The 234,006-nt window shown below is 29.8% G+C and overlaps 59 protein-coding genes across 60 annotated transcripts; 22 read left to right on the top strand and 37 right to left on the bottom strand.

The window, feature by feature from the left end:
* Window positions 1-4,521: 4,521 nt before the first annotated feature.
* OCT59_015196 (uncharacterized protein) lies at window positions 4,522-6,488 on the bottom strand (the record flags this gene model as incomplete). The annotated part of the gene is made up of 6 exons (XM_066139848.1): window positions 4,522-4,803; window positions 4,970-5,131; window positions 5,208-5,480; window positions 5,553-5,785; window positions 6,012-6,266; window positions 6,323-6,488. The coding sequence occupies 6 exons, from the start codon at window positions 6,486-6,488 to the stop codon at window positions 4,522-4,524; spliced, it is 1,371 nt and encodes a 456-aa protein (XP_066002683.1).
* A 2,857-nt stretch (window positions 6,489-9,345) lies between these two features.
* On the bottom strand, window positions 9,346-11,747 carry OCT59_015195 (uncharacterized protein; the record flags this gene model as incomplete). The annotated part of the gene is made up of 7 exons (XM_066139847.1): window positions 9,346-9,509; window positions 9,645-9,711; window positions 9,787-9,984; window positions 10,066-10,338; window positions 10,431-10,636; window positions 10,838-10,900; window positions 11,030-11,747. The coding sequence occupies 7 exons, from the start codon at window positions 11,745-11,747 to the stop codon at window positions 9,346-9,348; spliced, it is 1,689 nt and encodes a 562-aa protein (XP_066002682.1).
* Window positions 11,748-19,694: 7,947 nt separating this feature from the next.
* OCT59_015194 (uncharacterized protein) lies at window positions 19,695-20,165 on the bottom strand (the record flags this gene model as incomplete). Its single annotated transcript, XM_066139846.1, has 1 exon — window positions 19,695-20,165. The coding sequence occupies one exon, from the start codon at window positions 20,163-20,165 to the stop codon at window positions 19,695-19,697; it is 471 nt and encodes a 156-aa protein (XP_066002681.1).
* A 1,664-nt stretch (window positions 20,166-21,829) lies between these two features.
* On the bottom strand, window positions 21,830-23,845 carry OCT59_015193 (uncharacterized protein; the record flags this gene model as incomplete). Its single annotated transcript, XM_066139845.1, has 3 exons — window positions 21,830-21,846; window positions 22,813-22,924; window positions 23,843-23,845. 3 exons carry the CDS (start codon window positions 23,843-23,845, stop codon window positions 21,830-21,832), a joined length of 132 nt encoding a protein of 43 aa, XP_066002680.1.
* A 19,389-nt stretch (window positions 23,846-43,234) lies between these two features.
* OCT59_015192 (uncharacterized protein) lies at window positions 43,235-44,212 on the bottom strand (the record flags this gene model as incomplete). Its single annotated transcript, XM_025324405.2, has 1 exon — window positions 43,235-44,212. One exon carries the CDS (start codon window positions 44,210-44,212, stop codon window positions 43,235-43,237), a length of 978 nt encoding a protein of 325 aa, XP_025186227.1.
* A 265-nt stretch (window positions 44,213-44,477) lies between these two features.
* On the top strand, window positions 44,478-45,002 carry OCT59_015191 (uncharacterized protein; the record flags this gene model as incomplete). The annotated part of the gene is made up of 1 exon (XM_025324404.1): window positions 44,478-45,002. The coding sequence occupies one exon, from the start codon at window positions 44,478-44,480 to the stop codon at window positions 45,000-45,002; it is 525 nt and encodes a 174-aa protein (XP_025186226.1).
* Window positions 45,003-45,117: 115 nt separating this feature from the next.
* Window positions 45,118-45,954, bottom strand: OCT59_015190 (uncharacterized protein; the record flags this gene model as incomplete). The annotated part of the gene is made up of 1 exon (XM_066139844.1): window positions 45,118-45,954. One exon carries the CDS (start codon window positions 45,952-45,954, stop codon window positions 45,118-45,120), a length of 837 nt encoding a protein of 278 aa, XP_066002679.1.
* Window positions 45,955-46,849: 895 nt separating this feature from the next.
* OCT59_015189 (uncharacterized protein) lies at window positions 46,850-48,518 on the bottom strand (the record flags this gene model as incomplete). Its single annotated transcript, XM_066139843.1, has 6 exons — window positions 46,850-46,885; window positions 46,966-47,121; window positions 47,201-47,554; window positions 47,620-47,790; window positions 47,861-48,438; window positions 48,509-48,518. The coding sequence occupies 6 exons, from the start codon at window positions 48,516-48,518 to the stop codon at window positions 46,850-46,852; spliced, it is 1,305 nt and encodes a 434-aa protein (XP_066002678.1).
* Window positions 48,519-53,156: 4,638 nt separating this feature from the next.
* OCT59_015188 (uncharacterized protein) lies at window positions 53,157-53,717 on the bottom strand (the record flags this gene model as incomplete). The annotated part of the gene is made up of 1 exon (XM_066139842.1): window positions 53,157-53,717. One exon carries the CDS (start codon window positions 53,715-53,717, stop codon window positions 53,157-53,159), a length of 561 nt encoding a protein of 186 aa, XP_066002677.1.
* A 138-nt stretch (window positions 53,718-53,855) lies between these two features.
* Window positions 53,856-55,327, bottom strand: OCT59_015187 (uncharacterized protein; the record flags this gene model as incomplete). The annotated part of the gene is made up of 3 exons (XM_066139840.1): window positions 53,856-54,287; window positions 54,429-55,210; window positions 55,276-55,327. The coding sequence occupies 3 exons, from the start codon at window positions 55,325-55,327 to the stop codon at window positions 53,856-53,858; spliced, it is 1,266 nt and encodes a 421-aa protein (XP_066002676.1).
* A 3,867-nt stretch (window positions 55,328-59,194) lies between these two features.
* OCT59_015186 (uncharacterized protein) lies at window positions 59,195-60,556 on the bottom strand (the record flags this gene model as incomplete). Its single annotated transcript, XM_025329252.2, has 5 exons — window positions 59,195-59,290; window positions 59,364-59,772; window positions 59,851-59,994; window positions 60,055-60,233; window positions 60,296-60,556. The coding sequence occupies 5 exons, from the start codon at window positions 60,554-60,556 to the stop codon at window positions 59,195-59,197; spliced, it is 1,089 nt and encodes a 362-aa protein (XP_025174819.2).
* A 64-nt stretch (window positions 60,557-60,620) lies between these two features.
* OCT59_015185 (uncharacterized protein) lies at window positions 60,621-61,007 on the bottom strand (the record flags this gene model as incomplete). The annotated part of the gene is made up of 2 exons (XM_066139839.1): window positions 60,621-60,653; window positions 60,792-61,007. The coding sequence occupies 2 exons, from the start codon at window positions 61,005-61,007 to the stop codon at window positions 60,621-60,623; spliced, it is 249 nt and encodes an 82-aa protein (XP_066002675.1).
* A 637-nt stretch (window positions 61,008-61,644) lies between these two features.
* On the bottom strand, window positions 61,645-62,139 carry OCT59_015184 (uncharacterized protein; the record flags this gene model as incomplete). The annotated part of the gene is made up of 1 exon (XM_025319031.2): window positions 61,645-62,139. The coding sequence occupies one exon, from the start codon at window positions 62,137-62,139 to the stop codon at window positions 61,645-61,647; it is 495 nt and encodes a 164-aa protein (XP_025174818.1).
* A 225-nt stretch (window positions 62,140-62,364) lies between these two features.
* OCT59_015183 (uncharacterized protein) lies at window positions 62,365-63,585 on the bottom strand (the record flags this gene model as incomplete). The annotated part of the gene is made up of 1 exon (XM_025329251.2): window positions 62,365-63,585. The coding sequence occupies one exon, from the start codon at window positions 63,583-63,585 to the stop codon at window positions 62,365-62,367; it is 1,221 nt and encodes a 406-aa protein (XP_025174817.2).
* A 584-nt stretch (window positions 63,586-64,169) lies between these two features.
* OCT59_015182 (uncharacterized protein) lies at window positions 64,170-66,378 on the bottom strand (the record flags this gene model as incomplete). Its single annotated transcript, XM_066139838.1, has 4 exons — window positions 64,170-65,791; window positions 65,883-65,933; window positions 66,041-66,052; window positions 66,132-66,378. The coding sequence occupies 4 exons, from the start codon at window positions 66,376-66,378 to the stop codon at window positions 64,278-64,280; spliced, it is 1,824 nt and encodes a 607-aa protein (XP_066002674.1). The 3' UTR covers window positions 64,170-64,277.
* Window positions 66,379-66,979: 601 nt separating this feature from the next.
* On the bottom strand, window positions 66,980-68,271 carry OCT59_015181 (uncharacterized protein; the record flags this gene model as incomplete). Its single annotated transcript, XM_066139837.1, has 2 exons — window positions 66,980-67,625; window positions 67,712-68,271. The coding sequence occupies 2 exons, from the start codon at window positions 68,269-68,271 to the stop codon at window positions 66,980-66,982; spliced, it is 1,206 nt and encodes a 401-aa protein (XP_066002673.1).
* Window positions 68,272-69,053: 782 nt separating this feature from the next.
* On the bottom strand, window positions 69,054-69,608 carry OCT59_015180 (uncharacterized protein; the record flags this gene model as incomplete). Its single annotated transcript, XM_066139836.1, has 1 exon — window positions 69,054-69,608. One exon carries the CDS (start codon window positions 69,606-69,608, stop codon window positions 69,054-69,056), a length of 555 nt encoding a protein of 184 aa, XP_066002672.1.
* A 105-nt stretch (window positions 69,609-69,713) lies between these two features.
* On the bottom strand, window positions 69,714-70,887 carry OCT59_015179 (uncharacterized protein; the record flags this gene model as incomplete). Its single annotated transcript, XM_066139835.1, has 2 exons — window positions 69,714-70,478; window positions 70,621-70,887. 2 exons carry the CDS (start codon window positions 70,885-70,887, stop codon window positions 69,714-69,716), a joined length of 1,032 nt encoding a protein of 343 aa, XP_066002671.1.
* Window positions 70,888-71,713: 826 nt separating this feature from the next.
* On the bottom strand, window positions 71,714-71,989 carry OCT59_015178 (uncharacterized protein; the record flags this gene model as incomplete). Its single annotated transcript, XM_066139833.1, has 1 exon — window positions 71,714-71,989. One exon carries the CDS (start codon window positions 71,987-71,989, stop codon window positions 71,714-71,716), a length of 276 nt encoding a protein of 91 aa, XP_066002670.1.
* A 710-nt stretch (window positions 71,990-72,699) lies between these two features.
* OCT59_015177 (uncharacterized protein) lies at window positions 72,700-73,453 on the top strand (the record flags this gene model as incomplete). The annotated part of the gene is made up of 2 exons (XM_066139832.1): window positions 72,700-73,290; window positions 73,442-73,453. The coding sequence occupies 2 exons, from the start codon at window positions 72,700-72,702 to the stop codon at window positions 73,451-73,453; spliced, it is 603 nt and encodes a 200-aa protein (XP_066002669.1).
* Window positions 73,454-77,534: 4,081 nt separating this feature from the next.
* OCT59_015176 (uncharacterized protein) lies at window positions 77,535-79,268 on the bottom strand (the record flags this gene model as incomplete). The annotated part of the gene is made up of 3 exons (XM_066139831.1): window positions 77,535-78,591; window positions 78,755-79,000; window positions 79,210-79,268. 3 exons carry the CDS (start codon window positions 79,266-79,268, stop codon window positions 77,535-77,537), a joined length of 1,362 nt encoding a protein of 453 aa, XP_066002668.1.
* Window positions 79,269-79,565: 297 nt separating this feature from the next.
* OCT59_015175 (uncharacterized protein) lies at window positions 79,566-80,108 on the bottom strand (the record flags this gene model as incomplete). The annotated part of the gene is made up of 1 exon (XM_066139830.1): window positions 79,566-80,108. The coding sequence occupies one exon, from the start codon at window positions 80,106-80,108 to the stop codon at window positions 79,566-79,568; it is 543 nt and encodes a 180-aa protein (XP_066002667.1).
* Window positions 80,109-80,230: 122 nt separating this feature from the next.
* Window positions 80,231-81,334, bottom strand: OCT59_015174 (uncharacterized protein; the record flags this gene model as incomplete). The annotated part of the gene is made up of 1 exon (XM_025326713.2): window positions 80,231-81,334. The coding sequence occupies one exon, from the start codon at window positions 81,332-81,334 to the stop codon at window positions 80,231-80,233; it is 1,104 nt and encodes a 367-aa protein (XP_025174812.2).
* Window positions 81,335-81,640: 306 nt separating this feature from the next.
* On the bottom strand, window positions 81,641-82,174 carry OCT59_015173 (uncharacterized protein; the record flags this gene model as incomplete). Its single annotated transcript, XM_025326712.1, has 1 exon — window positions 81,641-82,174. One exon carries the CDS (start codon window positions 82,172-82,174, stop codon window positions 81,641-81,643), a length of 534 nt encoding a protein of 177 aa, XP_025174811.1.
* A 340-nt stretch (window positions 82,175-82,514) lies between these two features.
* OCT59_015172 (uncharacterized protein) lies at window positions 82,515-82,784 on the top strand (the record flags this gene model as incomplete). Its single annotated transcript, XM_025311128.2, has 1 exon — window positions 82,515-82,784. One exon carries the CDS (start codon window positions 82,515-82,517, stop codon window positions 82,782-82,784), a length of 270 nt encoding a protein of 89 aa, XP_025174810.2.
* A 281-nt stretch (window positions 82,785-83,065) lies between these two features.
* OCT59_015171 (uncharacterized protein) lies at window positions 83,066-83,674 on the bottom strand (the record flags this gene model as incomplete). Its single annotated transcript, XM_025326711.2, has 1 exon — window positions 83,066-83,674. One exon carries the CDS (start codon window positions 83,672-83,674, stop codon window positions 83,066-83,068), a length of 609 nt encoding a protein of 202 aa, XP_025174809.2.
* A 6,184-nt stretch (window positions 83,675-89,858) lies between these two features.
* Window positions 89,859-92,758, bottom strand: OCT59_015170 (uncharacterized protein; the record flags this gene model as incomplete). Its single annotated transcript, XM_066139829.1, has 6 exons — window positions 89,859-89,926; window positions 89,994-90,649; window positions 90,789-91,280; window positions 91,342-91,778; window positions 91,851-92,296; window positions 92,362-92,758. 6 exons carry the CDS (start codon window positions 92,756-92,758, stop codon window positions 89,859-89,861), a joined length of 2,496 nt encoding a protein of 831 aa, XP_066002666.1.
* A 4,297-nt stretch (window positions 92,759-97,055) lies between these two features.
* On the bottom strand, window positions 97,056-98,932 carry OCT59_015169 (uncharacterized protein). Its single transcript, XM_066139828.1, has one exon. It carries the CDS (start codon window positions 98,847-98,849, stop codon window positions 97,197-97,199), a length of 1,653 nt encoding a protein of 550 aa, XP_066002665.1. The 5' UTR covers window positions 98,850-98,932; the 3' UTR covers window positions 97,056-97,196.
* Window positions 98,933-102,647: 3,715 nt separating this feature from the next.
* On the top strand, window positions 102,648-104,793 carry OCT59_015168 (uncharacterized protein; the record flags this gene model as incomplete). Its single annotated transcript, XM_066139826.1, has 10 exons — window positions 102,648-102,671; window positions 103,045-103,143; window positions 103,220-103,366; window positions 103,605-103,728; window positions 103,824-103,908; window positions 103,975-104,146; window positions 104,219-104,308; window positions 104,391-104,506; window positions 104,582-104,713; window positions 104,787-104,793. 10 exons carry the CDS (start codon window positions 102,648-102,650, stop codon window positions 104,791-104,793), a joined length of 996 nt encoding a protein of 331 aa, XP_066002664.1.
* A 35-nt stretch (window positions 104,794-104,828) lies between these two features.
* OCT59_015167 (uncharacterized protein) lies at window positions 104,829-105,799 on the top strand (the record flags this gene model as incomplete). Its single annotated transcript, XM_066139825.1, has 4 exons — window positions 104,829-104,914; window positions 104,992-105,111; window positions 105,177-105,318; window positions 105,764-105,799. The coding sequence occupies 4 exons, from the start codon at window positions 104,829-104,831 to the stop codon at window positions 105,797-105,799; spliced, it is 384 nt and encodes a 127-aa protein (XP_066002663.1).
* An 852-nt stretch (window positions 105,800-106,651) lies between these two features.
* OCT59_015166 (uncharacterized protein) lies at window positions 106,652-108,339 on the top strand (the record flags this gene model as incomplete). The annotated part of the gene is made up of 6 exons (XM_066139824.1): window positions 106,652-106,805; window positions 106,923-107,167; window positions 107,252-107,360; window positions 107,859-108,125; window positions 108,202-108,240; window positions 108,326-108,339. The coding sequence occupies 6 exons, from the start codon at window positions 106,652-106,654 to the stop codon at window positions 108,337-108,339; spliced, it is 828 nt and encodes a 275-aa protein (XP_066002662.1).
* Window positions 108,340-110,173: 1,834 nt separating this feature from the next.
* Window positions 110,174-111,885, top strand: OCT59_015165 (uncharacterized protein; the record flags this gene model as incomplete). The annotated part of the gene is made up of 5 exons (XM_066139823.1): window positions 110,174-110,357; window positions 110,457-110,707; window positions 110,798-111,668; window positions 111,746-111,784; window positions 111,872-111,885. The coding sequence occupies 5 exons, from the start codon at window positions 110,174-110,176 to the stop codon at window positions 111,883-111,885; spliced, it is 1,359 nt and encodes a 452-aa protein (XP_066002661.1).
* A 925-nt stretch (window positions 111,886-112,810) lies between these two features.
* OCT59_015164 (uncharacterized protein) lies at window positions 112,811-114,487 on the bottom strand (the record flags this gene model as incomplete). Its single annotated transcript, XM_066139822.1, has 5 exons — window positions 112,811-112,824; window positions 112,910-112,948; window positions 113,013-113,877; window positions 113,972-114,216; window positions 114,334-114,487. 5 exons carry the CDS (start codon window positions 114,485-114,487, stop codon window positions 112,811-112,813), a joined length of 1,317 nt encoding a protein of 438 aa, XP_066002660.1.
* A 323-nt stretch (window positions 114,488-114,810) lies between these two features.
* Window positions 114,811-115,209, top strand: OCT59_015163 (uncharacterized protein; the record flags this gene model as incomplete). The annotated part of the gene is made up of 1 exon (XM_025326709.1): window positions 114,811-115,209. The coding sequence occupies one exon, from the start codon at window positions 114,811-114,813 to the stop codon at window positions 115,207-115,209; it is 399 nt and encodes a 132-aa protein (XP_025174802.1).
* Window positions 115,210-115,512: 303 nt separating this feature from the next.
* Window positions 115,513-115,785, bottom strand: OCT59_015162 (uncharacterized protein; the record flags this gene model as incomplete). Its single annotated transcript, XM_066139821.1, has 1 exon — window positions 115,513-115,785. The coding sequence occupies one exon, from the start codon at window positions 115,783-115,785 to the stop codon at window positions 115,513-115,515; it is 273 nt and encodes a 90-aa protein (XP_066002659.1).
* A 5,998-nt stretch (window positions 115,786-121,783) lies between these two features.
* On the bottom strand, window positions 121,784-122,493 carry OCT59_015161 (uncharacterized protein; the record flags this gene model as incomplete). Its single annotated transcript, XM_066139820.1, has 3 exons — window positions 121,784-122,013; window positions 122,093-122,126; window positions 122,440-122,493. 3 exons carry the CDS (start codon window positions 122,491-122,493, stop codon window positions 121,784-121,786), a joined length of 318 nt encoding a protein of 105 aa, XP_066002658.1.
* A 1,237-nt stretch (window positions 122,494-123,730) lies between these two features.
* On the top strand, window positions 123,731-124,918 carry OCT59_015160 (uncharacterized protein; the record flags this gene model as incomplete). The annotated part of the gene is made up of 2 exons (XM_066139819.1): window positions 123,731-124,142; window positions 124,206-124,918. One exon carries the CDS (start codon window positions 123,731-123,733, stop codon window positions 124,037-124,039), a length of 309 nt encoding a protein of 102 aa, XP_066002657.1. The 3' UTR covers window positions 124,040-124,142; window positions 124,206-124,918.
* Window positions 124,919-125,561: 643 nt separating this feature from the next.
* On the top strand, window positions 125,562-125,917 carry OCT59_015159 (uncharacterized protein; the record flags this gene model as incomplete). The annotated part of the gene is made up of 2 exons (XM_066139818.1): window positions 125,562-125,628; window positions 125,754-125,917. The coding sequence occupies 2 exons, from the start codon at window positions 125,562-125,564 to the stop codon at window positions 125,915-125,917; spliced, it is 231 nt and encodes a 76-aa protein (XP_066002656.1).
* A 3,269-nt stretch (window positions 125,918-129,186) lies between these two features.
* On the top strand, window positions 129,187-132,030 carry OCT59_015158 (uncharacterized protein; the record flags this gene model as incomplete). The annotated part of the gene is made up of 1 exon (XM_025333183.2): window positions 129,187-132,030. The coding sequence occupies one exon, from the start codon at window positions 129,187-129,189 to the stop codon at window positions 132,028-132,030; it is 2,844 nt and encodes a 947-aa protein (XP_025174798.1).
* Window positions 132,031-135,077: 3,047 nt separating this feature from the next.
* OCT59_015157 (uncharacterized protein) lies at window positions 135,078-135,745 on the top strand (the record flags this gene model as incomplete). Its single annotated transcript, XM_066139817.1, has 3 exons — window positions 135,078-135,126; window positions 135,207-135,401; window positions 135,474-135,745. 3 exons carry the CDS (start codon window positions 135,078-135,080, stop codon window positions 135,743-135,745), a joined length of 516 nt encoding a protein of 171 aa, XP_066002655.1.
* A 97-nt stretch (window positions 135,746-135,842) lies between these two features.
* On the top strand, window positions 135,843-136,217 carry OCT59_015156 (uncharacterized protein; the record flags this gene model as incomplete). The annotated part of the gene is made up of 2 exons (XM_066139816.1): window positions 135,843-135,972; window positions 136,054-136,217. 2 exons carry the CDS (start codon window positions 135,843-135,845, stop codon window positions 136,215-136,217), a joined length of 294 nt encoding a protein of 97 aa, XP_066002654.1.
* A 1,526-nt stretch (window positions 136,218-137,743) lies between these two features.
* Window positions 137,744-138,521, top strand: OCT59_015155 (uncharacterized protein; the record flags this gene model as incomplete). Its single annotated transcript, XM_066139815.1, has 2 exons — window positions 137,744-137,850; window positions 138,104-138,521. The coding sequence occupies 2 exons, from the start codon at window positions 137,744-137,746 to the stop codon at window positions 138,519-138,521; spliced, it is 525 nt and encodes a 174-aa protein (XP_066002653.1).
* A 649-nt stretch (window positions 138,522-139,170) lies between these two features.
* On the bottom strand, window positions 139,171-139,623 carry OCT59_015154 (uncharacterized protein; the record flags this gene model as incomplete). Its single annotated transcript, XM_066139814.1, has 1 exon — window positions 139,171-139,623. One exon carries the CDS (start codon window positions 139,621-139,623, stop codon window positions 139,171-139,173), a length of 453 nt encoding a protein of 150 aa, XP_066002652.1.
* A 4,830-nt stretch (window positions 139,624-144,453) lies between these two features.
* Window positions 144,454-144,978, bottom strand: OCT59_015153 (uncharacterized protein; the record flags this gene model as incomplete). Its single annotated transcript, XM_025326707.1, has 1 exon — window positions 144,454-144,978. One exon carries the CDS (start codon window positions 144,976-144,978, stop codon window positions 144,454-144,456), a length of 525 nt encoding a protein of 174 aa, XP_025174794.1.
* Window positions 144,979-147,958: 2,980 nt separating this feature from the next.
* Window positions 147,959-148,714, bottom strand: OCT59_015152 (uncharacterized protein; the record flags this gene model as incomplete). The annotated part of the gene is made up of 6 exons (XM_066139813.1): window positions 147,959-148,039; window positions 148,116-148,205; window positions 148,273-148,358; window positions 148,464-148,506; window positions 148,576-148,617; window positions 148,694-148,714. The coding sequence occupies 6 exons, from the start codon at window positions 148,712-148,714 to the stop codon at window positions 147,959-147,961; spliced, it is 363 nt and encodes a 120-aa protein (XP_066002651.1).
* Window positions 148,715-152,682: 3,968 nt separating this feature from the next.
* Window positions 152,683-153,178, bottom strand: OCT59_015151 (uncharacterized protein; the record flags this gene model as incomplete). The annotated part of the gene is made up of 4 exons (XM_066139812.1): window positions 152,683-152,799; window positions 152,906-152,977; window positions 153,043-153,093; window positions 153,167-153,178. 4 exons carry the CDS (start codon window positions 153,176-153,178, stop codon window positions 152,683-152,685), a joined length of 252 nt encoding a protein of 83 aa, XP_066002650.1.
* A 5,868-nt stretch (window positions 153,179-159,046) lies between these two features.
* On the top strand, window positions 159,047-164,746 carry OCT59_015150 (uncharacterized protein; the record flags this gene model as incomplete). The annotated part of the gene is made up of 15 exons (XM_066139811.1): window positions 159,047-160,364; window positions 160,439-160,492; window positions 160,574-160,689; window positions 160,781-160,922; window positions 160,987-161,063; window positions 161,156-161,323; window positions 161,415-161,591; window positions 161,668-162,189; window positions 162,256-162,318; window positions 162,387-162,556; window positions 162,640-162,793; window positions 162,877-163,483; window positions 163,553-163,770; window positions 163,844-163,968; window positions 164,043-164,746. The coding sequence occupies 15 exons, from the start codon at window positions 159,047-159,049 to the stop codon at window positions 164,257-164,259; spliced, it is 4,128 nt and encodes a 1,375-aa protein (XP_066002649.1). The 3' UTR covers window positions 164,260-164,746.
* A 46-nt stretch (window positions 164,747-164,792) lies between these two features.
* Window positions 164,793-168,538, bottom strand: OCT59_015149 (transcription factor TFIIH complex ERCC-3 subunit). Its single transcript, XM_025319021.2, has 13 exons — window positions 168,463-168,538; window positions 168,146-168,277; window positions 167,823-168,066; window positions 167,649-167,757; window positions 167,244-167,580; window positions 167,020-167,081; window positions 166,790-166,947; window positions 166,616-166,726; window positions 166,433-166,526; window positions 165,835-166,347; window positions 165,644-165,763; window positions 165,469-165,562; window positions 164,793-165,394 (listed from the first exon to the last, which is right to left on the bottom strand). Exons 1-13 carry the CDS (start codon window positions 168,497-168,499, stop codon window positions 164,877-164,879), a joined length of 2,529 nt encoding a protein of 842 aa, XP_025174789.1. The 5' UTR covers window positions 168,500-168,538; the 3' UTR covers window positions 164,793-164,876.
* A 201-nt stretch (window positions 168,539-168,739) lies between these two features.
* Window positions 168,740-171,338, top strand: OCT59_015148 (uncharacterized protein; the record flags this gene model as incomplete). Of its 2 annotated transcripts, none has more annotated exons than XM_066139810.1 (12): window positions 168,740-168,999; window positions 169,106-169,168; window positions 169,241-169,269; window positions 169,336-169,419; window positions 169,493-169,566; window positions 169,635-169,717; window positions 169,783-169,895; window positions 169,969-170,123; window positions 170,203-170,385; window positions 170,459-170,529; window positions 170,610-170,956; window positions 171,036-171,338. In XM_066139810.1, 11 exons carry the CDS (start codon window positions 168,740-168,742, stop codon window positions 170,680-170,682), a joined length of 1,188 nt encoding a protein of 395 aa, XP_066002648.1. In that variant the 3' UTR covers window positions 170,683-170,956; window positions 171,036-171,338. The 2 variants fall into 2 exon arrangements, with proteins under 2 accessions (XP_066002648.1, XP_025174788.1); XM_025319020.2 differs by having other exon boundaries at window positions 170,459-170,543.
* A 407-nt stretch (window positions 171,339-171,745) lies between these two features.
* OCT59_015147 (uncharacterized protein) lies at window positions 171,746-174,026 on the bottom strand. The gene is made up of 3 exons (XM_025319019.2): window positions 174,003-174,026; window positions 173,750-173,921; window positions 171,746-173,586 (listed from the first exon to the last, which is right to left on the bottom strand). Exons 2-3 carry the CDS (start codon window positions 173,855-173,857, stop codon window positions 172,012-172,014), a joined length of 1,683 nt encoding a protein of 560 aa, XP_025174787.1. The 5' UTR covers window positions 173,858-173,921; window positions 174,003-174,026; the 3' UTR covers window positions 171,746-172,011.
* A 2,633-nt stretch (window positions 174,027-176,659) lies between these two features.
* On the top strand, window positions 176,660-179,903 carry OCT59_015146 (uncharacterized protein; the record flags this gene model as incomplete). Its single annotated transcript, XM_066139809.1, has 2 exons — window positions 176,660-176,840; window positions 177,043-179,903. 2 exons carry the CDS (start codon window positions 176,660-176,662, stop codon window positions 179,853-179,855), a joined length of 2,994 nt encoding a protein of 997 aa, XP_066002647.1. The 3' UTR covers window positions 179,856-179,903.
* Window positions 179,904-180,896: 993 nt separating this feature from the next.
* On the top strand, window positions 180,897-185,571 carry OCT59_015145 (uncharacterized protein; the record flags this gene model as incomplete). Its single annotated transcript, XM_066139808.1, has 19 exons — window positions 180,897-181,006; window positions 181,079-181,206; window positions 181,299-181,358; window positions 181,436-181,700; window positions 181,772-182,045; window positions 182,120-182,308; window positions 182,388-182,465; window positions 182,554-182,652; window positions 182,734-182,923; window positions 183,005-183,087; window positions 183,154-183,459; window positions 183,566-183,754; window positions 183,862-183,996; window positions 184,082-184,163; window positions 184,261-184,579; window positions 184,680-184,807; window positions 184,885-185,045; window positions 185,129-185,329; window positions 185,415-185,571. 19 exons carry the CDS (start codon window positions 180,897-180,899, stop codon window positions 185,448-185,450), a joined length of 3,033 nt encoding a protein of 1,010 aa, XP_066002646.1. The 3' UTR covers window positions 185,451-185,571.
* A 4-nt stretch (window positions 185,572-185,575) lies between these two features.
* On the bottom strand, window positions 185,576-186,195 carry OCT59_015144 (uncharacterized protein; the record flags this gene model as incomplete). The annotated part of the gene is made up of 2 exons (XM_066139807.1): window positions 185,576-185,643; window positions 185,718-186,195. 2 exons carry the CDS (start codon window positions 186,193-186,195, stop codon window positions 185,576-185,578), a joined length of 546 nt encoding a protein of 181 aa, XP_066002645.1.
* Window positions 186,196-186,337: 142 nt separating this feature from the next.
* On the top strand, window positions 186,338-188,410 carry OCT59_015143 (uncharacterized protein). Its single transcript, XM_025309407.2, has 5 exons — window positions 186,338-186,607; window positions 186,690-186,924; window positions 187,000-187,043; window positions 187,145-187,648; window positions 187,728-188,410. Exons 1-5 carry the CDS (start codon window positions 186,422-186,424, stop codon window positions 188,241-188,243), a joined length of 1,485 nt encoding a protein of 494 aa, XP_025174783.2. The 5' UTR covers window positions 186,338-186,421; the 3' UTR covers window positions 188,244-188,410.
* A 587-nt stretch (window positions 188,411-188,997) lies between these two features.
* On the top strand, window positions 188,998-189,873 carry OCT59_015142 (mitochondrial 54S ribosomal protein bL19m). Its single transcript, XM_025326704.2, has 2 exons — window positions 188,998-189,116; window positions 189,189-189,873. The coding sequence occupies exons 1-2, from the start codon at window positions 189,035-189,037 to the stop codon at window positions 189,737-189,739; spliced, it is 633 nt and encodes a 210-aa protein (XP_025174782.1). The 5' UTR covers window positions 188,998-189,034; the 3' UTR covers window positions 189,740-189,873.
* Window positions 189,874-209,242: 19,369 nt separating this feature from the next.
* Window positions 209,243-209,821, top strand: OCT59_015141 (uncharacterized protein; the record flags this gene model as incomplete). The annotated part of the gene is made up of 3 exons (XM_066139806.1): window positions 209,243-209,496; window positions 209,544-209,616; window positions 209,732-209,821. 3 exons carry the CDS (start codon window positions 209,243-209,245, stop codon window positions 209,819-209,821), a joined length of 417 nt encoding a protein of 138 aa, XP_066002644.1.
* Window positions 209,822-219,620: 9,799 nt separating this feature from the next.
* Window positions 219,621-223,395, top strand: OCT59_015140 (uncharacterized protein). Its single transcript, XM_025319016.2, has 3 exons — window positions 219,621-220,457; window positions 220,661-221,322; window positions 221,404-223,395. The coding sequence occupies exons 1-3, from the start codon at window positions 220,145-220,147 to the stop codon at window positions 222,292-222,294; spliced, it is 1,866 nt and encodes a 621-aa protein (XP_025174780.1). The 5' UTR covers window positions 219,621-220,144; the 3' UTR covers window positions 222,295-223,395.
* Window positions 223,396-223,422: 27 nt separating this feature from the next.
* On the bottom strand, window positions 223,423-225,362 carry OCT59_015139 (uncharacterized protein). The gene is made up of 4 exons (XM_025319015.2): window positions 224,780-225,362; window positions 224,622-224,713; window positions 224,284-224,560; window positions 223,423-224,212 (listed from the first exon to the last, which is right to left on the bottom strand). Exons 1-4 carry the CDS (start codon window positions 225,213-225,215, stop codon window positions 223,587-223,589), a joined length of 1,431 nt encoding a protein of 476 aa, XP_025174779.1. The 5' UTR covers window positions 225,216-225,362; the 3' UTR covers window positions 223,423-223,586.
* A 521-nt stretch (window positions 225,363-225,883) lies between these two features.
* OCT59_015138 (uncharacterized protein) lies at window positions 225,884-228,254 on the bottom strand (the record flags this gene model as incomplete). Its single annotated transcript, XM_066139804.1, has 6 exons — window positions 225,884-226,406; window positions 226,535-226,661; window positions 226,729-226,980; window positions 227,200-227,400; window positions 227,683-227,699; window positions 227,758-228,254. 6 exons carry the CDS (start codon window positions 228,252-228,254, stop codon window positions 226,178-226,180), a joined length of 1,323 nt encoding a protein of 440 aa, XP_066002643.1. The 3' UTR covers window positions 225,884-226,177.
* Between the last annotated feature and the right edge of the window lie 5,752 nt (window positions 228,255-234,006).

The following is a 234,006-nucleotide window of genomic DNA, read 5'->3' as shown; positions in this document are numbered from 1 at the left end:
TTAAAAAAAAATTTTAGGTCTCTTAATAGATAAAGGTAAAATTATATATATGACAAATAAAGGTCTCCGGATATGTAAGGTAAAGTTAAAATAGGTTTCCGGTTTTATAAGGTAAAATTAAATATAAGTTTACAAATGTTTCGGTAAATAATAAGGTAAAATTGTATATAAAATTTAATATTTACCTTATATATACTAATTTGAAATATTGTACAACAATTATTACAATATTTGGTAATATACGTTTTATAATTTTTTCTCAAAATAAAAAATTTATTCTCTTCTTTATACTTGTAAAAACCATTTTATATTTTTAATTTTATTTGCATTAGCACTATCTTTTTGAAAATTATTACAAAAATTAGCTTTTAAAATATAAAAATTCGTACAGCAATTAGCAACTTCAGAATTTAATTTCAGTACTTTGGTTAAATCAAATCATATTTTACTATCTAAGAAAGTTGTTTAGTAAGGTCGAACTACTTATATTTGAATTTTTATAGCAGTTGGAGTAATATTTATTGCATACGAGCATTTTTTTATTTTAATATTAACTTAAAATTTACGTTTTTTGTTTATTAAATTCGGAGCGTAATTTGGGCATTTTAGTCAAATGAAATCACCTTTTTAAGCTTAAGTAATATTGTTCGGCGAGGTCGAAACTACCTGAATATTAATTTTCATAAGAATCAGTTTAATATTTACGGAATACGAGCAATTTTCGCACTTTTAATTTTTTTTTATTTTCCCGATCAGTGATTATAGGGCGTAATTTGGGCACTTTGGTCAAATGAAATCACTTTTTCATGCTTAAGTAAAGTTGTTCGGCAAGGTCGAAAATATTTAGATAAATATTTTCATAGCAGTTGGATTAATACTTATGGGGTAAGAGCATTTTTTCATAATAATACCAATTACGAATTTATTTTTTTTAAAAAAAAATTAATTAGATTTTTTTAAAGAAAGTAAGTGAATAATAGTTTCGAAGTAAAGTTAAAGATGTGTGTCTTTAAGATTTTTTTATAGTATTTTTGTAATTCAAAGTACTTTTTTTACTAATAAAAGTTATTTATCTTTAAAGAATAAGAATTAAACTTAGTAAAAATAAAAAATTTTTAAAATTTATTGTAATGATTATAAAATATTTTGTTTATTTAATATTTAAAAAAATTTAGGTCTCTGAAAATCTAAGGTAAAATTTAATATAATTTTAAAAGGTCACTATATATATATGGTAAAATTATGAGATAAGAAAGGTTGGTAAAATTACTAGTAAATCTGAAATTTTGCCCGGAGACCTTTATTAGAAGTAAGCGGGGTCCTATTATAGCGCTATAATAATCTATGAGCATTTATTCTACTCTCATCACGTTCTCTCTGGACATTAGCTAGTTGGATTTGACTGTTAGCAAATTGAGCCTGGATGTTAGCCAATTGGATCTGAGTATTTTGTGCAAGGCCTTCCCAATGTTGGTGATGACGCACTTCATTTGCATATGCATCCTCATAGGTACGTCTTGTTCTTAGTATAGTAGCACGTGTATTATTAAGTTCTTGTCTAAGATATTCTTCACGGTTATGTGCATCATCTAACAAACCTTCAAGTCTATCCTCCATATTATCTTGATCTTCTATAATATTTCGCAACTCATTAGCATATCGGATAATGGCATCAAGACTATCATTTGCAGTGTTAAATAAATGATTTATATGAGGGTATGCTGCTATAGTTGTACGATCAAGGTGAATACGAATACCAGCTACACTATTTGCTATAGTTGTCCGATTATTTAAGATTTCTGTAATAGGGTCAGGAGGAATTGCTGCCATGTTTTTCCGTTGTCTATTAGCAAGTTCTTTTATTCGATCTTTGAGTTGAATATTTAGAGTATCAACTTCAATCAGCTGACGTTCTAATGCTTGAAGCCCTTCCTTCTTTAGTGATGCCGTTTCTAATGCTTTCTTAAGCTTTGCACGCAACTCAGCATTTTTTTGCCTAAGTTCTTCTATCTCAGATTCATGACCCTCAATTACACCATACAGGTATTTTATATATTGCTCTTGTGATTGCAATGTATGTGCAAGCTTTGTAATCTGTGTCTTTAACAATGTATCTTCCATTGCCAGTTCCACAGATTTTTATAGACCCTACATTTAATAAACAAATCGAACAAAATTATATCCCTCAACAAATCTATTACCATCCATGTGGATATTATCGTACTCCTGAAAAACTTTGGGCTAAAGTGCAAGCTGAAGGCCATGATTTTAACATATCTGATATTACAGAGTGGTTGCATAAACAGGCTATATGGCAAATACACTCACCTATACCCAAGTATGTTCCACAGGTTTCTTTTAATAAGATTACTCGACCAAATATGTATCATCAAGCAGATATCTTATATATGCCCTATGATACTGTAGATAGAAAGCTGTATAAATACTGTCTGAATATTGTAGATGTTGCTAGCCGATATAAAGCTTCAGTATCTCTAGAAGATCGCAGCTCTGCACGTGTTGCTAAGGCATTTAAAAAGATCTATGGTAAAGCAGACTGCCCGCTTATTTGGCCAAGAGTTTTACAAGTAGATGGGGGATCAGAATTTAAGGATGAAGTTATCCGATTAATGGATGAAAAAGGTGTGCGTATTCAGGTGGGTACTACTCATAAGAGTCAGACTATTGTTGAACGGTATAATCGAACTTTAGCAGAGAGACTTTTCAAAATACAGGATGCAAAGGAACTCCTTACAGAAGGTGTGAATACTGCCTGGGTTAAGAACCTTTCTGATATTGTGAATGAGCTAAATAATTCTAATACTCGTCTGCTAGGTATGTCTCCAGTTGAGGCAATCCAGAAAAATCAAGTGTATGCACTACCTTCAAAAATTCGGAAGGATAGACCTGTAGGTGCAGAAGAAATACGTTTACCAGCTGGTTCTCTTGTGAGATACTTACTTGATAACTCAGATTACCAAGGTAGGAGATGTGCAACTGATCCAATATGGTCTACTAAAGTTTATACAATTGAATCTTCCACAGTTGTTGATGGGCAGCCGGTTATATATATGTTATTTGATGGACCTAAAAAAATATTTACTTGGGAAGAATTATTAGTTGTGCCATCTGATACTATGCTGCCTCCTACTCATATATTATATTAATTTTCAAGTTGTGGTATCCTATAATCTCCATGTGCATACATTGTGATATTATCTTGTGCAATCCATTTTTTATCATCCATAGGGGATAACCCCACCTTCGACATTTCTATAACATTTATAGCATGTCTATCAGATCGGATTGCTCTAAAGGTCACTGTATCATTATGTTTAGGATCAATGAGTGCCTTATTATACCGCTCATGGTGGAACTCTTTTATTTTTAACTACCTTTGAGGGGACACCTTTAGCTTTACGGATACCATGTTTTGGATTGGTGGTCTCATCCCCTACCTTGAGAATGGAGTACATTTTAGGACGGAGGCCAATAAATTCTGCTATAACTGCTCCATTACATTCATCCTTAAATTTCCCTGGGATTTTCATATTTATGTCAGTCTTATCACCTAATGCTTTTCATACAGGATGATCTTTAGGATAATCACTGAAGTCAAATTGGTCTGCCATATCTATGAGGTCTGCATTAATATCCTCAGTTTGGATTTGTACAAGAAGTGAGTCTGTGTCTGTATAACATAACTGGATTTTTTCACCATATCGTACTTTAAGAGTATCATAGTAGAATTGCTGCTCTATAAAACGTCCTCAGTTCTTAGACCGATTGATAATACACTCAGGATGGTTTATGCTTCAAAGCCGACCGAAGACACTGGAGATTCCTACGAGTCTTAGCTCCAACTTGAACAGACAGTACTCAACTCCAGGGCCCTCCTTTTGGACGCTTTATCATACGGAAATGACCTACGTAGAGAACTGGCACTTAAGAACCTCTCTTCCAATTATAGAAAACCTACCGGTCAACGAGGTGTTTTCGGGGAAAAACTACCAGAGTTGGTTCAACAAGAAAATGAACTTAACAAATTGTTTAATGAAGCTGCTTTTCAAAAGAAACGAGCCACTAGTCGAAATAAGGCAAATCGGCTAAAAATCGGATATCCGATTTTAGGTCGAATTACGGCTGAAATATGTCTGATTTTTACAAAAAAAATATATTCCGATTGTTATCTGATTGACTGCCAATCAGATGTACTTTGGAACTTAAATCGGACATAAATCAGAACTAAATCATACTAAATTCGGACAGTCAATAGATGTACTTCGAAACTTAAATCGGACATAAATCAGAATTAAATCATACTAAATTCGGACAGTCAATAGATGTACTTCGAAACTTAAATCGGACATAAATCAGAACTAAATCATACTAAATTCGGAAAATTATTATATATAGAAAATTCGATTTAAATTTATTATCGTTATATATTAATTATCAGAAATATTTACGAATAATACATGAAAAAAAAAATTTAAAATAAATGTAATCGATAGTCCCGCTTCATTCAGCTAAATCATCACCGGCTGCACTTTTTTGACTATCGATTAACACCTCTTCCGTTTCTTCACCATAGTCTTCATCTTCGTCGAAACCACTTCTACTATCGATTTCCGTATCATATATAAAATCCTCTTGCTCGACATATGACCATTGTGGAGCATCTTCAGGATGCATTCGGTCGAAGTGTTGAACTTCATCATCATACTGGCGAGGTCGTTGTAATTTTGCCGTTTGAATATCTGCCGAATGTGAGTCGATGACGTTTCGAAGTAAATTTTTTAGCTAAAAAAGACAATATAAATAAAATAAATACAAAATAAAGAAAGGAACGAGTGATATATCGAAGTATAAATATCGAAGTATAAATATCGAAGTATAAATATCGAAGTATAATAAATATCGAAGTATAAACCTCTTGTGATCGCCAAGAATAATCATAGATGCATACGATCGTCTTATCTGGATTCTCTTCATCTGACTCACTGATTTCCGGCGAGTGGTAAGATCGATTTGCCAACATTTTTAATAATTGGCGTTTTTCATAACCAATTATTCTTTCGTCACTTTTTCTATAAAGATCCTTTGCAGCCTTAATTTGACGCAATTTTTTCTTAAATGATAAATATATAAGAAAATTAGCATAAATCATTAACATGATGATAAAGGAAAAAATTCGACAATTTTACATTTTGTACGTGACTGTTGTTGTGAACTCTGCGACTGTCCTCGTCGCTTTTTCCACTTTTTTTCAGTTGTGTTTGTGATCTTCGCGACTTATGGAGGGCGCTCAACCAGTTTGTCAATTGTGCTACTGAAGGTTTATAATTCGGAAACATCGCCCTTCGAAGTTCGGGAATTAATCTACTGCGAATTTCAACATTTTTTGGACTATTAAACGTTTCGTTATCATCCAAATTGTCATTAGGTTTAATAGTTTTGAGGATCATTTTCATTTCAATCTTTAAATCGGAACAATTAGTATAAAAGTATAAAGACTGTACAATTCTGCCTAAAATTACAAAATTACAAACTCTCGCCTCCTTTTCACGTTGTTCTTTTTGTTCTTCTTTTGGTTGATTTTTGGCGTAGTGTACCGTCTTCTTTACTTTTTTTGACCCATCCGATTTGAACCGTTTTGCTAACCGTTCTTCTGGAACATCAATAAAATTAAGGCTTTCAGATGATGATCGTATCTGGTATTGTTCGAGTTTCGTTTTTAATTCGTTAACCTCTTCTTTCAAGTCGTCATTTTCAGAACCAAATTCTGCGTTAACACCAGCAAGAAATTTGTTATCTTCTCATAAGCGAGCTATTTCAGTGGCAACGACAGCTGTATGTTTGGTTAATTCATTATTTCGTCGTTCTAACTGTAAACACTTCGCACGCAAATCGGATACTTCTTGAGATAACCTCCGATTCTCTGTATAAAAATGTAAAATCAACAAAAAAAAAATACTAAATCTAACTGACGATATATACACGATACAGACCTGTTGATGCATCATCATCATCGCGGGTAGGTTCATTAGTTTGATATCTGACCGGAAGCTGAAGATTTTTATATCTCTCTTTTGCACTTTGGACTCGTTCATGACTTGGCGCAGCAGATGGTGGTTGAGTATTGGACGAATCCGGAAGCCGAAGATTTTTATATCTCTCTTTTACACTTTGAGCTCGTTCATGACTTGGCGCAGCAGATGGTTGTTGAGTATTGGACGAATTTTTATTGATGTTAGTAGTTTGAGCTCGCTCATGAATTGGGTGGCAGTCCCTTCAACAGCTTGTTGGATATTGGACGAACTTTTATTGATGTTAGTAGTTTGAGCTCGCTCATGAATTGGCGTGGCAGTTCCTTCAACAGCTTGTTGGATATTGGACGAACTTTTATTGATGTTAGTAATCATTTTATTTCGATTATCACTAGCCAAACCTTTTTCAGTATTTTTATTTTTTCCATTTTGGATCATTATTTTTTTTGGTTGCGAATTTTGGCTCATTATTTTTTTATTTTTTTTTTGGTTGCGAAGAGTATTAGACGTTAAAACTCTAAAAAGAAAAGGTTGGTGAGAAAAAATGAAGTTTTATTTAAAAAATTAAACTTTAAGAAACTTTCGCCATTATACTGATCGAATAGTCTATTTTATTATCAATATTATTAATCGAATGATTTATATTTATAATTTAAGTGTAGATTGATGATTTTAATAAATTTAGTATTACATCGACGCAGTTGATGATTTTATTCTAATTTAAGTATTTTAAACGAATTATATTGATATTATTGATATATTATTAACAATTAACTTTATTTCAAAAAACGTTCACAAAAATGACGAGAAAAAGATCATTATCAAGTATACTCAATGAAGAATCAGATTCTAGACCTCATGCCATACCTTCATCACGTATATAAAGAACCAGATCAGTGTCAAATATAATTGACGAAGAATCTTCAAATCAATCTTATCCTACATCATCACGTATTGGAAGGTTAGTTGCATGTAATTGTTCTGAATGTAATGGACGATTAGTAGATCCTCGTACGAAAACTATCCATGAAATTAACCAAGATTCAGAGGATGATGATTCAGAAAGAACAGAAGTACATCTACCTGATGAAGCTGAATTGCTTAATGACGAACCATACGAAAGTGCCTCAATATCAGATGAACCACGAATGAGAGAATCAGAAGCTGAATTGCCTAGTGATGAACCATATGAAAGTGCCTCAATATCAGATGAACCACGAATGAGAGAATCAGAAGCTGAATTGCCTAGTAGACAACGATCAAGAAAATATGTTCGACCGGTTATAATTGCTGAATTAGGAGATACAGTAGATGATAAATCTTCTGAATCTTCTGAATATACTACCATCAGGAAATTATATAGTGCGAAAAGTTGCGCAAGTTTACACATCATAATATTTCGTAAGCTTCCAGACCCGCCGCAAGTTTGCGTAAGCATAATATTTTGTAACTTTTTAAAATATTTCGAAATATTACGATATGCAAAGCTTCGTAATTTTACGATTTGTAATATTCCGTAATTTTGCAGTTCGCAATATTTCGTAATTTTACATAATATTTCGTAAGTTTTCAGACCCGCCGCAAGTTTGCGTAAGCGTAATATTTTGTAACTTTTTAAAATATTTCGAAATATTACTGTATGCAAGGCTTCGTAATTTTACGATTCGTAATATTCCGTAATTTTACTGCGTAATACTTCGCAACTTTTTAAAATATTTCGAAATTCTATGATGCGTAATGTTCCATAATTTGACGATTCGTAATATTCTGTGATTTTACACAACTTAATATTTCGTAATATTTCAAAATATTTCGATAAATAATACTTCATTTTCTGTACTATAAGTTTATATAATGTATGTTTTATTAGATATAATCATAAAAAATTACAAGTATTTATTAATATATACAGAATACATAAAAGTAAAAAAAAGAAAGAGTAGAGTAACAATATTATTAGACGTAAAAAGAAGAGAAACAGCTATAGTAACGTTAGTATTAGATATAAAGATAAAAGAAATATTGTTATTATTGTTAGTATTAAGGTAAAAAGAGTTAAAGAAACAGTAAAAGGAGTAAAAGAAACATGGATATTATCGTTAGTATTAAAGTACAAGTAAAAAGAAATAAAGGAAACGTAGATAGTATTGTTAGTATTACGACATAAAGTAACAAAGAGGTAAAAAAAAACGCGTTAATATTAAAATAATTAGTATTAATAAATAAATATTTCTATACCTGCAAAGTAATTGAACAAAAGAATAAAGAAATAAAGAGAAAGGAAAAAATAAACATGTTGTTAGTATTGTTAGTATCGTTAGTATTAAAGTACAAGTAAAAAGGAATAAAGAAAACATGGATATTATTGTTAGTATTACGATACAAAATAACAAAGAGGTAAAAAAAATGAAAATAATTAGTATTAATAAACAAATATTTCTATACCTGCAAAGCAATAAATTATGAAATATATGTAAATATATTGTATATAATCACTGGTCGAAATAGTCCAAATCGGCTAGAAATCGGATGTCCGATTTTAGGCCGAATTTGGTGATAAAGATGGCCGATTTATTAATTTAGGCAAAGTTCCGATTGGCAGGCCGATCGATGCCGATCAGAATATCCAAATTGTATCTGAATTGCTTAGTATTTTTGATCCGAATTGTTTAAAAAAATATATTCATAAATTTACCGAATTGCAGTGAATTTATTCTGAATTATGATAAATTCTGATAAATTGCGATAAATTTTAATCTGAATTGCAGTAAATTTTAATCTGAATTGCAGTAAATTTTCTATTCTGAATTGCGGTAAATTTTATTCTGAATTGTGGTAAATTTTCTATTCTGAATTGCGGTAAATTTATTCTGAATTGCAGTAAATTTTATTCTGAATTGCAGTAAATTTTAATCTGAATTGCAGTAAATTTTAATCTGAATTGCGGTAAATTTTTTATTCTGAATTGCGGTAAATTTTATTCTGAATTGCGGTAAATTTATTCTGAATTGCGGTAAAAATTTAATGAATTGCGGTTAATTTTATTCTGAATTGCGTCTGAATTGCAGTAAATTTTATTCTGAATTATGGTATATTTGCAGTAAATTTTATTCTGAATTGCGGTAAATTTGCAGTAAATTTATTTCGAATTGTAATTAATTTTTTTCTGAATTAAGACAAATTTATTTTGAATTATGGAAAATTCTAATACTAATAATTTGGAATATTAATTACATATATATATAGATTTTTGACGAAAAAAAGAAAGTTTTCTACCAAATTAATTCAGATTCGTTCATTGCGCGTCGTCCATATGTAAATCAGAATCTGAATTATTATGATTGTCGCCGACCGTTGATTTTGATGGTTTTTCTTCTCCTTCCTTGTTATGGTCTTCATCATTTTCGGTGGTGTTGCCAGTTGCTGGTGTTGTCCCTCTACTAACTTCTTCTTCTTCTTCTTCATATTCAGTGATTCAACCCTGATCGATATCAGTATCGAATATTAAATCTTGTTGTTGTACGATATAAGACCATTCGGGAGCATTCGACGGATGTGGTCGGTCGTATTTTTGTACCTCATCGTCGTATCTACGTTCGCGTATTAATTTCAACTTATTTGATGAGTGTACATCGAGTACATTTCGTAGCAAATTTTTAAGCTGAAGAAACAATAAAATATAAAAATTAAATCCAGCGATTCGTCTGAAAAATCAAGATTCAGAAGTTCTAATAACCTCATCAGATCTCCACGAATAGTCGTAAATAGCGATTATGGACTTTGTTGGGTCTTCTTCGTCTGTCTCGCTTATTTCTGGAGAATGAAATAAGCGATTGGATAACATCTTTAGTAATCTACGCTTATCATATTTTGTTATCCGTTCATCGTCAAAACTATATAATCTCTTTGCCGCCTTAATTCGGCGGATTTTCTTCTAAAATACGTTATAATTTGAATAAAATTCAATACATAATTGGAATAAAATTCAGCATAATAATTATAAATCATTACTAACGTCGTGTACTCGATTGTTTGAGTGCACCCAGTGTTTATTTTCATCGGCTTTTCCCCTATCCATTAATCTTTGATGAGAACGATGAGACTTGTGGAGACAACCCAACCATTTTGTAAGTTGCTTATTCGAAGCGGGAAAACACGGAGCAAGGGTTGAACGCAATTCAGGGACTAGCTTACGACGAATCTTGAGATTTTTCGCGCTATTGAACGTTTCATTGTAATCTAGTCCTCGAGTTTCATCGATGGTTTTCAAAATAGACTTCATTTCAGCCTAAATATAACAATCAAATAATGATAACCGGTACTTAATTACTCAATACTGCAATTTTAAATAACTGAATCAGACAAATAAAATTAATATACCCTAGCTTCTTTTTCATCATACTCATCATTATTGTTAGAACCAGACCGTTCTTCCTCCGATTCTTCCTCGTATCGCTCGGACTTTTTTGTCTTAATTCTTTTTTGACGTTTTGCCGGCTGTTCGAGATCCGTCTGCCTATGAATGGCTTTAGGCAGACAGATTCTCGAATACCTGTTTAAGCTTTCGCGTAGATCGTCATTCTCGTCTGCAAAGGCCTCGTTTATTCAAGTCAAAAAACGATTTTCATCGAATAATCAGTTATTTTCGCGTTGAAGCTTTGCATTCTCTACTTGTACTTCTTCAATTTGTTTCTTTAATTTTAGATTTTCTAAATAAAGAATTTTATTAATAGTAATATTTTTTTACGAATAATTTTGAATTTATACGAATGAAGTCAAAATCGTACCTGCTTCTAAATCAGTATCGTCGTCATCGATCATCCTTTTATTACCTTGATCGTCTTTAACCACTAATACGAATTTTTGTGGAATTCGAATATTCCCATATCGTTTTTCATTTCCGATAACATCTCTTGTTAATCTATAAAAATTATTAATTATCGTACATGTCAATCAGCAATTTTCCAAAATTCAATTACCTTTAGGAATATTTGGCGGTTCAATTTCTATAACCTCATCGTCAGACTCTTCTTGAGTCGGCTTAGTCGACTTTGCAGATTTGAGGATCGACTTGATGGGTAACGATTTGCTAGTCGACTTATTGGTTTTGTCACTCGTCTCATTCGGATCACTTTCTTCTTCCGCTCTTCCCCGTTGACGATTAGATCCTTCGCTCGGTGTTTCTTCTTGAAACCTTTGCTGCTTTTGTTTGTTTGACTTGGTGAGTGACGATTTGCTAGTCGACTTATTGGTTTTGTCACTCGTCTCATTCGGATTACTTTCTTCTTCCGCTTTTTCCTGTTGACGATTAGATCCTTCGCTCGGTGTTTCTTCTTGAAACCTTTGCTGCTTTTGTTTGTTTGACTTGGTGGGTGACAATTTGCTAGTCGACTTATTGGTTTTGTCACTCGTCTCATTCGGATTACTTTTTTCTTCTGTTCTTCCCCGTTGACGATTAGATCCTTCGTCAGATGTTTCTTCTTGAAACCTTTGCTGCTTTTGTTTGTTTGACTTGGTGGGTGATGATTTGCTAGTCGACTTATTGGTCTTGTCACTCGTCTCATTCAGATTACTTTCTTCTTCCGTTCTTTCCCGTTGATAATTAGATCCTTTGTCAGGTGTTTCTTCTTGAAACCTCTGTTGCTTTTGTTTGTTATTTTTTTTATTGTTTTTTTTATTATTGCTATTATTTGACATTTTATATTCACTCAATATTCGTTTAAAAAATCGAAGCGGGTTCAATATCGTCATATCGTCCTATTTATAAATTTAAAAATCATCAATTAATTAATAAGAAAATCGTTAGCGTTCTACTGCGTTGATTTCTCGATTGAAAAATCAACTATAAATCATAATTAAAAAATCAAATAAATTAATTAATAAGAAAATCGTTAGCGTCCTATTGCGTTGATTTCTCGATTGAAAAATCAACTATAAATCATAATTAAAAAAGACAAATCAATTAATTAATAAGAAAATCGTTAGCGTTCTACTGCGTTGATTTCTCGAGGAAAATCAACTATAAATCATAATTAAAAAATCAAATAAATTAATTAATAAGAAAATCGTTAGCGTCCTATTGCGTTGATTTCTCGATTGAAAAATCAACTATAAATCATAATTAAAAAAGACAAATCAATTAATTAATAAGAAAATCGTTAGCGTTCTACTGCGTTGATTTCTCGAGGAAAATCAACTATAAATCATAATTAAAAAATCAAATAAATTAATTAATAAGAAAATCGTTAGCATCCTATTGCGTTGATTTCTCGATTGAAAAATCATAATTAAAAAAGACAAATCAATTAATTAATAAGAAAATCGTTAGCGTTCTACTGCGTTGATTTCTCGATTGAAAAATCAACTATAAATCATAATTAAAAAATCAAATAAATTAATTAATAAGAAAATCGTTAGCGTCCTATTGCGTTGAATTCTCAATTGGAAAATCAACTATAAATCATAATTAAAAAGCACAAATAAATTAAAATTACGAAAAAAATCGTTAGCGTTTTACTGCGTCGATTTCTCGTATCGAAAAATCAACTATAAATCATAATTAAAAAATCAAATCAATTAATTAAAATTAAGAAAATCGTTAGCGTCCTACTGCGTTGAATTCTTTATTGGAAAATCAACTATAAATCATAATTAAAAAAGACAAATAAATTAATTAATAAGAAAATCGTTAGCGTCCTATTACGTAGAATTCTCAATTGGAAAATCAACTATAAATCATAATTAAAAAAGACAAATAAATTAAAATTACGAAAATCGTTACAGTATCAAGTACATTTCGATCAAAATCAACTATAAATCATAATTAAAAAATCAAATCAATTAATTAAAATTAAGAAAATCGTTAGCGTCCTACTGCGTCAATTCTTTTATTGGAAAATCAACTATAAATCATAATTAAAAAAGACAAATAAATTAATTAATAAGAAAATCGTTAGCTGCCCTATTGCGTTAATTCTCAATTGGAAAATCAACTATAAATCATAATTAAAAAAAGACAAATAAATTAAAATTACGAAAATCGTTAGCGTTTTTACTGCGTTGATTTCGACGAAAAAATCAACTATAAATCATAATTAAAAAAAATCAAATCAATTAATTAAAATTAAAATCGTTAGCGTCCTACTGCGTCAATTTTTTTATTGGAAAATCAACTATAAATCATAATTAAAAGCATAAATAAATTAATTAATAAGAAAATCGTTAGCGTCCTATTGCGTTGAATTCTCAATTGAAAATCAACTATAAATCATAATTAAAAAGACATAAATAAATTAAAATTACGAAAATCGTTACAAGTTTTTACTGCGTTGATTTCTCGATTGAAAAATCAACTATAAATCATAATTAAAAAATCAAATCAATTAATTAAAATTAAGAAAAAGAAGGCTCCTACTGCGTCAATTTTTATTTAAAAAATCAACTATAAATCATAATTAAAAAGACAAATAAATTAATTAATAAGAAAATTTGTTAGTCTCTATTGCGTTGAATTCTCAATTGGAAAATCAACTATAAATCATAATTAAAAAGCATAAATAAATTAAAAATTACGAAAACGTTAATAAGCATTGCGTTGATTTCTCGATTGAAAAATCAACTATAAATCATAATTAAAAAATCAAATCAATTAATTAAAATTAAGAAAAATCGTTAGCGTCCTACTGCGTTGAATTCTTTACGAAAATCAACTATAAATCATAATTAAAAAAGACAAATAAATTAATTAATAAGTTAAAATCGTTAGCGTTCTATTGCGTCAATTCTCAATTGAAAATCAACTATAAATCATAATTAAAAAAGACAAATAAATTAAAATTACGAAAATCGTTAATGTTTACTGCGTTGATTTCGATTGAAAAATCAACTATAAATCATAATTAAAAAAGACAAATAAATTAAAATTATGAAAATCGTTAGCGTTCTACTGCGTTGATTTCTTGATTGAAAAATCAACTATAAATCATAATTAAAAAAGACAAATCAATTAATTAATAAGAAAATCGTTAGCGTTCTACTGCATTTAATTCTCAATTGAAAAATCAACTATAAATCATAATTAAAAAATCAAATAAATTAATTAATAAGAAAATCGTTAGCGTCCTATTGCATTGATTTCTCGATTGAAAAATCAACTATAAATCATAATTAAAAAGACAAATCAATTAATTAATAAGAAAATCGTTAGCGTCCTGCGTTGATTTCTCGATTGAAAAATCAATTATAAATCATAATTAAAAAGACAAATAAATTAAAATTACGAAAATTGTTAGCGTTCTACTGCGTTAAAATTTGATATACTTTAATGCGGCAAGTTATACTTTGTCAAAATTTGCAGTAAAATCGAAAATATATTGTTATTATAGCAATACCACTTCGATTAATACAAAATTGTTACTTTTCAACTTTCGCTAAAATTTACAGTTTCTTTTGATAAGGTTTGTTTGGCATCCGAAAATGATAAAGGAATGATAAAGTGATTATCTTGTAAATAAAAGTTATTTTAAAATAAAATAAGCTTTTTATTTTAAAAATAAGCTTTTTATTGTAAAATAAGCTTAAATCATATTGCAATTTTTAAAAGTATATTAATTAGAAAATTCGCAAATTTATTATATAAAATTGCCAAATTTGCGAAAAAAAAATATTAAATCCTAAAAAATTATTGAAATAATCATAGAAGCCAGGATTACATTAATTATACATACAAATTATACAAATTTTGTGTTATTCCAAATTTTATAAAAATCGGCCTTTTTACAAATTTGGATTTTGCCAAACTTATTAAACTTATTCAAATACTAAACAAATGAGCAGAAAAAGGTCAGTCTCTAGAATACTTGATGATCTTGATGATGAAGAATCACCTTCAAATTAGCCATCTTCTACTCGTAGAAATAGATCAATTTCTGGTATAATAAACGAAGAAATAGTATCTTCTGCTAGACCAACAAGTAATAAAAGAAAACTAGTACGTAGTTTGTAATTGTCCTGATTGTGATGGCAACTTGGTGGATTCTCGCACAAAAGAAATTCACGATTCTAGACATCAAGAATACCAAGATTCGCAAGGTACAATTTCGTCTCAAGTTCGTCAACTTGAAATAGGTGAAACATCAATACCCGCTTCAGCTAGACGAATGATTGATGAATCTATTAGACAAGAATTGGAAAAATCAGATAACAGTAATCAAGATGATGTTGATAATGAACATCAAGATGTCAAATTTAACTTCTTACCTCGACAACGTGCAAGAAAATATACAAATCGTCCAGAAATTTCAGAAGATCCAGAAGATTCATCATCATCCGAATATACTACAGAGGAAGATATCTACAGTGATACATTGTCTATAGGCAGTGAATCAGATAATGATCCAATTTCTGGAATTTCTGAAATTTTTGAAGACTATTCACCACCTAGTTATGAACCATTTCAAAACCCACCATATTTAGAATCGAATTATGATCGATTTTTATAGATTTTACTTTGGATAATGAACTTTTGAACAAGATTCAATATCGCAGAGACAGCTACTGAGACTCTAATAAAATTTATGAAATTGGCCCTGTGCGAGTTCAGTAGTGACGATTTTAATGATTTTCCAGATTCGCTTTACTTAACAAGAAAGAAGCTTGGATTAAATGACCAATTTCATAGTTTTGTACCTTGTCCGAAATGTCACAAATTGTATAAAAAAGAGGAAGTGGTAGATTTCAAACAAGAGGACAATCCTGCTATAATGAAATGTCAACACATAGAATTTCCCAATTCTTCAGTTCGCAGATCACGTCTTTGCAATACAGCATTGTCTGAAAAAATTAGCGCATCAACAAATCGAACAATAATACGACCTAATTTAATGTATCCGTTTACTGGAATCAATCAACAACTTGCCACTATGTTTTGTCGGCCTGGGTTTGAAAATTCTCTCCGACATTGGGCTAATCGGTCGAATTTTGATAATATTTTGACCGATATATATGATGGGCAAGTGTGGAAGAATTTTAAAGAATCGGACAATGAAGATTCGCCAAATTTTTTCAGAAGCGAAGTGGCCGATTCTCATCTTGGCTTGATGCTGAATCTTGATTAGTTTCAGCCATATGATAGTACCATTTATAGTATCGGTGTCATATACGCCGCTATATGCAATTTGCCACGCGATATCCGATTTAGACGTAAAAATTTATTGACTCTCGGCATTTTACCTGGGCCAAAGGAGGTCAGCCTACATAAAGTGAACCACTATTTAGCACCAATAGTTAACGAATTGGAAACACTCTGGGCTGGGTTAACACTAAATCGTACTTATGAATGCGAAAATGGAAAGAGAGTTCGTGGCGCTTTAATCTTAGTATCATGTGACATTCCCGCCGCAAGAAAAATTTGCGGTCATGTTTCTGCCTTAGTTTCATGTCACAGGTGTGAGAAAAAAGCAAATTATGAAAATGGGCAGCATAATTTTGCTGGAATGGATGATGTAGGGTATTCTGCTCGAGATTCGAATGAGCACTGGCAAAACGCATTAGGTTGGCGAAGATGCAACTCAGACGCTGCTAGAAAGCGCTTCGTCAAAGAAACTGGCGTTAGATGGTCCGAATTGTTGCGTCTATCATATTTTGACCCTATTAGATTTATTACAGTTGATCCAATGCATTGCTTATTTCTGGGCATTGCGAAGTGGATAGTAAAACGAATTTGGATCGATGGGGGTATTTTGACACCAAATTCTTTGAACAAAATTCAGAAAAAGATGGACGAGTTTCAGATACCATCCGATTTAGGTCGAATTCCAGGAAAAATTCATAGTGGAGAGGGATTCACCAATTTTACGGCCGATCAGTGGCGAATATTCTTTACAATTTATTCAACTGTATCACTTTGGGAACACCTTTCAGACGTAGATAGAAGAATCCTGAATCATTTTGTCAGGGTTTGTTCGATTTTGGTAAATCGGATTCTAGAATCTAATTTGGTGGATGAAGCCCATAGAAGTCTTATCGAAATAGTCAAGCTCATTGAGAATCACCACGGCAGAGATAAGATCACACCGAATCTTCATCTTTCTCTGCATTTGCGCGATTGCTCATCTGATTATGGACCATTATATGCGTTCTGGTGTTTCTCTTTCGAATGTATGAACGGTATTTTAGGTAAATATCTGTTAACAATTTTTTAACGATTTTAACGATTTCAATATTAGCTTATAATTTATTGATTTCGCACTTTTAGGTTCGTTACCAAACAGCAACAGGAAAATTGAGTCTGAACTTATGCGTCGATTAATGTTTGATAAACAAATCGAAAATATCATAAGTTCAGGTATAGAAGTAAAAGGTCTTGAATTGCTAAACAGTCAGCGTACTATCGGGTCCCTTTCAGTTACTGATGAATTTTCGTCAGATGAGATGCATTGATTTTGGCTGAATGCACAAAATATTAAAGATTCACAGATTTCTGGCAAAGAAGGCTTCCCAGGTGAATTTCTTAAGCCGGTATCTCATAATATACTACTTTCAAGTGAAATGTTAAATTTAATGGTCGAATATTACAATGCGACTTACGAATCATTTGGATTTCGGAGGCCTCTTGTAGAAGGTTTAGATAACAATATAATAATTAGGGTCAAAATTAACCAATTCGGAAGGTGTCGGATTGGTTCAGAAGTCTTTGGATCGTCATTATCGTTAAGACATGTAAAAAGTTCGTACGTCTTAGCGAAATTTATTACGGATGATGAAGATGTCGACACCTACCCAGGTCAAATTCAGTATTATTTTACTCACGTAGTAGACTTTCCAGATGATCCCGTCGAACATTTTCTAGCATACGTTCGTTGGTATAAACACGCAAATTCAACCAATATTCGATACTATTTCAGCAGTGATGAAATTTGTAATGTTGAGTTGTGGAATACCGAATTTTATCCAATAAGTCGTGATTGTATAATACCTGTGCATCATATTTTAGGTAGATTTGTACCAGTAAGTTACCAAATCTCAAACTGGCAAAATGCAAGAGAGTATTTAGCCGTAAATCCAATTAGTAGAAAATACCAATTATAAACTTATAAGTTTTAGACATAAATTTATAATAAATTGAGTAATTGACTATAAATTTGGTGTTGATTTTTCCGAATTTCTGAATTTTAATGACAAATCATGTTTTTCAAAAGTTAATTTTGATGACTTTTTTTGTATCAATCAGCCGTCAATCAAATATAATGATTTTTTGCCGAATTTTTATCGAATTTTTATTGAATTTTTATTGAATTATCAATTTTCCATAAATCGGAAGTACATATTTGAATATTGGGTAAATTTTAGGTTGATTTGTCATTTTGTCTGATTTTTTTTTGATTTCAACCAGCATCAATCAGCCGTCAATCAAATATAATGATTTTTTGCCGAATTTTTATTGAATTTTTATTGAATTTTTATTGAATTGTCAATTTTCCATAAATTGGAAGTACATATTTGAATATTGGGCAAATTTTAGGTTGATTTGTCATTTTGTCTGATTTTTTTTTTGATTTCAACCAGCATCAATCAGCCGTCAATCAAATATAATGATTTTTTGCCAAATTTTTATTGAATTTTTATTGAATTTTTATTGAATTTTTATTGAATTGTCAATTTTCCATAAATTGGAAGTACATATTTGAATATTGGGCAAATTTTAGGTTGATTTGCCATTTGTCTGATTTTTTTTTGATTTCAACTAGCATCAATCAGCCGTCAATCAAATATGATGATTTTTTTCTGGATTTTCATTAAATTGTCCGATTGGCATCAATCAGATGTGCCGATTTGTAATGTCAGTCGATTTTGGTCTGATTTTTAGCTGATTTTCCATATGTCCGATTTTTTTGATTTCGACCAGTGGATTCTTGCTAATGCAAAGTTAAATGTACCATTAATATCTGTTGATAGTAGGATTGGCATATTGCGAGTTTTAAATGGTATGTTATATCTGTAGATATACTCTACTCCATCATCTTCACTAAAGTTACCATCTCCAAATAATCCCTCAAGGTAAGAATCTAAACGTCTTATTGTGGCAAATATTCCAATTCTTACTTTTATTGATCCCAATCGATTTCTTTCATCCCGAAGAATATTCTGGATTGTTTGACTGTGTGCTGTAAGAAATGAAGCATAGTCATGCTCTCCAGGTGTTCCTATAGCAATATCAGCCGTAAAGTTTAAGTCTGTTAACTCCTTTCCTATACGTACCTGATCACGACGTTCAAAGACTACCTCATAATGTAGGTCTGGGTCAATTTGCATCATGCGGGTTATCTCTTCATTAGTTACCGCCGCTTGTGCTTCACAGATTTGGCGGATCTCATCCTCATATTTCTGCAATTTTGCATTTGAGCGGGGATATAGGATGGATTTGACGGGTACCTGCTTGAGTTCAGCTAAAACTGATCGGACGACTTATCTGTGTTGGGCACTTCTTGCTTGATGTGTTGACATCTTGTAAACTTTTTATACTCCTTTTTTATTCAATTAGATTTTTTCTGAAAATAAAAATTAATTGTTCGCCTACCCTATAAGGATAAAAAAAAAAGATGAAGGCGGGTTAATATTGCCTTCTAAAATTTATCTGGATATAATCTATTCCTCGTCATCTGAGTCATCATCATCCGAGTCACCGAACGCATCTTCATCAGGAGTATCCCCATCCTTAAATAACTCAAAATTGCGCATCATTCGGATGTATTCTCCCTTATTAGTTTTTTCTGATATAAAACTACAATGGAGAATAGCTTGTTCTATGACTACCATTTCTTCGAATTTGGTATACTTTTCTTGACTAATTTTAGTTGATTCATCGTCAAGTTTATCAAAATTTACACCACCATCTGCACAATCTCGCCAGAAAGCCCTTTCAGCTTTCTTACATATATTTTCCACCTGTTCGTATGTCTCCTCGGCTTGCATGCGCCGCTTCCAGAGTACTCGTTCAGCTTCGGCTCTCCAGATTGGGTTGACGTCTAGAAGATGTGGTCTGAAATTACTACTTGAAATGTATTCCAGGATATGGCCTACAAGTTCGGGGATTACTGATACTGTGGTATATACCATGTTATGTACTATTTATCTGTATAGTTACTTGGGACCTACCTTTTATTCAATTACATTTTTTCTCGGTATAAGGGAAATTGCTTGCCTTGCTATTCCGCTCTATTGACTCCATGGCTGGTTTTCTAGATGGGTTAATATTCCTTACCTTTTTTGGCTCCGTTGGCTTTGAAATCCTATTTCTTGTTCGGTTGATTTTTTTCAGATTATATGGTGGTAATAGAGTTGTATGGTAGTAATAAAACTATATGATGGTAACTAGATTATATGAAAAGTGGTAGGTGGATTATATGGTGGTAATTATATTATATAATGGTGGTAACTAAATTATATAAAAGTGGTAGTTGAATTATAGTAAAAGTGGTAGGTGGATTATGTGGTGGTAATTAGGTTATATGATGGTGGTAACTAGATTATATAAAGTGGTAGTAATTAGATTATATGGTGGTGCTGAGCCAGAATTGGGGTTTTCATACTACTCAGTGACATATATTCACATACCAATCATTTTACTTTATAAATTATGTTACCTAAGTACTCCCCACCTTCTAAAATGTTAACTAATATGTTGGTGGAAGACTATACTTTACATTTTACAATATTTCAAATTCCTGATTTGTCACGTAGGTAACAAATAGCCAATGAAAACTCGCGATTTTGAGTGAAATACGTGAGCATGTATATATATAAAGGAAATCAGCCAAAAAAGAATACTAAAAATGCACCAATATTAGCATCTATTTCAAAAAATTGAGATAGTAAAAGCCAGAATTCAAATGTTATGATAAATTTAAAAATAAAATACATTATACATGACTTTTTTGTTTTAAATTTAAGGCTGATGTAAAAATTACCAAATTTCAAACGTTTATAACTTTTTGTGTAGACATTGTTTTTTGAAATTAGACCAGTAATTTAATAGTACTTGTCTTGAAGAACAAAGTAGGACCCCGAAATATATATGTAGAGGTCAGGTCCAAAAGTGGTCCAAAATACGCATTCTTTTAGGGCCAGAATTACAATAATTTCAGCCATTATCTAAATTAGGAAATATTATTTTGGCTGGGATTATCCATAAAAGGAATGATCTACATGATTTTTTTGACTCATTATACGCAAACTCTGACCTGACCCTTCTATGTATATTTCGGGGTCCTAACAAAGTTACCAGTTTATTTCTTTGAAATTCTATACTTTTTAAAGTGTTGAAAGATTTATAAGTACTCTGATTTTATTGTCAAGCATAGATTTCTGGTACCATATATGTCACTGCCCTACTTCATAAATATAGTATGTGAAAATGCTGTAACACAAAATTTAAAAATTGGACTGGTGATAAGTTACTGAAAATTTTGGAGTCTTTTAAAATATTTAACATTAACCTATAAATGTAAAATTCCACATCAATAAGCATCTAATTATTTGATTCACACATTGGAAATAATGGTCTTATATGTTCATATTTTTCGGTAATTTATATTTAATAATTAGATAAATTGTAAAAAAAAAAGATTTAATTAAATTACAAACTAAGTAACTTGTAAAATATTTACTACTCTAGCCTTAGTGTTTAAATAATTCTAAATAAAATAAAAAAATAATATTTGGATAAGCTATAAAAAAAAGGAATCATTTAAATTACAAACCAAGAAACTTTTACTCAAGTCTTAGTGTTTAATTAAATCTAAAAAAAATGAATGAAATAAAAAACAATTTTGTCAAAGCATACATGATATTACTTAAAAAATAGTTAATTTTAATCTGTTTTAATATCTAAGTAATCAGATAAATAAAATTAATTTCACATAAATAATTTGCAAAATTACTTTTTTTCATGTATATTACATACCTAAAGACTTCATATCATTAACTATACAATCATTCAAATCTTCACTTATTGGCATTTCATTCACTTCTTCACTACTAAAATGACTTGCATAATATGCTTGTGAATCTTCACTTTCAAGAATTTCATTCAATTTTTTACTAGTAAAATCAAGTAAGCGACTTTTATAACATGCTTTAGGATGATATTTAGTAGCAAGATTATTATGCCCAATCGGTGCATTTATAAATTCCATAAGGTTGCTTTTTAATTCTTCACTGACTTCAAAAGGACGGAAAATCCATTTTTCAATAATTTTTAATACTTCTTTAGAAGATGGTCTTTTTAATGGATTTTCATTCCAACATTTTTTCATTAAATCTACATAACACTGTGGAGTATTTTCAATAATTTTAGGACGTTCACCTTTACAAATACTTAAACTAAGTTGAATATCATGTGCTCTATTATTAAATGGTGGGACACCAGATGTAAATTCCCACATAATCATAGAAAAACTATATATATCACTAGCTGGAGTATAAGATTTGCCTTTTAAAACTTCAGGAGCCATAAATGGTATAACACCATAAATATCATACTTTTTCAAAAATGATTTTACAGGTTGACATAATCCTAAATCACTAATATAAATTTTATCCTTATTCTTATAATTATGATTTAAAATATTGCCATCATGAAAATCACAATGAATAAGACTTTTTTCATGTATCTCACTAAGTCCAGAAATAATTTCGTACAATATATATAATTTTTGATTCCAATTATTTTTAACTATTCTTGTTAAATTTTCTCTTAAATTACCTTTATTTGCATAATCAATTACTACCATATATTTTGAAGTATTTGGATCTTTTGTAAATCCATAAAAATATATAATATCATTTGAACTTAAAACACTTATATGATATTCCCACTATAAAAAATAATAATAATTTGTTAATATAAATAAATCTTAATTCAAATTAAAAATAGAAAATAATATACTATCATACTTCTTCCAAAAATTCATTTAAATTTTCATTTAAATTCCTGTGACATTTAAGAATTACTTCTTCATATCCTAACCAAACAGCTTTGTATATAGTACCAAATCCTCCTTCATTAAGATATTTAACATTTTTAAATTTGTTATAAGGAATCCATCTTAGTTCATTTTTAAGAATAAAATCATCTATAATTGCATTTCCACTTTTCCCAGATCTATAAATATAAATAATAAATTTATATTATAGATTGTATTATCATTTACACTAAAATAAAATATTACTTACTCTAAAATTAAATAAAAATTTAATATAATATAAGTCTTAATTTTTGGATAAATACATATAATAACCTATAATCTACAACTTACCAACTAAAGTAATAGATATTTTTTAAATAAAAGAATTCAGTTAACAAATAAATATTTTGTAAAATAGTATATAACAATAGACATATAAATATCTTACAAGCTATATCATAAATAATTTTTTAAATAAAGAAATTAGTTAATTTAAATTGTATATAAATATTATATAAATAAGTAATAATAGAATTAAATAAATAACTCATGACTTACCAACTAAAATAAATTACAAAATAATTTTTTGAATAAAGAAATTAGTTAACTTAAATTATATGTAAATATTAAATAAATAAGTAATAATAGAATTCAATAAATAACTTACTCTCTATATTATTCAATAATTTTTTAAATAAAGAAATTAGTAATATTATATAAATAAGTAATAATAAATTGAATAAATAACTTACTCTCTAAATTTTTTAAATAAAGAAATTAGTTAGCTTAAATTATATGTAAATATTATATAAATAAGTAATGACTTACCATCTAAAATAAATTATAAAATAATTTTTTAAATAAAGAAATTAGTTAGTTTAAGTTTAAATTATATGCAAATATTATATAGATAATTAATGATAAGTTTAAATTATACGCAAATATTATATAAATAAGTAATAATAGAATTAAATGAATAACTTACTCACTATATTATTTAATAATTTTTAAATAAAAAATTAGTTAGTTTAAATTATATGTAAATATACATAAATAAATATTAATAGAATTAAATAAATAACTTATAACTTACAATCTATTAAATAAAGAAATTGGTTAGTTTAAATTATTATATAAATAAGTAATAATAGAATTAAATAAATAGTTTATGTCTTACCAACTAAAATAAATTTTTTAAATAAAGAAATTAGTTAGTTTAAATTATATGTAAATATTATGATATAAAATATAAATAAGTAATAATGGCAGATAGAATTAAATAAATAACTTATACTTACAATCTATTAAATGATATTAAATAAAGAAATTAGTTATTTTAAATTATATGTAAATATTATATAAACAAGTACTAATAATAGAACTAAATTAGTTACAACCTATTAAATAAAGAAATTAGTTAGTTTGTATTATATTAGATATTATATAAATAAGTAATAATAGAATTAAATAACTTACTCCCTATATTATTTAATAATTTTTTAAGGAAATAAAATATATGTAAATATTATATAAATAAGTAATAATAGAATTAAATAAATAACTTATAACTTACGATCTATTAAATAAAGAAATTATTTAGTTTAAATTATATGTAAATACTATATAAATAAGTAATAATAGGATCAAATAAATAACTTACTTCCTATATTATTTAATAATTTTTTGAATAAAGAAATTAATTAGTTTAAAATATTATATAAATAATTAATAATAGAATCTTATAACTTACGATCTATTAAATAAAGAAATTAGTTAATTTAAATTGTATATAAATATTATATAAATAAGTAAGAATAGAATTAAACAAATAACTTGTAACTTACAATCTATTAAATAAATAAATTAGTTAGTTTAAAATATATGTAAATATTATATAAATAAGTAATAATAGAATTAAATAAATAACTTATAACTTACAATCTATTAAATAAAGAAATTGGTTAGTTTAAAATTATATGTAAATATTATATAAATAAGTAATAATAGAATTAAATAAATAACTTATAACTTACAATCTATTAAATAAAGAAATTAGTTAGTTTAAAATTATATGTAAATATTATATAAATAAGTAATAATAGAATTTAATAAATAACTTATAACTTACAATCTATTAAATAAAGAAATTAGTTAGTTTAAATTATATGTAAACATTATATAAATAAAGTAATATAGAATTAAATAAATAACTTATAACTTACAATCTATTAAATAAATTATTTAGTTTAAAATATATGTAAATATTATATAAATAAGCAATAGTAGAATCAAATAAATAACTTATAACTTACAATCTATTAAATAAAGAAATTAGTTAGTTTAAAATTATATGTAAATATTATATAAATAAGTAATAATAGAATTAAATAAATAACTTATAACTTACAATCTATTAAATAAAGAATTTTGTTCATTTAAATTATAAGTAAATATTGTTTAAATAAATTAAATAAAAAACTTATAATTTACAATCTATTAAATAAATAAATTAGTTAGTTTAAATTATATGTAAATATTATATAAATAAGTAATAATAGATTAAATAAATAACTTACTCCCTGTATTATTTAATAATTTATTGAATAAAGAAATTAGTTAGTTTAAATTATATGTAAGTATTCAGTATTGTATACGAATCAGTAATCATAGAATAAAATGAATAATTTACTCTCTATATTATTTAATAAGTTTTTAAATAAAGAAATCAGTTAGTTTAAAATATACGTAAATATTATAATAATAGAATTAATAAATGACTTATAACTTACGATCTATTAAATAAAGCAATTTGTTATTTTAAATTATAGTTAAATATTATATAAATAAGTAATAAAATAATTAAATAAATAACTTATAACTTACAATCTATTAAATAAATAAATTATTTAGTTTAAATTATATGTAAATATTATATAAATAAGTAATAAAATAATTAAATAAATAACTTATAACTTACAATCTATTAAATAAATAAATTATTTAGTTTAATTATATGTATATATTATATAAATATTAAATAAGTAATAATAGATTAAATAAATAACTTACTCCCTGTATTATTCAATAATTTTTAAAATAAAGAAATTAGTTAGTTTAAATTATATGTAAATATTATATATATAAGAATAAGTAATAATAGAATTAAATGGATAACTTACTCTCTATATTATTTAATAAGTTTTTAAACAAAGAAATCAGTTAGATTAAAATATATGTAAATATTATATATAAATAAGTAATAATAGAATAAACTTACTCTCTATATTATTTGATAATTTATTAAATAAATAAATTAGTTAGTTTAAATCATATGTAAATATTATGTAAATAAGTGTAAATAATAATTAAATAACTTACTCTCTATATTATTCAATAATTTTTAAAATAAAGAAATTAGTTAGTTTTAAATTTTGTGTAAATATAATATAGGTAAGTAATGACAGAATTAATAATTTATAACTTACGATCTATTAAATAAAAAAATTAGTTAGTTTAAATTATATAAATATTATATAAATAAGTAATAATAGAATTAAATAAATAATTTATAACTTACAATCTATTAAATAAAGAAATTAGTAAGTCTATATTATATGTAAATATTATATAAATAAGTAATAATAGAATTAAATAAATAACTTACTCTCTACATTATTATTTAAAATTATATATGATATAAAATATAATAAGTGATAATAGAATTAAATAAATAACTTATACTTACGATCTATTAAATAAATATTAAGTAAAGAAATTAGTTAGTTTAAATTATATTTAAATATTATATAAGCAAGTAATAATAGAATTAAATAAATAACTCATAACTTACAATCTATTAAATAAAGAAATTTGTTAATTTGTACTATATGTAAATATTATATAAATAAGTAATAATAGAATTAAATAAATAACTTATAACTTACAATCTATTAAATAAAGAAATTAGTTAGTTTAAAATTATATGTAAATATTATATAAATAAGTAATAATAGAATTAAATAAATAACTTATAACTTACAATCTATTAAATAAAGAAATTAGTTAGTTTAAAATTATATGTAAATATTATATAAATAAGTAATAATAGAATTAAATAAATAACTTATAACTTACAATCTATTAAATAAAGAATTTTGTTCATTTAAATTATAAGTAAATATTGTTTAAATAAATTAAATAAAAAACTTATAACTTACAATCTATTAAATAAATAAATTAGTTAGTTTAAATTATATGTAAATATTATATAAATAAGTAATAATAGATTAAATAAATAACTTACTCCCTGTATTATTTAATAATTTTTTGAATAAAGAAATTAGTTAGTTTAAATTATATGTAAGTATTGTATACGAATCAGTAATCATAGAATAAAATGAATAATTTACTCTCTATATTATTTAATAAGTTTTTAAATAAAGAAATCAGTTAGTTTAAAATATACGTAAATATTATAATAATAGAATTAATAAATGACTTATAACTTACAATCTATTAAATAAAGCAATTTGTTATTTTAAATTATAGTTAAATATTATATAAATAAGTAATAAAATAATTAAATAAATAACTTATAACTTACAATCTATTAAATAAATAAATTATTTAGTTTAAATTATATGTAAATATTATATAAATAAGTAATAAAATAATTAAATAAATAACTTATAACTTACAATCTATTAAATAAATAAATTATTTAGTTTAATTATATGTATATATTATATAAATATTAAATAAGTAATAATAGATTAAATAAATAACTTACTCCCTGTATTATTCAATAATTTTTAAAATAAAGAAATTAGTTAGTTTAAATTATATGTAAATATTATATATATAAGAATAAGTAATAATAGAATTAAATGGATAACTTACTCTCTATATTATTTAATAAGTTTTTAAACAAAGAAATCAGTTAGATTAAAATATATGTAAATATTATATATAAATAAGTAATAATAGAATAAACTTACTCTCTATATTATTTGATAATTTATTAAATAAATAAATTAGTTAGTTTAAATCATATGTAAATATTATGTAAATAAGTGTAAATAATAATTAAATAACTTACTCTCTATATTATTCAATAATTTTTAAAATAAAGAAATTAGTTAGTTTTAAATTTTGTGTAAATATAATATAGGTAGTGGGATACCACACTATAATATAATTATATTATAGTGTGGTATCCCACTTGGGCTAGGTTATAGTACCACGCTATAATCTAAATACTATACTATAATCTGAATACCACGTTATATTCTAGATACCACACTATAATCCAAATACCACATTATAATCTAAATACTACACTAAAATCTAAATATCACACTATAACCTAAATATCATGTTATAATCTAATTACTACGACCTAATTACCACGCTTTAATCTGAATACATAATCTGGCTACCACACTATAATCTACCCTTTTATTTTGATGCTATCTCTATTCACATTCTAGCTATATTTTTATACCTTTCTTGATATCTGTATTTTTTCTCTTATGTATGATTTTATTACCACGTTATAATCTAAATATCCCCCACACTTTAACCTAAGTACCTCTCTTTTCTTCCTGTTTCTACTCTATTTGTAATTTAAGTTATATATTGTTGATACTGACCTTTCACGTCTGATTGAATGTCAAATTCTATATTGAAGTACTTACCCTTTGTGCCTATTTGGTTACCTGTTAAAATGCCAAATTGTGGTAAAAAAAATATAGTGTCGGGTGGCGCAGTAGATCTATGATTAATTTTGGCTGACACTATGCCATAATTTCAGCCGATCTTTTGGGCATATGATTTGAGGATCCAGCCTGGCGCCATGCTAGTGACCTGATAGTATCCTGGAACTATCGTGAAACTGTTATGGAACTGGCAGGGAACTATCAAAAAGCTAGTATAGTCCTATTAATTCACCAGTTCTTTATGCTGGTTTGGATGCCAAATTATTATGCCCAAAGTTCTAACCAAAATTATGGAATAATGCTGGCCGAATTTATACTGCGCCTTACTGCGCCAGTCATGTGATACTGTTCCGGCGACAGAACACCCTCACATAGTTACGGGCTAGTGACGGGAATGTTCTGGGAATGTTTCCGGTACCCAATATATATGCATTTGTGTCACATATTTTTTGTATTCATATATTTCCGAAATCTTTCTAGCCCCAGTCTGGTGGTCCATTGGTTAGTAGAGAATTGGAGGTGTAATCTGTATTATCTTGGTCTGACCCATTTGTTTACCAGCCATTTCGCATCCCAACTATTACCTATTTGTTGCCAGTATATGTATGCCAATTTCGTGTCCATCGTTAGAGGTGCATTATGTATTATCATGACCAGCCCATTTATACCATACCCGAGTACATGTCTAGAAAGATGAAGGCTTCTCCCAATATTTTATATAATGATTACGGAGTTACCTTCACTTGTTGATACATATCAGTTGCCTATTTGTTGCCGGTACATGTATGCCAATTTCGATTGCCGGTATAGGCGGTATATATTGATTCTGACCAGGCCCAAAATTGTATAGCCGGTTTGCGTTAATGAGGGCCTCACATATCAGAGTACATACCATCGAGATGAAGCCTTCTTCCAATTTTTTATATAATATTTCCGAAGAAGGCTTCACTTTTTCAGATACATCCGGTTGCCTTTCTTTCACGCCTTGCCATCTAAGTTTGCTATCACTTCTTTTTTGCAACTATCGAAAAAAATTAATTAAACATTTCCAAAAGTTATAGAGATAGTATAACTTTTCGAACTAGCATCATGCATACACCAACTATTTCCAACCAAACTGATTGCTCCGGAACCGCCTCAGCCCTCCGCTACGACGGCGCCGGCCCTTTAGCCAGTGTTCTATCACGTAATGATATTGTAGCAGAATTCGATAATGGGATGACCACTATACTCCAGCAACGCTTATCTGATAAGCAACCCATACACTTTATGCCTACTGCTGTAAGTGATGAGGCCGAATACATTAATGGAGTATCCACCTACATTTTGCGTATTAGTGGTTGCTTGATTAATGGGCAAAAGGCTATCGTGAACGTTATGGGCATTAAGCTGTTGTAGTACCTGAAAAGACACCACTATCTATGTTTAAGACCAAATTAGTAAAGATATTATCTAATATTCTCGGAAGTACATCGAAGTTCGGAATCGAAACTATTAGCGCTTTCCCACTTCAAGGATACCATACAGAGAAAAGGTTATATATCCGTGTAAGGTCATGGAACCATTGAGATCGGAATAAAGCGCTAAAGGCAGTTCGTGGGGTTGGCATTAGCACTGCTTCTGATGATCTAACCCCTACGTACTATTATCGTAAAGTAGCCCGTGAAGAAAGATTACCTCTTTCGAGATGGGCAGTGTTAACCGATTCGGTACGTTGAATAGATTAACTATGATTTGCAGTCAGGGAGATTAAGTACGTTTAACTATGACTGAAATCCAATCAAACAAGACACGCTTAAAATAGGGAGTTCGTTTATAGTGTAAAAGGTTATACTTTATTATAGAACTTTATAATTACAAGAATAAGAACTAATAGGAACTAAGGTTAACTAATTCGAACTGAAGGAACTTCCCTTATAACAAAGGAAAATACCAACGTTATTTATATAAAAGTTACTACATATAAAGATATAATAAATATAATAGATATAATAAATATAAGAAATATAACTAATATAATAAATATAACTAATAAATTAAATATAATAAATAAAATAATTATATCGATTATATTAAATATAATTAATATAATAAATATAATAGAAATAATAGGCTAAGTAGGCTGCGACTAGGTCGGCTTGGCACAGTTGGGCACAGTAGATCCTAATTTTCCACATGATCTTCTGGCGCAGTAAGTTGTAACTCTACACGTGACTAGGGGTAACAGGTTCCTCCTCTTAATTTGCAGCTCCTGCGAAAATCAATAAATTATTTCTAAGTTTCCTTATCTGAGGTCTGGTAATTTTCCTAATAACCTGGACGTCTAGTTTCTTCGTCCTTAAGATTTGTTCCGGAAAAAACTCAAAAATATCAAAAGTCTTTTCTACAATTGTTGCATAATGTAATGACATTTTATGCTTGTATTTCAATCGTTCGCTAGGAGTTGGTAGTTGGTCTAGGAGTTGTCCTAAATAGAAAGAGTTAATCATCGCCAATTGTGTGTCTTTTAGTCGTATTGACTTCGTTACACTTCTTAGAGTTGCAGAAAATTTAACTTGGAAATCTTCTTCTTCCATGTAGGGCGGCGGTGGAAAATTAATTTCTTCTGAAGTAGTTTGTTGAATATCTTCTAATATTTCTGAAAAATCCATTTTTCTTCAAGCGGTTTAAACTCTTTTGTCAACTTATCCACATCTATATATATGTTTTAAATTTCTGTAGATCGTTTTGCTGATTAGATTTTTGTTTATTTCTGATGAGATTTTTGTATTACTCATCATGTTTCACCACATCTATCAGTTATTTTTAGCGCTTAAATTATTTAACCGCGTTTTTCTATTTTAAGATTATTTTTCCTTGTTCTAAAAATATCTTCACATTTTTCTCTAGAACTTTCCAGAAATATTTTCAAAAGTGATTTTTGCGCGTCTTACGCGTCCACATTTTCATAATTTTTCGCGTCATAATTTTTCGTGATATTTTTATTGTGCCTGATCTTAACGTGTTTTCGCGTCGTGCCTATTTCTTATATAAGGTCTAAATTTTTCTTCTTTCTCTTTTTCTTATCTTCTTGTAAAATCTTTATATTATCCCAAAATTTTTCCAAAATTTTCTTTGTCTACCTATCTATCTATCTACCAATCTATCTATCATGACCTGTCGTCGATCTAATACCTCACGTCAGAAATCTCGAGCAAGATTTCAAAGACTTAAAGAAGCACGTAAAATGAAAGTTCGTCAACTTGAAGGTGGGTATTGTACGCAAGGTTCTTAAGATGTCTCTTGAACGGTATGATTGCCTGTAGACAGGGTTTCGACCTTATATCCAGTTCTTAAAAGGTTGATTTTGCGCAGCTTGTAGACGGGGTACTTGTACTTCTAGGATATTTAAGTCTTGAAAGGCCTCTACCTGTAGAACTTTTTTGTACTATCGACCTTATTCACTTAGTTTTTAACTAACTTGGAGTGACCATAAATCTCCATTTTTATTTCTAATAGAGGACCTTACGAAAGTTAAGGAAGAAAAAGAAGATTTTCAAGAGAAATTTGAAAACTTGCTGGAAATGGGGACCCATAAGAATCTCGAGACAGAATTCCAAAATAAAATCTGGGCTGGGGAGCAGCGAAAATTATGGGAGGCCCAAAAATTAATTATCGACCAGCAGCGAACAATAGAAGGTCTGGAAGAAGGCGTTTGTCAATTAATTTCACATAATATAGGCTTGCAGAGTAGTAGAGGTCGTGCTGAAGCAGCATTTGAAGAAGCAAAACAAATGCTTTTTGAAGAATGTAATATAATTTTGTCAAACGGTTCTACTTCTAATCCTAGTTATGAAGAAGTTGATTAAATAAAAAAAATTTCTTCTTTCTGATTTTCCCTATAATTTTCTAATAATTTTTGTAATAAATTTTTCATTAAGTTTTTCACAATAAAATTTCTAAAATTTTTCATCTTTTTAATAAATTTTTCTGGGGCATTGAGTCGCAAATTCATTTTGATCGTCTGTAACACTTGTAAATAAAATTAACTATTTGCCACGAGTTGTAGATCTTAATCGTGACTAATTATACTACAATTATTGGTTCCCAATTTTGTCGATCGTGATACAATTTTAATAAACTTCCATTTACAGGAGTTCGTAAGACTTTTCCATCTATAGTTCGTAATTTGTACGCTCCTTTTTCTCCAACTTGATGAATATAGTATGGTCCTTTCCATTTTGGATTTAGTTTTCCAGTCCATTGCTTTTCTTTTGCTGCGTCATAATATAAGACTTTATCTCCAATAGAAAATTTTATTTGATGACGTAATTTTCTATCATGTCGTTCCTTTTGTTTTTGTTGAGATATTTCAATATTTGTCTTAGCTATTTCGATTTCTTGAGGTAGTTGGTCAACTAAATTTTCTATGTGATTTATTAAAGTTGGATTTCCATTATTTTCTAATGAATCAGTTGGTAGTTTAGCATCTCGTCCATATAATAAAAAGAAAGGTGCGATTTTTGTAGTCGAATGTTTTGTAGTACGATAAGCAAATAAAATTGGTGCAATATAATTATCCCAATTATCAATATGATCTGTTGATAATTTTGCTAAAGATTCTGATAAAGTACGATTAAATCTTTCTACAAGTCCATTTGTTTGAGGGTGGTATGGTGTTGAAAATAAATGTTTTATCTGAAATTTTTCCATTAATTTTTCAATTATTTGATTTCTAAAATGAGTTCCTTGGTCTGATAATATTTTTGCTGGACATCCATGTCGACAAATTATTTCTTCATAAATAAAAAGTGCAGCTTGTTCTGCAGTAGCTTCTTTTACAGCTCGTGCTTCTGGCCATTTTGTTAAATAATCCATTGCTGTAATTATATATTTGTTTCCATTTGTAGTTATAGGTAAAGGTCCTACAAAATCTATTCCTATTTGATGAAAAGGACTTTCTACTGGAATAGGATGTAAAGGTAACTTTGTCTTTTGTTTTCCTCTTCGTTGACAAGAGTCACATGACATGACATAAGCTCTGATGTCATTGTACATTTGTGGCCAATAATATCTTGATTGAATTTTGTCAAACATTGTGTCAACTGAAAAATGCGCAGCAGTAGGATCGTTGTGGAACATAAAAAGAACTGGTTCCAATTCATGTCTTCTAATTACTCGTAGTAAATTATTTTGTCTCTTTTTATCCTTTTTATAAATGAAATTATTTTTGATAATAAAATATACTGATTGTTTTTGAATTTGTTGTTGTTGGTTATTTAATGTAAAAGGTAATTGATTATATTTTAAATAATTATATATGTTATTGTAATGTTCAATATCCATTTTTGAAAATTTAGGCTGTCTCGTCACGATGCGGACACTTTCGCTTTCACCCTTTGATACTTTGTCAATTATAATATGTAAAAGAGGTGGACTTTTAGTCCAAATTGGCAATGAAAGGTTCCAAAGATACTTTGTAAACTGGTAAATCATTCCTTAATCGTTCGATATATTTAAGATAATTGATATTATTTTCAAGTTGTACTGCTTGAGGTTCTTTCCACCATTGATTATTAATAAGGAATTTGGGATTCATATCTGGCCTAATTTTTCCTAAAGTGAATCCAATGATACAGTCATGTATAGTAGTTTCATAAAATAAATTCTTCTTGCACATCGTACAATATGTATGCACGTGATGATTTTCTGTATCACATTCCATGGTACAACGACTTCCACCATGATTGATTGGTTGACCGGCGATTACTTGTTTAATTTTTATATTTTCCAAATACATATTTTCTAGAGCTTGACGGTTCATACCACACATGGTCCAGGCGATATGTTCTTCAATATTAATCTGATTTTCTTCTGAATAATCAGAGAATGCATCTCCATAAATTTGTCTTTCCCACGAATTATTATATTCTTCTGTATCAATCGAATAGTTATCTTCATTACACTGACAAATAATTTCGTTACAACAACTATATGGTGATGGTGAACGGGCTGGAGGAGGTTGACAAACTTTACAAATACAATCTTCTGGATGAGGTCCATTGGGGTTGTCAAAATCATATCGAATTCCTGAAACAATATTAATAGGAGAGTTATTTTCAGATCGTTCTTCAATGTAGCTTTGCATATCATATATTAGATTATCACAACGATTTAACAAATCAATAGCTCTTTGAGCAGGTCTATCAGTATAATCATCTTCTGAATCTGCATCGTACTCTTCATGTACTGGAGTAGAACTTTCATTTACATTAGTTTGTCCTTCTTTTTCAATAGAAATCATGAAACAACTAAGAGTTTGGCTATCTTCTTCAAACATTCTAGATAATGCATCTGCATTTGCGTTTGCTTTTCCCGCTCGATGCTTAATATTAAAGTCATACTGTTGAAGGTCCATGACCCATCTCGCACGGCGACCTTTTGGGATTTTGGATGTCTTTAACCATTTTAGAGCAGAATGGTCAGTAACAATTGTGAAAGGTTTTAATCCTAAGTAGTGTTGGAAATGTTTGATAGCCCACACTATCGCAAGACATTCCTGGTCAGTTATAGGGTAATTACACTCAGCCTTATTCAAAGATCTGCTGGCATAAGCGACTACATGTTCTTTTCCATCCTCTCTCATTTGTGATAACACAGCACCAAGTCCAGTACCAGATGCGTCTGTATGAATAATGAAGGGTTGTTCAAAGTCAGGGTATGTTAAGATTGGAGATTTAATTAATCTTTCCTTCAAATAATCAAATGCAGTTTGTTGTTTCTCAGTCCAATGAAAAGGAGTTTCCTTCTTTAAAAGTAATAACATTGGTTTGGCTATTTTTGAGAAATCTTTGATGAACTTTCGATAGTAAGAGAATAAGCCTAATGCTGAGCGAAGTTGTGTTAGATTTGTTGGAACCGGAAAGGTTCTAATTTTTTCAATTTTTTCTGGATCAGGTCGGATACCTTCTCGTCCTACTACATGTCCTAGGAAATGAATATTTCCGAGGCAGAAATAACATTTCTTAAGTTTAATCTTCAAATTTGCTCGTCTAAGAGTCTCAAATACTTGTCTAAGATGGTCCAAGTGTTGCTCCAAGGTTCCTTTTGAGTAGATGATTACATCATCTAAATATACTGCTACAAATTTCCCTAGATACTCCTGGAGTATTCTATTCATTAATCGTTGAAAAGTTCCAGGCGCATAAGCTAAACCAAAGGGCATTACTAGAAATTCATATAATCCAAAGGGAGTAATGAAGGCAGTTTTCTCCACATCTGCTGGATCCATAGCTACTTGCCAATAACCACTGGCTAAATCTAATGTGGTAAACCATGTTGCATTACTAAAAGATTCAAGCATATCATCAATTCGAGGCAATGGGTAAGCATCTGCTTTGGTGACAGCATTCAATTTTCGATAGTCTATGCATAAACGTTTTTCTCCTCCTTTTTTATCAACAATTACCACAGGTGAAGCCCAAGGGCTAGCTGATTTTCTTATAAGTCCTTGACTTTCCATTCTTGTGATTTCTCCTTGTAAAAATTCTCTATATTTAGGATTACATCGATAGGGTGGTTGAGAGATAGGAGTAGCATCTTTTGTAATAATTTTGTGCTTAATTACATTTGTTTTTCCAATTTCTGTTTGGCTTTTAGCACAAATATCTGCATAGTCACTCAAGAGTTGTTGAAATTGGCTTTGTTGATGGTAGTCTAACGGTCCTAAATGTAAGTCTGGATTGACTTTTTCTTCACTATATACTTCTGCTTGAGCTAAATAAATGGCAGGATTTGATTCTTCCAATTCTTCATCTTCATTATTTTGGTGGGCAGGAGATACTTCATTTTCCCATGGGTTAAATTCAAGGGATTCTTCTGTTGAATAACCAGAAAAATCAGACATATAGATTTGGGCTTCTTCTAACTCTTCAGACTCATATTCCTCTTCGTCATCATACTCAAATGATTGCTTCATTTTAATAGGTTTTGGAAGAGTAAAAATCACAGGGACTGTTGTGGATCGTCCATTGTATCTGATGGTTAGTGTTTTCTTGTCCCAGTCAAGGGCAGCATTTACCTTTCTCATCCAGTTGTTTCCTAGAATGAAAACACTGTCGCTTGATTCTATGATTTGAACATTGGTTTTAATAATTAAATTTCTGACTTTTAGGGGTAAATTTTGGATTTCTCCCAATGATCTAACTCTAGTTCCATTGGCAGTTTTAATTACATATTCTGAGGGTCCATCGATAGTTAAATTCAAAGTTTTCATCATGGCAGTTGTCATAATACTAACTGCAGCTCCACTATCAATTACTGCAATAACTGGTTGTTGATTGATATGAAATTCACATTTAGCAGCGGTAGTAGGAGTTTCTTCTTCTGAGTTGGAGTCTCCATAGTAACTTTCTCCAATATAATTGTTATTGTCAACCTTTTCACGTTTTCTCCTCATACTTTGAATTAATCCTTTCCTGTAAACAGGAAGTTGAGCTGTAGCTTGACCAATAGATAGACCACAAGGTAGGTCACTAATATATTTAGCTATGTCAAATTCATTGACATTTTCAATAGGTGCAGGGACCATTTTGGTTCTTACTTTTCTTTTTGTTGAAGGTTCTGCTGTAGCATCCATATCCATAGGTGTAGAAGGAGTTACTGGAGGAATAGGTTGGGTACGTAATTGGTCTTCCTTTCGAGATTCTGAAAATCTTGTTCTTTTTCCTCTAGGAGAAGATATCTCATATGGAACAGATCTAGAACGAGTTGTAACATATGCTTCATATTCGTCTTCTTCTTCCCATTCTTCCTCATATTCATCCTCATATTCATCATAGTAAATTTCTGCTTCATCATCTGCATAATTAATAGGTGTAACTGGTGCTCTTTGACGAGGGCGATTATTATTATTATTATTACCATTAATATTTCCATTATTGGTATTTCTTCCCATTTGGCAGTTTCTGGAAATATGTCCTATATTTCCACATCTAAAACAAGTAATATTTGGATTGAAGGAATTCTGAGTAGGAGCTTGGCCATTTTGACGATTTTGATAGTTATTATTATTAGGCCTCGGTCTGGTATTTCGAGGAGTGCTTTGTTGAACCATTAGAACTGATGAAAGATTTGCATAATTAAGAGCGAGTTGTTGCATTTGTTTTGTTAATGCTTCCATTTCATCTACTTGTGGAGTTGGTTTAACAGTAGTAGTAGTAGCAGTTGGAATAGGTTCTGTAGTACTATTAGTTACTGGTGCTGTAGTTAGAAGAGTAGTATTTACACCTAATTCTACTAACTTAGCTCGGGTAATAGTTGCTTCCAAAGTATCAGTATTTCCAATTACTACCTGTCCAACTAAGAAGGACTTGAGACCATTAATATAGTAGTTAATTTGGTATCTTGCGGCTAAAGCTTCCCCTTGGGTAGCTTTATTTAACAGCTTCTTAAAACGTCGGGAGTAATTTTCTACTGATTCATTGTCTCCTTGTTTAATATTTTGCAGTTCTCTGGTCCACTGATTCCTTCGAGCAGCAGTTGCAAAGTAGTTTAAAAATTGGGTATCAAAGTTATTTGCATTGTTATCTACATGCCATTGGTTGATATTTCCTCTATTCTCTTCATACCAATCTCGGGCAGCTTCCTTAAGAAATCCAGCGGCTAAAGCAATTTTTCGATTATCTGGCCATCCATTAGCTGCAAAGGCAGCTTCAAAGAGTCGACACCATTCATATGGATCCTCATCATCACGTCCATAGAAAAAGGGAACATCAACAACTTTAGATGTTGTACGATTTTGGTTGGCAGTTGTAAGAGCATTAATGGCATTAAGATTATTTTGTAATGCAGTAGTAATGGCATTTGTATTGTTATTCAAAGTATTTTCCAAAAGGTTTCCAACATTTCTGGGATTAGCATTATCTATTGGGTCAGCTCCCCAAACTAACTTCATAAGATCTTTCATCTGACCTTCATTCATGTTGGCGTTATTATTTACTGGCGTATTATGAAAAATTCGGTATGCGTTGGTTACTTGAGTATCAGTTGGTAAACTCTTGAATCCGTTTGTTAATTCAAATAATTTATGTAAATAAAAGGATAATTCTAATAAAGGAGTATTTATTTGTCGAAACTTTATACTTTGTAGGATCTTAGTAGTTATTCCGACAAGTGTATTGAGTTGTGTAGTTATGAAGAATTCAGTTTTTAATACTTTAAAAGCGGCTACTGTTGCTCCAGTATATTGTTTTGCTGTATACTGAATAGAAATCCAGAGCCAAAATTTCTCAAATCCGTCAGGGATATTGTCAGCTGGAATAGAATCTGTTGGGTAACACTGAATACAGTAAACTTCTTTTTGGTTGATCGCTCTTCCTCTACGATGTTTTCTTTGATGTGATTTTAATTCTGCTTTAGATAAATTGTAAAAGGGCATTCAATTTCAAAATTCAAATTGTTGCAAGTACGTCTGCTAATATCTCAAGTACGTTTGAGAAAAGAAATTACGTCTGCAAGTTCGTCTGCAAGTATTCTCAAGTTCGTCTGAGAAAAGAAATTACGTCTGCAAGTACGTCTGCAAGTATTCTCAAGTTCGTCTGAGAAAAGAAATCAATTGTTAATTCACAGTATAGCCTTTTACCTGGCAGGAATCACCACTTGTTAACCGATTCGGTACGTTGAATAGATTAACTATGATTTGCAGTCAGGGAGATTAAGTACGTTTAACTATGACTGAAATCCAATCAAACAAGACACGCTTAAAATAGGGAGTTCGTTTATAGTGTAAAAGGTTATACTTTATTATAGAACTTTATAATTACAAGAATAAGAACTAATAGGAACTAAGGTTAACTAATTCGAACTGAAGGAACTTCCCTTATAACAAAGGAAAATACCAACGTTATTTATATAAAAGTTACTACATATAAAGATATAATAAATATAATAGATATAATAAATATAAGAAATATAACTAATATAATAAATATAACTAATAAATTAAATATAATAAATAAAATAATTATATCGATTATATTAAATATAATTAATATAATAAATATAATAGAAATAATAGGCTAAGTAGGCTGCGACTAGGTCGGCTTGGCACAGTTGGGCACAGTAGATCCTAATTTTCCACATGATCTTCTGGCGCAGTAAGTTGTAACTCTACACGTGACTAGGGGTAACAGCAGTATTAAGTAATTATCTCCACAAATACATTCAAGGGGGTACTTATCTCTTCCAAGTTTCTGTGAATAATTACAATCCAACAAGTGAGGACGATTATAATAATCCATTATTTTCTTCGGCCCTTTCACGGGATCGCACCCTTGTTCTTACGTGGGACATAGAAACATATAGTTCGCTTGGGCTAGGCAACTTTCCCACTCCACAGAGTGATGAATCCAACGTATTTATGATTTGCATGTCAGTCCATTGGAAAGATGACCCCAATCCATTAAAACAAATATGTCTTGTTGATGTTGAGACGGCACCAAACCTGCGCTGGATCACAATTATATGTGGGAATCAAGTAAATCTGTTAAAAGCCTTCGCATTATGTTGGGAACTACTAGCCCCGGACATACAAATAGGTTTTAACGATTCTCAATACGACTGGAAATTTATTGTGGAGAAAGCTAAGAAATTAGGAATTCTTGAATGGATGTTTAATCGTATGTCAATCAAACCATCAAGTCTCGAAAAAATCGAAAAATGGCAATACCAATATAATAGTATAAAGGTTAATGATAGGAATTTCTATTCGAAGCATCTTAAAATCCCTGGGTGTGTAGCTATTGATGCCCGACCATGTTTTATGAAATTCTATCCTAAGGCCGAAAAGAGCAGTTTAGCATATTACCTAAAGGAGTGTGAGCTCGATAACAAGCTGGATATGCCTTTCCATCGTATGTTTAAGTATTATGGAAGGGCATTAAAAGAAACCAATGCTACAACGGCCGAGCAGATGCGCGAAGTAGCCGAATATTGTATTATTGATGCTATTAGCTGTCAGCGGTTAATGGTAAAGCGTAATGCAATTAACGAGTATAGGGAGATGGCATCCGTAGCCTTCATATCATTATACGATTCACATTATTTTGCAATAGGAATGAAAGTGCGTAATCTTTTAAGTGCCAGTGCGTGGCAAGAAAGGATTTTAACTAGCACCATTCCATGTGAACAAACGGAAACAGGGAAGTACCCTGGAGCCTATGTTTTCCCACCGGTAAAGGGTCTCGAAAATAGACGACCTGTAACCGGCTTAGACTTTGCATCATTGTATCCAAGCCTTATCATGACATACAATCTCTCACCTGATAAAATCATTTTATCCCGAGCGGATGCCGAATCTCTAAAGGAGAGCGGTAAAAAGCTTCATGAAATTAATTTCAAATTCAATGGTCACGACATTCTCGCATGGTCTATAGAGCATGAAAACCAAGCCGAAATGAAAGGCCTTTATCCAAAAGTATTAGAGGAGTTGCTTATTAGACGAAATTCAGTAAAAAGCTGTCTTGCTCCATTAAATGATAAAAAAGAAGAATTAGAAAAGGAGATTAGTTTGGCGGAAGCAAGGGGCGAGGACGTTACAGATGCTTTAAAATCTGAATACTCTTCAGTTTCCTTTAATGTCGCCTGTCTAGACGCAGGACAACTCGCTTTAAAAGTGTATATGAATACGTTTTACGGTGAAGCCGGGAATAGTGGATCCCCTTTCTTCTTGCGAGCATTAGCAGGCGGGGTGACATCAGCTGGTCAGCGGAATATCAAGCTTATTGCCGACCTTGTCAGAAGTAAAGGGTTCGGTGTAAAATATGGGGACACTGATTCATTATACCTTGTTTGTCCAGAAGGGTATTTCCGGGAGTGTGATGAGAAATACATTTCAGAAAAGATATCGAAGGAAGAGTACTGGGAGGAGATGGTGAGAATATCTATGGAAGCAATGAGTGAACTCCGAGGCGAAGTTAATGACTTTCTCAGGGAAGATAACGGATCCCCTTATTTCAAAATGGCATATGAGAAGTCTTATTTCCGGTAGTATTTACTGGAAAGAAAAAATACTACGGCATCCCACATAGAAGTAAGCCCAACTTTAATAATAAGCTTTTTATTCGAGGGGTTGAGATTGTAAAGCGGGGACAGTCTAAACACTTTCGTGAGGTGGGTAAGAAGGTCATGGATGAATCTATGAGGCTGGATAATACACGCACCTTGCGTCAGATTGTGAAGGACGTGCTCAAAGAGACCATAAATGATATTTCGCAGATACATCTTAATGGAGTGATTAAAACTGCTGTGTGGAAGCCCGATAAAAATAACAAGAGTGTCCAGCGTTTCATTTCACGAATGCAGGATAGACATACCCGTGAAGAAGCGGATGCCAAACGGTGCATAAAAAAGGGCCTAACACCCGAGCCTTATCTTTATGAAATCCCAGAACCAGGTGAACGCTTTGAGTATATTGTAGTTGAGAATGGTTCGTCAGATAAGATCGGAGATAAAATGGAGTATCCAGAGGTAGTGAGGCGATTAGGTAAAAAGATCGATATCAGCTATTATCTGAAAACTGTTGTTGGCCTCTGTGCGCGATTTATAAACTATGATGATATACACCAGCCATCATCTGAAATTGTGCTGGAGGCCTTAAAAAAGTTAAAAGATGGCAATAAAGCGGGTGGTAATAAAGCAGATGACGGTGGGGTGGATGAAGACGACCTGGACGAAGATGAAATGGATGAAGACGAAATAGACGAAGATGAGGTATCAAAAATAAGAGATGCCTTAGCGCAAAAATTAGCTGAAAAGTGGGTTAGGGGGTATATCAAAAGCCTACATGATGGTCCGAAAAAAGATAAAACTATCATATCTCATTTATGGGAAGGAGCACGCATTTACGCGAAAAAATTATTTGATACTACTTATGCCGACAAGGGAGAATGCCTGACTAACAGTGCTTATTGCCAACCTTTCATCAATGCGCTGAATAAGCAAGAAGAATCCATCCGCCTAAAACTTTCATCATTGCTTAAAGAAATTTCCGAGGTTGATATAGAGTATAGAGAAAGTATGTATAAATTAGTTACTAAGAAGCGAGCAATGTCCTTAGAACAATATTTAACATCATATTATTTGGATGAGTGTAAGCTACTAGCAGATTTCCGAAACATATGGTACAAAGTGGTTGGCCTAGAAATCACACACTACCGAACATTGTCGAAATTACAGGATAGCAAAAAAGATGATTCATCCGAATCAGATATAGACGAGATTATCGAATTATATGGATAAGTACTCTTAGCGGGATGTGGCAATTTCAGCTAAGAAACTTAGGCGTTAAGGCGCTTCGCATAATATTATTTACATATTTTTTCTCGTGCAATAATACTGGCTAACTTCAATTTCTATCTTCGAACTTCTGGCCTCCGATCATACAGCCCAGCGTTGGAAATACCCGGAGACGATAAAAATAGTTCTGGTTAGGAGAATACTCGGTATTACTTTTTTTCCTTGAATTCTACCATTTCCTGACCACGAACCATATAACTACAATCAGTAGTAAAACAAGTATGGCATATGGCATTAAGGAACTTTTAACGACTGGTGCGGTTTTAGAGGGACCCGCTAGAGGCATTTCTTGGGACAATGATACTGCTTCTGCGCCACCTACAGAAATTGTCGGGCCAAGATTGGGAAGAGTCTCTTCAGAACCAAGTTGAGATAAATTGTTTATAGGCGGGGGTGGACGATCTACTTCATTATTTTTCTTTAACGCTAACTGCTCCCTAAGGGACCTATTTGCCTCTATTAAATTTGACCGCGTTAAAAATAAAGAATCTATCATCTGATTGTATATGTTTTTTGAGGACTCTATTCCCTTTTCCATACATTCTATTTCGTATTTTTTTGAGGATAAATCACCCCTCACTTGCTCCAATTCAAGCCTAAGAGAATCGATCTCTTTAGGATCAGATGAGTTTATTTGGGCCGGCTCATCTATTAGCCCTCCTACTACATTTGAATCGTGGAGCACCTGATCTAGCTCCAAGTCATCCAACTTACCTTCCAATTCACGTACTTTAGTTTCAAGAGAAAGAATCTGGACCTTATCAGCGGACGAAGCTTTCTGGGTCAAAGTTGCTTCTCTCTTTAGTGTTTTAATATTAGATTTGAGCGATTTGATTTCGGCAGTATATTTGGCTTCAAGCTCATGTTGACTCTCGAGATGAGACTTTCGTTCAGAAATAAGTTGGGATCTAACTTTAGTAGTAGATGCAATTAACTGGCTAGCTTTATTTTCAAACTCCTTTTCTCGCTCATTGTACTTATTTACCAGCTTTTCGCTGAGATCATTAATCTCAGAGTTAAATTCGGTAATGGATCTTAATTTTTTTTCGAGCTCTTGCTCATATGCACTACCCAGCCGATGACCAGGTTTTTTATAAGAACCACCCTCTCTATCTTTTATATCATTCAATGTATGCACATTGGACATAATATTAGCATGGTTATATATTAGAAAAAAAAATGTACGAATTTATTTCCGAGATAATAAACTTATCCTATACAATCAGAATAATACAATTTTTCTAAATATCCTATTTATCTCGTATATCCCGTATATTCTATATGTCCGGAATATTATCTTCCTATATATCCTGTATATCCTATATATTCAGAATAATACATTCTTTCTATATATCCTATTTAATAAATTATTTCAGAGTATTATATTAGATATATAAAAAAATATTGCTACCATGCTCAGACAACACATGAGATGTGACGCCCCTCCTTTTTCACCAGCCGATTATGATCATATTATGCAATGTGCTGAAAAAAAGCCTAGAGATAAAGTTTTAAAGGATTTAACAAATAAATATCACACATCACAAAAACGTATTTATCAGATCTGGAGAGGTGAAGAAAAAAATAGGGTTGCGTGGAATCAACCAATTCATATGCCAACAGCTTCGCTTTCTAATATAAATGTTGTGGGCGGGCGGACCGAGCCAGAGATCCAAGACCAAGATGTTTCTCCATTTGCAGAACTGGAAAAACAAATACGTGATGGTAAGATAGAGTCTAGCAAATCTATTGATTCAGTTTTAGAAGAAGGTAAAAAGGCAAAAAAGGCTGGAGGGAAGAAATTGAAGTCCAAATCTGCCTTAGCAGAAATAACACCATCTCCCGTCCAGACTCAACCCATCCCCATATCGCATGAGAAGGTGGTAGAAAGAAACATAAAAACTATAGCGAATATTAAGAATATAGTAGAAAAATAACCTGCTTATTCTTTAAGAAGTTCACAATAGAGTGTCTGTAATCTTTCACAATACTCATTGATTTCTGCATTATACTTAAAAGTGCTATATAACATTTTTTCAAGCTCTTCATAACTCACTTTTTTTTTAATGTGCTATCTTCGCTTAAATCCTGCGAAATATGATCCAGAGTCGAGGAAGCATCAGATTCGGGAGTAACGTTCGCGCAATTCACCTCAAGCTTATTCTTGACCTTATGCATATTAATTGGGATAAAAAATTCCTTACTATTACACTCTAGTTTCAATTCCCGCTTTGATGCAAGTAAATCATAATTATATTTATCAAGAAGCGTGTTGGGTAAGATTAGCATCGGCTTAGGGTATTTAACTACAGCAAAATCAGCATATATAGTATATCTGGGAGCGAAATTTACTGGGACATTTCTGACAATTCCAAGGGATTCTGTGGGAGAAGTAGCAATGCCTCTGAGATCATGTTTTTCTTTCGTGTCAATCTCTAGCTTCAATCGTTTGGCTATGTCCTCAGACATGATCGGAAAATTAGCACCAGGATCAACTGTACCTGCCGGAATCACTAGACGCTTAATTTTACATTTAACGGTGGCAACGTCTGTGACAGGTTCTTTTTTCCGGATAAAATTTATCTCCATGGGTCCATCCAAAATATCTTCTTCATCTGAATCTTGAGCTAAGACAGGTACACAGTTTTTAGCTTGCTGAATTATGTATGGAAGATAATTCTCAAATTTGATCTGAATGATTTTGCGGATAATTTCTTCTAAAGACACACGCTTACCATGACTATCTTTATCTGATAAGGCATTATGGGCGGAAGACGAATTATTGTCTTGCTTTACCTTACGAAGCTCAGATTTATTAGAGATCTTAGACTTTGAGAATTTATCAGGATACCCACGTTGCTCAGCAGGTCCTAAAGGGACCGCGTACATCGGGAAATTTTTTGGGGAGCAGATCTGCGCAGATTTTCAGAAATTATATCTGCGCAGATTTTATACCCTGGCGCAAAACATTAGAGGAAAATTTTAATAAAAAACTGCGCAGATTTTATAAATAGCAATGTTCTGCGCGGATTTTTAAATAAAAAACCTTTGAAATAAATCGAAATATAAAATACAATTAATATATGATAATTTATAGTCCATTTATATTAATTAATCATAATCAATTCTTTATTTCTACCAAAAAAAGCAACGTAAAATTTCGCGCAAAAATACGAATTATAAAAATTAAAGTACTTCAAAGAAATACATAGTACAATTAAAGAATATAAAATTACGAATTATAAAAAAAATTAAAGTATTTCAAAGAAATACAATTAAAGAATATAAAATTACGAATTATAAAAAAAATTAAAGTATTTCAAAGAAATACAATTAAAAAATATAAAATTACGAATTATAAAAAAATTAAAGTATTTCAAAGAAATACGATTAAAAAATATAAAAAAATGATATAAAAAAAATTAAAGTATTTCAAAGAAATACGATTAAAAAATATAAAAAAATGATATAAAAAAATTAAAGTATTTCAAAAAAATACGATTAAAAAATATAAAAAAATGATATAAAAAAAATTAAAGTATTTCAAAGAAATACGATTAAAAAATATAAAAAAATGATATAAAAAAATTAAAGTATTTCAAAAAAATACGATTAAAAAATATAAAAAAATGATATAAAAAAAATTAAAGTATTTCAAAGAAATACAATTAAAAAAAATAAAAAATATGAATTATAAAAAAATTAAAGTATTTCAAAGAAATACAATTAAAAAAAATAAAAAATATGAATTATAAAAAAATTAAAGTATTTCAAAGAAATACAATTAATCCTGAGGAAATTGCGAATCTAGATTATTAATCTAAAAAAAAATGATGATTTAGCTTAGTAAAATAATTCAATTAAGTGTATAATCGAACATAAATAATAACTTTAACTTACAAAATCATCATAATTTTCATTTTCAACCGAATCGCTGCTCTCTTCTGCGACTGCTGACTCGTATTGATCAGTTCTTTGACCAACTTCTTTCGCTTCTTTTTCAGCTAATTCCTCCATTATTCGAGGAGTTATTTGCGTTTTATTTCTAAACGCTTGCTGTTAATTAATTATAGATTAATATCTGTAAAATATTAAAAGATTAAAAGAACTGCGAAAATTTGCGAAAATTATTTACTAGAAAAAATTCGACTCTTTTCGTAACAGACTTGTCATTACACTTAATACTATAGCTATTGGGATTTAACAAGATGTCACATATTGATAAAATATACGCACAATGCGTAAAAGGAAGTTCTTTATCCCTATACTGTTTGAAAACCGAATGGCCAATTTTCGTTAGAATATTGTGATTTTTGAAAAGTTCATAAAACGCATTACGCGTTTTTTGATTCTGTTTCCATTCAGCGATCTTCATAGAAGGAGAATTGTTATCTATGCGTTCCAATCGCTGTTCTCCAAAGACGGAAAACATGGCACTCCTGATACTTGCGGCAAAATCATTTCTCCTGCTTCTGCATTTAGTTTTTATCTAAAAAAAAGTTAAATAAATATAAAAAAATACCTTTTTTTAACGATTATTAATATTTCACATACTTCTGCCAACAACTTATCTGAAAATAAAGAAATCCACGCGTTTTGCTCAATATTTTTAATGTAATGTTCTGCATGTTTAGATAAATATGTTTCTAAAGCCTTTCGGTACTCTATATCCGAAGGATATAAAGACGTTGGAATAAGTTCTTTAGCTACATTTTTATAAACGCGCTGTGAAGATATTTGGTTATTATAAGTATCTTTAGATTAAAATCAAGTTGATAATTTTTAATTAACTTACATTCCAGAAATCATCGCTTAATACATCACTTTTTGCAACATTTTGCGTATCTTGAATACTTTTTTGTTGCTGATCTCCAATATATCGACAAAGTTTGTAGATGGCGTTTACCTTTCCATCTAATGCATTCATGGCATAATTAAACTCTTTCACAGTTAGGTAACGTTCACCCTCTACATTATGTGGTTTTGGTAAAGGCTCACAGGTATCACTTTTATCGCGGTTATCATTATGTTCTTCATTATCATCGTCATCGACGTTATAATAATCAATTTCTTTATCAAGGTCAATTTGCATTGGACTAAGTATGGGAGTTGGCGTCCTCGAAGTTCTTTCATAACTCATAGGAGTTACAGATGGCGTCAATGTAGTTGAAACGGAAGTTTCAGTATGCGCAGTCCTGACTAAAGAATTCTCGCGATTTGTTGAGGATTTCTCACGATTTGCTGGAGTAAAAGAAACAGATTTAACTAAAGATCTTCCACGATCTACATCAAATGGAGTAACGAGTACAAAAGGACCAGTAGGTGATTTTTCACGATCTGTGCGCTGATCTTTAGGAATTTCTGAAGATTCTACTGTTGGCGTTCAGCAAAAGTTAATTATAATGTTAAATTGCAAAATATCAGCATCTTGACGACTAACTACCTGATAACATTTGTGCAAATATATTTTGTTGGCTTTCATTCTGTCCTTCAGGAACGTCAAGTGCTTGTTTTCTTCTTTGTCCTTCAGGAACGTCAAGTGCTTGCTTTCTTTTTTTGAGTTTTTTGCATTTTTTGACCTTTTAGACGCCATAATCACTTAAATTCTAAATTCGTAAAATTTGTATAGGAAAAATATTGCGGAGAAAAATTCAAACAACAATTAATTCGAAAAATTGAAAAAAAAATTGTAAAAATATGCGACGATTCAGCCAACCGAAAAAAAATGAAAAAATTCTTACATTATAAATAATTGAAAAATTGTGTAAGGTTAAAAGTTTTGCCGGAATTTTTTTAAAAAATCAGTTACTCCTGAATTAAAATATATTTAAGGATCAGTAAATTAAATAAATTAATTGTTAATGAATTGGTAAAAAAAATCAGTTACTCCCGAATTAAAAATATCAGTAAATGAAAAAAATTAATTACTAATCAGTAAATAAATTAATTATCTTTCAGTAAACAAAAATAATCAATTATCAGTAAAATTTATATTCGCTTGATAATCAGTAAAATAAAAAATATACCAAAAGTAAATCTTCATAAATATTTCTCGCGTGAAACTAATCGAAAAAATTTTCCTGCGTTAATTTCTAAACTCGCATTGATTTCTAAAGAAAAATGGTCAGATATAAATGTCAAATTTGCAAGAGATATTTTTCAACTCCCAGCGGTTTGAGACAGCACGCTAATGCCAAACACCATGGAAGAACAACAACTTCTCGACCAAGTGAACCAAGTGAACACGTTCAAAGATTCTCGCGACAACCATCAAGAACAGCGGTTATGCCAGAACATGATGTTCAGTTATGGAACACACCCATTACAATGCCAGATACATTTACTTCGCATGAAAAATCCACATACCAAGATGATAATATTGGTGAGATGGAGGATATAATAATCAACGAAATTCCAATTTAAGATGCAGACAATTTAGAATCTGAACCACGTTATAATCTGCGAAAAAGATCAAAATCAGAAAATATAGAAGAGAGAGCTGAAGAAATTTTTGAAGAAAATTTTGAGGAGTTGGGAACAGAAATACCAGTAAATCTTGACAATATTGATGATCTAGATCCTGAAGATCTTCAAGGAGCATCGTTAGATGATGCTTTAGATGCTATTGAAGGAAAAAATCTACCAGAACGCGTAGCAAAGTGGCCAAACGATGCATACAGAGATTTCATGAGATTAATTGTAGAGGGTAATATATCTAACAAAATTGGAGATCAAATAATTAAATTCTTTAATAAATATAGCAATCTGGAAGAATCTCCATTACCGAAATCAACCAAAAATGGCAAAGACCATCTCAATCAAATAACTTCACCTTCATTAGACTTCAAAGAAAAAGTTGTTTCAACCTACAGCGGTATTGACATTACACTCTACTATCGTCCCATATTTCGCGCTATTCAAGCTCTTCTGCAACGACCAGAAGTAGCTAATAATTTTGTCTATAAGGGAATTCTAAAGAAAAAAAGGGTAAATTTAATAATTATGAATAACTAAAAAGAAACTGAAGATCATCACTCATATTTTTGGTTGTTTATATTCTTAGGATGATGGAAGCGAAACAAGAGTGTTTGGTGAGCCATATGAAGGCGACTGGTGGCTGGAAACAGAGAAGACTCTTCCGCCATTAAATCACCTATTGTCTATCATCTTATATTCGGATGGGACCACTTTCAATGGACTGGGCAAGACATCAGGCCATCCAGTATTTTTAATGCTTGGAAATGTTCCAAATTGGGTTCGAAACCTACCAGAATCTAAAATACTTTTAGGTTTTTTGCCTAAAGTTCAAGATTCAGGCATTAAAACTACCGAAGTCTTTCGAAGTTTGCAGCGTGAAATATTTCACAAATGCTTTAATATCATGCTTTGGCCTTTACTGGAAAAACCTGATACGTTATGTTTTGGGATCAATGGACAAGCGAAAACATTTGCTGCACGAATTTCTTTTTTTCTCGCGGATATGCTCGAAGCAGATGATGTGACCGCTACATATAAAGGAGCGCGATGTAAAATGCCATGCCATACTTGTATGGTTCTGCAAAATAACTTAAACGATATGAAACTTACACGAGAAGATATACTTTCCAGAACTCATGAAAATATGAAGGAAATGGTTAGCGCTGGACAAGGAAAGGAGTATTCTGTACATTACGTCAAAAATGCCTTCTGGGAATTTCCGTAAATATCACTAAATTTTATAAGTAATGACGACGTTGTAAAAATTTTTTTACATATATAAATTTTTTTACAGAAATCTGAATATATACGAAGCGTGCGTTCCCGACCGTATGCATCATATCGACCTTGGACTTTTTAAATATCAACTGGAGTTTACGCAGGAAATCTTAAAAAAGGTCGGAGGGTTGGAATTACAGAAGATTTTCGACGAACGTCTTCGACAAATTCCATGTTTTCCAGGCCTTAAATTGTTAAGTAAAGTAGGTCAACTAAAAGTAATGACAGCATCAGACTATTGTCATATTATGAAGATAGCGATTTTTGCTTTGGATGAAATTTTCAGCGAAGAAAATGAAATAACTTGTAAAGAACTTTGTGAACTTTACACGAAGTTTAATAAAATGTATACTATGAGCAGACAAGAATCGTATACCAAAAATGAACTGAATATCTTTGAAGTAAGAAGAAAAAATTTAAAAAAAATCAACTTTCTTTAAAAGTTAATAGATGATCTAACTACTAACTAAAATAGGAAGCAATCATTGATTGGTGCATAGAGTTTAAAAGGATATTCTCCCCATTATCTACTACGGATTGCAGTTTTCCAAAGCTGCATAGTTGGCGTTATCATGCAGGTAATATAATTTGAAGATGGCTATTAATTTATACAAATTTTAATTTAATTTAATTATTTCAGTACCTGCCATTGTCAAATATGGTGCACTGAATGGCCTATCAACGGAGACTTACGAAACGCTCCATAAATTATATATTAAAATTCCATATCGAGCAACAAATAGAAAACACGTGATGCAACAACTGGTAAACGCTGTTAGTAAAAGTTTTATAAGATTTTTTTAACTTTTCTCCAACCATAAATACTAAACTATTAATATTTTTGCAGGTAAAGCGTAAAGAATTAACTCCAACTACCAGCGGCATGAAAGTCATTCGTCGTAAAACCGAAGGGTTTGGAAAAATTCTTTGGGAATTAAATCTAGACTCCATTGATGAAAAAATAAAATCTTTAAAAAAATCTGAAAATCCGCCACATCCAAATTATATTGAAGGATTGGCACAAATAATTACAGCGTTAGATACTTTTTTAGACACATCCTCGCAAGATTCAGAAAATGATTTTTTCATCAAAATTTATGATTCAGTTCATCTAGAAAGTGGAGAAATTCTAAGATCAATGGGTGAATTCCAAGGAAAAGAATGGTTTAGCAATGTCGCAGTAACTCATGCGGAGGATCAAGGACAAGACGAAGGTGCTTGGTACGGAAAAGTAAGTGAACTTTAAAAATTCGTAAGTACGATTTTACTTCGTAGTTCTTTACAAATTATTTCTTTTCAAGGTATTGCTATTTTTAAAATTCTTTCGAGGATCATATAAAGAGCCATACGAACTTGCTCTTGTTCGTTGGTTTGACATTCATCCAATAGAGCCTATAGTCTATGGTTACTCCCAATTATACTATACTGAAGAATATAACATTATTCCAGTTGAATCTATCAATCAGGAGGTTCATATAATTCCGAGGTTTAACAAAGAAAATTGCTTTCTGTTAAATAAATATATGTTCTAAATCTTCAAAATAAAATTGTATTAAATAAAGAAAAATGACGTTTCGTCATCCATACAGTATATCTAAAACGCCACTTTAGCTTTTTTCGCTAGTTTTATGAAAAGCCTTTCAGATCGACAAAAAGAGGGAGTCTTTAATAGTATGATATCTTACGAGTTGCTAGTAAATTAAAGCAATTAAACAAACTGTAAAAAATAGCAATTTATCTCATGATTTCCGTCAGTTAATATTAGTACAGAGTTTTCTTCAGTTAGTAATATAGTGGTTATAAAAGCGGAAATCTGCAAAATCGCAGATTACCGCAGAAATACATACATAAAAAATCGGAAACTTGCAAAATTGCAGATTATTGCATAATTTTGTAAAAAATAAAAGTGGAAATCTGCAAAATCGCAGATTACCGCAGAAATGCATACATAAAAAATCGGAAACTTGCAAAATTGCAGATTATTGCATAATTTTGTAAAAAATAAAAAGCAGAAATCTGCAAAATCGCAGACTTCCGCATAAATTCACAAAAAAAATGCGGAGATCTGCTAATTTTACAGATCTCCGCAGTTCTGCATCTTAAAAAATTTCCCGATGTAATTCACTTTTTTTTTCTTATATAAATATTCATATCATGATTTCCAGAGTCTGAACCAGCTGACAAACCATCAGAGTTATAACCATTCTCCTCAGGTTTTGCTGTATCATCATCAGAAAAAATGGGATCAGACTGTTCATCTATTGTAGCCATATGAACTTGACCATTTCTGGATTTGGAATCTTTAGCGAGTTTAGCCAATAAAGCTTCGATTTGTCCTAATCTTTTTTCCAGCCCCCAAAAGGTGAAGACTCTGAGCGTTGACGCTGAGATGATTTGGTATCTTTTCTGGCAAATTTGGCCAAGTGGGCTTCAATTTGTTCTAATCTTTTTTCCAATCCTCCATTATTATAATCTGGGGATTCTGAATACCGATACTGGGTTGATTTGGTATCTATGGTATCTTCTCTTATGAGTTTGGTGAGTTTGGCTAAATTAATTTCGATTACTCCTAATCTTTTTTCCAATTCTTGATTAATATGACTATCAAAGATTGAAGGATTGTTCAAATTAATTACATTTTCTGGTAGCTGTAAACGTTGGGCAAGTTTAGAATGTACTTGCATTGATTCTGCTAACTGTGCCTCCAAAGAAGCTACTTTGGAATTTAACTTTTCAAAATTGGCCGAAGCTTCATTATTTTGGGGGTGCACTTGAGCCGGTTGTGCTAGTTGCGCCTGTAGAGATGCTATTTGGGAATTTAACTTTTCAATCTCGGCTGAAGAATTACTCTGATAATTTTGACCCCCATTTAAATTGGGAGCACGCTCCAGCCACATGTCTTTTAGATTTGTAAAAAATGCATTAATAGTGGCAGGAGCGACAGCTCGCATCCATGTATAAAGGTCGCCTGATAAGTGGTTCTTAAGAAATCCTATAGTTTGTGCATCATTATCTGCTACACCTAATAATAAAGGTCAGATTCTTTTTTCATAAGTATCTGGCGAGTCTGTGGGTAGAAATTTTTCTTGAGTTAATCTTTGAAGTGCTGACTGCCGACTACCTACTGTTTCTCGTTGATAATGTGATCTCATCCAAGCACGTAAAGTATCTGGAGTATTAATATTAGCATTTCCATTATATGGGTCTTGAGCAGGAACTGGTAAATATTTTCCTCCCATCTGAGCTTTATAAATATTACACTTGACAGCATCATCAAAATCTCCAGCATTTGCATTTTCAAGAACAGTCATATGTCCTTGCGCAAATGATATTGATTGAATAAGCCTATTTAAATAATCATCAGGAGGTTCTTGGCCTGTATACGGCTTATTTTTAGCAAGAATAGGTGCAATCAAATTTAATACTGGTAAACGTCTAGCGTCAGCCATATTTTCTAATGGATTATTCTGAAGCGCCAAAATTTGTCCTTGCAAATTTAAAATATTCTGGTCTCTTTGCCTAATCACTAGCTGAAAAACAAACTTTTCACGTATCAATTCGCCAATACGGGTTTGTTTTCTTGCTATAATAACTATCATCCTATTTACCTGATTTTGGGCATTAGTCTGTAACTGACGGGTATTTTGCTGATGATGGTTAACATTTCGCTGATATAGTAGCTGTTTAGCAAATTTTTCTCGTATTAATTCTTGAACACGCCTATCTTTATCCCGATATGAGAAACGCCAGCGACGGGATTCTTTTTTCTCATTATTATAAGCCAGAATGGCCAGATCCCGCTCTCCTTGAGCATTGTCTCTTTCTCTCATAGTTCTTTCAACCTGAATTTGGGATTCATCTAATAAACGTTGTAACCGTAAATTCTGATTTCTACTATCTCTTAACTGATTCCTATAGTCCCGTTCCCGGTTATTCGTATCATTTAATATATTCTGGTACTGATCACGCTCGGCTGTAATATTTTGCAAAGTAACCCGAATAGTATTTAATGAGCCTCTGATACCATCTATAACATTAGCAGGATTCTGCATAGGAGTACCAACTCCCCTAATGTGATTTTCAATTCGATCTAACCCTCTATTAACATTTGCAATAAGATTGGTTGTTGCCATATCTAAAGCATTTATTGAGATTTTTTTATCTATAAGAATCCGGATTCTTGCTTTAAGACTCCCAACCTTATTTTCAAGCTCTATGATTCGTCCATCTTGAATAGACCCAACCTCATCTTTGAATTTCTTATCCTGTTGTAAAACTCTAAGCTGTTTTCGCAAATCAGATATTTCTGATTTAAGTTTCTCTATCTCTTTCTCGTGAGCTATGATAGTATTATCCTGTATTGAGATAGTTCGATAACATTGCTCAAGCTCTTTTACCAGAGATCAAATTTTTTCTCATTGCTCTTATTAATGAAAATCTCATCTTGAAGCTCACCACGAAGCTCCTGATTCGTATCTAAAAGCTCTGAATATGCCGGATCAAACATGGTATTTCATCCTAATTTATAGTACCATCATATATAATAATCCTATCTTGAGAATGAGCCAACCCCAAATTATAATAGATCCCGATGAAGAGCTCCGTATAGTTTGTAGACTTTTGTTTTATAATATACCCGGTTTCTATCCCAATGCAAAAAAATTATATAGAGTATGTCAGGAGGAAGGATATTCTTTTCGATTGCAGAATATCACAAAATGGATAAAACACCAATATAGTTACCAAATATATCGACAGCCATTACCATGTAAAGCTGAGGCAAGTTTTTCAAAGATTAAGATTCCGAACAAAGTCCATCAATGCGATATATTGCTCCACACTCATGATCAAGATGATGGATGGATATTTGTTTGTACTCTCCTAGTTATCGATGTAGCAACGCGTTTTAAGGATGGACGCTCACTAACATCAAGAAATAGCTTAGAAATCTGGATTGCGATTAAAGATATCTATGAGGACCCTTCTAACCCCCTTACATGGCCAAAATTATTAATGACTGATGGTGATGCTTCGTTTCGAGGTGCATTTTCACGAGGAATGGAACAATATAATGTCCCAATACGTGTTGTTGACCTTTATAGTTTTGAGAGCTTAGCTTTTATTAAAGCGCTTAAGAAAAGAATAGCAATATTAACATATAAGGTCCAATATGCTATAGAGGGACGATTAACTGATGGAGAGCGATCAAGTGTATTTAAGAAAATCCTTAAGAAGTATATTGATTATCTGAATAACAGTAAGACTCGCCTTATTGGAATGTCACCAGCTCGTGCTATGACTTTGGAAGAAGTTGAGTCAAAGCCTTCTAAAAAACCTAAGCGTGCAATCGGAAAAGATGAGGAGATAAAATTACAAAAAGGTACAGCGGTCATTAGATATCTGTTAAAAGCAGGCGAGTTGGAAGGAGACCATAGACGTAGAGCAACCGATCCATATTGGAGCTTGCGTGTCTTTAAGATAAAAAGGGTTGTTATTGGAAAAAATCCACCACAGCCAGTCTTATATTATCTTGAGGATGAACCCATTGAATCAACTGCTCATCTGATAGGACGAAATCCCAAAAGGCCCTTTAAATATGAGGAACTTCAAGAAATTGAAGAGCCTGATAAAATCGAGTATCCGCCAGATGAATTTATGCGGAAATACCACCCTACTGGATTTGTCCATTATGTTCATGCTTCTAGTAAGTCAGTTCAGGCTGAGGAATATGCCAGAAGACGTGGTGGTCAATGTCTAGGAAGGACTGGGCGAATAAATGATCATGATATGTATCTTTGGTCTTGTGAGAATGGTGCACATCAATGGGAGTATCCGTTAAAATATATCATGAAAAAATTCGAATGGTGCCCGCTATGCCATCATACTACCGAAAGAACTGTACGATATATTTTTGAGGATCTACTAGGCAAGAAATTCCCATCACGTAGGCCGAATTTTTTGCATGGAATGCAACTTGATGGATATAACGAAGAGTTGCGACTAGGATTCGAATTTCATGGCAGGCAACACTATAGCCTTAATTCAATGTTTCATAGAAGAGGCCAGATAGATTTGGATGAACAGAGAATACGCGATCAGAAGAAGCGGGATACTTGCAAAGAGCAAGGTATATGTCTTATCGAAGTGCCTTATACTGCGGATCTTTTTCCATACATTAAGCATACACTAATCGAGAAAGGATTCTTGAGTAATTCTCCAAGTTAGGTCGGAGAGAATTATTTTCTTGGCATTTTTCCGAGACCGCGCGGTCCCGCAAATTTGCAAGATTATTTTAGAATATCATTAGTAATAGTTCGACATGAAAATAAAGAAACTTGAGCCAGTTGAAAGGCTTGTATACCATATTAACGAAATTAAAGATGCCCAAAAATACAATGCCAATTCCAGTGTTCCCCAATGGCCTTTCACTTTACTAATCTGTGGCCGTACCAATTCAGGAAAAACTAATGAGGTTCTCAATCTCATGCTTGGAAATAAGCTTTATCGAATGTTTAATGGGAAGAAAGGAGGGACGCGCTATATCAAGTGTGATGATTTGCTTCTCATCGGCCATAATCTTAAGGAGCCGAAATATATGTACCTCAAATCGGCATTCCAGATAATTGCAAATAGTCCAAAGCCATATCGTGAAAATATTACATTCCGAGCATTGAAGCCTAATAAAATCCCTAAGGTGGATTCGTTTTCTCCAGATAGAGGTACAGTGCCTATATTCGAAGATGTATGTGCTGATCCAAAGAAAGTGCAAGAGAAAATTATTCCTTATTTCATTGAAGGACGCCATTACAATGTCAGTTCGATATATGTATCCCAGAGTTACTTCGACTGTCCGAAGATAATACGAAAAAATCTCACACACGTCTGTCTATTCAATGGATCGTGTACTGCGGACGAGCTTAGCAGAATCGTGCGTCAATATGCTAATGACTGGCGTAGTGTAATTAAGATTATTGACAAGGCTTTATGTGAACATAAATTCATTGTTTTCGATCTAACTGTACCTTGAGAGCATCCATATAGGATACGTCTTGGTTGGGACCAAATTCTCACTAATGAGTAGAATTTTCTTAGGTACTAAGGACGAAATGTATATTTTTTCCTGGTTTCTAGATCATATTCAGATTCATCCCGCCTCTTCGCCCATAATTTCCTTTCATGAGTACTAGAATATATTTCCAGTTCTATAGTCACATCACTATGCTTCGTATTGGAAAGGATCTGATCAACAAGAGCGACAATTTTTCTATCTTTAACAGAAATAATATCCTCCAGATTCCGGCATCTATTCTCTAACAGGTCAATGGACTTTTCAGCTGATGCAATAGCTTTTTTCGTATCAGGTATTATACTTTTGAAGAAAGCTACCGAATCTGATAATTGGCTGACTTTCTCACCACTCTCTTCCAAAGACCTGGTCATGGCTACCTCACGAGACTTATATTGCTCTTGCAAGTCAAGAAGCTCTTCAATCTTTTTTTCCAATACCTGCTTTGATATACATAATTCCTCATTTTCTTGCCTTAACGAAGTTTCACAGTCACTAGTAATGGGCTTCATCTTCTGACGCTCTTTTTGCTTAATATAATTTCCAACCGCCTTATTTAACAAATCTTCCACTTCGGGATGGATACTACTTTCCTGTTCTATCGATAATGGATGTTTTCGTGAAGTAAGACGTCGCCATATATCTATTTTGATAGAACGAGGGAGCTGGTTAAGTTGCTTTGAGTAATATACGTGAAAAGTTGGTGTTAGTATACCGGTCATTGTTACCATAGGTAACTAATAAAAAATTTTGAGAATTTTATAGATTCAGAAATTTTATAAGAAAAATTCTGAGAATCTAAGAATTCTGAGCATTCTGTCACCCACATAGACGAAGTCTACCAGGATATAGTCATACGCGTCAATATCGCGAAAGATCTGCTAGAAAACTCCGATCAAAAATGCACATGACACCCGACCATTGGTCAGCAAGAAAAAATCATTTTGGCAGGGGTACCCCAGCGCTGAAGAAATTTCACCATTAATACATGATCATGTTTTTCGTGATACAGATAACAAGTTTTTTATTAATTCGTTTTGCGATAGCTTGTCTTCCAATTTCGCAACTCTGGCCTTAAGCTCAATATTTTCGGCCATAATTTTATTGTTCTCAGCCTTAAGCTCGCTAATACATTGTTTCAACGAATTACTCTCACTAGGACTATCTATTTCAGATTGCATGCTTGCGTAATGTAGTATTAGTATGTTAATATTCAAAAATAAAAAAAAAACATGAATGTATATTTATGAAATAGACCGCCAGGGTCGGGTTTATTAATATAAAATTAAAGTACAGGATAAAGAAATCTTAATTATATGGAGGTGAAGATATTGTCGAACTACTCTCATCACTTTCATGAGTTCTGGAATTAAATAGCAAAGATAAATCTACGATCAAGATTCTCTGCATATTAAAAAAGGTTAGTGAATAAATATCACGAAATAAATGTATTTGTATAATGTACATGAATACATACTCGTAGTAACAATAAAGCTTCTATAAACTCAAATATAGTTTTCCTGTTATCCATATATTGTGTTGGAATACTAACTGATCTTAAAAGAAAAAGACGGCTAATATTTTCTTTATCACGAATAAGAACATATAAATCGAATTTTTGTCCCGCAACCTGGAATCCAAGAATGCCGAACTCATTTTTTTCTTCCAATTTACATCCTCTATTTGTCCAATATAAGGCATCGTTAAGTTCCCGCCACAATTTCACTTTATCATCATCTTCTTTCACATTACTACAAATAATACGTGAACATTCAGCAAAAACTAACTCATAGATCCTATCCATATGCTTCGCTATGAACATAATGTCTGGGCGCTTTCCTTTCCCTCCTCTTCTGTCTTTGCTAGCCACGCTTTGACGTTCCGCCCTGCAGTGTTAGAAAATTAAAATCATGTGACTGCGTGAAAAAAAAAACACCAAGAAAAAAATGAGATAGTTAACTCACGTGCTAATATATGCGGATTTTCCGATTGGCAAATCTTTTAATGTAGCTCGAATAACAGGAACAATAATGTCTGCCACGTATGTTCCCTCACTCTGTGTTTTAGCGAATTTAGGACTAAAGGCTGGGTTTTTCCAGATCTCCCCCCTAATAGTATTGGAACATCAATATGGTATAATCTTATGAATGGAATAATATTATACTTACAATGTATTAAGTATTCTAATCGCAATATCTTTTAAAACCTCTTCTTTCTCTATCCAATTTTCATGCGAAAGTTTTTGTGGTGGTATTTCCGTAGAACCATCGTCATAGTTTATCAAAAATTCGTCACATGTTGTTTTGATCGAGTTAGGAAGAGACGCTTGCATATATTTCACCGGTTCCTAGTAATATCATTTCAAACATTATTTTTTGTTCCATGAATTGGGATATTTTTTTTTCTTACCATGAAAGATTCGTATTCTTCTTCCGGTAATTGCTTAACCATCTCCATCTCACTACTAAGAACCTGACTCGCAAGTGGATCACGCCATGAAAGATCTGAGGATTTAACCTTACCTACACTCTTCCGCAAAATTTTGGCATATCGAGATTTGCTTCTTTTAAGATTCCCTTTCAATATTCGCAAATTATTTTTGATAGTCTCGTCCGGTAATTCTTCTTCCTGTCTATCCAAATCGTGTGCGCACACGTCAGATTTTATCATGCAAAATTATCAACCATGTGTGGCCAGTACATAGATGATAAATTACATGACACATGCTTTCATCTCAAACTATACGCAAAGAAATACCCCCATACGTCTGTGGATTAATACATTTAATGATCAAACCAGGGCTTGTATGGCTTTGGATACAACTTCACTCCAGTTATTAGGCTATATTCTGCGCTATTCATCATATAGTGTTAAGTTTTTTTACCGAAAAAATTTAATTACTAACCTTTAAGGGTAAGCTCATAAGCTTCTGATATTTTTCTGAATTTGATGCATATGAAGGGATAACGGATGTAATTGCTTGATGAAATATTTGCCTTAAATTTTCCTTTACAATCCAAGGCTCTTCGTTCATTGCCTGATAAATTACTGAAAATGCGGTTATATGTTCAGGCAATGCAATACGAAGAAAATTGCAAATAAAATCGTATAATGCAGTCATGTTTGTGTTGTTAATTCAGAATAATATTAGTATAATGTTAATGTAAGGTTAATATGCTGAGATAACGCAGGAAACAAAATTTGTATACTACCCTTTTAAATGTTTTGTAATTTCCTCATTCACATCTCTCTGAGCCCGAGTTCACGTTGGGGTCGAAACAGAAGAATATGCAACGACTTTTACGCCAAAATTTTGTGTTAGAGAATAAGGGCATGCGGAATGTGCATTGAAGATCTAGACATTTTCAAAAGCGTTGGGGGTAATGTATATACGAACTTTTTTCTTTATTTCACTTGCCCGACCGCTCAGTAATAAAGGCCTAGCAACATTATATAAATATTATGCTCTGGTAGGAGGGTAGTAGAAATATCTTATAGCTCCGGAACATATACACATATCAATAAATGCTATTCTGCGAGGAAAAAATTCGAAATATTTTTGGGGGATATGTGTGAAAATTAATTTGTCGCACAAGCAGTCACACAGAGTTACAGATGATTTGCGGTGTATCACTCATTACATCATATATACTTTAACGAGGATCGAAAACGTGCTAATTTATGTCACACATGGCTACATGCATTGTGGCTGGACAATCTGAAAAATTCAGGCGACACATTTTATTTCATTGCAAGAATTATAATCCGACACGCTCACAGATTGATTTTATACTCCATGAATTATCCTTATATTTCTCACATTCTGTAACTCTAATGAGATATTCAATGTTATCTTTATCAATACGATAATATTCAGGATTCTGTAGCCACTTTAACTGGTTAGTCCAATCTGAACCTCTAATGATTATATAGCCTCGCTGGTATAATATTTTAAAAACAATATCATGTGTTACCTTAGCTAATCTCACAGATAATTGCCATTTCTTCTCAATTATCCACTCATCATCTCTTGTAGGCCATGAAGGGGCGGGATAAGTATCACGAGGAGTTATACCTAAGAGTTTCTTTCTATCAGGAGTACCATCATTCCTCACCGCCTCCCAAATTCGTTTTGCCAAAGATTCGGGTCTCTTCTTGTAATTCCTGTAAGCTCGCTGGATAACTGTTGCATAGAAATTTTCAAAGCCATAATTATAGTATTTAGGAATCAAGAATCCCCAAGATTGCTTCATTGATCTTCCTGAAATACTTTATTAAAATAGTTATACAATATTGGAGGATCTAACCCAGAATAGGCAGATCATGCATAGTGCCTTTGGCCAATTTTTCTTCATGTATAAAAAGCATTTCACTAGACGATCATCCATGCAGTTTACATACTGAATTTTAGTTGTACATTTCACGGGATAGCATAAAAAAATCATTGTATTGCTTGACTAATTATGTTGTATACTACACTATTTCAATAAAGAATTTAAGACTTGAAAAACTCGTTGCACATATTCACAATTATTGTTAAAATCTGAGAAATCTATGATAGTAGACCCTCCCTGGGGAATATGAAGACAATAATTAGATTTGAAAATATTAATTTCTAGCGAATCACATGGATAAGGCTTTCTTTTCTCTTTACAATAATATCGCGCATATTCTGAAATTTTAACAAAGTTTACGACAATGTTGTTTCCATCTTTGCTAGTACGGTAATATTCAGGATCAGTTAGATATTTTAACATAAAAGTCCAGTGTCCACAACTGACGAGTCTATATCCTTGCTGATACGATTTTATAAAAGCAACTATATATGCTACAGCATTTAGGCGCTTATTTAACTGGTATTTCTTCGTTTCTACCCAATAATCAGGATCATAATATTTATATTTCTCGTACCCTGTGGCCCATTCGGCTAGAAATTCTTTAATATATTTTTGAGCAAGATTTTCGCTATATGCTCTTTTATAATTGTTAACATTTTCATCGATAAATAAAGCATATTCTTCTCGAGTCTGAGAATTTATTTTCCTTTCTCTAGTTGAAAGTATACCTAAGAATTTCTTCCTATCAGGAGTGCCATCATTCCTCACCATATTCCAAACTCGTTTCGCCCATGTTTCAGGTCTCAACTTGAAAGCTCTCCAAGCCCGTTGGATAACTTTTGCACTGTTAATTAATCGATATACAGTACTTTTCCTAATTTCTTTTGAATCACGAGAGCAAAAACATTCAGAGCTTTTTCTGTATCTAAAATAAATACTATCATAAATTTCATTAATTTCATCATCACTTAATTCTGATACTATTTTTTTCACATTTTTCTGTACAGGTTTAGAATATGTAATACGCCTTTTAGCAGTTTTAGTAATACATTTATTCAGGTGATCATTAGCACATTCGATGGTATTTTCACGAATAATTACCAAGGAGTCGCATACAGTGCAATAAATATGAAATGAGCGTTCTCCATCTTTAAATTTCCCATCTATATATACTCTTTCAATCATCTGAATAAATCCATTCTTCGAAAAGTATTTTGGGTTATATTCAAGAAGTTTCTTAAAAGGATAACGAATACGAGAACACCACATTTCTGGTGTTTCACCACTATACCTATATTGCAGATTGTTTAGCACCTGCACCACTATAGGGTTTAAACCAGAATAGTAATTAGTTCTATCCATTTTGCGGATATAGTAAATTTATAGCTATTTATCGATTTATAGAGTTTTACACACGATTTAGTGATTTATAGCTGATTTGGCAATAGTATACTCTAATAAATATCAGATTCATTTTTATTCGAATATTCGATTACAAGCAAATTGGGATTTGTAGCCAATTTAAGAGACTACATATTGATAAACTCAAATTCATTTTTTATGGGGTTATATAGAGTCATATCTCGGCTAATATTTACATGCACCTTCGGCTAAATCACGAGGTGATTGGCCAATCAGATTCATTTTTATTCGAGACCGGCTGATATGCAAATTATTTTGCGAGGATCCCTCATGATTTCTATTTATTCGATAAGCAGTCATACAGCATTTACAGATACATAGCTATACACGGGCAGATACACATGAATTAAAAAGGAGAAAGGCTCGATATGGAGTTAATTTTATTAATTTTATGGATAACTAAAAAATGAAAAATCTGGACACACATGCCCGGGCGCAGTAATGTGGCGCAGTAAATGCAAAAATTGAGTTAAATTATTCCATAAATAAAGTCAAAACTTATAAATTTCACAGAGTAAAAACTTTTATTCTTCAAACAAAAGCAAGATTATTTATTAAATTTCCTCCAACATCGTAAAAGCTGTATAATACAAGAAAAAAAATTTTCTAACTATTTATTTTTGTATAAAACATTATTCTTCTAATATCGGATTGATTTGTACTTTTAGAGCCCATTGCTCGACATTTTTAATGGCGGAATCTATTCTCAAGACTTTCCGATCTTCATTAGAATCTTTATCTCGAGTTGTGTAAATTTGGTGTTCAAATTTGTCGTATATATCATCTGGAACCACGAAGTAAAGTTGAATCTTAGCATTTTGATCACTAATATAGACCGGCATGCTTGTGATTACTTTTGTCAGCTCAACTTGTTTTATAGGATGATGTTCCGACACCGTGACTTGAAAAATACAATTAGGCGTTACAAATAAGTCTACCGCACCAAAATTTTGTTTATCTGGTACGATAACTATGTTTTCTCCAGAATACTTTAAGAGATCGGATAAATTTCTTACAAACCCAGCATTTGGCTTACGATGTATGGAAAATTGATCTTTTTCTTCACCTCTCAGCTTCCTTACTTCAAATTTCTGGTTTCCAGTACGAAATAGGTGGATTGCATAACACTCAAATAAAAATCCCCTTGCGCTAGCCTCATAAGGATTTCGCATAATTCGTATTTTGTGCAAACAATCAACCCATGCCTTTTCCTCTAATCTTTCTTGAATTCTATCAAATACATAAGCAGAAGCCCATTCATAATGGTAATCACAATGTGTTTCGTCTGGAATTCTGTGGACAATGCGATTGCTAATTTCAACATAGGTTCCTTCATTTTCGGTAAAACACTTTATAATTTTATCAAAGTCGTCAGTTTCTGAAATAGCAAGTTCAATGCGTTTGCAAGCTTCTTTCTCAACTATCTCCATTTCTTTAGCATCTGGTCTTCCTTCATGTCCAATATTATTTCCAATAACGTTTCGTATTGATACCTCAACATTCTGGAGGACGTATCTAGGCACTCCACCCGCTTTATGGAAAAGATTAGTCACTATTTCTTTCGGCACTAGTGGAAAAACATGCTTCCGACAAGATAACAATTCTTCTAACGTCCACGGACCCATGTAATATTCAACTGGATGACGCTTCTCAAATTCTTGAAAATCTTTTGTTGCAATCCCATTTGGTGATAGGGAGACTACAGTCGTTGCTTGTACTAATTTTGGAGATATGGCACCATCTGCCAGGTACCATGTCGTAGGTGAACCGAGTAGAGACAAGAAATCATCATATGTTCCACGGGTCACTGTTAGATTCTTGAAACAATAAAAGTATTTATCGTTGAGAGGCTGAAAGATTACAGTCACATCATCGCATAAGAGTTGGATTAAAACGTAAATCAGAAAACATGATTTTCCGATGCCCGATGTTCCAGTGATAAGGAATCTTTTTAAACCGTCAGCTGATTTCTTTTCCAATTTGTTATAAAGATACTTGTATGACTTTCTTACATAAAGTACGCTCTTCTCAAGTACAGCAAGGTCTTCGTCATGTTGAATAATAGTATTATCTTGTTGGTCTTGTATTGCACATAATTTTTGTTTCTGGTTCCTCACTAGATTACAAATGTTCTCGAACAACGGGTCTGATAAGTGGTGTGGGTATAAAGTAATAATTTGAAAGGTCATTTTAGTTACAGGATTCCGAGACTCACTTTACACGTTGTAAAAGCTTACCAAATTTTTGTTTCTTGTTGAATCCATTTGATTCTGTGGATTTACGTTTCCCTGCCGTACAAGAAAAAAGCACGTTAGTCAATGACAACGCAAATGGCTATCAAAAAGGTTAGCGCGTCACGTTCGAGTTGACCAATCATTACGACGCAAAGGCTTACCTTGACGTTCATCTAAATTCACAGGCACGTGATAAAGAACAAAAAATATTTAGTCGGGTATAAAAGTCACGTTTAGTTATTATGAGCTTACCAGTATTAGTGACCTCGACGTAAATAGGTTCGTCGTAGCTCGTTGTAAAATTTTCGCCTATCGTCATGTCTTCACGTAATTCCTTTTCAGTTACTCGTAATGTTATTTCGTCGATATCAAAGTTACCCAACTTATTATGTAGTTCGTTCTGAATTTTTTTCTTCAGTTTATTAACGTTTCCTCCCTGAAAATCTATTTCTGTTGGCCTTCCTTTATTATATTTTATCCAGATAGGTACTGTAGTCATTTTGAAAATATTCATTTAAGAAAGAAAATAGGAAACGATTATTTTTATCAGATCTTTAAGCTTTTATAAGCTTTTTATATCGGATCTTTAAGCTTTTATCATAGACTATAATATGACATAATTTGATTCATTATCATTACGCGTTACGCGTCTGATGATTTAATTGATTATCAATAAATATAATTTTTTTATGATTCCCTGATTTTATTATTCCGGTGCACATACATCGTGTAATACTTTATTATTAATAGTAAAGGGAGATAGAGAGGCTATCAAAGAGGGAGGGAGTTCTCAGATCCTAGGCCATGAATGAGAGTCCCAGCATCAAGTTATTTCTTTGCTCTCGGTATATTTCTAGCGAAGAAGTGCTAGCGAAGTGCCTAGATTTGTGTTATAATCGGTTGTACACTGGTAATTTTGTTTTATTACTTTACACCCACACCACCACCTGCATGTAGAATACACTGTTAAAACTAAGATAAAGCCCCGATGTGGGCGAACTTTATTTTAATTAATAAAATGCTAAATGCTAAACCAAATAAAACATCGCAGTAGTCATGTGACAGCGTGAAGAATCTTCACGGAATCACGTGATAGATAATTACGAGAAACGGTCTATAATACTTTGAATCTGGGTACTAGATAAGCTTGAAATAGCATCAGCACTAAATGATTTCACCCGCTTGATCTTGTTTGTTCCTATCCTAACAAACACCTTGTATATATTCCTTGCTTTCTGGGTTTTCTTACGCAAATTTGCTTCTGTAATTCCTGGAAGATGCTGTGTAACTTCACGGTATACCCGACTCCTAGCTGTTGGATCGGTAGCCGATGAATCTTGAGATCTAATTTCCCTAACCCTATTTTTGAACCCTTCAGCATATTTATACCAACATAAAATTTCATCTTGATTTGCCTTTGTAACGCGTAATCCAGCACGAGTTGCCTTTTGATATAATCGGGCTAAGCTTTGTGATACAGATCCATTAGCATCCTCCTCCTCATCAACATTTTCAGCTCTTTCTCCCTTAGCGGGCGTAGATAACTCTTGCAACAGGGCCTGGAATTTTTCTTGTTCACGAGTGATTCTTGGAGAGGTCCGTCTTCTTGATGAATTTCTTCTTGATTGAGATTCACTTTCTTGCACATTGGTGTCATCCCCGCTATTTGCATTAGATTGATTCTCCAAGTTATCCTGTGTAGTGGCGCGGATTTCATCATTAGAATTAGCTTGATTCTCCGAAGTTCTGGAGATATATAAAAGACGAGAGTGAGAACTTATATATGCGAGAATTTGGCCAGAGGTGTTGTGCATGGATTTTGCTCTGCTTACCTATTATCAACAGAATTAGACTGGTTATCATCATCATCCTCAATCATGATTGGACTTGTTGCCTGATCTTGCATAGTGGCTTGCTTCGACTGACTTCCTTGTCCAGCACGAGAGCCATCTTCTACCAATCCTAGCAAAGACATGAACTCCTCATCATCCTGTCCAGTGTCAGTTTGTTTTTTCTGAAGATGATATTTTCCAGAGGCGAGTACTGCTTCTTCTCTAGTCAGCTCAATGGTTATATTACACGAAGGGCATGTAAGAGTAAAAGGATCTGTTTCTCCTTGCATAATATAATTCTCAAGACATTGGCGGTGGAAAAGGTGTTCGCAACCCAACACAACGAACGATTGGAATCGGAATTTTAGGATTACTCTTTGGCAAATACTGCAAGGATTGAGTTTTGGAATTCTGCTGGGGATAGTTGAAATCTCTTGATTTCGAAGATAATTTAATGCAAGTACTTCGAGTTGGGAAGGCTCTGGAGTATTTGTTTGAATTTCCGAAGTGCTAGTCGAAGGTTCACTGGCTATAGTGGCGCTCAAAGGTTCACTAGCCATAGTGATGAATTGTAAAGAGAATGAAAAGCGAAGTATGAAGAAATTTCCATCTTGTTCACTCCTACTTATATTGCTTGGGTCACTATGTTTGAAAAGATCTAAGCCTAAGCCAAAGTAAGAAGGTAATATAAGTTTGGAATTACTTTAATCATAACGCACCTATCTTATTTTCCATACACTAAGGATCTGCCGTGATCGTTGCAAAACATAAATGTCCCTGGATCTTCGCTGGCAATCTTATTGTATCAATAATTAGCCGATCCTGAGTTACAAAATTACCCTGTATTAGAATGAATTAGCTGGGCAATCAAAAAATAGCATATATGCTTTAGCACCTTCGACTAAATTTATCGCCACTGGCTAAGAGATCAGATGCAGTATTTATTTTGCAATACATTCTATAAATATAAGGTTAGAGTACATGGCCAGGGTATATGATCACGTTTTTTGCGATACTTGGCCGAGCCAGAGGGATTCTCTGAATCAGGCGCTTACGCATGACGCATGTAATAAGTTTTTTATTACTACGTTCTCCAACTGCTTCTCTTCCAGTTTGGCAACTCTTTCTCTAGCTCAGCATTTCTTGTTTCAAGCTCAGCTTTCTCGAACTCGAGCCCAGTTATCTTAGCCATAAGTCTGGCATTTTCTTCTCTAAGTCAAACTCGGATTCCATAACACAAGTGAAAAAAATAATGCGATTCGCATGTCACACAGCCCCTATTCGGCAAGAGTTATTCCGATGTCACACTGCGCATTTCGGTGATCGATTTCACATGACCGGTCTAAGCCACAATCGCGAACTTGAGTTTATTGCTTGAAGTGTTGCAGGTAAGACAATATTCCAACTTATCTTGGGAATACAACTTCGCTAATTCAGGATCATAGGGGAGCTGATTCCCATTTTTGCGGTACCATGAGCCATGTAATCCATAATTCCCATGTTTTCCTTTGCAAATAGGACATGGTGAGCTCCACGGCTGAGGTGTTATAAAATTATAATTATCAATCCCTCTAAAACTATTTCTGAATTTCAAGTATGGGAAGTGCTCTAAGACGGATTTGATAATTAATTCTGGATTGGATCTGGCTTCGAAGGTGATAGGCTTGAAATCAGAGGCTTGAGGTAGTCCCAGCCGAAGGCGCTCAGGGCAAGGGACCGGTTCTGCTGACATATCTATCACAGCTTCCGATAATTGCCATGGCTCATTTCCAGTTTGTTTTTTATATCTTTTGTATAATTTGGAACGAATCTTATCCGTCAAAACGCTTGGTAACCCACTTAATTTGGCATGCCAGTCTATATATTCGGGGGTTAGTATTTTATCATACTCAGTCATTTTCCTTTTTATATGTTTGCAAACAATTTAAATCCCTTTTTCTCATATAGACCTATTCATTCGAAAAAAAGATTAAAATTCCCAGACTATTGTAAAGCAATGAGACTACGCAACTATCTCAATTTCATGCTGTTCACATTTAATAAAGTAAGATCTGGCTTTATACTCACCTTCTATTTCTTCATCATCATGACCTAATTTGCATAATGGACAGATGTAGTCCCCGCATGATGTCTCATCAGTAATCCCATAATAATCGAAATTTTCACAAGTACATTCTCTATATAGATTAGGATATTGATCCAATATCTTGTTGCGAAAATAGGAATGATCGGGCTTAGATTGGTATGCAGATGATACACTTGCGATCACTATCTCACCACCACAGAAATTTTCCTTCTTAAGATCCGTGAGATCATTATCATCTGCTTTAGCTGGAGTGATTTGAGGTGTAGATGGTGTATTTACTTCAGGTAAGATTTTTTCGGGACGGGCTGTCTCGGAAATTTCGGATACATGACCAGCTTCCGGAGACAACTTTTCCAAAGATATACTATAATCTATGATCTCTTGAAATTGTGCATCAGTAAGCTCTGAAATGGAATTCGCGCTATATGAATTAATATACTTGATCTTATCTAGACCCACTTTTTCAAATAATTTATAGTTTTTTTCAGCTCTCTGAGTTTTCTTACGCAAGCTATCCCGTGATACGTCCCTAAGTTTTAACCCTAATTCTTGCGATCTTTTCTTGTGGAGGATAGAAAGTTGTTCTGTGATGGTGTCATAAAGCACACTTCTCGCCTTCTTTTCACCAAATTTACTACCATTGCTTCTGATAATCTCATCAAGCTGATCTCTGAAATCTTTCTATACCATAGACGTAGTCGTAGTCGGGATCGAATGCCTCATCAATCTTTCGCTTTTTCTTGTTCATATTTATATTCATCTGGAGAGAAATAGCGAAGTTAGCAATAACCCATCAACCTGTAGCAGAATTTGCTATACTTACCTCACAAGCACTTCGACATTGTAGTAAGTTTTGGCAGATACCCATAGTCGCCTGATTTTGTTTACCCTCGGTTATGCAAATTATTTCCTCCAATATTTCACTGATAATTTTTTTGATTGCATAGTCGACACGGCCTGTGTTTTCTTCACCAATTACATTCGCCTGAGGTGTGATTACCAAACCATCAAGAAGACTTACAGCTGTATGTAAGATAGTAAAAATATACTCGCAACGCATAGCCTCGTTACTATCTACAACAGGTCCCATGTTTTTTATCCTGCGAAGAATATCATCAATACATAGCTTAAATTCGGGGGCACTTTCACTGATTGGGTGGGTGGCTGTAACACTGATATGTTAGTTCGGCTGAAAGGCGCTTTGTTAAATATTTTTAATAAAGAACATTCGACAGGAGATTACTTATGTGGTGTGAACTGTGGAATGCGAGTTATATCTCCACTGACGATCTCATACTTGCTTAACACCTCACTCAGGTCTTTCTTAGTCTTGTACGAGGAGAACGCTTTTAATTTTTTCTCCTTACAGTCCTTAGCGAACTTCACGAGTCTCGATGCAGGTCCTACTTTTAATCCACAATCCCGAAATTTTTGTTCAGTAAAGTCAAGGAAGTCACCACCATTAACCTCTTCATTTTCTAAATTTTTGATAGCAGTCTCGCTAAGCCCTAAGTTCTGCCCTTGCAAATATTCTATAAGCTTGGCTGTGTCATATTTTTTAATTTCGTCTGCCAACAAGACCGTCTCATTTCCAGCAACAGTAGTAGAGGTGGAAGCTGGAGTATAAGGTGTACTAGTTTCAGACATAACGTTACGTTTTTATAGGGATATTTGGCTCGGATAAAAAAAAATAGTGTTACGTTCCGGAGTGAGATAAAATTTTATGGGAAAAGAATACTGGGTATTAATATAGGTTTTTATGTAGTACAGATATTACGTCAATACACGTGACTAAACCCTCGTATCGATAAAATAATAATACTTTATTTATGAAATAAAAAATGTTGCCAGAAGCCGGCCTACAATACATAAAAATGCGAATATTTCGCTACATGATATGAATGAAAAACTAATAATTAGGTTTCTCTGATGTAGACAACTACCTTATTAAGGTCAGGAGTGACAGAGAAATATTCACTGATGTAAGAACTTGGATTCATGTGTTCCTTCACTTCTTTGGCAATATTGCCCCTATAGAGTTTGAAATTGGCGAAAGTAACATGCCCTCCGTTTCTAATCGTAGTTCTGAGTGTTCTGACTGTTGTTGTTTGAGGATTAATATTATGAAGTGTAAAATCGCCACTTCCATTTTCACTAATGCGGAACTTGAGACTGATATTGTTGTTGGCCATGTTTGCTTAAGAAAACCCACGCAGTTAATGAAAGTTCATAGTGAGATCGTAAACTAAAACTCGCTCGGTCCCAGAGGGACCCTCCCCGTACATACATAATTTAAGGCATATGCATACCTTATTTTCCGTTATTTTTTCTGGGAAAATTTTATACGGGAAAGTTGGCTGAACTTCCACATACCTCTACATGCTTTATATCTTGCGAGGAAAAAGATAAGGAGGTATGAGGCGTAATTAGCATTGTCGTATGATGCCAAGAGCTCTATGAAAGCACATGTAAACGGAATCCTCTTACCTTTTCACATGGAGATCTACCGGAAAGACATAGTTGGTCTTACGCCTGGCGATCTCGAAATTGTGACTCCCTCAGCCTTTCATAACATATGCTTTTGCCATCAATATCTACTTTTACGATAAGTTCTGTGTTGCAACTAGACCTTCTTTCACATTTTCCTTATGTTTGGTTGGGGGAAAATAGAGGTAGTAGTTAGCATGAATATATATATATGCGAAAATTAATATGCTTAACGGCTGTCGCACAGACCTATTATGTGATCAGCCTATTTCTTGTTGCACAATATGTGGCCTAGCAAAAAATCTTCCGAACTGACGACCACAGCTCCGGATCGATGATCAGTATTCTGGACTCGGCCATAGGCATCTTCGGTAAAATTTTCCACATTAAATATATTACTTTACTATTAGCAATCATGGTGAGTAACGATACTCTTACAAAAGAATCACTTGATCAATTATATGAAGTGTTTTTATATAAGAAGAAGGATATAATAGCTATTCAGAAAAAACTAGGCATCAATGCCAAAACAAATCAAGAGGCTGTGCGTCAAAGCAAGGAAGAGATAACACTTGCCGATTCATATGAGTTGTTGTTAGACTTGGTGGGAGATATGTTACCAATACAGGAGGAACTCAACATCAAAGGCAATCCCATTCTAGAGGTGGAACTTAGGAGTTATAAAGCTTCTTTGGATATATCATATGGGCAAATATATAATCTGCTTTTATATTTAGAAGAGGATATAATAGCAATTCAGGATAAACTCGACATTGTTGGTGATTCTAATCAAGAAAGGGCGGAAGAAGTTGATGAAAATATGAGAGCATGTCTCCAGAAGCTTGAGGAATTTCATGGTCCCTTAGAGGATGATCCAGGTGTGATATTACCGAAATATGGTGAAATAGGTGTAAAGAAAATTATGTTTACTGGAGACACAGGTCGAACAGATGTCATTGTCGCAAAATTTGCCTGGAATTTTTCTGGCAAATTGAGAATTATCCCGGTAAATTGGGGTAAATTGTGTTACAATTTTGGGATAATGGAGGTCTTACAATTTGGCAAATTTTGTCAAAATGGCGGAATTCCTACAGAATTCTTAATTCAAATGTTGAGAAATTTTTCAGTAAATTATCATTAATTGTGGGAAATTTTAGGTAAATTTTTAGTAATTTTATGTAAATTGTAGTGAATTTAGTCAAATTTTTAGTAATTTTATGTAAACGTAATGTGAATTTAGTCAAATTTTTAGTAATTTTATGTAAACGTAATGCAAATTGTGGGAAATTTTAGGTAAATTTTTAGTAATTTTATGTAAACGTAATGTAAATTGTGTAAATTTTAGGCAAATTTTAGTAATTTTATGTAAACGTAATGCAAATTGTAGTGAATTTAGTCAAATTTTTAGTAATTTTATGTAAACGTAATGCAAATTGTGGTGAATTTAGTCAAATTTTTAGTAATTTTATGCAAACGTAATGCAAATTGTGGTAAATTGTAGTGTATTTTTAGTAATGTTATATAAATTGTTGAAAATTTAGGTGAATTTTTCAGCAATGTTGTGCAAACGTAATACAAATTGTGGAAAATTGTGGTGAATTTTGCATTTTTTTGGTAAATGCTAGCTAATTTAGTGAAATTTAGGATAATTTTGAACAATTGAGTGAAAATGTTTTACTGATTTTGGACAATTGAGTGTAAACAGTATAAACACAACATTTTCGGAGACAATTTAGTGAAATTTTGCAATAATTTTGGACAATTGAGTGAAATTTAGTAATAATTTTAAACAATTTAGTGTAAACGTTATAACAATTTAAAACATTGATTTAATAATTTTACATAATTTATTACAATATTATTTATTAACAAATGCACAATTATTATTTAACGATGAGAATCTATATTAATCTATATTCATCAGATATCCAATGATCCATGGGTAATCCGCACCTCTAATTCATTTATGTATCTAATGTCCGATGCCAAAGTAGAAGCTGGTGAAAACCTACAAAAAAGAAAGTAAAGAAACATTAGTTAACGTTTCTTAAAAAAAAAATTAATAAAAATTAAGTTTCACAACCAATGTTGCGAAACTCACCGGTTCGTTTTGATTTCCATTATCCAAACGTCCAAAACCTACAAAAAGTAAAAAAGAAACGTTAATTAACGTTTCTTTTAATAAAAAAAAAACAAAAATTAAGTTTCGCAATGTAACATTGCGAAACTTACCGGTCGTTTCCATCATTCTAACGTCCGGAACCTACAAAAAGTAAAAAAAAAACGTTAGTTAACGTTTCTTTTAATAAAAAAAAAACAAAAATTAAGTTTCGCAATGTAATATTGCGAAACTTACCAGTCGTTTCCATCATTCTAACGTCCGGAACCTACAAAAAGTAAAAAAGAAACGTTAGTTAACATTTCTTTTAATAAAAAAAAAACAAAAATTAAGTTTCGCAATGTAACATTGCGAAACTTATCGGTTCATTTCGAAATTCATCATCCAAACGTCCGGAATCTAAAAAAGGAAAAAAGAAACGTTAGTATCGTTTCTTTAAAAAAAAAATTAATAAAATAAAGTTTCGCAACACAATGTTGCGAAACTTACCAGTTCGTTTTGAAATTCATCATCCAAACGTCCGGAATCTAAAAAAAGGAAAAAAAAAAGAAACGTTAGTATCGTTTCTTTAAAAAAAAATTAATAAAATAAAGTTTCGCAACACATGTTGCGAAACTTACCAGCTCATTTCGAAATTCATTATCCAAACGTCCGGAACCTACAAAAGTAAAAGAAAGAAACGTTAGTTAATCGTTTCTTTTAATAAAAAAAAATAATTAATTAAGTTTCGCAACGATTCGTTGCGAAACTTACCGTTCGTTTCGAAATACATTATCCAAACGTCCGGCGTTCCTACAAAAAGAAAAAGGAAAAGGAAACTTAGAAACGTTTCCTTACAAAAAATTAAAAAATTTTTTTTAAAAAAAAAGTTTCGAAGCGAAACGCTTCGAAACTTACCTTTCGGTTTCTCATTTCCCAAAGTCAAACCACCGAAAAATCTATAAAAAAAAAAGAAAGGAAACGTCAGTATGTTTCCTAAAAAGAATTTAGAAAAAAAGTTTCGAGGCGAACACCTCGAAACTTACCATTTCATTTTCTAAGTCGAGCACGCCAAAAAAACCTACAAAAAAAAAGAATTATTGGAAACGTTAGTAATGTTTCCTAAATTAAAAGATTTTTTTAAAAAAAGTTTCGTTTTTCCAAGTTGAATACGGCGAAAAGACCTATAAAAAAAAGAAGATATAGGAAACGTTAGAAATGTTTCCTAAAAAATAAAAAAAATATTAAAGTTTCGAATCGAACAATTCAAAACTTACCCTTTTGTTTTTCTGAAAGAAAATTTCCGATATTTCTAATTTACAGTAAAAGGGGAAGGGAAGGGAAAAAGAAGAACGAAAAGGGAAAGGGGAAAACGAAAGGGAAAAGGACGAAAAGGGAGGAAGAACAAAAGGGGAAAGGGGAAAATGAAACAAAAAGGGAGGGGGAACGAAAAGGAAAGGGGAAATGGAACGAAAAGGGAGGGGGAGAATGAAAAGGAAAGGGGAAATGGAACGAAAAGGGAGGGGGAGAATGAAAGGGAAAAGGGGAAGGGGAAGGTGAGAGAAACAGGGAAGGTGAAATGGCGAAAGAAGGGGAAGTAAAAGCCGTGAGAAAAAAAAAATTAAGCTTTTGCTAAAAAAAGCTTAATTTTTTTTTTCGTTATACCGCAGCTAAGCTGCGGTAATTATTAAGTAATATCACGTGATGCACGTGATATAAAATTTATATAAATAGGGGCTTTTTCCCCGAAATAATTTTTTTTTTTTATTATAATTTTTTGATAGATGTATATATATACTTATATATATACATATATATATATCTATCTAATAACTTTACGAAAAGCCCCTCCTCTGTAAACAGGTAGAGGCCATAAAGTACCTATAGGGGGAGAGCCATTGCTGCTCCCTCCGCCTGTTTATAGTGACAAAAAGAGGGAGTCTTCAGTAGTAAGGTTTCGTATATATAAATTAAACAACACATCGTGTTGATACATTGTTAATATTAACAATGTGAATTTAATGTTAAATAATGCGTTAGAATATAAATATTATAAATTTAATAATGTCTGTAATTTTACAAATAAATAAAAAATTATCTAATGTAATTAAGTGTAATGCTACGTTATCCTGTGTAATTGTAGTATTTTTTTTGTGTTTTTTAGTGCAATTCCGCGTTTTTTAGTGCAATTCCGCATTTTCTAGCATAATGTTACATTTTCCAATATAACGCGAAATTTTCTAAAAAATATGATAATTGTGGTACTTTTTAGTGTAATGCTACATCGTCTAGTGTAATTGCGGTATTTTTTAGTGTAATGCTACATAATCTAGTATATTGCTACATTTTTTAGTGTAATGTGGAATTTTCCAAAAAATGTGATAATTGTGATGCTTTTTAGTGTAATTTGGTGAAATGCTACATTTTCCAGTGTAATGCCATATTATTGAGCATTTTCAAAAAAAAAATGTAACATTTTAACATTCTGACGAAAGTGAAACATTTGACCAAAAAAACATAAAATTTGCTAAAAATATGCAACATTTGACAAAAAATATAGAATTTTCATAAAAAAATGCACCATTTGCTAGGAAATCGGAATATTTGACAAAATTTGATTTTAATTGACAATGTTATAACAATTTTATGAAATGTTGTTACAATGATATCACATTGGAGATAAAATGTGGCATTTTCATAAAAATGCACCATTTGCAAGAAAATTGGAACATTTGACAAAAAAAAAGCAAAATTTGATTTTAATGACAATGTTATAACAATGTTACGAAATGTTACAAAAATGTTACATTTGAGATATAATGTAGCATTTTCCCAAAATTTCATAAGATTTGCTAAATTGGACAATGTTGTAACAATGCTATTCCAAAAAATTGCTCAGCGTAATGCAGCATTTTCCACAATTTCCCACCATTTTCCAGGAAAATGGGGAATTTGCATTTTTTGAATTTTGGACAATGGCGCCCCTTCGACCTGTGAGAGGGGCTTCCATTATTTCCGAAGCTCTCTCCTCAGCAATTGCACGAAATATTCGTCAAAAATCCATCTAGTATCGGTCAATGCCCATGTCTAGAACAGGTTAGCTAATCTATATTTTTTGTCGCACAGACTATAACCCTCTTCTGAGCTGAAGATCACCGCTCCAGACTAGCTAGATCGTCAAATAATGCTATCGAATAATTCCTTGGCGCTTGTCTGCCTATAGCTATAATGGGTTGATCGGCACTAGAGTCAACTATCATAGATATATTGGAATTATCAACACTATACCGGGTGTTATATAACCGACCACCACTCCAGAGCGATGGTCTAGCTAGAATACGGCGTTCACTCAATCTCCTTGATAATTTGTCATTGATAAAATTTTTTAAGGATGCAACATTTCTTGGTGCATCATGTGGTATTCCCAGTTGCCTTGCGAGTTGATGGATCGGATCTAGGGGATGTACCCGAATCGGCACGAAATTCTCAACATGGATATTTGGACTAAGCGAGGAAACCAGCTGATCTACGGCCTCTTTGCTAATATTATTACACCCTTCCAAATTGAGGTATTTTAAATTAAGACATGAACCAGCAATTTCTTTAATAGTTATATCGGTAATATTACAAAAGCTAAGGTCGAGTTGCTGGAGCCTTGGGCAAGAACGAATAACATTACAAATTGATGTTTCAGAATATTCTCTACGATTAGAGATATTTAGATATTCTAATCTATGGCATGACTTCGCGATTCTCCATAGACCACTGCCATCTACTTCTAGAGTACGAAAGCTCCTAAAACCACCTGACCGATCGACGCACAGATTGAGATATTTCAGATTCGGGTATGAACCCGCTATCAATTCTAATGCTCTATTACTAAATCCTGTGCTATTTATGAAACTCAAATGGACTATATTTGGGCATAAATGTACAATGCTTATGATTTTTTTATCTGAAAGTGAATGGTAGTATGATATTTCGAGATGAGTTACATTTGAACAATAAACTGGCGTTTGCTTCCTACGTACTAACTTTATGAATTTTTTCAATCGAGAGAGATCCTTTGCACGTTCTATCCTTATGAATTTATTTAATCGAGGGTGATCCTTTGCACAGTAATTTTTATAATCATTTGGAAGAGATTGTCCAGGATATAAGTCTTTTCCTCTCAATTCGATACGCTTCCATAGAATAGGGGCACCGCATCTATACCAAAGCCGGCAAACAAATAGGGCGGGATACAGTGTCTTATCTATCGCTAAGAAATATAAAATCTGCTCTAGTAATTCCTGTATATTAAAAATACTTGTATGGGCCATAAATAATATATGCTGTATCTTTAAACAAAAAAATAAAATTACACAATTACTGCTCCGGGCTAAGTCTTTCCACTATCTCATCAAATGTAAGTACTTCTAGCCCATCCAAAAGAACTTTAAATGCATTCTCAGGTGATAATCCTCTGAGGAATAGATTTTTAAGAAGCCATTCTGGATAGTCATTGCTTGAATTACATTCTTTCAGTTTCGAATAATATTCCTTTACTGTATAATTGCCTTGAACTATTCTTCCAAATAAAAATTCCTTTCTTTTGGTCCATTCAAGATTCGCCTCTCTATTCCATACATCATTTATGGTTACGGTACATTTTGCCGAAAGCCATTTCGCCGAAAGGACGTTTCGCCGAAAAATAGGGCCAACATTATGCAGAATTATAAATAACTCAGGCCAGAGATTATTTTTCGGCGAAATGGCTTTCGGCAAAATGTCCTGATACCATCATTTATACTGCGAGAATTTTTTAGGTCCTGCTTTGGAAGATACTTTAGAATAAATGGTAATAGTTCAGGCGGAAGTTGTTCTAGTAAATTAACTATATGCATTTTATATGGTTAAAAGATTTTTTTCAATCAGAAATATGACCCTCTCGTTCAAGAACTTCGTGATGGATATCTTTGACTGAAAATATGTAAAGCACCTTGCTTAATTACTTCAGACTACTAAGCGCTTAACCTTTCTCGGTCGCGCCCTCCTTCGTTGCTTAGCCAAAGGCACAAAAGCATGAGGGACAGCCCTTTCTTCTCTTACACACGTCAAATGATCAAAAATAGGCAAAAAAAATGGCGCAAATCGCATAAACTATTCGCAAATTTGTATAAACTATTTACAAATAGTATAAGTTAATTCGTAAATAGCCAAAAACAGCCAAAAACAGCCAAGAATAGCCAAGAATAGCCAAGAATAGCCAAGAATAGCCAAGAATAGCCACTGCTTTTCGCGCCATTTTTTTTGCCGATTTTTAGCATTTCGACCTGTGTTACCTGGTACCCATGGGATCTCTCAATTATCTCAACCGAATCAGAATCTTCAGAAGACTTAGACGAATAGGCAGAACCCTTACTTTTTTCATTAATCAGTATGGGAACTATTTTATGTATTAAGTCGACCACAGTCTCCCTATCCACACATTCGTCCAGATCCCCTAATTCGATTTTTAAGGATCTTATGTCTTTTTCCAGTCTTTTTACCCTCTTTTCTAAAGTATTATATTGGGGATGACAATCTTCGAATTGTTTTTTTAGTGCCTCTCTTATACTGGAAAGCGCACTATATGCTTCTGCATTTTGCTTGTATGCCTCTAATAACCGGGCTATTTTTTCTGTACGCCTGATAACTTCCTGCTCGCTAGATATATCAGATGAATGATTTTGATCGGTTACCATTTTGGTGATATACTGTATATGCTAGATCTTGTCTTGAACGAAAAAAAAATAAAATTACGCACATTGATATCCCAACTCGATCCCTCTGGGATCCCTCTAACCCTTATATGTGAATAATGTGATTAGTTTTCATCGAAAAACATGAATAGGTTTGCTTGATCGTAAGGCATTCCACGAGGTCTGTAATTTACTATAGTATACCTCTGCGATGGCGCAGTGTTATTTTTAGGACTATGTCGAAGTGCTTGACTAGCAATAGTATTAGCTTTCGATAGATTCCTAACCCCACTCGCTACAACCGCAAATACAGCTCCTAAATTACGTAAGGAACTAGGAAGTAAGGGCTTACCAGTTTCAGGAAGAAATTCAGCTTTTTTCAGAAACCTACTCAAGATTCCAGTTCCAGGCGTCCCGGGGTCTCCTAACCGTCCGGAAGATATTGCTTCCTGAATCCATGTAAGCAATTGCTTTGCCCGTTCCTCATTCTTTTCAAGTGATCTAAACACTCGAGGAATATCCTGTTGATCTCGGTTTTTTACATATCCTGTTACACCTCCATTAGATATACGCAAATCTTTAATTTCAGCTGGACGGATACAAAGCATAATCATTACATCAGCTAGGGCCTGTTTGTCGGGTGTATTAGATACATCATACGAATCCAATCTCTCCTTAACCGATTCTAACGAGAAGTAGTCCGGATAATGAATCCCTTCATCTTCGCATAATAAACTCTTCTCCTTTTGGATTTTATTTGATAAAGTGGTTATCCCTGGAATCTTCGTAGCTTCGATTATTGCCTTTGGGGCATTAAGCTTCCGCAATTCCTTTCGGAGCCTACTGAGACTAGATGTGCAGGCAACCGGATTAGGGGATGTCTCGGCTAATGCTTTAGCTATAAGTTTTACTTCTTTTTCACCAAGGCTATCCCGCATAATACGCTGAGCCGTTTCTTTAATAATTTCTCCTTCTGGGATAATATCTGATACTTGGCAGGCGCTTTTAGTACAGCATATATTCACTTCTGCTTCCGATACTCCTTCTTTGGAGACTACTTGATTTTTAGTTCGACCAGTTCTTTGAGAAGGTACCAACGCAAATGCTTGTTCTTTGCTAAAGTTGTACCCTTTTTGAAGATGATCACGAGCCTGACGCCTTTTCTCTCTATCTTCTGGTAAGAGCTCAAGTATTTCTGGCGCATACCGGCTAAGCTGTTCAAGACTCATTTCATTGGTGAGTTCGTGGTCTGTAACGAACTTGGTTGTAATAGCAGATATGATGTGGTAAGTAGACTATGGTGGTAGTTAGATTAATCTGTGGTATTCAGATTATATATTGTGGGATAAAGTTCAATTCGATAAAAATATTCCGATAATGTTCACTATCTCATGGTCGGTGGGCAAAGAATGTTATAACTTATTGCGGGCTCTCTATGAGGCCACCGGCCGGGATATCTTTTATATATATTTGAAAATTGCAGGTAGATAGGATATGCGAAAAAAATATATAGTCAAGGAACCTCCATTCCAAGGCTATGAACAAATTGTCTGTATCGATTTACATTTTAGTAAAGTGCACGCGCTAGAGCTAATATTTCTTCCGATCCTAAAGGCTAAAGCATTTGTCTTAGTGAACGCATCATATAAAGCACTTGGCCTATACTTTGAAGGAGTTAAATTCGGGTGATGGAGGAATTTCATGAGTACGTTATTTTTCCAAACTTTTGTCTCTTCACGCTCCCAGCATAATTTTAATAGTTGACATAAAGTGAGATTGTGCCAATTAGCTTTGAGTAAAATCTGCAATAGGCTTATTTTTTCGTTAACCACTGTTAGTAAACTACTTTCTGATACGATACCCCAAATACGATAGGAAATGAAAGAGAGATATCTTCTTAGTATTGGTAATTCATGTAAAGGCGGAATCAAAAGCCTTTCTTCTCTCCAATGCATATAACCATCACATAATAATTTACGATATGCTGGCCCATTTATAATGATCATGCGATTAGATTTGGGATTATAGATTTTTTTGTGGGCTTCTGTCGGCTGGTCTAATGTATCCATAGCGTTAGTATAAAAAGATAATTTATCTCATTAAAATACCGATTAATTTAAATACATATTTATTATAAAATCAAAAGTGAAAGAGGGTCTTATATCCTAAAATACTTTTGCTTTAGCGTCTTTGACCATGGCTCGCTTTACTTGCGCACATATTAAGAAAGATAACACTATTTGTGGAAATAAGTGCTGTGACCCCACCGGGTGTTATAGACACTGAAAATTGTATGAAAAAAATCAGAAAAAAAAACCCTGCCTTTTTAGTGGTTGTGGATATCATACTGATAATGATTCAGGGTATTGCTTCTGCCACTCTGCTAAGATTTATTCGCACAATTACTGGATGAGGCAGAAACATAAGTCCAAGGGACTTCAACCCGAAATCCCTGAAGCTCCAATTTCCGAGTCGTATGATCGTAGTGCTTTGATCCATGAATACTTATTTTCCGCTTCTTCACAACTATTTGCGGATTCGATCCGGGTCGAAGTACTAGGTGATAGGGTTGTAATTAGAGGCTCAACTCCAGAGCCACCCAGAATCTATGAAGCTCCAGTTTCCAAGTCGGATGATGAGGATGATGAGGATATGGGTTTAGGTCTATTTGGGGATTAGTGGTTAGCTCGAAATTCAACCCGAAACCCCTTGAATTGTCTAGAGTGAGCAAAAAAAATTTTATTCCATTCATTAGACATATAAGATTGGCAGAAGCCTGCATTTCAGAAGTATGTGACTATGTATCCTGGCCGGAGTGACGCAAGGATAGAGATATTTTTTTAGTAATATATGCTGATAGATGAAGCCTTCTTCGGAAATATTATATAAAATTTGGAAGAAGGCTTCACCTACCTGATTCGTAATCAAATAGTATTAGCATACAGTATATCAAATAAGTCCTAAATATCTTCTGTAATTTGCGTATTACCCACTTTGCTAGAACTAGTAAAATTATCTATTAATTCATCGGGTGGAAGTTTACTATACCCATATCGAATATCTTCCCCATTTTCCCAATAAATTTCTTCACCCGTTTGATATGAAGGTAATCTAGGAGCATCTTTACTATCGAATGAACCTACTAGGTGGTAATGTCTACGATTCTTATCTATAGCTTTAAATTTTAATCCGTAAGTTGCGTAAAGTGATGCATTTAATAAACCAAGTTTTGCTCGAATCGTTTTTAATCCCGATTTATTAGCACTGCGAGATGCATCAGTATTATCAAACACTCGAGCCATTTTAGACACTAAACCCTGGAAATATGATATCGATTCAGGAGAACCTATACGCGTTTTGACTTCATCAGCTTTATATCGTGTTCTATCATCGATATCTCTAGCTGGTGTGCAAATTCTTAATAATTCTAGGCAAATTCGATGCCTCTCAGCCCGGGTTGCAGTTGTGAGCCTATCTTCTCTGTAATCTTTACGGGATATAGCCTCAACGGCCATTTCATTGTTAATACCAGCATATCGTAATTGCTTATAAGCCCTAAACCATTTCATGTGATTGTAATTCCCATACTTTGAGATGAAATTCTCGGTCAATGATTCAGGCGAAATCTCATAACAATCCACGATATGATGCCGGTCTAAAGAGCGCATCTCTTCTAAAGTCTTCTTTGGTTTATTCTCCAATAATTCGGTAGTCTCACGATCGAGAATATTAGCATTAGTTATATCTAATATTTCATCTGCTTTAACAACAAAACATTTTGCCTTTACTATCTGTGATAATGTATTTTCATTGGATTTAGGGCCGGATTCTATGATGGAAATTATCATACCTGCTTCTCTAAGAAAATCAACCATTCTCCAACCAAATAAGCGCCGGGAACGGAATTTTTCCAACATATAGGCCACCCATAATCGAACAGTCGGTACATCCTTATTCCGGATGATAGAATCTATATCTGGAAATATTCCTCTATTCTGAAGTTCCCGGGAGAGACATTCGCGTTTGGCATTCAACAACCATTGGAATAATCCTTTCTCTGTGACTGGAACGTTAGAAGATCTCTGCTCAATATGACATATATAATCTTTAATATATCGCATGCGGAATAGCATTTGATTCGTTCCGGCATTTGTTTCTATGTAGCTATTAAAAAGACAGAATGCCCGTTCAAACTTAGGATTAATGCAAGATACCCCTATTTTTAGAGTGCTAGTATATGCAACAAGGTCTACATCGATCCATGATTCTTCTACATTGCTAAAATCTTGAGCCTTTTCTACTGGATCAGATTTACCATGATATTCCTTGATTCGCAATTCTGGAAAATCGGTCTTAAGGGCATGAACAATCCCTTGTATATCTTTTCTAAGATGGCAGATAAGTGAAGCACTTTTCCGATTCTCAAAAGGTAGTGAAGATATTTGCCTAGCCCAATCCCAAAGTTCAGCTAACACAGTTTCTTTATTAGGAGCCAAGCGGAATGTCTTACCTTTCTGAGGCTGGTAAGTATTATGAATAATAGAAAAAGGTATATTCTTACGAAGGGCCTTAATCCATTCAATGTTGAGGTCTGTTAGGTCATTATCCATAACAATAATGCGCCTAGCCTTTTGGATTAATTTATACAATTTTTCTATTGATTGTCCTGCCAGCCGACTTTGTGCTTGAGCAATTATTGATACTATTTCATCAAGCCATAAATCATATTGGCTCGGAGGGCATTTGCATTTTTTACTGCATTTGCATTTATTAGTAATACGGTGTAAGCTCTCTATCTGACATACTACCCTTTTGTGATCGGGTAGATTTATATTACCATCGATATCGCAATATGACTTAAGATTAAGTCTGGTAGTAACAGCATTCGAGTAAGAGTGGCGCGTAGATAATACTAGCAAATTCACGTCGTCAGATATAGTAAGATGCTCTAAAACATATGTTTTTCCTGTCTCCCAAGGCGAACCTACATAGATATCGCCTTCATTCGGTAATGGTCTTACATATCTCTCCTCATATGTTTCTGTTGCTGAAAGGGACTCATTATACTTAGCCCAAGATGGGAAATTTACGAAGGCTTTAGGGAAGCCCAGAACTTTGACTTTGTGAGAGGATTGCAGAGATTTTTTATTTTCTTGCTGAATTTTTTCTGCAATAAATGGGTCACATTCAAAAACTACCCCTCGCTCATCACTATTTTGCCGAAAACATTTTACGATGAACCTTCCACTACTAGCGCATACACGGCCGAACTACCGCTGATCCTTGCCATGTATACGTTTGCAGAGTGGACATCCTAGTGGAGCTTTTCGGTTAAAATATACGAAGTTTTCTGAGTCCTTTTCTTCGATAATCCAATCCCTAAGATAGCTAGAATGCTTTTGTAAAACTAGTTCTGCATATTTTTGCAATATATCCAAACCCACGGATAATCTTAGCGGATTATTATTTTTTTCTGTGCTAAGCATACGAGGTCTTACTTTAAGTCCTAAACTAGTAGGTGGTTGAACCCTAGCGTGATCAAGTTCATTCCAGCCATTATCTAGAGAGAATTGAAGAATACGCTTTACACGACCTTTTTTTGCTGAACCAATTAGGCAAAGGTTAAAATTGTGACCAGATAATTTCCGATCAATAAACATGCCAAATTTTTTACCGGTTATGGTATATACTAATTCAGTAAATGCCTTAAGTTCGTGATGATCAATAAGAAGAGCTGGAGCATATAAAATATGGTAGCTACACTTGCTAGGATCTGATGATGTAGCGATTACTAATCCATTGAGAATGTCCTTCCAGTCACAATCAAGAATTCGATACAAGACTCTTATGAAAGATAGGCAAATTTGAAAGAATACTTCTTGCACCTTAACACCAGTTGTTTCCATATCTTTTTGCGAAGCATCTATGTCAATCACGGCTCTTAAAGGTTTCTGACCATTAATACATTCATGAATCCCAGGTAAGCCATATACTTCAGAAATGTCGTCGGCAACAGAAAATTTGGGGGCATGATCACCATCTTGATCGATTTTGATAACTAATTTATCTTCCACCTCACTTCGGTCATAGGCATTATACAAGCTAGAGCCTTTTTCATTCGGAAATAAGAATGAATAGATTGGGAGGCAATCCAATGACTCTTTGTCATTCGACATATCTCTAGGTGGTGATGAGAGAATTCCCCGAATGGCATTTAGCAAATCCTTAGGGGAAAATTTATCATTGAAGTTTTCTTGCCTCAAAGTATATGTCACATTAACCTTTCGTTCTTTCACAGCTTCGGTAGTGCTGGTTGAAGCGCAGGAAGCTTCTTCATTATTGGACTCATAATTAGATTCGTAGTTATTATAATCATCTGATCTGCAATCAGAATCATTATCATTATAGCTATCTGAGTCACTTAAGTATTTATCGGGGCCGGCGCCATCGTAGCGGAGGGCTGGGGTGGTTCTGGAGCGATCAGTTTGGTTGGAAATAGTTGGTGTATGCATGATGCTAGTTCGAAAAGTTATACTATCTCTATAACTTTTGGAAATGTTTAATTAATTTTTTTCGATAGTTGCAAAAAAGAAGTGATAGCAAACTTAGATGGCAAGGCGTGAAAGAAAGGCAACCAGATGTATCTGAAAAAGTGAAGCCTTCTTCGGAAATATTATATAAAAAATTGGAAGAAGGCTTCATCTCGATAGTATGTACTCGGATATGTGAGGCCCTCATTAACGCAAACTGGCTATACAATTTTGGGCCTGGTCAGAATCAATATATACCGCCTATACTGGCAATCGAAATTGGCATACATGTACCGGCAACAAATAGACAACTGATATGTATCAACAAGTGAAGGTAACTCCGTAATCATTATATAAAATATTGGAAGAAGCCTTCATCTTTCTAGACATGTACTCGGGTATGGTATAAATGGGCTGGTCATGATAATACATAATGCACCTCTAACGACGGACACGAAATTGGCATACATATACTGGCAACAAATAGGTAATAGTTGGGATGCGAAATGGCTGGTAAACAAATGGGTCAGACCAAGATAATACAGATTACACCTCCAATTCTCTACTAACCAATGGACCACCAGACTGGGGCTAGAAAGATTTCAGAAATATATGAATACAAAAAATATGTAACACAAATGCATATATATTGGGTACCGGAAACATTCCCAGAACATTCCCGTCACTAGCCCGTAACTATGTGAGGGTGTTCTGTCACCGGAACAGTATCACGTGACTGGCGCAGTAAGGCGCAGTATAAATTCGGCCAGCATTATTCCATAATTTCGGTTAGAACTTTGGGCATAATAATTTGGCATCCAAACCAGCATAAAGAACTGGTGAATTAATAGGACTATACTAGCTCCTTGATAGTTCCCTGCCAGTTCCATAACAGTTCCACGATAGTTCCAGGATACTATCAGGTCACTAGCATGGTGCCAGGCTGGATCCTCAAATCACATGCCCAAAAGATCGGCCGAAATTATGGCATAGTGTCAGCCAAAATTAATCGTAGATCTACTGCGCCACCCGACACTATATTTTTTTTACCACAATTTGGCATTTTAACAGGTAACCAAATAGGCACAAAGGGTAAGTACTTCAATATAGAATTTGACATTCAATCAGACGTGAAAGGTCAGTATCAACAATATATAACTTAAATTACAAATAGAGTAGAAACAAAGGAAGAAAAGAGAGGTACTTAGGTTAAAGTGTGGGGGATATTTAGATTATAACGTGGTAATAAAATTATACATAAGAGAAAAAATACAGATATCAAGAAAGGTATAAAAATATAGCTAGAATGTGAATAGAGATAGCATCAAAATAAAAGGGTAGATTATAGTGTGGTAGCCAGATTATGTATTCAGATTAAAGCGTGGTAATTAGATCGTAGTAATTAGATTATAACATGATATTTAGGTTATAGTGTGATATTTAGATTTTAGTGTAGTATTTAGATTATAATGTGGTATTTGGATTATAGTGTGGTATCTAGAATATAACGTGGTATTCAGATTATAGTATGGTATTTAGATTATAGCGTGGTACTATAACCTAGCCCAAGTGGGATACCACACTATAATATAATTATATTATAGTGTGGTATCCCACTTAGGTAAGTAATGACAGAATTAATAATTTATAACTTACGATCTATTAAATAAAAAAATTAGTTAGTTTAAATTATATAAATATTATATAAATAAGTAATAATAGAATTAAATAAATAACTTATAACTTACAATCTATTAAATAAAGAAATTAGTTAGTCTATATTATATGTAAATATTATATAAATAAGTAATAATAGAATTAAATAAATAACTTACTCTCTACATTATTATTTAAAATTATATATGATATAAAATATAATAAGTGATAATAGAATTAAATAAATAACTTATACTTACGATCTATTAAATAAATATTAAGTAAAGAAATTAGTTAGTTTAAATTATATTTAAATATTATATAAGCAAGTAATAATAGAATTAAATAAATAACTCATAACTTACAATCTATTAAATAAAGAAATTTGTTAATTTGTACTATATGTAAATATTATATAAATAAGTAATAATAGAATTAAATAAATAACTTATAACTTACGATCTATTAAATAAAGAAATTGGTTAGTTTAAATTACATGTAAATATTATATAAATAAGTAATAATTAAGTAAATAACTTATAACTTACAATCTATTAAATAAAGAAATTGGTTAGTTTAAATTATACTATGAAAATATTATATAAATAAGTAATAATAGAATTAAATAAATAACTTATAACTTACAATCTATTAAATAAAGAAATTATTTAGTTTAAGTTATATGTAAGTATTATACTAGGAAACGGGAACCGTTGTAAGTCCGGAGCGAGGTATAATAAATAAAGATGTAGCGATATTCTACTAATTAGCAGCATAACGCCTTGGAATTCCGGTAATTTTCTGCTGATTAGCAGCATAACGCCTTGGAATTCCTGGACAGAGAAACTCACGTGATTGAAAATTTACACGTTATTTCCATAGATCATCATAGTGCGTAGACATATATAGTCCTTTGCTTCGCTCCGGACAATAAATAAGTAATAATAGAATCAAATAAATAACTTATAACTTACCAACTTAAATAAATTACAAAATCATTTTTTAACAAATAAAGTAGTTAGTTAAAATTATATGTAATAATTATATAAATAAGTAATAATAGAATTAAATATATAACTTACTCCCTATATTATTTTAATAATTTTTTAAATAAAGAATTTAGTAATATTATATAAATAAGTAATAATGGAATTATTAAACTAGGAAACGGGAACCGTTGTAAGTCTGGAGCGAGGTATAATAATAAAGATGTAGCGATATTCTACTAATTAGCAGCATAACGCCTTGGAATTCCGGTAATTTTCTGCTGATTAGCAGCATAACGCCTTGGAATTCCTGGACAGAGAAACTCACGTGATTGAAAATTTACACGTTATTTCCATAGATCATCATAGTGCATAAACATATATAGTCCTCCGGACAATAACTTACTCCCTAGATTATTTAATAATTTTTTAAATAAAGAAAAGCATGGTTAAAAATCCATTTATTGGTTTAATTTCACGTGATGATCAACATTTTTTAGCCAATAAAATTCTAACTAAAAAAATCGATTTTATTACGATAAGTCGATAAGTATTACGATAATTATTACAATGAATACATATTAGAGATTAGTAATATCTTGTAGTGTTCGATGTGAGTTTGTAAAAGAGAGAGTTTGATTTGAAAACTCTAGAAATATCAGTTGTTAGAATTTAGAAATTAAAAATATTATTATAATATAATATTTTTAATATACCTAAAATTCTTTTTTGTAATTCGGAGTCAGTTCCAATTTTCGATTTATAACCATCAGTCTCTTCAAGTTCACAATTATCTTCATCCATTTCTTCATTAATATCCAATTCTAATTGAGCTTCTTCTAAATGTAATCTTTGGTTATATGAATTTGTCAATTCATTGATAGATTTATCTAAGTATTTATAACAATGTTCACACTTTAAACCTAATACCTGAAAACATTCTTCATGATATGCATGGCCACATATCAAAACTTCACCTTCTGAATCACTTGTTGATTTTTTACAAAATTTTTTGTCACAAAATTTTTTCATATTCGGGGGTATAGGAAAATGGTATCCAAGAGGTAAAGCACCAAAAGGAAAACTTGTAGGAATAGATGTAAAATAATAATAGGGCTTCTTGGTTCGTTTTCCTTCCATTTTTTTTTCTACCTTACCATCATTTTTCCAAATTTCATCAAAGAAGTTTAACAAAAAAAGAGCAGTTCTTTTGATCATTTCATCCAAATCTTTTTTTTTATATGGATAATCCCTTTTTGGTACAAATGATGTAGCAAATAAATTTTCATTTCGGAAGTTATCAATGAAAAGGGCATCGCGTCGAAGAGATTTACTTGAAGAAACTTTTGCTGTGGTATGTCTTCGTAAAAGACTGTGAAAATTTTCAATAATATATTCATCAAACATATTCAATAATAGGATGGCCTATTGATTTCCAATAATATACATCAGACAAAAAGGCAAGAAGAATTTTATCATAGTTGTGTCGTTGAAATCTCCTCATCATACACCATAAACGATATATCGTATCAATATATTCATCAAATTTGTTATTTCGAAAGAGAACTGTATAGATATCTAGCGTTGCTGGAATAAGATTATCGAGTAAATCAAAAAATGTTCTATATCCAGTAATCTTTGTATTACCAAACCTTGCTATTACAAGATGTTTTATAAGTTTCCATCCTGAATTCGCTAAATACATTAGTAAATTTATACGCCAAGGTTTAGGTTTAGATGCAAGTTTTTTTTTAGCATCAAATATTGTTAAATATAATTGATTAAAAAAAGACCAAAAAACAAGGAAAACAGATTCACGGCTATTAAGTGAGACATGTAATGGACCGAGAAAGGGAATTAGATGTGTAATGTTATTTGATGTTGGGACATTATTATTCGATTTTAAAATATTAACAATTGCTCTTCTTATGAACAATTGTCCTGGAAAATCTGCAGGAATAGGAATGGTATATTGTCTTAAGTAGTTTACTATTTCGGGTAATCTTTAAAAAAATAATTATTGTAAGTAATTTTATCATTACAAATAAATTTCACAACACATACTCAATAAACGATTGAATTGCTTGAATATAATTATTAGTATTTTTTAATGGTAATTCTAATAAGTCTACAAGTTTTGTTTGATCAAATTTTCGACCATATCTTTCCCATAAATCAGCATCATATGAATGTATAGTTAATGATTCCATTAACTCGCCCTCATAATAATTATCCCAGTTAAATTTAACCGAATTATAACTTTTTCCTAAAGAAATAAGATGTGTAGCCCACAGTGCTTCTTTAAGAATGAATGGATCTACCCCATTTGGATTATGTATAGGTAAATGATTATTAGTATAATAAGGAATTGGTGATGCTTCGCTAGTATTAAATAACACAGTAGCCATATGTGATATCTGATCTTTAGATGTTACAGTAGGAATTCGTGTACTATGTAAATTATGATAGTCATCAATACAGCCTATTATAAGTTTATTACGCTAAATAAATTATAGAATTATTTTATTAGTTGAGAGCATATATAAAAAATACAAATTCTATTTTTAACTTACTTGTCTGTAAATATATGCTTGCACGCTATGTTGGTGATTATTTACAATAGTTTCTAGTTTATTGTATAAGGTTTGATATGTTGAACAGATTCCCATATTTGCTAAAGCATTAATGCAAGTTACTGATGCACCTGAATTAATTAGAAATAATCCAATCGCAGTTTTGGTGCCACTAACTTGTTTATTTCTCATCGCCGCGATTTGATAAAAAAGCAACATAACCTTTTGCTTTAATAGTTGTTGTGTTTGTAGATTTTTACCTTCAGGATTCATAGATTGAAAAACTATGTCAAAAAATCCTTTAACTCCCGGATCATGACTTACAATCAATTCTTCAAATTCTTTTGCATCCCAAACAGGTAAATTTTTTTCGCGAAAATATTTATATAAAATATTTGTAATCCGTTCGATTTTGTCTGAGAAAAACTCTGAAAAATTTGTTGATTCTAATGATATTTTAATAAAATGATTTAATTTTAATCTGAAAATTTATAAAAAAAAAAAAAATTACCTGATTCTCTTGCCTTTTCTATCTGATTTAATTGAGATCCTAAGTCTTCTAATTGTTGCATAAGTCCATCTACAGTATTTGTTACATTTAAAAGGTGTTCATATCTTTCTTGTGATAAAGAAATTTTTCGTTTTCCTTCTGGATAATATGATAAATCAGTGTTTTTTCTTTTATTTTGTGATTTAATTATTCCTCTATCATAAACGATGAAATTATTGTAATGAAGTTGACATAATTGATCGTTAAGGTTAAGTTTAAGCGTTAGTTGTTGAGCAGCAGGACTTTTTATTGCTTTAGCAAGTAAGTTTTCAGTCAGTTTTCTAAATTTTTCTCCGGAATTTTGTTGACCACATACAGCACAAGGACCATTATTCTGACGTGACTTTCCTTTAACCATTGCTATTAGGTAAAGTTTAAACCAAAATGGGATCAGAGAAAACTATTTTGGGATCAGTGTAGTAAATAGAACACTAAACCTTCTCACAAAATTTTAGGTACTATTACTTTGCATTTTCGCGTGACTTTACTAAGCACACTTTTTTTTGCTCTTTAAAGTAACGTGTCCAATATAATTGCCGATCACTTTAATTGATTACATCATACATTTATTATCCAATAAAATGGATTCTTAACCATGCTATAAAGAAATTAGTTAGTTTAAATAATAAATAAGTAATAATAGAATTAAATAAATAACTTAGTATAACTTACCAACTAAAATAAATTACAAAATAATTTTTAATTAAAGAAATTAGTTAGTTTATATGTAATTATTATATAAATAAGTAGTAATAGAATTAAATAAATAACTTATGACTTACAATCTACTAAATAAATAAATTATTTAGTTTAAGTTATATGTAAGTATTACTATATAAATAAGTAATAATAGAATTAAATAAATAACTTATAACTTGCCAACTAAAATAAATTACAAAATAATTTTTAATTAAAGAAATTAGTTAGTTTAAATTATATGGTATTATTATATAAATAAGTAATAATGGAATTAAATAAATAACTTATAACTTACAATCTATTAAATAAAGAAATTAGTTAGTTTAAAATTATATGTAATTATTATATAAATAAGTAATAATGGAATTAAATAAATAACTTATAACTTACGATCTATTAAATAAAGAAATTAGTTAGTTTAAATTATATAAATAAAAGAAATATAAATACCATATATTAAACTTACACCCTATAGTATTATTAATTATTAATTAGTTAGATATAAATATAATATAAAAATATTTACTGTAAGTTAATATATATTACTTACAATCTAGTTATTTAAATTAAGAATATAATTAGTTGAATTATTATATAAAATATTAAACAAATAAATATATAAATATATTGTAACTTACCATCTGTAATATAATTAATTATTAAATAGTTATTTAAATAAAGAATTTAGTTATTTAAATGTTATGTAAAATAAATAAAGCAAAGAATTAAAGATTTAAATAACTGATAACTTATCAACTATAGTATTATTAATGATTAAATAAATTATTTAGTTATATGGAAATACAAGAGTAATTTAATTATTATTCAATTATATTAACTTACGAGCTAAATATTTAATATAATTTTTATATATTATAGTTAGTTTAAATTATATTTGTATATTATATAAGGTACAATTATAAATAGTATTTGAATTATAAATAAAATTTTAATATTTCAGATTGTTTGATATACCTTTAGATTCCTCGGTACCTTCAAGTACTTCAATATTACTGGAAACTAGTTTTGTAATATTGCAAATTGGGTTTAATTATATTTGATTATTTACAATTAAATTTTTTTAATAAATAAAAGAATTTTTCTAACTATCACCGGGGGTGATGATCACCGGTGACTGAAATTATGACAATCGACCAGCATTAAAAGAATATAGTGCCTAAGGTTGCTTGCCGAAACCTAGGGGTTTAGGCAAGATGGCGTTTCGCCGAAAAGCGAAATTCTGCCGAAACTATATTAAAGTTATATTAAAAAACTGGCGAAACTTTGGAGAAAGGCGAAACTGCCAAAACTTATTATAAATGCCGAAACTGCTGAAACTCTGCCGAAACTATAATAAATCTATAGTAAAATTTTGACGAAACTAATCGTAGGATTTTGAAGAGGTTTAGACAAGCAACCTTAATAGTGCCGGTAAAAATTGATAATTCTGGCCAACGGTGATGATCACCCCCGGTGATTTGAAGTAAAAACCTAAATAAAAATCTAAGTTTGTTTTAAAAATTTTGAATAATTCTAAATCTATATTATATATTTATGCTATATACTTACCATCTGTAATATCTGTAATATAATTAATTATTAAATAGTTATTTAAATAAAGAATTTAGTTATTTGAATGTTATGTAAAATAAATAAAGCAAAGAACTAAAGATTTAAATAACGGATAACTTACCAACTATAGTATTATTAATCATTAAATAAATTATTTAGTTATATGGAATACAATAAAAATATATAACGAGTAATTTCATTATTATTCAATTATATTAACTTACGAACTAAATATTTAAATAGTTAGTCTAAATTATATTTGTATATTATATAAGGTATAATTATAGATAGTTTTTGAATTGTTTATAAATAAAAATTTAATATTTCAGATTGTTTGATATACCTTTAGATTCCTCGGTACTTTCAAGTCCTTCAATATTACTGGAAACTAGTTTGTTATAATGCAAATTGGGTTTAATTATATTTAATTATATACAATTAAATTTTTTAATAAATAAAAATCTAAGCTTGTTTAAAAATTTTGAATAATTCTAATTTATATTATATATTTATGCTATATACTTTACCTTTACCAATACATTGATCCATTACTATATTAAAATTTTCTCTAATTGGAAGAGATAAAGTAAATATCTTTAAACGCCTTTATTAGTGTAAATATGGTAAAATAAATAAATAAATTTAATTTATTTATTTATGTGCACATTTTTTTTGTGCACAATTTTTAAAATTTAATGTGCACAAAAAATTTTTTTATACAACTATTGGTAATAATATTTATGATTTGTAAAAAATAATGATCACAACAAGACCACGAGCAATCATGCATATCCTGGTTATTTGCTTAGAATGAGCCAAAATCATGTAGATCACCTCCATTTGTGGATAATGCCGACCAGCATTACATAGTGCCGGCCCGTAGAGCTAATAGTAAATGTGTGCTGATCTCCCCTGACCTATATATATGTACTGTACAACTTGGGGTCCTATCACAACCACTGCATATATATATACATCATCAAACTTTATTGTTACATAGTAAAAATCATAGATCAGGTAAAATACATAATATATACCATTAAAATGATCAGCAATGATGCTATCGTATTAATTTTTTTCGTGTACTATATTCAAAAACCAGTATTAAGATATCTTTCCAAATTCTAAACAAACTTTTAGAGCAGTTAATAATATTACTAGTATAGGATTTTAAGGCCTTATTTTAAAAAAAACTTAATTTGATTTTTTGAAAAATGTTATGCGGTAGGGATGGTCACGAAATTAAAGTCTATATTTTTCGAATATTTCGGTTTCGGATTTAACCGAAATAGTGAAATGCAGTAAAGTTTCTGAAATACTGAAATTTATCCGGAATGCGTCAATCACTTCTTAAAACGTCGAAATTAACAAAGAAAAAACCAATGGAATATTCATTAAACAACTTAATTTGGTACATTAAAAAAACTTTTAGTAATACTAATTAATTTTATTTCATAGAATAGTAATCTCAAAAAATTTAAAAATTTATATTTCTCAGTTAAACGTTAACGAAACTTTTTATACCAATACCAATTTTTTTTTCGTTCATATCTAGTAAAATATTTAATTTTATAATTTTTTAGGATGAGGATGAATTCTAGAACATCATCATAAGCAATTTTTATTACTCTGTAACGAAAATATAGGAAATTTGTTTTTTCTTGATGATTATTACAGCACGTTTCAATAAATTTCTTTTCGCTCATTATAATTTAGAATTCTGTTTAATGTTTTTCCTACATAAAAAATTAAGAATGTGGTAGGGTATCCCTAAAATTTTACACCTTATCATCCCTTAGCGTTGTCCAGTTTATCCACATTATAAAAAAATTAAAAAATTAAAAAATACTTCATATTTAAATTACAATAAGTATAAGGCCGGGCAAAAAAAAATTTAGATTCTCGTGACATAAAATTTTAAAAATGACCCGGCCGGCCGGCCGGCATTTTTTTTTATATTTGTAAAATTTTTTCATATGTAAAATTTTTTTACGCCATATTGGCCAATAACTTAAAATCACGTGATAAAATTTTTTACTATAAAAAAAAAATTTCCATTTTTCGAAAAACTGACCCGTCCGGGTCACGAGAATCTAATTTTTTTTTGCCCGGCCTATGGATATGAGAACAACCTACCACAGGAGACTTCCCAAGTGCACTATGCTCCCTATAAAAAAATTACGCATAATTCCGATCCTATCGGTGGACTGCTACAAAAGTTAGTACCCACGAGCTTACTAGAAGCAAAAGTAATTTGAACTCTATTAACAGCCGTGGTGCTTAATCATTTGTATATAATTAACGAGAAAGTACGAGATTTTCAAAGTGGATCAAATTAAAGTCAACCGTCATGTACTCACGTCGTGCGCCGTGCGGAATTAATTAACGTGTGTAAAATATAAATTTATTTATTTATGCAATAAATTATTATTAATAGATAATATTAAGTATACAATATAACGATAACTACGATAAACTACGATAACTAAAACTTACTAAAACTATTACTGTATTAAAACTAATAATTAATAATTATCTTTAAGCCTATCAACACAATTAATATAACCATATTCTAAATCCCTTTCAAATGATTCTAAAATAATTTTACTTAATTCTTTAAAACGATATTGAGCTATATGACTATAACGACCACGATTTTGTTTAGAAGCTTTAAAATAAAATTTAATAGCATCTTCAAAATTTCCAATTTTTTCATAATATTCACCAAGATAAGTTTGACTCATAACAAAACCAATATTTGAAGTTTCTTCTAACATTTTAAAACCTTTTTGTTTTTCTTTTTCATCATTTTTATTAATTAAAAATCTTCCTAATTTAGCTTTTGCATATAAATTATTATTATCAAAATCAACAGCTTTTTTAAAATAATATTCAGCTTGATAATCAACTTTTTTAATACCATTAATATCAGATTCATAAAGTAAACCAAGATTATAAGCTGAAATACTATCACCTAAATCATAAGATTTTTTATACCATTTAACAGCAATTTTTAATTTAATATTTGATAATTTATTAACTTTTAAATCACTTAATCTTGAAATTTTAGTAAGATTATCCCATTCAAAAGGTTTTATAAAATGACTATTATGATAAATTAAAGCCATATTTCTCATAGCAATTCTAGATAATTCTTTATCTTTATTAGATTTAGATTTTTCTAATTTATTTATAACTTCTTTAAATAAATCTTTTGCTCTTTTTGGATCAAAACGTAATTTACCAATAGAATGCATATAACCTAAACATAATTTTGCTTCAATAGAACCCAATTTTTCAGCTTTTTTATACCAAGATTCAGCTTCAAAATGATTTTCATTTGGACCTTTCATATAATAACCAGCTAAAGCCATCTTATATTTTATATCATTATTTTTTTTAGCATTTTCTTTCCATTCTTTTAAAACTTTATCATTAATTTGATAAGAATGATTATTATTATTATTATTATAAATGTTTTTTATAAATACTTCATAAGTACCATCACCTTTTATAGGATCACCATCAACCAAATTTTTAATAGAATCATCTTTCATCCAATCAAGAAAACTTTTATTTAAAATACCAGGATTATTAGTACTATTCATATGATTACCTTTACCAGTAATAATGAAAATGGAAACATTATTAAGATAAGGAGAATTTTTAATTTTTGTTATAACTAAACGTCTAGCTTCATCAACAGATTCACCTTCATGTAAATTAATTCTAGCAGTAGATAAAGAAATTTTTGGATTTAATAAAGAAGTAGTATTTCTACATTCATAATAACCTAAAAAATCATTTTCTTTTTTTCTTTGTTTATCTTTTGAAATGAAATTTTTTATATCTTTTTTAACATTACGTAATATATCAGTAGGATTTGGTATCTTTTCTTTAATAGATATAAAAATATTTTTCTTTTTTTTATTATTATTATTATTTGGAGTTAAATTTGAAGGAAAATTTTCATCTGTAGGTGAAAATGTTAAATTTATTGTTGAAGGAGATCTTGAACTAATGGATTTAAATGATTGAGCATCTAAACTTAAAGTATCAATAGATAAAGTTTCGGAACTTGTACTAGAAAGTACGATAGAAACTCTTTCACTTCTTGGTCTTGTTAATATATTCTCATTATTTGATTCCGTTAATATATTATCTGTCATTGTAGTCATTTTATATGAAACGTCGTACAAACGAAATTTTGTAAAAATTGTAACGTGTTAAAAGTGGAAAAAAAGTATTAATTATTTTTTTTAAAAAAAAAAATATTTAAAAAAAAGGCGTGACAAAAAAAAAATAAATTATTTTTTTTAAAAAAAAAGCGTGACAAAAAAAAAATTATTTTTTTTTTCACCGGAAAAGAAATTAATTTGGTGAAAAAAAAAGGAGAAATTTATTTATTTATTTTGTACCTCCTTTGATTATTACTACTTTGTAAATGATCGTAGGAACTGTTTACAAAAAAAAAAAAAAAAACCTGTTTTACCCTGTTTTACCTTGTTTTACCTTGTTTCAATTAAACTTTAATTTTTTTTTTTTCGGAAGTTATCCGAAAGTTGACCCCAAAAAAATTATTTGATTTTTTAATGAAATTTTCAAATATTGAAATAACGTAAAAAGAAATTGTTTTTTTTGTTACAATGGGAAAAAAAAACTATAACGTAAAAAGAAATTGTTTATTTATCACAATGGAAATAAATAAAAATAAAAAAAAAACTATTATTAATAAAATTAAAAAGAATGAAAATATTTTTTAAATGATTATTTTAAGTAAGGAAAAAAAACAATTAAAACAATTAACCAATTATTTTAATTTTATTTATACGGTTCTTCTTGTCGTCCTCTTTATTGTCGATTTTATTATACCCATATGCCATATGGCATTACAAATTTACAATAAAAGGTCTTTGAGGTTGTACCATTTTATTAAAGATCATCATGAAAAATAACGCAATAGGTAAATAAAATATGCTTTATAAATTTCTAAATAAAAGCAAAATAATTGTAATACACATAACTCCGATAAAATTTACCATAAAGGATTATCTGGATTACAAGATTATAGGGCGTAAAAAAAAAAATAAATAAAAATCTAAAAATCTCGTATAAATAAGATACGCAGCAACTAACAAGTATATAATTCCCATTCTACTTAAATTTTTATTTATTCATAATATTGGTACTTCAACTTTTCTACTTTTTTCCATTTTTAACATTCGCTCCACTTGTAAAATATGTTATGGAACAAGAATACTGAGATATAATTGAAAATGAAATTAATGAATTTATTACAAAAAGGATTGATTTGAAGATATTAATATTGTATATTGCAAAGGGAGAATATTATATACTGTGCATTGTGCAAAGCATGTTACTGCGCAAACTGTACAAGGAAAATTATAAAAGGAATAATATAAAATTAGAATTATAAAATTTAATAAAATTAATTAATAGAATAGATTTTCTGGATTTACTGATCAATGGGAATTTTAAATGATGTAAATAATTTAATAATCGTCTGAGAATATTGTCACTAAATCAAATTATCATTATTTTCCATATTTGAGACAAAATTCTGACGGTAATAAAATATGTAATGTGGTAATTAACTAATATGAAATAAATATACCGCGTGAAGTATCTTCTAAATTGGATTTCAGGTTTAAGATCCTATCTCCGGGGGCCGTAGCCCGTAGTACTGTTCAATAATTTTTCCCTTCTACACAAAACCCTTCTAGTTGATAGTAAAGCTTATCCCAATTTACGATTAAACGAAAAATCCTAAACGTATCAATTAATTTTTATGTAACATAAGTTTTGTGTAATAAATGATTTTATATTGTAAGGAGTCACCAAATTTTACAAACTTTGAGCTAAAAAGTCATTCCTACCCTAAATGAATGTTAATTTTATTTTAATAACAAAATGTGATAATTAATTAATAAAACTTAGAATTGTTAGACAAATAAATGAAATATAAAATAATAAAATTAAAATCATAAATCTAAATGTAACGCACGTGACTGATTACATAATACTGACAAAATTTAAAAAATTTACTAAATTTACTACTTGTATCTTTCAAAAAAATATCCGTATTTATTTGACTCGTACTAACAAATGTAATACACGTGATTGTTTACTAATTACTAGTAATTATTACTACATTTACGTAACCTTTTCATTAAAGATTATGGCATTGTTAGATAAATACTTACTACATTTTACTGCATTTTCAACTATAGATTGCTATGAGAATACTAGGAATATTTAAAATGATACTTTTATTATGAATGCTTGAAATTTGGAAAATATTAATATGACCCAATATTTATTCGAAGGTTATTAAATTTCAATATGAGAAGCAATAATAATTTTTGTTCGTAAAAACTTTAATACAAAAAAAAAAAATTATTAAATACTCCTAAAAAACTTATACCGGCAAAATTTTAATATCTTTCTCAATAAAAAAATAATAATAATGGATGAAAGTTAGTAAATTGAGTTGGTGATTCGCCAGTTTAAACTTAAACTCTAATAAGTCTATAAACATATGTTCATGTAATGCATATGTAAAGTCATAATCACCATTTTGAAGTATATTTACATAATACTTCGCGAAACCATAACCTTTTTCCATGCTAAAGCAAAGAATTTAATAAAAGGTACATTTATGGAAAATGGAGAATTCTGCCAAGTTTGTAAAATAAATGTTATTTAATAAATAAATATAGTATTTTTCACAAAAAGTTCGTAACAAGTACTAAATTAAAATATTTTTTTTTATAAAAAGCGGTTGGAATCATTATTTAAATTAAGCTAAGCAATTTTACTCCACAATCAATGCTACTATTTAAGTAATATGGTTTGACATAATGTAGATGGCATTCTTGCTCAAAGAACTCTGACAAATCTGATGAATCTGATCAACACAGTGTGGCCAACAATTCCGGGCTTCAAGATCGGAGTCCTCACATGCGAGCTCTTATTCCGGAAGTTCCGACGCATTTTCATGGAAATAAAATTATTTTTTATGTTATTTATATCAATCAAAATATTTATTACTTGACATCTGAAAGAATCGAATAAATGGGATAGAGGCCCGTTTTAAGCAAATTTTTAATTCGCTTAGAGGAAGTGATTCAGTTGACTATATGTGTGAAACGGTAGCTCGTGAAATTCGTTAACTTACGGGAAAAAAGATTGGAGGGGCTACTATAAAAAGTTTTTATTATGGGTACAGTGATTCGAAATATAGTACAGTAAAGTTAATTAGCAAATGGTTAGATAGTAAAGAAAATATTAGCAGTTTAGATAATAATGCGGAGTAGTGGCTGGGGAAGGAAGTGAAGGAACTGCCATTATATGAGTTAGGGCTCGGCAAATCTTTCCCTTGAAACAACCTGATATTCTATTGTTTATTACTTTCATTTTTACTTATCTAGTTGGCCCTTTCTCGTATATTATTTATGAAAAATATAATAAAGAGCTTTACTTCGATTTTTTAAGCGTGTTATGTGTTTTGTTTTATGTTCTCAAATATAAATTTTGTGTTTGCTATTAATGAAAAATAATTTGTCCATATCTGCTGGCTTGTAATAATGGTGAGACTCGCATTAAATGGCTTTATCATTTTCTGACTAGTGAAAAATCATCAAAACGATCACACGTCATAATTGTCATATGTCATATGATGGGAATTTTTTTCGCGTCTCGTGTATATAAACTCATTTTTTGCTCCAAAGTTTTTTTATCTCGTTGAAACATCGTATGAATACAAAATAAAAAATCAGAAAAATGGAAGGTAAGTTTTTTAGCAGTTTCTGCCTTCATTCTGTCAGTTCTGTGAGTATAAAACGTTAGGAATCCGAGTGGTCGATAGACCATGACTGGTTCTCTACTAAGTTATTTACTATATCGACAACAGTATAATGATTTCTCTGCTGACAAGTGCAAAGAACATAAACGATATGTTCGCACTTGCTTCATTACAAGTTACGTATTTTTCTTTCTTTGTTAGCAGTGGATGAGTCTGAGGAGCTTTAGCTCTTTGGATGGGGTTACGTCCTGTATTCAACTACCCAGCACCCCTGATTTCGCTCTGGGACTGGGAGTGTTTGAGTTTCGTCTCGGGTGGTTTCATCCTGCATGAACATTTTTTTTTTGGTTGTAAGCGGACGAGTCTGAGGAGTGATAGTCTTTGGATGGGGTTTCGTCCTGTGTTCAACTACCCAGCACCCCTGATTTCGCTCTGGGAGTGTTTGAGTTTCGTCTCGGGTGGTTTCGTCCTTGCAACCATGAGCTGTGTCTGCGATTTAATGTTGATAGACTTTTTCCTTGAACTTACTAATCATTATATTGTCATAGAGTGAGAAGAAATCGGCTTCAGTAAACGAATTCTGGGATAGTTCTGCGTTGCTACAAAAACGGAAGATTACAACTATTGTTGAACGCACGGCATTGTTGGTATGGAATGTTTGACTTATCGAAATCCTAATAAGCGTGATGAAATCCTAACATCTCTGCTCTTCTGTTTTTAAAGGAGGAGCATACAACAAATGTTATGGCTTCGACGTTCAAACAAGATCTGATTGTGCGAGAGGAGTTTACAAAACAAGAACGAATTGTACGAAATAAATTTGCGAGACACCTAAAGGAGACAGACCTGTCTTACAAAAGTCAAGAAAAGGTATAATGGATTCATAAACAGTGCGTTAATTCATTGTTTTTTATTAAAACAAAATTGAAATAAAAGCAATTTAACTTCTTTCGTATCTATCCGTCAACCAAAGCGGAAAAAAAAGTTATCGCTACGAGAGGTTAGGATATTGATAAGGCATTGAATTTTATGCAATCACATCCAATGATGATAAGGGTTTATTACCATGAATTTTTCTCAAAATTTTCTATTATTTTTGCGTGAACAGGCCAGAACCACGAAGGGCATGCCATTATCACCAGTAGTACGCGAAGAGGCACCAGGAGAAGCAACAGCACAACCAGATTCATCGTCATCAAATTCAGAAAGTGGAGGGACAGGGATTGCTAGTGGTATAAACGAAATTAATATGATAGGCCACATACTCCGTGCTACCACTACAAACTACAAAGTTGCTTATTGCTAAACATCTTCACAAAAACAACAGTAGATCAAACCAAAGTTGAAGTCCCTCCTTTGCGCGCGGTTACTCCTTCCTCTCAGAGGCTCAGCCACGAACTCCAGAAAATAAGGTAGTTGTATTTTCAACTGTCTTTACGCAACAAAAAATGTCTTCTCACCTTTCGAAGTACCGCCAGTGAGACGGAAGTAAAATCAACATATAGCGATTTAACATTCAGTGACGAAGAATCATCATCATCTATTCCTCTTACGAACTTCTTCTCTGAAACTTCTTCGCAGAAATCACCTAGTATGCCTAATCAGGAAGATGAAAATACGAAAACGATTCCTCCGATCATTATAAACGAGGTAACAGAAATGATGAGGCATTAAAACAGACATGTTTTTTCGCCTCTCCAATGACTAACTTAATCTATGCAGGATGGGGATATCATGACTGACAAAGAAGTAATGCGTGACACATATCTAAGAATACGTCAGGAACTCTGTGATCTTTCTTCGCAGAAGGATGTAAGTTTGCCGTTCTCTTTTCACGAATTCGTATCAATTTCAGGAAAAAATTTCTGTATTGACTATTGCTTTTCTTTTTTAGTGGATTATCGAAGGCTACAATGTTTCAGACGCGTTTCGCAAATATCAGATTACTAATATTGACAAACTAGTGGATGGCGAAATTTTTCAGTTTTCGTCAGATATTGAGGCAATCTTGTAAGTATAGGTTGGTTTAAAATCTGCAATTAAGGTTAAGATGTCTGACTGTCTAATGAATCCTTTGTACTATAGGTCCCTTCACTTTATCGACTTGACAAAAACGAAGAAGTCATTGTATTTAGATATTGAAGATCGGAAATGGCGTGCTTCACGAAGCAACCAATTCCGCCCAGTTTTTTCGGAAATTATGGACGATAAGAGAGGGTAATTGTCATCTGGCGCGTGCAGTCCTGTGATAATATAGTCTAATATTTTTTTTTTTTGTAACCAAACACAGGAGATAAATGACATAGATGAGTTTCGTTCCAAATTCTATGATATGTGGGAAAAGTATCGGGACAAAGTCATTTATTCAGACAGTGAGAGGCGCTTATTCGAAGCTACACAAGCAGTTGCACGTACATTGTAATATTCTTGGATTTCAATCTTGTTTTTCTTTTTCTTGACATTTCTCTCCAATAACTTTCTTTTTTCCTTTCAAGCTACGAAAGGATGCACATGTATCCACATTTAAGGAATAAAAATGAGGATACTGTTGTACATGACTATATACATGACACCTTCAAAGAAATATTCCGTGATCCGAAATATGAGATCGTTTGGTAACAAAATTTTGTTGAAACTTAGTCATTGTCATTGTTCTTTATTTTTACTTGTTCCGTAATAGGGCGAATGCTGAAAGCTTAACTTCAAGAGAACACCGAGCAATTTACGGACGTTCCCAAGGTAGAAAACCTGATATAACAATATATTGGTTATTTGAAGAGACACAGAAGCCAGCGGAAGCTCCTCAAAGTGGAGTAAAAAGGGTAAGGTCAACGGGAAATCTTGCGGGAAAGGCACCTCTGGTACCAAGTCGAACTAGAATCCCGGCTTATCTCACATGCTCGGAGCAGAATATTTTTTATAGAAACTTCATGTATCACGGGCTACGTCCCGATCATTTGTATTTATTTTTCGCATGTATTAATAAAAATTTTTTCTTGGCAAAATTTCGTGAAATAAGTTCACAAAAGTGGAATAACGTAAATTTTTATTTTGAATGCAAAAAAAAAAAATATCACCAAGCTCGAACAAACAGGGAAAGAAGAACAACAAAAAATAAAGATACAAAACGAGAGGATCCAACGAAAGTTCAATCAAAGTTCAATCAAAGTCACGTGATTTCACGTTAAAAAAATTTCTTCCGATAATAAAATAAAAATGACTTTGGGACTTTCATTTACTAATTTTCTTTTTTGTAGTTTTATTTAGGATAAATATCAAAATCTAGGATATTGTAGAGTTTGATCGAATGATAAGACTAAGAAGGGTTTTTAATAAATTTAGCGTCATTATGATATTCCTTACATTAGATACCCTAGATAGCCTTTATCCACCTAGATTAGTGTTACAATAGTTTAGATTAGTTAGGTCTATAGGTTCAATTTAGATTAGCGGAGTAGGTTTTTTCTTTTATTTTGTATATATTTATTTATGTCCGTAAATTACTCTGTTATAGGGTTAGATGCGCCGGGTGAGCATGTCTGGCTCTAAGTGTCTTGTACATTGGAGGCCCTTATTTTTTATCCTCAATAAAGATGCGTTACAGTTTTTTTTTTTTAAAAAAAAAAAAAAAAAAAAAATGCAAAAAAATATTTTTTGGGCAAGAAAATGCTGGATACATCATGAGTTTTATGTTACACAATTCAAATTATTTATACAGTCGATAATCTAAACGCTAATCCAAAAGGCGACGTTTATTTGGCTGTTATTGGCGTATTTACCTGTGAATCTGTTGGTCATCCCGTATAGTATTAAATTTTGATAATGTTAATTTAACCCTTCCAATATAGAATCTAATAACAAAATGTATTAAAGTTAAAATAATTAAATAAAATATTCCAAGATCATCTAGTACCAAAACTAATTATTTGTGAGTACCATTATATTAATATTTGTTTTATAAAAATTTTTTATCTAACAATTTCTTTTAAACGAAATTCATAAATTCATTCTATTTTTTACTTTGTGATCATCAGGAATCAGCTGATTTTTTTCGAACAAATTAAATATTTGTCGATCGCTGCTGTGCAACTGTAATACGTAATATAAGGCTGCCCTTTTTTTTTAAAAAAAAAAAATCCTAAACATAAAGCTGACATGGAAGAATTTAAGCTCAGTGATGATGTAATTGAACAAATAAAAAATTTTAACTATTGGAGTTTAACAGATGAACAAAGATTTTTAATTGATAAGCTAATATTAAATGAAGAATTAAAAGAACGTTATAAAAAGAATGGTTTATGCAAAGATTGTGAGCAGCCTAAAGTTTCTGAATATTGGTGTCAATGCAAATTTCAACAAAATTTCAAAAATTGGACTAGTGGAAATAATAAAGTTGATAATTTTATTCAAAAAACACAACTTAAAGCCAAAGTAGGTCGTGAAATGGTGGAATGGATTGAATATGATAGATTTGAAAATGTTGAATATTTGGCCAAAGGAGGATTTGGAACTATTTATAAAGCAATTTGGAAAGATGGATGTATATGTGAATGGGATTCTATAAATGATCAATGGGAGAGAATAGATTCTTTGGCAGGGCATAAAAATTTTCCAGTTGTTTTAAAATGTTTACATAATTCTCAGGATATGACATCCGAATTTTTAAGAGAAGTAAGTTACTTATTTGTATATAATTTTCAAATTACTGTTCCATTATAAACGGTAAATTTATTATTATTATGGATTCTTTTTTAGATTGAATCACATACTATGATCGTTTCAAGTCGTGTAACTCATTGTTATGGAATTACTAAAGATCCAGAATCTAATAATTTCATGATGGTAATACAATATGCGAAAGATGGTAGTTTAAGACAATATTTAAATAATATATTTAATTCAATAGAATGGACTGATAAGTTACAAATTTTAAGAAAGATTACAAAAGGCCTCAATATTATTCATGAAAAAGGATTAATCCATCGTGATATTCATTGTGGTAATATGTTAAAAGATGATAGTGATACATTTATTTCTGATTTAGGATTATGTCAACCAGCAAATGTAAAATCTTCTCAAAATAACGAATATGAAAAAACAGTATATGGAGTATTACCTTATGTAGCGCCTGAAGTTTTAAGAGGAGGAAAATATACTCAAGAAAGTGATATTTATGCATTTGGAATTATTGCATATGAAGTCTGTACAGGGCTTCCTCCTTATCATGATATTGCTCATGATAAAATCTTAGCTATTAGTATATGTCAAGGGCTTAGGCCAAAATCTAATTATAAAATTCCTCAACTAATTTTGGACATAATTAAACAATGTTGGGATGCTGATCCTTTAAAACGACCTAAAGCAAATGAATTATCTAATTTATTATATAAATTATATGATTCAAGTAAATTTATGAGTGTTCATGAAATCAATAAGCAAATTGAGGAAGCAGAAAGAATTAATGAAAAGTTTACTTCTACTTCATTACCATATAATGGTACTACTCTTTCATATACTACAAATCCTCAAGCAGTTTACACGAGTAGGCTTTTAAACTTTAAAAACCTGCCAGAACCAAAAAACGCTATTGATAACAAAGATGATGATAATTCATTCGGAGAATATTCAGGTAATTAATGTATTAGCTTATTTTACAAAAGTATTCATGAAATACTTTTAATATACAATTATTTTTTATTTTCTAGAATCCATAGAAGCAATAGATTTCACTAAACTCAACCTAGGTACTCATTTACATTAACTTGCTTTCTATATGATTGATTTTACCAATAATATTAACAATTTGCTTTAATAATTCGTTCTTATTAGATGAAAACAACTAAAGAAAAAGAAAAGGAAGAAAATTTACAAATATTCATAATGTAAATTTCATTATTTGTATCTATTATTTACTATTTTTTTTTTTATTACTACTACTACATTATGATATATTTTATTGGAATATATTTATTAATAAATTAAACCGAAATCAAATAGAATGCATTATATAACTTATTATATATGTAGTATGTTATAAAATCATAATAAAATAATAAATTACATTTTATATACATATTTTTTGATTTTATAATCGCATTTTCAATTTAACATTAAATAATTTAACCCTTCTATCTGAATATCCTTATATATTAATTCTTGATTTGAATGTATTTCTTATGATTAGTATGGTTCAATTGTTCACTTTGTCATACCTTTTGCTGTATGTTAAATTGTCAAAGTATGCTGTAAGTGATATGGTTTCTTTAGTTTAATTTATGTAATCACTACCTTTGGACAAAATAAGCATATTTACTTATTCACGTACATTTATGTTTTTTGCTTAGGTAATATTCTAACTTTTTTTCTTTGTATTATTATTAAGTATGTAATATGAATGAAGAACCTCACTTATTCATTTTATAGTTAGCAAACTAAAATAATCCATTCTAATTTCGTAATTATGTAAATTATGATACATTTGGCAAAATCAATATCGTTATTAGTAATTTATTTAAGAAATTATACTTTTTTTAATTTTAATATTTTAGAGATAACTTCTTTTCTTATTAATATAGCGATATCTTTTTATAATCATTGTCCATAGATAGTAGTACATCAATAATATAATAATTATTCTAAAGAGCAACCTACTAACTGAATTAAGCATAAAATTTATGACGTTATTAAGATACAATATTTTGAATATGTATTTGCATCATTAGTAAAAGATTTACCATAAGAGTTTAAATACTACTTTGAAAGCATTAAAGGAAATAAACAAAACAATAAAATGTCAAAATTATTAGAAAGAATGATGTTAAAATGTACGGAAAACTTTAATTCTGTTAAGTATGATTATTTTTATTTATCAGCAGTCAAAATTTTTCTATTTTCTTTCGTTAAACATAATTAATTTAACGATGATTATTATATTATAAATGAGTTCATTCATTAAATTCCCTTTACTTAATAATGACAAAGTTTCTTATATATTGTATTTATTCATTCCCAGTAAATAGTTTTTGTATAAATTTATACCAAACGGGCTCATTGGCTCAAAATTAGCTCAAATTTATGCAAAAATTAATCAAAATTTAAGCCAATCTAAAGCCAATTATATATGGATGAGCCCATTTGGTACAAATTTATACAAAAACTATTTACTGGGATTGAATCGTAGTTTGATAAAGATATAGTATTAAATCAATTATAGAGAATATTATTATTAGAAAATCTTGCATTATGAATAAACATAATTAAAATCATAGTTAAAATTGCTATCATATCAAAAGATTTTTTGTAAAATATTTTATCCAATTGCTACCAGTTGCTTTAAGTCTATGTACAGTAATTTGTACAATATAATTGTAATAACAAAAGATAATCAAATAGTAATTTTGGTACTAGATGATCCATAAAGAATTTTTTGTGAAATTTGTATTATAAGGTATTTCTATTTAATTACTGTATTCCTAAATTTCTGTCAGAACCTATAAAAAAAAGAATTTCTTACCAAGATTTATTCGTGACTTTTGTATTCATCAGCTGATTTTTTAACGCCTTTGTTTGACCAAATTAAAATAGATTTGTCGATCGTTGCCAATACGTAATATAAGGCTGCCCTTTTTTTTTAAAAAAAAAAAATCCTTTTACTCTGTTTAAACACATAAAGCTGACATGGAAGAATTTAAGCTCAGTGATGATGTATTTGAACAAATAAAAGATTTTTCTTATTGGGATTTAACAAATGAACAAAGGTTGTTAATTGATAAGCTAATATTAAATGAAGAATTAAAAAGACATTATATAAATCATGGTTTATGCAAAGAATGTAAACAGCCTAATACTTATTATGATTGGTGTAAGTCATGTAATGCTAAGCATTTTCAACAAAATTTCAAAAATTGGACTAGTGGAAATGAAGAAGTTGATAAGTTTATTCAAAAAATACAACTTAAAGTTGAAGAATATCAGGAAATTTTAGAGTGGATTGAATATGATAAATTTGAAAATGTTGAATATTTGGCCAAAGGAGGATTTGGAACTATTTATAAAGCAATTTGGAAAGATGGATTTATAAGCAAATGGGATTTTGAAAATAATCAATGGGAGAGAAGTAAAGTGTGGGGTAGTATGAAATATGAAAATTTTCCGGTTGCTTTAAAATGTTTACACAATTCTCAGGATTTTACATCCGAATTTTTAAGAGAAGTAAGCTACTTATTTGTATATAATTTTCAAACTACTGTTCCATTATAAATGTAAACTTACTATTATTTATTATTAAGGATCCTTTTTTAGATTGAATCGCATACTATGATTCTTTCAGCTTGCGTAACTCGATGTTTTGGCATTACTAGAGATCCGGAAACTAATAATTTCATAATGGTAATGCAATATGCAAAAGAAGGCAGTTTAAGACAATATTTAAATAATATATTTAATTCCATAAAGTGGGTAAATAAGTTGAATATTTTACGAATGATTGCAAATGGCCTCAATTCTATTCATAAAAAAGGATTAATTCATCGTGATTTTCATTGTGGTAATATGTTAAGAAATGATCATTTTACTATTATTACTGATTTAGGATTATGTCAACCAGCAAATGTAAAATCTTCTCAAAATAATAAATATGAAAAAAAAGTATATGGAGTACTACCTTATGTAGCGCCTGAAGTTTTAAGAGGAGGAGAATATACTCAAGAAAGTGATATTTATGCATTTGGAATTATTGCATATGAAGTCTGTACAGGGCTTCCTCCTTATCATGATATTGTTCATGATAAAATCTTAGCTATTAGTATTTGTCAAGGGCTTAGGCCAAAATCTAATTATAAAATTCCTCAACTAATTTTGGACATAATTAAACAATGTTGGGATGTAGATCCTTTAAAACGATCTAAAATACAAGAATTATATAATTTATTAGATAATTTAGAAGATGATTTAGAAGATGATAGTGAAGTCAAAAAGCAAGCTGAAGAAGCAGATAAAATTAATGAGAAGTTTACTTCTACTTCATTACCATATAATGGTAGTACTACTCTTTCATATACTACAAATCCTCAAGCAGTTTACACAAGTAGGCTTTTAGACTTTAAAAATCTTCCAGAACCAAAAAATGCTATTGATAATAAAGATGATGATAATTCATTTGGAGAATATTCAGGTAATTAATATATCAACTTATTTTACAAAAAATATTTTTAAAATTCTTTTAATATACAATTATTTTTTATTTTCTAGAATCCATAGAAGCAATAGATTTCACTAAACTCAACCTAGGTACTTATTTACATTAACTTGCTTTCTAGTACATGTTTAATTTTACCAATAATATTAACAATTTACTTTAATAATTCGTTCTTATAGATGAAAACAACTAAAGAAAAAGAAAAGGAAGTGAATTTACAAATATTCATAATATAAATTCCATTATTTGTAACTATTTTTTTTTATTATTACTACAGTATATTATATATTTTATTGGAATATTATTTATTATGATTAAAATCTTTTACTAAATAAAGTTTTTATAAATTAAACCAAAATGCAGTATAACTATTATATACCGTATGTAGTATCATTATAAAATAATAAATTACATTCTATATATATATATATATATATACATATGACTTTATAGTCGCATTTTCAAATTTAACATTAAATAATCTAACCCTTCTAATATTCCTTATATATTAATTCTTGATTTGAATGTATTGCTTACGATTAGTATGGTTCGATTGCCACTTTGTCATCACCTTTTGCTGTATGTCAAATTGTCAAAGTATGTTGCTGAAAGTGATAGAGTTTCTTTAGTTTAAAAAAAATAAGTGTATATGTGACGGGATGTAAACTTACGTAAATTTGTGTAAATATAGTACGTAACCTTGTGTAAAAATTTATGCAAACCTGTGCAAACTTACATAGGATTACACCCAGTAAATATGCTTATTTTTTCCAAAGGTAATGAATACATAAATTAAACTAAGAAACTATATCACTACAGCATACTTTGACAATTTAACATACAGCAAAAGGTGATGACAAAATCGAACCATACTAATCATAAGCAATACAATAAAGTCAAAAAATATATATATATAAAATGTAATTTATTATTTTATTATGATTTTATAACATACTACGTATATAATGCATTCTATTTGTTTTTGGTTTAATTTATAAAAACTTTATTAATAAATTTATCCCAATAAAATATATCATATACTGTAGTAGTAGTAATAAAATACAAATAATGAACTTCATATTATGAATATTTGTAAATTTTCTTCCTTTTCTTTTTCTTTAGTTGTTTTCCTCTAATAAGAACGAATTATTAAAGCAAATTGTTAATATTATTGGTAAAATCAATCATATAGAAAGCAAGTTAATGTAAATGAGTACCTAGGTTGAGTTTAGTGAAATCTATTGCTTCTATGGATTCTAGAAAATAAAAATAATTGTATATTAAAAGTACTTTTGTAAAATAAGCTAATACATTAATTACCTGAATATTCTCCGAATGAATTATTATCATCTTTGTTATCAATAGCATTCTTTGGTTCAGGCAGGTTTTTAAAGTTTAAAAGTCTACTCGTGTAAACTGCTTGAGGATTTGTAGTATATGAAAGAGTAGTACCATTATATGGTAATGAAGTAGAAGCAAACTTTTCATTAATTCTTTCTGCTTCTTCAATTTGCTTATTAAATTCATCACTCCCAAAATGTTTTAATCCAACTAATAATTTAAATAATTCATCTGCTTTGGGTCGTTTTAAAGGATCTGCATGCCAACATTTTTTAATTATTAAGTCCAAAATTAGTTGAGGAATTTTATAATTAGATCTTGGTCTAAGCCCTTGACAAATGCTAATAGCTAAGATTTTATCATGAGCAATATCATGATAAGGAGGAAGCCCTGTACAGACTTCATATGCAATAATTCCAAATGCATAAATATCACTTTCTTGAGTATATTTTCCTCCTCTTAAAACTTCAGGCGCTACATAAGGTAATACTCCATATACTTGTTTTTCATATTCATTATTTTGGGAAGATTTTACATTTGCTGGTTGGCATAATCCTAAATCAGAAATAATTGTATCACTATCATCTTTTAACATATTACCACAATGAAAATCACGATGAATCAATCCTTTTTCATGAATAATATTGAGGCCTTTTATAATCTTTCTTAAAATTTGTAACTTATCAATCCATTCTATTGAATTAAATATATTATTTAAATATTGTCTTAAACTACCATCTTTCGCATATCGCATTACCATCATGAAATTATTAGATTCTGGATCTTTAGTAATTCCATAACATCGAGTTACACGACTTGAAACGATCATAGTATGTGATTCAATCTAAAAAAGAATCCATAATAATAATAAATAATAATAAATTTACCATTTATAATGGAACAGTAATTTGAAAATTATATACAAATAAGTAACTTACTTCTCTTAAAAATTCGGATGTCATATCCTGAGAATTATGTAAACATTTTAAAACAACTGGAAAATTTTTATGCCCTTCCAAAGATTCTATTCTCTCCCATTGATCATTTATAGAATCCCATTCATATATACATCCATCTTTCCAAATTGCTTTATAAATAGTTCCAAATCCTCCTTTGGCCAAATATTCAACATTTTCAAATCTATCATATTCAATCCACTCCAACATTTCACGACCTACTTTGGCTTTAAGTTGTGTTTTTTGAATAAAATTATCAACTTTATTATTTCCACTAGTCCAATTTTTGAAATTTTGTTGAAATTTGCATTGACACCAATAATCAGAAACTTTAGGCTGCTTACAATCTTTGCATAAACCATTCTCTTTATAACGTTCTTTTAATTCTTCATTTAATATTAGCTTATCAATTAACAATCTTTGTTCATCTGTTAAACTCCAACGATTAAAATTTTTTATTTGTTCAATTACATCATCACTGAGCTTAAATTCTTCCATTTTAGCTTTATCTTTAAACAGAGTAAAAGGATTTTTTTTTTTGTTTTAAAAAAGGGCGGCCTTATATTACGTATTACAGTTGCACAGCAGCGATCAACAAATATTTAATTTGTTCGAAAAAACCAGCTGATTGCTGATGATCACAAAAGTAACAAATAGAATGAATTTATGAATTTCGTGTGAACTTATTTCACGAAATTTAAAAATTGGATAATCAGAATTTTAGATTGGATTTCAATTATTATGCAAGACTTTTACAAATTTTAAATGATCGGTCATATTCAATATTTAATGGTAGAATTTTTCATGAAGCAATTAAAGGTATGATTAATTCACGTCTATATTTAAATATTAGTGATCCAATTTTTACAACAGCAATTAAAGGGTTTGTTCGAGACATACATATATTAGCGAGAGATGTTATTTGGGTAGAAAGGTGTAAGGAGGTTAATAAATGGGAACGAAGTGTCGGTATCTCTAGGATAGTGAAAAAGAATTGTAAATTAGAGACATCTTCTTTACCATCTATAGGGTCAAATAGTAAACATAGAAATCAATTTATATATGATGTGTCACAAAGATGGCTGGGTAGTTACCTGGCAAATATGGAGCATAGGAAAAATTTATGGTTTAGTTTAGATATTTCTGATTTATGGTCGTATCATAATTTAGTTAAATTTAGAAGTTCTAAGTATGCATTAAATTATAGTATTTTAGACTAGTTTGTAGATAGATACTTTATTATGAGATATATTATGTCTAAATTATAACAAATTGTGTTTCAATAATTGTTATAATATTAATAAAGTTTGGTTAAAAAAAAAAAAATTTCACGAAATTTTGCCAAGAAAAAATTTTTAACATGCGAAAAATAAATACAAAGGATCGTGATACATGAAGTTTCTATGCTAAATAAAGCTACATACTCTATAAAAAATATTCTGACTCCGAGCATGTGGGAGAAGCCGGGATTCTAGTTCGACTTGGTACCAGAGGTGCCTTTCCCGCAAGATTTCCCGTTAATCTTACCCTTTTACTCCACTTTGAGAAGCTTCCACTTGCTTCTGTGTCTCTTCAAATAACCATATAATATGACCAAGGACCTTCTCCGCCTTGTCTTCCGTATCCTCATCTTCATACACAACAAATAAGGGAATCGACAACTTAAATGATGATTTCCCCTCGTACATTCCATGAAGTACCATTTCTCTGCATCTTTTACAATCCCATACTTTATCCAAGCCATTTTCGTCATCTATTTCGTCCGATTTGCGTTTGCTAGATAGTGAAGATTCCATCTGTACAGTGGCCTGTGCGAAGCCCTGCTTTTAAAGTCATCTTTTTTTACTTCAATCAGGCCAATTTTTCTCCCAGTTGTACTGATTCAATACCATAGTCAAGATTTCCGCGTCCATTCTTCCCTTCGATCAGCTTCTGGTACGATTTTGACTTGATCTTTGAACGGGTAAGTCGCGGAAGCGAGATACGTATATGAATAGATACTTTTGTGGCTTCATAGGGCACATCGTAGAAGTTGGTCAAGAAGTTTTCGTAAGACTTCTTTTTATTTTTCATTTTAGTATTGACGTAAGTCGAGTAATATGGATTGCAGAAGATGGTGTCGTGAATGAGGAATCTAGTAGCCCACAAGTATTATTATAATGGGAGTGAAGTTTCGCTACTTTTTTTATTAACTTACTTCTTTTTAGATTCTTTAACTTTAAAATCAAGCGATGCAAGTGAGTGATACAAGTGATACAAGTGCTGTTAAAGGCTCAAAGAAAATGAAAATGAAAATGAGAAAAAGAAAAGATAACGGAATCAAAGATAATATGAGCTAAAAAAGATTTATTAAAACAAAAAAAAAATAGCATTTACTATTCTACATGATAATTGCTAAATGAAAGTAAAATATTCCCCTACTCAAATTATCAAAGTGAAATATTTGGACTTAAGATATACAATTCAGAAAAGTTTATTGTGATCTACTTCTCATTTGTTCAAAGATATATATCGACTTTTTTTATTATTTTCACCCTGCATGAGATCAACTATCATATGACTTTCTTGCTTGAAAGCTCGGGATGTTGCCATAATCTTTGTAGTCCATTAACATTAAAAAATAAACACGTGATTTTAGGCAAAACATTTTTTCTGGAATTCTTATTAATACAGTTAAAAAATAAATACAAAGATTTGGGACTTTCTCGTGATAGGCTGTTGCTAAAATTCCTATGCCAATGTCTAATCCTACAGTATATATTTTTAATGTTTTTGCATAATGTGAATGTTCTATGTATACCTGCTGTTATAAGAAGAGATTATTAGTAGTGTGCAATATTTTTTATTTAGTAATAAAAGAAGGTACATAGCAAATTCCTCCTCCAGAATAATCAGACTTTTATTAACTACAAAGTTAGGGCACCTGAACTGAGAGCCTTGGGGTGGTTACCAAAGTTTGTCAAATCCAGTAATTCCCCTAAATCAAATAAATCTAACTTAGGGGTTACCCTTACTTTGCAAAATAAAAAAAAACACACCTTATATTTTAATCCAGGTAAATCTTTTCCTTCATGCAAAAAAAATGAGTAACCCAAATACAATCAAGTTCATCATCAAAGAAAGTTAAAGTAGTAGCAATAATATCATGGCAACTGTTTAAGAATCCACAATATGAAATCTTATTATTTAGTTATTAATATTACTATTCAAAATAATACAGAGTTTATGAGACTTACCATTTTGACCAGAATAGCTTTCAGATATAAAAATCTCTTGAAGATGATAAAATCAAAACCTCTTGTTGGTGGTAAATCGTAAATAAAGCCAAAATCACTTGTTTAATACAATTGGGAAGAGGCTTTAAATAAAAAATAAACTTTTGAATAAATAGTATGACTTGAACTGACACATTGAATATAAAAGTAAAATATAACTGAATTTATTTTTAGTCACATTGACAAGGTTGATAAAAATTAAATCATTTTGCCAAATATGGCATGATACAATTTTTGAAAAAATTATATCAATATGATTAGACATATATAGCTAGGAGTTTCAAATTTTAATTTATATATGTCTAGCATTTGACCTTTGTCAGTTGTATTTAGTTATACATGTAGGTGTCACAAATAATATGTATGTTTGACAATGTAATTTAAAAAGTGTATACTATATGGAACTATCATTTTATCTGTATAACAATGAGCTCAGAGTTCAAATAATATTTTAAGAACAATTTAATGTGAAGTATAGACTTAGTGCTTCCCTATAAAAAAAATAAATACGTTTTTAATATTGAAAAATACACAATTCCATATCTCAAATATTAGCTTTTTTAGTATAATTTTACATAAAGAACGTATTATTCGAGATACAGCATAAAATTGTGCATTTTTCTTATTTCTCTGTATCAAAAACATGTTTTTCGGTATTAAAAACATATCTCTAAGTATTAAAAACGTATTTATTTCTTTATAGGGCTAGTATTATTATGATTGCATTGCGTATCCTAAATCATAGCCCTATTCTGTGGTTTCTGTGAAATTCTGTGAAACACAAAAAATCATCGTCCCTGGATTAGGGTTAGATTAGATTAAGATTAGGGTATGGATTAGGATTAGAGATAAAAATTTTTAATAATTATATTATTTGATGTCGGTAATTTAATCGACTGTTGATAATTTGCATTAACAATCACTTTAATAATTCATTTTTATAGATTAAAACAACTAAATGAAGGAGAAGAAAGAAATTTACAAAATATTCAAAATAAATTTCTATTATTTGCTTTATTACTACTGTATGATATATATTTTATTAGAATCTTGTAAATAAAGTATAAAATTTTTTTTTTTTTTACTGGTTAACGATAATTTATTAAAACTTTGGAAATTTGGAAATTACATATATGCCTTTGGTTTGATTTATAAGTTACAGTTAAAAAAACTAAACAATAATACTAAACTAAATATTAGAGCAAATCAATAAATTGAAATGTCCCCGATAAACCAGGTCAAACGAAATATAAGCGATATAAAAAATACATCTTTATTAAAAAGATCGTATTTTTCTTTAGCCTAAACTCCTAAAGGCTCTACATGTAAATACTGTCATATGTAGTATGATGTTAAACAAATTTGTAATTGAAAAATAAAAAATAATTGTAAAATACTGATTTCTAAACCAAAAAGAAAGAGTAAATAAAGTATAAAATTATGGACGATGAAATAGCGCATTCTTATTGTGATATTACACAAATCCAAAAAAGGAAATTTTGCACCCAGCAAAAATTGGGAATCTTACCAGTCCAGGGATGGGGGTTATTTTACCGTTACGCGGAATTGTACAGTATTACTAATGTAAAATTTGGGATAAATTTCTGCAAATTCCATGGGAATCATGTTACACAGCCTCAGACAGTTAATTTTAAACACGTTAAATATTAAACGTGTTAGTTTTTTTGCAAAATGTCATTAAAAATTCCTTCACATTAAATTTTTTTTTTTTTACAACTCGCGTAAGCGCATCTCTTTATTAAGCAAATTGGGAACAGAGAACAATTTACAGATTAAACAAAAGAAATACATTCCGGGCGCTTCGGCCTACCGCTCGGTCAACTTTAAATACTAAACTACATTTGACATAATTATTATTAAAGTACAAAAAGTGAAACTACTTGTTAATATGCCTACGTCTACCTCCTTTACCTTTTCCATAACTCCACCCCTTTTTTTGTTAATACTTATTACTGTCCACCCTTCACTGTCACTCTCTTCTTCTGCTTCACTCCTGATCACCTTGTTTACCTATAACCCGCTTTTTACCTTCTTTTATTTCTTCTTCATCAGAAGATGAGACCGCAAATTTTGACCCGAATACTAACGTAATTTTTGTTCGTGAAGATTCTTCACGGTTGCATCTATTATGTGACAGTGTGACAACGATAAAATTATTACATACTGCTATAATGCACTGAGAAATGAATCTTTCGATTACAGCGCAGAGTGGTATATTATGAAAATGAAGTATAATGGCAAAAGTGACTCCTGCGGGACTATTTTATTTTTATCTCTTACTAACTTCGGAATTATAATACAGGTCTTGTTTCGAAAAAGTTCTCTTGAATTAGCAAATATTAAAGAAATAAAAAGAAACAAAAGAATCTACCCTCTATGTCGAGACATTATTTCTGATCAGCTTATTCGAGAATTATTTCTTTTAAAAAAAACGATTTTCGTTCCGCGTGACCGGAACTTAATCCTTTATATAGACTTTGTAGATATGGGTAATAGGTGGAATAATTTCCAAGAAATATTATGGCGTTACGGGCTCGCAATTAATCTTCTAGGATCCGCAAGCATGCCATATATTTGCTTCTACTTTACCATGAAAGATTTTTGGCTTTTATTCTTTTAGAAAAAATTGACTACAAATCATGTTTGAACTTTGAAATAATAAAATTCATGTTTATAATAAAAAGCACGAAAATATAATGTATCATTATTTTTTTATTTATGATTAATGTCATCAAGCTACATAAACAAAAATAATTTTTACTGATAATAATTAACACTCGCGCTTTTTTCCTGGTTTACTATCTTCCCCCTCTTCATCTACTTTGTTTCTCTTAGTTATATTTTTAAGCGCATAAAAAAATCGTAGATGATCTTCTTGAAAGACAGTCGATGCATTTTTATAATCAATAATCCCAGGACCTGTTGCTGGTTTGATCTATTCCTTAGATCATATGGTTCATTATTTGTAACGTAAACTTGTATTATCTTATTGATTATAGGCGTATTTAATTCTTCTTGAAAAATTTTTCCATTCTTAGCTTTGTAAAACATTTTTGGATCGATCGTGCTGAGAGCTCCTGCAATTGTTTTAACCGAATAACGCAATTTCACTTGAACAAAAACCGGAACCTCAACTTGCTCAAATCTAACAAAGAAAATTAGATCAGGACCACAACGATCATCCGGGAAATAAAATGTTGGACGTTTCTCAGGTGATACAGTGATTTTTCATTGATGCTGTTGGTTCTCTAAAAGACTGAACTACGGGAGACAATAGTGATCGTTTATATTATTTCTTCGTGATTTGAATTTTCCACTTAATGTATCTTCAAAAGCATGCGTCTCATCAAGGATAATTATAAACTTCTTTTTGTCGCTTGATTTTTGTTGGATTTTTTGGTATAATTTACCAATGCAAGTCATTACAGACAATAGTGTGCAAGTATTGAGTCGCAACATAAGTTCAAGAAATATTTCATCATCATATTCATAAAGATCTTTTGTTAAGTTTGTATTAGGAGCCAACGTTGTTTATTGAATTCTGATGCACTGTCCATACAATGCCATAATATAAGAAGTCGAGAAAAAATTGCACAACACACAATATTTTCAAGATTTTGTGTTAATTTCTCACTAAGGAGAGTTTCGATTGTCTCAATAATGTCACTGAACCTCCATTTCCTTTTCTTGTTGCAACAAAATAAAGCCCCCAGTTCTCGCATAGTAATTCATAACAAGTCCTCGTTTTCCACATCCAGACGTTCCTAAAAATCAATAAATTATTCTTTGCTTTGGCAATCGCGGACTGGATAGCTGAAATTCGGGCAATTGGTTTTTATTATTTCCGAGAAGTTTGTATAATAATAGTGAGGGACATTTTTTACTTGAAGTGGCAGGTACAGGTGTTTTAAGTGTTATTGGTGAATCGAATAACAGCAATGGATCATTATTTTTTATGTACGTTTCAAGAAATTGACCGTGTTTTTTGCTTTTGAGGAGATCTTTGAATATTTCATCAGGTTCAGGTGCAACTAAAAAGTTTATGAATAAAATGAATACTATTATTATCATAACAAGTATAACATAATAAATGATGAACGTAAGGCCATAATGGTAAGAAGATTGATGACTGCGACTAAGTTGGTTTGGCAAATTACGGGGGAAAATAGGACGAGATTTTGTGAGATTGTTATATTCCAACTTTTAATATCTTAAATAAGCTTTAGTCGTATCATTAGCAAGCTTGGCTGCATCTTAATCCTAAGACTAGTATTTCTGAGATGAGACGAAAAAGCAACAGATAGATGTTAAATAGATAAAGATGAAATTCTCTCTTGAAAATAACTTCCCCATCATCAAGCTTTTCTTTATACAGATCTTTATAGAAATCCAAAATTCTATAATTTGTATAAATTGATATCATACTGAATTCTTTCCGGAAGTGTAAGTAATAATTTCTTTAGTTAAGTTTGAGGAAGTTTTGAGGTTCATGAATTTGTTATGAGGATTGTGAGGATTGTAGAGGTTTGCAAGGTTGCGAGAGTTGCGAGGATTTTGAGAGGTTTGCGAAATTCGAGAGTTTGTTCATATGAATTTCAGGAGGTTTTGTTATGGTTATGAGATAATTGAAAATAATTTTTTTTTTCGAGAGTTCGGAGAGAAATGTAGATGAAAAAATTGAGCTGGTTACGGGAAAAAAGACGTGTAATACCTCGCGAAGGACCTGCTCTAACGTGAGAAAGACATCAGATTAATAAAAGATCTGCGAATTTCTTGTTCGAGAGGTAAACCATTGGGAGACACATACCAGTTACCAGTGGTGGCGGTCGATGATGGTTGGACTATTATGTATATTTTGGAGGAGATTCTATGAATGTTGAATTAACTAGGAAGTAAGAAAAAAAAGATAAACTCAGATTTGCGATTTCATTGGATGACGTCACGTGAGAGGACAGAAACTCACGTGATCGATCATTTCTCATAAATCATTATGCAACCTTTTCACCCTTTTAAATATTCTTTTTTCCTGTCATTGTGCTCGTCATTGTCTCAATTTTAAAAATAAATAAAATTTTAATGTCGAGATCTACACGATGATTTTCCAGAAATTTTTCATACTTTTCGTTATTTGCTTTATTTTTTTTCGTTTTTTACCCCAATACTTTCAAAGGAACTTCCAAAATGGCCTTCTTTAATTCTGTAAGTCATTGCCGATTTCAAAGTTGAATGTAACACCGCTACCTAGAATAAAACAGCCAACCATGATGTATCTACGGGTGTAAGTGAGCGAGTTCTTAGAAAAAATTTTTTAAGGTTTAGGGACGTTATATATATATATAAAAAAAAAAGACGTGTATTCACTTTGAGTTATGCGTCATACGTGAGCATTTATACAAAATTTTTTTTCATTAGAGCATATTTATATAAAATTTTCGTCGATCTGGTTCCGTATCTGACTAATTTGCCGTGTGTGAAACAAAACGATTTTAAAAAGTAATAGCGCATTACTCTGCGGTTTTTTTTTACTCGGACTACCCAGCCGTAATATTATTTTCTCCGTGTTTGACAAGAACGTATTGCAGTTTGAAAGAATCCTTGACGAAGAAATTATTGAAATTTTGGACGAGGAATGAATATATTTTTTTTCGGAACATTTACAAGAAAACGATTTCAAACTAATGACCATTATTCGTACAGTTTTTCTGAAGGCCTTATTAAACAACAAGGAAGTGCTAACAACATAAATTTTCAGCGAGATCTTTACTAAGGTTTATGAGGTTACTTTATTTCTGGTTGCTTGCTTCTCTTATATAATTGACGATTTTTATCTTATTTCTATCTATACAGATTATCGATGGGACAACTGAAAGTCAATGTTGGGATATTGTGTCAGTATATAGATAGATAGCTTAGATGAACGAAACACTGGCAGGCATTAGTATAGAAACACCATTTCATTTGTAACAAGTTTATTTATTACCGAATCTTGTAATTATTTTTTATATAATAAATCAGTAATTCCGATCGTGACATTTTGTCCCGTTTTATACTGATACTGACGACCTTTTGAGTTATTCCTACCTGTATAAAACAATGTCAAACGCTCAACTTATAATGGATTCATTGAGAGAATTAAATAATAAACTCCTAGCTGAGATTGCAGAGTTTAGGAAGTAGAATCTGAAATTTTCGAACTTAGAGATAAGTTGCTGAGATCGAGGCTGAGAATGCTGAACTTTCACGCTCATTAACACAAATACCAAGTCACGCGAAGCGTCCGGATGAGGAAGTGGAAATTTTCTTGATTGGGCAGCTGTAAAGAAGAAGAGATAAGATAAAGGAATCGGGAAATGATAAGACTAATCAAGATACAGCTTCGATTTCGCAGATTTATGCGTCTACAACTTGCCATGAATGAAAAAATGAACAGGGATTGATTCAAGAAATGTCTTTGCCTACCAAAGTAAATCATGAGACTAAAATTTCAGAGACCGCGCGGTCCGGAAACCTGACACTATTGATGCATACGGATTCCGGAGGCAGTATATCTCAGCGTTTGGCTCAGTTATGTGACAAAGCCCTTATCGCGGAAGAGTGCACATTGAAAGCAAATCAAGAAGAAATATTATGTTGGTATCACTACGGAAGAAATTTTATATTTCAGGAGAAGGCCTTGAACGATAAAAACAAAATTGGCGAAAAGAAGGCGAGAAGCTTAATATATGACGAAGTTGTGAAGCAACTTAACATGTAAGAAAAGATCTCAAGATATCGGGAACGCCACTCCCGGATGTATCAAGAGATAATTTGCGTAAAAAAACTTAGATGGCCGTGAAGTTCTACAAATTGTTTGAAAGGTAGGTATCAGGTCATATAGTGTGAATGAAATATCAAAGTTTACTAATGATGAAATCCAAAAGGTTATAGATCACTTCACTGTAAAGTCCAATTTGGATTTCACTGATGATCCCGAAGAGCAAAACGAGGATAATCCTTCCAATTCGGAAACAAACCAGATTAATGAATCGGACGCGCAAGCCATACTAGCTGAGGTTAGTAAATCTAACAATTTCCAACTTTTCGCTTTTCCTCTGGATCGTCAGGTAAAATCAAAACATGTAATCAGGTTGGTGTTAGAACGGTTTCCCTGTCTATCTTTTGGGAGTAGTTTATACAGTGATGGATTTATCTTAATAGTTCAGCACTCTGCCCTCTATGTAATTCTGTTCGTAAAGAAAATACTTCAACAGAATAACCGGTGCAGGAGATTATTATGGAGAAGACTCAAATGTGGGAATGCACTTTATAACTGTCCGATTTTTATAAATACCTGTCATCTTTCGATCCGCATCCAGTTTATATCTTAGTGAGATGTCGCAAGGTCTTTGAAACGAACTGCGCCACGAACGAGAAGAAGTTGATAGAATGTCAATGTATTTCTTCAGCAGAGAGTAATACCGCGAAGGATATATTAGATAGATTTCAGCATATAAATGTTTATGTGAACTACATACTTTATAGGATTTACTCGCTGCATCATGTCGCTTCCTCTGACGACATATGTATTATTATTAATAAAAATCGAATCTACTTTTTTTTGCTAAATGCCTAAGGCCAAGCATTTACGAAAAAAATAATTTCATTACTTAAACATGGGGATATTGAATTGTTTGTCTTTAGGTATAAGCACCAAGCCCGGATCTTAATATTTTTTTTTCGGTAGATAGGCATGATATCATTTCCACAGGACTATATTTCGAATCAGAATTTCCTTTCAACTGTATTAGCGTTGATAAAGTTTGTCACCGAAATACAGTGTATAAATGAGAAAAGCCCATAGATCCGTTGTTGCTTCACATATACAGTCGAACTTTTAATCAATAAAAACTCGCGTGGATTTTTCTTAAATTATTGGCAAAATTAATTATGTTTTACTTAGGAGTGAAGTTATCCATAAGCTATAGGAACCCATTAAGAGCGATAAAATATAATTCATTCTCTCTCGAAAATTTTAAATGCATTTAAACGTTAGTCCAAAGTACATCATGTCATCATCAATTACACTATTATACTAATTAATAGTAATCTTTTTTCTTATGGATATTTTATTATTTTATGATTTTATATATACAATATTTCTCATCATTCATTATTGAAACCTTTATTTCTTATATTTCTTTATAAAAAAAAAACCCATTTTACATTTATTTTTTTCATTAAAGAAATCAAAACCGTTGTACTCTTTTTTTAACAAGTAGATTTTTCAAATCTATAAAATGACCAGTAGAAGAGAAAAAAGAAGACAAAAGAGAGAAAAGAAACGTGTAGAAAAAAAAGAGGAAGGTAATAAAGCAACATTGAATTTTAACATCTAAACCGCTGTATATAATGTATTATGTAACTAAAAACTATGTTTTGCTTTATATATATATATATATATTAAGGTTAGAATAAACTTAATCTTATAGAAGTAGAAGAAGAAATTAAGAATTTGAATCAGGAAAACAATGAATTGAAGGTAAAATACAATGAATTGAAATTGAAATTCGTTAAAGCTGAACGAGAGAAAGAAGTTAATAGAAAATGTAGAGATTTTGTTGGAAGATTATTATTAAATTATCAAAGAAATTAGATTATAATGACTTTCGCAAGTAGAGTGATGAATATGAATACGGAAATCGTCAGGAAGTTAAAAAGAAAATAGAATTACGATTAGAGTTTGTTAAGATGAAAGCTGACGAATTCAAACAAATTTCGGGACTTCAGACTAAGCTCTAATGATTATTCTCATAGTGTTAAGAATCAAAGTGCATATGATGCACAAGTTACGTTGAGTAACATGGATTTTCCAAAAGACATGGAATATTTAAGAAACCATTGAATAAGGCCTTACAGACATGGGATAATGAAAATGAGTTACACATTAGAAATAGATAAGGTCACACGCATGATAAGATGCAACAAATCTTACTTCGGCCTCAGGTAGCACATATCCAACTCTCTTATTATGGCATCCTACTTTACATTGTTTGAAAGAATACTTAAAGAGAAATTCCTCATTTATTATAGATTGTATTACTAGTTTTTTAAATCCTAGATTTAAATATTTCAACGAACCAATTGAAGATACAAAACAAAACAATAAATTGAATTATTAGAAACTTCTATATTGCAATCTTTATCTCCAACTACACTCCTCCTTACAATAATTCTATTTTTATAAATTTTTTCAATTAAAATATGTCTTTGCAACAATCTAATAAATCCCCAGTAGATACAGAAATTTCACTATACCTACACTTCCTGCTACCTATAAATCATCCTCAATATCATAATAAGTGAAACTGAAACTGTGAAAGAAATGTCATCTGAACGGTTTTTCAGATACAGGTAATATTATTACTGATAAAAGAAACCGTTTAAGTCCTAATACTATTCATGATCTCTTATTTTTAAAAGAAAATAATGATCTAATTAAATAAAAATTTTAAAAAACTTTTTATAAGTTACAATAAAAACAATAAAACAAATATTTTTTTTTTATCACGTAAAACATGATATTTATTACATACGCAGTCCTAGAAGGAGCACTATCCTTTTTTCGTAAACATCGGTTCAATAATGAACTTGAAAGAACGATCCTGGTGATAAATAATGAACAATGAATGGAGGAATGACAATTTCTCAAGGTAAATCTAATTCACATGATTTAATGCGACGCCTATTGTTCTGCACCTATTTCTAGCCGGATCAAATCGATTTTTTTTTACAAGTCGTGTGTTCGCAGGTCAACGTTCCGAGTACAGTAAAGAGATTGTAATGTATTCGGTCGAATTCACGACCAAAGAAGAAAAAAAGATAAGCGTCTCCTTCACAAATGTATAATATATTATCTGATGAGATCGGACTTAGTCCTGACACATTGGCCAGTTTCTATCGACATCAAAGGACTCCAAGGAAGACTTCAATGGATAAAAATCATAAAATCATATCATGGATTGAGAAAGAGGGGGAAAGAGTAGTTAGTTTTGCGAGTAATTGCAGTAGCATTATTAGGAAGGAATTGTTCTCGTTTAGCGAGGCGGCAAATTCCTCCTTGAAACATCCACTACGCTGGCTCCTTTATCATGCAAAGATATAATAAAAAGCTTTAAGTTTTACTTTTGAATTTAAACGTGTGTGCGTGTTTTCGTAAAAATAAATTTTTTATTAATACGGATAAAGATAAATACAAACTTGGGATGCGTGCAGATTAGAAGTGCGAAATAAAATAAATACAATGTTTCGGGACCTTAACCGTAATACATGACGAATTTCTATACTAAACCTACGACCTACTGTATATACAGTATCTGATTTTTCCCAAGATTGTTCAATGACCTCACCCTTTTTATTTCCCTCTCTTTTATCTACGCTAGTAGCTGAATCCGCCTTTTGTGACTCCTCCGACAACGAGATAATATGGCCAAGGACCTTCTTCGCCATGTCTCAACTAATCGTCTCACCGTCTTTCATACCCGCACCTTCGTACGCAACAAATAGAGGCTTCGACAGCTTAATGACAGTTTCCTTCATTGGCTTGCGTACATTCCATGAAGTAGGCTGGTCTTGTTATGTGAGATTGCTCAAGAGATCATCTACCTTCCATAACTTGAGCCTGTCTGCAAGAAAATTGTCGAACTCTTTTTGTTTCTCAGCTTTAATAGCTTTTTGAGCTCACTAATAGGCTCGCCGCTCCTTTGATAAGACAGAGTAACGTGACTGGAAACTTCGGCTTTTATAATATTTTTTTGCGAAATTTTATTGGTGCAAACTAGCGTATGTTAGGACAAGAGTGAAAAAAATTTTATTTGCAGAAAAAATACAGGATTGGTGGTAATTCTTTCAAAATTACTTTTATTTATTGATATAAAATGTGAAATAAATAATAATATCAGCAGCCAGGCTAGCTAAAACATTTAATTTTCGCGGCTCAGTTAACTGGCATTTTTCACATCAGATAACCAAATATTTAATGCTGAATTAGTTAACTAATCGGTAACAATTTATCACTATTAATCATTGTTTTTCTTTAGAATAAGTCGGTATCCGAACGGTGCATCGATAGACATTTTACCTTTTGTTTGTCAATATACACTCTCGAAAATCAGCTGAGGATTTTTATAATTAAGAAATCTTCGTAAATAAAAGAGAATTCATATTGTATATCATGTTAAATACATAATATTGCTTAGACCGAACCTTTAACAAAGAAATTCAATAAAGTATACTCTCGGTAGCGCAATTAAAAAAACTGTGTTACCTTTAAATAAACTTTGTATTATTTATAGTAAAACGTAAATTGGTACAGTATATATTGTTGTCATTGAAGGTGCTTTGTTTAATCATGAATGATCGTTTATTGGTAATTATTACAAATGATTACAAATGTGATCGTCAATATGTCCGGGTAATTATCAAAGTTTAATAACTTTGGTAATTGCCGTCCCGTAAGTATTAAGATTAAGGTAACTTTATAATTATATTTAATTTTAACCAAAAAAAAAATAGACGTTAATTTTGATTTACATTAAAGTACGATAAATTCCTTCCTTTTTTAACAAGTATAAAATAAACTCTTAAGTAACTGCGCCACAAATAAACAAGGTACAATCGTTCGAAATTTTTATTCGACGAACAATTTGTGGAGTTGTGGAATATTTGTTCCGTAAACAATTGTCACTCTTTCACTTTCAGTTTTCTTAATTAGGAAATTCCATTTTTCATTATAATATCTTTTTAAATGAAGAAATAATTTTTTTTTCCTTTTTTTTAAAAAAAATACTCTTTCGTTGTTTTTTTTTTTTAAAAAAAAACAGAAAACGTCGTAAACATAAACTAATAAATAAATAAATAATCACAATGTCAAATAACAATAATAATAATAAGACCGACCTATCAATTACTACCACCACCAAAGACATCAGTCACACCACTACTACTATTATTATTAATTCAAAGGATGAAATTTTCTTAAAAAAAATTTTAAAAGATTTTCATAATAAAATTATTAAAACAGAAGATTTTAATAATTTTGAAAAATTTTTTGTTGAATGGATGAAACTTAAATTTGAAATTAATGAAAAGGATCCAAAAAAATTTTTTGATTTAATGAAAGATTTGAAATTTTATTATGATAATAATAATAATAATAAAAATAATAATAATAATTTTATTTGGTTTACAAGTTTAATGGGATTCTTTTATCAATTTGGTATAGGTTGTATGATGAATGAAAAATCTGCTTTGGATTTATATTTTTTATCCGTTAATAAAAAAAATCATAATGATGATGATGACTATGACGATGACGATGACGATGACGAAATACCTTCACTTACTTTAAATGATGATTTTAATAATAAATTATGTTTAACTGAAGAAAATAGAAATGAATTTAATTTATTAAAGAATAATAATATAATTATTGGAAAATATTTCTTATCATTATATTATTATAAAGATATTATTATTTTCAATACCATCAATATGATGAAGATATTAAAAGATAATGAATTTAATATCGATAAACAAATGGAACTACAAGAAGAACATATATGTATTAATAATAATATCATTCAAGATAGTATTAAAAAGTTAAAATCAGAAGAAAATACAAATTATAATATGAATAATTCAATTATTAATAAGAAAAAAATAAGTAAAAAAGAGTTTGAAAATATTAAACAATCCGCTTTAAAAGGTAATTCAAAGGCACAATATAATTTAGGAATTTGTTATATGGATGGAATAGGAACAACAAAAAATAAAATTAAAGCTTTTGAATGGTTTTTAAAATCTGAAAATAAATATACAATTAATAAAAATAAAAATGATGAATTTAATTTAAATTTAAAATTAGCTATATCAGGTAACGCTGATGCACAAAATAATTTAGCTGATTATTATGAAAATGGTAAAATAATAAATAAAAATGAAAAGAAAGCATTTGAATGGTATTTTAAATCTGCTAAAAATGGAAATTCTTTGGCTCAAAATAATTTGGCAACTTTTTACTTAAATGGTATTGGAATAGATAAAAATGAAAAGAAAGCATTTGAATGGTATTTGAAATCTGCTGAAAATGGAAATTCTTTGGCTCAAAATAATTTAGCAATTTGTTATTTAAATAGTATAGGAATAGATAAAAATGAAAAGTTAGCATTTGATTGGTTTTCAAAATCTGCTTCTAAACAAAATAATTTAGCAGAATTTAATTTGGCATATTGTTATTTAAATGGTATTGGTACAATTAAAAGTAAAAAAAATGCTTTCAATTTGTATTTAAAATTGGGTAACTTAGGACAAAAAGATGCTCAAAATAATTTAGGTTATTGTTATTATTATGGTGTAGGAACACATAAATCATATTATATAAATGACGATGTATTTAAATCGTTTTTTGAATCAGCAAGTAAAGGTTGTGATGTAGGTAAATTTAATTTAGGTTATTGTTTTAAGAATGGTATAGGTATAGAAAAAGATGAAGTGTATGCATTAGAATCATATCTGGAAGCTGCTGAATCAGAAAATTCAATGGCTCAAAATAATTTGGGTTATTGTTATTATTATGGTATAGGAACAAATAAAAATGAAAAGGAAGCATTTGAATGGTATTTAAAATCAACAAAATCAGGAAATTTAATTGGACAAATCAATTTGGGAATCTGTTATCTAAAAGGTATAGGAATTGATAAAGATGAAGTGAAGGCTTTTGATTTATATTCGAAATCTGCTCATGCAGGAAATGGTTTGGCACAAAATTTCTTAGCAACTTGTTATTTATATGGTATTGGAATAAATATTAAAGATGAAAAAAAAGCTTTCGAATGGTACTTAACATCTGCCTTTACAAAATGTGATAAAGGACGTTATAATTTAGGTTATTGTTATGAAAATGGTATTGGAACTTGTAAAGATGAAAAAGAAGCAGCTAAATGGTATTTAAAATCTGCTAAAGCAGGAAATTTAATGGCACAAAATAATATAGCAAATTGTTACTTAAATGGTATAGGAATAGATAAAAATAATAATAAAGCATTTGAATGGTATAAAACATCTGCTGAAAAAGGTTGCATTTTAGGTCAATATTATTTGGGTTATTGTTATGAAAATGGTATCGGAACAGTCAAAGATCAAAAGAAAGCATTTGAATGGTACTTTAAATCTGCTGAAGGTGAAAATCCGAAAGCACAAAATGATTTAGGAGATTGTTATCATTATGGTATAGGAACAGATAAAAATGAAAAGGAAGCGTTTGATTGGTATATGAAATCAGCAATTGCAGGTTGTGCAAAAGGTCAATGTAACTTAGGTTATTGTTATGATAATGGAATAAATACCAATGTAAATAATGGGAAAGCATTTGAATGGTATTTAAAAGCTGCTGAATCAGGAAATGCAAGTGCACAGAATAATTTGGGATTTTGTTATCAGTATGGTAAAGGAGTAAAATTAGATTATAAAAAGGCATTCGAATGGTATACGAAATCTTCAAATAATGAAAATGCATATGGTTATTTTAATTTAGGTGAATGTTATTATGGTGGTATCGGAATTGATAAAAATCTTGAAGAAGCAATTATTTGGTATAAAAAAGCCTTAAATAATGGAATAAAAAATGCGGAAATTAAATTAAATAATATTTATTCTCTTTATAAAACTAAACTTACAATTGAAAAAATTGAAAGAATAGAAACATCCTAAATATCCTAAATTCTTTACCTTTAATACTACTTATATAGATGTTTAAAATTTTTTTTTATTATTATTCTATTTCTGTTTTTCTATTTTTAATAAAGAATGTTTAAAAATTTTTTTTATTATTAGTCTATTTTGTTTTTCTATTTTTAATAAAGAATTTAATATAAGACGTTTTAGGGGACCTCACCTGGGACAGCTGATATATTACTATACTGATTTCACCTCCAATCCCCGCCGTCTTGTTTTCTGCATTATATAATCTAAGACAGCTTTATTTGATATTTTAAAGCGTTCCTGCTATGCAATAAGACTAGGAAACGGGAACCGTTGTAAGTTCGGAGCGAAAACTAAAATTTGCGATTTCATTAGGTGACGATCACGTGGTGGACAGAGAAATTCACGTGATCGTTTTTTTCTCGTCTTCACTTCACTCCGGACAATTAGTATTACAGGGCTTTGTTACCGTGTCAGAATCATTTTTAGGGTATCATAAAATTTATGCTATGTCAGATTGCATTTATAAGTGCCAAGGACATGAAGGACACGAAGTGTCTGTAATGCCTTTGGCACGATTCAGAAATCCTTTATAGCATATTATTTTTTATAATACCTTAAAAGCGATTCATTTGGTAAATAAATCAGTTAAAAAGTATAACCTCTAAAGTATAGTAGGATTGGTTTAAAATCCATGTTGTCCATTTCTAAGATAGCATTAAGGGGACAGTACACCCAGACGTACACCTTGATGTAAATTTTACATCCAGACTGGGACATTATTGGGCGAGGTCAAAAAAAATTACACCTAAAAGGTGAGAAATTTTTACCTACCGGATATAATTGTTTGGTTGACATACCTAAATGCCATGCTGCTGCTGAGTTTTGCCTCGTTTTAGCTCTCCAAAGTTAGGTCAGAAAGTCTTACCAAAAATTCCAGATTAGACTTGAGGTAGTGGTTGTGAGACCTGTATATCCACTGCATCGTCCACAAATGTTAACCATAGGCCAATAAGTGCGGACTTGAGGTGGATACTACTTGCCTGTTCCAGTGATAATGGATGTTTCCGAGTCATGAGGCGTCTCCACACATCTATTTTTATAGTGAGGAGGAAGCTGACTAGGTTGTTTAGTTGTTTCGAGTAATTTGTGTGAAAAGATATATACTGGCCATTCTATAGCAAGTAAAAAAAAATTCTGCAATTCTGATAATTTCGCACTTCTGATAATTCCATTATTCCATTCATTCTGAGAATTCTAAGCGCAATCAGTCCGATCCTTCTATAAATTTGCACTCTTTCGCACAGAATTGAATATGCATCGCCAAGTGCACACACCCTATCATAATCGTAATATTTAGGACAAAGATTTTTCTGTACTTTAGTGAACCTGGGTTTAAGTGTCACAACATTATGTTTTTCGTATGCTCGAATTTTTCCCATGCTCGGCTTATTCTTTCTTGTAATTGTCGTCTCTTATGTTCCGAATAACTTTTTTGATGATAAAGTTGATTGATAAAAGAGTCTTCAGTAACTTCGATAATATGACAGTCCTGCACAACAGGGTTAGCTTTAAGGAACAAGTCCTAATAGAACTGAGTACATGGTCATTTTTTTCTTAGGATATGGCATACCTAGAAATTTCTTTTCCTTAGGAGTTAGGAGTATTGTCATTTCTCACTGCCTTCCAAACTCTTTTGGAATATGAAGTGAGTTTCCTCCTGTAATTTCTGCTTTTGGATAAGGCGCGCATATCCATCTTTTGTTCTAGTTACCGCGCAAGAATGATTCCAATGATCTTTTAACAAGTCCGCAGCTCCGACATAGTCATATTTATCATAATACTCCTTTTTCATTGGTTCCGCATCGTTGATTTTTATTAATTTTATTAATTTCCAACAATAAAAGCAAATAACCATACGACTCTTATGAATTCTGGTCGGTAATAGACAGAATTAACCATCTTACCTCTTCAAAACCCCACAAATAAGCAGAATCGGTGATATACACTATGCTTCTGCTTGGCCAAATCGAATTCGCACATTTATCGCCCAAGAAGTTAAAGTCTGACCAGGCTACACAACTAATAATGCGTCCTCTTTTTCCATTTCGATTATTTCATTATAAATCTTATTATCGATATAAATATAAGTATAATTACTACTATAATAAGCTCCCTTATACAGTATAAAGAATCTCTAACATATGCATGAACGTAATCCATATCGTATCCAGGATGATAATTGACGGGTTCAGGAAGATAACTCAAACCTGGACAATTTTTTACGATCGTCATACTATATCCGGATTGAGTGAAAACAAGCCTAGTCATTTTAGTGTTTTATAGCGATTTGTTTCAAGTATATGCAGTAGAATAAGCAAATTCATTTTTTTCTGAATCGCTGCGATTCACAAGAATGATTTACCTGCGGCTGTTTCGCTGATTTTGTATCAGTCTGGCGAGAATATACACATATTTCGGAATCCGAACTGATGATCGTCACTCCGGGCTAGCATCAATCAGCTCGGAAGATGTCCGCAAGGTTGCGTCACTTGCGTGTACCCGTGTACCCTGTGCAACGGCTGAATTTTTCACCCAATTTTCGCACCGCACTTTGAGCCAATAATATTCCGCAAAAAACAGTATATAATGTCTATCACTTTGTTCTGTCTTGTTAAGGGTAATACACAACAGCGAACGCTTTCCCTGTCCATATTGATAAAGGTCAGTTTGTTGGGGACCTCAAGAAGGTTATTAAGGCGGAAATAACACCCGAGTTCGACAATTTCCCTGCGGACAAGCTCAAGCTATGGAAGGTGTCGATCCCTACCAAACAAGAGAGTGCACAATTAACCGCTGTCAGTAAAATTAGTGTCAACATCAAGGATGAGCTTGGTGGTGTAGAGTTATCACCAGTTGATAAATTATCAAAATACTTTGATGATGAACCCATTCAAAAAAACCTGCACATTATTGTTGATCCACCAACAGATCCGCAAAGAGGTTCATTGTACTGCAATTTACGGTAACCGTCAAAAAAAAAAAAGAAATTTTCAATGGACAGTGACCCGAGAAATGGTGTCTTTGAATGGTTTGAAGAAAAGAGTCTATGAATATTTCACGTTTCCCGATGGGACAGAACCCGAGCATCTTGTCATAAGTCGTGTTATTGTCGAAATGGATAGAAAAATTTCGAAAGCCAAAAAACCTAAATCTATTACGACAACTTCAAGTTCACCTACGAGTTCCACCTTTCCAGGAAAAATCAGACGAGGCGGAAATTGAGAGTCAAACAATTCATATATCCACCGATGTTGATTTAGCTAGTATCATTTGTACTTCTGCACCTAAAGTAAAATTGGATATAGTCGTGGATACATGTGAGTTGTTGTTCATATGTATATTTATTTATTTGGTTCGTCAGATATTCATTATACTTTTATGTTTAAAAGCACAACAATTTAGTTGGTATACCTATTCAAGAATGAAAACGTTCTTCGGTCTGCGAGTTGATGATTACTATAATCTACCGACAGAACATTTAGTTCGCAATGGTGATATATCAGATGAACTTTTAGAAAGTGTGATTTCCGAGATTTTGAGAAAACATATGGCATCCCCAGAGATCTCCGGATATGTAAACGAGGCCACATGTCGTGTATTTATTTCATCAATTATCTATGCTGTAGTATCAACGTTCGGTGGTGACAAAGATTATTCCTGAATACGAAATTTCTGGGAGTCTTGGCAAAGGACCCCTTGATTGGGTTATAAAAATAGGTGATATTGATATTATTATCTGCGTGACTGAAGCGAAAAAAATGGATCTTAGCCATGGGATTGGCCAGAGTTCCGTCCAAGCGCATGCATCTATGCAATGCAATAGGAAAAAACGTACTTACGCTGATGCTGATTTGTACGACGAAGAAATGTTTTGTATTATTTCAACCGGTATGCTAATGAAACAAAATCTTAGATTCAAAATGATGAAATACGTGAATATACTAACTCCTTTGATATTTATAACTCCAGGAGTCGAATGGATAATTACAAAAGTCATTCTAAAAGGTAATGATTATGATGAGAATAATAGTGGGATCGTTGAGGTTCGTGTATGTTTACCGAGGCTTGATCCAATACCACTTATGAAATTATCATTAACTCGTGATGATATTCGCGAGCCTGTTGCCTGTTAGAAAGTTGTTAGTGCAAATCAAGGGGGCTTCTTGAAGAGCAGAGAGATTCAGTGCTCAATGAGAAGCGTCATAAGACTTGGAAATCTAACCCGTGAAGTATAGCTTTACTGTTAAACTATTAATATAATAAACAACTACCCTATAAAAAATTTTTATCCGAATATTTCCATTATTTCTCCGTGTCTTCCGTAAAAATTCCGTGAAAATGATACATTCACGGATATCCGTGTTAGCGAGATGAGCGAGATGAAAATTTCCATGATTTAAGGCTATAAATTCCATTAAAATGATACATTCACGGAAAAAACATGGAAAGATAAAACACGGATCAGATTTTTTACAGGGCTATTGATATAATAAACTGTTAATAAAATTTCCGTGATTTATTAAGAATATCAATTGAATAGATTAATACTGTATTTACAGAGCTATAGTCACAATTTTCGCTGGCCCAAGGTCAGAGAATTCTAAACGCAAAAATCAATAGTATTTTTTAATTCGTGCAATTCATATAACTGTAGCATAAACGTGGCAAAAACTTCTACTGTACAAATCGATAAATCACTATAAACCACTCAATGCCTATACGAAGGCAAGTTAGCATAGAAATTTCAGCGAACAACGTTCGCCCAAATCATGTATCACGGGTGAAGTCCCGAACTTTTGTATTATTTTACTTCGACCTGTATCACGGGCGTAATGACCCGATTTGTATTTATTTTTCATCCTGCGTTCTGTATTAATAAAACATTTATTTACGATCATACACTCGAAAACATGCACACACGTTTAAAAAGTCAAAAAGATATTTTATTTTACATAAAGTGATATATAGGAACTGCTTGCTATGTAAAATGGAAAAATAAACAGCGGGTGTTTAAAGGGAGGAATAAAGCATAAATATGCCTGCCCGCCCCTAGACGTTTGCAAATTGCAATGCAAAAATGGCAGTTCCTTCCCGCTATTCGATACTAACTATTGCTAACTTTGTTATTGATTAGGAAAGAAAACGCCAGACTTATGGCTGAGAATGTTGAGTTTAAGGCCAAGTATGACGAAGCCAAGGAGCTAGAATAGATACTGTTGCCGAAAAATACTAGACATGATGTTGAAAATGTCAGGCGTGATGCTGAAAATGTTGAACTTAAGGTTAGAGTTGCAAAGCTGGAAGAAGATTCTAGGCAACCGCGAAAGGATTCCTCTCCCGAAAAACCTGCTGACATACCAGACCGGCAGACCCCATAGTAACAAATGATACAGTACCTGCCAATTCCAAGTCATCAGAGGAAAAGATGATGGACACTTTCCTGGATGATGCGAATAAGAAAAGGGTTAGCAATGAGATTAGCAGAAAAATTCATTCAGGAAGTGTCCAAGAATGATTCAAGCACTAATTGTTCCAATACTATAGGTGAGCCGGTTGAATTGTTTGGACGTTTGCCTAGAGCAAACAGTACGAAGCCATAATCCTTTAGCAGTAGAGATGAGAATATCAACCTTTTCTCTTTTGTATGAAAAACTTCGCAATGCCGAGGACTTTGCTGATCGTGTGGTCCAAGAAGCTATTATATGTTTACTGTCAATTTGGGAAAGTTCTTATCCAGAGACGAGATGAGATAGCATCTGAAAACAAGTTAATCCGGAACCCAATGCTGTCAGTAAAATTTAAATATGGAAGTTAGGGCTCAGCTTCCTGCAGATACTTCTGATGCACTTTTATGGAAAAGAATCGAGCAGGCTAAGAAACTCTGGAAGCTCTTTGACGCAATATTTATGGATAAAATTTATCGAATTCATTCCTTTTCTTTAGCAGTATCTCAAAATGACAAATAAGGACATTCAGTATATTATAAATAATATGCCAGTTGATTACAGCATTAAGATAGAATCGTCTGCCCGAAAGATGGTTTACCAAGTGATGAAAAAACTTCCGAATTATCACATCCTGATCTCGGTTCAGGAAGTGATAAGAAAATTCTGAGTTGTCACTTACTAATACATCAGAAGAACAAACTTCTTCAAAATCTAGAGCGAGTAAATATTTCACCTGCATCTCAACCAATTCCTAAGATAAATTCAACTCATGACTGCACCTACTATTTTCAAAACAAGACATTGGATCAATATCCAAATTTATATAGAGAATTTAGTAGTGAAAATTTTGATTATTATGGCATTACTGATGAGACATCATGCCTATTATGCAAGTTAGGTCATGATAATGATGAAAGCATAGAAGATAGGTATAAAGCAGGATCTTACTTTATTAAATGTGAACAGCGTGAAATTGAGATAACTGCATAATCTCATTATTTTTATAATATTATACTTGCTCACACTTCATTGTGATATTTTTTTAGGGCTAATTTATGTCAACTATTACCTACTGCAATTTAAATTGATTTGCAATCAGATAGAAAGGCAACATGTCCAAGTTAACAAAATATTAACTCCCAAGTATTTGGATTTGCATGCCAAATTAAGTGGATTACCAAGCATTTTGACAAATAAGATTCATTCCAACTTATACAAAAAATATAAAAAAAAAACTGAATGGCAATTATTAGAAGTCCTCTTTCTTATAAATTTATAAAGCCAGAATTCAGATCAGATCGGATTTGATTCGAGCGGATTCAGATCAGATCCAGATCAGATCAGATCAAAACGTTCTGTTACAAAGTTGAAAACATTGCGAAATGTTAATTGTTAAAAAATGTTTCACAACGTTTTTATTAAAATAATTAAAAACTATTGCAAAATGATTTTTTTTTTTTTCTATGTAAAGGCGCGATCATGTTTATTGATAATAATGTTGAAGTAATACATTATATTTACAAAAGTAAAATAAAATAAAGTATTCTAAATAAATTTAAACATTATCAATACACTGCCCCTCCAAAAGGAAAAGACCGACCTGTCACCTTGAAGTCAAAGGTGACATGTCATGAAAGACCTAAAAATTTGACCAATGACCTCCCTTCTCAAAAACTAAGCTATTCCATAGCTCCCAACGTGAACTTACTATTTTATCTAATTTGTTAGCCACTAATTTAGACTTGTTGGCCGATTTTTTCATCTTAGCATTGATCCCTTTCTGATGTTCTAAATCAGCTAATTTAACATTTCTATACTCCCATATAAAAATTTTAAAGTCAAAAATTAATTTATTAACCAAACCATCTAATAACTTTGTCTTATCTTTATCTAATATTTTATAACTCTTAAATAAGTTAATCAGATCTATATGTATAAAACCTTTTGCTAGCATAGACAAATTATATGCTTTATTAAAGTCCAAAATCCTACAACGCAAGATTTCTTTAAAAATGTCATCAGAATTTACATTTTCCACTTGACTATTAGCTAATATCAGTTCATGTAAGTGTTGCTGAAATTTACCTATCATATTCCAGTTTACTTGTCCTAAATGTTCACATTTCCATAAATGTGTATATGTTTCTTTGTCTTTTAAACACATAGGACATTTCCATTTAGAACTATAAACATGTGGCTTCCTTTTAACTAAATTATCCAGCGTTGGTAATTCTTCTGTCCGAATTTTGACTTTAAATGAATTTAATTCATGTTCTGAAAAATTTGTTAATTCAGTATTACCTTTAAGCACTCTAAACGTACTTGACCAGTCTATCTCTGTAAGCATCTCAGAATTATTCCAACAATCATTTCTGTGTAAGTTGAAAAATTCTTCTATCCATTGAGTTTCCCTTATGTGTTTAATCATAATTGTAACTTCTTTCTCAATAGGGTTATGATTCCAACAAACATTTCCTTTATACATTAAAAGTCTTAGATCGATAAAGACAGGATCTTTATTTAAAGCCTCTTTAGCTAGTTTATCTACTACATTATTGTATTCACTATTGTCATGTGCTTTAACTTTGACTAGCAATACTGTCAAATTAAAAAATTTGATTATTTTGAAACTTAGTATCCACCATGCGTTGTATTGACACTTTTCTCTAGATATCTGTTGTAAAGACTCTTTTTTTAATTGATTGAATATATTAATTATGGCTTGTGTATCAACATATATTGTAATGTTCGCGTCTTTGGGACAAACTAGTAACACTAATATGATTGCTATAAGTTCTGCTTTAAATGCTGACGGATTGTCAGTAATATTAACATTAAATTCAAACTTTTTTGGACTACTGATCAAAAAAGCACTTCCCATCTCAACTGATGTCAGTGAATATTTTTTAAACGACCTGTCTGTATATGCTTCTATATCCTTGACAAATTCTAAACTATCTTTGATCTTTAACAGTTTATTTCTAACACTTGGCGGATGAATAAATGTCAATAAATTAGAAGGGGTCCGATCTGTAACACTATCTACTAACTTCGCGATACTATTATTTTTGGCTTGTGCTAAATATTCAAATACCGACATATCCAATATGTATCTATCATCTATGCTTTTCGCATTGATTTTGACTGATCTGTCAGTATCGTTTATGGTTAACAGGCATCTCTGTTTGACACTTTTCCTTTTACTCTTTGTATGAATTTCTTTTAAATCACAACCTGAACATTTTTTAATAATAGGCAATTGTACAGAAGGAGATATATTATCGACTCCAATATCATGTATCCAATGTTCAACAATTGTACCTTCAACCCCTGTTTCTATAACTCTTCCTAAATACGCGACAGCATTTTTCTCATGATAAAATGCTAACCAGTTACATTTTTTAACTTCTGGAACCAAGTCTTTACTGATGCACTTGTAATTTCTTTCCATGTGAAATTCACTTTTAAGTCTTCTAGATAAATTCTTTTCCAATAAACACTTCTGTTCTATAGATTTAAACCAACTAGGTTTACGTCCCTTAGTATTAATCCCTAATGTTATTCTTAAATCTCTATAATTTAATAATCGATCACCTCCTGAGGAGATCAGTTGACTAATAAAATATATGCCGTGTTTCATTAACTGTTGGTTCATTCGATTTTTGAATAGTTCATTATGTGTAAAGAAATCAGTTATACGCAATGAACCACCTCTAATAATATTCTCATCTTGTCCACTACTTCTAAAAGTTAAATTGTGATCATACATTATTGCTAATGTTGCTGCTAAAATGTTATATTTGACCTTAAGATCACATGACTTAATGTTCCATTCCGTCATTAGCGATTTAGTTAAAATCATTTCGGATTGTAACTGTTTATTACGTATCCCTTGTAATAATACCTAATACACCTTGTGTATTGAACTGATTATATAACCTTGTTACTTGTCTTTGTAATTGTATCGTACCAATGTCCTAACTCCATAACCTAATGATAAGTGTATTACACTATTTGGTATAGTAGCAACCAGTGATGTTTTCTGTTTAAACATAGAGCGATATAATTTATTCAATTGTTCTATCTGATTATGATTCCAAATTGTTAACTGTAATTTATATTCAATTCTAGGTATGATGACATGATTGTATATATATTTCATCTGTAGATCAGTAACTCGTTTCTTACGTATAATCCTATTATAATTTCTAATTATATCTTTACATTGATTTAAAACGAATTTCGTGTTTAGGTCTAAATCCTAGAATTCTGACTGATTCTCCCGCCTTAATCAGTTTGATTTTCCTAATCTCTGATCCAAAATTGATATCAATTTCTCCGTCTATAGTTTGTATTTCTTCATTTGTTGTCATTGCAAAATTCTCATAGTTTGTCTGAATATTATTCATCTTATTGAATTCATCTGCTATGTCCAGGATTTTCTCCAGCGTATATTTACTTCCTGTCAACCACGTTACGTCGTCCATGTACGTTTGAGATGAAACAATAGCAGATAATGACTTTTTATGAGGTACTTGTATGTTAGTTTTCCAGGAGTGTTCTATCTTGTATCCCAAACGTAAACTATCAATTTCTGTCAATAGTGGATCGTAATATATCGTCCACAAAAGAGGTGAAATGACCTCCTCTTGATCTATCCCGATTTGCGATGTGAACTGTGGAGTAACACCATTATATCCAATTATAGCTTTTTTACTGTTCACGAATAAGTTTGTAATCAATTGTATCAGTATTTTAGGGATTTTAATTCTGTCCATCGCCAGTTTTAACATCTCCACATCTACCCGGTCATATGCCTTAGAAAGGTCTTGGAACATCAACCAAATGTGTTTTTTGTTGACTTTAGCGTCTTCTATACAGGTATTAATAATCCGTAATGGTGTTTCTGTGAATCCGCCAGGCAATGCCACGTGATTACCACCTTTTAGTATGTTTTTTTCTGCAATTACAGCTGATAACCTTTTCATAATGATCTTAACTAACGTTTTCCTCAACGTCTCTAAGAGTATTATAGGTCTTGTTTTAGTCAACATGTGTTCCCATTCCATAGTCTTGGGTATAGGATACAACAAGGCTTCTCTCCATTCCCCCGGTATATCTCTTATTTGTAAACACATATTTGCTAATTTCAGCGTTAAAGCCTTCATATTGGTACCCAAATGTTTTAACTCTTCATTCGAAATCTTTGATGGACCAGCGGCTTTATCTTTAGCCAACTCCTGTATCGTATCCATCCACTCTTCTTCCGTGATCTCCTTAACAGTAGCATTATACCAGTCTGTGTTAATATCATTTTTTGGTGCATACTGCCTCTGCCATCTATCGCTCATTGCAATTCCATCGTTCATCTTTTTCCCAGCGGCATTTTGATAATGTTCTATCATTGCTTCTGTAATTTCTTTTTCTGTGGAACATAACTGTTTTTGGCTGTCCTTTTCTATAAGAACTTTATCTAGTACTATTTTTTTTCTTTTCCTATTTAATATTGAATCCAGCATATGTTTTTTATTATCTTGTAATTCTCCGCATCATTTATCAACATAGTATTTGATCTGTTCCTCTTTGTATAAGTCATCTTCTTCCGCATATTTGATTTGTGTAATTTTAAACAGATCGATGATCAGATCTTTAAACTCTTTGATATTCATTTCTAGCAGTGGTTTCTTTTGGGTCTGTAGTCTTTGCAGCAATTCCATAATTGTATCATAATATTGTTTGATAAAGTTATATGTGACATCCGGTTTGGTCAAATCTTTGAGTTTTTTATTTGTTAACTTCATCGAAATTAAAGAAAGTTGTCAAAGTTTCTTCTTATAAAAGAAAACAGCTTCTGGTAAATTATCTTTATTCGGATGTGGTTTCTTCGTTGGTAAATGTTTTTTCGCTTTATTTATTATCTGCTTTATAGAATTCCATATTCTATTTAGTATAGTCGTTGTAGGACATTCTTCAATTTTTAACATTTTTAATTCTTCCTCTAGTATTAATTCTGACTGCTCTGTGAATGTCTTCCATTGATCATCTGTAATCTTACTGTAATCGATGACTTTTTCTACTTTATATCTTCTATTCATAGCCATTTGTGGTTTTTTGAAGACATCATCAATGCTAAAATATGACGTGACTGCTGAATGGTCCGTATTGAAAATGTGAACTTTATTCGTTGATGCATATATCAAGTCTGGGATCAATTCAAAGTTCACCCAATTAAAGTCAATTCTTGATGTAATATTGTTACGACGCCATGTTGACAACGGTTTGGTGTGAAATAGCACATTCGTGTCTTTAAATCTATAGTTGTTTAATATTTTAAACAAGCTAAGTTTCCACGGTATTGATAAATTTTTCTGTTGTTTGTCTAGAAATTCTTCATATTTAATATTAAAATCTCCCAAGACTATAATCCGACTTTGAAGTTTACGTTCTTTTTTTATAATGTCATTAATTTTGTCGTATAACTCCAAGATTTCTGTTTTTTGTGTATTATTCGCGTAATTATACACTAAGATTATCAATAAACGAATCTTGCCTTTCATGTACATCGTCAAGTGTATTAATCTTCCTTTGAATAAGTCTTTGGTTTGTACGTGTTTAGCATAAGCTTTTCCATAATAATCTCGACACCAGCGGAATAGTAATTTTCATCATCACACGCCTACCACGAATTATATTCCTTTTCGTTCTGGTATAAATTTTCCATACTGCTATTTTTTAAGTTTGGTTTCTGTTACCCCCAGGATATTAATCTTATTTATTTTCATGAAATTTAATAATTGTTCTTGTTTCAGATTGGTATTTAGTCCTGCCACATTGATTGTCGTTATTTTAAATGTATTGTTGATATCCATAATGCCATCTTTCGCTGGCGATATATTTTGGGTTTGTTGTTGGTATACAATCATTATTGACTATTGTTTGGAGGTGTTGTGTCTTTGTATCCATTATTCGGACTGGTATCTTGACTATTTGGAGTAATTTTGTTCATAAAGTTCTCGAACATGTGGTGCATATTAGAAAGGGATAAAAATGCTGAATCCATTCTTTTCTCAAAGTTATCCAGTCTTTCATTTTCTTTTTTGTCTAATGTCTCTTGTACATCAACCAACATGTCACTGTCTTGTTGTGTCGAAGTTTGCGGCGAGATAGTTGCAGTCATTTGTGTCATTCGTTCTGTCTCGATTGGAGCAGCTTCTCTACTTTGTGTCTCAACGTTAGTTGGCCTGATAAAGATGTCAACTTCTTTATCTCTCACGGTTTCTATTGTTCTGATACGTTTATTATTGCTATTCTTAAAAGTTTCATTGACTGTACCAAAGCTTAGGCTGACTTGTCGTGTATCACTCGGCGCTTTTGAATTGAGAATCTGGACTTTTACGTTCGCGAGCCTGTTGTTAAATTTATTTAACAGGTTGGTGAATTGTTCCATTTTTGCTTCTAGTTTTGTTAACCGGTCTGCTGTACTGGATTGGATGGCATTTTCATTCCATGGCCTTCGTTGGGTTGTGTGTGCGTTCTCTTTTTGTTTCCCTTTGTTATTTACCGGATTTACCTGTTGTTATTTGGCGGCAGATTGTGGGTTATTGCTATTGCTTGAGCCTTGATTAGAATTCATTTTAGTGATGTTCGCATAACTATTTTGTTTATCTTCCCAGTTATCTAAGCCGTCTTCCCAATAATTAGTTAGTTCTTCATATCGTTATTTCGGAAATAGTGGATTAAAACCCCCTTTAGCAGTGGGTGCCTTTACTTGATATCTTTTATAAATTGATTGATAAACACTATGCGTACGTTGCGCTTGTTGGTATTTATTGTTTTCTGGGCAGTTTCTAAGCTTATGGAATGATGATCCACATACATGGCATGTGATTGTATTTTTATCCACAAAATTGAGCCCTTTATTGTTATATGAAAATTTATGTATTTTCGCGTCACCCATTTCTTGTTCAGAATTGAAATAGAACTACGCAAAACGTTCTTTTTCATAATTTCTTGAAAATTTATTTTTGGGTAGGAATATAGCTTTCGCCTTCGTGATATTGGCTATCTCTGCTAGGTCAATGGCACATGTACCACTAGGTAAGTTAGCTAGTTTGAGTACGTATTTGAATCTGTGATTTCTTTCTTCCCTAGATAAAGTGGATGGGAATACTCTGAATACATGTTTACAGAATCTAATTACCCATTCTTTTTTGAAACATTTTTCTAATTTGTTGTCAGCGAATGTTACTGCCACCTCGTAATATAGTTGTTTAATATTAAATTTGATACTCTTTACGTTCCCAATCGAACGTAGGTGTTGCTCAAAAATATCTTTTTCTATATCCAATGGTACATCCCAGATGCGGATTTCATATGACTGTTGATTATCTTGTGCTTGGTTGATCCCTTCAATTTTACAAAATCTAACCTTATTACCTTCAATGATTTGGCGCTCCAAAACTTTCTGAGCTGATTCTTCTGACTCATATGTAGCTTTGATTACTTTAATACCTTTTATGGTTGTAACAACGTATGTCCTCAACCCCGGTACATCTGAAATAATCTGATAAACGTAATTCTTTTTTTCTGTAGGGTTTTGTCCCAGAATAATTTTGAGCAAAAAAAAAAGTTGGAACTGTTTGGCTTTCCCAATAACGGTCCAACTTTGTTGCGGTTGTTTATCTGACTTGTCTAGCGCTGTGCTAACAGTCAGTTTATTTTCCTTATGAGACGGTGCGTGCACGGAGGAGCACAGTCCTTGACCGTTGTTGTTCTCAAGTTGTTGAACTACGGCTTGGTTCAAAGAGAAAGCGTTATTGCTTCCTGACGGTTGTGAAGAGGTAAACTCAACCCCTTCCATCTCTCTCCTTTTATAATATACGAAATAAACGATTTCTTATGGCTTTCCTTATAACTTTTCTATATGTAACTGTAAAATTTTTATTATAAACTGCGGTGTAAGAATTTGTCCTAATGATCGATGGAGAGAATTTTGCAAAATGATTTTTTTATTCGTTAAATTAAAATAAAAAATGTTTCGCAATGCTTTTTTATTAAAATGATTAAAAACTATTACGAAACAGTTTTTTATTTGTTAAATTGAAATAAAAAAATGTTTTGCAATGTTTTCAACTTCGTAATAGGACATTTTGATCTAATCCGATCTGAATTTGATTCAAATCCACTTGAATCAAATCTGATCTGATCTGATTTGAATGAATTGTTGATCTGATTTGATTTAATTCAAATCGAATCAAATTTTTTTGATTCGGATCAGATCACAGATCATAAAATTTATGATTCGATCTGATCTGTCTCAAATCAAATCTGCAAATATGAATCAGATTGGATTTTTTTCAGAACATTATATACAGTATATATATACCAAGTACTTACACACATTTTCCATAGATTTGACAAGAATTCCGGTAACATTTTAAATGTAAGGAACATACTTGTTAGACATTCAAATATAAGCTCTTGCTTAAAGTAATATACTCCAGAGAAAAGTACTGACAAGCTGTATATATATAAAAAATTTTTTACAGACATAACATGTGAGTGATAATAATCATAAACAATTTATCTAACTTAGCTCATGAAACTTACTGTAAACTTGTATTCCATAAACTTTAATTTTTTAGAATTGTTGAAAATTGCCAGGATATTTTATTCTGATATAATTTAAAATAAATTTCAAATTTTTTGCGATTTTATTACGATCATCACCAATGTAATGGCTGTGCTCTGGATATTTCAGAGAACCAGAAACTTTCACAACCAAAAAACTCAAGGTTTACTTCATGTAACTTCATAATAGCATAGTGCTCCGAAACGAGTCGAGTTGACTCACGAGTTGGTCAAGTTGAGTCGAGTTGAAAATTACAATCAAATCGAATTGATTCGAGTCGAGTTAATAATTTAATAAAATTGAGTCGAGTCGAGTTAAGCCGAATTAAACATAATTCCGGCCAAATTTATGGAATTTCCTTTTTTGGAAATTATGTAATACAAAATCTGAGATGAAAAAATTTTGAAAATTACAAAAATGGAATTTTGTGGAATGGCTATCGCCAAAAAAAGGAAATGATCGGCATAGCCGAATAAAATCACATGATTTAATTCGGACTTCGACTTTGACGGGCCAATGAACTTTACGATCGAATCGAGTCGAGTTTATATTTTTATAATTTTAACTCGACTCGACTCGACTCAATTTAACTCAAGTCGAATCGAGTTTACATATAACTCGACTCGACTCGACTCGTTCGGAGCTCTATAATAGCATCTATTTTACTTCCAGAACTGCGCTGATTACTATCTTATTGTGAATTATTAAGTAGGATTGCTGAGCATAGCAGTGATTTTTCACCCTATTACATGCAACACAGTAAAGCCTTTGAAATTGTTAGAATTCTTCTTTTCCATCAAATATTACTGATATTACTACTAGTTCTTAGCTTGAAGCGTTCTGACTTTAATGCTTTACGTAATTTATCACATGTATTCTAGTAATAAAAGAAATGTCAGCATTCAATAAAACTATGTTCAATATTCCAATGAAGTTAATGAAATTTTACTTACCACGCTTTTTAATATATTTTTGGCATAGGTTTTGACATTATCACTTTTATTTTTACGTACAGCCTCTTGAAGGAAGGCATCTTCTTCAAACTTAATATAAATGAAGAATAATAAGTAAGATTTATACATTAAATTTACTATACTCACAGTTACTTACCTCTTTTTGGGGTAAAGGTCCTAATTGCAGTTCTGTAACATCGTTGATAATGGGAAAGTTAACAGGTTCATTATCTGAAAATGAGTCTGATTTACAGTTGTTATTAGATACAAGATCTTTGAATTCTGGATGTGATGAGACTTATTCTACTTCTGACTCCCACTGTACAATGTTTACAGGAAGATCATTACTAGCCTGAGCTTCACATGAAAGCAGAGTGTCTTGTTCATTGCCCTAAAAATTGATTGGTAAAGAATTAGTTCTATTAAATTTCACAACAATAGCAGAAAAGCGCATCTGTACCTTCTTCCAATTTCTCAAGAACCCTGATCTTTTACTATTGCTCTATTGCGGTTTATTCTTGTGTAAGACACATCAAAAAGGTTATTAAAGGCAGAGATGTGAACTAGAACATAATTACCTCTTGGTTCCAAGGGGACATAGGAGGGAGGGTATGTGGTTGATTTTGAGAAGGACAAGGTAGCACAGAGAAAAAATCGTCAATTTTTGTTCTTTTTATGTGAGAAACTCGCTTAGCCTGATCATCCTAAAAACAAAATAACTAGTTCTGCTAATTCTCAACTTCTAGATAAAAAAAAATGCGAGTATATATGTACTTTCTCTTGATCTTTTTTGTTGCTTCTTTTTAAAATATTATGAATAAAATTTCCATCTCTAATACTTCCAAAGTTTCCCCATAACGTTAAATTTTAAATGACGATTGAATGTCCACCAATTTCTTTATTTGAATGACATTCCCTTTCCCATTTTCTTGCCAAATGATAATCAAGTCAAGGTTCCTAACAAAAAATACTTATATATTGGGTTTACCACGAAATCCCGACAAGCACAATCCCAATATGATAAAATCCCGAGGCACGTATTCCAAACAGAGACAATATACTGAACGATCAAAATCCTGAAAGTATCATATCCCGAATGGTCTAAAATCCAGAATTTAAATTTCCCAAAAGTTCAAGTTACTGATAAGTCAAAATCCCGACACAATATTATAATTTTGAGCATCTCTTTGATTTTTGTTTACTAGAAAGATCATTTCCTACTGATTATATTTTGTGACAATTAATACAATCATATATACAATACATATGCACTATTTCCAATTTAAATGATAAAAAATTGCAATTTTGATTTATGACTTACATGTTACAGTATAATATATAGTGAGATCACGCAGTAGTAATTGACATAATAACTCCTTGGCAAATTATGCAAATTATTAACAATTGTGCAATCACTACGATCTTTTCTTTATTGTGTCGGGATTTTGACTCATCAGTAACTTGAACTTTCAGGAATTTTGAATTCCAGATTTTGGACTATTCGGGATATAATTCTTTCGGTATTTTAATCATTCGGGATATTGTCTTAGTCGGGAATAGGAGTGTCAAGATTTTATCACATCAGGATTATAGTTGTCGGAATTTCAGGAGGATCCCTTATATATTAGCGATTATTCTTATTAATTAACATGTCTTTGATTTCACTAGTTTCTATCTTATCCTATCTAGTCAGCAAAGAGCCTTGAACATCAGATAACCAAGAAAGTCATCTGTGCCCAGTGGGTCCAGTACTGGGTCAGTAAAGAGCCTTGAATATCAGATAACCAAGGAAGTCATCTATGCCTCAGTACTAGTTTGTGGCTCAGCAAAGAACCTTGAATGATCAAGAACCAAAGAAGCCCTTGTTACGCCACTACTTTCCTACTTATTGTACATTTTATAATTTTTTTTTTTACTTGCCTTCCTATATTTATTAAGAAGCAGACTTGCTTTTTCTTGTCTTTTGCATTGTTCTGAGTTAATGATCTCAAGACTTTTAAGGTATTCGTCTATACATATGTCAAATGGCTCCATATTGTACTCGTTCAAGAATCCTAAAATACTAGTTCCCAATCTAATTGGAATCAGCAGTACTCAACAAGAATGAAAATATCTCTTAGATTACAATCAAGAAATAATTGTATCGATTTAATTGTAGAGGGGTTAAATATCATTCGAACTGCTTTGCAGTTTAGTGATATTTCAACCTCCTTACTCCCCCTACCCAATAACTATTATTTAATGAAAGGAGTTGGTTTGAAGTAGAGATGCAAACTTAACTCTTTCTTAGGGTTACGTCCTAGTTACGTCTATAACGTAACTTAACTTAATATATTACTTTATTATAAAATAATTAACTAAGAGTTACGTCACGTCATTAAGTTTGCGTCTACCATGGCAGCTGAGATGATTTACAGATCAACCAATCAGATTTTTTTTATCTCTAATAGTAAAATCAAAATGGTGTAGAAGAAACAGTGCAGTACCTTCCTTCAGGATAATCTGTTTTGGCAAATTATTTTCTGTGATGTTCAGCTAAAATATCCCAGAGATTTCTATGATCCATTTAGCGATGAATTAATTATATTTATAAGATGTTTAAGTAAAAAATTGCATTAAAGAAAAAAAAATAAAAATCATGTGACTACGTAAGAAAAATTAATTCCTCCAATTTCTAATCTGTCCCCTTTTAATCTAAAAATTCCATCACAACTTTTATTATTTTTTCTATCATTAGATGCTGTGCATTTAATATCTTCTCTCTATACCAAATTGATCTTTGAATTATAAAATGCTGAATCAATAAGAGGCACTATAAACAATAATTCCGTAGGACTCCAAGATTTGCAATTGTTTTTCTGATGCTTCTCGCTGAAGATGATGCTGTTGTTGATAGAATAGAGAAATTTGCATGCCTGAAAGACATTAGGGAAAGTGTGTTATACTGTTGTAAACATGACATATTAACTATAAAGTATAAACATACTTACATTTGAACACTTTCTCTAGGTCCTCAGATAGTTTGGTGAGATCATCATAGACAGCACTTCCATTTACGTTAACAATAATAACACCATTCTGATGGCAACCAAGATTGAGCCGTTGTGTGCGTACTTGGTTGAGTTTTTATCGACATATTTTTGATTTTACTGCTGGTTTAACAATATCAAGTTATCATAAGATATGCAACAAACAATAGAAAAAAATATCGAATCAAAACCTAAGTCCTCATATAAATGAGTTCACATTAAGTCATCAAATACTTTCGCAAATATGGGATTAATGAAATTTTTTCTATAAGAAAACTCTGTCTGTTCGGGGGTCCAATAGCTGATTAAACTAAAAAAATAAATAGAAGTAGTCAATCCAATAACAGGATAAGCAAGATAAGACTTTGGTCAATAAATTATAAGAATGCTAGTACTCACAAATGTCTATATATGTCTTGCACCCAATTCAATTCATAATGTTTTTTATAAACAAAAACTCCATTATACGGCTTTATAGCGACGGCCTCAATTGCATCATCCAAGCAAGTGTCATCGAAAACTGATTCATTTTCTAGATGATTATGATATGTGTTTATTAAAGGTTTTGTTTCCGATTCCCATTTTTTATAATGGGCAGTATTGATAGGATCCCGGATATCTCCAAAACAGGTCATAAGTCACACTTTCAGCAGATTGGCCCATTTTTCAGGGCTCAAAAAATCGTTTTTTGTAAATATCTCGGCATCCAGTGGTCCAATTTTGATGAACTTTTTTTTAAATTGTAGAGCTAAATGAGGGCTACAAAATAAAAAAATGTTCATTAAAATTGAATTACTGGATGCTGAGATATTTACAAAAAACGATTTTTTGAGTTTCAGCAAAAAGGGGTGTTTTTGGCCAAAAGTCCATTATGACCTTTATATTAGATATCCGGGGTCCTGTATTGATTTTGTCATTTTCTAGTGGTTCGAACTTTTTAAAAAAGCACATTGTTATTATTGTAATAGCCATAAATATACAAAACACACACCCTATAATAAATGCATTAATTACCGATATCCAAATATCTTTTAATAATTTCTTTTCACCTTTTGACAATACTTTATGAAGAGGATTCATGACGCTTCTTATTGATAGATTAATTATTCGGTATTGTAAAATGCGATCTTTTAAGGATACTATTTTTTTAAGAATATTCTTTATATCTGAAGTTGTTTTCTGTGCAACATTATAAACTTCAAGGTCAAAAATACCCAAAGAGATCAAAGTTATGTATAAAAGAAGGGATGTACCTTGTGTGCTAGATGAACAGCCCTAATATAAATGGCTTTGTGCTCCTTATCGACATCATTGTCCTCTAAGGTTGCTTGCCGAAACCTTCTTAATAACTGCCGAAACCTATACGGAAAATGCCGAAACTATATTAAATCATATTAAAAATCCTGCTGAAACTTTGCCGAAATGCCGAAACCCCCATTTGCCGAAACTGCCGAAACCCTGCCGAAACTATAGTAAACATATAGTAAAATCTTGCCGAAATTTATCACAGGATTTTGGAGAGGTTTTGGCAAGCAACCTTATTGTCCTCTCGATGGAAACGAATCTACTGGTATTTCATTATCAGCATTATCAGGTACTTTGTCATCCAATGGATGTTTTCTATTACTGTATTTTTCAATGTCAAAATCATTTTCCTTATTATCGTCACGTTTTTTTTTCACCAGAAATACTGACAATCTATGTTGAAAATCTTTTTAAGTAACGTTGAAAGTCATACTTATTGTTAAATAAATGACTTACATTGGCTATAGTTGAAGTAAAATCCTGTTGAATATGCAGGCCTGTATCATGATTTGCTCGACAAGCTAGAATCTAAAACATAAATTTGAGTTTTAGAAATACGAACTTATAACTTAAAATATGTGAAATATACATACGGTTTTTTTTTCTTTTAACCATATCTCCCAATCATGTTGTATAGATACTTCCTATTTTGAGAGAACAAACATTAAAAACACTTCATATTTTATGTTAAAATTGTCAACATGCTTAAACATATACATCGCTATTCATTGCTCTAAGCTCACTAAGTTTATCTCCTTCACTATGCTTTTATATAGCAAGATCAAAACATTTCCTAAAATTTTCAATAGCTCGTGCGCGTGATGTTGGATGGGTTAAACGAAAAAAACCAATTGGTTTTAGTTCCGAAGAACTTAAAATCCAGTTTATATTTGCTTCTTGCCAACTCTTATTATTAATTTTACTCTTTCCCTGCTTTCCCATTATTGCTTAATCAAAAGAAGAAAGAATTGTAAGTATTATCACAAACAGAAGCATCAAGTAATTACTAAAAGCAGGCAGTCTTTCACTTAAGGCCAGCCACCGCTTGATTGTGACTTACCATAAATGGCTTCTGGTAGACCTAAACTCTACCGTGGGCACTTCCTTCGTGCTTAACAAAACTATCGATATAACTTATAATGGGAATTTATATTAAACTTACTTGTGACGAAAAGAAACGTTGATATTTTTTTAAAAAAACAGCAATTAGCAATCTTTTTTTATTGCGAGTTTTTTATGCGTTTACAATTTTTGTCAGATCACTCAGATGATCCACTGATCTGTAGAATGCATATCTGATATTATTTTTTTTATTAGTAATTAACATATGACAAAAATAATTCTCTTGACCGGGGTTATAAACAAATCACATGATAAAGTGGTAGTATTCTGCGGATATGAACCAATAACGTTTTACTGCGTATGATATATAAGCCACCCACGTGATTTGAAAAAAAAAGAAATAACAATCTGCTCCTAGGTGGTTACCGGAAAGATAATAAGACTCATCATTGGTTAGATTTTTCTTTCATATCTTCCATCACGATAATAATACCCTTTATCGCGTCCACTATATTCATCATATCCATCATATCATTGTCATGACTACAGTCACAATCATCATCTACCCTATCTGGTACCTTTGGCTCATAGATTCCAGGAGAAAAAGAAATGCACTTAGATTTTTTCATTCGACCTTCTGATTTTATCTTTTTTGGGCACGAATATGGACGGGCATATGCTACGATCGTGAGCTCGAATTTATTGCTTGAACTGACACAACTAAGACAATATTCCTTTCCATTTCTATGCCATTCGCCAGATATTCCATAAATACTGTTCTATGATTCCCATTGCAAGCAAGGCATGGTATTTGCTTAATATACCTATAATTATCATACCTTCTAAAATTATTTCGTAGAAGTATATGGGACATTTCGGATTCACTTTATTAATGTAATACTTCCATATAAATGGAATGTGGAAAATTTGCAAAATATGATTACTAAATTTTAATGATATTTTTTCTGATAGTGATTTTTTCGGTCGATTAAATAATAAAACAAATTTTTTAACTTTTTTAAATATAAAATACATAATTACATATAATAATACAAAATACATAACAAATGAAATTTATATAATAACTATGAATTTAGATGTTATCTTTTAAATTTCAATATCTGTATGATAGTTATATTGTCACGTCTATTACGAAGATAAAATTATAATAAACAAATGTAACTGCCTGAATAGTTTTCCTGTGTTGTAAGAGTTTTTATTGAATTCTTCTGTTTCTTTGAAAAGTTTACGAACTTCCCCGTCCTCATCACGATACAATATTATTATTGGATCTGCATCAAACACATCATCAATTACTTGAGGAACTTTAATAGTAAACTTTGGTCTAAGCCTTTAACTGCTAACAACTCATCATAATAAGATAGAAATCCATTAAATACTTCATTTATAATAAATTTCAAACCTATAAATATCACTTGCTTGTGTGTCTTAAAACTTCAGGAGTTACATATGGTAATACTCCATAAATGTGGTTTACATAATTCTACGTCAGTAATACGGAAAAAAATCAGATGATTTGAAAATTCTTATGTATCACAAGACCAGATAAAATTTCACTTAGAGCGGAACACTTTTGAGCGACTTTGAAATCTTTGTTTATTATTTGTCTTTAAATTACCATTATTTGCATATTCTAGGTTTGAATTATTTAAACGTTTTAAAATAAAATAATTTAATCCATTGATTAGTTTTATAATTTCAATTTGCCTTTACAATTTGCTTTATATATTGATCCAAAAACTCATTTTTGCAATATATTATATCTTCTCATCTGAAGTTCTTGCATTAAGTTGAGATTCTTGGATTATTTTATCAACATCAGAATTTTTTTTATGTAAAATGTTTAGCATTGCATGTATTATTGTATTAGGTCTCCACATAAACTATTATTTTTATAACGTGATTCATTTATTATACTAATAATTTTTGTTCATTAGTTAAATCGTGATAATAAATGGAAATCTTTCATTTGTTCTCACCTTGGTGACGCCGGTAGTTGCCATTATGTACCAGGAACCTTGATTTCTTCAATTATATCTTTACTCAAATGTTCTTGCTCCATAACGAAATTTAGTAGAATAGCAGGTGGAGAGATTTAAATGGTATAAGAAGAAAAAATTTAATTAATATTACGAAACTGATGAATAATAAATAAACAATTTAAGCGAAAATGTGAAGAACGAATTTACACATTTTTTATGCCTTATATGTCAATGAGAAAATTTGTAGGAATTATGTATTGCTAAATTTGCACATTTTTTTTAAAAAAAAGGGCCTATTGTGTTATTGCATTGCAGATCTGTAATAAAAGTTAGTTGTATACCATAGTACTATATTAGAGAATGGGAAACCGTTGCTCCTTCGATTAACTAAATAAGCGTAATAAGCTTTAAATTATCCATAACGTGATTGCCAATGAATGAGACAGAATTATATTCAATTGGGATGTTCAATTAGAGGTCTATATGTCCAATTGAAATTTCAAATAAGTCAGATGATGCTCATCCAAACTGGCCATACTGCCAAATGCCCAACCCTGGCCAAACGGTCAAATGCCAACACTGCATATTTCTTAATTAAGAAATTATAAATAAATAAAGGTGCAAAACATAATTACAACCCAATTTATATTTTCGTATTCGCCCAAAATACAGGCGAATATCTTAAATAGGTAAATATAGTTTGTAATGCCGATTGTAGATAATTGGTTACTAATCGTCATGTGAATTTAGATTAACCCAAGTTGCTGAGGATTCAGTCGCGCAGACCGATTTCAAAAATTTCGAAATGATAACGTGTTACATTTATTTAAATTTAGAGGCAAATTTTTATTGTGTTATTTTATTTGATTTATACGTTTTCATATTCAATCATTATCCATATTATTTGTTTTAAAAAGTGTAATACAAGATCATTTACTTCGTAGAAGTTCCTTATTTGCAACAGTTTGAATATTTTTTTATAACGAAAATTTTTGAAATTGGACATTTGTAATATTGTCAAGTTGATAATTTGAGAAATCACAAATATTGACGTAGTTCCAATTTTGGATTACTCTATGTTTGGATTTTATACAATAAAAATGTTTATTGGGTGAAACCTTTTTAGTATTGTTATTATAATCAACACTCAAATCACGTGCCCTATTAATGCTGGCCAAGTACCGTGAAGTTGGTAGGAAACTCATAATTTCGGCCAAATACGCTCCTCCTATATCGTTTGAACCCGAACTCAAAATCTTGTTATCTACATATCCGACATATCCGGGAATTCTAATATAACTCGTACAACTACTGGAGAGAATAATTTCTGCGAAATACGTTTGATGTTCGTTCTAACCACATAGACGGAAAAAAGGGTTAATATAATTTCCCATTACTCAAGTATTACCCGACACCATTAATTTATTAAAAGTAACACGAAATTTTTCATTAATAAAATAATACTAGAATAAAGTAGAATACATAGAATAAAAAACCTATAAATAAATTTAACATAAATAGTTATACAAAAACTAATAATAATATAAATACTTGTCACTGTATGATTTAATGTTTTGAAGTTAACTAACCTGTAGAGATTCTTTGAGTAAATTTTAATTTCCTACTTATGAATATTTCTTTAGAAAAATTTGCCATTCTAGGGATAAGGTTCGAATATCATCAAAAAAAAGTAAGGGGGTGGCTAAAGTAACTTAAAGAAAATTTTGGAATTATACGGTAAAGACGTAGTGCAGAGGATGATTATGGTGTTAATATAACTAACTATGAATAATTGATAATATATTTTTGGTCAAATACAAGGTTTCAAAAGAATATTACGAAATCGGGCTTTGTCAACATATCAATATGATTATATAATAAAATATATATTGGAGGACAATCACAAAATATTATTTCATCATATAGTTTTCCCGTTAAAAGCCACATTATCAAAGTAAGGTAAGAAAAACCTATAATCAAATAAGACATTCCACTACTAAAATGGTTTTAGTAATGAAAAATAACGTAACATTTAAAATCCAAACAAATAAAAAAGAAAGATTCTCATTTTTTGTTACCTAAATTACACTAACTCTGGTCAATTTATAAATTACCAAATTTTCAAATATGAAACATATCTCATTTATTTTGTTTCCTTTTATAAATTCATCCACAAAATAAAACTCTCTTTAAAAAGAAAAAATAACAAAGTTCAGATATTTCTTTTTCCTTTAAGTTTGAACACTAATTTTAGGCTAACTTTTTATATGGTTTTATTTAGATTTTGTTAGAAAAAATATTAGTAAAAAAAATAAATAAATAAATATAACAGATAACTTGTACTTCAAAAAAAATCCTACCGTAAAACTTACCTAAATATGAATTTTCTTGGGAGGATTGAAATAGTCAAAATTAAAGAGGATCTCCAATTTTATCCAATAAAAAGCTTTATAATATGATGTGTTACCGGAAATCTTATTGGTCATAAACAAATCCCTAACGTAAAAATTATTATTAATATTATTTTCACATGTTAAATAATCTAATTATATACAGATTTGGTAAAAATCTTCATTTCAATAAGAAATTTGACGAACCGAAAATAGACGAATAATAAAATGAGACTAACATCGAACAATATTATTTTTACTAAAAAAAAAAATTTTGAAATTACAAAAGAAAGATAAACATTAATAAAAATTTTTTAAATAAATCAAAAAATATTTTGATGAACCCAGAAATTGGATCTTGACTGGAATGATCCGCGGATAGATTTCCAAAATAGGATTGGATCAATAAATTATTCATTATTATATTTTAGCCGTTGAAACTACATTCGTCTACATTCAACTACATTCATCTATATTCATCTATATTCGTCTATATTCGTCTATATTCGTTCACTACTTCAAAACTTTTAATATTCTTATAAGTTAAGTTGGTAAACTTTAATATAAATTTTGCCTAGTTTTATGCGTTGGGAACATCTAAGTGTGAGCTTCTAAACCTTATTTTTATTATTTTATTTTATGATATAAACAATGAAATGTAATTGATCTCGTGACCGAGTCTAGATTTCAAATCAATTTTCTTTATTCATTTATTCACATGATTTACAATAAGAAATCCTTGTGTAACATGTTTACAATGCCTGCTCAAGAGCCGTAATTGCCTCAATATTCTAACTGTTAAATAATAATCGGAAAAAAAAAGCTTCTTTTTTTGTCACGAAGAAATTACGATAATATTTACAAATATTTTGGTTTACTTGTTGAACATTCTTTCAATTAAAGCATATAAAAACCACTCTATTGTAACAAGTTATTTTTTTTTTTTGAAGAATTTATTACATTTTTGTCACAAATAGAGGTACTTGTTTTAGATCGAAATGTTTTAAATCGTAAAACAATAGATCTATTAACATTCACTTAATTTTAACTAATTTTTTTTTTATTATATAAAAAAATTTCTTTTCTTAGATTTTTTTTTATTTTTTATCATTTATTTCTTTTGTTTTTATACAAAAGAAAATATGAACCAGCTTGAAGAAACTACTCCTCCACTTGAACATTCAACTGAACCTGTAACAACTCATACTCGTAGCAAAATAGTATTACGAGCGAATAGATCTACTGCTAAACCTCGTAATTCTAACGGTGGGTCTGGTAGTTCAACTAGAACTTATAATAAACGTGATAGTAAGAAAAATAAACTTATAAAAACACGGAATAAAAATAATAAAGAAATTATTAATACGTCAAAAGAAGTAAATGAAAGTCGAATAATTCCTGTTGAAGAACCTCCTAGAGAAGAACTACCTTATGATAAATTTTTTCCGGATTTAAAATTAGATGAAAAATTGGTTGTGGTTTATATTTCCTCTAAGGATATCGCTGAAGATCAAGAAGAAAAGGAAATTAAGGAAGAGTCCAAGATAGTGGAAGAAGTAAACGTTGAAATAGAGGCCAAAGTTGAAAATCATTTATTAAAAACGCAGGAAAATGGTGATGTAATTGAATATAAGCCGATTATTGAAAATAATATACCAACCTCTACTTCTGAAAATGATGAAAAGATTCAATCGGAAGAAGCTGAACAAACGAATGTATTCTTAGACAATCATCAACAGGAACAAGAAATATTGTCATCGATAAGTATTGAACTTTCCATTAAAAGTTCTGAGAGTTCTATAGATTCATTTGCTTCGCTACCAAAAAATTTTGAAGAAGAAACTTTCAAAGATATAGAGGACATTTCATCATCAAAAGACTTAATTGAAGAAATAATTGAAGAATCAAGTTCGAAAACTTTACTTCCTGAATTAATAAAAGAGACGAAATCTTCTTTTATTAAAGATGATTATGAAGAGGAAGATGAGGATGATGAAGATGAGGATGATGATGATGACGTCGACGACGACGACGACGACGATGATGATGATGATGATGATGATGATGATACCGATAGTTTTAAAATTTCATCTCATGATGATATTGATGAAGAAACTATTGATGAGGATGAACAAGAGGAAATGCAAGTTGATTTGAAATTACTGGATACAAATGGTGATGTTACAGTCGAAGAATCAGTCGAAAAGGAAATGGAATGGACCCTTGCAAGCCCAATATTATCAGATGAGATAGAAAATGGGGTAAAAAAAGAAGAAGATAGCATCTTTACAGAGTGTCCTTCTACAGATATTATTACAACAGTGGAGGATAATACGCCAACTGTACAACAACCTCCTGTTAAAAAGCTCCCTGTTCCTTCATTTAAACGTATCAATTACATTAAAGAGGAGCCCGAAGAACCTTTTATTAGACCGGAAGGTCATTATATTCGTCATGTTGGTATGTACACAAAACATTTTTAATATAGGCAAATAAAAATTCTAATTATGTTTCTTATTATCTAATTTGAATAGAATTATCGGAAAAAGAGCTTGCGGAAATTGTTGAATATGATATGGATGAACAAGGCAAATATACTCATTTATTTTTTTTTTTCTTAAGTAATTTTAGTGTATGAGTTATTTACTTAAAGGTTATATTTAAAATAGATGATTACTGGTTAAAAGCTTTAAATGAAGAAAGAAAGAAGGAAGATTTAGGCGAACTTACCGCTGATGTATTTGAAGCTGTTATTGACCGATTGGAAAAAGAATGGTTCGACTTAGTAAGTATATTTTCGAATTTATCTTGATGTTATTAATTTCTTCATAAATATCATCATATTGATTATATTATTATATTGATATTGAAATTAGACCAAAAATTTACCGAAAGGAAGTGCGGATAAAGACAGTATGACCCCAGAGGATTCATCTTGTGCTATTTGTGATGATGGAGAATGTGAAAACAGTAATGCAATAGTATTTTGTGATGGATGTAATCTTGCTGTACATCAAGGTAATCTTATAATTAAGTTGTCAACTATTTCAAAGTTGTCTTATATTTTGTTTATAAATTATAGATTGCTATGGAATTCCTTATATTCCTGAAGGACAATGGTTATGTCGTAAATGTATAGTTTCGCCAGAGACACCAGTGGTATGAACTATGTAAAGTTTACCTTTAAAGTTTTTTGTTGATTTATTCTGATTGCTCAGTAAATAAAACTTCTTGAGTTTCTTTATTATTAGTCGTGCATATTTTGTCCAAACGAGGGTGGTGCCTTTAAAAAAACTAATACAAATCGGTGGGCACATTTACTCTGCGCTTTATGGATCCCCGAAGTTGGATTATCGAATACTGTATATATGGAACCTATCGATAATATAGAAGGAATTCCACGTGGACGATGGAAACTAGTAAATTGATTTAAATTAATTTCTTTTTCTTTCTTTTAAGCCAAGTATAATTTTTTTTTTTGTTTAAAAAAAAAAATTTAAAAATTATTAGAAATGTTATATATGTGAGAAGAGAATGGGCGCATGCATACAGTGTCAAAATACTCATTGTTGTACAGCTTTCCATGTAACTTGTGCAAGAAAGGCGAAACTTTGTATGAGGATGAAATTCCCCGATGAGAATCATAGTCATTATATTATGAAGGCTTATTGTGATAAACACACACCTGTATGATATTTATTTTATTTTTAATATTCTTGTTTGTTATTTAAACTTTCTTTCTAATTAATATTAATTCTTATAGCGAGATTATAGAGAACATGTCGACGTTGCAGCCACACTCGCAGCGGCACAAAAACTTTTAATGGATCCTGTACAAACAGGAAAGAAACGTAGACACGATATTGACTATGGAACTGATGAATCCGATGTTTATGTTCCGAGTGATAGCGATGTTGACGATATAGAAGACCAATACATTGACAGAACAGAAACACCTTCACGTAAAGCAAGGAAACGAAAGCAAATAGATGACGTAACGAGCAATCGTAAAACGAATAGAGCTTTACGTAGCTCCGAAAACGGGAAGGTTACTCAAACTGTTGAAAATAAAAATTCCAAAGCTGCCCGCGCGTACAACCACACTTATACTGATACGGCACCAGTAGCGCCAGCAATTATAATGGAAAAATTATTGCCAGTGTTATCAAAACAGAAGGGCACACTGCGAAAAAGGCAAGAGCTCGTTGCCACTATTTGTAAATATTGGTCTTTAAAGAGAGAATCTCGACGTGGAGCTCCTTTATTGAAAAGATTACATCTTGAGGTATGGGATTTCTTTATTTAAAATTTATTTCTTAAATTTATCATTAAACTTTTTTTTAAAAAAAAGCCATGGACGGCCTCTGCTTCTGCTCACAAACAATCTGAGGAAGAAAAATGGGCCAAATACTTGGTATGAATATTATTCAAACATTCGGAAAATACATATAATTAATTAATTGTTGCTGCTATATTATACAGGCAATGACTGACCTTCGTAAGGATTTGGAAAAAGTAAGAATGCTGGTGGATTTAGTACACAGACGCGAAAAGGAAAAATTAAAGAAGACAAGGTTGCAAGTGAAATATCTTGAAACAATTCTTTTCCCTCTTGATTGTATTCTTCGACCAGTATTAGAGGAAATTGCGGCGTAAATATTTATATATATATATGTATTTTCAGATATTGTCTATTTTCTTTTTATACTAACATATAATATATTTAACATAATAGGCTAGATAAGAATGAAATATTTGCAAAGCCAGTGTCGATTGAGGAAGTTCCCGATTATTTGATACATATAAAACATCCGATGGACTTTGGGACAATGCGCAAAAAGATCGATGCACATGAATATAGTCTTGGTAATGGAATGCAAGAATTTAAGGTATCCCTAATAATTTTTTTAACGTAAAAAAATTTTTTTCCATCTTGGGCAACAATAAATTTTTTTTTTTTCTTGATAAATAGGATGATCTTGAACTTGTATTTCGTAATGCTATGACATATAATACTTCTGATACTATTTATTATCGAGTCGCTAAGAAATTGCAGACACAATCACAACCCATTTTGGCCAGGGCTGAGCAGGATTATACTGGATTAAATATAGATCCAGAAAAAGGTGTTTTGAATGTCCAATTGCATCCAGAAATTTTTACATATAATTCAGATCCTTTAAAAATACTGGAATCTAAAAAGAAGGCTAGTATACCAAAGAAAATAAAAAAGACGCGCGGAAGGCGTGGAAATACAACAGAAAATGGGGAAGGATCACCACGCGTTTTACGTAGTCGCACAAAGACATCATCGAAAACGGATCAAGAAACTAAAGTTGAAGATTATAAAATAAAAGAAGTTTTGGATGGCAAGAAATTGCCAAAAGGATGGATTTATTTAACAGATGAAGATGAAGAGGAGGAGGAAGGAATTCAAGAACAAATTCCACCTGTCAATGGAATTGAATATCAAGTTCCTGTCATCAATAATGATAATGTGATTGCTACTCGAACAAGGTCTCGAAAAAGTAGTATGTCAGATATTGCAAAGGAAAAGGAAGAGATCGAAATGCCAGTTGGTAAGTTTACTCTTGAAACAAGCGATACTAAACGTTTCGTATGTAACTAATTATCAGTATCAAAAGAAGCAGAATCATCAGAAGTGATTAGACGCAGTCGATCCAATAGCCAAATTATAAGCGAGACTGCATTGGTAAATACTCCAAGTGAGATGAACTCAGAATTCACTGTACAAACACGTAGCCGAAAAGGGTCTATTGATTCATCAACTGCCGAAATCACAAACATTCCCTTCGGTAGCTTGGTTTGGGCAAAAATGCAAGGATTTCCTTGGTATCCTGCTGAGGTAACTATTTTCGTTTACAATTTATATCAATAACTTTGGTCTCGTTGTTAATTAACCATAATTATTTTTGTAGGTTGCAGATCCAGATAAAGCAAACATTACATCAGCAATCCGAGCAGACAAGAAGGAAGCTGATACTTACTTGGTCCATTTTTTTGACGAAAGGAAACTTGGAAAAAAAAATTATAATCGTAGCTGGTAAGCGTGATTCAATACTTATTTTAATCGTTAGCATTTATATTATAATTAATATTTTTTTTTTCATGATTTAGGAAATGGGTTCCAGCAAATAAAGTAGTTCTTATGGGAGACGAAAAAACAGATTTGTCTAAATTAAAGGATAGAGGAATGAAATCCAATATGAAAAGAGAAATTCCGAATGCGTATGAAGCTGCTTATAAATCAAGAGGACTTGAACCTATTCTGCTAGATCAACTTGCAAAACCAGGAATTATTGTTCCAGTAAGAAGAAATAGTCGTAATAAATAAACAACATCATCTACTATTTATATAATAATAGGTGGTAGATTAATTACCGTTCTAAATTGGAGATTTCGCTGCTACAAAAAAGAAAAAGAAAAAATATATGATTTTACTCATCATAATGTATAACTTATCCTCAATAAATATTATCAGGAGATATTACTTATTAATATATATATATATATATAAATTTTTTTTTTTTCGATAGGTTAAGTAAATTACTATTGTGTACAATTATTGATTTAATTTTAATTACTTCCTGTTTCTTGATTATGTTTATTTATAGATTTTTTAGAAAGCATGTGAATTCTTGTTCAATTGCAAAAAAAATATATTTATTATTGGATTAACACTGAATTTTTGTAATACATTTAATAGCTATTTAATATTATCATTTGTAGAATATTCTCATTAAGAACATTTTACTTAATAATTTCATGTAAATAAAGTAATTTATCCATTATTAAAAAATATATATAAGATATCACCAATCAATAATGTTTTTGTGTTTTTGTATATATATATTTTTTTTTTATTTTCTAAATAATTATTATTAAAATAAATTGCATAATAAATCTATTTTCACAAAAAAAAAAAAATACTATTCAAGTAATTCAACTACCCTATCTATTCCTTAACCATTGTTTTTTGAATAAAGGATGGTGATCTTTTGCTTGAGTCTTTTTATCAACCTTTTTCATAGTCTTTGTACTACTGCTATTTCCGTGAGAAAATTCCATATATGCCATATCATCGGCTCCTGATAAACTTTTCATACTACCAACAGATCGTTTAACACCTCCATATCCCTTTTGTTGCGATGTGAAATTTCTGCTCGTAACAACACCAGGTAAATCATCGGCATTCGATTCAATATCATTATCTAAATCTGCATCATGATCATTCGCTAATAAAACATCTGATAGTAATGACAATTGTTCACCATGAGTTCTATAAACCAAATCTGTAGCTTTATCCATTCCCTCAAGCTTTGTAATCACTTTAAATGCATATCCTTGATCAATTAAAAATTGTTGTCTTTTTGTTGAATAAAACATTTCTTGTGTATCCGTTGATACAAGAGAGTAAAAGAAAGCATTAAACCCTTCATCATTACGACGTTTAGCACGAAGAATACGTCCTATTTAAGTAAAACAAGATGAATTAATAAACCTTTTTTTATTTTTATTTTTTTTTTTAAAAAAAAAAAATTACCTAAACGTTGTGCTTCCTGACGCCTAGAACCATAATGGGACGAAATTTGTATAAGACAAGTAGCCTCCGGTAAATCAATAGACGTATCACCGACCTAAAAATTACGGATAAAAGTAGGATTAATACTTATTTACTAATTCTACAATTTATGAAAAATAGTTACAAAATAACTAACCTTTGACAAGAAGATTGTGTTCACCTTCGGGTCGTGTTGAAACAAACTAAGAATGTACATACGTTCTGGTGGTTTAGTTTTACCATGAATAAATGGTACTTTCAATTCTCTTGCATATTTCTAAAAGCGAATTTCAAAAATAAATCATAATTACATGTGAATAAACAATATTACTTATAAATAATATTTACCTCCAGTGCATATACATTATCCGAAAAGACAATAATCTTATCACCACGGTCCTCATGGAAACGAATCAAATATTGGCACGCCTGAAATTTATTAGGATTCATAGCATATAATAACATTCGTTTTCTTGAAGAAGCTTTAAGATATTGCGCATAAAACTCTGGAGTCATTGGACACCAAACTTCAGCACATTGAACATTGGCAATATGTCCTTTTGAAGCCAAATCCATCCAATTGGCTTCATATAATTTTGGTCCAATTAAAAAGTTTAAATCACCAATCTTGTCATCTTCACGAACCAAAGTTGCTGTAAGGCCAAGTTTTGTATGAGCTGCAATTGTTGTAACTACTTTTCTAAACATATTAGCAGGTACAACATGCACCTCATCTAACAATATAAATCCCCATTCCCTTCCTGTTATAAACTCCATCATCTTTCCAGCATCATAAGATCTCGTTCTAGTATTAGCTACCATACTGTAGGTGGATATTACTATACCAGATTGACCAGAGAACTAAAAAATCAAAAAAAGAAAATTGGTTAGAAAAAAATCATTAAATACAATTATACAAAAAAAAAACCAATTTAATAAGTTTTACCTTTTCTTTCATGTCTGATGTAAACACAGCAATCTGACTTTCTTTAATATTTGACCATGTCATAAATTGTTGTTTCCATTGCATTACGGATACACTTTTAAAGAACATAATGTTATTATAAAAAAAAAATAAAATAAAATAAAAAATGCATTTATTTTAACAAATATTCTGTTATAAACTTACGCAGAAGTACATAATACAAGACAACTTTTCTTAATAGTGCAAGCAGCCGTTATACCAACGAGTGTTTTACCTGCACCACAAGGTAACACTATAATTCCGGATCTTGCACGTCTATAAAAAAAATACCATAAATATTTTACAATGGCTAAAAATATTAGTAACCTTAATGCTTACCCATTACCAAACATCTTACTCAAACATTTTTCTTGATAAGGACGAATCACCGTTATTGGTTTAAGGTCAATATCAAGTGGTGGAAGAGTTGAATCATTACGAAAATCATATTCTTCCAACATGGGATAATCAAGTTCAATACAACGTTTTTTCACAACCTAAAATTATTTATAAGAAAGTTTATTTTCAATAGCTCCAAAATATTACACCAAATTGTTGATAATATTTACCTCAAATTTCTCTGATTTAATTTCAAAGGAATGTACTTCATCTTCTTCCTCCTCTTCGTCCTCTATATTTTAAAAATCAAATTATTTAATATTTCAAAATTACAATAATTTTATTAAAATTGAAGCTGGTAGGAAGTGAAGAGTGTTGTTGAAGAAATTGAAATATAGGTATACTAAAATCAACAACACCACAGTATTACTAAAACAACTAGATATTGTCTTACCCTTATCAATTTGTACCACTGCATTAAATATGTTATCATCTTCCGTTTCAGGTTCTTTGTTTTTTCCATCTGCATCTGTTTCTTTTTCCTGTTCTTTTTTACCAGAAATTATTAGATCTTTGCCTGTTGGTGCCTTATTCCTTAGAAATCCCTCATCAGACCCTTCACTATTTACTACACGAGCTTCAGAAATATCTTTGTCTTGTAATAATTTTTGTAATATATCTGCATATGATGATTCAACAAAGTATCGATTGTGTTTAAGTACAAGTTTTACTTTGCCATAAGATAATGTACATGTCCTAATAAGTTCCATAATTGATTCGGGAATTTCAATCTAATGAAATTAATAAATTATTACATTAATTAAAGATTTATTATTCAAAAGAAAAAAAAATATCTTGCCTTTGACAAGATTTTTAACACATCTATTATAGCTTCTGTCTCTAATCCTACAGAGACTGCAGCGTATAATGAATAAGGCGTCAATTTATATTCGTGTATGTGAGATGGTCTGTAAATTATACAATTTATTAAAGAAGTATATTTCAAGTGAGAATTTCAAAATTATTTAGTTACCTGCTCACAGGTTCGCTAATTGTAATTAAGAAATCTTGAGCCTTTTCTGCAAAAGGTGAAAATCCTTCAAGAATAATATGACCAGTCGTTGGATTTATCCATAACGGTCTATTAGCATGATCTTTTTTTAATTTTATATAAGAAAAATCGTCTTCTCCAAAATATTTTGATACAGAATCTCGAGGAATATTAACATGAGTCGAAGTCTTGAGAGAGTCGATATCAAAGACAGCACTTCTTGGGACTATTTTATTCATAATTTTAAACTTTATTATTTTAACTAAATTTATAAAATCGAGAACAAATTTTATTTTATAACATACTCAATGCCTCTCTTGACAAGTCATTTTCATCTTCCGAGTTATGATTCGGCGTAGCCGAATTAGATTTCTTTGACGATATTTTACTTTTTTTTTTATTTGGTCTAGAAGAGCCAGCTGGAAGATATTCGTCCTCTATTTTTCATTTTGTAATATATATAAGAACAAAACTTTTAGAAACCACATAAAAAATACTTAAAAATTAAATAGCGAAACTTTTTACATTTTTAAGATAAATGGAAAAAATGAAGTCATTTTTTTCAAAACTTTTTATTTATTATTTTTAATATTTTTAAAAAAAAGCAAAATCAAGGACATACCGTCCCGATATCGCCTTTTAAACGTTGGTGGTGGCATTATACAAACTTATGAAAAACAGAAAAAAATTTTTTAAAAATAATTAATTCTGGGTGTGAAAGGGTTATATTTATAATTAATAAGTGATCGACACGCCGCAACATAGCCGCAGGAGTAGATAGATCTTAAATTTTATGTTCCAGATTTAGAAACAATTACGTAATTATGCTATAAGAAATTTCCATGTGGAAAATTGCCGTCGCCAATTATTCTGTTTAGATTCCGGTGTCCGGATTTTTAATGGAGGAAGTTAGTGAAATCTCGGTTATAGAAGTAGATTCTACAGAATTCACGAAAGAAACGATTAATAATAATGAAAATACTGAATACTTTTCTATATTACAATACGATTTTACGCAAGAAATTAATTCAGTATGTTCTACTAAAAAGCAATTTAGTAGCACAGTACTCGATTCTTTAAAACAACTTAAATTGTTTGAAAAGTTGGATATATATATACCGAATGCATCAGAGGAGAATTTTTTTAAAAATGCTAAATGGTGAGAATGAAGTTTAGCAAATATTAATTATAAATAAAAAAACCAACCATATTTCTGAAGAAAAACTGGTATTTACAGCTTACTGAAATATTTATTATTTCGGAAGGTCACCAGACGGATCATGTATATTAACGTCAACGAATGACAATGTATTAAGAATTTTTGATCTGTGAGTATTAATTAAATGATTGTTCTTAATCTTATTTCTTAATAAATACTGATTTTATTGAAATTGAAATAGACCTAGAAATGCTTTAGAAATAGCTGATGGTAAAATTTGATTATATAGATTGACATCATAAATAACTAATTTCTAATTTAGAAATTGAATTATAGAAATTGAATTAAGCCAGGTTCTTGCCTGTCATACGGGAGAAACAGTATACGATTTTTGTTGGTACCCTATGATGTCTATTCAAGGTAGATCATATTTCCTACAATACATATTACGAAATTAACGAAATAACTAAAAAAAATTTCAATTTTAAACTAGATCCTGACACTTGTTGTTTTCTCTCGTCAAGTCGTGAACATCCAATACATTTATGGGATGCCTATTCTGGGAAGGTAAATGGATCAAAGGATGTCATTTTTAGTGGGTTCAATTATAACATCCTTTATCATCTTATTTTCAGGTGAGATGTTCTTATACCATAATTGATCATCGGGATGAAATTGTAGGACCTAATGCATTGACTTTCAATTTAGACGGTTCAAGGTAAATTTAGATGAACTCTTTTCTCATCAAATTATTTATTCAAATTTAACCTTACTTTGTAATAGGATATATTGTGGATATAAGAATATGATAAAAATTTTTGACTTAGATCGTCCTGGGCGCGATGGTCAAGATATTAAAACAACCCCTTCACGTAAAAGTAAAGAGGGACAAAAAGGTTAATAAAAATCAATTGTGAACTTAGTTGTTATGTGTTAAATCCGATTTATTGATAGTATAAATTATTGTAGGAATTATTTCATGCTTGGCATTTAATCCTGATAGATCAGGTTTATATGCAGCAGGATCTTATTCACAAACAATTGGATTATACGATGAGTCAAACAATGAATTGTGTAGTATCTTACAGGGGACAGAAAATGAGTCAATTGGAGACATTATACAAGTATAAGATAGAAATTCTATTCTACATATATTACACGAAATGAAAATAGAATTAAAGATAGATTTTTTATTAATCCTAGGTCCAATTTTCGCGAGATGGGAAATATCTTTTTTCATCATCTCGAAAAGATAATTATATACGTTGCTGGGATATTCGAAATACTGGCAATATTTTATATAAATTGGAACGTAATGGTAACACGAATCAGAGATTATCATTTGACCTGGATAATACGGGGTCTTTTTTGGTTACAGGAAGTCTTGTAGGTTTATAAATCAGCTATTAATCTATTACAACCATTGAAAATTTTTTAATAAAATATTTTTTTTAAACAGGATGGAAAAATGATCGTTTATGATTTGGTTAATCTTGATTCTAAAGGAAGTCCACGTAAAGTGTTGGATAGGTTAGCACATGATGGTATGATATATACTTTAAGCTTATCGGGTTTTACAAGAATTTGAATTAATGTAACTTTTTTTTTAGATGCCGTTTCAGCTATGTCGATTCACCCTACTTTGCCGCTTATTGCCTCTTGTTCTGGACAAAGAAAGTTTAAATTGATCAATGGCGATATATCAGAAAATGATCAAAATCAAAACATCACAAGTGATAATTCACTCAAAATTTGGAGAGCTAAAGGAGATTATGCTTGGTGTTATTATAGTGCAGAAGGTGAAATCGTAATTCACCCTGTAACGAATATAGAAGGGGAGGAAAACACATCAAAAGAATATAGTTTTGATAACCAAGGAACAATAGATATTAGTAATGAAATTAGTTTAAACGCTAATATTTCAATGGTCGAAGAACAAATAAATAACTCAAATATAGTAAGTGATAATGGATCTGATAATTATATAATGACTTATGTAAAATTTATTTAGTACATTAACTGTTATGAATCAATAGACTATTTAGAAGATTTCTATATTAAATATGAGGTAAAATTGAAATTGATCTAGTTTCGTTATTTTATAAGAAAAAAAATTTTTTTAAGTATTGGTCTTTGTAAAGTTTTTTTTTTTTAACTTTTAGGATAGGATCCCATAATTTCTTGTCGGAAAAGACTTGATAAGAAATTATTATTAGAGGAATTTTTAAAGATCAGCTGTCTCATCTTTCTAATGAACTCAATTTACAATTTTTCTGAAATATAGATATGTATATAGTGTATAATAGTGAATAAAAAATTAAAGTTTAACATATTGTACTACCTTTTTTTGAATACACTAATTTTAGTAGTTCAACGTTTCTGTTATAACTGCAAAGGGTTTGCTTAAATTCCTTTATTTTTTCACACAATTAACCCGTAAAAGTAAATTTATACGATTTTAGGGTGCAGATTAACCTTTTTTGATAAGTAAATCGGAAAAATTATTCATACGATTAAGGAAGTAGATTCCACCATCCCAATTGTAGTGATCTACATTCCACGTTGATGACATAATTATATTTCTTTGATAAATGTGTCATAGTTATTCCTTTATTGTTCATTATATCTTAAAAACATTGTCACCTGATATAGCATTATATTCCACCAATGCTATAACAATATGATTATAAATACAACTTAAATAAAAAAAACCCACTTTTGAATCTCTCATGCAAGACTTTTTTTTGTAAAAACTAACTTTTCTAATTTTATTATATACAAAATGTTTTTGCGAAAATATTTTCACAAAAACAAAAGAAATTCTACTAATAATTATATTTTTTACCATCAAATATGTTTATCTACTTTGTTTTGCAATATTACATATAATTAATTTTGTAATTAATTACACATTAATAATTTTTGTCTACCTATCTTCTTTTACTTTATATTAAAATTTTTTTTTTACACACATATATATATACTCTTTCATCGCTCCACCTTGGCAATTGTCTACATAGGTGATGGTGATAAGTTAAGGAATTCGCTCAGCGAAAATGCAGAGCCTGGCGTTCTTGTGCCAGATGCCGTCCTAATTTGATGTGGTGGAGTACTAGGTACTTCTATTAAAATGGGAGTGTGCGGCGTGGAAACTGCATTACTTGCCGCCCAAGCATCTAATGATGCCTGGTAGGAAGAAGGTATTGCTTCCGTGTTATTACGAGCTTCTACCACTTTGGGTTCGAAATCTATCGTTTGTTCTTTGAATTTTGGGCTTTTTCGATATCGTTTATTGGTAGAAGCGCTATATGTAGCCCATAAATAATCAAATTCTTGCCCAGGTGAGTTAGCCGCGAAACGATTCCTTATCGATGGGGAGATATCAGCCAAAAGTTGATTATACATCGTTCCTGGTGTCACGTTAATCGAGTGCGCTGTCATCGAGTGCGCTGTCGGATCGAAATCTTCAAACATTTTATCGACATCGAAATCCCCAGGTACAACATTTTCTGTAACATCATCGCAATCACGTACTTTTCTCTTTGATCCTTTTACGGAGGTTTGTGATCGTTCTTGTTCTTCTATATGTTGATCAAACTCGGAAAAAGGCAACCCTGAAATTATAGTGCGTGGTGAAATAACTTGTAACCCAGAAACCGTGTTTGACAGTGAATTTAATCCAGAGGTCGAATCAGTTGAAGTTGTAATTGGTGGAATTATTGAATTTGTTTGTTTTTTCGACTTCTTGTTTGTCGCCTTTGTCAACTTTTTTCCTTTACCGATATTTTTTACTATTTTTTTACTGACATTTTTCGATGATTCTAACATATTATTTTCATTTATCGGAAATGCTTTCCGTACTTGAACAAGCGATACGGTTCCTGGGTCACATGTACTTCTTACGTTTGCCTCAGCTTGTCGCCTTTTTTCTTCATACAAAGCTTGACCCCGTTCTTTGATTAAAGTAGAAAAAGGTGTTTCATCCTCATCTTCTGATGGCCAATCGGACTCTAGAAAAGCTGCTATAATGCTTGATCCATATTTCGATGAATTTTGTAATACAGGACGAAATGTAGTAGAATTTGAATCTAAATTACAGGGAATCGAAGGATCATTATTTAACCTATCGAGTTCCTGGTAGGAATTGTTATCATTTGAAAGATCTCTTTGTAATTCTTTCATCGTAATACTATCACGAGGTCCAGAAAGATCTTGTGTTAAGGGGGGATAAGTTGATGGGAAACTAGACGCGTTTGATCTATGACTTGAAACTATGGTACTATGTGATGAAGCATATGAACCGGATGATTTGCGTAAATTCTCAAACGCTGGAGAATCATTTATATTTATATTAGTTTCAAGAACCTCGGTAGATTCATCGTTAGAAGAATAATCAGGAAAATCAAAATAAGAATCTGCATCTATTCGTGTAGAATCCTCCGAAAGTCTTATATTGTTCTTATTAAGGGATTCCATCTTCATCTTTTCTTCGAACAATTGCGTAACTGTTGAAAGATTAAAATTCTGCCAACCGTTCTTGTACTTGTATGATGCATATTGCAGGTATAGTAAAATATCACAAGCAATCTAAATTTTGTTAGAACATTTATTGGGTGTAATGATTTAAAAATTACAAATAATATTGGAAACGAAGAAAGAATAATAATAAAAAAAAAGAAACGCTTTTTTTTCATCTCACATTTAAACATTACAAAACGTTCGCGTATAAAATACGAAAAAGAAAATTTACCTGTTGATCGTTACATCCTTCGTTCACAACATCTTCACGAGCCAATTTAACAAGTTTAACTAAATCGTTTAAGTGTTGTTGTTCAGTTGTATTTTGTGGTGTATTCATTTTGAGTAACTCTAAGTAAATAAACTTTAGGTTTTATCTAAGAAAGAAAGTCAATCGGTTAAATCTATAAACGCGACAAAAGACAAAGGGTTAAAAATATAAAGAAATTTAAAAGACTTTTAAATTTAAAGGATATAGTATATACCTTTAGGTTTTTTTTTTATTTCTTAAAGTAAACAGTAAGTAGGAAGAGAATTTTTTTTTTTCTCAAAAGTCTCAAAGGGCGCGTTTAAATATTCTTTTTTGAGAGTCCGAGTAACCAAAATAAAATAATCTAACCCCTGCAAATAACTACTATTGATATCGATAAAAAAAAAATCAGATTGATTCTTTGTAGAACGTGCATGATAAAGAATATTAATAGTAACAACAAGAAAAGACGGTCAAATATGACTAATATAATAGTTATAATAGTTCAATATATAGAAAGAATACTCTTTATGACCGTTTACCCTTTCATATTGCTAGCTAATGTATTTTACATGCATCATAATTAATTGATCGGATCTCTAAATATAATAATAAAACGTCAAATATTTTCAACTTAATAGAGAATATTTCAACATCCTCTTCATAAAAAAAATAATATGCTTAAAAAACAAATAATTGATGAGATAATGTTAATCAGTTAATTACGCGTCACACTTTAACCAAAGCGAGCGATTCGGATACTGCGCCTTGAATTAAAAGAATAATGGTATAAATAAAGTGATGGTAATCGGACGAGGAGAGAAAGAATTAATATATTTGATGAATTATGATGTAATTAGATATAAAAATGAAAAATTGACGACAGGGTACAAATATTTTGTCACTTTTTTATTTTATTTAATTATGAAATAATATAACAATTTATTCTCGTTCTTTTTATTATAATATAATTCAATGAATTAGATTTCATCAAATTATGTCCTTTTAATAATTTTTACGATAAAATCAAAGATAATTTGCAAAATTTTGACTTTTGAATTTCAGTAAAAGGATTAAAAACTCGCCTTCAATATCCAATTTTGGATAAATGTAACAATTGTAACATGTCATCACATATAAATACATGATCAATTTTCCGCAGTAAAAATTTTTCATTCGTTAGTCTTTGTTATGATATTACTCCTTTTGGTTTAAGTTCAGGGAAATCTTTGGGGATTACAACTGAAATTTTATCGGGATTTACTTGGTTACATTATTATTCGTTATTTGTTCCTGCTTTATATTATCGTATTATGTCTATTGCCACGTGTATACCATGTAATACAAAGGGTTAGTTCACACAACTGAAAAAAAACAAAATATTCAAAATTACTGATGAGCGATGATCAGCAAAGCCAATATTGGAACTGATCTATGGCGCCATATGACGAATAATACTGGATATTTTTATATATATATATTATTTAATGGCAAAGGAATCGTACTTTGTCAATAATATATAGAATGTTACAGTGTTTAGTTATATCACGTGATATATTAATTCTGGCCGAAATGTTGTTATAATTTTGGTCAGATTTAAATAGGTTTTAAAATTATTTTAAATAGACGTAATAAATAATTAAAATTTAATTGGGTTGAGGAAATGAGAAGTAAAGTAATAATAATAATAATAATAATATATATATATATATATATATACTGTATATGTTCATATATATATATATGTATGTATATCAACAACATTTTAAATAAGATTAACCAAAAGAATTTATATATTGTTTTCTTTTAAAATTAAAATCTAAATAACCTAATTAAAAGAATATATTTATTATATTGAAGAATTTGTATTCCATTCTATAAATTTTTTTTTGATTCAATATTTATTATTATCATTATCTTAATTATCAAAACATTTTATTATTAGATAAGTAGATAAAATCAATTCCTTTTATAGCTACTGTAATTACTAATCAAATCAAGAAAAAAAAAACATCCAATATTGAATAATTTATAATTTAAGCAAACTTTATATATAAAAAACAATATTTTATACATTATTTGGGTTTTAAAATATTTTAAGATATAATTTCTTATAATATGCAATCCCGATGCATGCAAAAAGAGTAAAAAAAAAATGATACTGCAGATCGTCAGATCGTAACGCGAAAAAAATTGGTGTGGCGAATGCGATGTTTGCTGAGCCGTTTTCAAGTTTGGTTTGATACAGTGAAGATATTTTTAATTAGAAATTTTTATCCGCAATTTCTTTTTATCCCATCAATCCTCATCATCTGCTAACATATGATGTTAAAAATGTGATAAAAAGTAATACATCAATGTTTAATTAGTTACTTAAATGATATTATGATATAAATAATTTTGGTGTATCAGTATCATAAAAAAAGATGTGAGTTCCCGCTTGCCAAGAGACAGGATTTTGCGGCTGGTTTACAAAATATTCATAACCATTAGGGGCTTGTATATATGTAGGTTATGCTAACAACAAAAAACGTTTAATGTTTAATGACGTCGCTTTCAGTGACACATGAAACAACCTTATAACTGAATTAACTGAAATTTTTACTCTTAATATTAAGGTTGGTTTCTTACCTTTTGACTTATTTTCGTTTTTTTTTCTTTTTTTCTTTCATGTTTTTGTTTTCTTCTTCTAATAATCGAAACTTCTCTAAGTTATAAAAAAAATTTTACAACCCTTTTTTTCTTTTTATTTTATAATTTTCTCGATATTATATTTGACTTTTTATTGCTTTTGTTTCGCGATTCAACTTTTTCCCCCCATCAATTATCACCATTAAAACCGTCAAATTGACTTCAATCAACGCCTCATCAGGGGCGCACAAGAAAACCATCATGGGACAAGCACAGGACAAGCTTAAGAGCAACCAACTCGAAGATAACTTACAAGCTTCCTCTACTATTGAAGAAAACTCTGTTGTTACAGAGTCAACCTTTACCTTGGTTGCATCCGACTCAAATGTTCACCATAACTTTAGCTTTTCCTCTCCTTCTATACAAGACTCACATTCGCAAGGTATTAATTTCAAATTCCGTGTCTACTGATGCAGATCTCGGTAATATACAATAACTGTAAAAAAGTTATTACTCTTACTTTTTAAGAGAAAAATATTATTATTATTAATTATTATTATTATTATTATTATTGGAGAGTTTTATTGAAGGTTTTTTTACTTCAGATAATTTTACCATTCGTCTAACAAGTTCTAAAACTGTAGATTTTACAAATAATTCGCTTGCAAGTTCCCTCGCAGGTTTAACGATTCATGACAACTCGAATTCAGATAATAAACCTGCTGCTTCGGTAGTGCAAGCAACGACTGTTAAAAATATTGTTAAAGAAAATCTTAATGGATTGTCGAAATCAGTTGATGATGATGATAATGATGTTGATATTAATAAAAATATTAGTCAGATTTCGGAAGATATTTCATCTAAAAATATAGGATCAAATTCAACTGATTTAATAAATAAAAAATCTAAAGAAATAAAATCAACTTTAGCAGATGAAGCAGAATATACTATACCTCCTGCTATTGCTGAAGATGTCTTACGAGAAATGTTAGCAAATAAACCAAGTCAAGATTTATTGGAAGAATTGGAACCACCATCTGTAAATACAAACGGTAAAGGTGATAATTCATCCTCTAAATTTAAAGGAGATTCTGTAAACCATGAAAAAATTGGTGAGTTCTCTGAACCGACTAAAATTAGTGTCAATAAGAACAATTTGTTAATCTTGTCTGGCACGTCAGATTCCCCTTTTCCTTCTAAATTTACTTTCCCAAATATTGCGGATAAAAATTTCTTTGTACCAAATTTTTCAAATCCTATTGTTACTACTACTACTTCTCCTTCATTTTCTTTCGGAAATCCTTCCGAGTTATCATTACAAAATCCTTTTCAAAGTCCTTCCATTTCTTCTTCAAATATTTCCACCGCTAATACTTTACAACAAAAAGAACAACAACGACGCGTGACCTTACAATGGCATCCTCCGGTATTGGATAAATTTTCACCTGTATTATCATCAAAAACACCTTCGATAACGATGCCTTCGAGTTCAATATGGCCGCCTTCGATTAATACTACCTCTCCAACCGATACACAATTTTCCAATTCTAATTTATTATTTCCACAGTTTACGGGTTCTTTTAAATTTGATATGAACTCAAAAAATAATATAACTGGAACTCAAGGATCTTCTAATATTCCTTCACCTTTGGTTCATACTAATAATGTTGATTCATCAAATGATGATAATAATAATAATAATAATAATAATAATACTATTATTACAACAACAGTTCCTATTAGTCCCCCTTCTTCTACGACTATTTCAAATACTCCACCTATATTATCTTCCACTGCATCAACATCGAGGAAAGGAATGCATTCTAATATGGGTACAGGAAGAACGACGACTTTATACGTATCAGCAAAACCATCGATTAAAACTGTTTCAAATACAACAAGTAATAACGGAAATATGCAAGCACCTTTATTAGTTTCACCTACATCTACTATAAAAAAATTACCAATGAAATTTGGTGACATAAGTATATCAAGTACAGCGTTAACATCCGCAACAGCTTCAGCTAAAGGAATTACAATTAGTGTAAATAATTCTAATAGTAATTCAAATTCTCCTTCGACAATACAGACATCACCACCACCCAGAGGATTTATTCATAATGCGACGAATGCTCCTACTCAAAGGCAAATTAAAGAATTACCGAGAAGAGCAAAATTTCGTCCAATATCAAAAGGAAATAATCCAAATGATGAAAATAGTAATAATAGTAATAATAATAACATTAATAATATAGGTAAAAATGAATCTATCGTAAATGGAGGGTTTAACATAAAGAATGAGATGGTTGTAACACAACCATCTTTACCTGTTATACCACCTTCCCCACTGTTTTCATTTTCTACACCGATCAATTCTGAGGATGATGATGATTTTGATGCAGAAGAAGATGAAGGAAATAATGTAAATGGACATGCAGATTGGTTGGACAATGCTAATAATAAAAAGAAACGAAAAGCATTACAAACTGTTGGAGGTGGTTCAACTACTAGTGGAGGAGTTGGTGGTGTAATGAAAACTTTATCGGCAAAAGAACGTGCAAATCCATTAAGGAGAGTTGAAAGACGATCAACGCAGCGTAATAACATAAAATCATCTTCAAATTGTGATTCTATATTACCATTTGATAGTAAAAGTGTTAATAAAGAATTAGATGGTATGAGACCACCACAAACAACGTTCGACTTTTCATTTAAATCAATTTCTGAAAAGTCTGCAGCGGCAACAGCAGCGAGCGTTAATGCGGCTAGTGCAAAACGACTTGCGGCTGTTTCACCGATACAGACGATGAATGCAAAGAATGATCCATTTTCATCATCATTATTCCTTCAACAATCACAATCAACGGTTACAACTGTGGTGGTACCTAATAATTCGAAGAAAAAAGTTTCAACTAAACGAGCAGCTCCATCTTCAGCATTATTTAAAACTGAGGATGTAACAGCAGTTAATACTAATCATGTACATCCTCAATTTGCAAAATCACTAAAATCATTACCACCACCGCCACCACTAACGACTACACCTAAAAGATTACCTCGTAAAAAGAATAAGAAAAAAGCACAAGCAGCTGTTAATAATAGTCAAAATATTCAAAATCAGCATCCACCACCGCAGCATCCTCATCAACATCATAATCATCATCATCAGCATAATCACCACCCACACCATCAACAGCAAGATGACACCTCTTCGACTTCTGGCTCTGTAGATATTCAACCTGTTACTAATAATAATTCAAGACGTAAGATCAAATTTCCAGAAAAAAGTGGAGATTGGATTTGTATGTTTTGTGAATATAAACTTTATTATGGAGATGGAAGACGATCGAGACGACGGCCGAAAAATAATACGAATGCTAATAATGGAGATGGTGGCGGAGGGTTCAATACTTCAGGTGATGGAGGAATAGCACCAGACAAAGCTCTAACGACTTAATTTTTTATTGTTTATAAAATAAATATATATATAATTACATATAATAAGGTAAGATCGTTCAAGGTTTTATTTTTTAACTTTATAATGCATCTCATTAACTAATATGTATATTTCTATGTAGTAACAAAAAAAAAAAGAATTTTGATATTTAATATTTATTTCTTTATTTTCTATGGACTTTGTTAGAACAAACAATCACATTATGGAAAAGGAAGAAACACAACGCGTCACGTTGATTTATCACTTAAGGGAGGTTTATATTCATTTTATTATTATTTTTATTACTTTTTATTACTTTATTCGCATTGGAATTTTCATGTTCCTTTTTAGTACCGAGAAAGGAATATGATAGTGGTTATGACTCGTAATTTCTTTTCTCATTCAAGATTAGAATTTGCGATCAATTGAACAAAAGTTTGATGCAGCAATTGCAATTGCTGTACGGGCTTCTTTAATTATCTCATTCTCTTACTTCGATATATCAACACGTGAATAAATTATACGCCCTTAATAGTAGGTATAATTCAATAATTTTTTTGTTTGTTTGTGTTGTTATTCTTTCTCCCCCCTTTTTAAGCTGCTTTACTTATCTGTAAAAGATTATTGCTTTCGAGTTGTAACTATAAAAAGAAACAAGTAAAATAAAAGGCCGGTGTTTTTTTTCCTGAGGGAAATTGATTGCTGGTGTTTATTGTATTTTCATATATAATTTATAAATTGTATATATTCATTTAATAAAAAATCATAATAAAGATCATAAGACTTTAATTTATTTAGTATTACGAAAAGAAAAAGGTAAAGATTTAAATTATTTACCGATAATCTGTCGATCGAAATGATCGTCAATAAATTTGTCCATTTCGAAAAAAAAAACTGTTATTCATGTGACTTAAATACTTGATTTGTTACACTTTGTACTACAATAAACGTGTTTACATGCCATTGGATAAAGAATTGCTCGCTCCCCGAAGATCGATTCGAATTAAGTGTAAGTCGCATTTAGAATTCGTGTGAAATTAAAAAGTTTGGAATTCAAAGAACATGGGGCGGCTACTAGCGCCACGAGTTTTTGCGTTCGTAATTTTATCGCTGGTTTTATATGCGAAATTAGTATCAAGTATATATGCTAATCAAGCAGGAGTAATAGATTGGTATGAATTTGATGCTTAAGAAAGGAAACCTTTTTTTTTTTCATGTAATTCTCACAAAGTTAATTTTCTTAGGCACCATCAATATATCGGTACTCCAAAAGTCTCGTTTTTTCATAAGTTTGTCTCTAGAGGAGCTTATGTTTTAATAGCTTCCGACCGTAACGTTTTAGCGTCAATTAACGTTCGTAGTGGGAATATTGGTTTGTATCACGTGAAATCTAAAAGAATGTGTTCTTTGTGTAAAAAAAATTTAGCAGTAAATTATAATAATTATTAAGTTCTTTTTAATTAGACTGGCGTCAAGTTTTTGATGGAAATGAAAATATTTTAGCTTTCAAGGGGTATGAAAACAGTAAGTTATTAAATTATTTGTTTGTAATTACTGATAATATAATTTGTGGTAATTTTGATCCTTTAATATATTTCTAGCTGCTATATCTGTATCTCAACGAGATAATGATTACATTGTTAGATCTTGGGAATCACATTCAGGATTCATGTTATGGGAAAACAGAATAAAAAATGTTGGGCTATATAAAAATTCCAATCCAATTATTGAAAATGATGCACCAAAAGTTGAAGTTATTTTTGCTACGAATAATCCTGATGTATTAATATTATTAGAAGGAATTACTGTTATAAATTTAAATGTCATAGATGGTAAACAAATATGGAGATCAGATTTAGCAGATAGGTAATTTTATAACTTATTATTTTTTCTTCTACCATTTTAATTCGAGATGTAATATCAATTCCTTTTTTTAGTTCGACTATTCTTTATAAACTTGTCGAGTTTAATGGAAAAGTTTACGGTGTTGGTCTCAAAAAATCTTTCAGTTCTTATACTATTGAAGTTGTTACCTATGATATTTCGAGTGGAATACTTAAAACCCAATTACTTAATTCTAAAGTTGGTAATATTAAAGATATGACCGTCTTAGGAGGGGGCACACAGGATGGATTTATAATTTGGAGTGAGGGTGGATTTATACGAGTTAATCGGTTGGGCACAACTTTTTCTGAACAAACTTCTTTAGAGGTAATAAGATATTTACAATTACATTTAAAAAGTTCCATTATATTTATTTAATATTTTTTTTTATTTTCGTAAAGGAACTTTATGAAAATGTAATTCCATCATTTGGTGATGCTAATGGAAACCTTGAGCTTCTTGATCTTAATATTGGATCAAGAACCGAATTTCTTGTTCAAGTACCTACGAAGAAAGGTAATACGGCTGCTGCATTCAAGGTTGATCATGTAAGTGGCCGATTGGTCGCTCTTTACGACTTTGAAGAAAGAGTAAGTGTTAATTTCTATTTTATTTTATTTTATTTTTGATATTTTAATCATATCTCAAAATTTAACTTATAATTTATAGTCGGAAAATTCGATATATTCAGCCACTTTTGATAAGAACGAACGGATTATAATTTCCAGAAGTAGAGTGGTTGCTGAGGTATTTAAAAGTTTTACTTTTTATTAATATGATTCGGGAATTTTATTTTTATAATATAATTGATAAAAAAATAAAAAATTTCAAATAGAATGTTTCAGAAGTAGAAATTATTGCGCCCAGTACAGGAACAATTCTAGGGAATTATAAAATTCCTTATTCATTGAATTCATATGGTAACTTGGTGAAGGTACGTTAAAGATGAAATAATAAATTCATATATGCTTGAAGGGATCATAATATTTTTTCTTTATCCATGTAATCCATGTAGTCTGTGCTTGACGTTGATTCTAAAGCTATGGGATATCGCATGCTTGTGATTTCTGCTGATGGTTCCATGCATTTCTGGAAAGATCATGACGTGGTATGGAAGAGTGAAGAATCTCTTGCTCATACTATTGAAGCAGAATTTCTAGATTTACCGGAAAGAAAGTTATGGACTCAAGAATCTGATGAACTTGGTGTGTAAAAGAACTTTTTTTTTTTAATTATAACCAAATTAAATATCACATACTCAAATAACGAACTACTTTAAATATTAGCCGAACAACCTGAAGAAACAGAGACAATTTCACCTCTCATTCGCTATTTACGACGAGTAAAAACTCATATTGAACAACTCAAGGTAATTACATTTAAAAAGAATTTTTTAAAGTCATCATTAAATTAATATTCATAATATTAAATTTAGGATTTTCCTGCTTATTTAACCGCTTATATCCAACGACTTATAACTGGTGATTACGAAGCAGAGTTTAAATCAACTAATAAAAGCAAAGTTAGTCTTCATAGGGATACTTTCGGGTTTCGAAAGCTTTTGATTTTCGTGACTCGAACAAAATTAGTAGCTTTAGATACAATTAACAAAGGACAAATAATTTGGTCTCGATTTTTTGGAAATGATGTATCTGAGTTTAGTAATATCTTTATAGTAAGATCCTCTACGGTGAAATATCCCCCAATTGTTGTTGCGATTGGTATACAAAAAAATTCCGAGGTATTAATTTTTTGATTGTTGAAAGAAAGAAAAAAAAAACTAAGGTACTAATGATTTTGTATGCATATGTGCCTTCTTTCTTAATATTCTTAATATTCTTAAATAGGGAAAGTCCGTTACGCGTCTTTTCCGATTGAACGGTCTCACTGGAGAAAATTTTATTCCCGCAGAAAATGAAAATTCTTTTCCTCCGGAATTATCAATTCCAATTACGACTAAACGTATTCTTAAATTACCTGTTGAAGAACCTGATGAAAGAACTCATATTATTGCATTAATTGACGAAGAATTAAAGGCAAGGTTAATATATGATTTTTATTACAATTATCTTTAAATTAAAAGTACTAAATTTTTTTTTTTTATTTTTCTTCAAATTAATTATTATGATTATAACGATTATAGTTTCACATATACCCAAATCATGAAAACTCGATAAAAGCTTTTATGCAATTCGCACCATCATTTTATTTTACTTTATCAGACGATATTGGAGAAAAATCTTTGAAAGGATGTAAAGTTGTCAAAAATAATGTACAAGTAAGAAATAAACCATTAAAAAAAAATATGAAAGATTATTGCTTTTATTCGTAATTATTAATATTACGTATCAATAATATTACAGCCATTTGATATTATCGAGATTTGGACTCTTAATTTTCCTGAAGGTGAAAGTATTGCAGCGATTGCGCATAGACCTCCAATTGGTACAACAATAACAAAATTAAAATTATTTACGCGTTTCTTCCATTTTAAATGAAAAATATTCTCATTTTTTTTTGTTTATCTTTTCTTCAAATTTAGAAAAAATTGCATCTCTTGGCCGTGTTCTCGGTGATCGTTCAGTATTATATAAATATCTTAATCCACATCTTGTTGCGATTGCCACATTATCAACATCAACTTCTACAGATTTGAATATATATCTTGTCGATGTAGTTAAAGGATCAATATTACATCATGCTATTCATGAGAATGTTGGATCTTCACATCCTGTACGAATTGCACAAATCGAAAATTCAGTTGTATATCATTTTTGGAGTGAAAATAATAATGAAAAAGGTTATGTAATAGTTGTTTATGAATTATATGAAAGTGAAAACAAAGATCAAAGATTTGAAAGGTATGTCATGAAAGACAAAATATATAATTTTGGATTAAACCGAATTACAAATTTAGTAATTAATTACATTTATACATATATCTTTCGCTTATTTTTATAGTTCAGTATTTTCTTCATTTGCACATGATCGTCCGTATGTTAGTGCTCAAGCATATATGTTCCCATATGGTGTAAACGCAATCGGAGTTACTACCACAAAGCATGGAATTGCAACAAGAGAATTTCTATGTAAGGGGAAAAAAAAAATTTAATTAATTGAAATATTTTGAATATTTAATTTAAATTATACGTTTTATGTTTTATAGTTGCCTTGGATACAGATCAAGTATTTGGTGTATCTAAAAGATTTCTTGATCCACGTCGACCTCAGCATGTGTTAACTAACGAGGATAAAGAAGAAATGCTTATTCCTTACGATCCGGCTATTCCAGATAATAAAAAATGGGTTTTAAGTTATCACCTATCGGTAAATTTAATATAAAATTTTTTAAAAAAACTTTTTTGGAAATATTTCTAATGTACAGTACGTCTCTCTCTCTCTTTTTTTAGGTTGCTGGTATTAGACATATAATAACATCACCAGCATTGCTCGAATCAACTTCTTTAGTGCTAGCATATGGATTAGACTTATGGTTTACAAGAGAAGCACCATCAAAAACATTTGATGTATTAAGTGAAGATTTTAGTAAAGGAACTTTATTAGCAACTATTTTAGGATTAATTTTGAGTATTCTTATTACAAAACCAATGGTATGTGAGATAAAACCTAATTTATATTTTATTTTAATTTTGAAATTTAATGCTATAATTCCTTTTTTTCTTCTTCTTCTTATAGGTAAGAAGAAAGAAATTAAATGCAAGATGGTACTAATTTTTCCATTAGAGTATATACCTGTTATCAAAGCGAATTGAATAAACAAAAGTTTTTTATATAACAATTTTTTTTTTTTATTGTAATAAAAATTATTTTTAAGTATCCCATTTTCATTATCAATTTTAATCTTGATCTCGTTTATTGAATTGCATAATTGCATTGAATTGCCAAACTCGTTTTAAATGTATAGCTATAGGCCCCAAAACTAAACTAGAACATTAAATTTCTCTATCTACAAATCAGGTACCCTTAGGGTAATTCTACCTTCATTTTTGACGTGTTGTTTTAATTTATTAAAAATAATACTATTTTTCCATTTATCAGGTATTGGTTTTTTATCAATAGTAAAATAATAAATGTCCCAATCAGGTGTATCTAATAATTCATCATATTCTTTTAATTCTTGCTCATTAAAAGTTTTTAAATATTTACTAGCAAAAGTGGATAATATTAAATCCGTTTCTAATATACCACGTTTACGAGATTGATAAAGTAAACGAGAACGTTTTTTTTCTATTGATTCATTTGGACGTGGTATTGGCGGTAAATTACTATAAGGTAATGAAGGATCAAAATTTGAATCATGAACAATTTTTTCAGTAGGTGAAGGAGAATTTGAACTTGAAGAGTTATTTGAGTTATTTCTTGAAAGAATAAAAGTTATTGGTTTAATTGGAGTTAATAGTTTGTTTGATATAATATTTTTGTTGTAATGAACAAATTGTAATGTAAAACGAATCATTTTTTTTTAGATCTAAAATCTAAATCATCTAACCCGAAAATAGAATTCTCATTTTATAATAAAAAAAATTACGTGTTACACAAACAGGCTGTGCGATTTACCCGCGTAAAAGTAAAATAGATCGTGTTTTTAAGTACATTTAATTTAAACATATAAATTATATAATGATTCTTTTTACTTGTATAATTTGAAATAATTTGAATAAATTGTATTATTTTAAAAAAAGATGGCTTCTTTACCATTACACGATACTGAAGTTGATTCAAGAAGACAAAGTAGTGTTGACAGAAATAGTGATCGAGAAGCATCTGAGGAACAAGAACGTCCTATTAATGATGTTAGGGAAGAAAGAGCTGGTTTATTAAGTGGTGTTTTAACTGATGAAGAATCACTAAAGAGCACACCAAATGAGGTAAAAATTCATCAATTTATTTTTTTAAAAAAATTGGTTAAAAAATAATGATATTTAACAAAAAAAATTTTTTTAAAAAAAGGCTCGTAGAATATTTCTTTTAAGAATGTGTTTGATTATATTATTGTTATCAATGTTAGCCGGAACCATCCTTTTAACATTATTTCCACGTAATAAAATACCATTTATACCACCATCGGGTGCATTATTCTCAAATGGAACCCATAAATTTCATAATACTGTTATAATAGTTTCATTTGATGGACTTAGGTCTGATTATTTAGATAGAAACGTCACTCCGACCATTAATGAATTCGGTAAGAATTTATCACGTAAACCTTTTTTTAAAAAAATTATTAAAAATACTTATTTTAAATTTATACATATATTAGTTCAAAAAGGAGTAAAAGCTGAACACATGATCCCATCTTTTCCAGTACGTTATTAATGATAATATTTGTTGGTTTTTTCAAGAAAAGATTGATAATATATTATTATTATATGTATATTAATAATATTTTTTTTTAAAAAAAATAGTCGATGACATTTCCAAATCATTATACCATAGTAACAGGATTATATCCGGAATCACATGGAATAGTAGCAAATGAATTTTATGATCCAGTATTAAAAGATAATTTTGTTTATACAAATCCAAATAAAAGTACTGATTCTAAATGGTGGAAAGGTGAACCAATATGGGTAACAACTGTCAAACAAAAACAAAAATCGGCAGTATCAATGTGGGTAGGGTCATCATCGGTAATAGAAGGACATACTCCAACATATTTACATTCATTCAATTCTAGTACAAACGTGGATGAAAAAGTTGATCATTTAATTGATTGGTTAGATATGGAATTAGAAGATAGACCAACATTTTTAGCAGGATATGTTAGTATAATTGATTCTGCGGGACATAGATTTGGACCTGATTCTCAAGAAGTTAATGAAGCTCTTAAAATTGCTGATGGATTTGTTAAAAATTTATTAAATAAAATTGAAGAAAGAAACTTAACTGACATTGTAAACATAATATTTGTAAGTATATATATTATTTTTTTTAAAAAAATAGTAATTTTTTTTTTACTTATCGTTTTTTTTTTAATTTTGTTAACAGGTTAGCGACCATGGAATGGCACCAACAACACCATCAAACATAACTTTTTTAGATGATATATTTAACGTAACAAAAATATATCCAATAGAATTATTTCCGTTAGCTGGTATACGACCATATAATGATTCTGATATAGAAGGAATATTTAATTTACTTCAAAATGCAAGCGAAAATCAGCCATGGAAATGTTATTTAAGAGAAAACATTCCAGAAAGATTTCATTACAGGAACTCTGAAAGAATTGATCCAGTAATTTGTATACCACCTGTTGGTTGGTCATTAACCGATCATAGAGATTCCGCAAATCACACATTACCTAAAGGTGTTCATGGTTATGATAATCAAGAACCTACTATGAGATCAATATTTTTGGCTAATGGTCCTTATTTTAAGGATAAGAAGGGAATCGGAAAAGTTGTTAGCCCATTTATTGATATAGAAGTATATAATATAATGTGTAATATTTTAGGATTAAAACCTGCCCTTAATAATGGTACTGATGGTGGCATAATATAAAAGAATTTTCAATAGATTAACATTATTTAATTAATATATAAAGTTTTTATAATTTAATATTCGCTTTAAAAATTACAATTTTTAGAATTTAATTGTTTTAACAATGTAATAAAGTAGAAAATGCTAAAATTAGGAGCTCGTGACCCACGGCCACAAATTTTTCGTTTAAAAGTAAATCCTTAATTCGTGATCCGCCAGTGAACCATAAAATTTGACTATTAAAAGGCGGTGATAAGTTCATATATATTTTTATCAATAATTTAGAATCTGCGATCCCGGAGAAAAAATATGGGATAACTCGCCTTCTATTGGTCATAGAGACATAAAATCGTTACCATTAGATGCGTCTCGATGAGACGAATCCGATGAACCAAATTTTATTTTCCTACGACCACTAGATGATGAGTTATCTTTAAAATTTTAAAATACTAAATTTTTCTTTTTTTCAAATTCAAATTTTCAGCTCTTATGAAAGTGTCTTTTGGTGCTTAAAATTTTTACCGGTCTTTTATTATTAAGATAGCCAAATGGCATATTTTTATGCCTATAATATTAGTTTTCATATAATATTTTAGTAATTTGTACCTTGCATTGGCGGAACTGTAGATTCCGCGCTATTAGTAAATATATATATAACTTTCACCGGAATTTAATAGCCAAGTTTTATGGTTCACTGGCGGATCACGAATTAACTGTTCGGTTAATCACATGATCGACATCTAAAAAAAATTTTTTTTTTTTATATCGTGAAATAGATTATCAAGTTCCTTCGTTCATTTTTTTATTTTACAATGTTTAAACTTTCAAAAAAATTCAACAACCCTTCATTTTCGTTAATTAATCATATTAAGAGATTAACAAATAATTCTCAAGGTAAAAAATTTTATAAATAATTTTTTTTAATCAAAACTTTTCTAAAATAAATTTATTCTTTTTTTTTTCAAGCAAAGACATATGAACCTCCAAGATCAATTATAATTCCTAAACAATTTTCAACCCCGTTAATAAATAACAAAAATGTAATGGAAATAATAAATTATGAAAATCGAAATAAAGTTCCAGATGATAGATTTAAATTATTTGCTAAACATGGTAAAGATAGAATTAAACCTGGAGATGTATTATTAGTAGAAAGTTATACATCAATGGCATCAATTAAAAATCCTTCTTCCTCTATAAGTAAGAGTGGTACGTCAGCTTTTGCAGGAATTTGTATAAGTATTAGAAGAAGAGGTGTTGATACAAATTTTATTTTAAGGAATATTATATTAAAAGTTGGAGTAGAACAAAAATTTTTTATTAATTCACCTTTAATTAAATCAATTAAAATTTTATCAAGAGGTGAAGGTTATAGAAGAGCCAAATTATATTATTTAAGAGATCAACCTGGTAAAGCTTTTCAAATTAGTGATTTACTCAAAAGGGAAAGAGAAAGAAAGGAAATCAATTCTAAACAAAATATAATTAATAATAATGATAATACACCAGCTAGTTGAAAAAGAAAAATTCTTCATAAAGTAAAAATCAAAATTATTTAACCTTGATTAACAAACGATATTTTCTTATTATTTGGAATAATAGGATCAAGATTTTATTAAAATTTATTCTCATTTGTAATATTCTCTTTTGTAATTGATAGGATAGATGAGTAATATATACAATGAAGTATGTTGTTGACATCTGAATATCTGGAGTATTGAGAGATTAAAGAAACAAATTTTTTAAACAATTTCTAATTTACTTAAATCAAGTATAAACAAATTATTTAAATCTCAACTCTTCGTTACAAATTTGTTAATTAAACTGCGAAAAAAAAAAATGATTTCTCAATATTTCTTTAATAAACTACCTTTGCTTGCTTCTACTATAACGCGAACTTTGATAATAATAGAGTTATTGACACAAATTCAACTCTCATACCCTCGAAATGTACTTACTGCAATAGAACGTTTCTTGTTTTAAAGACGAATAGGATGAATAATTATTTAGAATTAAAATTATGCTCTTTTATAACATTATAATTTGTAATTCCCATTTCCCGCGCCTTGAGCCTTACCTCATTTCACAAGAATATTATTACTTCTACGAAATGATACACAATCTACGGTGATCAAAAACAGAAATACAGAAACAGAAATAACAGGAAATTATAGCGTCAAAAAAGCCGCTACGCACGGACAAATGATCTCATTGATCTTATGCGGATCATTACACAATAATAAAAAAAATTCGAAAATTTTTTATTATTGCGTTTATCTGTTTATCATGTTATCGATTATCCTTTATATCATTCAATTCGGGTTTCATTGGTTGTATCGTAATACAAATAAAAAACCATTTAAATATTTCCACTTTCTTAACTGATAATGAAGAGAAAAAAGTATTTTTATTTCTTGATAACAATTATATATCAAATAGACCAATGATCTACATTATCTTTTTTGTTTTTAGTCGCCCCCAACATAATCTAACGTAATCGATTGTGAATAAAAATTCCGTAATTTGCCGAAATCCGTGAATAAAAAATACATGATCTTCCATTCCGTGAGAACATTTTTTTTTAAAAAAAATATTATATACAAAAAGAAAAAAAAAGCAAAAAAAAAAGAAAAAAGAATAAAAGAAATAAAAAGCTAATAACTTAATAATTTACATAAAGTCGCAAGAAAAAAAATAAAAAAATACACATGTATATATATATATTTCTTTTTTTTTAAAAAAAAACAAGAAGACCTCAAACACCACCACAAGAGCGAGTAACATCTTTTAGACCAATACCATTATTTTGCTTTTTCCATTCACTTCTTAAATTTTCAATATTACCATTTGAATGAGAGGATAAATCATACTGAAAACCTGTTCTTTGTACTTGAGATTTGGTAAAACTGTAAAGTGTTGCTCCCCCAACTATCGATGCCGTTAACCTTTAAAAATAATGAAAATAATGTTTATGTTATAAAAAAGTAAATAGGTAAATATGTTAAAATTTATTTAAATTATTTACCACATTGTAAAATTTTTTGAACCAAATCGCGAGATCGTATTTGATGCGTTCATTTTTATTATTACTATATTATTATTTTATTTTTATTTTTATTTTTTTTTTTGAGAAAAGGTACGAAAGCGAGGAGAGTTGAAAATGAAAGGGAAAACGATAAATGGAGTTATATCAATAAGATCGCTGGGAAATGATTCCATAAATAGTAAGTCGTTTTCTTTGTGAAAATTGCACACTACTAAACGTGACAGGCTAAAACCAAATCGATGCATTTCATTTCTGACCAAATATATCTAACAAAATAAGCTTTTTTTCTCACGGAATTGTTGCCAATTAAAATACGGGCTGAATCACCTGAATATAATATCACTGACAAGACTTAAATGCTTGCGCAAAATTATGAATTTATGACGACAAAAGCTACGTTTAGCACTCCATTTTCTTGGTATAAAAGTTTGACATAAATAGTAATTTCTCCATACAGTACTATACAGTTAGCCACTAGACATGAACCCTGTTGAAAATCAAGCATTTATTGAAATTCTTTGCAAATAGGGGGTTAAATTACGTTTTTTAATGGTTATTGTCTATATTATCTTATTATCTTAAAAATATAACTTAATTTAAATACCGTTTATCCAAAAAAATCTTAGTTCGATTTATCATAATATCACAAAAGTATCACAAATAATATCTGATATACTGTATATATATTCTTTTATTAGTATAAAATTGCTAGCGGTGATTTGCAGTTTTTTTATATGCAATTTTAGGAGAAAAAGAAAAAAAAAAGACAAAAAGGTTAGAAATGATTTTTACATATAATTTTTAATAAATTTTGAATTTTAGGATTTTATTCCAAAATTAAATGCTGACAAACACACATTATTTCAACTTTATTATATGTAAATTTACAAGAAAAATGAGATTTTCTTATGTTAAAGGGATGTTATTCAGGCAATTCTCAAGAAAAACATAAAAATTTGATTTTTATTAAGCAGAAAACTATGTAATAAGTAAATTACATTTTTCAAATTATCTAAATTTATAACAAGAGTTATTAACTTCAGCTAAAATTATAATTTAGTTAGAATTAAGTACTAATAACAATCACCCATAGTAATAATTACTACAGGTAAACTTTAACCTTTAAGTCTATTATAATATTTAGAAAAATTCTTTTATTTAATACAATTTTTGTATAAATATATCTTATTATAATAATAGATAATTTATTAAAAAAAAAGTATAAAAACTATAATTTTTAAATTAAAATCAATTTCAAATTATCTAAATAATTTAAATTCTATAAACTTTAAATAGCTTAATAAAAATTAATTAAGTTTAAAAACTATTGTACTAAACTACTAATATAATATAATTTTATTATATTAATATATATAACTTCTGGTATATTTAAATTCATATTTCTTTATCTTCTGATTATATATTAATATCCAGTTATCTTTATATTTATCAAATATTTTTTTATTAATATTTTCATAAAAGAAGATTGAACTTCTCTTCATCATTAAATTTACAGCCATTAAAATATACTGTAGTTCTATACTTTACAGAAATTTAACAATATAGAATTGATATCATTAAGTTTATCTTAACGGTATTATTTTGATATCATTTCAATATCATTTTAATATCAATTTAATATCAATGTGATATCAAAATAAAGTATTATCATTTTGATATCATTTTGATATTAAATTGATATCGAAATGATATCAAAATGATAATAGAAATGACATTGAAACAACATATTTAAGTTTAACTTAAAGATGTTATTTCAATATCATTTTAATTATCATTTCGATATCATTTTGATACTATTTCGATATCATTTTGATATTAAAATAATAATATTTTATTTTGATATCACATCGATATTAAATCAATATTGAATCAATATCAAAATAATATCAAAATAATATCGCTTGAAAACTTAAAGTTTCTGTAAAGTTGTTATTTTCCATTAAAATAAACTACCTGAAATTCTAATTCATGCAATTTATAAAAACATTAGTTAAAAATATAATCTTTTTTTTTTTTTTAAATTGCAGCACATTTATAAATTTATTAAAATAATTAAAGTAATATATAATAAAATTACTAACTATCTAATTAAACTAATATTATTAATTTATAAACCGCTCATCATATTATTAAAATACCCACGCATACACTGTCAAATGATCTATTATACTATACAGATAAACATATGTAAAATACGTTTTTTTAGCCAAAGGCCTTGTAGTCAATGCAAGGGTGATCATGGGACCTACTATATTGCGACTATGTTTTCATGTTTGTGAAGAACCTTTTATTAGAAGTGAATGGATATAGTTCCTGCATCGTGTCATAGATTCGCACAAAAATTCATTTTTATCCAATATTCTATGTGTTTGTTATGTGACAAGCTGTTGACAAATAACTCTTAACGGTGTTTATCTTATCTTTTTTAATGATGTCCAATTTAACTTTAAGTATATTTAATTCAAAGCATCGTGGATTCTATATGTACTATTAAGAATATAATCAAATACTGCCATATATATTGCTTGTATATTATTTAAAGAAAATTTAAACCTTATCCAAAAAAATTTGTACTTATTCTGGTAATGATTTATATTTGTAAGATTCTATTTTAGATAAATTGAAAATTTCAATTTTTAATATTTTAATTATAATATCAAACAGAGCAAATTGAAAGTTACAATTGCTTGTAAAAGTAATGCATTACCCCTATTATTAATCATTACAGTTAACTCTCTATAAATGCATCCTCTATAAATTCACACCCTCTATAAATGCACCTTTTATCTAGTTCTAACTTGGGCCTTAATGCTAAATGCACAGTTTTTATATATATGTATTCTGTAAATGCATTCTTTATAAAAAAATTTTATATAGTTTACTTATAAAATTTTTGTATTACATTAATTTTAGATTAATATCATATAGATTTATATGTATTCTATAAATGCACACCTTCTTTAAATGCATTCTTATATCTGGTTCTAAGGGGAATGCATTTATAAAGAGTTGACTATAATCACATAAATTAATATTAAAATTAAAGCTAATCAAAATAAAATCTATTTATTATATGATTTATCAAAATATAAAATTTTATATAAATTGATTGGTTAGTTCATTAGATACAGCATATTTATAAAGTAATGCATTACTTTAACAACTTTTTAATATTTTAAAAAATTAAGATTTTTACAATAATTATAGAGTATTACTAAAGTTCACCACCAGTGATGATTATCATCACCAATTTTGGCTAAAATTACACTTCAATCAAAATTAAAAATATTTAATTAATTTAACCAATAATATACATAAAGTGTAATCATATATCAAATTATAAACAAAAGAAAATAAATATAAAAATTTAAAGTTTTTATTTTAAAAATAATTTTATGAATTAACTGCATATTTATAAACCTAAATTAAAAACATTTGATTATCTAATTTCTACCCTAATAATTTTCTTTTTGAATTCATAACTATAATGCATATATACTTAGTTTAATAAATAGAAATTTCACATTGTAATTTATTTCTAGATTGTTTATTTAGCTCTTTATTCAATATACATAAAGATTAATTAATCAATTGCTATTTAAATTTAATAATTAATGTTTATTAAATAAGTTTTACTACTTACTTTTTTATATCTTGTCTATTTTTAATTTAATAGTAGTATTTTCTAATATATTCTTTACATGTTTCTTTAGAGCATCTTTTATATATGCCTAATGAAAATTGCTAATATTTGACAAATTTTCTTTAGATTCAATTATATGTTTCAGCTATTTATCACAAATTTCACTTTTTTTTTCTTATTCAGCTTTATAAAATTTTATTTATTTTGTTTCACATCTCAATTTAAAAGATAATTCTTTTTGTATAATCAAACCTCTCATTATACTTAGCTTTATGAGAAAGATTTTATTTCACAATTTCAAAAAATAGTTATATATGACAAATTTTATTTATTATATCAAAATTCATCAAAACTTGATGTTTATATATAAGTTTACTATCATCTGATAAGTATCTGATACATATTTTTTACTGTAAACTGTGATTGCAAGTTCTTCTTAAATGCTAGAAAAATATCACTATATCATTGATGAACTGAGATAAATCCAATATAAAATGTAATTATATATATTAAAATTAAATATCACTAAAAAGAAGTAGTAGTAAATTAGCCCTCTAGTTACAAACTATATATATATATACAGATAATTAGTATTATTATATAATATTATAAAATATTCTTTATTTCATAATATTCAAACTTCATGAATAATAATATGATCAAGATATAAAAATAAGAAATGTAAGTTTGACAATTTTAATTTATAATCATTTTTAGCAAATTTAACTTTATTATTTTTTTTATCAAATTTTTTATCTTTATTATTAAATTGCTCTTATTTTTATTCTTTATTATCATATGATCATTCAAATTCATTATCATCATATTGTTTTTATTTATTATCATCATATCCTTCCTATTCTTCTTTATTATTAGATTGTTTTTATTCTTCTTTAACAAATTATTTCTATTTATTATTATTATATCATGGGTTGATCACCCTTGGCTCATTGGTTAGTCTGTGAGTCCCCTCGTGAAGCCTGAGTATGGTGAGGTCGCAGGTTCGATTTCGCTGATCACAGAAATTAAAAGAATTTTACTGCAGACACTACTACCAATAGTGTGAAGGTACAGGGATTAGTGTAGGTTGCACTGGTCGAAATCAAAAAAATCGGACATATGGAAAATCGGCCAAAAATCAGACCAAAATTGACTAACATTATAAATCGGCACATCTGATTGATGCCAATCAGACAATTTGATAAAAATTCAGCAAAAAATCATTATATTTGATTGACGGACTGACGATTGATTTGGCGAAATTAAAAAAAAAATGGACAAAATAGCAAATCAACCTAAAATTTGCCCAATATTCAAATATGCACTTCCGATTTATGGAAAATTGACAATTCAATAAATATTCAATAAAAATTCAATAAAAATTCAGCAAAAAATCATTATCACTGGTAAAAAAATGGTCTATCCTACACATATCCTACACATATCTTACATATATCGGGTACTCAAAATGTAGAAAATCATACACAAATAATACACATATAAATACACATATCGAATACTTATATATATAGTATACCTATCAGTACTGATATATGTATTTATATATATATTAGTACCGATATTGCATTTATATGTGTATTATTTCATAGATGATTTTCTACATTTTAAGTACCCAATATGTGTAAGATATGTGTAGGATAAATCATTTTTTTACCAGTGTATATTTGATTGACGGCTGATTGATGCTGGTTGAAATTAAAAAAAAAAATGGACAAAATAGCAAATCAACCTAAAATTTGCCCAATATTCAAATATGTACTTCAGATTTATGGAAAATTGACAATTCAATAAATATTCAATAAAAATTCAATAAAAATTCAGCAAAAAATCATTATATTTGATTGACGGCTGATTGATGTACCGTTGAAATTAAAAAAAAAATCTGACAAAATGGCAAATCAACCTAAAATTTACCCAATATTCAAATATGTACTTCAGATTTATGGAAAATTGACAATTCAATAAAAATTCAATAAAAATCCAACAAAAATTTATTAAAAAATCATTATATTTGATTGATGGCTGATTGATATCAAAAAAAAATCTGACAAATTTGTAAATCAACCTAAAATTTACAATATTCAAATATGTACTTCAGATTTATGGAAAATTAACAATTCAATAAAAATTCAATAAAAATTTAGCAAAAAATTATCATATTTGATTAACAGCTTAAAATTTGCCTAATATTGTCTGATTTATGGCACTTTTATATCAAATTGCACTGGTCGAAATCAAAACTTTTGGGCATGGAAAAATTGTCTCAATTTCAGAAGTTATTCGAATAAACGATTTTTCAAAATCAACTTATGATGTACTAAGCCGCAGCCACAGTAAAATTAATCTGGCAATTAATTGATCTATTACCGAATTTAGACTTTATTTAAACTAAAGTTTCGAAACTTTATCTTCATCTAACTTCATTCCTAAACAAAACGGTTTTAAACGTTTTGGGATTTTTTTTTAATTTTTTATCGGAAATAATGTTCCAATTTTTAACATTTTTATTTTTTACGAAACGTTTTTTAACTTTTCATTTAATATTTTCAATCGGAACATTAGTTAACGTTCTGATTTTATTAATTTTTTTTTGCAAAACTATTACTTTAAAAAACGTTTTCTAACATTTTTTTTTATACTTTTATATAGGAAATCAGCTCCTACTTGGATACTGATTTCCAAAGGTAAGTTTCGAAACAAAAGTTTTGAAACTTTAAAAAACGTTTTTTAATATTACTAAAAACGTTTTTTTTACTTTTGTATAGGAAATCGGCTCCAACGTGGACGCCGATATTCCAGATAAGTTTCGCATTTTCGAAACTTCTTTGAAAAAAACGTTTAACGTTTTTTTTTTTAATATTATTGTAGGAATACCGTAAAGTTTCGAATTTTCGAAACTTTTTGACAAAAATTAATAAAAAACGTTTAATTTAACGTTTTTTATTATATTTTATTATTTTTTTTTGCAGGGAAATCGGCTCCAATATGGATACCAGAATCCCGCAGGTAAAGTTTCGATTTTTCGAATCTTTTTGAAAAAAATTAATAAAAAACGTTTAATATAACGTTTTTTATTATATTTTATTATTTTTTTTTGCAGGGAAATCGGCTCCAATATGGATACCAGAATCCCACATGCAAAGTTTCGATTTTTCGAAACTTTTTGAAAAAAATTAATAAAAAACGTTTAATATAACGTTTTTTATTATATTTTATTAATATTTTTGCAGGGAAATCGGCTCCAATATGGATACCGGAATTGCACATGCAAAGTTTCGATTTTTTGAAACTTTTTGAAAAAAATTAATAAAAAATGTTTAATATAACGTTTTTTATTATATTTTATTAATATTTTTATAAATAAACGGCTCCAATATGGATACCGGAATCCCACATGCAAAGTTTCGATTTTTCGAAACTTTTTGAAAAAAATTAATAAAAAAACGTTTAAATTTAACGTTTTTTTATTATTTTTATTAATTTTTTTTGCAGGAAATCAGCTCCAAATTGGATATCGGAATCCTGCAAGTAGTTTCGATTTTCAAAACTTTTTGACGCAAATTAATAAAAAAACGTTTAAATTAACGTTTTTTTATTATTTTTATTATTTTTTTTTTGCAGGAAATCGGCTCCAAATTGGATACCGGAATCCCGCAAGTAAAGTTTCAAAGTTTCGAAACTTTACGAAACTTAATAAAAAAATGTTTAAATTTAACGTTTTTTTATTATTTTTATTAATTTTTTTTGCAGGAAATCAGCTCCAAATTGGATATCGGAATCCTGCAAGTAGTTTCGATTTTCAAAACTTTTTGACACAAATTAATAAAAAAAACGTTTAATTTAACATTTTTTTTATTATTTTTTATTATTTTTTTTTGCAGGAAATCGGCTCCAAATTGGATACCGGAATCCCGCAAGTAAAGTTTCGAAGTTTCGAAACTTTATGAAACTTCGAAACTTTATGAAACTTAATAAAAAAACGTTTAAATTAACGTTTTTTTATTAGATTTTATTATTTTTTTTGCAGGGAAATCGGCTCCAAATTGTACCAGAATCCCGCAGGTAAAGTTTCGTCGAAACTTTTTGACGCAAATTAATAAAAAAACGTTTAATTTAACGTTTTTTTTATTATTTTTTATTATTTTTTTTGCAGGAAATCAGCTCCAAATTGTACCGGAATCCCGCAGGTAAAGTTTCGATTTTTCGAAACTTTTTGACGAAACTTAATAAAAATGTTTAATTTAACATTTTTTATTATATTTTATTAATTTTTTTGTATGGAAATTGGCTTCGATTTGCCATCCTACAGGTAACGTTTTGATTTTTGAAACTTGAAACTTAAAAAAAAACGTTATTTTAATGTTTTTTCTTTTTTTTTTTGTAGGAAAATCATCTCCAATTTGTAGAAACAAATGGGAATTAAGGAATTTAACGTATACCGGATTTGTTAGAAAGTTGGGATGATTTTTGGTGAAATTGTTTTATATGTATATGTAATATTTTAAATTTCAGAATAAAATTTACTGTAATTTGCGATACAATTCAGAATACAAATCAGAATAAATTTTTTACTACAAATCGGAATAAATTTTACTACAAATCAGAATAAATTTTACTACAAATCGGAATAAATTTTATTACAATTCGGAATAAATTTTACTACAAATCAGAATAAATTTTACTACAAATTGGAATAAATTTTACTACAAATCGGAATAAATTTTACTACAATTTGGAATAAATTTTACTACAATTCAGAAAATTTTGTCACAAATTTACCATAATTCAGAATAAATTCACTGCAATTCGGTAAATTTATGAATAATATTTTTTAAACAATTCGGATTAAAAATACTAAGCAATTCAGATACAATTCAGACATTCTGATCGGCATCGATCGGCCTGCCAATCAGAACTTTGCCTAAATTAATAAATCGGCCATATTTATCACCAAATTCAGCCTAAAATCGGACATCCAATTTCTAGCCGATTTGGACTATTTCGACCAGTGTTGGACTGCATCATGGTGAATTAGTATGTACTGGTCGGCAGTATATTTCAACAAAGGGTCATGGTGTCCTCCTAGCATTCCTTATGAGGCCATTGGGAAGCCTATTGTCCTGTCTGGATGGTCACTGCTTGCATACCATCTGGGTGAGCTCTTGTCTTGGTGGTCACTCTACGATACCACTAAGGGTGTGGTAAACTTTACTGTGGGGATTTCTTACGCTAGATGGTCTTCATAGATGGTAAAGTCTCAAGTGCAATGTCTTAGCAGTAGTTTACCTTCTAATAGGTTTAGGCTGATTGGAGACGTTCGTAGGCTCACAGGTATATAAGGTTCTAAGGTGAGGTTCGATTCCTCAGTGAATTTGACGTACTGGTGGGTGCTCCGCTAGGTAAGCTGGGATTGGTTACTTATAATAAAGGAATGATCCCAGTACCCTTAGCAGCTTACTGTCCCGGTAGTCACTGCTATTACTACTGGGGGATTTACAACTGTGGTGGGCTGGTATGGTAATTGCGGCCTGTAGTGGGCTTTGAGTGAGGCCATATTAGTAGTCTTAGTATTGCAGTTCCTCTAAGCTAACCATCATGAAAGGACTTCTAGATGTCTGCTCCGTTATATCTGCCATACGTGGGTGGTTGCTCACTTCGACGGGTGCTAATGGGTAGTATAACTATGTCAGAAACCCTGCTACACTACGATCCATCCTTGTGTGGGTATAAACTTGGGTCGTCTTCCCAGTGTAGTATATAGGGGGTAGGGAGATGTACATCCGGTTACTTCTAAATAATTAGAGTAGGTGCTTGGTTAACTGTCACTCAACGGTAGGAGTGCATTTCCGCAACTTCTAGTTGTAGTGCTCCCTCTATGTAGCTCTGGTGAACCTGCTATGCTGATGTCTTCTAAAACATAAAAAAAAAAAAAAATTATTATTATATCATTCCTGTTTTTTTTTATTAGATCATTTTTATTCTTTTTTATTAGATCATTTCTATTCATTATCATTATATTGTCTCTATTCTTTTTCATCAGATTATTTTTATTCTTCTTCATCAGATTGTTCACATTTTTTTTCCATCAAGTTATTTTCATTTATCATCAGATTATTTTTATTTATTATTAGATCATACATATTTATTATCAAATTAGTTCTGTTTTTCTTTATGTCATTCTTATTCTTTACTATTGAATTATTTCTGTTTTTCATTATATTCTTATTTTTATTTTGGCTAGTTATACCATTTATTTTTTTATTAAAATCATAAGCTTAAATAAAAAAATCTTATTTTAATAAAATATCATAATTCAAAGTAAGCTTAAAAATCCATTTAAATTTTTAAATTAAAATATATTGTATAAACTTGATAACTCATATATCCAAAAATTTAATAATAAATTAATTTTGCAACTTATACCTTATGTTTAAACAAATATTTACAATTCTCAATTTTTTTTATATGATAAAATAAGCTTTTATTTATTTGATAACATTGAATTCTTAAAACTTACAGTATAAGATATTTTTTGATAATATTAGATAAATCTATTGTGAGATTTTAATTTACTTGCTTTTCTAATTGCTCAAATTTTTTTTTCTTATCAAACTATAATTGAATTTGTATATATATCTAGTTCATATATTATTATAAAATTCCTAATAAGTAACTTTTGATATATTATGTTAATTGAATATCTGTATTAAATAATTAATATATGAAATATAAAATCCAACTAGTCATATCAATTTCCAGTATATATTTAAGATATTTCTGTGCTTCAAAATAGTTTTTTTTCAAAGAAATTGTTTTAAAATTTATTTCAGTTTTTATATTCGCTGATCTGCAGAATTAATAAAATTCGTTTAAATTAAGGAATTTGACAATAATTTAATAAAAATTAGGTAAATTAAGTTTTGCAAAAATGATCACACTTGTGCTACATGATCATATAACAGATATCAAAAAATTACTTTAACAAAAAGCAGCGTTAAAAAATTTTTTTCTTTTGTAAACTCCCTATTAAACTTTTCATCAACTCCCCCATCAACTTTTCAACCAATTTTTATATCAAGTAAATTGAGAATTTTTGCAAGTATATTAGTAATTATTTTATATTAGATACAACTTGAAGCTGTTTTTTTATTTTTTTTTTATAGTTTATAGAAAAAATTTATTTAGAAAGCAAAATTATTCAAAAAAAATCTTTCAATAAATAAATAACTATGTATTGATTAGTTGTTTAATTAAAATCTATTTAATATTATTTATTATTAATTATTTTTCAGTTAATTTTTTTTCATTAAATCATTAAATATTCTGGATTTTGTAAAGTTTTTCTTTTTTTTTTAATAAACTAACTTTATAATATTTTTTCCTTTTTTTTCTAGAAATTCCTTTTACTGGTTTTAGGTTAAAGAGGTAAATATTTTGTGAAAGGTCTTAAAAGTTTTTTTTATATATTTTTTGACATTTTTTCTTACATAGGAACGGTTTTGATTGATTTTAATCAGTACTGCATCACATAACTGATGATTGGCAAATTCTATGAATCAGCAAATATGTTTATAAAATTATTGTATTTATGAAGTTTCTCTTTCAAATTCTTTTCAAGATTTCTGTAAATGTCAAATGCAATATTAATTATATTTTGTCAATGAAAGAGTCTCATAAATAATAGTAATTATACTGCTAACATCAGCATTTATAAAAAGCACTCTTAATATAAGATACTTATAAAATCATTTGTGATATATAAAAAATACTTCAGAATTCACTGATAAGTTTCTTTAATTTCATCTGAAATTACAGCCATAGCAACTATCTGAAATTATACATAATTATCAATAACAATTGTAAGGAACAAGTACATTTGATATTTATTTATTTATAATATATTATTATTTATTGTAATATTATAAAATTTTTATTATAATTCAATTTGTGATGACCTCATTCAAAAAAAAAACCAGTAAGATAATTAACATTATTCTCTAATTTTACTTCAACAAATCAACTATATTCCTTATGTTGCATTTTTATTTTTATATATTTCAGTAGTATCAGTTTTCATTACTTTTACTATACTGAAAAAAACAAATTATATTATATACACTTTTTGGATGGATTATTACATCAAAAAACCATTTTTGAAGCAAACAAATAATCAGATCTACTCTATTTACAACTAAAAACTCAATTATTTCTAGCATTTCTAACTGAAATAATGATTTGATACTATATAGTATTTCTATAAATAATTGTATTCTTTGCATATAGAAGTAACTCATATAATACTTTTATTATAATTAAGATTAACTTTTATAAACAGCCTATCTTCATACTTTTACTTTTACATTAGCTTTTTTTTAGCACAATATTTATGTAAATTTTAGCACTCGAATATATGATATTTAATTTTATTATATTTATTCTTATTAATATAATGTCTTACAATTTTAAATCCAACTTTTTTTGAATAATTTTTAACTTGTCTTTCAGTTAAATTCCAATTTTTACTATAGAATCAATTACAAACTGCAAAAGTTATAGTTTTCTTGTATTAATTTATTTACTAGTTTATTTATAAGTATCTTTACAAAAACCTTTGCAATAATAATTAGAATCATTTATTTTACTATTGAAAATGTTAATGATACATTGGTATAAAATACTATTAATAATTAAACATTTGTTTACTTTATTAATATATTATTTATAATTAATAACAGAGTAGAAAATACAAAAAACAATCAGTTAAAAAGTTCTCTCCTGTTATTATACTTCTTCTTAACCTTCAATTATAATAAAGAATTAATCAAAGTTAAAAATACATCAATTGAAATCTCTCCAATAATGTTTTTTTTATTTTGTTTATTATATGATATACATAAACTTATTTTTAATCTGTATTGTAATACTGACTTTATATATGAGATAAATACTTTTTTTTAAAGTTCTCCTAATGTTGTTAAAGATATCAAAAAATCCAGAAGTATAAGTTAATAAAAAGTACCAAAAGCAAGAATATTAAACAAATAAATCAAATAAGAAAATTGTTATTAATACTAGCCAATCAACTAGTAATCCCACTATTTTCAACTCCAATGATGTAAATAATATAATTATTGATATTAAACAAACTATCTGTAATGAATCTGAATTTACAAAAAAAGTGAAGAAAAGGGTAAATAGTTTTTTCAAATAATCAATTACAATTAGATAAGTTTGTAAAAATCAATCAATTAATATTTAGTATACAGTAAAAGATGATATTTTTGTGAAAATACGTTATTAAAGAATCCTGCTTACTTCTAATAAAGGTCTCTAGGAAAAATTTTAAACTAGTAATTTTACCTTACTCCGATTTTTAATATTATTAGTTAATTGATTTAAAAGGAAAAAAATTATAATAATGCAGTGTAATATTTCCTTTTTTAGATATAATTTATCTATTTAAGGATCATCAAAATTTTTTTCTTAGTAATTTTACCTTAGAGTTACAGTGACCTTTATTATAAATAAGTAGGGATCTGTTATTAATAAAATAAAATTTTATAACAATTTAGATCATAATGTATGCATTAAAATATTTTAACTTCATCATATATAGTGAATATTTATTAATTTTTATTTTTTTACCTATAGTGGTTGGCAAATGGCTATAATATTTCAAGAAATTTTTAAGAATTTCAAACACAAGTTATTAATTGATTAAAGAATAACTGATCTAATATTTTCTTATATAATCAATATTAATAAAATCTTGTAAGTATCTTATTATGTAAAGTTGATTGATTTCTTTATTTTTAACTTTATATATTATTGCAGATGTCTTTTATCAATCATCTATATAAAAAATAATAAATTGAAATATATAAAATATTCTAATCAAATTTAAAAAACTGCATTATTTAAATCTCTAATTTTAGTATTTTTACCAGTAAATATTTAACTAAACATCAATAATAAATCTTATATTAAAGGATATGTTAGAAATCAGCTGATTTCTCTTAATTAGTAGCCTTAACCTTTCACTTCCATCTGATTGAAATCTAATTGGCTAAAAAAATTATTATTATTAAATATTAAATATTATATAATAATTAGTATTATATAATTATTTTGGCTTCTAGTGATTCAATTTGAATAAACTTTTTTTTTATTTTGTAAAGCTAGATTTTTAAAACTAAATGAGAACTATAAATTAAAAAAAAAGTTTATTAAAATTGGATCACTAAAAGTCAAGATAATCGCATTATAATAATTATTATAATATAAATACAATTATTTTAGCTTTTAGCGATTCAATTTGAACAAATTTTTTTTTGTTTTATAATGCTAAATTTGTAAAACTAAACAAGAGCTATAAATTAAAAAAAAAGTATATTGAAATTGAATCACTAGAAGTCAAGATAATTGCATTATAGTAATTATATATAAATTACTTATACAGTCAACTCCCTCTATAGTCACTCCCGTTATAGTCACATTCTACTATATAGTCACACCAGTTGAATGTTCAAAACACTTTATTATTAAAATCTATCCTATATAGTCACAATCTATCTATAGTCACTATCACACCTATCCTCAAAAATCTTATATTAAAAAGAACCGTTTATAATCACAGTTATATAAAGAATATATTAAATAACTTGGCATCTAATAATCGTACAAAGATGTATCATAGCTTGTTAGAATCGTCTCACTGAGACGAATCGAATGGTGGTAGTTTTATCCTTTTCTTTTGCAAATGTTTACGGCCAGACCACCCATTGCCTCTTATGAGACTAATCTCGGGTCTGTGTCCTATCATCTTCAATGAGCAACCATTAAACCGAGTACTTAATTCCTCAGGTAACAGCACCACTATAGAAGACATCCCCCATCGGGCCATTTAGGCTGATCTGAAGCTAGGTACACGCCGCCTACTCATCCTATACCCATTGCATGATACTGATACTCAATTTATTTAACGACCTTTAGAGAGCATCTACTTTCATGGAGGACTTTCGACAGGTAACATCAACCATCTAGTACCCTTCCATACCACCATTTTGTCTTAAGTCTCACTCAAAGGCCACTACAGCCCGCGATTACCTAGCACCGATAGTACAGTTGTTTACCCCAAGTGGTATACTTTTGTAGTGACCACTCGGACAGGAAGTAGCAGGCATCTGTCCAGGATCACCCCTTATGGTGGGTATCAACCACCAGGGATCACCAACCGGGACCCAAGGAGTAGGGAATCGAACCCCATAGCCACTACTACCTGTTCTGTGCACGAACACCTTGGTTGGTCTAAGACCTAACAGAAGGTCTAACTACCACTAAGACATTGCACCCTCAGCTTTACCATCTAGGACGACCATCTAGCCATTACTGACCCCAAGCGGTATCGTAGAAAGTGACCCTCGACAGAAAGTCCCGGTATAGTAGTGACCTCAAAGGACAGGACTGCGCACATGCCAATGGCCTCATAGGGAACGTTAGAAGGACACCATGACCCTTAGTTGAAATGTGCGGCCTAACCGTACACACTAATTCACCATGATGCAGTCCACTACCTTGTCCTGTATGCTTGTACGCTTATTGGTTGTAGCGTCCGCAGTAAAATTCTTTTTATTTCCGTGGTCATAGGAATCGAACCTGCGACCTCACCATACTCAGGCTTAATGAGGGTCTCAGTGACTAACCACCGAGATAGGGTGACCAACCCTTGGTAGTTTTATCCTTTTCTTTGCAAATGTTTACGGCCAGACCACCCATTGCTTCTTATGAGACTAATCTCGGGTCTGTGTCCTATCATCTTCAATGGGCAACCATTAAACCGAGTACTTAATTCCTCAGGTAACAGCACCACTATAGAAGATATCCAGTTTTATCCTTTTCTGATCACTGGCTAACGAGTTATTCAACAAAATGTTAAACATCGGCATTATAATATTTCTTGATTCACGTTTACTGCGCCATTTAACATTTTGCTAGATTTCTCGGTACCTAGTGATTGTAAAAAGACGATTTATAGCTCGTTGGAATCGCCTCATCGAGACGAATCGAATGGTGGTAAGCTCATCTCTCTGTGATCAATATTGACGGAGTTATTACTTAAAAACCATTTAATATTTTTTAATTTCGGAAATTGATCTAGTGATTGGATTTCGATGTATCTTATACCATTAGATTCGTCTCATCAAGACGAATCGAATAGTAGTAAGATCGTCTTTCTAGGATCAATATTGACAGAGTTATTACACAAAAACCATTAATATTTTTTTAATTTTGGAAATTAATCTAGTGATTGGATTTCGACGTATTTTATACCATTAGAACCGTCTCATCAAGACGAATCGAATGGCGGTAAGATCATCTCTCTACGATTAATATTGGCGAAGTTACGATACAATAAAGTTTTAAGTATAATTCTGACTAAAATTATGTTAATTTTTGGCCGGAATTATGATATACAAATATAAGAAATTTTTTATATAGTCACATCTCTTTATAATCACCAAATATGGACTGTCCCAAATGTGTAACTATAAAGAGAGTTGACTGTATTTATATTTAAATATATAAATGTCATATGATATATATAAATTTGATTTGAAGTTTGACTCCTTCTACTTTCTTTTAAATCAGCTGATTTCTAATATCATGCTTTTAACCCTTTTGAAGCATTATAATAAATAATTAATAACTTATTTTCATTTATTATTTAATTTTTAACTAATAAAGAAAAGTTAGATATATAAAAAAATATTAAAATTGATCCAAATAGAATTCTTCAATAACTAAAAATGAAAAAAGTATATTTGACTGTTAAAACTAAAAAATTAATACTATTTTTTATTGTGTTTATTTTATTATATTAATAATATATCTACTCTTCAGTTTCTTAAACTTACATTAAAAATATTATGAATGAAAATACTTATATTCACAAATATTGTCATTTGATGTTCAAAGAAGTATTTAATATGAATCATCTTAAATTTATATAGTAAGTAAAAATTTTCATTAGTACATACAAATACAACATACATAAATATTTAATTATAAATTTATGAAATCAAAGCTAATAGTAAGTCTTAAAGGTAGTTGCTGTAAATAATGATTAAGTAATGATTATTATATATTAAATTACAATTTTAGTGGTTGTAATATTATAAATGTAAATTATAAATCATAATAATAACGGTTTCAGTATATTTTCACAGATTTTTTATATTAGCTATAAATACTACATCATTGTAATTAGCTAAAAAATTATAATTCTAATTTACAACTATTATATTTACTTGACTTTTAGACTTACAACTATTTATGAAGACCAACACTAATAAGTCTAATAGTTCAAAGAAACAATAAATATCTAATGATCACAAACATAGAAGAAAACTAGATTTCTGAATTTTTTTTAATAAGAAAAATGAAAGAAGTAGTACTTTCAATAATACATTTAGAATTCTTATTGGTAGTAAGTTATTCTTATCATTACTACTGTTTACTAAATAACATTCAAACTAATTAGTTATAATTTAATAGGAAGTTGTATTAAATTATTTAGTATTAATATAGCTTTTGATGGCTTATATTATTTTAGGCAAATTGGAAAAGTGCTGTTATTCACAGAAGTACTAATTTTTTGATTATAATTCTAATTATTGCAAATTTATATAGTTTATTACTTATAAGTTTGTTAATAATATATTTATAATTCATATGATATATATTGGGATGGTAAAAGAGTTGACAGACACATTAGAAAATTTATAGATAATATATGTGAGTCCATATTAGAGGTAGCATGGTCCTTTAATCATGCACACAGAACAATTTTTTAAGACACAACATGTGTGATAGAAGAAAAAGTCACGTGGGCATTACTTAAAAAAAACACAGGTCTTAATTGTACAACATCAATAATAAATGACAGATTTATTAAGCACCTGAAACTGACAAATAATCTGCTACCAACTTTAGAGATTATGAAAGAAAGGAGATATGATCTATATGGAGATGTAAAGTGCAGAATGTGTCTTGAAGAAAATGAAGACGATGATCACATAATCTATTGTTAGCAACTTAGAGACAAATGGTTAATGGTGGCGAACAACACTATGCATAAATGTGATCAAATGCTTTAAAGACTTGCTTTCGCAAGAGAAATATCTCCAACTAAATCAAGAGGATACACAACTATTACTTTTGTGGAATAGAAATTTTTTTAGCCATACAATAGATCCTAATCAAGAGTTACCTATTCCCTTCGTACATCTAATGCTAAAAAATTTTTTTCCTAAAGAAAAATATAGAGAAATCAAGCTTATTGTTAAGTCAGAAAAAGCTACACTAACAATTACTACTCTTTTTTTAGAAATATTTATTAATGAATTTTATAAAATCATTTGGCAACCACGTTGCAACTTAATAACAGAATGGGAACGCACAAAAGGAATCAAGAAGCAAGACTTAAGAAAGAAAATACCAGCACATCAATATATTACATATGAACGAACTCTAACTCAACAAATGTAAGCGATACTTATGACTTAAAGGGAAGGAAAATTCTTAAACATAGTGAACAATGGTCAATTGCTCTTGGAAAAACTATAGACCAACTTATCAGAGAAGGAAATAGGGTGATTTGGAAGGTATATAATAATACTAAGATGTACAAATACAAATATAATTTTTCTTTTTGTTTAGAGGGTAGTGAAAGCACATACTGAAGCCATATAATAATAATGATCCTATATAATCTAATAGCTACTATGGGAGGATATAGGTGAATTTTATATTGGTGATGATAGGGCACAGGAGCAATCTATAGGATGGGGAACTGGTTCAGAGTTTTAATAGATTAGTTATATATTTAGCAGACACTCCTGTACTTTTGTATAACTAATAAACTCATAAATTGCACTACCTTGCAAAAAAAAAAATATATTTATAATTCAAGAAATCATATATATAATAACTAATTATTTTTTGTTAATTAGAAAAGAATTAATCATTTTATTGATAAATTGAATAAATCATCTACTCCTACTGATTAGTCATATTATAAAAAATTGAATTCATTTTCCACAAATTCATATTTTAGTTTTAAATATTTCATCTTCTGTACTTTCTAATTAATAAAATTATATTTTATTTTATATATTAACTTGGTAGTTTAATCAAATATCTTATTTTAATCATATAATTTCTGTAATTCTTATTCAGAAAAATAAAATTTATTGCAAAAAATAATGTTTGTTATTCCTTAAAAGACTGATGCAAAATCAGCATAAATAATTGTTTATGCATAAGTGATTTTCCTTTTTTTGACAAAAGAAAATTTGATATGTTCATCAAGCAAATTTGAACTTTTATAAGCTGTTTTTATTACTGAATTTCTCAAATGTAAACATTAATAAAGTTTCACTTATAGTTCAAGTATTTACTTTTTATATAAGTATGGGTGAGATGTATATATAATACATTTAATACATTATTTAATTATAAAAAATAAACAAGAACATTTTAAATGCTATGTGACTGTTCATTAAATGTATATTATGGTATAAACCTTAATGCATTTTTTTCTTAGCATAAAAAATGAATCCAATATTTGATGTTTTATTATAATAAAAAATTGATTAAATAACATGATCTGTTTGATCTGTTTAATTACATTCCAGTAATAAATGGCATAATCAGATATATCAAATAATAGGCAAAGTTGAAAATTTATTGGAAAGGCCGCAATTTATCAATCATTTTTGGTTAAATAATATATAATATTTTTTCATTAAACTATAATTTTATTAATATTTATACTAAAACATGAATTTATACTATTAGAATCATTTTAATATTGGTTATGTTAAATCTTCAAAATAAATTTTTTTATAAATATACACCTTTTATAAATGTATAAAAATTAAACTAATTTTAACCTAATAAATTTTGTATAATTATAGTATAATTTTGCCCAAATTTTCAAAATTGTGGTCACAATGAAAAATGCAAGAAAACTTGGTTATTTATGCTCTATAATGTCTAAATAAATAAAATTTACTATATAAAGTAAAATGAATAATAATACAAATAATTTTTTTTTTTTTGTTTTTTTAAAAATGATTAATGTAAAATATAAATTTTAAGGTGATTTAACCCAGGTTATTTAACTCAAAAGGCAAGTTAGCAAAACTCTTAATAATACTGTAATTATGATTAAAATTATTAAAATTGTAATATATTGATTAAAATTATTCTGATATAAATTAATTATTATAAAATTGATATGAATTATTATATATTTCAGTGATATAAATTAATAACCATTTTGATTATAATTATAATATATTCAATCGTCATGTTGATTATGGATATTTTGAATTACTTTGTTAATAAGTGCGATGAATAATTTATAATATTAATAAAAAAAACAAATTATTGAGTGCGATGAATAATATAATTTATAATAATAAAAAAACAAAAATAAAATTATTGACTTACTTTTGTTAATAATAAAGTGCGATGGATAATTAATAATATTAAAAAAAAAATATTTTTACCTTGTTAATAATTAAGTGCGATGAATAATTTATAATATTATAATAAAACAAATTATCGTGCTCCGTGCTCCGACTGCTCCGTGCTCCGTTATATTAAATATATTTTAAAATCAAAAATAAGCTAAAGTCCATACATACAATGGGTCATACGAAAATCACAGATTTGACCTAAGTAGCCAAATCATTGGTTAAATAACTGATATTAATCGTTGCAAAAGCACAATAACTTATAAAAATAAATTTATTGATTTAAAATAAAACAAAATAAAATTAAAATATATTTTGATTAAAATTATTATTTATTTACTATTGAATTAAAATACATCTTTTTTTATTAAGTGAGCAAGTTAATAAACCTCTTAATAATAACTATGGTAACTATGATTAAAATTATTGAAATTATAATATGATATTGATTAAAATTATTTATTAATTGATATAATTGATATAATTGATTATAAAATTGACATTTATGAAATTGACGTGAATTTTTATATATTTGATATGAATTATTATATATTTGATATGAATTATTATATATTTGATATGGATTATTATATATTTGGTATGGATTATTATATATTTGATTTAAATTATTTAAATTATCATATATTTGGACAGCCATTACGATTATATATTCAATCGTCATGTTGATTTACTTTGTTAATTTTGTAACAGATAATGAATAATATTGATAAAAAAAAATATGGGCGTTAACTTATACAAAATATTAAATAATTTATAAATCACAATTAATTTTTTTAAAAAAATATTAAATAATTTATAAATCACCAATTAATTTTTATTTTATATAATGATATTCTTTAACATCCTTCAACGTCTTTGACAACCTTTAACATTCTTAATGTCTTTTAACGTCCTTTACCATTTTTAACGCCTTTTCTTAAACTTTTAATCTTTTTCTTTTATAATATTTGTTTTCTTTTTTTTTGCTATTGTTCCCTAATTACCCTTTTCTTTTTTGTAGACTTTTCAACTTCGGTATTCCAGTAAATGGTAAGTCAAGTTTTTCAGAATTTCAGTTCTAGTTTTTTACAGTAACTAACTAGTTTTTTTTTCATTTTTCATTTGGATTTCTTCTATTTTGGCTGTGCTTTTTTTCTTGGACTTTTTCTTTGGATTTCTTCTTGGGTTTCATTGGGTTTCTTTCTTGTGTCTTTTCTTTGGATTTTTTTTTGGGGTTTATTGGGTTTCTTTCTTGGGTCTTTTCTTTGGATTTTTTTGGTTTTTTTTTTGGATTTCTTTTCGTGTTCTTCCTTGGGTTTCTTTTTGGGTTTCTTCTTGGGCTTCTTTTCTTTTGGTTGAGATTTTTTATTTTCTTTATACTTTGGCTTTATGATTTCATTTTTACTTTATTGTTGATTTTGGTTTTACTTCAATTTTGGCTATTCATTTATCTTCTCATTTATTTTATCTTTTGGTTTTGGTTTATTCTAACCTTGTATCTTTTATTTTTGGTTTCATTTAATCTCATTTTGATCTCATTTAATTTTATCTTTTGTTCATTCCAAATTTTAATTATTTTTGACTTTGGTATGATTATTAAAAGTCTGTAAAAATCATATGAACTGTAATATGATGTAACGGAATTATAGATTTTTTCATTCTTAATGTATTTTAGATTATAATCAAAGTTTCATTAAATTAAAACTATATATAAATTTTATATAAAATTTTTTAATTTTTTATTCGTGATTTATTATGAAACTCTTAATAATAAACTATTGGTTAAAATTATTGAAATTATAATAATCATTATAATTATGTTTGATATAACTGATAATAAATATTGAAATAAATTATTAATTAATTTAAAATATTATAATGAACCAAATAAGGTGCGATGGACAATTTATAAATTTATAATAAAACAAATAAGGTGCGATGAGTAGCTTAGCAAAAGGTATAAATATGCCTTCCTTTTTTCTTGACCAAATTTCGAGATGGGGGATAAAATTGAATATTAAATAAAAATTAATACTTTGTTTAACTCTCCTCCAGCTCGATAATATAATAAAATGATAAAATTATAATTAAATAAAAATTATAATAAAATAATAGCAAAAGGTATAAATATGCCTTGCTTTTTTCTTGACCAAATTTCGAGATGGAGATAAAATTGAATATTTAAATAAAAATTAATAAGATTATTCAAATCTAATACTCTCCCCAGCTCGATAATATAATAAAATAATAATATTATAATTAAATAAAATTATAATAAAATAATAGCAAAAGGTATAAATATGCCTTGCTTTTTTCTTGATCAAATTTCAAGATGAAGATGGGAATAAAATTGAATATTAAAATAAAAATTAATAAGATTATTCAAATCTAATACTCTCCCCAGCTCGATAATATAATAAAATAATAATATTATAATTAAATAAAATTATAATAAAATAATAGCAAAAGGTATAAATATGCCTTGCTTTTTTCTTGATCAAATTTCAAGATGGGAATAAAATTGAATATTAAAATAAAAATTAATAAGATTATTCAAATCTAATACTTCCTCAGCTCGATAATATAATGAAATAATAATATTATAATTAAATAAAATTATAATAAAATAATAGCAAAAGGTATAAATATGTCTTTCTTTTTTCTTGACCAAATTTCAAGATGGGAATAAAATTGAATATTAAAATAAAAATTAATAAGATTATTCAAATCTAATACTTTTTCCAGCTCGATAATATAATGAAATAATAGTAAAAGGTATAAATATGCCTTCCTTTTTTCTTGACCAAATTTCGAGATGGGGGATAAAATTGAATATTAAATAAAAATTAATACTTTGTTTAACTCTCCTCCAGCTCGATAATATAATAAAATGATAAAATTATAATTAAATAAAAATTATAATAAAATAATAGCAAAAGGTATAAATATGCCTTGCTTTTTTCTTGATCAAATTTCAAGATGGGGAAGATGGGAATAAAATTGAATATTAAAATAAAAATTAATAAGATTATTCAAATCTAATACTCTCCCCAGCTCGATAATATAATAAAATAATAATATTATAATTAAATAAAATTATAATAAAATAATAGCAAAAGGTATAAATATGCCTTGCTTTTTTCTTGATCAAATTTCAAGATGGGAATAAAATTGAATATTAAAATAAAAATTAATAAGATTATTCAAATCTAATACTTTCTCCAGCTCGATAATATTAATGAAATAATAATATTATAATTAAATAAAATTATAATAAAATAATAGCAAAAGGTATAAATATGCCTTGCTTTTTTCTTGACCAAATTTCAAGATGGGAATAAAATTGAATATTAAAATAAAAATTAATAAGATTATTCAAATCTAATACTTTTCCCAGCTCGATAATATAATAAAATAATAATATTATAATTAAATAAAATTATAATAAAATAATAGCAAAAGGTATAAATATGCCTTGCTTTTTTCTTGACCAAATTTCAAGATGGGAATAAAATTGAATATTAAAATAAAAATTAATAAGATTATTCAAATCTAATACTTTTCCCAGCTTGATAATATAATAAAATTATAATAAAATAATAGCAAAAGGTATAAATATGCCTTGCTTTTTTCTTGACCAAATTTCAAGATGGGAATAAAATTGAATATTAAAATAAAAATTAATAAGATTATTCAAAGTATTATTAATTAAAATAAAAATTAATAAGATTATTCAAAGTATTATTAATTAAAATAATAATTAATAAGATTATTTACAGTATTATTAATTAAAATAAAAATTAATAAGATTATTCAAATCTAAAATTAGTGAAATAAGAATTTTTCTAACTATCACCGGGGTGATAATCACCGGTGACTGAAATTATGACGATCGACCAGCATTAAAAAAATATAGTGCCGGTAAAATTGATAATTCTGGCCAACGGTGATGATTTGAAGTAAAAAATAAAATAACAAAATAAAATAAAGTTATAAGAAAATTACCGGAGGAATTACTTCCGTGACGAATAAGGGTGACGAATAGGATTTTTAATAATTATTATCTGTTATGATTGGATTAAAATACATTTTTTTTTTAAGTGCTGAATCCGGCACAATCACTATATATAAATTTGGGGTAAATTTATATGTAATTTTTATATGTTCTAAAATGTGTAGGGGCCATATTATAAAATAAATTCATAACTACGAATACTTATACCAATTCAAGAATTTTTTTAGAAAAAAAGACACTTTCCTATAAGCTCAAAAAATCAATTCTTCAAAATTTACGATTTTTTATTTTTTTGTCCCCAGCAGATTTGAATCTAAAAAATATTTTAAGATTTCTCGTCATCTATCAACTCTAGAGAGATAAATTATTACCATTAAATTCGTCTCAATAAGACGATTTTAATGAGCTATATTTCTCACTTCTACAGTCATTAGATATTGAGTTATTTCCCCCCAAAATTTATTATTAAAATAATGCCAAATTCTCACGGATTGGCACAAAATTAATTTCATAATTATTTAGATGCCGTCGAAATTGTAATACGTGTTGCGGTACGGCTGCGAAACTAATTACGGCTTTATGCTGTATACCGTAATGGCGTAATATTTTTATGGTAAATAATTTCGACATATGGCGTAACGCCGACGCCGTAACTCAAGAATTTTGACACCACCTATTCATTAAAAAAAAAAAAATTTTTTTATTACGATTTTAAAAAAATTTATAAGGCTAAAACGATTTCTCTCAATTTTTTTTTTTATATATAGAAAAAATCATTTTCCTTTATTCTTAATAAACTAATAATTTAGTTTCACTGATTGGTTCCATTTTGCGAACAACATAAAATTTTTTATTTTTTTTCTAAAAACATTTCATTTTGAGATGTTCATATTAGTCACGTGATCATGATTATTTTATTTTTGGATTAAAAATGGTAAATTAATCTTTTTGGGGGTTTCTGCTAGTACAGTATAATAATTAATATAAAAATAAAAGGAAAGGCGGTTCCATTAGTTAATACTTATGGTTTAGGATGAATTATTTTCTACTGTAGTCAGTAGTCAGCGTTACTAAAAATGAAATCATTGAATAAATTAAATAAAAATAGTTTTACGAAAGTAAACAGCATAAAAATGTTCTAATAAACCATCGCGCAGGAAAAAAAAAAAAAAAAAAAATTTCTTTGTGAATAGCGCGTTATTTTTTTTTTACCAACAAGAGACAAAAATCACATGTCTTCAAATATTTAATCTCGGCCAGAATTACCATTACGGTATAACGGATAATTATTGATAAATTAGGAAAACAAAAAATCAAGTAGAAATAAAAAAAAAATCTCCTTGTTTGGCGGATAAGCAATAAATAATTTTCATTTTTACATGTGGAAATAAAAAAAAAAATAAAGGAAAATTTCGGCTGTATTAAAAATGAGTTAAATGACATTTTTGTGTGTACTACAATGCGTGTTTGCGTGGCTAAAGAATCGAAATCTCTTTTTTAACCCATGAATTTATGTCATTTATGTCATTTGTATAACATGATTACATCAAAAACGGAACAATATATAGAATTTTTTTTTACTGGGCAATGCTTAAATGCATTAAATAAGCGAGTAGGCGTAGTATGTATAAATTTTTTTGATGAGTGGCGTAGTATCATATGTCAGAAGAAATTTTTTTTTTATCCGATTGTCCGTTCGCTAAAAAAGAATGATATACAATTATACTATGTACATACATACATAAAAATATGTATGTAAATATATTTATTCAAATTATAAATAATTTATAATAATAATTTATTTATATTTATAAAGTTAAGAACTATTACTTTAAAAAAAAAAAAAAAATGCAACAGAATTAAAAATAAAAAAAAAAAAATCAAAGTTTTATCACTTTTTGCGGGAAATTTCCCACATGAGATAAAATCAAGAAAAAAAACCCGATTTTTTTGTTTCTATTAGACATTTTGACATTTTACTAAAATGACCCTCATATTTGTGTCGTGTGACAATTTTTTAAAGGGTCTCACAATTCACCGTGCGTGAGAATAAATATACCATGAAAAAGATGAAATTTTTTAAATATAGATAATAAATTGAAAAAAAAAAGATTTTTTTTTAAAAAAAAAATGAATTTCACAAATTTATCATCCACGTTCAAATATCACTGTGGGGAAGAAGAGAAGAAAAAAAAAAATTTTTTCAGATGCATGAGATTTAATGACAATCCAATTCCATTTAATTCCGACAAATAAACGTGTCAATAAAAAATTACCGCAGTAAAATTACACAACAGATAATCTAAATAAAATATTTATATTGTTTCATTTTAATCATTAATCATTTTTTTTTTAATCAGTAAGTTTTTTTTTTTTATCAGTAATTAAATAAATTAATGCATAATAAATTAACAGTTAATTTGTATATTAAAATTACGCGGATTGGACGAAATCATTTACTTAAATTAGTTAATCAAATGATAATTCATTCAAACATTTACATACCCTGCATAATATTTATAAATAAGCAAACAAACATGACTTGCTAATAAAAGTATAATTGGCTGCCCGATAATTATCATTACTTCGGAGTTATCATATTATGAATATCAGATATTTAAAAAAAAAAATCATTTTTTCTTTTTTCGCAAAAAAAAAAAAAAAAAAAAAAAAATGTGAAGATCGAAAATTCAATTGGTCATGTTAAAATAAAAGATGCAAAACGAGTATCAATATTCTTTATTAAGTGTAATAGATTTGAATGATTGTCTAAAAATCGTCTTTTCGAAAGCAAAAAATGATCTACCAATTTCTTTATTTGAATTTCTTCATTAAGTTACATGTGTAATCGACATATAATTTTACATATTTTATTTTAATTTTCATGATGCTTAAATTACCTTTGAACGGAAAAGAAAAATAAGTTCCCAAAATTGAATAATTTCCCCCCCGCTAATAAAATTATTCGGTAAAAAAGTGTCAAAAAGATTTTATTGATTTACATTACAATTTACTTTCAAAGATTTGACGTAATGTGAACGTCATGAAGCATCTGCTAAGCGTTAGTCTAAGTCTCTTTCGGACTTTTGAAACGAGTAATATTTGTTGTTATTCGCCCCCTCGCGTTTTATATCATCCTAAATATATAAATTAGACTCGATAATTCCGACGTGTTTTTTTTTTCTTTTTTTTCTTTTTTCTTTTTTTAACTTTTTCATTTTGATGCAAACAATTTAATGTTTTGCATGCATTTATTTTCAAAGTTAAAAAAATTATTTGTAAAATAATATTTCTTTTTTTGAACTCCTTTTTTTTTTCTTGTCTTTTTACTAAAAAAATTATTTTATAAATTCCAAATTTTCCATTCTGCACAAAATTTCATTTACATAGATAGTAAATAATAGTTCATCAGTAATCACCATTATATACTAAAAATAAATTCATTACATATAATACATGTGAATTAACACCTGAAGATTACCTTATTCTAGATTCCTTTAAGAAGGGATATTAATTAAATCCCTTATGATTATATTAAAATATCACAGAGAATCTCTTATTTCTACGAAGATCAATAAAAAAAAAAATTATATACTGATTTGATAATAAAAACAATACTCAAAAAATTGTGTTCAAGATCAAACCGCTTTTCAAACCAGTATTGGATGACTTTCACGAGCAATTTTTTTGAAGGTCGGCAAGTCGGAATATTTTGAACAACAAACCCCTAAAAAACAATCTTTCGAATCTTTTCCTTTGTCAGTTAGTTATAATTATAAAAATTATATCAGATGATATAATTATGACATTGTATATTTTTTCATAATATAATTTATTTATCATATTATTATTAAAATACGAAAATTATTATATCACACAATTGTTTCCTGTATAAAGATATTATACCCTTTATTTGGTATATATATTTTATGCTTTACTTTTAAAGTATTGCAAAACGTGTAAAGAAAGAAATGAGTGGCGGCTTTCATGAAATTAAGGTTGTACAGCGTTTTGGCCCGCTGACTTTTGAATTCACATGTTCCCGAATCTATTTAATATATTTTGACCTTCCAATACGTGAATTCATTATTGTTAAAAAAAATCATGATATTCAAACTAGCTCATGAAAATCGGTGCTTTAATGCATGATGTTACAAAAACATTTGCGCCGCAATTTCCTTTTCGATTCAACTTTTCCTACTAATCAATTTTTCATTCCTCCTCAATATCAAGCACGCTCCCTGTTCTCAATTTTTTTTTTTTTTCTCTTTTATTGATACAACTTATTCCCAGCGCCCAAAGAGAGAAAAAAAAAAAAAATAATTTTAAATACAACAAAAAATAATCGTTTTCTTTTTACTTTGTTTGTACATTTATCAGTTGACACCACAAAAAAAAATACATAAACCACTTTTCACTTTTTCACTCACTGTATTATATATATATAATAAATAGTGTTTCTTTTATAATAAATAAACTGACGTTTTTTTTACATCAGGGTTTCTCTCCTCTTTGAACAAATCCATTTCATATATTTATATATATTTTTATTATTATTATTATTATTATTATTATTATTATTTCTTCTTTTTTCTGTTTTTTTTTTAATTTCAGTTTGAAAGTATTAAAGAAAAGATGTATACACAATCTCAGACCACACTACCACCAATAACTGCCATTGGTAACGGTGTCGTTGATAATTATAATTCTTCACTTACCAACGGTGATATTGTGCAGCACCATATCAAACAAGAACAAGATTTTGAACAGACTCCTTTACCTCCTATACGAACTACACCTATTACTCATAATAGCAATAATAATAACAGTAACAATCACTCTAGGATGTCCATAAATCAATTATGTAATGATACGGAATCCGATTATCCTGAGGAAGTAAAAGAAGTGGCAGAAGTTCTTGAAAATATGAAAACTTTACCTCCAATCTGTAAGTTTGAATCAAATACATGTTTTTTTTTAATTTTTTTTTTTTTGGATAGCTCATATTAACATATGAGAGTATATTAGAAGTTTTGTGACTTTCATATGAGTTACACTAAACCTTTCATATTATATATATATATATATACATACATACATACATATACACACACACACACATGTACTCATAATTTTTAATTTTATTAATAGCAAATATATCATCACCACCACCACAACCACAACCTCTTGAACCTCGAACACACGCAGAACCTTCACAGCTCCCAAATTCACCATCAGTGGATACAGGTTTTATGTCACGGTTAGGCGAAATACCGATCGTGAAGAGAACAATTGGCGCCTATGAATCGGGTAAAGCCAATTCCCCTTTCATAAAAATGGTCGAATCAAGTGTAACTAGGTTTTCAAAACCTGTTATTGAACACCTTGCTATAGTAGATCAATATGCAAGGGGTTTAAATAAAAACGATAAAATTATTGATGATGATGTGTATGGACCTTTAGTTAATAATAATAATGATGATAGAGGATTTAAAAAAGATGATTCAGAAAGTGAACTTCGTAAAAGAAGGAATATGGGCTGTGAAATTTCTCGTAGCTCGTCACCTTCATATAGAAACCCCTCGAGACCTCATAGAACTTCACAATCATCTGGTTCTTCGAATAGTACTTCTTATGCTCCATACACTTATCCTAATTCTACAGTATCAACATCTACGTCGGACTCTTCAAAAGTAACCCGAAGCCGTTGGCAACAAATGGTTATAGGTACCGGAGCGGCCGTTGGAGCAGCCGGAGCAGCCGTAAGCGAAGAATCTATGAAAAGTCTCAAATATTGTTTGCAGTGGATAAATGTAGGTTAAATTAATTATTTGAAATTTATTTTTATTTAAACTTTTTTAAGTGTTAATTACTAAATTATTTTTATTTTTTAGTATGCTACGCAACATATAGATGCTCAAATTGTAGTTTTAAAGGAATTTATTGTTAACCTTACAAACCCGTCTAATCGAGCGGTTGTACATACTTCGTCTACGTCGACTCTTGCTTCTATCAAAAAAGAGGTGATTGACACCTTAAGGAAGGTTATTGAAGTAGTATCTAAATATGCTGGTGCATGTTTACCAGATCATGCTAAAAGAAGCGTTAGGAGTTTTATCTTAAACTTACCAACTCGTTGGGCCTCAATAAATCATACTGAACATTCTTCTTCACCGTCCCCAATGTCCTCTCCACAATTGGCTCCTGCAAATGGTCATCCACTAAATCAAACTACAGATTATGCCCGTCGCCTTTTGAGTTTAGCAACAGAATCATTAGAAATGTTAAGATCTGTTGCTGGAATTTTCGGTGAAACTGTTGGAAAAGCAGAAGCTTTGTTAGAAAGTCTTAAAGTTGTCGGTTTTACAAGCGGAGCAACCGCCAACACTGCGGGAAATTTACAATTTGATAATATATGGTCATCACAAGCCAATGGATCATCTAATGGTTATAATATGTACAGTTCTCCGTCCTCATCTGGTTCTCGTTCAAGAAGATCATCCAGTTCTGTACGTATGAATGGTCATGGCCCACGTAAGCATTCACGTACAACACCAGTTCTTCATCAGGAAGATGATGATGAATCAATCGTTAATGGTCATGATTCAGATTCATCATCAGATTCCGAGATTGAATCCATGCGCATGGAAATGGATAACGCCCAAAAGCGCGCTCTTAAGAATGCAAATGTAAAATCACAACAGCAACATTCTAATGGTATAAATGGAACCAAAAAGAGAAAGAAGGGAGGTAAAAAAGAAAACGACAGAATGGATCTATCTTAATTATTATCGCATTGGATTATTATATTATATATATTTTAAACACAAACTTAGTTAGCTCTCTTTAATTAAAGTTAGAATATATATATATACATATACATATAATTTCCAGAGACGATTTTTTTTTTTTTACAAATAGAAAAAAGGTATTCCTCATTTTATGTATTTCTATATGTTGTTGACGTTTAAATAATACCTCGTACTGAAATGAGTGGGTATATTAATTATTATATTTACTTTTACTTACTATTACTAAAGTTAGTTTAGTGAAAATTATTATTATTTACATAGTTTAGTATTATTTTTTTTTTTATTTACGGGTTTCGAACATTTATTTCACAGTTTAACCTTCCTTCTTCACAAACTATTTTGAATATATTGTGACTCTAAAAAAAAAAAGATTCCCTTTTTTTGATTAATAATATGTTCCATATATATATTATTATTTTTTTTTGATGTTCAAGGTTGTTGGTGGTTATGATCCATTATTATTTTTTTTTATTATATACGACTTTTTGGGTTTGCTTATTCTCTCTTTTTAATTACCCATTACTATATTACCATTACCATTACTTTCCTTTCTCCCCATACTTACACTATTAAGTGTAAGTTATAACGGGTATAAACGGTATATATACACACACATATATACAATCTTGAGGACTCACCTCTCCCCTATCTGGCTCGTCTTTAATTTTCTGCCACCAAAAAATGAATTTTTCTTACTGAATAGTAACCATAATATTTAAATTTCCAATCGGTTTTCTTTTTTTTTCCTCTTTTTTTTTTCTTTTTTTTTTTTAAAAAAAAAACCCCATAATTGAGAGAATCGATGAAACAGCATTATAATTAATGAAGTTAGTTGGTCTAGTTTAGGTATAAAAAGAGATTCGTTTTGTGAAAAATGATTATATTTATTTTATTCACAAGGAAAAATGAGGAGTACAAAAAAAAAAAGAAAAAGAAAAGAAAAAAAATTCAAATGTATTAATCAAACGAAAAGTGTTAATATTAAGATTATATATATATATACATAATACATATAAATATTACATAAATTTTATTTATAAAAGATGAATCAAAAATTTAATAATTCATTTAAAATGTCAACTTTTATAATCTCGTCATTTTGCATTCAGTAAATATATAATATTAAAAATCATACGACGTTATTTTATTGACGTGTTTAATGATTTCCATTTATTAATGAATGATTGATTGATTTAGTATTTAAGCAGCAATCACCTTTATACGGGAATAAATTAAATTTTTATGATAAATATATATAAGGCAAGCTAATCATGATCATGATTATAATCGTCGGTTTGTACGTGACGAGAACCATCAGAATCACCTGAAATATGAATATCCGAGTTACGCTCGGCATATTCAACTTCTGAACCTGGTTCACAAGAAGAAGGATTAGTCACAAATGGAGATAATGGAGAACATGGTTGGTTTCCATTTGAATTAAAAGAACGTAAACTCTTCTCTTCATCATCATCATCTTCACCATCGCTTGAAATGACAATGACATCATTTTTTTCTCCAATGCTGTCGCATTCACTTTGCTCTTCACCCAACTCATTTAACTCACTTAACTCGGATGAACTACCATTTATTACTATAGCGTTGAGCGACCGGCTCTCACCTTCGTATTCATCAATGACATATGATTCGTTAGGACTCATTTGGCCAGCGTCGAAATCTCTGTAATCGTCTGTGTCAAATAAATCTATAACTTGTGGTTCTACTACTATATCAGAACCATCGTCAATAAATGAGTCATTAGAATCATAGGTATCGATCCCGTTATCAATTTCCGAATTATCATCGTCATTGTCATCATTACTGACAGAATCACAGTCTCTATTCTCTATGTCAATACGCTGCCTGCAATTTCGACAGACAGAACCTTCCACTAAAATATATTTTAGTTATTTGAGTTTGATTCTCAAAAGTCCCATTATTTGAAAAAAAAAAGAGGCTTACCTTCCCATCCACAGTTTGGACACCTCAACACACCATCTTCGTCGTCAACTAGTGGACGAACTGATGGGTCGAATATTCCAGCCCAATGATCAGATATTTGTTTGTATATTTGATCTTCCTTTTCAAGAGTTTCTAGGATTCCTTTTTTCTCTTCAGATGAAAGCTGCTCAATCATCGCTTCAACCTGATCTTTCAAGACATATGAAAGTACGGGATAAGTTGTAATCTTAGCCCGGCACGAGGGACAATTGGAACCATTTTCTCTATTCGTCTTTAACTGAATTAAAATAATAATTTAAAAAATAATTTAGTTAAAAAAAAAAAGAATAATTAATTACCCATTCTCGAAGACAAGAATAACAGAACGAATGGCCACAATTGATCGTGCAAGGATTCGCCAAATAACCTGTACAAATGATACAGGCAAGACCTAATAAAAAATTCAAATTAATTTTTATAATAGAGGACAAATATTATGGAACAAATGACAACTCGCCTGACTTGTACCGGTTGTTTGTTGCCAGGAGTCTTTTAATTTCTTCTTCTTTCTCGGCAAGTTCAACCTTAAGTTTTTCTATCTGGCTATCTTTCCATATACATTCTGCTTTTAATGAATCCACATGAAATATTAAATTTTTAATTTTATCTTCAGGCTCCACAGGCTCCAAACTACTTTCTTCAGGGACTTGATTCTCAATTGATCGCTTGCGTTTAGCTTCCGTAAGAGATGCCGTTGAAGCCTTACGTTTTAACCCGGTGGATGCTTTTAGCTCTTCATGATTGGAGCTCTGGTTGTTTTCTTTTTCAATACTCTGGTTATCAGAAGAATCAGTTCTTCTTGAACTAGGGCTAGATACCGTTTCTTGTACATTAGAAGAATCCTTTTGATGTATTGTGAGAGATGTAGAGCTTTTTGCATTTATTTCAGTCATGATTTTTCTAAAAATAACTACTGTGTAGGAAGGCGTTCAACTAGTAATTCACAAAGTTATTGAATATATTGAATATGAAAAACTTGAAATATCGTATAAAAAAGCTTGTGAAAATTAAAATATCAGACGTTTTTGAAGTACTTTCTCGCACAAGAAATGTTTTTTATTTTGATAATCAGTTATAATTGAAGCAAACCATTATCTGATAAATTTAGAAATAAACAATGATGTTTATGCATTTGCACATGATCAGATAAAAAAAAAAAAATTGAAATTCGTGTTCTTTTTTCATACTGTTCATATAGTGATATAGTGACAGTTGATTAGGTTATCATTATTTACTCTTATTTAATGATGTATTGTTTTTTGTTTTATCTATTTTTATACTGTAAGGTCAAGTGTTTTCCATATGGATTTTATATGTAAAAAAAGGAACATTTCCGTTTCAGTTAAAAAGCAATTTGTTTGACATCCTCAAATAGTGCGTAATTATAACACGATCTCATTTATCATAGGAACTCCAATATTATTTTCTTTAAAATGTGACACCTAATACTGTAGTTTCAACTGAAAGTATTTGATTACAAATAATAAAACCAATTTGATTTCTTTACATAATCAACAAAAAATATAAAATATTATATGAGAGGTAAAATAAAATTTTCACATTTTTTAAAATAAAATAATATTTATTTATTATTACAATATAAGGCTATATATAACACCGTTGAGTTTTTTTACAAAGTATTTTTATATTGTAATACTCTCAGGTATGGCATCAATACTGCTAATACTAGAAATGAAAAATTTAATAATATTATTAAATATGTTAACGTCAATTTAAAAAATTATATACATAATCGATATATTCGAGACGAGTAATTTACATGAAAAGGGCATAATTTAGGCATTACTATACGGTAAATGTATTTAATACATAGTTTCTGTTTAAATGCAAACATCTACTTAGAGAAGAGTTGCTTTAACTCTTTTAATGTATCTATCATCTTTGTTCTGTTCAAATCATCATCTTTTATTTTGTTTATTTCGTCTTTCATTTTATCTGCCATCTTATTTAACAATTGAATTTGATCTCGTGAAACTGATATATCATCATCTTCGAGCTTTTTTTGCCAAAGTTCAACATCCTCAGTGAAGGCTTTATAAAATATAGTCCAAGGAAAATAATCCCTGTAATTGTGAATAAGCAATTAATGACCAGATTAAAATATGAGCAGTAATGGTCACAAAACGTTTACTTGAATTTTGTATTTTCACGCAATTTTTAAAAATATTATAACAAATTCATTTGTACATACTTATTTTGACGATCAGCTGGCGTCAACGTAGCGAGTTCAATAATTACGATAATTTGTGCCCGTACCATGGACCATTCAGTGTTTACACGATTAAGTACATCTGAATAAACATTATTTACAAGTGCAACTGTCGAAGAAAAAGGACGTTAGAACAGAAACTGTTAAATACGAGAAAAAATAAAAATAGTACATACTCATAAGATTCAAAATTACGACAGTTATAAAAAGTGAGTATGCGACCTTGGCGATAGCTATAAATTTATCCCCTTCTGGCCATGAACCGTAGTCACTTAGAAACGCCGACCAATAAGCGTTGAGTGAATTAGAATATTTAATAAGATCTTGAAACTTTGTATAAGATTCATCAGTCATTGGAACTTGATTATAATCAAGTAACATAGAGGAATAGATCACTGTTCCGTGAGAAGCAGCGAGTATAACCAAGGCTAAATAGATAAATAGCCACGTAACCTCTCTGCAAATATGTGCAACAGCTGTACATTGAAAAGGTTAATAGGTTATCAAACTATCAGATAAGCAGTTTTTTGAGAAATTCTTACCAATGATGAAAATTCCGATCCTCTTAAAGGCTACTAAGAATTCGATTGCACCAATCCATAAGAAAATCATTGATAAAGCACGGAAAAGAATGAGTAAGTTATTACTTGGTTCTATGAAAATCCCCATGAATGCAGTAATGGCAGGAAAGACAGTTACTGAAAATGTAAGAAATGTTGTAGGGGTAAAAAATCTGATTCCAACACCGTTCAAATACATTATAATACCATATCGGAATACGCAGAGTGATTGAAATGTTCCCATGATAGTGCTTATAATAAGCAGTGGCATACTGTTAGTTTCAATCGCTGCAATAAAAAAGGCAAAGAAAGCGAGATATATAAAAAAAATCATAAAGAAGTGATAACGCGCAAAGGTACGCCACTTGAACTTGACTATGGCATGAAAAAGTGGAGAATCAATTATTTCAGAGGAGCCATGATTAGCTTGAAATATTTCGTCTGGATAGGTGATTATGAATTTTGCAAAGGGACTTAATTTATGTGGAAATAAGATGTTGAGAAAACTAGAGTCATCCGGATAACTGAATAGGCCGGGAAATGGTGAATAGCACAGTGTGGCATAATGACGGGGGATTGTTTGAAACCTATAAACCACAATTAGTGTGCAATATAAAGAAAGTGAAAAGGAGTGTAAAAACATACTTATCAATTTTGGGTATCTTTGGATTATGAATCTTGTAACCATAAAGATTTTCGTTTGTTGATTGGTACTCATTTATTTCACACCATTTTAATGGAACTTTAACGTAAGTTAGCTGTTTTACAAGCTTGGAAACTGGACTCTTGTAGAAGGAAATATCAATAAAATCTTGAAGCAAGATAGTAACTTCACACATGAGTTCGAGCTTTTCTTCTTCAATGCATAACTTCGCACAATAATCAAAAAACTCCGAAATTAACTTTTCATCTCTCAGGTCAATAAGTTTCCTTAAAGAACCATGGCATGGTAATTCCTCAACTTTGGAATTAACTAATTTATGTACCAGATTTTCAAGTGACTGAATTTCATCGATGCCATTGCTATTTTCCAAAATTTTAATTAACCCATTTTCATCAATTTTGCAACTATTTTTTGCTTCCAAATCATCAAGAATTTTTTTATAAACGTTATATTCTTGTGCCTCTATATCGTCATTCATATTTACTGTAAACAAATCTTATGAGTGTATGATAGATTTAGAAAACTTTTCAGGAAGAAAATTGGAACATTATATAAAAGTAATTCTATGTATTACAATAAACAATTCTTTTGCAGTAAAGAAATCAAAGTATTACATAATGTAACTTATTTGTGGCTATAATACCTAGATGTAGTAAGTCTCATTAAATATATCTTTGATTCTTTGATACTACAGATATCCTATTTTTAACATTTGAATTCAAAACACAAAATTATAAATACTGCTCATTAGACGCAGTAGCAATTAAAAATAATAAAGTAATTCCGAAATATCGATTAACATATTGATTATATAAGTGGAATATATTATACACTGTATTTATGAAAATTTGGATTTAGTAGATTTTAGTAATTAAAATTACCTTTGCACAAAAAATTATGTAAAGAGAAGTTTTATAAATTCAAATCAAGAGAAGAAGAGAAGTTAATGGATGCTTTACATATAAAAATAGTAATTACGGAATTACCGATAATTTACGGCGGATTACACAGAAGTTTATCGATCACAACAATATTAATATTAGATCATAAGATCGATAAATAGATCTAACAGCATTCTAAAATTAAGTATTCATTGAATTTAAAGTTGGTTAAATGAATACTATTATTTGTGCAACCCAACAATTATTTAATATGCATACGTGATTTTTAATATTACCATTTTGCCAAATCATTTTTTAATATAAGTGATTTGTTTTTTGAAATTTTGTGTAAACATGGTCCTTTGTATCATAATTGCCTTGATTTCGTGTCTAAAGACTAAAAAAAACTAATTGTATCACCCGGAATTTATCCGGCACCGGATGGTATATACGTAATTTTTTGCACAATAAAAATTTAAAACAAAAATTTTTTTCTTTATAAAACAAATGCCCATATTTTATGAGCATAAAAATTATTATTAAATTTATATTATTCACATGCACAGAGTGTCCACACTTCATATAATTTCAGAATTAACGTATGTTCGCATAAATTTTTTATGTGTATGATCATTGTGTGATATTTTTCGAAAATTTATTTTTGAGGGTTTTAGAGTAATGCAAAGTCTATGAGGCTTTCTGGGAGCTCATCAATAATACTTTATAGTTGGAATAAACATTCATCGAATATATTTTGTGCAAACGGGTTAGATCCGGAAGATTTACTGTAATTCATTTTACTAATTAATATGTGGTTTTGCTACGCGTGGTATAAGGGTCATGACATTTTTTACATAATTTTTTAGGGCTAACAAAAATCTTATATGACACAATAAAAACTCCTAATATTGTAATTAATAGAACTATATTTGCACTACTTCTAAAGTTGAAATTAATAATTTATTTAATAAAATTGAAACAAAAGAGCCTGGTTAGTAAGCTTTTATTAAAACAAACAATTTCATTTTAATATTTAGAATCAGTTAACTTTTAAAAAATAATATAAATTAAAATTGGCTAATTAGTTTATAAAACAGAATTTATGAATATTTTAAATATTTTTAAATATAAAATATTTTATAAAAAAAATAAAATAAAATTATGATTATTTTTTAAATTAAACAATTTTTTATTTTAATAAGCAAAGTAATAAAATTTTTATATTGCATATTTACATATTTAAAAGATTTATATAAGTACTATTATATACATTATATTATTATATAATGTAATAAAATTCATCTTTTATATTTTATTTATATCATATTATCATATATATCTTTATAAGAAAAAAAAAGAAATTAAAAAAAATAATTTTTTTATATAAACAAAAAATACAAATAATTACTATATATACCTTATATAAATCTACTTAAATCTGAATATCTGTCTAAAATCATATAACTAATATTATACATGCTATCCAAATTATTTTGGAATGCCATAATTATTGTTTAAAATGCTGTAATTCATTCAATTTATATATAATTTACTATGTAAAGTACCAAAATAATTTGAAATATCATAATTAAATTTGGAATTTTACTTATAATTATAGCAGTCCAAAATAATTTGAAAAATATATATAGTTAATACTAAGTGGTAAGCAATGCAAACTTATATATATAGACAAATATTTTACTGACAAATTATATTTAATTAATTATTATTAACTGAATAGATGGCGATGGCTAATAAATATATATATAGATTTTCTTTATATTTTATATATTATTATTAGAGTGAATTTATTTACCGCACCCTGCGTTACAATGCATTCTTCCTTTTTTGTAAATTGTTTATATCGATCTTTAGTTTATACACCGCACCCCTTAAAATGGCAAATGATAAACATAAAAATATATATAAATTTGTAACGCAGGGTGTGGTAAATACATTATTTCTTATTATTATATAGGTATTGTATTATAATATATCCTGTTATATTGTGTTAATTAAAGCTATTTTATTTTTCAAATTCTACATAAAGATTTTTGTATAATAATAAATTATTTGCAGAAATAAAAAAAAAGAATCTTGCTAATTTGCTCTTCGGGTGAAATCATCCAGGTGATTTCACTCATATATAAATTTATTAAAATCAGGTGATTTCACCCAAGTATAAAATTTTTATTTTGATCTGCATATAAAAATAAATTTTACGAACATTTATTGTGAATAGAAAAATCTATAATCATGCTACATCATATATATGGCTTATATGATAACCCTTGATATCACCATTAAAGTTAAAAATAATTGAAAATTATACTAAAATTATAATAAACTAACAATAAAATTAAATGAGATTAAATAAATTCAGAAATAAAAATATACAAGATTAGAATGAACTAAAACTAAAGAGAAGATAAATGAATAACCAAAATCATAATAAAACCAAATCAAACACAAGTAAAAATGAAATCATATAAAGAAGAAACCCAAAAAAGAAATTCAAAGAAAAAATCAAAAAACCTGAAGAAGAAACATGAAAAGAAATCCAAAAAAAAACAAAAAAAAATCCAAAAAAAGACCCAGAAGAAACCCAAATAAAACCCAATGAAACCCAAAAAAAAATCCAAAAAAAACTCAAAAAAGAAATACAATGAAACCCAAGAAGAAATCCAAAGAAGAAGTTCAAGGAAAAATCCAGCCAAAATATTAGAAGAAACCTAAATGAAAAATAAAACTGGTTAGTTACTGTAAAGAAACTAGACTTCTGAAATTCTGAAAAACTTGAAACTTATTATTTACTACATTTACTAGGATACTGAAGTTGAAAAATCTACAAAGAAAATGAGTAAGTAAGAAACAGGATATACATATAAACTGTACTGTACGAATGATAATTGTACGATTACTTGATTTGTATAGTACAACCTATTTCACCATATAACTTGATGATCATATGATTGTGTCATTTGTGTAATACACTGGTCGAAATAAGGCAAATCGGACATGTGATAAATCAGCTGAAAATCAAACTAAATTCAGCTAAAATTCAGAAAATTTACACAATTCAGCATTTCCGATTTATAACAATCAGAAAATTTACAAAATTCAGCATTTCTGATTTAAAACAATCAGACAATTTACACAATTCGGCATTTCTGATTTATGACAATAAAAATTTGACATTTAATTTAAAATTAGCATATGATAAAATCATTAAACAACATAAATTACGAACTTTAATTAAAGTTAATTCTTATCCTCCCAAACCCAATAAATCCGGATAAATCATAATAAATATAATAAATTATAATAAATTTGACATTTAATTTAAAATTAGCATATGATAAAATTGTTAAAGTTAATTTTTATCCTCCCAAACTCGATCAAATACCAATAAATCTGGATAAATCATAATAAATCCAGTTTTAATCTATAAATTGACAAATAAGAATCTATTAGCGAATATGGTATTTTCTATTTATTTGATTTACGGCTAAATACTCTCTTGCATTCCTTTGGTCTGAAATTCGGTAATTTACTGGAATAAATCGACTAAGAATATGATGAACCAGAATAATACAATCACGTGACTCTTGATAAAATTCGGCGCACCATAGCTCAACATTACAAGTATTAATGTCATTATCACTACTGAAATAATATCGAATATTTCTAGAGCCTGCATCAAAAAATGCTCGGCAGAGCCATTCGGAAGGTCAACTGTATGAGTAAAATAATATTGAACTTGACCAGGTAAACGTCAACATCATCATCAATCGTTATAAATTTTGCCATAACAAATGAACTTTTCACATAACAAGACGACATTTTTGAGCTGAATATTTCAGAACCAATTCTGCATCTTTCGAATTGATTCATTTTGACGCGAATAATAATTGAATCTTCGGGTCCTTCTCCAAATGGTTTTTGAAAGTTATTTGCTGGGTAGGTCGCATTATAATAATCTACCATTATGTCAAGCATTTCACTTGACATTATAACTTTTTCTGAAGAAGGGCCTAGCATTTCTCCTGAAAATGCTTCACATCCAGCAATCGGAGATTCTTTAATATTTGCGAGTATAGCCGGCAAATATCGCTCCATTTCAACTGAAGTAAATTCGTCGGGTTCTGAAATTGAACCGACTGAAGGTCTGGTATCAAGTATATCGAGACCTTTTGCATATGTGCCAATTTTTGGAATTAGTCTAAATTAAGATTTTTATAAAAATTTAATATTTTAGTAAGATTAACATTACACAAATCTAAATTAAATATGTGTTACATATTTACGTACCTCAGATTTAATAAAAAATAAAAAAAATTTTTTTAATAAATATTCAAAAATAACGGTAATAACCACTTCTTTTTCCCCATCACTCCCATCACTTTTCCATCATTTTTCTATTCACTTTTATTAAATATGACAAAAAAGTTTATAAGCAAATATAGCAGTTATTTTTAAGTGGTAAGTAAAAGAAAAAACTTAATATTTTATATACATAGATAAGACATATTTTTTCATAATTTTTAGCTTTAATTTATTGTTTTTTCTTTGTAAAAAATACATGCAAATAAAAAATAATTATGATGTAAAATAGTTGTAAAATGAATAATAAGATATTCTTTTTTTTTCAAAATAACTAATTATATATTTGTTTTTTATCTTTTAAATTATTTTATTAGATTTATTTTACTAAAATCCTTAAATGGCAAATAAAATCTTTTAAATAAAGTAAAAGAATTTGGGATTCTCTTATGAAAGCATTTTTTGGTAAGAAATAAAATTTTCAGATCGGACTTTATGCAGGTGACAAAATCGTGCATTATTATTCCTGGAGATATGCTAACGTCATCATTTTACATTCATTTGAAAGCTGAGAATTTGCTCTATCGTAAGAATCAAAGATCAGGAAAATTGAATCACTGGATGAGGCGTAATTAACGATCAAAGTTAAATCAAATTTAAAAATTAAAAATAAATATATTAGACGCAATTATTCACAATCCAGTGATTCAATTCATTCGATTTTAGGCTTATTAGATAGACCTCAATTTTCTCTTTCAAATGAATATAATTTTATTCGTGTAGCTTGCATCTACAGGTATTTAATAAATTTTTTTATATCAGATTTTATCAAACTTATAAAATTTTATATTAATAATATAATTGATGATTCCTAAACATCTACATATATTAAACGAATTATTTTAAGTTTATTTTAAAGATAAAAGTTGGCATCACCTTAGGGAGCAAAGATCATTCAAATTGAATCACTATATGTGAAGTAATTAATGATCAAATTTAGATAAAATTCAATAATATACTGAACGT

This window comes from Rhizophagus irregularis, chromosome 23 (assembly GCF_026210795.1).
Source record: "Rhizophagus irregularis chromosome 23, complete sequence".
Taxonomy (NCBI): Eukaryota; Fungi; Glomeromycota; class Glomeromycetes; order Glomerales; family Glomeraceae; genus Rhizophagus; species Rhizophagus irregularis.
Note: the sequence above shows the minus strand (reverse complement) of the source record. Positions and strands in the feature narration are given on the sequence as shown.

What these genes read in the sequence shown, in the direction of transcription:
- OCT59_015169 (XM_066139828.1), bottom strand. Translation starts at nt 98,849, where the DNA reads ATGACTACAATGACAGATAATATATTAACGGAATCAAATAATGAGAAT.
- OCT59_015149 (XM_025319021.2), bottom strand. Translation starts at nt 168,499, where the DNA reads ATGCCACCACCAACGTTTAAAAGGCGATATCGGGACG. An exon ending in ATTAGCGAACCTGTGAGCAG is followed by an intron (nt 167,758 to 167,822) that starts GTAACTAAATAA and finishes TATAATTTACAG; the next exon opens with ACCATCTCACATACACGAAT. An exon ending in AGTGGTACAAATTGATAAGG is followed by an intron (nt 167,082 to 167,243) that starts GTAAGACAATAT and finishes TTTAAAATATAG; the next exon opens with AGGACGAAGAGGAGGAAGAA.
- OCT59_015147 (XM_025319019.2), bottom strand. Translation starts at nt 173,857, where the DNA reads ATGAATACACCACAAAATACAACTGAACAACAACACTTAAACGATTTA. An exon ending in AAGGATGTAACGATCAACAG is followed by an intron (nt 173,587 to 173,749) that starts GTAAATTTTCTT and finishes AACAAAATTTAG; the next exon opens with ATTGCTTGTGATATTTTACT.
- OCT59_015143 (XM_025309407.2), top strand. Translation starts at nt 186,422, where the DNA reads ATGGCTTCTTTACCATTACACGATACTGAAGTTGATTCAAGAAGACAA. An exon ending in TAAAGAGCACACCAAATGAG is followed by an intron (nt 186,608 to 186,689) that starts GTAAAAATTCAT and finishes TTTTAAAAAAAG; the next exon opens with GCTCGTAGAATATTTCTTTT. An exon ending in ACATGATCCCATCTTTTCCA is followed by an intron (nt 187,044 to 187,144) that starts GTACGTTATTAA and finishes TAAAAAAAATAG; the next exon opens with TCGATGACATTTCCAAATCA.
- OCT59_015142 (XM_025326704.2), top strand. Translation starts at nt 189,035, where the DNA reads ATGTTTAAACTTTCAAAAAAATTCAACAACCCTTCATTTTCGTTAATT. An exon ending in ATTAACAAATAATTCTCAAG is followed by an intron (nt 189,117 to 189,188) that starts GTAAAAAATTTT and finishes TTTTTTTTCAAG; the next exon opens with CAAAGACATATGAACCTCCA.
- OCT59_015140 (XM_025319016.2), top strand. Translation starts at nt 220,145, where the DNA reads ATGTATACACAATCTCAGACCACACTACCACCAATAACTGCCATTGGT. An exon ending in GAAAACTTTACCTCCAATCT is followed by an intron (nt 220,458 to 220,660) that starts GTAAGTTTGAAT and finishes TTTTATTAATAG; the next exon opens with CAAATATATCATCACCACCA. An exon ending in ATTGTTTGCAGTGGATAAAT is followed by an intron (nt 221,323 to 221,403) that starts GTAGGTTAAATT and finishes TTTATTTTTTAG; the next exon opens with TATGCTACGCAACATATAGA.
- OCT59_015139 (XM_025319015.2), bottom strand. Translation starts at nt 225,215, where the DNA reads ATGACTGAAATAAATGCAAAAAGCTCTACATCTCTCACAATACATCAA. An exon ending in ATTCTTGTCTTCGAGAATGG is followed by an intron (nt 224,561 to 224,621) that starts GTAATTAATTAT and finishes ATTTTAATTCAG; the next exon opens with TTAAAGACGAATAGAGAAAA. An exon ending in TCCAAACTGTGGATGGGAAG is followed by an intron (nt 224,213 to 224,283) that starts GTAAGCCTCTTT and finishes AATATATTTTAG; the next exon opens with TGGAAGGTTCTGTCTGTCGA.